This window comes from Lepisosteus platostomus, chromosome 7, assembly GCF_059453375.1.
Source record: "Lepisosteus platostomus isolate fLepPlt1 chromosome 7, fLepPlt1.hap1, whole genome shotgun sequence".
In the NCBI taxonomy this organism is placed as follows: domain Eukaryota; kingdom Metazoa; phylum Chordata; class Actinopteri; order Semionotiformes; family Lepisosteidae; genus Lepisosteus; species Lepisosteus platostomus.
Genome location: NC_142617.1, coordinates 31,050,697 through 31,290,603, shown reverse-complemented (window position 1 = coordinate 31,290,603; position 239,907 = coordinate 31,050,697). Strand labels below are relative to the sequence as shown.

General features: G+C 37.2%; 1 protein-coding gene and 1 long non-coding RNA gene across 9 annotated transcripts; both read right to left on the bottom strand.

Annotated features, from left to right (window-relative positions):
• Positions 1-6,899: 6,899 nt before the first annotated feature.
• Positions 6,900-186,024, bottom strand: syt2b (synaptotagmin IIb). 8 transcript variants are annotated; one of them, XM_088639846.1, is made up of 12 exons: positions 185,925-186,024; positions 185,698-185,761; positions 103,416-103,439; positions 86,447-86,531; positions 31,871-32,096; positions 29,897-30,063; positions 25,529-25,660; positions 19,854-20,021; positions 17,881-18,048; positions 17,497-17,614; positions 15,684-15,817; positions 6,900-11,854 (listed from the first exon to the last, which is right to left on the bottom strand). In XM_088639846.1, the coding sequence occupies exons 5-12, from the start codon at positions 32,067-32,069 to the stop codon at positions 11,639-11,641; spliced, it is 1,302 nt and encodes a 433-aa protein (XP_088495972.1). In that variant the 5' UTR covers positions 32,070-32,096; positions 86,447-86,531; positions 103,416-103,439; positions 185,698-185,761; positions 185,925-186,024; the 3' UTR covers positions 6,900-11,638. The 8 variants fall into 8 exon arrangements, with proteins under 8 accessions (XP_088495972.1, XP_088495971.1, XP_088495978.1 ...); XM_088639845.1 differs by lacking the exon at positions 86,447-86,531; XM_088639852.1 differs by lacking the exon at positions 86,447-86,531 and having other exon boundaries at positions 25,529-25,651.
• A 36,092-nt stretch (positions 186,025-222,116) lies between these two features.
• Positions 222,117-232,208, bottom strand: LOC148658530 (uncharacterized). Its single transcript, XR_015940562.1, has 4 exons — positions 232,102-232,208; positions 230,450-230,499; positions 230,117-230,182; positions 222,117-224,034 (listed from the first exon to the last, which is right to left on the bottom strand). It is a non-coding gene; the product is annotated as an uncharacterized LOC148658530 (long non-coding RNA).
• Positions 232,209-239,907: the final 7,699 nt, after the last annotated feature.

The window sequence follows — 239,907 nt, the reverse complement described above, 5'->3', positions numbered from 1 at the left end:
ACCTGAATTCAGAGTACCTTCTACAAAATATTCCTTTTTTCCTTTTCCTGAAAACTGTCCATTTGAAGTGATTCATGTCTTTTTGATGTTAGTGGATGCAATATAAACTGATGGAATAAAGAAACACAACATTTTCTGGAATGAGAATACTATAGTTATAATTTATGTACATTCACAAAACGTTGTCCATTTGTTTTAAGTCCTCTGACCAGCAACACAGCTTGTGCAGTGAGGCATTGCAACTTGCCAATCACATGAAAGCTCGTTAGGTGCACTTTTACGCAATGAGGCTCCATGCTGCTGGCCTTAGAGCAAGGCGACCTGTCAGAGGCCATCTGCTCACACCTCCTAGACGTCACACCCAACTGGCTTGGTCCAGACAGAGGCTACGATGGACTCGCCAGCAGTGGCATCAGGTCCTCTTCATGGATGAGTCACTCTTCAGCCTGTTCTACGCAGACAGGAGAGCCAGAGTGTGGAGGAGGTGTTGCGTTTCTTTTTTCCATCTGTATATAAAGTATGTTCCTCAGTTTGTATAGTGAAACATAAAAGGATTGGGGTGTAGCAACATGCACATCTTAAAGGCAGCTGTTTAAGAGTATTAATACTATAAGCTATAAGGGTACAGACCCAATGGCCTTTACTTACAGTGTAAAAGAAAACCAAAAACCAAAAACCAATTGATATATTTTATTTTTTATGGAGCAAGTTAAGGTTTATTCCATGCTGAAAAGAGAAGAAAAGAAACACAACGTTTTGGCTGTGGAGCCTTCTCCGGGTATGAGAAAGAGTCGAAAGTCTCTAAAACTTTTATTTGTTCCTTTGCAGTCTACGCACGCTGACACAGCTACCTACTTTAACTATTTTTTATATTTTATAGTTTATCTGTCTTAACTACAGTAGATTCAGTGCAGGTACCTAGACCATTTATGGATGAAGTTTGTAATGTTCCAGAACATTGAAAGCTTTGCAACTAGCCTACCACTTTTGTGAAAAAAAACTGTACTGTATAAGCTGGTTATATTTTCTCTACTGTTACACTTATTCTTCCCCACTTCTTATCATTGCACTTACAATAAGATCAAAGTTTTTTTTCATTGGGCTCACATGTTTTCTCAATACAGCACATACAGACAAACAGCACTGTGAGGATGTACGGTATGAAGTCACCAATTTCACTCTTTGTTCATTTACTGTAGGACCATATAGTATTTTTAGGTACACAGATGGATGTCTTCAGCCATTTAAGATCCCATGGCACTGTTCTTATGGATACTAGTCTCAGCCACAGTGTCCTGGATAAATTCCACACTGGGCTTGTACAACTTTAGCTTGTGGGTGTCACGCCCTCTGTAGCCAGAGGGCGCTCCTTCTCTGTCCTGTCCCTAGTTTCCGGTCTGCTGTCCTTCCGGTTCCTCTCTTTCCCTTGGGCTATTAATTTCCGGGTCTTGCACTCTGTCCGGGCTCAGCATTGACGTTCGGATGTCCTGAGACCCGCCTAGCACCAGGGCACCCCACGTCCGCTCCCTGAGGGCATAGGTTTCTATACGGCATTCCTGAACTCTTTGCATTAATGAGCCCGGGTCTTTTTCCCGTCTCGCCGCTACGCATATGGGTCTTTTTTCCGTTCTCCTGCTCCCAATGGTTAGTCCCTTTGGACGTCCGTGACAGTGGATTTAATCCTTATTTCAAATTAATTTACTGAGTAGTATAGTACTGTGTAGTGGGGTTTCTGGAGCATAACTATACTGTAGCAGAGGAAGGGGCTCCCCTCCAATGTGTAAAACACTTTGGTATTCCTTTGCAATAAAAAAACATATTAATGCAAAGAACTATTATGATTACTGTTTAAAACCAGTGTTGAAAGTTTAAGAAATTGTTATTTTTGCTTTACTGTCTCGCAATTTGTACTTTTGTCATGAGAGTAGTATGAATAACATAATGTCATTTCTTTCTGAGTAATTCAGTGGATAAATTTGATCACATTAGAACAAAATCTTTTCAATCAAAAAATCAATCTGGTGATTTCAAATGATCATAAGTATAGGGACACATTCACATTGCTGATTTCTGAGTGCAAAAGATAGGGTTTTACTTGGTTGCATATCACTTTTAGACAATAACGGCACATAGACTGAGAATGTCAAGCCTGGTGCTCACCAAACTCATACTCTGTGTAATCATTTGAGATGCTTTGCCAAACCAGGTTCTGCCTATTTTTAGGGCCTTCAGACTTTCTTTCATCAGGACTTAAAATTAAATTCTCAGTTGTATTTGGATATTGACTTGGCCAGTCTTAAGATTTTTCATTTTTGTTTCTCCTGATGAGCTCTTTGGTTACATTGGCCTTTTATTGTAGGTGATTGAGATGCTGCATGTAAACGTGCTACCCAATATGCATGAAAGCCTTCTACATAAGTATCTACATAAGAATTAATTTGCCGATGCCATTATTACTTGCACTATCAATAAAGACAGCTGAGTCAGTTACAGTGATGGTTGTGCATGCCCTGGCCATAACTTTATGCTTTGCTTCCTAGAAGAGGTGGAGGTCTTTGGAGCAACTGCAGTTTTTCTTTCTTCAAATTTTACATTTTCAATCAGTATGATTAAGGTTTATTTTCTTCCCTTCTGCCCATAAAAGTTTGTTCCCAAACTATTCTGGCGTAACTTTGTACTTCTAAACAAATCCTGAATCATGACCAACACGTTACAAAGTAAAATTGTTTAATAGCTTTTATCACACCTTTACTGCACTTTGTTATGGTTTCTCCTTTAGTGTCATAGTATGTACTGCATCAACTTTTTATATAGGAAAGACTCAAAGTTATAAAAAGCAAATCTTATGTTTTTTCTTTAGTTCTTAAATACTAACCACTTTACAGTTCACAGGGAATGACGACATCCAAGGAGGACAAGAAGGTTTGAGGGACATTCAGACAGAGCAGATAACCAAGGGGCAGCTGTAAAAGTGAAGATGGGGTTGAAACAAGATGAAGTTAAAAAAATGTTACACAAAAAAATGTGAGAATGGGTGTGTGAAAAAGTTATATACTGTATACTGTATATAGCAAAAGTCAGTAGCGATTTAAAACAGATGGGTGAAATTGGCTTGTCTGTCATTATCCCTCCCAGATTTCAGTTAAAAACTTCCATACAATCAAGACAAACATAATTATATTTGATACTTGAAATATTTGAACGAGAAAACATTCCAACAAGAAAGCAGAACAGATCCATTAAAACAAAACAAAAAACAATGAATCAAAGACAAAGATAGTTAAAAGGCCTTTATTTCTTATTTGTTCAGTACAGAGTTGGTAACATATACGATAAATCTGTATTGAGTTATTTCATTGTATTTGGTGTTCCCTTGAAGTCTTTACAAGGATTGCTGATGCATTGATGTTAATTAATACCATGGTGGCGAGAGTTGCTGGAACAACGTTTGCAAAGTGTCCCCCACAAGGGATAAAGCATGCGATCCATAGAAGGTACAACACTGACATGAACACACACCACACTACTAAGACAGGAAAATCAAGTACAAGGAAGAACTTTGTTCTTGCCATTGAAAAGAAACAAAAAAGAAGGAGCAGTTCTTTGGAATATTATTTTACAGTTGTTAAAAGGATATGATAACCACTTAGTGGATGAAATGGAAGACAGTTGCACTTTTGATACTGGATATTAGCAGCAGTCATATTGCAATGGGAGAGCAGTAGTTCCTACTACATTTCCACCAACAGGTGGAAACCAAGAAGCACTTCAATGCCGATCCCACAATCAGCCAAAAATCATTGTATGGACATTGCAATTACAAGATGCAAATTACGGCAGTCTTTAATGTGCATGATTTAAGTTTAAAGTCTGTCCTGTTGGTCCTAATGCATTTTGTATTCTTCGTAGTGGTTGTTAATGCTAACAAGGTTATTCAAATAGATGCAGTTCAAAGCCGAAAAATAGATTTCAGAATAAATAATGTAAACAGGTACTAAAATCACACCAATCATACCTTTAAAAAACGAAATAAAAGAACCAAGTAAAAATAATATTTTGCATCTGTACGTACATTAAAATCTACATAACATTAATATTGTCAGAACTGAGGTCTTTTCTCTTAGACACCTGTCAAATCCTGGAAAAGCCTGGTTGGAACTAAACAGCATAATTGTTATTGAAACATTATTTTCTCATATAAAGATTGCAGAATCCTATTTTTACTCATTCAACACATTTTAACCATACATTCTTTCACATTTCTTTGTTGAGTTTTCTAGGTCCATACAAAGATCTTTTTCATGTTTCATATAAAATAAACATAAATAAACTCCCACTTGATTACACCATATTACAATTATTAACATTTCTTGTCAAGTTGGAAGTAGCATCTCTCTCCTGACTTACAATCACTAACAATAGCATAAAAGCATTAATATAATCATATTATTTTACTACATATGGGTAACCGTAATAGCAGGTATGTTTTATTTTTCAAGCTAGGACTGCCTCTTAACTGCTTGACTGCAGTGCCCTGGCTGTATTTTCCCCCAAAGCATTTACAGCAAACCCCTCAGATAATAGATAACATGATCTTCTGTCACAGAATGTGCTCAATATAATGATGAATCCACGCTTTGTTTTTGTAATGGCTTCAATCTATTTATCTATGGAAAGTTGAGTGTTCTGTTTATTGTTCTCTTTACACATCTGTGATTATTTAATCTGTGCTATTCTTCTGGCATTCATTAATGATTCTCATGAAAAACAATCAATATAATCCGAAGTTTTGCTGGTTTACACTGTTTTATAAAGCACCCTGAGCTTTGTGGTGTAAATCCTAATTTAGATTAAGATGCAGAATAGAAGGGGAGAAAATCTAAGATTAAATAGATGACACACACAAAACATGTAACTACTTTTCAATGGGCCTCGGTACCTACTTCAAAGACCTACAAAAGATATACAACAATAAATTTGTTGAAGGGGGTAAACTATGGCTTTCATAGAAGTGGAGAACTGGATTTTATGTATCATATCAAAATATATAAAAAAAGTGACATTCTTTCTAATACACCACCTCACATCAGCATCAACTATTTTTCCTATAGTGTAACGTTTATGGATATACAGTGTTTCATCAAAAGCCTCTTTGTCTTCACTCCTGCTTCTGATAGGCTGTTTTTAGTGGATTCATGATTACAATGAAACAAAAAGTCAAAGCGCTGTTTAGAAAAAAAATACAGACAAATACGAAGTCATTTGGATTTCATGCTTTAGAAATTGCACCCAGCCCAACAATTATACATACATTGAGTGTATTACAATCAAACTTGGTTTATCAGCAATATATTGGATTACCATCATAATCACTCTACAGAAGCAATTAACAAACATACTCTCTCAAGGAAGATGTTTGGTGAATTCCATTACATTTTTACTATATTTCTTTGTATACAATATAAACATCAAATTAAAGCCTTAAAGTGATTGGCAAGAATAAAGTATTTTGCTTAAAAAAATAAAAAAACAACAGGTTGCCCTTTTACATCCAACAGTTACTCTACACAAAACCAAAGACATTTACTTCTCCTGGAACAGCATTAGTTTTAGAACGTTCACAAAAAGAAAGAAAAAAAATGACTGTTAAAGCTATTCGAAAGGACAAGCAAAAAGAGTTATGGTTTTTTAGTAGGTTTGTCTCTACACAGCTGAGCTCTAAGGTGTTAGTGCTCAAGTCATATGGCTTTTTAAAATTTTTTATTGAATAATCTCTATACACACACGCACAAAGAGCTTTTAGTCAAAAGCTGGAAAACGTGGCTTATAGCTTAGGAAATAGAATATTTTAGCCTACACAAAGCACAGCTTCTTAAGAAAAGGATATACAGGGGGGCTCCAAGCTTTGGAGAAGGTACAGTAGGGCACTTCTGTCTTGACTGGTCCTCTCTATGGCATTTTAGCAGCACTTGGTTGTGAAAGCTGAAATCTTGGCTTAAACCAAGGCTAAAACACACATAATAAGAGATAATCTTCAAGCCATCTGGATTGCTCCCCATGTACAGTAGGTGTCATACAGTATATACAGAAGACCTGAGTAAGATTATTTTTGTCATTCATAAAAGGATGTAACACAGCAAACAATGCTCCAAACTAGTAGGCCCCTTCAATCATATACCAAGCTCAAAACTCTTTGATACAGCTTTGGGATCATAAAGCAGCCATTCTTGAGACTATATGGTTGACATTTTTGTGTTGCCACCAGGCAATAATTTCATTGCTTGTGCTTTATTTAAATCAGATATTTCTGTTTTATTTTTATTAAGGTGATTTTCTTTCACTGAAAGTGTTGGCCAGATATACTTACAGTACACACACATATACAGTATATATTTCAAGGTAAATCTTTGTGTATATTATTATTTTATATGGCATTTTAATTCATGTGTATAGTTATTGAAGGGCTAAATCATGTTAATAAATTAAGACTACTTTGTTAACAACTAACAGATAAAGCAATGTTCCTGTTGCAGTAATAGGCATTTACAGTATGTTTAACCAGTTTAAATTGGCATTCTTTGTCTTTTGTTACTACTTTACATCTATATTTCCTAAATGCTGTATAATATATAATATATAATATATAATATATAATATATAATATATAATATATAATATATAATATATAATATATAATATATAATATATAATATTGGAAAAGCCTAGCCATTAGAATTAAATTTTATTATCTCTAAAATACGAGATCACATAACAAATCTTATGATTCAGATGTATGTACTGTAAAATGTATATTTTCTCTAAGAAAGTGGTTTCTTTCAATGATTGAATTTTCATATTGAAGATTTCATATATACTGTACAGTACCTACTGGTATAATATTATTTATTTTTTTTACTTTTCAGGATGTCCAGTTGCTAGATGCCCTGAGACAAAATGTATGAGCGAACTGAAAATTTCTTGTGTAAAATTCCAAATTATGAAGCAGACAAAACAACTTGCATCGCTCACCTGAAGGATTATCACAGGTGCACTATAAAATGATAATCTCATAAAACCAAGTTTTTCTGTTTTTAAACTCTTACTATGCATACACACAAAGTAGATATGTGTGTTTTCCATCAGGGCAAACAATAAAATGAACGCAAAGATTATAATTTTGAAGGTACTCTTCAAAAAGGAAATCTAAGGTCAACTTTATTTTTTTTCAGTGTAAAACACAAAAATGATACTAAAAGTTACATATATTACATAAACTCAAAAAACAAATTGATCTTCAAAGAGTTTTGCTTGCACCCACTATTATGAACCTAAAATGAAAAAAACAAACATCTGCTTTCATGTAATCAGAAATTAATTAAATTACAACAAAGCCTGCATTTTTTTAACTTGGAGCCCCCAGTATATATATATCTATATTTGTATATTTACAAACATTAAAAAACAACAAACATCAACAAAAGAAAAAAGGACAAACATTTCTCTCACAAAAATGAGCAAGCATGCGGCTACATTTTGTCAACCTAAATGAATTGAAATTGCACTAAACAACACCCTTTTCACATGTAGATCAGGCAGAATAGCAGTTTGGATATTAATAATACTCATCTCTAATTTCTATTCTTTCCCCTACCCGTTCATGGAAAATACAGATTTTTGTCTTTTAGAAAATATACAGTCAGTGCATCCTTTTTTATTATTAAAATGACAAATGACACACACTTACACAATAGATTTTTGCTTCTTTAAAACATGCTGCTATTTACAGTATTGTATAGAAACATGCAATATTAACAAAGTTAGTCTATATATATAGGCAAAACTACACACCGGTGGATTGGTATATTTGTTTGTTCCTTGTCCCTCAATTTTCCAGATTTTTGGATTTTGGAACAAAAACAAGGCTCTGGTGGCTAAAAACAACGTATTTCAGAACTCTTAATCAGTACAAAATCTCACCCCCTCACAGAATGTCCATTTAGTTGTGATCTATTGCATATTATTAATACATTGTTATAGGCAAGTCATTTGACAGTTAGAGAGCCCTCTGTTGGAGGTGAAACAACTTGTTATTGGACATCTAATATTATAATATTTGTTGGTGGCAATGGAACATTTACAAGTAAAATGATATGTCTATTGATCTTTTACAATGGCTTGTATCCTACTGCAGCACCAGACCAAGTCTGTTTGCTGCCCATCAGGTAAGCTTGAATTCTGTAGACATGTAGAATTCTTGCATGAATCTTGAAGACATCTAGGGGGTATTAACAGAACTGAAACTTTTGATCTCTGACTGATGAAATCCATCTGTTTGTATTTCAAAGCCCAGTTTTGTAGCAATATCCAGAAAAAAAGAGAATTTCATTTAGTCTCAGGAGCTAAATTTCTACTGGCAGTTGTTTTTCCCATAAATAGCCAATGTGCAAAATAATTTCTTAAAAATCGAAATTCAGCCTTTCTGCGCATACTCTGCATGTCTTTATATGTGGGGAATTTATTGCATCAGTGGAAAAAAAAAGTTAAAATGGCTTGTGTATATGGATTCATCATAGTGTTAACTGATATACTGTGCTGTGATACTTGATGGAGGTGATAATGCTAAAGGCCAGTGAAAATTATCACTGGAGGATCTGTCTATTCAGCATTTGCACATAATGAATTCTGGATATGCTGATCAAAGCTTGATCAGCGCAATTACTGTTTATTTCTGAGTGTCTTGCCCAGTCTTTTTCTTTATGAGCTTATTAATTTAGTTTCAGGGAAAGTTTTTATTTAAGTGAAAAGGGCACTCATCTTGTCTACCAAAACAATTTATTTGATTTATCTAAAGTTCTCTGCTCTGCAAAATCACCTTTAACAAACTAATGATCTAAAACAACCCTCTTAGTCATACCATAACTTTTATTAACAAGTCGATTACAATCTTATTGCTGCACTCAAGATACAGTATCTGTATAACATGTTACTACAGTATATAAATCTAACTGGGGCTTTTTGTTTGCACTACACTACTGCCAATATCCCAAACTGATTTTTTAATACAACAAATAAACATAAACATAGTCTTGAAATAAACTGATTCAGAATTCAAATTTTAGAACAAACAGCAGGTACAACAGCTTATTGTCAGTCCCATAAAATAAATATTACTTGTCTTGTATGCAAAAAGTTTTAATAATTGTCCATTTTACACATATTGTGAACATACTCTTCAAAAGGAGCCAGCAAAAATTGTTTGCAAAAATTATTTTTGTTGTTCCTCATTAGCATGTACTGTATATAGACCCATTATGAAAAGAAAATCCATCCATACATTGTCTAGCAGCTTCTTCCAGTTCAGGGTCTCTGAATTTTATAGATAGTTTATATCTATCCTGGCAAACAACAGGCTCAAGACAGGGTAATTCCTGGACAGGATGCCAGACCATTGCAGTGAAAATTAAATCACACATTAAAAACAATTTTCATAATAGTGCAATTCAGCCTTTCTGTGTTCCATTTTTTAAAACACATATAAAGTTGTATCTTTCCATAACCTTCAAAGTAATGCTTCTTTAAATACATATCTAAATTAAATACTTTTTGTGTCTAAATTCATGTACACTAAGGAGGATTGCCAACCTTGCTGAATAGAAAAAGAAAAAAAAAGGAACAAATCAATTACTTTAACACTCATATTTTAAATTTTTTTTAGGAAAAAAAACTTTCCTTAGAATTCTACTGAAGACTTAGGCTTTGAAGATAACGAGCTGAGCTTCTTAACTCTAAGGGCAGAATTCACAGAACATTCACTTTAAAATTCCCATCTTAGGAAAAAACTGTGAAGTAGAAGACTTATAACAGGTTTCAAATTCTGAAAGAATGGGATTTTTCTTTTCCTTGACTAGGTGCAACAAATTGAACTTACATTCTGAAGACCTCAGTTATCCCACCATCTATGTTCTAACAGCTCATTCCTGGTGAGGGTTGCAATGATACCAGGCTGAGCAGGGCTGACCAGACTTCCCTTTTAACCAGGAACAGTCTCCAGCTTCTCCTGGGGAGGATTTCCAGGAGCTCACGGGCCAACTGAGAGACACATATTCCCTTTGGGATCTTGCCATGGTGGTAGAGGCCTGATTGCCTCAGGAAGCCTGAGAGCTCCATTAAGAACTAAGAGAACCCCGTCCAGATCAGGGACACTGGGGCCCAACCCTGAAGCCAGGCCTGGGGGAGGCGTCCATCGGCAAGCGGCTGGTGGCCTGGCCACTCTTGCAACCCGGCTGGGCTCACCCAGAAATGGCAATGTGGAGACCAATAAGGAAATGGGCTGGATGAGAAGGTAGCTGGTGGATGGGCATGAGTGGAACGGATCTGGATGGACAAGACCTCAATAGTATGAACATTAAAACATGTGGACTTAAAAGGATGATGTTGAAAAGGTAGGTGATAAATTGATGGCTGTAAAATATAAAACTACATTAAAAACGTAAGTTCTAAAGTCCTATAAAACGTATTTCATCTATTGTTCTTCGAATACTTTAATAATAATAATACTTTTCCTTACGAAAAATGTATACATGACTGGGAACCTTAGCAGTGTTACAAAAGGATTGATTTTCGGATCAGTTACAATACAGAAAAGAAAGCCCAACTCAGGGTTGTTTCAGCTTTGTGCAATGTTCCCGCCTAGTGTCCAGAGAACAAAACTGACCTTACAAAGGAAAATATTATAATCCCTTTTATCTCTGAAATAGTGGTCAAATACAATTTAAAAAAAGATCGTTATTTTTTTTAAATCATCACCTTAATGACAAATCAATCTAACAGGTATATGAAAACTAGATTTTTAAACATTTGAGAAACATTTTGTTTTGTGAGGGCTCTGTTTTGTAACTACAGTACATACAGTTAGTACATTATGCTGCCAATAAACTTTCACAATTACCAGACAGTTAATTTGGCATCAGATTGTTAAAGGGTTTGTCTGTCCTAAGAGTTGTCTTTTTTTCTCAATTGATTTAATTTTATCACATCCTGAACACCCATCCATGCCCATTGATGGAGAGTACCAATACCCACCACTGGTTCTGCATGAAACGCAAGCTGATCAGCAGAAAAATGAACTTGGCAAGACACGTTTTTAGTGAACATGCCCATATGGCTTACCTAAACATCATAAAGCATTGAGAACATTTGGCATAATGACTCCTAAGAGACGCAAGAAGATAAAGATGCCATATATACTGCTATACCTATAAAATGCATGTTTTCCACATCATTTGCAAATGAGTCTTCCCTTTTTTATCATTTTTACATGAAATCTGTGTACCTCAACAACAAATGAAAGACTAAAATGCAACTCATTAATGTTCAAAATTGAAATGCATTTTAAATGTATTCCAGAGTACCCATGTAGAATACCCATCCATCTTACTCACTGTACACTAATGTTGTGAAAGAAAAATTGCACAAGGTTGTTGAATATTAGAAACGGTGTTGTTCTCATCTTTTGTTACTTTGTTGGTTTTTTTTTTCAACATTTCTGCTGCCACGTCTGTAGAATCGGTAATCCCTTGATTTGATTTCATGCAGTATTGGAGAGTTAGTTACAGTAGCTAGTGAATAACTTCAGCATTTACTTCTTTCCTGCCAGTGCTGCCAGAATGGCGTCCACCTCCTCCTCAGGCTTCAGCGGGTGCCACTGTGCAATGGGCCGGCGAGGGTTGGCCAGCATGTCGGACCAGTGCCTGAGCTCTGTGCCTGTGGCACTACAGCCCACGAAGATCTTACCAATTGCATCATTCTTGCCGATCTTGTCATAATCCAGGACTGTGATGACTGCTTGGATTTTCTACAGGAAGGAAGAAGGAAGATATTTAACTCCATGATGTGTGTTTTGGGGACGGCATGGTTGGTTGGTGGTGAGCATTGCTGGCTTGCAGTGCTAGGGTCCTGGGTTCACTTCTGGATCTGGGGTTTTATCTGTCTAGGGTCTATAGCTCTGTGGTTAAGGATCTGGGCCTGTGGCTAGAAGGTTGTCGGTTTAAATCCTGTGGCTGGCAGAGGAATCATACTCCGTTGGGCTCCTGAGCAAGGCCCTTAACCCCAACTACTCCAGGGGTGCCATACAATGACAGACCCTTAACTCTGACCCAGGCTCTCTCCCTGTCTGTGTGTCTGTGTGTCTCATGGAGAGCAAGCTGGTGTATGCAAAAAGATAATTCCTAATGCAAGAAATTGTAAAGGGTTAATAAAGCGATGTTATATATTGTATGTTCTCCCTGTATTTGTGTGGATTTCCTCTAAATGCTCTGGTTTTCTCCCCCAATCCAAAGACATACAGTACTAGTACTTTAATTGTCTTCTGGAAAAACTGTCCCTGGTGTGAGGTGTTTGTGTTTGTCTGTCCTATGATCGACTGCATCCCACCCAGCGTGTATCTTGCCTTGCTCCTGTTGCTTGCCAGGATAGGCCCCGGCATCACTGCAACCCTGAATTTGACCCTGTAGCTGATAGGAAATGTAGATGATAGAAGAAGGATGGATGTGGGTTGCCTTAAGAGCATCAGACATACTGTGGAGCCGTCCTTAAAATAATTTAAACACATCAAAAGATTTTCCTTCCCTTGTGCTCTATGTACCTGTATACAGAGTATTAGTACATAATAATCATACAGTAATGCCTATTTTAAACAAGGGAGGAATAGATGTGTATCAATGTGTACTTGGACAAGTAAAATAGATACAGTATACGAGTAGATAGAATATTAGAAGCTATTAGAATATTAGATTTTAGTCTGATATAAACTTGTTTCTTCAGAAGACTAGCCCGCAAATTATTTATATCAGCTGGGATTCCTGAATGAGTAGTGAAGGATGCTGCTCCAATCTAAGGGAATGGCTGCTGATTTTGTAGTGGGTCAGATGGGAATCTGAGATGAGTGCAATCTGCAGCAGGAATAGAAGGGCTCCAAAGGACTGTTTGTGGAGACTGATTAGAAGTAATGAATAACAGGAAAGTTTAGGGCTCAGAACTCTGGAGAATAAAGATCAGAGAAGGTGATACAGCATACAGAGGAAGAGACACTGCAATATGACTCCTGAAAAGGGGTAGAATAGGCATCAGATGTCTTAAGTTCTTAAAGGATGAGTCTGCAAATTGTGTCAAGAATTGGTTACAGACAGAAAAAGGTTCATGATATGCAGTGATTTAAAACATCTTTATTTAAAATGTGTTCCACAGATATACGAATAAATACAATTTTTGGCTTTGAGTCCATCTCCAAAGAAAAGTGGCAATGACCTACAGTTTTCAGTGTACTGTAGTTTGCATAATGCCACGAAAGAATCGGGGCCAGTGGATGACAAATTATTTTCCTCTGTAAAGACACTAATCCTATGGATGTTACGGTGACAGTGAAATGTTGGACATGATGGTGTTCCATTTCCGGCACACAGTTGGTGTCCGGGTTAACACAGCAGGGCAGACATATTTTGGAGGAAGTGAGGTTAATGAGATAAGAAGTGGCAGTGCACCGTGAGCAACAATGCACACAGAAGAGTTGAAATGATCAAGAAGGGATAAGAGCTTAAGATAAATAAGAGCAAAGGGGAGTGATGAGAATGGTTTTAATCCCACCAAATTTGGCTTATGGCAAGGAAGACTGAAAAGGTTAGAAATACGGATTATTCCTGGAGAGAGACTCAAAAGAGGAGGAAATGCCATCCTGTGAGGAACTCAGACATCTGAAAACCCAAACTGAGTGAATGTTGAAATCAAAGTTCATGGGTAGTTTGCAAAGATGAAGGGAGATTCTGCATAAGGTATCACAAATTGTGTAGAAAACAGCTGAAAACAAAATGGACTGCAAAATAATACTGTATCTCACAGCACCCCCAACAATGTTAAGGGTTGACAGGCATGAATTTAAAGGTATCAGGTATGCCACAACAATGGTTGTTGATTAAGTATTTAATGCCAGAAGCAGAGAAATTATGGGGCAGAGAGTTCAACTGCGAGGTTCTGGAACTAGAATCCGTCTGAGTAGTTACACCAAAAAGGGTGAGTTCTAAAGAGAGCAGAGGATGGAGTGGAAAGGGGGAAATACAGTAGGTAAAACAGGAATCAAGATCAGAGGACTAAAGCATAACAATGTAAGGAGATGATGATTCCACAGATGCAGGTGGGGGTGACCCAAGCCTAAAGAAGGGGTTGAACAGTAGTGGAGAATAAGGTTTGAGCTGAAAACAGCAGGAGTGCAGTGTTTGCTTTTTTTGTTTGTTTTAACATCATTGATGAATTTGACTGATCTACAAACTACAACAAAATGTCAAACAATATAGCAGTAGTTCTAATGCAGGGCTCTGCGGCACTCCATTAACAATTACAGGTATTTTGCTTTTTGTCTTGAATGTTGTGTAAATCTTTGTGACCATTCTTTTACACTGATATGTTGTTAGATAATAATCCTGTATTTTGTATCTCGGGAAGTAGATACAGCTCCCCTCTCAAATATTTTAGTGTATGCCAAAAGTAATCATGCTGCATTAAATATTTTCTAATTAAATGTTCACATTTTATTCAGACATTGTTCAAAGTTTAAGGAATTTTTTCTTCACTGAATGTTTTGCACATCTATGAACATTAAATGGCTGAGTATGCCAGTGCAAGTTCTCAGATAAAATATCATTATTGATATTCTACAGCACTGGTTCCCAATACTGGTCCTTGTTAGCCACACAACTGTTGGCTTTCACTCCAGCCGAGTCCTCAGCTACACAATCAGACCCTTCATTGACTAAATAATATGAATTTGAACTGTATTTTCTGAAATCTTAAATATGTAGGAGCTCTAACTGTTTTATTGATGGAGTTAACTTAAATTTGGTTAAAGTTAATTCAATGGAGTAATAATAATACTTATAAACTTTATTTTATATAGAGCCTTTAAAGGTGGCTTCTCAAAGTGCTTTACACAATGACAACAACAATAAATAAAAAGTACACAAATTAAGGCTTCAATTATCTAATTAGGGTGGAATTGAATTAAAACCAGCAGGTGTGTGGGCATCTAAGACAAGGATTGAGATCCTCTATTTAGAGAGCACATAGGTATTCTACAATGATCTATTGCAATCTGAAATGAAGCTTCTCATGCAGTTTATAGATTCTTTTCTATTGTTATTAGAAAATGTGTATGAAAAAGACGAAGCTGAAAACTTCTGAATACATGTGTGTATTGGCCACTGGAAGCTGACCATTGAATGATGTTCTATGTACTGGAATATCCAAATATCTTATTGAACTGTTCAAATCATTAATTCACGCTCTATTTAAAGTATTTCAATATCACCAACCACAAAAATAAACAGCCATCACTGTTTCCTGATAAATCTTTGCATGGATACAGTGGTGAAGATAAGTTTTGACTTTGATCGGGTCATTCTTCCACTAAAACAGTAGCCTTTCTTTATGTTGAACTTCACTGATTGTTTTAGAATTTCTAGCCTTGTAAGAAACATTCGGCTAATACCTACGTTTTAAAACAGGATGTGTTTTCTAGGGAATTGGGATGTTTATGTGCTCTATTATCCAGTTGGGATTATTGACACACCCACTATGTTATCTTATTGTGCCCTTTTCAATACAGTATGTCTCATTATGTTATGGTTAGGGTTTACCTGGATCTGCTCAAATGGGATTTCAAAACTGAAGGACTCATTGTAGTAAGGGTTCAATGTGTTCTTCTTCACTGTTGTTTTCTTCTTCTTCAGCCTCTTACCATTCTGCAGCAGATGGATTTTCACATAGGGATCTAATGAGTAAAGAGAGATAAATGTCATGCTTGCTTATGAAAAGTTCACTACAGGATTTTGAAGTTTAATGCACAGTTCATTACAGTACTGCATCTACAGTATATCATATTTCAAAAGTGGATTCTTCACTGTTTGCCGTAGCTTCCCAATTACTATCTTAACAGTATACTAAGTAGCAAGAGGAACATCTGCTAGATTTTCTTTTTAAAAATCAGAAACCTTCCAAAGTCAATAATACTTTTAAAGGTATAGAACTCCGTATATGGATTATAGAAACTATTTTGTTTATGCTCATGTTGAAGTTAAATTATTGGCGTTAAAACATAGAGAACAAATTGTGCTCAGATCACTCAGATTACTCTGGACTATAGACATTTAAAAGAGATTTTGTTTTTACCTTGAACCACCAGCAGATGGAGTAATGCAATAACTGTATCTTATAACAATGTTTCAGCAAATAGGATATTCTTCCTTTTCTGCCTTTCCAAAAAAATTATTTGTTTCTGCTCAATAAAGTAATAGTTTATTTTGAATTAGGTTAAATTCTTCACTTTGACAAGGCTATTTCACAATACTGTGATACTGCCTGAGGCGGGCTACAACAATCAGATCATTTGTTGGGATCCCTGGGCAACAGACACACTCCAAAACAAACCGTAAGGTTCAGTTGTGCAATTTATTTACAATGTGGAGTCACAGCATCACCATGAAAAGAAAAAGAAAATTAAAAGAAAACATAAACCTTCATTGGGCTCCTGTCTGAACTCCTGGTCCCTGTTTTATAAATATAGTGTGACAGCTACAGTGTATAGCTACTTACTGGCTTAACACAGATAACTTGAAGTCAAGGGATTTTTATCACACCATAGTTTTCTTGCAGTGTAGCAGCTAGAATAGAATATTTTAGCCAGACTCCTTTTCTATATGGATTGATCTCAGATAGAACTGTCTAGCCAGTTGGCCTCTCGCTCAATACAAACAGCCACTGATGCCTCAGTCCCACATCACCAGGCTGTATCAGCTAGCAGATGCCAACACACTTCCCTTGCACTCTCTTGCATGTTTGTGCAAGTGAGTGGCCACTCTGCAGTTGGCAACCTCAGTCAGCCTTCCTAGTAAGGACTGAGGGGTATCTAAGGCACAGCACTTCAGGTGAAGACACCATTTTCCAGGGACCCTGCCCCTGTTGGCATCACAATACATATCCTCTATATGGTCTTCATATTTATTTTGTATATGTTATTTGAATGTATAAAATATGCTGAAATGTGTACCATAGCTCCAAATTAATTTATAAGCCAAGATTGGGCATTAATTTGCAAGGCCAGCAAGAGATGTGACATATTACCATTTGATCCAAATATATGTTATTTGACAGCATGCTGCATGGATGTATCATGTTAGACAAGTAGGAATACAATATTATATGTAAGTGAAGATTTTAATGTGTGGTTACTTCCAGTGGAGGACAGAGGAACCGAATGTTTCTATGGGTGACTTGACGCACAACACATGATGGTAATGATTCGTTTTCAAACGAACCCAACACATATAAACAATGTTCTTAGATTCATTGTAGAACCTGTTCAGTACATGTTTAGTTATGCACCCACATCTCTGGGAATAGACATGCATTTACATTCCATTCCATTGAGGACCCATTTCCAATGACATTTACCTGACAGCCCACCCACATCCATCTTTTTGAGGTTCTTGGCCTCCAGAATGCAGATGGTGAGTTTGCCTGCTGTTGGGACATAGCGCAGGGAGATGCAGATATCACCTAGCTTCTCAGGCTGCACAAACAAGCAGAGGGACAAGTGAGGAAATGGTCAGTGTCAACTATTCATACAGTATGTTTAAAGGCAGATATTCCATACTTTTTACTGACTGAGCTGTTAACAAAATAATTGAGGACCTTCACTTCAAGAATAGCTGCTTTATTTTTAATTAAAAATGCATTTAAAAACAATAATACATTCATGTGTACTTCTTTAACAGAACATACCATTAAAGTATTGTTATTTCACATTTTAAAATGGAATATATATTTTTTTAATACCTCTTCTTTCTCCGCGCTCTCCAAATCTCTCCACTCCTCAATGGGCTGGCCCAAATCAACAGTGTTCATAGGTACTTTCACTTCCCCAATGATGTCATGTTTTGAAAAGCGGTCAAAGTCATATATTGCCATCACCAAGGTCTTCCCTCCAAGTTCCTGGTAGGGAACCTGAAACAGAGGTGCGTTGGAAACACTTGCATTATTACAGTGAAGGGTGAAATCAATACAGAGATTGGATCCAAAAATAATGTATAAAGTCCCTTCAATTATAAACAGTTTGAAAAGAAAATTGCAAAACACTTCAGTGATATGGTGAAATTAAACAGCACAGTATGTTCACTGTTTACATATTTCAGATATTAAGCTAACAGTACGGCTTTGATTTACAGGAAGCTGTGAAAGCAATGGGGCTCTCTGAGAGACAATAAAAACTTGAGTTGAAGAGTTCCCCCAGGTGAATATCATTGATGATCGTTGCAGATGTTTTTTATTTTTAAGTTTAAGTTAATTGAAGTTAACTCAAGTAGTTATATATAAGTTATACTGTATATAAGTTAACTTATATATCTTGATGCAATGACCTGATACGGTAATACGTTTGTAATACAAAATATTTGTATCCTTTTATCCTTTTAAAGGATATTAAAAAAATATTTAAAGTGATTGTTTTGATCCTGAAATTTAGACTTGCTATTTTCAATATCATAACTAATTGCTACAAAAAGTACATTTCTATGAAAAGAGTATTGGATGTCAATGTAGCATTGCTATGAATATTGTAGTCTGGTCTAATCTAATTAATCTTGCTTTATTTGATTTTCTGGAATCTACACCCCATGAAATGCCATGGTATATTATTAATGATGACACTTGAAGATCATTAGGTCTGAACCCTAAAAAGTTGATGTTGATTAAATCATTAAGCTCCTAAGTACAGTACCATTTGGCATCATTAACAGTTTTTTCAAGATTGCATATCCTCTTGTTTCTAACTACCCCATCAGTCATCTTACAGAAGATAACTTATCGTATTCCTGAATCTAGTGCTACTATGAAGCAAAAGTTTACAACACTACAATAAAAGATAACAACACCTATTAACACCATAGAACTAAATGAGTCACTGACTTTCACAGTTTTCCTCCATAAAGGACATATTAACAGCACCGCAATCCCTTATGGCTATATGCAAATTAATTTCTGACCAAATTTCAGTCATTAAAAGATTCTGATCACAGTGCACAGGCTATACGTGGATAGGAAAAAACCTTACTGCTTAATGTTACAGCAACTGGGTGAGGTTGTTGCTCTGCAATCAGTTAAAAACGGTTGATAAAATGTTAAAACATCTTTAGCCTGAAGCGCAATTTCATAAATTAATACAGTTAATAAAACACCAGTTACATCCCTAACAAAAGTACTTTTACTTATTCTTGTATTTGAGAAAAAGATGTTAACTAATATAATTGAATTACTACATAGACCATATTGTATAAATCCTGTAGAAAATAGTTTGTATGCCTAGACTATAACTTAAGGCCTCTTAGAATTCAAGAGATGGTCACACAATAGACATGTGTTCTCCTGGTCCTTAAAGACTTGATGTGAGATAATGGAACAATTTTCCTGGATCTATAAGAGCACTTTGTTCTATATTGCAGTTATACAGCACATTAGAAAGACAACAAATATTGCACAATTTAATGGAGCATTTTCCTATGTATAGCAAGAAGCTTTCAAGGTCTTCAATTATTACACACTAAGTCTGCTACAGTGTTTGTATCACGAAAAAGCCACCACTAGAAAACATGTTAAAGATTTTAACCTAACATTTTTAAACTGCTTGGAAATCTAGCCACAGTTGCCTTTAACTGTTTCAAATTGCTTCAGTGTTGTTTGTTTTATACTGTTTTCCAAAACAGAATGAGAATCATTTACACAGGAGAGGAGAGATTGAAATTAGCAAAGGTTACCTTGAAAACAAATGATTCGTTGAAGACAGGATTCAGTGTCTTTTTGTGCACCTTGGTGTCATACTTCTTCTTTTTGTCTGGTAGAAGAAAGACTTTTACGTAGGGGTCAGAGGTGCCTCCCATGTCCATGGAGATCAGGTCAGCAGCCTGAATGATGCCCACTGTCAGCTGAACACAAAGAATGAACAGGTCAGTCTCTGCAGGAGGACATGAACACATGGGACACCTTCAAACACCAACCTCTCACACAGCAAACATCATCTCTTAACAGGATCTTCTGACAATGGTGCATACAAATGGTGCATAAATGGTACAGTACTGTACGTACATTGAAAGAGAATTATAATGGTGTATACAGTACTTTTCAATAAATTATACAGTATAAGAATACGGTAAGTGCCAGTAAATAATTATTGTTCCTGCTTATAGTTTTGAGTCTGGAGCCCAGTTTAAATCTTTGTTCCTTTCTTCAAAAAATTCACATCTCAGGACAAGAACATTAGAGAAGATTCCAAGAGGGTAGAAAAAATAACCATCTGCAATTAAATGCTGGGCTTGAAATCTGAAGGTCTAGGCTTCATTTTAACTTTAGCCTAGGTTGAACTGTGGTAGTTGTATTTCTCAAATGTGGTGGACCCTAAATCAGGATGTTTATGATGGTTGTTTCTAGCATTTTACATTTACACACTTACAGTATAAGTAGAGGGAAAAATTGATGTTGGTGGTTTAAATACCATGTGAAGCCTCTCTCATGCTTTCTATATTTAGAAAATGGCACAAAAAACACTCACCTCCTAAATCATTGAAACCTTTAATTGAGCTACAAATGGATCCCAAAGAGGAATCCAGCTGTTTCTTAAAGTTCTTTCAATTCCAGTTTGTTCCAGACACCATTATGTTTGTGTAAAGAAATTATTTTGGTCATAGAAAACACGTATACTGTATATCAATATGATACTGCTGATCTATGAGTAGTTTCCTAAAGAAGGTCCATTTACTGTAGGTGCACCTTTTTTCTTCATATGGTCACTAATGTACTGTATTTGTATCTGATATAATCTCATTTGGCTATGTGAGTTGCCTGGCATTGGCTTTGCTGGTCTTACTCAATTACTGTATTATTTATCGGTCAGTTTTCCAAATGAATATTTTCGAATACTGTCACAAATATAGCACTATCCATATTCCAGACAAACACAGAAAAAAAGGAAACATTGCTACTTTGTCCAGCTGTGTGCTAATTACAAAATATGCTCTAAAGCCCAATGACTCAATGTATCGATGAGGACTCACAGAAACAGAATGGGGGAGAGCATAAGACTGAAAAGGATACCTACTGTACTGTAAATGGTGTTGCAGGACTTTTTGTTCCTCTTTCGGGAACATTGGTTGTGGGTTGCTAGGGACAGTAATGTTCATGTGATTCTGTAAGTGTGGGTTTCGCCTGTAGATACTCTGTGCCAAGTGTTCTCTGCGTCATGCAGACGGTGATGAATGTCATAATTGCTAACGAATAAAAAGGGCAATTATGTAGGGTAACTATGTTGTCTGGTTTGTAGGTGCACTGGTGGTTCTGAAAGATATAGTGAACTTCTTACAGGGGAAAAGGGCCGTAGCACCCTTAAAATAGTCATCTACTATAAGTTAAAATTCCTACATTTTGGGGTCATTACCCATGATTCATCTCATTCTATGGTTGTTGAAAATAAATGAACAACTAATATAAATCCATTACTTAGTATACAAATGGTGCTTGCCTTTTGTTGTGCTGTAATAGCTTATTTGGGATTTTTATCATTAAACTCCTTATTTTCATGTCATCAAAATGTGTTGACAGTGCCTCAACTGTCGAAAAACATAAAAAGGTAAACATTAACCTGACAAAAAAAAATGGTAGAAGGATCGAAAAAGAGGAACTGTCATTTCTTTAGCAGTGAGTTCATTGCTCATATTTTTTCATATTTTGTTTTATTGAATATTGTACTAAGGAAACTGGGTTTTAGTGTTTGAGTTGTTAACTTGAGAAGGAGAATCAACAAAAGGACAAAAGGTTAAAAGGACAAAGAAACAGACACCAAAAAATGCAGAACACTATTTGCAAGTATCAGTGATATAAAGCAGCAAATTCTATTTCTATTTGGCAAAAACTACCTGCTAAAAAAAGTATTTTGGCTTTCTATTCACTTTTGCAATGAAATATAAAATATCTCTTCTTACAGTATCTTAAACCAAACATGTTTATTTTACTTAAAATAATTACAAGGTCCCTACTATTGTGTTAAAAAAGTTCCTTATGAGAGCATAAAAATAAAACGTACTATAAAGTGAGTCCAGTCATGGATTTGACGCTGAGGTTAATCCAGAGTATAATGGAGGAAGTGTGTATGCAGTCTTAGAGTGTTATTTTTTAACTGTTTTTCATTTGTACGCAAATGTTACGCAAATCCATGCCCCTGTCATTCTAGATCTGTGACATCAAGTAGTATCACAGAGGTACATACTGTAGGTAGAGAACCACAGGAAACATGCATTTCAGAGAGTGATATAGTAACACAGCTGAGTACTCCTACACCTTTGTGGTCTATTCACGATCATACAAGTAGTGAAATGAATCCTTCCCAATAGCTCTGACCACAACAGTCTTGTGGCCAGATCTGGCCCTTGGACTCTTTAGGCCTGTATATTTCACAACCCTGATTTAGAGTCTGTTATCCCGCTTATTATCTTTATTGTTCATATTAAAACACTCTTAATTTAGGCTCCTGAAGGCCCAGTGCCTCAGTCTATTTCTGTCTGGGCCGTTAGTGAAGTCATGAGTATAAATGAGTGTGCATGGTTATAGTTCTAAAGGATATATAGTGCATATTCTTTTTTATCTTTATGCCATTAGTGTGCATAACAGCTGCAACATGTCTGGGATCTATATTAGTGCAGCTGCTCTTCATAATTTATATTATTAATTTATAATTTCCTCATCGTTTATATTAAATTAACTAGTGAAATTTGCTAACACTTCATAAGAACATAGTTGTGGAAAATTAAATACAAAAAGATTCAGATATTATTCAAGACTAGGCAGAGAACTTGCAAGTTGTTTAAATTAGTTAAATTATGACAAGAAACAAGTAGACAATAGACAAGTACATAGACAAGTACAAAGTAATATACTGTATGCTGGCAGTAATCATGTACTCACTGAACTGAACTAGAAAATTGATGTATTAAAGTGACTTAAGAGTTTATGTTGACTCAATTGAAAATCTACATAATGAGAAAATGCTCATAATGAGTTTTCCTCATTGAATTTCTTGACAGAGAATCAGCTAATTTGTTACTCATATGCTACAGTATTTCCTTAGCACATTTATCTTATTTTTGCATTAATGGTACTCCAGTAATATAAGAACATAAGGACGGTTATAATTGTAAGGAAGTCATTAGTCAATTTTTCCCATTTGGTAGGTAGTGGTTAAGTGATATCCAGCTATTTCTTGAAAGAAACCAGGGTATCTTCTTCAACAACATGGCTAAGTAGCTTGTTCCATATTCCAACAACATGTTGCATAAAGTGTTTCCAGTAATATTACCATATTAATTTTAAAAAGAAAAAATGCATTAAAATATTTAAAAATAGTCATGCTAACATACTGTATAGTATACGGTGATGTGAAAAATAATTTACACCCTCCTATATTATTATACAGTGCATATTAAGACTGATCCCGACCCTCACCTTGTCCCACCAAGTCCTTACAGATAAATCTAATCTCATGTGACATACTGTATAACACACATTTGTTTTCTAACTTGTTTTGCGTTTTTAAAACAAATTTTTGAAGTAAGTGCGCCCTTACTGCTCCTATAACAATTCAGAAGGTGATTAGAATCAGGTGCTGCTAAACAAGTGCACCTGATTAGTTGATCATCTGGATGTGCTTTAAATCTGTACAGTATATGTTGTAAGTTCAAAAACTTTGTCATTTTGGTCTGGAGCATTAAGAATTGTGTAGCCATGGCTACAGTACATCATGCTAGGTAAAAAGATATCTGGGATGGTCTCAAGGAAAGAATCATCAGTCTGGGAAGGGCTATAAAGCCATTTTCAAACAATATGACGTCCATCATTCCACAGTGAGAAAGACAATTTACAAATGGAGAACATTCAAGACAGTTGCCAACCTACCCAGGAGTGGGCGTCCCGGCAAATTCACCCCAAGATCAGACTGCATGATGCTCCTAGAGATCTCAAAGAACCCCAAAGCTACATCCATGGATCTACAGGCCTCTGTCAATACGGTAAACATTAGAGTTCATGATTCTACCATTAGGAAAAAAACTTAACAAGAATGGCTTTTGTTGAAGGGTAGCCAGGGAAAACCCCTTCTCTCCAAAAATAATATTGTTGCAAGCCTTAGGTTTTGCAAAACAGCACCTGAATTAAACACAGCACTTAGGGAGCAATGTTCTCTGGACAGATGAGAACAAAGTAATGTAAAATGATTTGGTGAAAACCAACCACTGCATCACCTCAAAAACCTCATACCAACTGCCAGGCAAGTGTGAAACCATCTATCCAACAGCTAAAGTTTAGCTAAAAGTAGATCATGCAATAGGGCAATGATCCAAAACACACCAGTTAGTCCATGACTGAATGGTTGAAAAAGAAAAGAATCAGGTTTATGGAGTAGCCCATTCAAAGTCCAGACCTCAACCCTGTGATACTTTAGTGGAACCTACAGATAGCATAAATGAATGCATAAATGAATACCCTTAAAGATCACTAATCTGAAACAGTTTTGTAAGGAGGACTGGGTCAGATTTCCTCCCAAACTCTTACAAGAAATGTTTATTTCAAATAATTGCTGCTAAAGGGGTTCCCCATGTTACTGAATCATGGGGTGCACTTACTTTTTCACAGAAGGCTGCTGAATGTTGGCTATTTTTTTGGTTTAGTAAATAATAACAGCATTTATTGTGGTATATAGGTTAAGGCTAGGTTTATCTACTGGACTTGTGAGATCTAGGTGAAGGTTAATATGTAAACGATAGAATTATAAGGGAGTGTACTTTCTTCTTCACATCACTGCAATTACACATAGTAATGGTAATGTTATAGGACTCCTAGGTATGTATTTGAAGCACAGACTGCACCCTATATCCCATAAAATGCAATCTCAATAGAAACAATGACCAGGTGCTCCTACAGGTAAATGCAAGTGGCTAGGTTGTGTGGATTTAAGGTTGGCCACTGTTTCATCAGGGACTCCTATGGCTTGTTGGTCACTGTCGAGCTTGTACTGTTATCTGTAAAAATTACTTCAGTATTCTACTCAATGAATTAGTTTGCACAATATATGCCATATATGCATAAGGAAGAGAAACTAATGGTATCTGTTTAATCCCTTCCAAATATATTCTTGGATATTTTTGCACACCTGTAAATGAATTGCCATAGTGGTGTCTAAGATGAATAACACTTGGTAATTCCAATTTGGTGTGTATGTACAGTATGTGTGTGGGGAAAAATCAGATGATACTTATTTACTGTATGCCTTTTTACAACATCCTGTGGGCATTCTATCACAAATAACAATATGTAATAATATGACACTAGAGTCCTTATTTTGAATGAGGAGTGACCAAGCCCCGCGTTACCAACTTATCACTGTACATACCTTGTTGTCCTGGAAATCATAATCAAGTGAGTACTGCAGCTTGCCAAGTTTCTCCTGCTCCTTTTCTTCTTCTTCTTTCTCCTCTTCAGTCAGGCCTGTCTCTGCATCATCATCATCGTCATCCTGTTTATTCTGCAGCAGCAAATCAGAAAGAGGGAGGGTGGTCATTGCACACCTGCATCACAACCAGCTCTGCAAACCAAATCGTGGCACAATTTACACAGCAGCATGCACATGGAAATTGCTCTTTGACCTCTGATCAATTGCATCACCTACCTGTATTGTGCATCACCCTGATTACCCATCTCATAATAAAGCAGCTGTACTTACTGCATTCGTTTGGAAACTGTTGTTTGCAACATGACTTGATTCAGCTCTTTCCTTATTGACACATTTTATGCAACTTTCAGGTACAAATCTTAAAAATAAAGTTTGCCATCCAATTTAGAAAACTGAGAAATATTACTTCATGTGTGGGTTGTAGAAAATACTGTTTCCCGTCTCTAAACTGCCTTTTGTACTGTATGTGTTGCAATGAAAGACAGACTGAGAGAAATGGAAATACCAGTTATAATTTAATTGAATAATTCTAAGGTGGACATTCAAACAAACAATACCAGCCTTTTGATAAATGCCATGCAGTATATCACTAATGCCAGCATAACAATTTGCATAATATTTGTAATGATTATCAGCTAGATCCTTTTTGAGAAACAGAAAAAAAGAAGCAAAATGAATGACTCGAAAGACTAAACTTGACTAAAGCAGAAAGCTGTTTCAAAGATTCTATAATATCCCTAACCTTTATTTGCATAAACCTGTTTGAGACATTATACAATATAATAAAGAAAGGGAGTGTGGCAAAAAGTCACATATTTCACAGCCTTTCATGATTCTTATCCTTGGTCTAAGGCATAGTGCACACCATCACTGAGGCTGCCTCATAGAATAGACATAAAGTCAATGTCAATTTGCACATATTCCATGTAACCTTTCTAAGTTCAGAAAAGAGAAAACACATGATGAAAATCAGCTTAGCTCTTTTGAGCTGTCATTTGTTTCAAGCACTACAGCTTTGAGACATCAAGTGTTGATCATGGAAATACTTATGGATTTCAAAGCCAGGAATATCTTTAGTTCTACAGACAGCCTATCCACAATTTATCTCATTTAACTTCCCCAGCAATATACAGATCAGATCCACTACAGAAAACTTGTTTCCAAATGACATTCCTAAACCTGAGAGAAACACCATATTCTGTCCCATCATTACTTTTATATTATTAAACAACTATTTTTTTAAAAAATATATATTTTTTAATTAATTATTTCATCAGATGGGCTGCTGAGAACAAATTCTCATTTACAAGACCAACCTGGTGAACAGGCTTACACAATTGAAATTGAAAACAAATGAAAGATGTACTGTAAACAACATAATCAGAGGGGGCATAACAGGATGTGGTAATATTAAGAAGTGCAAGTCAGACAGAAATTATTTAACCAATCAACCAACAGATTGATACCAACCAATACCAACAGATCCAAAGGTGATAGTTTCTATATATGTGATTTCTTAAATTATGATAGTCATTTACACCGGTACATTGATGTGATTTGGATCTAAAATGATAGGGGGTCTTGGAAGATTCAATTTGCTAAGAGTAAATTCAATTTAAAATTAAAGGTGGAAAAATACACTGTGCATTTAGGAAGAAGTTGTTATCACTATGATCTGTAACTTAAAAAAAAAGTGAAGTATTCCCCTAGTGTAGAGGGGCAATCAACCAAAGAGTAAAGATCACAAAGAAGAGTGACAAGGGCCACCAGTAAAAAATCGTCATACAGAATGATATTAGGATTCTCATCAATTCATGAAAAACTTTGTGCTGCAGAAAGAGGCTATTCAGTAACAACATCACCATAACCTTAGATGGGGGTGTAGATATTTGAGTTACTGTACGCCTAAAGCAACATATAAAACAACATTTGTTTCATCTGGGCTTGTTGTGTATGGTGAAGCTTGTGATTATTAAAGAAACCAAGTCTAGCCTTGATATTAAATTCCAAACTATTAATATGAGTTTTGAATGTTAAAGCATTATACAAACAAATGCTTGTGTACAGTATATAAACTGTGACTTGCTCAATCTTTATTTGAAATGAAAAAAAAAAATGTTTGTTACTATGGAACACTTCAAGCTGTTTTGATTAAAGGGATTTAGAGTGGGATTTAAGGTGTAAGGTGTTGAGATCCAAAGTTCTCTCCAAATATAAATTGTTTGTAAATATTACTTTTGTCTCAAGTTAGTTTTTTGTAAGTAATACTTCTTATAAGTTATTACCTGGTTTTTTCTCCACTACAAAACAGCATATGGATAATTGTTGGAGCCACCTGCACTTGCTTGGTACACCAACCATTTTTCAACAAACACTATTTAGAAACACAACACAACAATAGTTCGTACATCATGTTTGCTTCTTTTTGCTGATGATGCATGGAAATATTGCGAAAGCATGCATACAATTTAGATTGGAGTTTGTGGCTCTTTAAAGTGCATATCATTCAGTAATAAAAAAGGTTCCATCGCATGTTATTCAAAACAAAAGCCACAGGGAAGCTTCTTTTCCCACACAATATGTCAGTAAGGAAAGTTACTGTCAAGTCAAGTTGTAATCAGAACATGCATATGTTCAAGTGCTTTCTGGTGTGGTGCTGTGTGCACTATCATCCAATTTTTCAACTTTAGGATGAGCTGGAACTTTTAAGCTGAATTCTTGTCTTAAAAAAAAGGAAAAAATGCTTATGCATTTTTTTCAAAACCCCTATATTTTAAGCCAAAACTGCGGCCTCTACCCTAATTTCCGAGACTCCGCAATTTGCGTAGTAAGTGCAATGAGAAGTGACTTAAACTCCTCTTTGCTTTTAAGGATTCTCAGCAACTGAATTTGCAAAGAAAGAAAGTGATTGAAAATTCACATCCACCCCCTGCTTCGCCTAAGCAGGCCTGTTTGAGAGGCGCCTCGAGCCGCACACCTACCGTGAAGCAGGGATCCGGGACAGTCAAGATACACAGCAGACAGATAAGACACAAAGCAGGAGAGGAGAGCAAAGAGAGAGGGAGAGATTGAACTCACAGACACACAAAAAAGAAACACAACAGGCAGATTGAGAAATGACAGACTTCTACCCGTCATTTTTTTTTGCTTTTAATTTTGGGATTTTTATTTTTAAATGGTTGCTGATGTAAAGATATTTTTTTACAGTTTAATTCCCAATGATACAGAATAAAAATAGACAATTAATAGAAATAGAAAATAATAATGGTGCTTAATAGTATAATAGGTGCTTTTATACGGTTACTGTGTGGATTTAAATATTAAATGTTTTATCGTTATTTGTATTATTACTATTTTATTGTATTTCTGAAACCCTTTTTGCTCTTTAACATACTGTGATGACTTTCAGAAACACTATACCCGGTTCAATAAACCAGTCTACTTTTTTGTTGAAGGAAAAAAAAAACTCAGCGAAAGTACTTTATCACCCCCAGCCCATTATTTCCTGATCCAGCAAGTATGTCATTTCTCACAAAAGTCCCAGAGCACAAGAAAATACAGCACTCACATTTTTCACAAATACAGAATATAATAACAGAGAAAATTAAAGAGCGAGCAGAGCATTTCTAAACTTCCTACTCTACTGCTTGAGATTTAGCTATTAAATTTTTCATACTCCATGAATTTTAAAACATACTAAATTACTTCTATTTATAAAAGCCACATGCCCTATTATCTGAATTAGATTCCTGTTTGCAGCTATTCTCTCTAATGAGCTGTGGTGTGAAAAAGTGCAAATCATGACCACGGTCAGGGCTATACTGTTGCTTGAACAGAAATGTGTCAATATAAGAGGCAGAAATTATGTTTAATATAGAGGCTCAAATGCAGTACTTTGCAGTTCTTGAGACAAAACATACCTATGATTATAAAGCATGTCAAATTTCAAAATGCCGGGATTTGATTTGGGAAGAAATCCTGGAAGATATGGCTGGTGATAATGCAGGGAAAATAATTTAAGAATGTTCTTCAACATGTTGGAGTCTAGACTATGTATAAAATGATAACAAAAAGAAAAGAAAGGTCATTCTTGAAGTGGATTGGCTTTTTGTTTATCAGATGTGTTCTTTTTTCTGGTGTGGTCTTATTTAATTTGAGAGGTGTTTAAACCATAAGAAAACTGTCCTGGATGACACTCTTAAAGAGGCATCACTAGAAAAAAAACTGCTTCACGAGCTGGGGTTGGAGACACTAGTTCTGACTCCTGCACTTCATTCTTAGAAAGCCAGTCTGTGCCGTGTGTCATACCTCGCCACCTTTCATGTTCTTCATATTGAGCGCTCCCTTCATGCCCTTCCCCTTCTCTTTCTTGTTCTTCTTCTTCTTACAACAGCACTTCTTGCAGATGCAGAAACAGCAGGTGAGGATGAGAAGGCCAGCCACCACTGCAATGGCGATGAGAGCCCAGGGTGGCACTGCCAGTCCAGTGGACAGGGGAAAGAGTTACAAAGGAGATGTCAGGAGGAACATGGACTCAACTATGTCCTGAATCACAGTGAAAGAAATCAGTTTGGGAAACATATCTCAAGAAATACGTGTACATCTCCAACTTTGGGAACATTTGTCACTCTTCCTTTATTTGCTTTTTGCGTAGTTACCAAAACCTTAGCTTTTAGCATGTCTTCATTTTTTATTTGGTCTATCAAGAGTAAATTATTTATGGAAAGGTTTGCATACAACCATCTTTCCAATATGAAGTCCCTCAACATAGACTGTATGACAAAGAAATTGAAGCTAGTGTATATGAGCAGTTTTATTTTCTCTTCAACAGTTTGCAAATAAAAATAAAAGGAGATATACAGTAGGTGCTTGGCGTACTTAAAAAAGTGGCAGAGTGAAATTGTTTTGGCATAAATAAGATGTGTGCCATATCCAGTAGTATTAATACATAATATTTATGTTGTAAATGGTCAGCTACAAGCTATTTTTAGAGGATTTCTGTTTATTTAGACACATTGTGGCCTGTCATATATCACAAAATGGCAAGGAACTTCAGAAAACTAAATAAAACAAATAAGGGCTAAATAGACTTTTCTTATCATAGTAATCCAAAAATCTCATGCAACATTTTCTTCAAAGTTGAAAAACATGGGTTGGCAGCTTGTTCCAGACACCCACCACCACCAAAAACTTTATTTTAACAGCAGGTGGTGTAACAGGGTGAGAAAAATGGGTGGAGGGTTATGTTGACTGTCTATGATGGCCAATGTTTATTTTTTCTCCTCTTCAATTGAGGTGTCCAAGCGTCTTGAATCACACGGTGGGGCAGGTGCAAATCAAAAAAGCCTGAATGACTTTGATTGCCCAGATGATTATTAATTACTATACAGTTCAGCGGTGACATGTGGGATTACAGAACAGGCTACATCAGCCCTACATCAGCCCTGGAACAAGGAGTCAGAGAGGAAATACAGGGAACAAAGCACCATTAAATACAGGTCAAAGGCATACAGTAAGATCATTAAATAGCCCTGACTCATTGGGTCTGCCCAGCCCCTGTGGTCACCAGGAGTTCTGGCCAGGAATCGGAGATATAAGCCACGGTCAGCACAGGCTCAATGAGAAAGATTTGGGATAGACAATTTGCACCACTGGGCACAGGAGAGGACTTAGGGGCAGGAGAGGATTCAACAAAGATCAGCAGAGAAACACTCAGACACTGTCTTCTTCCCCCCTCCCCTGGATTTGTTTTAAAGAGACAGGTTAGGTGGGGCACCATATTCAAGCATTGAGTACACAGTAGATGAACTTCCAGTTATAAATCATTGGTGATGAAAAGAATGTGCAAACAAAAAATACAGTACAATGTCATCTTGCTCAGCTAACAGTTTCTCCATTCTTTAAGGCATCTTACAGGCTAAACTGTGTTTAAAATGTAAAATATCCCTTCAAAATAGTAAATAATATCATACCATTTATGATTTTCCACTGAGTGAATTTTACTTATTACTTATTGTCTAATTTACAAACAAATGGCAAGAACATTATGAAACCATCTAAGATCAAATGAACATAAATCTTGAAATTAATGATATGTGTACACATAGACCCCAAAAGAATAACTCAAACCAGAAAAGCTAATATAGAGAAAATATAATATCCTATTCTACATTTTTAAATTTTGATTTCGTATATCATTTGTCAATTGTGCTCCTTCTCTAATTAATATAACAGGGAACTGCACTTTTCCTCCTTGCCTTGTGCCAGCTCTCAGTGACTTACAAGGGATTTTGACTATCTGATTGTAGAATTTGTTCATGAGCTCCTTATAGTCTTCTTTCTTATTGCCCATGGGCCCTTCAGCCTCGGTGGAGTTGTCTGCCACAGTGGACATGGCTGGTGCTGGAGCCATTGTCATGGTACTGGTGGGCTCAGCGCCCACAATGGGCTCTGGTTTTTTCTTGAATAAGTTCCAAGTCATCCTGAAAGGCTAGGCAATGAACACTCCCTGAAAAGCAAAAAAAGAAGTAAGAGTCAGTACTAAGGGTGCAATCTGATATGTGGGACTGTAGCCAATGAAACAGCTAACCATTAACTCATAAGAAAACAATTAAAATGATTTGACTTGTAAATAACCACAATTGTAAATAACAGTGATTTTTCACCAGCAATTCAAGCATATAAAATATCACAATCTGTCTTTTGGACTTGAGAAACCTTATTTGCAATTTTTTTCTAAACAGAGAAAACAAAGCATCAGTTGGCACTGTTTTTTAAGTGACCACACAGACTTTTCCTGATTACTTGTGATTACTGCTTACTTCAATACAGTGTTCTAAGTGATTATACTTCAGTCTAATCCACATAACTCAAGAGATAATGGGAAAGCTAACGTTCAGATAATATGTAATTAAATGATAATAATATAGCTTAGCCACAGGATTTCTCATTGCTTTACACTATAATCCATCTCTTGTTTCAGACATTTTACTTCGTTCTGTCAGGGGCTGTTAATAATGAATGGCACAGCATTATACAAGAATAAGACTCTTTTATAATTCAAAAGATGAAACTGGTTATAAATGTACCATCTTAGAAAAACTTTCACACATTATTTCAAGGAGATTTTGCAGAGGAATAATGGCTCAGATGAAAAATATTTAAATTAAAATGCGATTTATTTTATTTTGCCATTGACAATGTAACACATACTGTACCGGTACAGTACTTTTTATCATGAATATTATTATGATTATTATCTATTAATAATCATGCAAGATGATTCAAGATTAATGTAACATTTTTGAAGGTTTACGGGTAATGCATAGATTCTGTTTAAAAACTTGTCTGAAAATGATTTATGAAAATAGAATTGCGTGTTTAAAATATATTCATTCATTCTTTGATCTACAGTAATATATGTCAGCAAAGCAATTAACAATTAGTTTCCCATACTGTTTGTATACAAATTATGTTTATGTATTATGTTTAAACAATTTTCTGTGGAATTGTATTTTCACATGAAATAATGTATAAAAATATGAATAATAAAGATTAATTGCATTTATATAGTGCTTTTAATCCCAGAGGACACCAATGCACTTTACACATGGGAGGTGTGAGGAATGGATAGTTATTATGCACGTGCAGTGGCACTACACAGCAAATTAGGTAGAGAAATAAGAAATGGCTTAACCACTTGATTTAATTAATTTTAATAGCAGATATGATTAATATATGTCTCTATATTTATATGACGATCTCACATTGTAAAACCATCCAACAGCATTTTTTTTGCATTTTCACTTTGTTTTTTACATTTCAATATGAAAGGCAAAAACACCATACAGTACTTACAGAGAGACTTAATTATTTAATTAAATGTTCCCTTCAGGAGGTTTAGCTGAATAGCTTGTAATACTGCAGTAATTGCAACCTTGATTTATAACTTGTTCAACCTTTATGGCTCCACTGGCTGGACATTTATTTTGACTTGATTTTCATCATAATGCATTTGTTTGTTTGAATAGGTGATCTGACGTGATAAATACAACATGTGCCTATTGTAATTCTGTAGAATAGCTGTGCACAAGACACTGGGGGTGCAAGAACAAAAAAGCTGGCTACATTTATAAATCATTGGTGTACTTATTAGCATTAAAGCCTTGAGGATATGCACAATGAAAATACACAATGAGAGGAGACATATGGGGGTACTGAATACAGTAGGAGCAGAGGGGTAAATAACAGAGCCAGTTAAGTAAAGGCCCTTCTAAAGAAGAAGGTTTTGAGTCTAGATTTGAAGGAGTTCAGGGAAGGTGACTCTCTGAAGTCCTTAGGGATAGAATTACAGAGCTTTGGGGCATAACAGGAGAAGGCCCAGTCACCCACAGAGTGTAGATGGGCTTGGGGGACAGATAGGAGACCAGACTTTGAAGAGCGAAGGTTGCAACGTGAGGAGTAGGACAACAGTAGCTCAGACAGGTACTGAGGTGTCAAGCCATGCAGATCCTTATACAGTAGGTGAGCACGAGGGTTTTGAAGTCAACACGAAACCTGACAGGAAGCCAGTGCAAAGACTCCAGGATAGGAGTAATGTGATCACTTGCACAAGACCTGGTCAGGATTCTTGCTGCCTAATTTTGGACATGCTTCAGTTTGTTCAATGTGGAATTAGAAATGCCAGTGAGTAGAGTATTACAGTTGTCAATTCAGGAGAAGACAGATCAGCTTTTCAGCAACAGTAAGTGGTAAAACAGGATATATTCTGGCAGTATTTCTGAGGTGAAAGAATAATGTTTTGACAATATGTTGCACGTGTGGGTCGAATCAAATGAATTGAATCAAATATCACCCCCCAGTTTTTCAATTAAGACTGAAATTCAAGTACAGTACCATCCACGGATAGGGTTAAAGCATTGGCTTTACAAAGTTGATGAGGGTGCCAATAAACATGACTTTAGTCTTGTCATAGTTTAGATGAAGGAAATTTTGAGTCATCCATGTTTTTATGTCGGAGATGCAATTAGAGAGAATAGAGACAGCATCGTCAGTGTCAGGTTTGGTATAGATGTAGATTTGATTATTGTTAGCATAAAAGAGATAGTTGAGGCCATGTGATCTTAAAAGCTGACCAAGTGGAAACATGTAATTTCTGAAACGTAGGGAGCCCAGTATTGAGACCCGAAGAACACCAGACTTAAAGAATTCAATTTCAGACCTAAATCCGCCAAGAGAGTCAAAGTGACAGCGATCAGTGAGGTAAGACCATTTAAGAGCAGTGTCAGAAATTCCAAACACAGTCTCAAGACGAGAAGATATTGTGGTTAGCAGTGTCGAAAGCAGCACTGAGATCAAGAGGAATGAGGATAGAAAGAGAACCGGAATCAGAAGATATTAGAAGATTGTTAGTGACTTTATAGGACAGCTTCTGTGATGTGAAGTTGTTGGGAACCCAATTCGAGGGATTCAAAAAGGTTGTTTGCAATGAGGTGGTTATTTAACTAAATTGTAACAGCACGTTCCAGAATTTTTACAAGAAAGGGTAAGTTGGAGATAGGGTATAAATTGTTTAGATTGTCTTTTTGGCATGGGGGTAATGGCAGCACTTTTGAGAACCATTAGTACAGCACTGGTGCTCAATGCAGAGAAAAGTGAAACAGGATTGAAATAGAGTGGTGGAATGGGATCTAATAGCTGATAAAAAAATACATGTATAAGTAAGTAAATTTAGAATTCCCAAATATTTTTTGTTAGTTAGTTAAGTACAGATTAGTCAGTAATACATTTTGTCTCAACAAACAGCACACACGAGAAATCACACAAGGAGAATGAGGAAGTGTGGGATGACATTTTCTATAGCTGGTTGTATCCAGGATTTAAAAAGACCTTGCAACTGGCTGAGTTACATTAGCAGAGGTGGGCTTTCTTGCATTCAATGCAAAGGGAAACTAGTAATTTGTTTGGTGCCAAGCCATTTATGAAAGGCCCTTTCTGATGTGCTAATTGCACTATTTAATTTTCTTAAAAAATATAATTTGTATATTAAAGTGAAAATGTTTTCAGATATATTTTTAAAAATCATCCACTACTGGTGAAACGTGCCAAGATAGCTGCACAAGCTCCAGCTCATCAGTTGTTGCTTCTGGATACAAAGAAAAGCACACAGTGTATTTGTCACGATCGTAATCCCTCCTCTTACGGGCGTTCCAGCTCTTTCACATTTTAGTTGATTATGTGCACCTGCCTCCAATCCTACCCCCCCTTATTTAAGGCAGGCGCTCTCGCTTCTCTGGGCCGGCCTACCACCAAGTTGCCCTACGTCTGCGGCTTGAGGGCATAGCAGCGTCCTGACCCAGTTGAGTCCGGGGCTCAGAGTGCCTGGCCCTATCATCCCATTTTTATTCCTTCTCCCAGCACTTGATCCCATTCCAGTTTTTATCCTTGTCTAGTTTTTGTTTCGAATGGATCTCCTGGCTATGGACTATTGGACTGCTTCCTGGTTTCCCCTTCTGGATAGTTTTGGATTTGTTCGCCTGTGCCACACCCCCCGAGCACCAGTGCACCATTGTCAACCCCCCCTGTTTGCCAACCTGCCCAGTTCCTCGTCGTCTCCTCCCTGTGTCCGCTAACACTTACTCCCGGATAATACCATCTGCATAGGGTCCTGACCTACGCTTTGTGACAGTATTGGCTTTATTTGCTTACTGTGGACTAGCACCAAGCAATATGTCTTTTGGGAGGAGCAAAGTGCCAAAAAAATTAAGACTACTATACAATGCTCATTGAGAATTCTTCATTATCAAAAAGGCTTTATCTAATCTGTGACAGTCTAATCATTAAGTTACAATGAAGTCAATGAAGAATTGGAATATAAAATCAGTTTCATACACAATGGAATTGTATGAATACAGTATTTGCATGTTTTGGGTATCAAAAAATGCTTTGTATATTTAAAAAAGCGCTTTTATGTTCTGAAATACAGACACATAAGCTATAGCCATGTAAAAGCACTTCATGTAAAAGAGGAACTTACCCTGAATATACACAAAATGTCTACAGTACATGTATCAATCTCTAGCTGTTTCTGCATTTTTCTGTGCTGAAAAGTGACACATTTACTGTTGATCCACAACAAAGAAAGCAAAACTAAATACACCTTGGATAGATCCTTGGTTGTAATTACGTATGTACAGAATTGACCAGGAGAAAGTAATGAATGAGTAATGTTCTAAAATTGAGTGCTTATAACATTTCATAGCCAACTGTTTATTACTGTATACAATGTTACTACTACTACTACTAATAATAATAATAATTGCTTATACTTATATAGCACTTTTTCAGGACACTCCACTCAAAGCGCTTTACAGGTAATGGGGACTCCCCTCCACCACCACCAATGTGCAGCATCCACCTGGATGATGCGACGGCAGCCATAGTGAGCCAGAATGCTCACCACAACACCGGCTATCAGTGGGGAGGAGAGAAGAGTAATGAAGCCAATTCATAGATTGGGATTATTAGGAGGCCATGATTGGTAAGGGCCAATAGGAAATTTGGCCAGGACGCCGGGGTTACACCCCTACTCTTTTCAAGAAACACCCTGGGATTTTTAATGACCACAGAGAGTCAGGACCTGTTTTACGTCTCATCTGAAGGACAGCGCCTGTTTACGGTATAGTGTCCCCGTCACTACACTGGGGCCAGCAGGGTGAGCGCCCCCTGCTGGCCCCACTAACACCTCTTCCACCTCTTCTAATGTTACTCTACACATTTGGTTAAATGCTGATTGACTATTGAAGATGTTGTTGTAGGAAAACCGGCTCAGGGACGCCAAATATGTAATCATAGTGGCTCTCTGAAGGCACCAGTTCTGTAGGGTTTGGGCATTTACTGAGACAATTATTAATTATAGCAGTAAATCACAAAGTTGATTCTTTTGATGGCTTTAGAATCCAACCATGCGACATAACTCAAACAACGCACACACACAGGTACTAATACACGAGGATACATTTATTAATACATAGAATATGCATATAAACCTAACAGATCTTATCGAGAGGGTTATCAGAATACAAAAGGTATATATTCAATCAGTTACAAAGTGTTACACATATCAAGAGGACATACGTTCAGTATATCATTCATTTAGACCGTTTCATAAATGAACTTGGTTATAACTTCTACATTAGATACTCAAAACAAGTACATAACTCTTAGGAATTAAATTGATATCAACTGGTTGGGATAACAATTGAATTCTCGAGCTGTAATGCAGTGAAGTTGAATACTCATCCAATTTCTGGGGATTCAGATCTCCTGCGGGCACAAAGAAACAGTTGCAGGCTGTTGCTGTCCAATCCGCGCTCTCTGGCTCCGTGCCAGGCTGTGCTGTGCGGCTTGCGACGGTGCGCTGGTGATGCTCACTGTTGGCTTTAACTAGCACAGTTTGTGCACAGGAGAAAAGATGACTGTGGGTCCCAGCAAGTCAGGAAGAGGACCAGTTCATTCCTGATGAAGAGCTAGTTCTGAATAGTGATTCAGCTGTCCACAGTTCCGACCTGTTCACGAGGCCTGCTGCTGGTTACTCTCTGGCAACCTCCACTCTAGACTCTTAGAACAAAGGAAAGTTCTGGCACTCGGACACACTGGCCGTTCCGTGGTTGTCCGGGCTGAGTCTCAGGATGGTCAGGAGGCGCGCTGCGAGAATGTCCTGCCCTTGGGAGCCTTCTGCTCCTGGGCCGTCCTGCCCTGGAATTCTCCTTTGAATTCCCTTTAGAACAGTCCACAGAATCCTCTCCAGAATATTACTGAATCTTACTGAATCTCTCAGGCCCTCTGTGTTGCCTGTTTTTACCTGGAGGAACTTCAGCTCGTTGATTGGCTGAGAGTTCCATGGGCATCAGAGTCCCACGTGGGTTACTCGGCCCTACCAGTCCCTGATTGGTTGATCAAGGTGAGATATGAGTCTCTTACTCCTGACACTTAGGAATGCAGTCCAGATGTCCAACTGGCACTCCCTAGACAGATAGGCGCCAATGGATGACCATTGATCATGATAGCCAGGTTTAGCTAAGTGCATCCCCCTTTGGGAGCTGTCCTTATCAGGAGAAAACATCTTAAATCACCCTGCATGAATAGTCTCTCTGTGGCTGCACCACAGAGATGAACAGAGAAATGGGACCTCATTTGGGAAGGCTCAGAACACTTAATTCTTTCTTATTAATAAGCCTCGCCGCTACATTGTTATAAAATGATACTGCCACATTAATATTCCAGGTTTAATAAATTAATATTGTGGGTGTTAAGACATGTATTTTAATTTTTTTTTATTTTTTATATTGTCAATAAAAGTCAAGAAACTTTTCTACTCAATGCTACCTCTGTTATAATGCCATTATCAGACTTACACCCTGACTCTGAACATAGTTGCCCCCCAGGACTGCGTACTCAGCCGTCTCCTCTACTCCCTACCAACCGGAACTGCGTCACCAGGAACAAACAAACTCGATTGTTAAATCTGCGGTTGATACAACGATCATCGGCTTGATCACAAATGATGATGAGTCCGCATACAGGGAAGAGGTAAAAATGCTGACAGCATGGTGTCAGGACAACTACGTCTTTCTGAACACCAGCAAAACTAAGGAATTGATCGGGGACTTCAGGAAGCACCAAGGAACAGACCATGCACCCATTCACATCAGCGGGTCCGCAGTGGAGAGAGTCAACAGTTTCAAATTCCTAGGTGTCAACATCACAGACGATCTAACCTGTACACTGGCATGCCATAGCACATCCTGACCAATTTCTACAGGTGCACCACTGAAAGCATCCTAACCAGCTGTGTCACTTCCTGGTATGGTAACTGCTCCACCTGAGAGCGCAAGGTACTCCAGAGGTTGGTGATATTGGAACAAAACACTACTGGCCTCGCGCCATTAAATATACATATACATATACATATTGTATACAGTACAGTTTGCATACGGTAATATGTTTATGTTACGTGATTAAAAAATAAATAAATAAAAATGAAAAGTCCAGCACCAGCTGGATTCAAACACACAACCTGCCAGTTGGTAGTCACACACCTAGACCAGTAGGCTACAAGACAGCTCGCATGATCAGGTAGGCGAAACAGCCCTACACAGCCCTGCCGCAGTACACGGATATAATCATACCGTTATTAATTTCTTGAGATACGCGATTCCATATTATATTCCCTTTTAATCAAATTCTAAAAGTATGCTTGTTGACTCCGGTATCACGTTAGTTAAAGACTTCGAAGCTTACAATGTTTAGGGAGAAATGGAATACGGGTGTGTATTTTTTTCTCTAAAGTACCAAGACCAGCTATATACTGTATGTTTACGTTCCAAAATTAATATCGTTTATGGCCTTCACACGCGTTACAGTATGCTCCTATTCTTTTTATGCTCAGCTACTAAGATTTCCCTTCAGTGGTAAAATTAAATATCTACAACAGGCACAGTAAAGACGTTTACAATAAGTCTTTCTACGACAGACCAACGGACCACGAGTGCCCCTGTCGGTCAACCAATCACGCACCGCGGTATCCTGTGTCATCATACCTGCGGTATCCGTACCGCGGTGTCTGTACCGCTCACTTTGAATGGCTGCATCTGTATGGCCGACATTAGAAGTTGTGCGAGCCGGTTTACCAGCGCGGTTACGTAACTGCCCTTCCCTCTGAATTGCAAGGACCTCAGCTGCCGGGCTGAAGGGAGATCTCCCTTTAGCTCAACTGGCTGGGTCCCTGTTGAGTGATGCCAGAGGCCTGGGTTTGAGTCCCCAGTGGTGGGGGGCCGACCTGAGGCAGCAGCGGTGAGGGCACATACCCACGTGAACCCGAGAGTGCTCTGATATTATCTTTTATGCTTCCTCATTTGGGATTGCCGATTTTAATTAATTAAACACTTACCTGTTGGCCCCTTCCAAAATGGAATTATTTGTGCTTTCTTATCTGCCTGTCATTTTACATTTGTTATCAATCAATCAAGGTTTATTTATCAATGCACGAGCAGTACAGCATTCAGCGGTGTTGTCGGCAATGAAATGCTTTTATCCTTGGGCTCGGAAAGAGGGATGGAAGAGTAGGACAGAAATTTTTAGGAATTAAATTAAGATTAGGATGCAATAAATTACACAATTACAATTTACAATACAATTTACAGATTGTGCGAAAGTAAAAGAAGGTGATATGGTATGACAGAAGGTATTTAGTGCTGTTCGTACAATATGTGTCCTGTGAGTGCAAGTGACAGGAGGGCGCGTGTGCACCCTATCAGTTTAACAAGTTCGCCTATTCGCCAGCGGCCGTTGGGGTAATTGCAGGCATCTGCTGTGGTTGGCTGTTTAGCAGTCTTACTTCCTGGGGGAAGAAGCTGTTTCGAAACCTGTTGGTCTTGGTCTGTATACTTTGGTATCGTTTTCTGGTTGGTAGTAGAGAGTACAAGTTGTGGTTAGGAAAGCAAACATATGAATTACACTACGTGAGGCAGATGAAGACTGGCTGATAGACAAACTCTAAACAAAAGAACTGTATTCTCTTTTTCATTTTCAACTTTACCTTTTCTTTATATAACAGGCTTAAAAACATCTAAACTGTTCTACACTTCTCTTGTCTTCAGTCAACTCTTTAGAAATAAGTAAAATTGAATAAAATAATCTCTAACAACATTGTGATCTGATTTCACAACTTCTTCCTGTTATTTTATGTACTTGATTAAGGATTATGTGGTGTGTGGAGCAGCAGAGTGCTGATTTTAATCAATGGTGTTGTTTCACTAAAGCAATGCGACACCACTTCACAGATCATTGATCCTGTAATGTCCAGGGGTATAAGTGCATTTCACAAATACAAATGGTTACATCTTCCAGTTGTCCTTACTTGCTGATAAAGGTCACAGAAGTTTAGTCTCTAGACACAATAGGACAGTTTATTGATATACAGAGACTAAATTCGTTGTTGAAACTGATTTCTCAGTCATTATGAATTATATTTATTAACAAAGGCTAATCACTTTAACAAATAAGCATGTGCAAGAAAACAAACTAAATAATACATTTTTTAACAATAAAACTATGCTTTTTGATTTTTTACACACAATAATCAAAAGCAGAACTCAATTTAAGAACTTCATTTAAAATTTAATACAATTTCACATTAGTTTGAATATGGATTCACATGGTCCCTAATGTATATGCTTGGGATATAGAAAAGTCCTGTTCCGTTCTTTAACAACATTTTATATTTCATATTTTTTCAAAGTACATCTCTTGTTCTTAAAAAAATGGGAAAAAATTAAAATCAGATTTTCTGAAATAACTGGCAATTGAATTTGGAGGGTTTGACATATGTACTGTACTACAATGTGAAATAGTAATCTCAAATGGCAAGATAATTATATGAATGTTCAGCAAAACAGAGGATTTATTTCTTGGCATAACCCCCTAAGTGAACTAGAGGCCTAAATTGAATTAAAGTTTACAGGGCTGTTGTAGCAGTATTTGTGATTTAATCTACACCTGAGGCATCTTATGTGGCTTCTAGACAAGACACATTTTATGATCTAGCTTTTTACTTTATGTCAGCTATTATATTGGTTTATGATCTGGTCTTTAAATTACTCCTTGTAAATTTTGAAGGATAAAAACATATTTAAGGATTTCAATAAGAATGTGTGGATTTGAGGTTGTGATTTTTTGGAGACTATTAATACTTAAAATTAGCTGTTATTTATTGTGATTTTTATTAGATTTCAATACTCAAAACTAATTCACTCTACCTCTGAAATGTTGTTTTTCCACAGAATACACTAAAGTTTTCTTTATTGACTTTTTGGGGTTTAAGGTTTTATAAATGACATTGTGGATTAAGTTACATCCTTTGGGATTGTATTCTGAGAACTAATACTAAGGCAGGAAATATAAATTGTGTGTTTGAATCTTAAACCCAGTGATCATTTGTCAGTATTAATGAACACACTTCAATACAGTTTCAGTCTTGACATGAAAAGTTATTAGATCTTATACAGAAAACTGCAATAGCTAAAAAGAAAATCTTCACCTCACCTTTTAGTAGAATTACATCCATGAGAAGAAATTCTATTACCTCAGAACACAGACTATGCAGACAATTATTTGGTACCATTTTTTGTACCAAATAAACCAAAGGTTAACTAAGGTAAACTAGTAAAGTAAACTGGTTTATTAAAGTAAACCAAAGGTCAACTTTATGATTGCTTTGATCACTAAATCTGGACCCCCTACATTTCAGCAAACATCCCGTTTGCTTTGAAGCTGGAGATGTTGACACTAGCTAGGCATTAGCTTTCTAGATTCTTTGAAACACCTACATCTATAACAATATTACATTAGATACTTTGGGGAAATTACATCCTTAAGAGGTCAGTGACTCACAAATCATAAAAAAACACTTCCCATCAAGGTGTTGAAAAGTATACTTTTTTGATTAAACATTTGGACACAGTATACATGTTTATACAGTATGTTAACTCTTTGCAGTTTAGAACTGTCTTCCTTCAAGAAAATATAACCTCTTTGATGTTTCCACTGGTGTGGACCAGAGGAATCCGACTTTTTAATTAAAACAAAGCATCGCGACGGGTGTTGACGCGATGTGATTTCTGCCCAGTGCTCTGAATGTCAAAGTGAAGAGACTCAATGAAGAGCAGGTAAATGGCGGAAGTAACTATGACTCTCTTAAGTCCCTTGGGTAAGGATTGGAGACTTAGTGACCTCTACCTCCACATGGTCCCGCTGGTAACTCCACTGCTCTGTCTAGGCAGTAGGCAGTACCAATGGCAAAACCTTAAAATTAAAAATAATGTTCATGTTGAACCATACCGGCTGGCATGTCGCCCGGGTCAACAAGGTGCCCTGGAAGGACCTGGGGCTGGGTCCTGCTCCAGTAGTGTAAAGATCGAAGACAAGATCCAAAGAAGGAGAATTAAGACTCATCTCTGTGAGTACACAGACGACACATGAAGACTTGGCCCAGATCAGGGCTGATGAGAGTTTATTCTTCTGCTCGACTGGAGCATCCTCGATCATGATAAGTCACGCGTTTGTGATCTAAGGATCCCAATAAAAAGACATAAAGAGGCTAAACGATACCATTGACCTCGAAAGCCTAATATTAGAATGTGATTCCTCCATGATGAACATTCTGGAGGAGGTGGCTGAAAACGAAACATCTGAATACAGCAATGAGAACCCATCACCACCTCTGCAAGTGGAAGATGACTAACCCAGAAGCAAATGAGTCACTTGTTGAACCAGCTTTCCTAAGTGGACTTAATGGCAAGAACACCATAACCATGCATCTACCAGACGACAACCAAACATGCCTGGTCTGCAATGAAAAGATCAGAAGACCGAGATTGTCACTACAACACTATGTACTCAAACAAATGTAACAAAACTTGCAATAGCCTTCACTCTATCCAGTGCCACCTTCCCAAGTGCAAAAGCAAAAGAAAAACATGAATGATGAGAAAGGCAAATGGAAGTGTAATGATTGCAACATGAACTTCCAAACAAAATCACAACACAAAAGACATTCCCATCCTGACATCAGGAATAAGGAAAGAATCGATGATCTAAATAAAAACAAAAGCAAAGAATCCAGTAAGACATGGATGGAAGAAGAACTTACTGAAAACTGAAAACATTGGAAATTAAGTATAAAGGGGCTACAAACATTAACCAACTAATTGCCCAAGAACTCGGCTCAAAAAATAACAAACAAGTTGGTGAAAAAAGAAGACCAACAAGAAATAGAAAACTACAAGAAAACTCACTAACTAACACTGAACAAAACCCATAAGTAACAAAAAAGAGGACACCCAACTTTTCAACCTACAAAAAAATCGCTGGAATCAACTTCAGAATCAAAAGACTATCTCAAGACATCGCTAACAGAGATGAAACTGAAACAGCCTGGAAAGAAGCTGTTCTCAATGATTCAGAGGACCCTGAAACAATCAAGCAATTAACTGAAATTGCAACAGAAAAGCTATTACAAACTCCTAAATCTGAAACTCTAAAAGGGAACAATAAAGAGCGAAGACACAACAAACGCCAAAATGGAAAAGAATGGTCATGGATAAAAAGAAGAGCAAACAAAAAAAGGATCTATAAATATCACCAATCTCTGTACAACAAGAACAGATCAAAACGGACTTTTCTCATCCTTGATGGAGCATAAAGTACAGTATATCTTGTAGATTTCACTTCTGCCAATTTTACAACTCCTACAAAAAGAAATGGGAGGATCCCACTACGTTTCAAATCAAGGGGGAGTTCTGACAATGAAATATTCGAAACTCTCATCAGGGAAGTGGAAATCCAAGAAAACATCAAAGCAATGAAGAAAACATCTGTGCCTGGACCAGACAATGTTGACTGACATGCCATCAATAATCTGGAGGGTGACAGCGAGACACTACTCCAATTGTTCCACCTCTGGCTAATCACCGGCCATATACCCAAACAATTAAAGCAATGCTGAACAATATTGATACCAAAGACAACAGATGAAAAGAGCCTGGATAACATCAGCGATTGGATACCCATTACCATCGGGTCAATGCTCCTCAAACTCTTCTCAAGAATAATAACCAAACGACTAGAGAAAGCCTGTCCAATCAATCAAAGACAGCGTGGTTTCATCGCAGCCTCTGGCTGCTCAGAGAATCTGACAGCACTACAACACATCCTGAATAACACCATAAAGAATCACAAGCAAATTGCTGTGGCATTCATTGATATTGCCAAGGCTTTTGACTCAGTGGCCCACGAACACATACAGTATTCCAAGTACTAGAACAAAAAGAGTTAGATAACCACATAATTGAGCTGATCAAGAACTCCTACCATGAATGCACAACCACGATTAAAGCAGACAAACAATCCTCACATGAAATCTCCATCAATGTTGGAGTCAAACAGGGTGATCCTATGTCACCTCTACTGTTTAACCTAGCCCTGGACCCCCTGATAAACGCCTTGGAAGAACTCAGTTGCGACATTGGCTTTTGCAGATGACTTGGTTCTGCTGAGCGACAGCTGAGAAGGGATGAAAAAGAACATTTGCACCCTTGAAGTATTCTGCGCTCAAACAGGACTGATGGTCTTAGCCAAGAAGTGCCACGGGTTCCTGATTTCACCGACCAGGGACTCATATGTCATCAATAACTGCGAACTATGGAACTGCGATCCATAAACAATCAATTACATATGATTACACACTGTGAATCAGAGAAATACCTCGGTCTCAAAATAAACCCATGGACAACGCAGTAAATCTGCTACAAGATTGTATCCACAAAATTGACAAAGCCCCACTAAAACCTTCTCAAAAGTCAACAATACTGAATGTACTGTATACACAATCCCAAGACTGATATAGCAGATGGACCATGCCTATACCACTCAAATATCACTAAAGAATCTGGACGGACTCATAAGGAAAGCAATAAAAAGGTGGCTACATCTCCCTGAATCCACATGTAATGGACTACTTTACTCCAGTAATAGAAATGGAGGATTGGGCATAATCAACCTCTCCAACCTGATAACATCAATACAAATCAGAAGGCTACAGCACTCTGATGCGATCGGAAGAAGCACAGGAAAAACTTCAGAAACTCTGGCTCCAGGCTGGAGGCAATGTAAGCAAAATCCCGCAGCTAAATGACCCAACAACCTTAACAGTGCAATCAGAGGATATACTGCTTCCAGAGGGATGGGAACCCAGTCCCAACCAAAAACCAAAATTCATGACTCCCCGCAACTGGCGTAATGACGAATTCGAGAACTTGACAAAATTACCCATTCAAGGAACTGGAATTAAAAATGTCATGACCCTGACAGTAACTCCTGGCTAGCGCATCACAAAGATTTCAAAGAAAGACACTATATTGCAGCACTACAGCTTTGGGCTAATGTATACTCCACCAGGGAAAGCCTGAAACAGGGGTCAAAGGGGATACCCAACACTCTGCCGCAAGTGCCAAGAGAAAACAAAATTGGGAAATCGGAAAAGAGCCGGCACTTCAGGCTCAAAGAATCAAATGAACTGAGAAAACCTGACCTAATTTTCACGAAAAACAAAGAATCAATAGTAATCGATGTAACAATACAATATGAGCAGAACCTGCACACACTAAAGGAGGCAGCAAGAGAGAAAGTAGTTTACTATGAGCCTCTGAGAGACCAGATAAAAGAAACAACAGGAGCCGAAAAATTCACCTTCTACGGCTTCTACGAGTCTGGAGAGTCTTCATAGATTGGAGAAAGTAGACAGAAACAGCTGGCAAAACTCAGCCGAAGAGCCCTACTTTGGGGACCTTGTAATGATTACAATCGGCATGGGAGCACCCAAAGCCATTGGTGGGTGTGTCATCCCAGATGCTGTCATGCAAGTGTCATTTTGGAAGATTAAGTGGACGGGCCACTGAACCCGGAAAAGAAACCAGTTAATCTGGTGATTATAATAGCCAAATGCCTTGTCATCTAATTAGTGACACGCATGAATGGATGAACGAGATTCCCACTGTCCCTACCTACTATCTAGCGAAACCACAGCCAAGGGAACGGGGTTGGCGGAATCAGCGGGGAAAGGAGACCCTGTTGAGACATGAGAGGTGTAGAATAAGTGGGAGGCCCCTGGGTGCGCTGCCAGTGAAATACCACTACTCTTATAGTTTCCTCACTTACCCGACCGCGACCCGCTCCGGGGACAGTGGCAGGTGGGGAGTTTGACTGGGACGGTACACCTGTCAAACGGTAACGCAGGTGCCTTAAGGTGGGCTCAGGGAGGACAGAAACCTCCTGTGGAGCAGAAGGCCAAAAGCTCACTTGATCTTGATTTTCAGTATGAATACAGACCGTGAAAGCGGGGCCTCAGAATCCTTCTGGCTTTTGGGGTTTTAAGCAGGAGATGTCAGAAAAGTTACCACAGGGATAACTGGCTTGTGGCGGCCAAGCATTCATAGTTACGTTGCTTTTTGATCTTTCGATGTCGGCTCTTCCTATCATTGTGAAGCAGAATTCACCAAGCGTTGGATTGTTCACCCACTAATTTGGGGCCGAAACGATCTCAACCTATTCTCAAACTTTAAATGGGTAAGAGGCCTGGCTCGCTGGCCTGGAGCCGGGCTTGGAATGCCAGCCGCCTAGTGGGCCACTTTTGGCAAGCAGAACTGGCGCTGCGGGATTAACCAAACGTCATGTTAAGGCGCCTGATGCTGACGCTCATCAGACCCCAGAAAAGGTGTTGGTTGATATAGACAGCAGGACGGTGGCCATGGAAGTCGGAATCCGTTAAGGAGTGTGTGACAACTCACCTGCCGAATCAACTAGCCCTGAAAATGGATGGACGCTGGAGCGTCGGGCCCATACCCAGCCGTCGCTTGCACCGGGAGCCGGCGGGGGCTAGGCCGCGATGAGTAGGAGGACTGAACTAACATATACAGTGACCTGAAGGAGGCGCTACTTACTAAAGTTGACATATCCCCAGAAACATACAGACAACGCTTCAGGATGACCACAGTTTCTCCAGAAGATACACCTACAGAAACCTACTACCGCCTGAGGGCTCTGTACAGAAGATGGAGTCGCCCAGAACAGTGTTCCAAAGAGGAGATTGGCAAGGCCATTATTTTGGAGCAGCTGCCATGTGTCCTCCCCTATGACACCAGGACTTGGGTGAAAGAGCATGAGCCAGCCGATGGGTTGGCAGCAGCCAAGCTGGCTCTGCAATATATCAATGTGAGACAAGTGGGGTCCTCCACGACATCCATCTTCTGTGTCAATAAGGACCACAGATAATCAAGAGCCCAGAGGTAACTCTGTTGAGGCAAGGAGGACACAGGGGGAGGTCAAGGACCCTAGTTTGCATGGTACTAGTAAGGGCCTGGTCTGTTTTTATTGCCAGCAGATCATCTAGGACAGCAGAAGACACACATGCGCATCAGTTCATGTTTTTATTGGCCCACCATGTACACTGATGTCCAAAAATACTGTACTACTTGTGCAGTTTGTCAAAAAACAAGTGCTGTCCGGAGATCTGATAGAGCTCCACTGTATCCGTTGCCGGTGATCTCTTCTCCTTTTCAGCGCATTGCAATGGATATAGTGGGACCATTACAGAAGAGCCATACAGGATATCGATATATACTGGTTGTATGTGATTATGCCACCCGGTTCCCAGAAGCTTTTCCACTTCGCTCCATCACAACACCGAAGATCTTAAGCGCTCTGGTACAGTTATTTTCCAGGATGGGCATTCCAGATGACATAATCACAGACCAAGGAACTAATTCACATCCCACCTGATGGGTCAACTCCACAAACAGCTTGGCATCACTTTAACCAAACCCTCTAAAATACGGGTAAGGACTGGGACAAGTGGTTGCCATTCCTTCTCTTTTCATACAGAGAAGTGGCACAGTCCTGTACTGGGTTCTCCCCCTTTGAGTTACTGTATGGGTGGACTGTCCAAGAACCTCTGGATCTTCTGTGGAAGACCTGGGAAGCCACTCCCCTTATAACTTCAGAGAAAGGTATTGTGCAGTATGTGTTGCAGATGAGAGACCGCCTTGAAAAGTATTGGGAAGAAGCTCAAGAGAACCTAAAAGAAGCCCAACAGGCCCGGAAGCATTGGTATGACCAGAATGCACTCCACCGGGAGTACCAGCCAGGACAGAAGGGCTTGCTCCTGCTTCCCTCTGCAAACAGTAAGCTGCTGGCCAAGTGGCAAGGGCCTTACACCATCCTCCGTAAGGTAGGGGCGATTACATATGAAGTGCACCACCCAGACAAGGGGAAGGAAAAGCAGACATACCAAGTTAATCTCATTAAGGAGTGGAAAGAACGGGAGTCTGCAACCTTGCTTACAGTGTGTAAGGTGGAGGAGGAAAAGGATGACTTTGCTGGCTTAGAGGCATGGAAGCAGCAGACAGAAATGAACCTAAAACACCTGACTGGGGGTCAGGTAGCAGAGTTGCAGCAACTGTTTACAGAGTTTCCTGTCCTGTTTGCTCAGAAACCTGAGAAAACCAATGTCCTCACCATGCCATTCACCCCTGCACCATCGAGAGCGTCCTCACCAACGGGATCACCGTGTGGTATGGCAACACCTCTTCGCGAGAAAGAAAGGCACTGCAGAGAATGGTCAATATGGCCCAGAAGATCATCGGCTGCGGTCTCACCGAGATTAAACAGCTCTATGAGGACCGCTGCCGTGGTAGAATTCTGGCCATCACAGAGGACAGTCACCACCCCGGGTATGAGCTCTTCACCCCACTGCCCTCAGGCAAGAGATATAAAAGCGTACGGACACTTACCACTAGATTCTTCAATAGCTTCTATCCACAAGCAGTGAGACTGGCGAACACATTTAGCCATCCCCCTCAGACCACACCTACACCATCACCATCTACCTCTTTATGATTTCTTATCTATTGCACATCTCCAGTCATTGTTTACACGTCTGTATTGTTTACATTCAAACTGTCTACATGTTTACTTGCACATTGTCTATTGTTTGTTTGTACATTGTCTTGATGCACTGTTTGCACTTTGTTTTGTTTTTTACACTTGTTTTACAATCAAGAGACTTTCTGTAAGTAAGAATTCCATTGTACCAGTACCGGTTACATATGGCAATAAAGTTCAAGTTCAAGTTCAGTTCTCAAGAATCCTATACCAATTCGCCAGAGACCACATCGCATGCCTGAGGTTAGCTGGAGCACTGAAAGAAGAAATCCAAACCATGAGAGACATGGAAGTTATTGAGCCATCGACTGGTGAATGGAGTACCCCCGTAGTCATTGTGCCCAAGAAGGATGAGTCACTAAGAGTTTGCTTGGATTTCCGTAAGCTCAATGCTGCCTCCCAGTTTGATGCTTACCCAATGCACGTATTGATGACCTCCTTGAGAAGATAAGGGCCGCCAGTTTCATTACCACCTTGGTGCCCAAGGGTTTGGGCACAATCATTAAAGCATTTGATGATTCAAAGGATCAGTTGGCAGACAAAAGGACATTGTTTTAAAAAAACAATGCATTTTTTGATGAAAAAAAACATTTAACCTACCAGAGCACACATTTTTCTTACGTAAATCTAACACTGTATAATATCTGTAGTAGAAGCAAGGTTTATTTATTGAGAAATATTGGTGTCAGAAGCGGGGTGGGATAGCCCTTTGCCGAGGACAGCGAATTAAGCGGGGGAGAGTGTAACGCATATGGCCGCCATTGCAGGTTGTTTGAGCCGGCTTACCAGCGGGGTGACGTCACCGCCCTTTCCTGTGGATAGCAGGGACCGCAGCCGACGTGCTGAAGGGAGATTTCCCTTTAGCTCAACTGGCTGGGTCCCTGTTGAGTGAAGCCGGAGGCCTGGGTTTGATTCCCCATCGGTGGGGGGGCCGACCTGAGGCGGAAGAGGCGAAGGCGCATACCCACGTGAACCTGAGAGTTACACCAGAGGCCCGGGTTCGAAAAAACAACAACAAAATGGAACTAGCACACACACGCATAAACCCGTTCTCTAAGAAATAGAGGCCAGGAGTCCTACCATGCTTAGGTCCTATCAGCTCCCCACTGCAGCTGTTAGGTCTCTCCCCCCCTTCTAAATAGGTACCGTATAGTCCTGCCCCCTCAGTCTGTACCACTGTTACATAATTATGGAGCTGCATTTCCCCCAAGATAAACTAATTTCCAAACATGGTAATTCCTTCATTCTTTTAAACAATAGTGTATACAGAATGTACAAAAAAAATACCAACCCTGAATACAACATTTTACTTATTTTTAACCACCTGTAAAAATGGTATTTCTTTTACCAGAAGATGTGTGCATGCACCAATCAGCGTTGACACTACAAAGTCAAGCTGAAAACGGGTATCGGGTTTGGACCAAGGAGGCTACCATACCCGGAAGTCAGACAGCAACAGGGAAGAGACAGACAGAGCGCTCTCTCACACAGCTAAGTACAAATAAACAGAAACATAATGATAGACCTACAGAGTTTGTGTTTGTGTCTCTAAAGGTAACAGGAACTGATTTTGAAATAAGATGTGGTAATGTTTTTCATGTATGAAATAGGAAGCTCCTAGCCAAGCCCCGAGTGTGCACCCTCATGAGCTAGCTAGCCAACAGGAAAGTGTATACATGAACGTGTGTAACTTAAGTTGGATAATGGGTGTCGTGTACTGTACTGTCTGCGGACGGTGACAGAAATGCCTCTGTCACATTACCTCCCTCCTCTTCAGGATTGACGAAGGTCGCCAATCGAGATAAGTAGTCCGCAGTGATGTTCATCTTGCCAGGTTTCCCCTGGTCCTCACATGTTTTAGACCCTTAATGTCAAGCTAGTTATTTATTATTTTTTCATTTATCTGTTTATTGCCAAGTCACCATTTATTGATTCATTACTAGTGAGTATTTAAAGAAAATAGTATATACTGTATGTGGGGCCAACAGCCATATCACCCTGCAACTAAAACTGGCATCCCACTGAAGCTAAGCAGGTGTGAGCCTGGGCAGTACCTGGATAAGAGACCTCCTGGGAAAAAAGGTTGCTGCTGGAAGAGGTGTTAGTGGGGCCAGGGGGGGGGGGTGATCACCCTGCGGTCCATGTGGGTCCTAATGCCCCAGTATAGTGATGGGGACACTATACTGTAAATAAGTGCCGTCCTTCGGATGAGATGTAAAACCGAGGTCCTGACTCTCTGTGGTCATTAAAAATCCCAGGGTGTTTCTCGAAAAGAGTAGAGGTGTAACCCCGGTGTGCTGGCCAAATTTCCCATGCCTCCTAATAATCCCCCTCTATGAATTGGCTACATTACGTTGTTCTCCTCCCCCCCCCACTCCAACGGCAGGCAGAGCAACGCGCCGGTTGGAGTATTCTCGGTCGCATTTAATGGCAACGTCAGCTCAAAGATTTGGTTCAAACCACCAAATGGAGACAGGCGCACCGACAAGCAGACCCTGCTGAAGCGGGATTAACGCTACGAAAGAGAGTATATACTGTATGTATCTTTCTTTGTAAAGATAGGCATGCATATTTGTACTACAGTATATATATAAACTGAAACAAAGATATTTAACTAATCTTTTATATATTATTCTTGCAAATGTCTTCACTTGTGTTGCTTCAAAACCTGCTGTAATGATACTTAATAACAACTAATATTTGTTATATACAAACTATGATAGAAATATAGAAAATACATGATTGTGTAAGTATTCAAACCCTTTGGCATGACAAAGCTAATTTAATTTAGCTGCAACTTCATTAGGTTAGCTGTGCAACACTTGGGTATAGTTTAGAAGTACTTAAACAATACAAATAAAAAACACAAAGCAACAGCAGAGCTGCTAAAGAACATAAATGTCCTGAGCTGGCCCAGTCAGAGCCCTGACCTCAATCCATTTGAAAATCTGTAGAATGGCTTGAGGTTTGCAGTTCATCAACAGTTTATGATGTGGCGAGCAGATGAGTTAAGATGTTGACAGGCTGAAGAATCCAGGAACTTGAGCCCAGTGAAGGCTCTGGGAGAGACGAGAGCAGACGGAGATTGCAGAAGCAGGTTAGTGAGAGCAGCTGTCGGGGCAGATCTATGCAGGGTGGCTGTGCCACCACAGAGGGTTATCGACAGGGAATTTAGGATTCCCTGTCCTGGCTGAGCAGACAGGGTACTGACAGGAAGAGCAGAGGCATATGAAGATATTTTCTGGCAGGATTTAGGCTGAGTGTTCTTCTGTGAAGCAGGCTAGTTATGCTGAGGGCACTACATTGGTCAGAAGTACCTCAATAACAGAGAACCATATCAGTGGCAGATTAGGGTTTGAATATCCTGCATGGATGGAAAAGGGGCCTGTTAATTAGTGGTTGGAACAAATGGCCAAAGAAAGTCCTCACAGCCCTGGGAGGTGATCTTCTCCTTGTACTAATGTGCTTGAGGGCTTAGGAGACCGAGGGCTACCAAGCTTTAGTAGAGAGATTAGTTAAAGATAAACTTTGAAAATGCTCCCTGATATCCTAGATTGATTAATATGCCACTTTGTGATGCCACTTTCAAAAGAGATTTCTCTTGAAGAATACCTGACAGATCGAGAATGCCAAGGTAACTCAAAAACCAAGGTTTTAAAGTCAGCAATTGAATAATTGGTTCAATTAGAATGTATTTCAGAGTTTGTCTGAACAGGAACCTGTGATTATACATGAAAGAAGAAATTATTTTATTTTTAAGAAGTTATTTTAAATCGATGTGAATTTTCAAGTTCAAGTATATTTGGAATTACTTATTTAGTGTTTCTTACTTTAATTGATTATTATATACAGTATTTTGTTTAATTATTATAAAACCAGGTGCCATAATCAGATTAATAAAAGGATCATCCTTATTTGCAGATCTGTATTTACAATTTAAATACATATAATTTTAGGAAGAAAAAATTAATTAAGAAAATAAATAGAAATATTGCAAATTTATTTTTTATTAAAAAATAGTGTTGCAAAACTACAAATTGTAGTGTATATGATCACACTGTGTTCAGTCTGTGAAACAACAGCGTTATTAGCTTAAAAAGGCTGCAGCTACACTGAATATTGATTAGAGCTCAATCACAACTTCCATATATCTGAAGGCTTCTCTGATTTGATTTCTGGGACATGAATATCCCAGACTACTATACATTAAAGTTGCATGTATTCACAATGACAGCTTCTCTTTTATTGTTGTGGGGAATGGGTGATAATTTGGCTATTCTTTAAAGCATGGTGAATTGTTAATAGGCTCTTTTGTTAAAAGTTTAGAAAGGTTTGGGTGTAACCAATATTATTTTCTTTAATTCATAGTCACAAAAATTGAATATGGGGTTTTTCTGGGTGGTTTAGACATAGGTCTCTGAAATGCCTTGTCTGTAATCTTGTAGAGAAACTTGTGTATTGTATGTTTATATTGTGTGTCACCTTCCTTGTTAATAAATATTTGTTTAACCAAGTGTGCCTTCATTATTACTCTTTATCTAAACTGTTCCAAAGAACAAATAATTAATGTACCTCTAACTATACCAACCACTCGAGTATATTCTTGACATTAACCTTTACAAGTTGAAGGTTCTGATTATTCAATTTACCTATTAATGTATGTGCTCAGTGATTTTTTTATTTTCATACCCTCCCCATTTGCAACAATATTATGCTTAAAAAGCCCGAACAAAGTTTCCCAAGGTTAGCTGTTTTTAAATGTGTATGCGGCAAACTTGTGAGATAGAAACTATGATAGTTTGTGAGTTGGGGCACTGTAACTTCTTTATTTAGTTTGTGATTTGCTTGCTGCTCCAAATAGAAAAAAATAGCAGAAAAGAAAGGATGAATTAATTATTCCATAGGACAGGTAGAATTCGCCATTTATGCTGAATCATTGATGTTGGTTATTCTAAGTAAGACTCAGTTGTGGAGTAGAACTATTGAAATGCCTCTGAGCAATGGGATTGTTAGTTGTATTGAGTTAGTTGATTTTCTTTGAGTGAGCTGCATTTACAAAATGAATATTGAAAACCTGACTGCTTTATTTAAGTTATTGACATTCTCAACATTTCATAATGATGTGTATAAATACGTATATTTAAATGGTAGCCTAATCAGCTGATGTTGCTGGGAACAGATTCCAAGTGAATTGGAAATACTGGGTACTCAGAAATTGAGGCTTTTCAAACCTGCACATAGTCTGTTTGCTCTACTATTTTGTGTCCTGTGAAACAGGATGGATCCATGTGTTTTGCTCTGACTTTAACTCTACCTGCGTTTAGCTCAATATGTTCATACCCACACTTGTCAGACCACGAAAAATCACACCAGAGTAACTGCTAACAACCCTAATCCTGTTGTTCAATCACAAGATAGCTGCACCAGATGACTATAATTACTTCCCATATGTAAGACCTACCTTCTCATTCTCATGTGCTTAATCTTAGTTTTCATACTAGACTTAGCATTCTTAAGTCAATTACATTCTCGTATTCTCCCCATGATTGACTACTCATTGTCTGATATCAGTGTATGTGTGCTCATTTCTTGCTAGCCTGCATGCATCCCTTACTTGAAACTGTCCTTAATAATGAGGGATTCGTTATTCCTTGTGGCTCCAAAAAGGTCAGAAGATCCGTGAACCTCTCTCAAGCAGAGATAAGAGCTACACAGATATGTCCATAAAACCATTTGGCCATGAACAAAGTAGGCCTCATAATAATCATGTCAAAAGAAAAGACCAATCTGCTTCAGAGACAGGATCATAAATGTGGAGTCATTACTTGGCAAGGAATGCAAGATAAGACCTTTGTTAAGCTATAGTTTTAAAAGGGAACTGCAGTCCCAATTTCTCAGACCAGTTATTAAATCTCAGTAACAGTATAAATTCACAGTTTAGAAAAAATGTAATGACTTTTGAATTAAGCACAAAATTGGGAACTTTGTGAAAGTACTGTAAGTTGCCATGTTGTCGCAAATCCCTGGTCTCGCCGTGCGTTACAGCAAGAGTTCCCACCAACTGTGACGTGAAGTGGCCCTTCCTGATCACTAGTCACTGATGTAATATGATGAACTGGCAAATTGAGTTCAGATTGTGCTGCAGATATTTTACCGAGAAAGGTTCCAATGTGATTTGCCAAGTTAACAAGTTCCACTTACAGTATCTCCAAAACCGTCTTGAAGTCGAGCGCAACATTTCTATTGGATTAAAAGCCTGCTTGTTAACAATATAATAGGGCTACTTCATGTCACCGGAAGTTTTGTTGCAGAATATGGTGCTGTGCGCTCTTGGAAATGTAATCTTTTTTGTGATGTAAAAGTTATTACAAAGTAAAAGTTTTACAAGTTATTGTGTACATTTTACTTTTTTTGTGGTTTGAAATGCAACCATTAATGCTGATTCTTTCTAACCTTGAAATATTCAAATAGTGTTTTAGTTCCCACTTACAGTGCCTTGCGAAACTATTCGGCCCCCTTGAACTTTTCAACCTTTTGCCACATTTCAGGCTTCAAACATAAAGATATAATTTTTTTTATTTTATGTGAAGAATCACCAACAAGTGGGACACAATTGTGAAGTGGAACGAAATCTATTGGATTTTTGAAACTTTTTTAACTAATAAAAAAATGAAAAGTGGGGCGTGCAAAATTATTCGGCCCCCTTGCGTTAATACTTTGTAGAGCCACCTTTTGCTGCGATTACAGCTGCAAGTCGCTTGGGGTATGTCTCTATCAGTTTTGCACATCGAGAGACTGAAATTCTTGCCCATTCTTCCTTGCAAAACAGCTCGAGCTCAGTGAGGTTGGATGGAGAGCGTTTGTGAACAGCAGTTTTCAGCTCTTTCCACAGATTCTCGATTGGATTCAGGTCTGGACTTTGACTTGGCCATTCAAACACCTGGATACGTTTATTTGTGAACCATTCCTTTGTAGATTTTGCTGTATGTTTGGGATCATTGTCTTGTTGGAAGATAAATCTCCGTCCCAGTTTCAGGTCTTTTGCAGACTCCAACAGGTTTTCATCCAGAATGGTCCTGTATTTGGCTGCATCCATCTTCCCCTCAATTTTAACCATCTTCCCTGTCCCTGCTGAAGAAAAGCAGGCCCAAACCATGATGCTGCCACCACCATGTTTGACAGTGGGGATGGTGTGTTGAGGGTGATGAGCTGTGTTGCTTTTACCCCAAACATATCGTTTTGCATTGTGGCCAAAAAGTTCGATTTTGGTTTCATCTGACCAGAGCACCTTCTTCCACATGTTTGGGGTGTCTCCCAGGTGGCTTGTGGCAAACTTTAGACGAGACTTTTTATGGATATCTTTGAGAAATGGCTTTCTTCTTGCCACTCTTCCATAAAGGCCAGATTTGTGCAGTGTAAGACTGATTGTTGTCCTATGGACAGACTCTCCCACCTCAGCTGTAGTTCTCTGCAGTTCATCCAGAGTGATCATGGGCCTCTTGGCTGCATCTCTGATCAGTCTTCTCCTTGTCTGAGCTGAAAGTTTAGAGGGACGGCCAGGTCTTGGTAGATTTGCAGTGGTCTGATACTCCTTCCATTTCAAGATGATCGCTTGCACAGTGCTCCTTGGGATGTTTGAAGCTTGGGAAATCTTTTTGTATCCAAATCCGGCTTTAAACTTCTCCACAACAGTATTACAGACCTGCCTGGTGTGTTCCTTGGTCTTCATGATGCTCTCTGCGCTTTCAACAGAACCTTGAGACTATCACAGAGCAGGTGCATTTATACAGAGACTTGATTACACACAGGTGGATTCTATTTATCACCATCAGTCATTTAGGACAACATTGGATCATTCAGAGATCCTCGCTGAACTTCTGGAGTGAGTTTGCTGCACTGAAAGTAAAGGGGCCGAATAATTTTGCACGCCCCACTTTTCACAGACAATGATCCCAAACATACAGCAAAATCTACAAAGGAATGGTTCACAAATAAACGTATCCAGGTGTTTGAATGGCCAAGTCAAAGTCCAGACCTGAATCCAATCGAGAATCTGTGGAAAGAGCTGAAAACTGCTGTTCACAAACGCTCTCCATCCAACCTCACTGAGCTCGAGCTGTTTTGCAAGGAAGAATGGGCAAGAATTTCAGTCTCTCGATGTGCAAAACTGATAGAGACATACCCCAAGCGACTTGCAGCTGTAATCGCAGCAAAAGGTGGCTCTACAAAGTATTAACGCAAGGGGGCCGAATAATTTTGCACGCCCCACTTTTCATTTTTTTATTAGTTAAAAAAGTTTCAAAAATCCAATAGATTTCGTTCCACTTCACAATTGTGTCCCACTTGTTGGTGATTCTTCACATAAAATAAAAAATTTATATCTTTATGTTTGAAGCCTGAAATGTGGCAAAAGGTTGAAAAGTTCAAGGGGGCCGAATACTTTCGCAAGGCACTGTAAGTTCCCCTTAAAGAAACTGCAAAAATAACTTAAAATCATCCATATATATACCCTATAAATCTCAAACACCATGTTTTACCATTCTGTTATTAAATGAAGAAATGTTAGGGTTATACTCAAAAGAAACATAACCAACTATATTAAACCTCAAGAAACAAGGGATAGCTGAGCAAATGCCCATAGATATCACTTGTTTGGAATAAAATTGAAGAGCAATTCAAAATAAAACAGAAAAAAACTTAATAAAACAAAGGGTTTGACTGCAACATGCATTATTAAATAATTTTGATAATTATTATCCATCAACACCAATTGAGGGTTCAAATTTGGAAAACTGAGTCAAACCTCTAGTGGCAGAATGAGGCACAAATCTCTCCTATTTCTTGTAAAGCAAGTCAGAATTTTGACCCAATAAAACGGCATCCTTCAATCCTTATTGGTAAAAGAGTACATGAAGTACTGGATATGATGCCACAACACATTCTTCATTCCCTTACAAAAGGGTAAAATCAAAATATTCAAATAGAATATAACATACAATACACAATATGTTATTCATAATCACAATCACTTCAGGAAGAAGTGGGCGATGTTTGGTTTCAAAATAATGGGCAAAAAAATGCAAAAACCTACATATAAAATCTGTGTGTATTACTCAGAAGAAGTTACAAGTTTATACAAATACTGGATATTTTATCCTGCCTCTCCTGATAGAAGCAATATAATTTTCTGAAGGAGAGATACGCAGAACTCAGATTTGAACTGGCCAACCAGAACCCTGGCAGACAAGACTTTGGAATGTCCTTGTCTAAGTCTAATAAATATGTCAAGCTAAGGACAACTGGAAAAAAAGCTGAGAACAACTGGAAGTAAGCTTCAGAAGTTAGGTCCGCAAGAATTGGAAGTTAGGTCCAGGGAAACTCGACATTAGGCCCGAGAGGACTAACTTCTATCCTTGCAAGGGAGATGAAGCAGCAGAGAGCTCAACTGGACCAGGGAAGCAAAGTCTGATACACTGCTCCACCATCTCTAACCAGCAGCCCATCTACTTGCACTCCACAGCAATACCGGAGTCACAGTGTTCCTTGCATTGAGAAATCCTCACAGATCAGGTGAAGCCTACTTTCCCGCTGTCTAGAATATAAGCAATAGGAATACACCAAGCATTCCTAGTTTGTGCACTTCCTAAAGAAATAGTTTGCTTTGCATTGTTCTTGGGTTCAATGCTTGATAGGGATAGAGTAAGACATTTTTCTTGAAAAGAATTTGATGGAATACCTTTTGCCTCGAATTAGCATTTGAACTAACAGTTGTTCTATATCTTTGCAATTTGCACTTTTCTAATTCTATTTTTTCCAATCATTTCTTCATCTCTTTTCATAAGCCTTTTGTTTGTATTATTTTTATTCCTAATAATCTGGTCTATTTTAATAAAACAAAGCAGTCCTGAATTTAATTCACTCAGATCAGCCTTACTGATATCTTGAATTTAGGTTGTTAAGCATTGTGCTGATTATCACTTGATTGTATTTTCAGAGGACACAGTCACTTAACTGTTGGTGTGGTGATTACATTTAGATCACTAGGCCTGTTATACCTTATCTTGGTGTGTCAGTAACATCTAGGACATGTGGTGTACAGTAGGTCTGTCATTTGAAAATGCTTACAATATGGTGTAAGGTTTGGTCACATGCACTATTTCCCTCATACATGATTGACTGGAAGTACAGCCAACCCACTAAAACCATGTGATTTACATTGTCATGCTTCTGGATAGCCCAGTACTGCAATTTACTTCTCTGGTTTGACCCTTGACTAATCTGCTAATTTCCCTGGTACTGCATTCCAAGCCTCCACGTACTTTTGACTTAACACCTGTCCTAGATATGATTTACATTGCATTTTGGCTTGGTCCCTGAACCAGTACCTGAATCCTGTCCCCTACCTCTGACCACTTCAAGATCCCTATGAGTATAGCGGTATTACAAATAAAAGCTGAACTCATTGCAAGACCATTTAAACTTTTTTTTCATTTCTATTTCACTGAGCACCATTTTATATACAGTGTGCATTTAAAATATATATTCTACATACAATACCATAAATAATTAGAAGGCAATTGTTATAGTGAATAAATAGTTATGTAAATTGATATTGTTAATTGAAAACCAGATGTCCTAAGAAATGACTCAAAGTGGACCTGAGCACTTATGAGAGATGAAATGGGTTTCTGCAAACAAGCTACATTTGTGCCTCAAAAGAAAGTGACCATCCTACCATAGGGATGTGAAATGTGGAACCTGGAAATATAATGATGTAATATAATGATGTTGACTGAAAATATATATGAGACAGGAGTCTGTGACTCAAACAAAAAGACAAATCTTTTGACACAAAAAGGCTAGACCTCAAGAAACAAAAGTGTATCATAGAGACAGGCCTTTTTTGCTGTAAACCTTGAAAAATTCTTCAATAAAGCGTCCTGTACTCCTGGACTTCAATGAAATTGTGATTTTGTCAATGAAATGACAGATTTTTGGGATCATCCCTGATAAAGGAAAGGTCAAAAGGGCTTGAGGCAGCCAGGCTTTCTTTGTCTTGTCGTGTATCAGTGACTCCTGGCACCCTCTGATCTTACAGTGATTCTAGAAAAATGTGCTTGCTGTAGATTAGTACCAGCTCTATTCATATCTGTATTATACAGTATATTAGTTGGCACAGGGCACTGCCAGGTACTGTAGGTGACAAGCTAAGTTCAATAACAGATGGTGGCTTCAAAATGGCAGAATGTAAATAGAAAACAGCTGCTAATTCATTGTAATAAATTAAAATGCTCCTAACAATAATGAAAATAATATATTTAAAGTATATAGCACATTTCATATAGTGAATCTCAATGTGCTTCACATAAACGAAAAAGCTAAAAAAAAAGCCAAGGAACGTAACAGTAACTATGAAGGAAAAGGACAGGAAATCAGTTTAAAATACCGGAAGTAGATAGGCGTGTTGGTAGAGAAGGGTTTTAAGATCTCTTTTATATTTTTCAGTTGAAACTGCTTATTATCTACGGTCACCCATAGGACATAGTTTGGTTCTGGGGACCTGCAGCAAATTCAATTGACCTGATCAGACCTGGGTGAATTTTGAAAAAGAAGGTCAGAGTGGACCTCTACCTTTTTAGAGCCTTAAAGACCACGAACAGTGTGCATTACAATGCTATCCTTTGTGAGACCTTAGCTGGGAGATAATTTTCAAATGGAAATATGAGGACTTAGGTGTTCTTATCAACGTGGTCTCAGTTTTGGTACTATTAAGCATGAGACAATCGTGGCTCATTCATATCTTGATCTCCCCAGACAGCTGTTTAAATTTTCCAAGGCGGTGAATACGTTAAGTTTGATGCAAATCATCATATCTGCATAACTCATATCTGTGAATATACAGTACAGTACATACTGTATCTGCATAACTGTGAACGTTAATGCCTCAATGTTGCATGATCAGACCCAGAAGGACCATATACAGATGCAGCCATTCAAAGTGTCCGGTACAGACACGTACCGGAGGTAATTGGCTACGGCGTCGCGCATCGTGACGCAAGATGACGCAGGGTACCGCGGTACGTGATTGGTTGACCGACAGGGGCACTCGTGGTCCGTTGGTCTGTCATAGAAAGATTTTCAGTAAACGTCTTTACTGTGTCCATTGTAGCATTTAATATTTATATGGAATTTTACCTCTGAAGGGAAATCTTAGTGCCTGAGCATAAAAAGAATAGGAGCATACTGCAACGCGTGTGAAGTCCATAAACGATATTAATTTTGGAACTTAAACATACAGTATATGGCTGGTCTCGGTACTTTAAAGAAAACATACACACCAGTATTCCATTTCTCCCTAAACATTTTAAGCATCGAAGTCTTTAACTAACGTGATACCGGAGTCAACAAGCATACTTTTAGAATTTGATTAAAAGGGAATATAATATGGAATCGCGTATCTCAAGAAATTAATAATGATATAATTATATTCATGTTGCAAAAGAACTGCAACGGACATAAAAACTCCCTTGCTTTTAACAGAGCGTTCCATAATTTCTAACTACGAAAATGATTTAAACTGCGACACTTATCATTCACCAAGAGCTCGAAATATCACAAGGATCCTCTAGAGCACAGCAAAGACTGTATTAAAAGAATCGCGTATCTCAAGAAATTAATAAGATATAATTATATTCGTGTAATTCGTATAATTATATAATGCCAGCGAACTCTTGTTTTTATGTCCACTATAACTACGCTGGGCAAACGCCCAGTTCATCTGGCATTTTCTTTTACGCTGCGGGCATTCTCCTGGTCTGTGTCTTCTAGGATATAATGCCAGTGAACTCTTGTTTTTATGTCCACTATAACAGACAATCTCCTTTGCTTTTAACTGAGCGTTTAATAATTTCCTAAAATGAAAATGATTTACTTTATTTCCCTCACGGGATCAATAAAAGTATCTATCATCTGTCTAAACTATGGGACAGAATTCTGGGGTCTCCCCATACCAGAGATTATGGTAGGGCTTCAGAATGGTGATTGGCTGACACCATCTGACACCCCTCTGATTGGAGAAAAAAGACGTGCTGGTTTGCTATACATACAGTACTGTACCAGGAAGAGGATTTCTTTCTGTTCGAAACGTGTATTTTAAAAGTTTAAGAAGTAAAAACCTTACAGCGTACACAGATTTCGTTATCTTTGTCTTATGCATAATAATGTTCACCGCTCTGTCCAGCAAATTAATAATAAACTTTATTTTATATAGCGTTTTAAACGGATAAGTAATTAGATTGCTCATAAACCTAATCACTTGCTTTTTCTTTTTATTTAGGCTCAGATTTCAACTATAGATCGTATTATTAATAACCATAATAACAACCAACCAACAAAAACAACCATATAAACATAATACCAACCAAAAACATAGATAACGACCACAATACAAAATCAAATATATCAAACCATTATACTCTCGCAAATTCCTCCAATTATCATAATCCCACCCCTTATGCAAAACCAAACCCTCCTCCCATCCCAGTTTAACCTCTTTATCATCCTCAAAATCCACCTCGATTTTCAACTTAAAGCATTACTGCTTACTGGGTTTTTGAGGGGGGGGGAGGTGTCTTTCGCTGGAAATCTCACCTGCTTCTACCCCCTCTCTGCCGGAGTGCTGGCTGTGACGAATTAAACCGGTTTCACAGGTATTTTCAAAGTAGGAAGTACAGTGTTAAGTGGTAGCTGGGCTCCTCAATAGAATCGCTTTAACATGCTAATGCATTGGTTTAACAGTCCGGGAGTGGCAAGCTTCCAATGTCAACTCGACTCGATTGGAAGACAATGAACGTATTTTAGCCCTAAATGAATTAATAGCAAACATGGTTTACATAAAATACATTTTTCCAAGAAAGTTTATAATAATACGATCTATAGTTGAAATCTGAGCCTAAATATAAAGGAAAAGCATTTTCAGAGAGCAATCACGCTGTGTTTATGTAGAAAAAGCGATTAGGTTTATGAGCAATCTAATTACCTATTCGCTTAAAACGCTATATAAAATAAAGTTTATTTAGAGATGAATGATCAGTGTCGCAGTTTAAATAATTTTCGTAGGAGGGCTTGGACAGATTCCAAGTGCATTTTTGCAATTTACGTTGCAATTTAGAGCTTTCTGGCAAGAGGAGACACCCAAATTATAATGTAACATGCCACTGTTTGTGCATGAACAAAGTTATACTGCAATTTTCCTTAGATACGCGATTAAAAAAGAAAATTTTTTGAATCCCCGGCGGAACACACTCCATAAGAATCAGCGCTTTTATACAGTATATCGCTTTTAAACACATATATTTAAACACGCGTTTATGATTTAAATCAAAACGCGATTCAAATCAATATAAATGTTTATTTTGTAACGCATAGGTGACTATTCATTGTTATTAAAAAGACTTAAATTCGATCATGTTGTGATATTTAGAAATATAAATTTGTTTGGTGCGAGTGAGGTTTTATTTAATCTCTGACCAAGGGAAACGTTTCATTTTTTCAAAGAAATGTTTGTTAAAAAATAAAGTCATAGTTCCATGGGATTCAATCACAGACCATGTGACATGGGAGTCAGGAAACTAACACACAGCGCCACCAGATTTGATAACGCAATAAAAACGCTATAAAATAATGTGACTAGGCACAGAACAAGTTTACAGCACAGTACAATAATAAATGCTGACCATGACTTTAGAAGCATAAATTACCTTACACTCAATTTAAACACAAGCTGTCTTTAGCCCTTTAAGCTGGTTCATACAGAAATGTAGAGATCCAGGCTCAGAACACACAGCTTCATTAGCGAATACATATGCAGGACAACTAGAGAAGACGTTTTACAGAGGATGGATTTTTAGAAACATCCCATCAGTGACATCACTGAAGTCAACTCCTAGGTACTGTAACTGTCGTGTGGATAGTTTCACAAGAATCAGACAAAGGTTTAAGCATCGCTTGTTCTAGATAAAACTGCAAAAAAAAAAAAACAACAACCCATAATGTACTTCTTTGCGGCTCTGTTTGCCCAAATCATATAATCACAACGTGAAATCTAGAAAATAATATTATGTAACCAAAATCCACAATATGGAAACAGAACCTGTGTAATTGTTGATAGATGATTTACTCGTAACATTTTTACAAGACGAACTACAACATTTAAAAAATGACTTGTATGTACTTGATATCTCTAATCAATCCACGGCGACATTGTTAAAAGCAGAGTCCCAGCACAAAACGAAACTAAAACGCCCTGGGCATACCGTTTCGCGCTTCTTATTAGTTGCTCAAAAGTAATTTGACCGTATGAAATGCATAATATAAACCTAGAAACATATACGTGAGCGGTATTTACGCACTGTAGTATCGGTGTTAAGACATACCTCTCAAATACTGTAAATCAAGTTAAAAATATCTCAAGACCGATTCTGGTCATAATGAAACCATGTTTCGTGTGTGTTTTCTTTAAAGTACCGAGACCAGCCATATACTGTATGTTTATTTCCAAAATTAATATCGTTTATGGCCTTCACACGCGTTGCAGTATGCTCCTATTCTTTTTATGCTCAGCTACTAAGATTTCCCTTCAGTGGTAAAATTAGATATGAATATTCAATACCTAAACGGGCACAGTTAAGACATTAAGACATACTGTATACAGTACAGTTTTCATACGGTAATATGTTTATGTTCCTAAATCAATCTCTTTTATGAGCATGTGACAGGCATGGTGAATCGATTCTCAAAAATTACTGTACTTTGCAGGATTGGAAACAAATGCGTGATTGCGAAATGCTGTGGTGTTACTTTTACAAAGACGGTCAATGAAAAAAAGAATGTTGACCAGGGCAATACTTTGAGTTTACACTTACAGCTTGTCCAAGGTCATTCATTATTAATACTATTAGTAATATCTTCGTTAAAGACTTTGATGGCCACAGCTCAAACATGAGAGGTTGAGCGTTATTAGCTCCACCTTGCGGAAATTCCGGATACTATTATTTTGCTTGTTGTATTATAGGAGAATTTACGGTAACTCGCGGTATTTACCGGTAGCTTGCGGTAGACTGCGTACAGCGTACCACAAAATAATGCGGTATCGCCCGCGCATTTTGAATGGCTGCATCTGTACTGTAAATGAGGAACAAGTTGGGCCCCAATACCGACCCGTGGCGACAGGTTTGAAAGATCGGAGAAAAAACATTTCAGATCTTTGCCTTGAAGTTTAAAATAGTCCTATAGTTTCTACACAAGAATATTGTGGACCACAGTGTCAAAGGATACTAGGAGATCAAGTGGGACAAGAATGGAAAGAGAGCCAGAGTCAGCACCGAGTCTTAGATCGTTGGAAACTTCCACAAGGGTAAACTCTGTGCTGTGTAAGTGCGGGAAACCTGACTGGAATTTGTTGTGGGAACTCGTGTGAAACTGTAGCTGAAAAGCTATCTCCTTCTTGAGAACCTTTGAGATGAAAGGGTGTTTGGAGATACTGTACTGTAGGCCTGTAACTAGAGAGAAGGTTGGGGTCAAGGTTAGATTTCTTCAAGAGGGGAGTAACAGTAGGTGTTATGAGCAGAAATGGCTTGAAGAATGTATTAATCAAGTCTGTGATAAACCGAATCAGAAGAAAACTTTGAAAAGAGGCATACTGAGGAATAGGATCCAAGAGAGCATGTACAGTAGATGTTTTCATTTTAGAAATAATGGACAACAGTGTAGCAGAAGAGCCTGCAATGGGCAGAGTAGCTGAAGGGGCTGGAATAGAAGCTGTGCAGATTACATTAGTTCATGTAATTTTTTTGCTAGATAGTGGAAATCAAGTCAAGTGATTCAAGGAAACTCTTGTATTTTTCAGTGTTTGCTGTAGAGATCACTGTGGGGAAAGGATTGAGAAACTCTGAGATAATACTGAGAAACTCTCAGTATTACAGACAGAGTGCAGACTTATTTTATTATAAAAACTGACATATTGGTTTTATCTGAAGTTCTTTTTCAATGTCTGTCTACTGTTTTACCCATTTATACTGTACAACCATCAGAGTAGTCACAGGAGATGCTGCATGTAATAATAATAATTGCTTACACTTATATAGCGCCATGATTAGTAAGGGCCAATTGGAAATTTGGCCAGGACACCGGGGTACACCCCTACTCTTTTCAAGAAGAGCCCTGGGATTTTTAATGACCACAGAGAGTCAGGACCTCGGTTTTACGTCTCATCCGAAGGACGGCGCCTGTTTACAGTATAGTGTCCCCATCACTATACTTGGGCATTAGGACCCACATGGACCACAGGGTGAGCGCCCCCTGCTGGCCCCACTAACACCTCTTCCAGCAGCAACCTTAGTTTTTCCCAGGAGGTCTCCCATCCAGGTACTGACCAGGCTCACACCTGCTTAGCTTCAGTGGGTTGCCAGTTGTGAGTTGCAGGGTGATATGGCTGCTGGCTAATACTGTCGCAGGCACAAACTTCACAAAGAGTTTACATTAATTTCTAAGTCCAATATTACATGAGACCAAGCAGAAGAATGAAAATTCTTTAAGTCACAAATCAGTCAAGAGAGTTTAATTGTCTACTGCCATATATTCTTATTTATTGTGTGCAAGTTTGGAAAATACGTCAATGTGCTGGGCCCAACTAAATAACATGTTGCCCACCTCAAAAGGTTGTTTCTTCACTGCCGACCAGACAATATATCTCAATGCTAACATTAACAAATTTTAAACTATATGTATGTTTTCCTTTAAAATTAGATATTTTTCCTGCACAATCTAGGGACATCAAAACTTTCATTTCATTTCCTTGTTGTGCAGTGCAGAGGATTTGTTCCCCACTTACTAGTCACAAATAACTCTAGACTGTATTAACTCAAAAATGTAATTAAATATTTTATGGAATACACTTGCATTAAATGGCTATTTAAATTAAGTATGTTAAAACCCATGTAGTCTTTGGATAATCAAATACAATTATGTTCTTCAACAGTGTGAATATTTTTACAATAGCTGGGAGGCGCTGCGGTGGCTCTGAGGCTAAGGATCTGCGCCTGTGGCTGGAAAATGCCAGTTTGTATCCTGCAGCCAGCAGAGGAATCCAACACCATTGGCCCTTGTGCAAGGCCCTGAAACCCAAGAGCTCCAGGGGTGCTGTATAAATGGCTGACCCTGGGCTCTGACCCCAAGCTTCTCTCTCTGTCTGTATGTCTCATGGAGAGCAAGTTTGGGTATGTGAAAAGACAAATTCCTCATACAAGAAATTGTATACATACAATAAAGTGATCTTAATTTTCATTTGGAATGAACAGCTATGAGGATTTTCTTACATTTCATAATTTGATACAAGACATCACTGCTTCCTAGTCTTTATAGGAATGCTTTTTGCAAAGTTATATTATATTAACTTTTGTGTCACATTATTCTATAGCTGAAACTTATGTTCATTCCAATGGAATGCTTGTCATCTTGCTGTATAATAATGTATTTAATTACATAAAAGTACAGGATAGGCCAAGATCTTAGGCTTTCCATGTATTGGTAAACAGAAAATGTACACAAAGTATTCTCAAACAATTATGAATTTTATATAATTGTAATAATATAATATATATATATAATATAATAAGTTCTTTCTAGCACCATCATATCATAACTACAGTATCGTTCTTGAATAAAATATCATGTCCAAATATTGTGGTTTTTACAATTACACAAAATCTTAATTTTAAATTAGACCTCCCTAACAAATGCATTCCAATCTGCTAAATAAAAGTATACCAGTTCAACTGGCATGTTGATAGTTAAGCTGATACTGCTAATTATCATTTTAAATGAATATAAGAACATAAGAAAGATGAACAACAGATTAAAGATTAAAAATTAGATGAAAGATAAATACAAAAGACAGTAGAAGGTGACAGCTTAAAATGATATAAAGTGATGAATTGGAACAACTGCAGGTTAAGGGGACCTACTGTATATTAAATGTTACAAATAATGTACAGAAAATACAGTCTCATAAAGTCCTTTAAAACCCATTTCAGTCACTCTGGGATTGACATTGAAGAGTGCTGCTTTAAGAGATAGACAATGAAAAGTCTTTTACCTTAGTAAATGTTTTGCCATGGTTGAAAAAAATAATACAGCAGAAATCTAATAGAAAAATACTTCTGCTTATAAGAACATCAACACTGAATTTAACCAAATTATTTTTTGTATGCTGCCAACAAATGGCTGTTTTTGAAAAAATAGAATTCTCTGAGCACTATAAAAGGAAAAAGGGAATTATATTGTGTCTAAACTCATTAGAATTTACTGAAGAATTTTGTAAAGCAATCTACATTTGAATTCAAGCCTCTGAAATACATCATTTTTAAATGAGAATCTTAACACTAGTAACCCAAATCAAAAGACAAAATACATCACATAATTTGAAGAGAAGGACATTGCTTTATATGCCTTTTCACTTCATATTGACTAATAATACTAATAAGAACATTCTGGGTGGTAAAGAGATTGATAAAATCAGAAAACCTCTCCTTTAATTGGACATCAACCTTACCATAGATCATGGAAAGCAAACCTCCCTCAATCCCATTTGTACCCCAGTCAGAGGGTTCCATTAATAATCTCTGGAGAATGATCAATCGTAGTGCAGCTGTTCTATTTTACAACAAGTATCCGGACAGATAATAATTAACCCTATACAGTAAAATGGCCAAGTTATCTGTTTTTCTTCAGCCTGACTACATGCATGCATCCTGCCTCACACAGCTGCTTGCCAGCATTCTGAGAGCTGAATCTGTCATTTTTTTATATGCCACAGTTCATGTGTATTACATAGTCTACTGTTTACTGCCAAGGGGTACAGAATGTTCTTGCTTCATTGTTGGAAAACAAATGTTTACAAAGTTTCACTCTAAGATGAAGATACATCATGTGTTTATTTTGATGTGAAAATGTGAAAATTAGTCATACTGTATACAGTACCATTTGGTCAGTTTTTCAGACTTTGGAAGGAGTTAAAATTCGGTATACTGCATATTGATCACCAAGTACAGAATTAGAAAATGAAGCAATACATGCTCAAATTTGTTTCAAAAATAGATTATTTGTTAAATATTTGTAAAACATTTGCAATCCCCAGATGTGTCTGATAGTCAGTATTCAAGCTGTGTTACTCACTTTTGTGGCCAGGACTTATCAATTACAATAGGCCACCAAATGTTGGTAGGGTACTGTGAAGAGAGTTTCACTGTACATACACCTCTATGGCCACAAAGTTGTTTGGCCTTTGGTACAATCTAATGTTTGAGGATTTGCATGAACAATTATAAACGCTTGTGTAGCGGCAATGCTTGTTAATAAGACAGAATTAAGCGTTGGTATGCTCCTAAAAGAGGCCCCATCTCACCCTCCATCTCTGTGGTGCAGCCACAGAGAAAGAATTCATGCAAGCTGATTTAAGATGTTTTCTTGTGATAAGAAACAAACTCCCAGACGGGGATGCAATAAGCTAAGCCTGGCTATCATGATCAATGGTCATCCATTGGCGCCTATCAGTCTAGGGAGTGCCGAATGGACATCTGGACTGCATTCCTAAGTGTCAAGAGTAAGTGACTTATATCTCACCTTGACCAACCAATCAGGGACTGGCAGGGCGTGGTAATACCACGTGGGTCTCCAATGCCCGCCAAACTCTCAACCAATCAGCACACATCTGGGTCTTGATCAAAAAGGGAGCGCAAGCTCAGTTCTGGGCTCTCCTTGGCCATTTTCGCGCATCCTTAGAGACAATCACGTGACAACTGCTGTTGTCTGCAAAAGAACTTGGACTTTGTTCTAAGCGCGAGGCCGAGGATCCCGTACGTACTCAGAATTCTACCAATGTGAATGCTCCGCTTGATCAACGGCAGCCTACAGTTGGACCCTCGTCGACAACCTGAATAGCTTATTCAGAAGCAGCGCTGGACCGGGAACGAACCAGTTTCTTCCCAGGCAAAAGAGTGACTTGTGAGGACTCGCGGTCACACTCTGTGCATAGAGACTTTCTACTAGCCAGCCGGACTGCTGGTAGATCCCCTCGGAGCAACGACTGCCCTGCGCGCCGCAGTTAGATTCCTCCGCCCGTCCTACTCCGAGCTGCACCTCGACTGGTTGGCCGGTAGCCAGAGGACGCCGACACAACGCCCATTGGACAACCGCTGGAACAGAGGCTGCAACAGAGCCTGTCAGCTGGTTTGGTGTTCGTGCCGGGAAATTCCAAATCCAAACACAGTGGATAAGTAAACCCCATGTTCTACATTGCATCTCGAGAATTCAATTGTACCTCAACACAAGTTGTTATCAATTTAATTCATGAGTAATGTATTTACTTCCGAGTTTAGAGTAACAGTGGGTAATAACACTGATTAGCGATTTGGTAACCGAACGATATATATTGACATATATTCTCTGTTGTGTATCTCTTTGTGTTTGCATCTCTTCGAGATTATATACCTTGTATATTGATAACCCTCACCGTAAGGTCTGCCGCTCGTATCCAGGCAGACTAGTATATGTTTGGTGCACAGTTATATTAATAAATGTATCCCGTGTATTGAACCCGTGTGTGTGCGTTGTTAGTTGTTCTGACGATTGATTTTCTAAAAGCCCCAACGAACAACCTCGTGATTACTGCTACAATTAATAATTGTCTCAGTAAACCCATCAAACCACTACACTTGCATGCATGTGAGTACATATACTATATATATATATTAGTATATACAGTATATGAGTGATTAGGATTGATGAACAACTGGCAAATCTACTTTTGGTTATAAAATAAAATTAAATAGCTATACCTAAGGTACTTACTCTGTCTATCATCTGTACATCCTTCCTCCAATGCTTCATTTAAAAACTGCTGATTCTGATATTCTTCTTGTGTCTACCACCTGGCTTCACACAATGGGCAGTAGAGCATTTTGTTTTGCAGCTTCATGACTATGGAATTCATTTCTCAAATCAATTAATAACTCTGCAAGTGCAGACATTTGTAAAAGTTACTTAAAGACCTCTTCACCCAAGCTAATAGTACCTGTACAAAATTTGTTTTGTTCTTATATTGTTTGACCATTTACTGTAGGTGTTTAATTAACTTCGCTTGTTTTGGTACATCACTTTGAGTCTTTTACAAAAGGTGATCTTACAATGTACTGTATAATTGGATTATTAAAAATGTGTTTTTAAAAACTTGTTTTGCCCCCCAAAACTTCAATTTCATGGAAAACACCCAAACAGTTTAAGGACAATTGCATGCAAGTAAAAATATTTATAAGATACACTTCTGACTACAAGCACATTAATTATTCTAAAGTTACTTGGCATGGTAACTGACCTTTCACTAAGTAATAAAATACATTTTATTTAACCGTGAAGTTTATCTAAATAAATCCAAACAAAAGTATTACAAAGACAGAATTTTTAATCGATTTTTTAATTTGCTCTTCTGTGGTTCTAAATTTAATGTGAAGGTCAGGCCTGTGACAAGAGATACATTGTGCTATTTTTATTCTTCTATCATCTTTGTAGCTTCATAAACCTTACACAGAAGAACCAGTAAAAAAAAAACACCAGTAGATTTACTGTATGTGTTTTTACTAAAGATAAAGTAACTTTACATGAAACTGCTTGGGTCTCAAACTTTTGAGTATCCAGTTTGTATACAGTATATACTATCCCAATACACGCTTAAAAAAAACAAACCATATAGATGGCATGATTAAAATTTGAGAGCAAGAACCGAAGTCTAAATACTGTACAGCTTTACACCTTTTCCCAGCATTCATTGCTTCATCCATCACTCCTATCCAGAATTGAACCATTAACAGATTCTTAACTTGTCACTGACTAAAGGGATTCTGACCGATAGCCTGGGTGTTGTTCGTTCAGTTTAATGCAAATCTGTATTTCTGTTTTCTCACTCAGTAAACTCACTGTACTATAGGGTTGATGCAAAAGTTAGATTATTTTCTTTAGAAAAATAAAAAACGATACACATTTTTTCTTTCTAACCATGCAATATCTTACACAATTTCTAATAGAGTAATGCTGATAGTTAACTGATTTAGAAAATATCATCTGAAGTAATGAAATTACATCAAATAAAATGTTAGTATTAAAAAGTACATATTTGCTTTAGACTGCCATGATCTCACCTAATGTTTTAGAATTCCAGCTCCCTGTTCTAGTTTCTTATTGGGCTTACCTCTTCTCAGGTGGATCATGAGGCCTGACCACACAGCCAGACCACAATTAAAAGAAAAATGCTGTATGAGTAATGCCATATCTCACACTAAGCCCTAAGCCCTTCTTCCAGGACTGCACTTCTGTAACGTAGTGCAGGTGTCACATGACATCACTTGTTTTGTTATGGCTCACAGTCAAAAGGTTTCCTGCTTTCACGCTCCTTCTTTTCCAGTGACTTTTCCAGTGTCTATGTGCACACTGGCAGAGAATTATTTTAGAATTTTCCATCCTCTTTTTGTAGTTTGACGGTAATACTTGAAGATTTTATGTTTCATGGCTACTTGGCTTTGCTCTGATAGGTTAGAACTTGAAATGTCACAATTCTGCAAGGAATTTGGGTTATATCCCCTCAACAAAGTCTGGTCTGATACAGACTTACGAGAAGCGTACATAAATGGTTCTATGGGGGTGCTAAACCTTTGCAGACTCTTGTGAGGTCATGAATATGAAGCCCGCGAGACCACAAATTACAGCCTAAATAAGGATTTATTGCTTGCACAAATGCAAAATACAGTTTGTACTCTAGTAAATCAACACCAACAGCTTTAAAGCCCTTTATACAGTACAACACTATTAGGCTCAATGACACCCAAGTGAGAATGTGACTTTGACCCCTAACCAATTAGCTAATTAATTCATTCACCCCATGGAATCTATATATAGGATACCTAACTGAGGTCCAAATGACTTATACCAGGTCAGCTGATACTAATATATCTATTCTGCTGGGTATATTTATCGTTTGAAATTTTATATAAAATTTATTTTTTAATTTAAATAATCTAAACTGAAATTGGTTTCCTTTGACTGATCCAGTAAACTGATCGTCTAATGGCTTTTGGAAAAATAATGTCATATAATAGGAACTAATACAAATCGATTGCACAAAGAAATTATATAAATACAGTTTATTCCCTTAACTAATATGGAATAAAACTTAGTGATATTTGTGTCATTTTATTCTAAACAGGACAGACTGAACATGGAACTTTCATATGGTTTTGTAGTTTCAAATGTTCTGGTTGAATAAAAAATCCTCTAGTGCTTTTAACTGCATAAAACTAGCAGCTCTCTGTGGGAGAGATGTCTGCACCAGTAAAACAGTAATCTATTTAATGATGTTTGGTTTAAGACTTGAGAAAAGGGACAAAAGATTGTAAGTTTTACAGTTTACATTTTGTAATGCAGAAAACATACAACAGATCTGACATACTGTAAGAATCATAAGTATAAAATTATACTGTATATGTGAGTTTCAAAATAAAATGAGAAAATCTTGATAAAATAATTTGCAGAATTTCATTTTTGAAATAATTACTAAGGTTTAATGTGTTGGGCTTTCAATTAAAAGAAATACATGTTTTTCCTATTAACACAGTATAGAATAGAAAGTAAATGTCTTAGAATGTGAATTATTTTCTGCAAGGATCTATTAATAAAATTATAGTAGATAATGTATCAGTACTCTGATTCAATAAGAGTAGGAAAATGTGATATACAATATACTTGGCAACTTTATGCATGCTACCATTTAAATACAATGGTTTTGATTACTGTTTTAATTGAGCTATTTTTAAATTAATGCTACTTTTACTGTAGTAAAAATGCTCCTTACAGTCAAAGAACTGATGTTCACTAGTGAATGGTATTGTGGCTATATGTGATATCCATCACCTGTGTAAAAGGAAGCATACACTTACAGTAAATGAATACAAAATTGTTTACTGAGATTTTCAACAGAACAGTAATATTTGTTTGTTTGTCATTTCCATTACCTTGGCTTGAGAAACCTTAATTTAAAATAATAAAGGGATTGTTAATAAGGGCAATACAATGCCCTTTATATATATTTTTTCACTTGGGAAAAACCAACCTCTCACACAAATAATCTGAAGTACTGAAAGGTCTGAAGTGCCTGGTAGACTGCTGCCCTTTTTGTGATTGAGGAAAGCCACATTTTCCAAAAAATACCCATTGCAGGAGGGCTAAATGAAAACACACACCACATTATATTTGGCCATACTCTAATGCAAAACTAGGAGAAAGGTGGACAAAAGACTTACTGTAGCTATCACTCAGACACAGGTTATATTCTTTTTGGCTTGATACAAAAGCAGAGTCCCTTCCCTTTCCTTTCCAACATTTTCTTAAAGTAGCAAATAGCAGCCTTGTATAATCTCAAATTATGAGTTTTGGGTAATGAATGTGAGAAGGAAATAGAGATGACGTTGCTTGTACACACTTCAGATTACAAATGAGTGGGGAATATACAGTAAAATGGTCTCAGTGTTTGATGTTTAATACCATGAGAAAAGTTGCAAATAAGAGGGTGTTGGCTAGCTGAGGTTCTCCTCCAGCTCTTTCTTGAAGGTTGATACCAATACCCGAGGGTATCAACTTCAAAAACACATGGCAAAAACATATCCCAGACTCCCAAAGCCCTTTGTTCAAAGAAGTACTTTCTGCTTTCGGTCCTAAATACTGTACTTTCCCCTTAGTTTGTAGTTTTGTCTTCTGGTTCATGTTTCACTGTTGATCCATTACATCAATACAAGTAAATCCAAGTCCATTGAATTGACTTCATTTAAAAAAGCTAAATTTAGGGACAACGTTGTATAATTCAAATTTACAATAAATGACCTGTATTGTTTTATTAAATAAGCAAGCATGGTGCATACAAACCTGCAATAAATTAAATATAGTTTAAGGGGATTTAATAAAAGTACTGCTTGCTAATACAGTAATTTTCTTTTACTTTCATATAAATGTTCTCCAGCCATTAAATAAGCACATGTGCTCCAATCAAATACTGTAAGTTACAACAATGCTAAGAAACTGGCCTTTTTGAATATTTTCCTGAGAACCCCCTGAAATTGACTTGCTCCTCTGAGAAATGTGAGTCAACTATGAAACAACTGTTATGGAAAAAAATATTTAGAATGTTTTAAATGTTATGAAAAACATGTTATACAGTATAATTTTGTAGTGTTATACATGCAAGGAAATTCATTTCTGTGAGATGTCTGAATTCGGAATGATTTTGATAGATCTCCACATGGGGCTGTAATAAAAAGAATGTCATAGTTCTGTACTTTGTAATTTAAAGGTTGTAATAATTGTAAGTGATCTCCCTATTGATGTGGCCAAGCCTAAGGTAATACTATCATATGCAAATGTTGATTTTCAGTGAAATCCAAGGTCTTGCCTGATTAATAATATTTAAGGTACATCTCTGTGCTGCATAGCCTGTAATAATGGGGGCAGTAAATTTAATTATCTGCTATTTTAATTAGATTATAAGGCTTTGTGTCAGCCTTCTGCTGAGATACGCCATTGCCAATCTAAAAATATTTTCTTACTTTTTCTATTGCTTTTACTGCACAGTTAGTAACGATACAGCTACATCAGATCAATTAGTGATAGTTCACTGATCATACAAGACCCCCATTTGCAATGCTTTGCAAAACATTTCTAAAAAAACAAAGTAAAAGTATTGAAAGTATTCAGGTCTCTTATCTGAACATACTGTAAAAACACAAAAAGGTTACAAAAACAAGAAGTCAAACAGGCCATCTAACCCATTTTTTTTTTTAGAGAAGCCAAGGTATCAGCTTCAATAACATGGTTGGGCAGCTTGTTCCAATGTCAAACAACCCTTTGGGTAAGAAAGTGCCTCCAGTTCTCAGTTTAAATGGGCTTTCATGCTGTTTCTACTAGTCTTCAGGGTTAATATGCTGGTGCCTTTGAGAACTTTGAATATCTGTATCAAGTCCCTTCATAATGTTTGTTCAAGACAAAATATGTTCAGTTCCTTCAGCTTATCAGTGCAAGACATTTCCATGAATCCAAAGCAGCAACAGCATTTTAATAACATGGTGTCCACAGTTGTACACAATATTCTAAATGAGGCCTTACAAGTGCATTACAGAACTCTAACTTAACATCACTTGATTCAAATTCTACATTTTTAATCATATACAACTGGTCCCGAACAGAAAAAAAAACAAAGAAAATTAGAAAATACGAAGAAGAGTACTTAAAGTACTGATTTACACAGACAAGTGATGGAGAAGATGCACGACCGCTATGTGTGGTTTGTGGCGAAGTGTTGGCTAAGGTAGGCCTCATGCCCTACAAACTTCTATGCCACTTGCAGACCAGACACTTGACCTTGCAGTCTAAACCTGTTGAGTTTTTTTAACGGAAGCTAAGAGGCCAACAGGAGCTTTTAACAGGAGCTAAGAGGCCAACAATCTACCCTCCAAAAGCCACCACTGAGAACCCAAATGGCTAACTGGATTGCCAAAACTGGGAAGCCACACATGTTAGGTGAGACTTTTTTCTTACTGTGCACTAAGGAAAAGGTTTCAATCATGTGTGGGAAGAGTGGTGCAGAGCGACTAGCATTGATACCAATGTCAAATGAAACCGTGTCTAGCCGCACTGGGCGTATGGCAAGAGACATGGAAGAGCAGATGATCTAGTGTGTATTTTTCTTTACAACTTGACAAGACCATTGATGTCTTTGGAGATGCTTGTTTATGCCAGATTTGTTGAAGAGGGAAATTAATGAGGATTTTTTGTTCTGTCATCCTCTTCCTGAGCGTGCCACTGGAGATAAACTTTTCTTTTGCTGGAAACATATGTATGTGAGCATGAAATTGACTGGAACAAGTGTGTGCATCTCAGATAGTGCACAAGTTATGACTGGCGGATACAATGGGCTAGTCACGTAAGTACAGGCCGTTGCTCCGCTCGCTTTCTGGACGCATTGTAGAATTCATAGACAAGCACACGCCGCTAAAAAATGCCACCCCAACTCAAACAAGTAATGGATGAAGGTGTTTATACTGTAAGTTCCATCAAGGCCAGTACAACAAGCGCACAACTTTTAAAGATTATTCCAAAAATTAAGCATAGGAGGACTGCAGAGGCGGCCTTTTGCTACTACTCACCCAAACTGTGGTATAGTATGCCTAAAAATATTAGAGACCTGCTCTGTGGATATTTTTAAATGGCAGCTCAAAACCTATTTTTTTTTACTTTTGCTTTTACTTGATTTTTCTTATATAATTTCAGTGCTATTTGTATTGTTTGTGGTTAGTTCTTTTAATTGGTTATTGTTGCTTATTTTAAGTTGCTTAAAGTTTTTTTAAATTAATGTTTTTTAACAAGCACTTTGAGTTGCAAAACATTACATGAAAGGTGCTATATAAATAAAAAAACTATAATTATTATTAAGTGAGTAGGCTTATAATTTATACAACGTGACGATTTTTAAATCTGTGTGTGTGGAGGGAGGCAGGAGGGGTTACAAAATATTTTTAACATCAAAAGAGGGTCGCACTCTAAAAAAGGTTAAGAAAACCCTGATATACTGTACAGTCTAGTCATACCTGCTGCTTAAGGTGGAATAAAGCAGAGGCTGTGAATCGTAAAGCAAAACTCAAGTGTAGGATGAGAGAGCCAAAACAGAAAAGCTAGAGGCAGCAGGATTTGATAGTAGCAGGCAAGAGAAACAGGCAGAGTGGTGATGAGCATACTGTATACTGTAGGCAACTGTGGTGCAGGCAAAAACAGCCCAGAGTCATGGTCAGAAGTTAAACTTGATGAACTTGACATGTTTAACTTTGTTAAACAAAGAACCAAACCAAGACAGAACAAAGCAAATACATAGTTGAGACAAGCAAGTAAGGTTCGTAACATGAGAACATAAAACCACCCCGGGCAAATCCTGGAGACATGGTCAGAACGAAGTGAGTGTTAAACATCAAAGGCACAGCATGATTCAAGAAACTCAACCAAGTAACCAAAGAACTTGAAAACTAGGAATACAGTAGGCTCTGAGTAGACTCAAAGATCACAACACTATGCCAGAGCCCAGAGCATTCTCAGTGCAAACTTAAAGTATCCTGAACGACCTAGGACAGGCATGGTCATATATTGCCCACTGATGTTACAGTACATGTCTCCTATTGTGTATTTGTAGCAACTGGCACTCATTTATGGGTAAGCAGAAGTATAGCCAGGTGGCATGCCAATATTACAGTAGCTCAATCTACAGCTCTCCATGGGCATGACATACATCATGTATAATGTATACATTGTTCTTCTGTTGTTTTGACATTCTTTACATTTGTAAATAATAAAGAGTATTTCCCTCATCCACCATGGATTTTGTGTTATTTTCCAAAAGAGGCCTCTTAATCAAAGAATTTTGCTATGGAAGCCTTGCAGAAAGTCCAGAAACACAACAACTAGATATTATAAGGAGAGATCAAAAGAACTTAATATTTTCTATTTCAATAAAATATGTGCTAGTGGTGAATTGAATATGTTCTTCAAAGTTTTAGGGCAATGACACAACACATAGAAGGAAACTTCTCAGAAGCAAGTTTTTCACGAATATTAAAACTTTTATGGAATGGATTGCCAGGATATGCAGAGGCAGGGAATATTAAAAATTAGGCTTGGTGTTCTTATAAAATCACTTAATGATCAGAAAAATTGATAAGCACTGATGAACATGGAGGCCTGTACTTACAGTATCATCAAAAGTTTATCTAAATCACCATAGATGATATCTGTCCATCATATATCACTTGATGATATGTTTTAAGATGGGCATGAAACAAACGGAATTCAGAAGTTTTGCAGTGAAAAGTGTGGAAGAGTGCTCACATCCATTGAATGATATCTTAAAGAATAGAGATTTGAAACTGAGCTCCTAAAGGACTACTCTGCAAGGTTACACCCCCTAGTCTATGCCTCCCCCATCATTATAGACAACAGCTGGTTATTACCAGGAGGAGAAGGAAGGTGACATTTGCTAACTCAATATGCCATTGATTGCTTGTGTTCTGTGATCAGTAAGGGTTGAGTGGTCTCAGAGGAGGGGACATTTGCAGTAGAATCGTGACACCACACCCCTTTCTCTATTCATACAAAACACACACAGACAGAGAGTATAAAATCAATATCGATGCTGTTGGGACACCATCTCAGAGGTGACATTTGACTCACAAATGCCTACATCTGTCTTCCATACTGAGAATTAATGTTTTGGTACAGGACGTAAGACGCTTTTGACAGAGGTTAGGAGAGCCAACAACACTTAATTAATAATTACTTGCATTTCTATAGTGTTTTTCATTCCATAGGATCCTAAAGCACTTCATCTACACTGAAATGCAGCATCCACCAAGGTGACATTTGACAGCAATAATGCATCAGCAGTCTCACTACACAACAGATGAAGTGGAGAGTTAGAAAGTGCTTCACCAGTTGAATAAAATGGGAACTTTAGATCTAACATACAGCACATAGTATGAAAATGTCTACAGTGAATGGAGAGGAAAACTGACAACTGTGTTTAAATAGTTAAAATGCTGCAATTTAAGTAGAATTATGCTGAGAGTGGTGAGATCATGGCTTGGTGAGATGGAATTTTGTGATATCATCACACTGAAAAATTAAGTATCATCAATCATCACTCTGACAATGTTATGACTGATTGTTAGACTTAGAAAATCATAACCTGTTTAAGTAAAGCGTGACTGGGAGCCACTGTGTACACTTGCCCGACACCATTAAAACTGGGTGGTTAGAGGTGGCTAGCCATGTAACAGCAACACCTCTCTATAACTGTAAGCTGCAGTGTCATCAAGGAGAGTTGTATCTGTTTTCCCACTGATGTCCCTGCACTCTCATTGCAATGAGCTTGCATTGTGAATAACAAACAGATAGCCTGACAACTGCACTACTTTGCTTCTTTACAAAATAATATATAGAGGTTAGAAACCAAAGAGCATTTCGCACATCTAGTTGTTTTAGTTTCTGGACATTGATTTTGACAGCCCTTTGTATAAAGACTTGCCTCCAGTTTGTAGTCTTAGATGATGTTTGCTGCTTAAGTGACATTAATACCTCAGAGGTAAGTTTGAATACTCAAGTCTAGTCACATTGCCACCACATTAAAGATCAAGCTGTGAGTCAAGTTGATTAAAATCTGTTAATTGTTGCAGAAAAAAAAGCAACAGTAATTTGTAATTGTATTCTAGTGTTAATGAAAAAAACTGCATTGGGAAGAGCAGTAAGAAAACTTAAAATAAGAATACATTTAATGTAGGAGATGCAGAATTTGCAGGAAAGGAAATCCTATGCAAACGTCTTAGAGTCTAAAATATATTTTCTACTGAAAGGTAGATTCAGCTAATCTCTTAAACAATGGCTCTGCATGTGAGGCTTTAACAAAAAAAAAAAACATTCCAACTGTTCTCTGTGCTTCAAACGCATCTGAATTTGTTTTTGAAGAGAATATTGCAGTGATTTACAATAGTCTCTGTGTTGCACTTAAATCTGCCATCCCTTCCACAGAAAGGCAAATAAATCTCACTGCCAGAAGGGACTGACACAAGCTACAGCTACAGTATGTCTAAACTATAGTACCTGCATTATGGGACAACCAATATGGCTACCAACCTGGGTCAAAGATGTACAGTATCAGCTAAGTAAAAACAGGAGCAAAAAATGTAACCTTAAATTTTATTAATTAAATTTTAAATATATCATCCCAGGAAAATGGTGATTGACAATCATGAAACTCTTTAAGTAGGAAACACAAATCAAAACTATATGATGCATAAATCAGTGAATGTTTGATTTCTATTGCACAGTTTTTGAAAACATTGCTAAATAATCTGCATAGAGATATTTTATCTGTGGATTTAGTATGGCAACCTTGTAGTCTTTTTGGATGTTCTCATTACTTTTGCAACATGTGCAACATGCAAACAAACTCTGATTTTAAATTAAAAAATATATATTTTTAAGCAAAAAGAACATCTATTCTCTAATTTCAATTGATTAAACCTTATGTTTATGTAACAAAACCTTTTTTATATTGAGATATTTGACAATATCTGTTAATCTATGCAATATTTAAATCTATATCACTCAAAACAGTTATGGTGGCCAGTTGCTAGTTTTGGCTCATACTCAGTATGCCACTAATTACTTATCATAACAAATGATAACCAGTTTCTGACATTGTTTGTAGTGCTGACTTTGTTCATCATTATTTGGCACAGTTTAATTTAATACTGATGTTGTTTATGTGGTTATACTTGTTTTTTTTTACAAAATAGGAGTCAGCAAACTACGGCCCACTGAACTTTTCTGAGTGGCCCGCAGCTCACTACTGTTTGAATCTTGAGGGTTACTTTTTGCATCAGATATTAACAATCTTCCACCAGTGGCCTCTACTTGTTAGCTTTGCTGCTCTCTCTCAGCAGTAACGGTCAATTGAAGAACAACACCCATTGCACGATGCATTTTACTTTTAGCCTATCAGACATTACAACTTGTCTACAACTTTTCTTATCATAAATACATTTGGATTTTTGTTGCCTACTTTGATTGCCTCAGTCATGCAAATGCCATTTGGTGTATGCTCTAGTGTATCTTGTTTGAAAGCAGTTAATGATTTCAAGCGGTTTTAAAAGTTATAACTGACAAGAGGCTAACTGTAAGTTATTCCTGCCATGTCAGAAGAGTACTTTTGTGTCCCTTGCAAAGAAAAGGTAATGTGTCTGATCTTCCAGGATCTCTTGTGATTAAATACAACATAAAAAGGCATTACGAGACAAAACATCGGGCTACGTTTTCAGAATACACAGGAGATGGAGAGAGGGAAAAATTAGAACAGTCGAAAAAGTTGCTTCAGGGGCAGCAAAAACTGTTCAAGAGAAAATTTGAAGAAAATGTTGTGGCTATCCGAGCTAGTTATCAAGTATCACAGCTTCTAGCAGCAGAAGGCAAACCCTTCACGGACAGTGAGTTTATTCAGCAGTGTATGCAAGAGGTCGCAGAGGAGACACGCGACCTATTCCAGTTGGTGAGTTTATCGGCTAGATAGAGGATTTCACTCAGATGGCCCAGCAAGGCTAGTAAAACATTTTAGTGGCCCTTGCTCTAAAAAGTTTGCTGACTCTTGTTATAAAGTACTGTATGAAAGTGGACAACTCATTGATAGTTTCTTCATAACCTTCGGGAACAATGGAGGCTTTAAGCATCTCTAACTGAAGCTCTTTCCCAGGTCACAGTCTTAAATTTGTGGAATATCAGGAATAAGAATTTGATCTGGTTTGTAAGTGCTGGAGGACTTTTTAATATCTGCATTGCAACTGTTAAAAAGCTCGTCCTACAGATTATTAACCCCACGATAACTGTAAGTCTGTAGTGAACTGTATAAAGAATATTGCCTCTGTTAATCTTAGTCAAAAACGCTCTTTTTAATTGATACAACTGCAACAATTTCAATGTCAGGATTTTGTTTGCTGTTTCTGGAACTACAGTTCAAATATGAAATAAATCTTAGCATAAATCAATAATATTGTAATAGCTGAAAATAACTGAATTCACTTAGAATGCACCAACCACAAAAGCACAGTTGTGAAATTTCAGGAAATTCAGAGCTGGTTGCTAGTAGATTATTATTCAGAGGGATCAGTTATCAGTTGAATATACAGTAATGGCGTTGCAGGCATGACAAATATTTTATTTTTTGTAATTTTTTTCATTTTACTATTTCCGAATTTGTAGTCACCTACATTATATCTTTTCTTAACCATCTTACAATGTGAAATCTGCAGTGAATTCCCTGACTTTAAACCATGCAGAAAATGCTTATTAAAATGAATCTGAAATGATGGCTTGAGCATTGCTTTCAGCAGACAACAGTAAGACAACATTTAATGAACCAGAACACAATCTGACAGAACTGGCAGTCTTGTCCTGACAAAAAAAAATAACTGAAAAGGGACTCAATTGAATTAAACAGAGATGCACCATACCTACAGTATAATAACTATTGCATTTCAGCATGCAGATTAAATAAAACCACTATATTTAAGGAGCACAAAATTATTCATCTACAGTATATGACTGTATCATCTTTTCCATTTTAGTCTCCATCTATCCATGCGTCCATTTGCTAACCACAGGGGACACCGGAGCCTGTCCTGGCAAGCAAAGGGGCACAAGACAGGATCCAGCCTGGATGGGATGCCAGTCCATCACAGGGCACATACTGTACAGTACATAAATACTCACACTCACACCAGGGCCAATTTTCCATGAAGCCAATTAACCTACCAGTATGGTCCACACTGATAGTACCTTAAGTTTAGAATTTAACCCATGGTTTCAGTGCTGTAAAGCTCTCTTTTTCTGTCTCCATTTTGAAAAAAATGTTTTTTAAAAAAAGTTTGGGATGTTCTCTTATGAAGGCCCTTTCATTTCTTTTCCTTCACCCTACTCATCTTCAACTTTTTAGCATCTCCCTGGCTCATTCCACACAAGGGCAGATGGGATCCTGTCAGCCTTGTGGATAGGCAGCTTTTTCCTCAGCCAGAAAAGTTACAGGTGTGTCAAATTAAGTTTAATATGTTTCCAGCTTTCAATATGTTTCACATCTGTATTACATCAGTTAGATTTGGTTGAACGACTGAAGAAAGGATATTCTTACAAAAACCCAAATCTTAATAAAAAAGAATATACAATTGTACTGGTACAGCAATATCACAGAGAAAATCATCCACCAATATATCTAATGGAAATGCTTCTATCAATAAAAAAAAAACTCTTTTCAGGTATAAGCAGTTAGGTGTTTGTTATAGCAAGAAAAACATTCTAGAACTCTGATGACAAAAGTGGTTGTAGGGCAACAGGTTTTGGGGGACATATATTAAGTATACATATACAGCAATGCTCAGAGGTTTTCTTGCATTTTTTTATTTTTCTAGTAGAGTTGTCTTGGTTGTACAGTATGTGACTATAAATATTACTTGTTTCGAGTATGTGTATGCATCTCTAGTATGACACTTCCATATCTGTGATACTTATTTCTGCCATTTCTTCATAGTGTGTGTGTAATAGATATTGTATGTGCAAAAACGTAACCAGAATATTTCACATACAGTACCATCGAGGCTCTGAAAACAAAACATTGGAACACTTGTGTTCAGCATATGATGTTGCATGGAAAGTTAGTATATTATACTGTACATCAGACGCATCCACAATTGTTGATCAAATTTATTGTGCAAATCTTACAGAAGTGTTCCTGCAATTAATAAGAAGATATATGAGGAGGGTTGCATGGCGGTGCAGTGACTAGCATCACTGCCTTGCAGTGCTGGAAACTGGCTTTAATTCTAAACCCGGGGTGCTACAGTATCTGCATGGAGTTTGTATGCTCTCCCTTGGTTTCTGGGTGCTCTGATTTACTTCCACAGTCCAAAGACAATATTTTTTTGATAATTGCTTCTGATTGCTTCAAATATTTCTGGACACTCCACTCAAAGCACTTTACAGGTAATGGGGACTCCCTTCCACCACCAATGTGCAGCCCCACCTGGATGATGCGACGGCAGCCATAGTGCGCCAGAACACTCATCACACATCAGCTATTAGTGGGGAGGAAAACAGTGAAAAAGCCAATTTATAGATGGAGGCCATGATTGGTAAGGGCCAATGGGAAATTTTGCCAGGACACTGGGATTACACCCCTAATCTTTTCAAGGAACACACTGGGATTTTTAATGACCACAAAGGGTCAGGATCCTGGTTTTATGTTTCAATAGAAGGTCGGTGCCTTTTTACAGTATACTGTAGTGTCCCTGTCACTATCCTGGGACATTAGGACCCACATAGACCACAGAGTGAACACCCCCTGCTGGCCCCACTAACACCTCTTCCAGCAGCAAGCTTAGTTTTTCCCAGGAGGTCTCCCATCAAGGTACTGACCAGGCTCAGACCTCCTTAGCTTCAGTGGGTTACCAGTTGTGAGCTGCAGGATGATATGCTGGCTTTTTAATTAACTGTTAGAGGTAATTGAGCTTCAGGGCAAATTTGGCCCTGGTGTGAGTGTGTTTGTGTGTCTGTGTTTGTGTCTGTGTGTACCTTGCTATGGACTGGCGTCCTTGTGCAGGGTGGGATCCACCTTATACTTCTTCCTTGCTTGAAAAGTCCCCAGCTCCCTCGTGACCTTGAGTTAGATAAAATGGTTAGAAAATGGATGGATGAATATCTGGAGATCCAAAGCACTGCAAGGAAAAAAAAACACCTTAATAAAAGTTACATTGCCAGGCATTATTATTTACAAAGAGTTATCCTTAGAGCAAGGGCAGTTATTTTGTTCAGACACAGATTTTTAGGATACTTTGCAACAGAAAAGTTCTGATCAAATATGCCAAATGTACAAGACCTAGCTTTTTAAAGCATTACACAATACATGTATTGAGCTTTAACATAATCTTTTATCTCTCTTTTGAGAGCCTACGAGAGAAACAATCTGTCTCAGTTTAGAAGACAGGCTATTTCAAAGCAGCATCTGAATAAGAAAAAAGACAATTGGACAGAATAGGGTTACATGCCTGATGAAGAACAAGTTTAACCTTGGTAACATGCTCATTGATCCGAGACAACGGCCAAGAAATACTTTTAGTTGGTCAGACATCAGAAAATGTTTTTCAAGTTTGTGCTTAAGTGCAAAGGAGTTAAACTGCCAAACTGAAAAATACAATTCCACAAACGTTTAAGAGAATTTCTTGTACAGGATGATAAGGAAAAGAACAATATGAAAATTTATTTTTGAAATATACTGTATACAGTGAGTTAACTTAATTTAACAACTCCAGTCTAATTCAATATATGCCATCAGCAGATTATTTTTAACATTCACCCATGAAATCAATTATTTATTATGCAACAATGACTGCTTCACATTATTGTGTAAAGATGATCCAAATCAAAGCTTTAACACTGTTTTACAGGGATATTATGAACTATTAGTAGAGTTTCTTAATCAATCACTTCATAGTACAAATTAATAATTAATAACAATTCCTTACACTTATATAGTGTTTTTCTGGACACTCCACTCAAAGCGCTTTACAGGTAATGGGGACTCCCCTCCACCACCACCAATTTGCAGCCCCACCTGGATGATGCGATGGCAGCCAGAGCATGCCAGTATGCTCACCACACACCAGCTATCAGTGGGGAGGTGAACAGAGTGATGAAGTCAGTTCATAAAAGGGGATTATTAGGAGGCCTTAATTGTTAAGGGCCCCTTGGAAATTTGGCCAGGATGCCGGGGTAGCCCTTCTAACTCTTTTTTAATGACCACAGAGAGTCAGCACCTCAGTTTTACATCAACTCAAAGGACAGAGCCTTTTAACAGTATAATGTCCCAATCACTGTATTGGGGCATTAGGACCCACACACACTGTAGGACCCATACTGGCTTCACCAACACCTCTTCCAGCACAAATCTTAGTTCTTCCCAGGAGATCTCCCATCCAGGTATTGACCAGGCTCACACCTACTTTGCTTCAGTTCGTTGCAGGGTGATATGGATGCTTTATAGAATTATCTATGATGCTAAAGACAGGAGCAATAACTGTAGCCCCACCATTACAATGTTATATCATCATAAAAACATAGAAAAGTGGAGTAAAACACCCATACAATGTCACAGTAAAGCATAGACAGACAATGGAAACCATGTATCAAAATCGAAAAACCATGGAAAAGCAAAGAAAATCTATAATACATACTGTGAAAAGAACCTGGGAAAAACGTATAACCAATGGCTATACTTCATAGTGAAGAGTACTGACAGAGATGACTGGCACATTAACTAGAACTTACTTTAGGCTTATGGAACGTTACCATTTGTACTATAAGTTTTCGTGTACAGTAGGTTAAGCAACTCCTGGACTTCTCTCTGTGTAGGTACTGATATCACTGTGGACATGCTGGTCAACTCAGGAACATCAATTATCTGAAAGAAGTAAAACACTGTTCTGGCATTTAAGCCTTAGAGCTTTAGATATTATTTTCACCCTTTTCCAACTCTGTATTGTTTTTCTGCATTACAACTGCTTAAAAAGGGATATAGCCTTAATTGATAATCAAAAAGGAAACTGCTGCTAAATTAGTACTTGACACAGTATCTAAAAACTGCAGTACTGTACTTTTTCTGAGCACTACGAACAGCAGAATGAGCTAAAGTATCCAGCGGATGGATAAATGTAGATGTTCCAAGCATTTATTAGAACATATGGTCTAAACAAAATGCAACTCCTATTGGATTTTATCATTTTATAAGTGTTATAAGTATTGCCCCCTTTCCTGATGTTTAGATTTTTTCCTGCTCTTAGGAGATCGAAAATTTCCATATTCTCGCTTATTATATAGTGTGTTTGGCATATGATGCATTAGTACTAGTATAACTACAGACAAAAAATCCTGAAGAACGGTTATTTAATTAAAATTCTGTTATTAAAATGTGAGTCTCTACCAATTGTGACCAAGGGTTGCGAACCAATTAACAATGTCTATTAAAATAATTACCATTGATGCCCTTTGCAAATGTGACTTGATGCTAAGTACAGGGTACACAAATGTTTTTGTTAAAAAGTGGCAGCAGCATCAAATAGATTTGTCCTTGGATATGTCCTCTTGTTCATGTGGTGCTCCACTCTCCATAGATTTCTAAAGGAAACCACAATGAATCTTACTTTCAGCTGTGACACAACTGATTCTCTTCCTTTTCATTAGGGTTAATTCACTGTTTTTGAAACAAGTTCCTCTTGTAGCTGTAGCTTTTACCAGCATATCAAAGAAAAGAAAATCTGTTTTTCTTCTAAATAGAAAACTAGATGTTTTCTTAAAACCAGCTATAATACATGGGTTTATCTACAGTTTCATGTCCTGTGTTTGCGTCTAAGAACCAAATTGTTGTCACTGAACTTTTTTTTCCAGGAAAGATTCTTGAGTTAAAAAGAGGATTCATGAAAATATTTGTAATTTCAAAGATTGGTTGATAGCTTGGTTACTAGGTATATAATGCATCTGCAAATACTTGCAAGATAAGCAAACATTATTGAACTTTCAAAATCAAAATCAAAATCCATTAAATGTTATCAAGAATGACATCTTGGAAATCATGGCGCTCATATGTCCTGAAAATCACTTTGTCTTCATTATTCTAACTTCTGTTGCAAACCAGTATATTCCAGTGAAACATACAAAGTGCATTCAATTCAGTTCCGTTTGACCAAACCACTTTAGTCATATTCTTTCAAGCATATCAACCTTTTTGACATACTCTGGAGTCCTGTGTAGTAATTTTATGTTTCTTCTACCATAACAAATCATATGTTTTAAAAGAAAAAGTAGACATAATCACACATGGCTATGATAGTACAGTAAGCATAAACATGCACATACAGTATATGGAAAAATATAGCTCACTCCAGTCACGTTTTGTACTTAGCAGTCAAATGGTTAAACAAAAAGGAAACCAGCAAATCTGTTCATATGAAAATTATGGAGTAAGAAAATAATTGTTGACTTTTACCATAAAGTACCTTTAAAAAAAACTGCCTCTCATGTTCTTTGTACTGTATATTGTTATGTTTGTAAGCTTATACTACTGTACATACAATTACAGCTTAATGCATATCTACAGTATAGACAGACTACAGAATTATCCCAACATTTGCATATAAAGGCAAAACATACAGTAGTTTACAAACCTGTGATGTAACAAAATCACACAAAATTTAATTTCCTCCAAATAAAGTTTCCTTTCTCAGTAAAAATGATTTTCAACCAACTAAACTTGGAATCCGGATAAATAAAAATTGGCTCAACATTTCATAGCTCATAACTTTCAACAAACAGGCAGCAGGCGGCAGTCCCCTTTCCCTGAAAGAGTTAAAACAGAAAGGAGTGTGGGGTCCCCCTTACCAGTGATATCTCAGTCCAGTTCCCTCTAACAGGCCGACCCATCCAACAGTGAGGCACTTAGGGTTAATATTTTAGCGTGTAGTAATGTCCCCTGCTCTCTCCCATCAGCATCAGAAACTGCAGTCTCCCTCACTCTTTGCCACTGCAGCAGAACAAGCTCTCCTTCTCTCTCTCTCCCTCAACACCCCCCTCCTCTCAGTCCCCTCCTCTCTTTACTTGCCTCCCCTCTCTCTTGATACACATCCCCCCTCCTCCTGTTTCTCCTCCCTTCTTTCTCTGCCCCCCCGTACCTCCCTCTCTTGCTCTGCCTCCTGATTTGTGATGCTGCTCACACAGTGCTGCATGCAGTACTCTACGCCCTGGTCCAACATTCAAGGGCAATCCTAAAGAATCAATATGCAAAACTATCCCCCGAGGACTTGATGCTGGTACACTCCAACCTGCGTTAGTCGAGGGGAAAAGAAAGAAAAAAACACACAGGCTGTTACTCAACTCCAAGGCATACGCTGCAGCAAGCCAGCTACTGTACTGTATGTGCCATTGAGAAAGTAACAACACTTATTTCTGAAGCACTGCTAATGGTTATATAGCCAGGCACTGGGTGCACACACTGGTCATCCTCAACCAGTTCACTACACATTTATAATGTTCTTTTCAGTTATTTAATGTAGTGATGTGATCATTTCACTCTCATCACTCCACTTTAACTATTACAATGAACATTAAATTTGTCCCTGTCATTGGTTATTGTGGTTTTTGTTCTTGCAGCATTTGAGGTTTTTTTATCCCCTTAACCCACAGGATAAAATACAATTTGTTTTCACTTACACTGAAAGAACAATCCAATGTCTAGACATACAGAATAAAATTGGCCTACATAGAAGAAAATTGGAGAGGTTGCAGAAGAGAATAAAGGTCATCCATGTCTCTATGTGTCTGCTCTTTACTAATAATGCTCTAAACCCTAAAAACAGCATCAACAGCTTTTACATGTATCAGTCTTAACAGCCAGCATTACAGATCAATTACAAAGGGACATGATGGGTCAAGGATGGTTCAATGATAGACAAAAGTCAGGCTTCTTTCTGGTTAGTTGTGTTTTGTATAAATCTAGTTGAGAATCTCTATAGTCATTATTTCATAAAGTACTGTATTACAAATGGTTTATGTGCCAAATTTTAACTTTTTTGTATTTTTCATATTATATCTGCCCAATGTGAAATCGCCAGTTGTTTATTGTCTTACAGCAATAATTCCTGTACTTCAAGAGAAAAATGAGAAAGTAAAGAGGTGCTCGTCCAAACTATCGATTATTGATCGATTCATCTATTGACATACTGCAAGTTCCATATACTGTAAGCCTACAGGTGCTTCCACAGGGACATCACCGAAGTTTGTGTTTGGTCAAAATCTGTGAAATCTTAGTCCAAATTTACCCAATTTTGTCCGACTTTACCCAAGCTTGAAATTGTGAAATCTAGGGTGTAGACTTTCATTTAACTGTTTACCACAGGATTTATAGGTCATAGTGTCTGACTGAGTAAGATGAAGCAGTGACCTTGCTCATGTTCTTTAAACCCTTCCTTGCACAGCCCTTAGAGAAGAGTTTTTGTGAAGGATTCATTAAAAAAAAACTGAACCCATATTTTCATGAGAGATTTGTGGTAGGTCATGCTGAGAAAGGGATCTCAATTTTCAACTTGCCTAATCATGCCAAAGCTTTTATTCCAAGTGCACTATTAACATCTGTCAACTATTGTAGATTTTAGGTTGTGTCAGCATTGCACAACAGATTAAGCAGATAGTGTTTTGCAATGTACAAAAATCCTCTACTTCCAAAACAGAATGTTGTGTATGTATGATTCCATAATGCCTTGCAAAGTATTATGATGCCCCATGTTGTTGAATTACAAATTCTCTATACACATTTTTTTTAAAGTTAACATTTTCACTTATTAAAAAAACATGATGATTAGCCAACCCTGCAAACCAGAAAATGTTGCTTGCATTATAAGTATTTACCACATTGAGTCAATACTTGGTAGAAGCACCTTTGGCAGCAATTACAGCTACTGTACATCTGTTTGGATGAGCACCAACTTTTCTCAGAGAGATTGTGCAAATTTCCTACAATTCTTATTTTCCAATTTGTGCAACATCTGTAAAGATAATCAGGGATAGTTGATGAACAGCAATTTTAAAGTCTTGCCTGTTTTTCTAATGGATTCAAATCAGAGCTTTAACTTGTCCACTGGGGTGAAAGCTTTTCTGTCTTCTGACTACAAATCTTCTGCTGCATCTTTGTAGTATCACCTACAGTATATGCTTTCTTGCCAACATCTGTCAGGATAACTTCTTTAACCCCAAAAAAGAATCAATTTGAAAAATAAAGGTTTGGTTAATAATATTGATTTGGAAAAATATGTAAATGTTATTTGAATTGCAACAAAATAGGATATCATTGAAAGGGGGCAAATATTTTTACAAAGGCACTTGCAGTGTACTTGTGTTCTTACAGTATGTACTGTATACATATAATGCTCTCCTCAGTTCCTTTATTGTTTGCAAACATCTCATAAAGGGGCTCTGGTGTTATACTGATGCTTCTATTTCTGTAACTAAATATAGTAATAACAGTTCTTGCATTTTATGGAAGAATCAATGATTTACAGTATTACAGATTATTTTCTCATAGTGACATTTACAGTAGTACACCTGTGTTGATTCCTTTACAACACACTGTTGTCACCACATCACCTTGGTTTCATATTGCTCTCTCATATTAGACGTTCTATATTCAGTGAAAAGCATAAGTACCGGGACAGTGAAGTGAAATGTGTCATTTATGTGTGTACTAATGAAATATGTATTCATACATTTTCTAACTGCTTTATCCAAGCAGCAGCAGAAGCAACGTAAGATATACCCTAGACAGTACACCAGGGTATGCACAGACACAGATACACAAACACTCACACCAGGGCCGGTTTTACCAGAAGCCAATCAACCTAGCAGTATGTCTTTGTACTGTTGGCGGAGACCTACACAAAGAAGGAGACAACATACAAACTCCACACAGGTAGTCCCCTAGGTTAAGAATTTTCACTCAGGACCCCAGTGCTGCAAGGCAGCAATGCTAGCCACTGAGCCACCACACCACCCTGAAATATATATTTAATGAATGTAGAATTTCAGCTGTTGGTTCTGGATATTACAGTATTTTGCATATATTTATATGTTTAGCCACTTAAGAACAATAAATGTTTTTTATCCAATCCCCCTGTTGAAACACAAGGCTGACAGTTGTTTCATAATGATCACATGTTTTCATATTGCTTTAATTGTGAAAAATTAAAGAGCTATGAATGTATAAGCGCGGTTTCAGCCTTGGGATTTTACTTTTTGGTCTGCCTCTAGACAGAGATAGAAGGCTTAAATCAAGATGAAGGCTAGAGAGTTGTCTATGACAGAAAAGCAAGCAAGTGTGAAGATGAGAGCAAGGAAACTTCCAATTAGAACCACTGCAGAGAGATTGGACATCGCAAAATCAACAATATGGAATGACTTGAAAAAAAAGAAACTACTAGAGAAGTAAGCAATTATCAAAGCACAGGCCATCCAAAGAACACAGCAGCAGTTGATGACAGAAAAAAAAATCATTACAGCTCTGAAGAAAAACCCCCAAAATAACAGCCAAAGAGATTGCAGAGAATCTCCAGAGTGCATCGGTAAAAGCATCTCAATTCACTGTGTGCAGAATACTTTGACAGGAGAATTATAAGGGTTACACTACAAGACGCAATGTGCAAATTTGCAAAAAACAGAAAGATGACTCCCAATAGTTCTGGAACGTAGTTTTTAAGACAGACAAAAAGCAGAAAAACCTTTATCAAAGTTACAGGAAAAAGTGTTAAGAAGGAGGAGAGCTGCAAACGATCCTAAGCACACCCACCATCTCATTTATGAAACATGATGGATGTGCCATGGATTGGGCATGCTTGGTTGCCTTTGGAACTGACTGATTTTTAGTGAAGATGTAACTAATGATGGCAGCAGCACAATGAATTCTGAATTATAAAGAACCATAGTCCAACAAACACAAAGTTCATTCTGCAGCAAGACAATGACCCACAACACACTCCACTTCTAGCTAGCACTGAATTAGTAGATATACTAGTAACATACAGTAGGTTTTTGTTGTTTACAGTACATGAGGAAAAACGCATGTACAGTACATTTGTATTTACTAGACTTTGTAGATTTTTACAATAGTACTATACACATTTGACCCTGCCTTCTAACATACCCTTGCCCTCTAAGCTAGGTTTAGCTTGCCTTAATAGCAGCAACCCCCCTTGGCAAGAACGCAATGAGCTTTCAGCCCCCTCCCCACACCTCACTCAATGGTGGAGCCTGGGGGAAGGGAGGAGAGTTCCAGTGCAAAGAAATATTGATTCATATTAAACTATAAACAATCCCTGCCTTACCATTCATGGTATATCTGCATTACTTTTCGAATGAGTGCTAGCTACAGTGCTCTTAGATAGCAAACACTATACACAATATACTGTACCAATAACTAGGAGGGAAGAAATGCACCTTCTGTGTTATAATAACTGGTCTGCAGTGGCATGTTTCTTTTCTTTGCATTTCCAAAATTATCCTTGTATCATACCTTTTACTAAAATACCCCTTTCAACAACACATGAAATAATTAGGAGCTTAATTCATTTGTAAGGATTCAAGAAGAACATACTCTATGTTTGTTATTCTTTGAAGTCAAGTTACAGGTGTTTAGATTAAAGCTTTTTAACCTTTTTGAAATGATACAGTATATGTGTTTGAGTGCTCTGTGTTATACTGTATACTGTAGTATGTCACAGATACAAAAGAACCAGCCTGCCTGCTTGGACCACTGTGTTACTTGATTTCCTTGATTCAGTGACCTACAGTACATGGACCCTGGCACATTTCCACTGATGTTTTTATCTAACTGCACAGTAAAGTCCTGCAGTCAAAATCTGTGTATCTTAAAATACACCCTGATACAGCAGAATAGAAATAATGTTAAAACCATAGTACTATCTGGAAATTACCTGTAATTCATGAAAGATTGCAGGGTTGAAGTCATACTAAAGGCATGATATATGATGGTTTAGTGAATTCAATTTCAGGGAAATATGGAAAGTCTAAAGCATGGCTTATTATTATTTTGAAGCCAAGAGAAATAGTTGACTTTATTGCTGTTCTTCCCCAGTATTACTCTAATTCCTCTGTTTTGGGGACGTCTGTGCTTACTTGCTATACAGCTGTTCCTTTGGCTGAGCAAGACAATTGCTGTTGCTGGAGTTTTTTTTTGTCTGTCATCAATAATTATCATCTGCCTTTAAGTGAAGTTGCCTCATCAGCGCCCAGGCAATGAGCACTTGAAGCTGAAATCAATAAGGTCTCAGTCACAGACTGTGAGAAGGGATGGCATTTTTAGTTTAAGCATCAGGTCATCCTTTAGAAAAACATCCAAATGTCATGCCTTATACTCCTTTAAAATCTTTGTTTAGCAACAATGTAACTAAAAAATGCTGTTTTTTTAATTTAGAATGGAATTCACAGAAAATAACTTACATGCAATGAAGGTCTCTTAAACAAATTGGAGACCTTTGTTTTCAAGTTTTCTTTCTTTAGATTAGCTTTTTAACATTTACATTAAATTATTTAGCAGGTGCTTTCATCCAAAGTGACTTACAATCATACCTGAACAAAAAGCAAAGGGCGCAAATAACATCATAAAACAACAAAAGAACCACAGCAACCAGTAAGTGCAGCATTAAATAATTGCTATGATGTTTTGGTTCTGTGCAAGCAATAAGATGTACTCATACAAGAACAAAGTAAGTGAGGGTCAGTCACAGGTCTCTGGGATTACAGGTATCCAGAAGAGTTTAGTTTTCAATGTCTTCTGGAAGATGGTAAGTTCGTGGTTCTGACACTGACTGGTACAGTAGGTCATTTTACCATCGGAGAGCCAGTGCAGATGACAATTGGCCCAGGGATCCCATATCATTGACATTGCCAGTTAATCTCAGGAACTGGATCTCAGTGCCCTAGCAGGGACTAACAGTGGTCTGGAAGTATGCTGGTGCAGTCCTCTTGAGGCCTTAAGGCTTAATGCTAGGCTAGCATTAAGATTTTGAATACGAAGCAGTTTGCAATTGGAAGAGAATGTATACAGATGAGGAAGGGGAAACACTTTTTAGGCAATAACATAACAAAAGTATTATGAATGAAAATGTAGAGGGCATTTTTTTTCTCCATTTTTGGACATATACATTTTTGGATGTATCATTCATCATTATTAATCAATAGTGTTTGTATACTCCTTTGCTCTTCTTTTCAGTCCCAGTGCTATGCATAATCTATTGTTTGCCATGTTTACCCACTGTCTGGGTCATGTTTACTTTTTTCTAAAGCAGGTGAAACAGGTGTGATACTGACGTGCTTGTGTTTGGTATGAACGGATGTGACAATTCAGCCTACATTATCCATCCTCCATCTGCATGAATATGGAAAACTGAAATTCTAAATCCTAAAACTGCAACATTTTTATAAAAATAGCAGCAACATATAGTAATTCTGAAAACATAATTTTACTTTAAACTTAATTTCTACAGTGGAAATTATATGAAACATCTGGGAATAAGAAATAAAAAAGTAACTGTCAATGAGCAATGTGTATTTTCAGTAAATGTACAGAAATGTCAAACCTACGATCTCAAAGTGCATTTTTGGGGACCCCAGTGACTTCTGTTTTTTTGTTCCAGCCATATTCACAGTTGCAAAACAGGCCTGAATAATTGTAATACTTCATATTTACTGTATATGCAATTCTACCTTTGATTAAATTAAAGTCTTGTGTAACCAGCTATAAAAGACCTTAAAAACCCTAACTATGTCTAATTTAGAAAATAACTAGTTTTTTTTCTTTAATTGACTACACTCGCTACTATTTGTTTTCTGTCAGTATTTGCTATTCTATATACATTGCAAGACAACGTTTTCAGGGATAAAATAACTTTTCATTATAAAAAGGGCTTATGATCTCTTGACCTGAAACATGAAAATGATTCTGCATCTTTTCCCCATAATCCCCCAAGGTTATTGATCATTGGTATATTTATAGCACTTGTGTGACCTCTCCTGAGAGTCACAATGTAATTTTGCAAATTCCTTTTGTGTCATGACCTGTGCCATTTGCTGAAATAGAGAAAGCTGTGTGCCATTTTCTCTGGCTAATCTTTCCCTTGCCATGAACATTGCATTTCCATATTGTCACAGGCATGCCTGAAATACCATAATATACTGTTCAATTGGTTTTGAAAATTAGAATCTCTCCTATTGCCTCCTGACACAAATTTTAATAAAGCCAATTTATTAAATTCATTGCCTTGAAATAGTTTATGGATTGCAACAGACATGCAGAGGGTAGCAAAAATTGATCTGATTTCCAAATTTTGCTTTACAAAAGGTCAATACCATTCTTATTGAGATAAACTGAAAGCAGATGCCTGCTACAATGAAACCAACCCAGAAAGATATTTGTCTCTTATCCCATTTTCCTCCTCACTTCCACAATATCAGCTGTATGTTAATTAGATAACATCCTACACAGCAAAGTTGCAAGCACCATCGTGAAAATGTGTAAAAAAAAGGTTAAAAAGCTTTAATCTAAACACCTGTAACTTGACTTCAAAGAATAACAAACATAGAGTATGTTCTTCTTGAATCCTTACAAATGAATTAAGCTCCTAATTATTTCATGTGTTGTTGAAAGGGGTATTTTAGTAAAAGTTATGATACAAGGATAATTTTGGAAATGCAAAGAAAAGAAACATGCCACTGCAGACCAGTTATTATAACACAGAAGGTGCATTTCTTCCCTCCTAGTTATTGGTACAGTATATTGTGTATAGTGTTTGCTATTCCGTAGAAAGTAATACATTTTAAACCATTCCCATTCCTAATGATGAAGAGTACATAACACACTGTAAACGCAGCATGAAGCTATCTAGACGAATGGTGTGATTGCTTCTATGCTGAAATATGATTTCTGAAATGTACAAAAAACAAACACTAAGCTTTCTGAATGTATAGATCTTTCAGCAGCTTTCTCTTAGCTGTCTGCATACAAGCGCACAAGTTGTCATTTAAAAGGGTAATTCTACACTGAGCACAAGTGCATATTAAGTATCACCTTTATCATCTGAACAAAGCAAACCTAACTGCACATTTATGAATCTAAAGATTAAAGCACCCTTCCCTGGTACCACACAGACACCTCACACATGCGTCTCCTCAGCTCGAGCGAATTTTTCCATTAGCATTCTGATGTTGGCCTCCTGTATGTCTGCAGAGCAGTGTTTCAATTCTACAGCCCAGTAATCTCTCTTCAATCTGTTTGGGGAATACCTCCTGAAAGCCTATCCAGTAAACAGCTTGTGAGAGGGGATGGGTGGAGGTGTCATTCTGTTCTGAGTGCAGTATTGTTGCCCGTACCTCTTCTGTCTCACTGCTGTCATTGCAAGTATTAGTTTTATTTAAGTGGGATATTATTAATCTATTCATGCTGCATAAAATGTGAATTTTATCCATGAAAATAATATATTGGACAATCATTAAAAATCATTAAAAGAACTCTATGTTTCTATCTGTATGTTTATATAGATTTATACATCTCCCATGGGACACTTTGCATAGAAGTTCCTTTAAATAGTTTAAATAGTTCCACTTTATTTCACTGTGAATCTGACAAAATCAATTAAGATTCACATTCTCATAATGAATATAATGTACATGTACAGACATAGGGAGAGTGCAGCGAGAGTACTTGGTTTACATGGTCATTTCCCAGTTTCCCATTCCTAATTACTGTATCCCATATGTGTTATTAGAAATTGAGGTCATGACTCAGAGCAATGAAGTGTTGCAGCAACTACTTTCTTGACATGATCGTAGATCTGTTGGTCCTCAATGTAAAATCACATGACCTTAAAAATATTTGGAGACAAACAAGGTACCAGAAGATGTTCTCCTGCTAAAAGGCAATGGGTTTGGATTGCCACAGACAGATGATTTGCTGAAGCATCTTGAGGAGAATACTAGCCAGCAGTGGATTGTGTACTATTATATACACAAAGATCTGTCAAATTCTCGATAGTGGTGGCAACAATTCAGCAAAAAATAAAAATGAGGTTTCCAAAACAATCAATATGCAACTAATTAAACTGGTGCCACGATTGTATTTCTAAACTTTCTTCCCAAAGACAGGTAAATACATCCCAACTCGGGTTCTATAAAGACAACAGCTACTGTAAATGATTAGCTGACAATAAAAAAGTTATGCTTAATTTATCTCAATGATCCCAAGCTAGTAAACTATTCAAGTTTGCAGACTACACCGGAATAGGGGGATTATAAGAGGAAGTGCTTCTTTACACAGCTGTGAGCAGGAGCTTAGAACAAGCTACTGTACATTCCCATGTTGTTGAAGTCGATACCCTAACTTCATTCATGATGAAAAGGCTGGATGAGTTCCTCGGATCAACTAGTTACTAATTAACAAATGTGTTTGATTGGCTGAATGGCCTCACCTCTTTTGTAGCTGTTCCTTACGTATGTTACTAATAGCAATAGCAGTTACAGTGCATTTTCTTTGGTAACAGAAGTCACAGCCATGAGACAAATCAGTTCTTGGCAGTGATTGGAAAAGCTAACCAGGGAAATGCACACAAATTGGAGGACTCAGGTCATTCCAGGAAGTCCATTGAGATCCGTACAAAATGAAACCCAAAGAGAAGGCATTACTTTTTCAGTTTTATTGGGTTTTGCCCAAGTTGCCACAGTGTAATCAATCTGGGAAATTACTTAAATGAATCAGACAAACACTATCAAGCCAGGGTTGTGCTTTTGTAGAGCCCAGCTCATAAAAAGCTCTTTATAAATCATGTTTTAGGACTCTGCTCTGCGTCATTCCTTCCATTTCTACTGCCCAGATGCCCTCTTGTCTGACTCAAGAGACCACATATCCACCAACCATTTTCACCACCTCTCTACCATGTTACCGAACAGTGATTTATTTGTCATACCCCAGACATCCTCCCTTTTGTCCCTGCATCCTACTGTATGTACAGATAATGCAATTTGTTTTTAAAAACAGAAAACTGCTATAGTGTATAAAAACTCCAGTCCTCTGGGGTTGAAATTCTGCTGATTTTACAGATAACTTTAAATTCCAAACTGAAGGAGAAGATTTTATTTCTTAATCAAGTGCCCACTTCAATTAAATAATTAAACACAGAAGAAATTAAAACAAAAGGATCGAAGACTGCAGCTTCCCATTCCCAATTGTATCCATCTCAGACGGTCTCTGAATTCTTGAACCTTGTGTTGCTATGATGATAAACACAGAATGTGAGTTTCCAGTGAAAAATATTCTTTATTCATGAACCAAATGCAATCATGAATTTTCACTAGTGAATAAGAAAAACCTGGTACTTTAAAAATAACTCTTTGCTCACTTTCTTATAAAGGTCTCATTGATTAATATTTTGTAGAGGATGCAAAACATATGATTATGTGTGAATAATTCACATAACTAATTAATTGCACTCATACAGTGTTTTTCATGCTAAAGGATCCCAAAGTACTTTGCATACAGGAGGGAATCTACTTGATTTACTGTTGAACTACAGCACCCAACTGGGAGAAGGTTCATAGCTAGCTCCTCTCCAGCATCAGGCATCAGGTAGATTGGTCTTCACTAATTGTATTAAATTCCATAATTAAGCCAGTGCACTGGGGCTATCACCTCTTCGTTTCTATTCTGTGCCATACAATCTTTAATAAGTAAGCAGACAAGAACTCAGATTAAAGCCCCATCATCTAAATGATAACACCTACTACAGCACAGTATCCCTCATCACCACACTCAAGAATTGGTTAGGACATTTTTGTCTAGAGAGACAAATTCCACCAGCACCATGTGTAGCAACTTGGTTTTCGTCAAAGATCTCACATCCCAATATTAATCCGAGTTGACTCACTTTTTAGACCTAATGAGACTGGGCCAAAAGGTGATAATGCTGCTGTTGCCAAGTTTACCTGTACAGAATTAGAAATCAGTTTGGAGTAACAGCATCCTGCAATAAAAACACATGTACTGACATAGCTTACTTAAGACATCTTAGAGCAAATGGAGATGCAGTAGTGTAGACACATACTGTACTGTATGAATAACTAGCATGTTAAAAAGAGGTAATACTGCTTAGCTGCACAGAATATAAAGAGCTATATAAAGTGTAAATATCATAGCTGTGACTCTGGACCCAATTTAGAAATTAAAGATTCTCAAAAATGAATCCAAGAGCTATCATGACTAGGTTTCACAACAGAAGACAAACTGAAGGAAAAAATTCTGGACATGGAGATCATTAATGTTTTTACTAATCCACGTTCCTGCAGTAAAATCAACGTGGATATTTTAAAATTTTTAATCAACTGTAAAATTAATTTCTCCAATCAAGGCCACTAAGGGAAATGGCAAGAAGTGTCCATTCTGTATCATAGATATCCGATTTGTCTCTGTCACTTTTAAATGATCCACAGTTTGAGCATGCTTGAAGCATAATTACATATTAAATATAAAGCTAGTCAATTAGAAAAGACTAATTTCATTAAATTTTGTCTTCTGGACAAATTTAATGACGCATGCTTGTACTTCATAGTTAGAAACAGGAACACAAGCTGAAAATTCCACACGAGGTCTCATGCTACAGTAAATTCAACTGCTATCACAAATCACAAACTTAGTGGCATTCACAAAATTGCAGCACTGCATGATGTACTACATCTCCCAGAACAGGGCAGATCCCAGTCAAAACATAATTCAGAACTTTCTTGTTTGTCGATTTGAAATATACTCAATGGCAGGCAAGTCCTATGGCTCAGGGAGTGTAACCTGTTTCAGCTATGTTGTCAGTATGTCTGCCATGGATACCTCAAAATCTTTAGCATAAACCTTTCTTTAAGATTAAGATTACAGATATCTTTTCTTTTAATAATGTTTTAAGATATCTTCAATTTTAATTTAAAAAAAGTACAAAATAGAATGTTGATGCAAAAAAGCTCCTTTAGGCATCACATGTTTTTTTTTCCAGTTTCTTTAGAATTATTTCCCTCTATAATGAGTTCACAGGAAATAGGGAAAAAAATGTTGTTGTTTTTTTATGAAAGTCAACAAAGGTTGTGGATATAGTGCTCCTAGACAACATGTGGGGGAAATGAAAAATAGTTTTGGTGAATGCAGTTAAAGAAATACTCCATAGGATATACTATGGATGAGTGTCCCTATTGTGTTCTGACTTTCAGTACATGTACTGTACCAATACTGAACAAATTCCAAACGTTTTTTTTAAACCACACCTAATGACTATGAACTCCATGAAGTTTAAATAAAAAATATAAAAGTATTTTTATGTAGTCTAGAAGACTGTGATCCAAATGTAACATATTTCTTATAATAAAATATGTATTTGTCATAGTGTGACAATGAAACTGTTGGTTAAACTGTCCATAGATCTAGACCTTCAAGTTCCAACAGTTACTTTCTCATTTGTCAAATATGTTAAGCTTGGGGACATTGCCAGAACATCAGCAAGAAGAAAAACAAGTGAAAAAGGGCATTACGTATGGTATTTATTCTCTGCCCACTCTTCAAAATGGTCCTTGCTGTTAACCTGATTAAATATTTAAACATAGAAATAATTTGGTTGACTGGTCTAACAGTTACAAAATGTTGGAGCTATGATGGCAGCTTCTGTATTCCTTCCCCTGGCATTGTTTGAATATTACCCTGTCTTGCTATAATTTATATTGTATGGAACTCTCGATCACTTGGGTCCATGTGCCTATGCTTGGACTGCATCTGCTGATTATTACAACCTATTGTGGCTGCTGTTTCTGTATATTTTTAACCAAAAATAGTTCACAGAAAAAAATTACAGATGGAACATAGTTACCTAAGGGAAAGCTGCAAAGAGACACAAAGGGAAGTACTCACCACTCAGGAAGGTAGCCACAGTAGCTGTCAAAGATATAAAAAAAGTTCAATATTAACCTTAATGAGAAAATATGAAAAGAATAAAAAATTACTGCATAAAATAATGAAAAACTATATCTGTGAGTTGCAGTTTTATTTGCATTGGTCTTTATGATGCTTTCGACCCAGAGCTACTTTTCAAACATTGTACAGTATATTGCAAAAATTGTGGATTTCAGTAGATGCGTGCATACAGTATTGTGCAATTGAAAGTTAATATTACTTAAGAAATCAATCAAAAGTGGGCTTAATCTGAACAGATTGGAATTAATCAGTTTCTTATTAAAAAAACCTAGTATTCCTCCATTTACCAAAGCCTAGGTATCAATGACAGCCAATATAGTTGTGTGCCAGCAGTGCTCAGGGTGAAAATGTACAGAAACCAATAAAGATAAAAACAATCATAATAAACCTGTTTGTGTTTTAATTTTAATGCAACATACAGCATACTGTAGTGAATACTGTGTGTTGATACTGGGAATATCAGAAAATGTACATTTCAAAATGTAACATTCAAACTTGAAGTAGTTAAAATGTAAGGGGACAATTTTAAAAGCTTACACATTAAATCAAGTTAATAACATTGTTACATGGTGCTCTTTATGCTGCTCCATTTATAATAGTATCTCACTAATGCCATTTTCAAAACTTGTCCATAACTTCTTGGTATATATTGTAGTTAAGGAACTTAGTAAACATAAACACTGTCTGCAAAGCAGATCTGCCATTTCTCTGTGTAATTACTTTTCAAACTACCAAATAAATAAATCAAATAATAAAAAATGTGATTCTCTTAAACCTCAGTTAATTCTTAATTTAGAACATTGTCCAGCCCTATTCTTACCTGAAATGCCTACCCTTTATGCTGACATATCCTTAAGTGACTTAGCAATTATTATCCCCCAGAAGGGTTTTTATTTAAACTCTACTCTTTTTACAGTATTTTGAAACTGTAATAATGAGTATATGTAATAAAGAAAAAGAAAATGGCGGATATTGAGAAGTTCACAGTGGACAGGTAAAGCTACTGTAAGTAGTCAGGCAAACAAGTTAATTTAAATACTGTAGCGAATACTGTAGCAGTTATTGACTCAGCTCTTTGACTGGCAACACTTCATAAGCCTTCATTGCTTCACTGCACAGAGCTTAAGGAAGCTTTAAGAGTCAGCAGTTTCAGCATTCCTGTGTTATTATACTCTTAAACGTCTTATTTTCTAATCAGTAGGTTGCCCTCCACACATTGTGCCCTCTAAAAAGATGCCAGCTTATAAGAGCCTTGGGTAATAATCTGAGGAACTGTAATTATCTAAATGTGCAGGTGCTTACAATAGGAAATTATGATTTGGGGTTCTTTCTCTTTTCCTTTTGACCTTCAACTTTAATTTGAATTAAAAACTTTTTCAATTAAAACAGATTTTCTTCAGGAAATTTGTTGGAAGATGTCACTCGACAGTCTCACAATCCAGCAAATCTGGACTCTAAAGACAGAGTAGGGAGAGAGTTATTTTATTAGCCCTGTGCTTCCTGTAAATGTCTCTGCCTTTCCAGTCCATTACTTGTACCAGTTTCCAATATTGTTCAAGCACAACATGAGAAACAAGAACTATATGATTTCTCCCAAAACATGCACTGCTAAAACAAACATCTTTCATCTCACAATATGATCCCCACACCTATTGCACAATTCGCACTGGACAGATCAGTGTTGTGGCCTTTATTGGTAACACTTCGAACACAGGGGACTCTGTTACTGGTATTTAATAAGAATTAAATGCATTAAAATTTGTCATAAATATTTAAGTGAATTTCAGTTTCCATTTAAAAAGTAATAAGGTGACTGGTGTAGGAATAGGACACAAGAGTATTTTGCTACCAAAGCTTATCACACAAATGAGGGAGGCAACTGTTAACCCAAAGACAACAGCTAGAGATCTCCTATACATACATTTTCAGGATATAGAATTGAGAAAATTACCATTAGATGTCACTTACATATCAACTGTATATCAGCTGTGTGGGAAAGAAGAAACCCTTATCTGAGGGAGATGACAAAAATACCAAAAATCAGAGAAAATACAAAATGAAGGTACATACTGTAGGAAATGATGGAAGATGGAACACTTTTTTAAGTACTTACAGTATATCGAAATAATAATATTAGAAATAAAACTGAAGAAAAATTTCTTTTCTCAGCCCTGTTTCTCCCAAACAACCAGTGCTTTGTAATAGGAGCCCCATCAACAATTTGGGCAATATTAATGAATATGCATTAAATACCCATTGACATAATTCTTGTTATACCAAAAAGAATCCTAAATGAGCTGCTTGGACCTCAAGCTGTATCTGAAAATATCCCTCTTTGGCCTTCTGACCCCAGCGAGTAACCATAATGATATACTGAAGTCTTCGATTGATTGCACCGGAGTGGATCAACTAAAACCAAGGCTTTTCAAATGTACAGTAATTTAAAATCAAACCACCTGCTTCTGCAACTAGCCTTATTAATGCTAATACTGTATATGAAAACAAATGACACACAGTATGCAGTATTTTCACTACTCTAACATTGCTCATTCACTGGATTGGGTCACACACAATTAGGAATTAAGAAAGAACCTTCTTTGGCATTTAATTTAACAGCCTTTCCACCTCTCTTGTTAACATCAGTTAACAGACTTTATGTTTACATAGATACTGAAATGAGGATTGTATTTTAGATTTTGTGTAGTTGCTAGCGTTGAACTGTGTGTTGGATGCACATGAATTGAAGGAATGGGCAAACATAGCTGATGCGGATCCACAGAGCCAGCATATTAAGATGTTTATAATTAAAGGCAATTTGTTTAAATAACTAGGTATGGATAGTGATGTGCAAGAGAGGTGGAAAGGCTGTTTCCTTAAGCCAGCACTATAAAATATTTTATTCTCAGTGAGATGCTGCCATTTCATAGTGGGTTTCTAACACTGTGTATAGTTCCATCCACACAGTGCCTTTACTTCCATCCATTTCTAATCTCTTTATCCAGTACAGAGGATTTGGAGCCTATCCCAGTAAGCGACGGACACAAGGCAGAATACACCCTGGACATAGCGCCAGTCCATCACAGGACAGACAGACACAAACACACACACACCAGGGCCAATTTAAATCTAACCTCAGAACCTTTCTTTTCAGAAGACTTAGTGTCTGTATCTGCTTCATTTTCTAATTTTGGTAGCACCTCTAACTGCTTGTCTTTCTTATATGCATTTACTTTGTAATCTGTGGTCCTTTTATCTGTTTCTACATCTACTGTATTGCTTTGAGATGCCACCTTTAATGGTGATATGTCAACTAAAGTTTTTTATTATTGTTATAGGGAAACATGATCAGATTTTCCCTGGTTCAGAAAAAAAGATCTAAAGTATACTAGTTTGTCACTCTTCTCATTCCCTTTGCTAAATGACTTTTCATACTAATCTGATCAATCTAACTGCCAGTTTTCTGTGCTTTCTCTATCCTGCTAGATTTGCAATTATTCTGAAAATTTTCATCTTGAAATAACTCATTTCTAAATACCTTTTTCACTCTTAACATCTTGCAGCAACTCTGCAACAAAATATACACTTAGCTCAACCTGACAGTTCATCCTGCTACCAACATTAAATAAAACAAATCTTAAGATTTCTATATTTATGTCTTTATTTAGTGGTTTCATTAGTGACAAAGGCTAAACTTTCTTGGAAAAATGTATTTTATGTGTTGCGGAAAAAACTGACTTGCTTTAACAAAATATGTTTACAAATCCTTTCACCTGGCATTTTTGTAGTTAGAAATTATGGAACGCTCTGTTAAAAGCAAGGGAGTTTTTATGTCCGTTGCAGTTCTTTTGCAACATGAATATAATTATATCGTTATTAATTTCTTGAGATACGCGATTCCATATTATATTCCCTTTTAATCAAATTCTAAAAGTATGCTTGTTGACCCCGGTATCGCGTTAGTTAAATACTTCGATGCTTAAAATGTTTAGGGAGAAATGGAATACTGGTGTGTATGTTTTCTTTAAAGTACCGAGACCAGCCATATACAGTATGTTTAAGTTCCAAAATTAATATCGTTTATGGCCTTCACACGCGTTGCAGTATGCTCCTATTCTTTTTATGCTCAGCTGCTAAGATTTCCCTTCAGTGGTAAAATTAGATATGAATATTCAATACTTAAACGGGCACAGTTAAGACATTAAATATACATATACATACTGTATACAGTACAGTTTGCATACGGTAATATGTTTATGTTCCTAAATCAATCTCTTTTATAAGCATGTGAAAGGCATGGTGAATCACTGTACTTTGCATGATTGGAAACAAATGCGTGATTGCGAAATGCTGTGGTGTTACTTTTACAAAGACGGTCAATGAAAAAAAGAATGTTGACCAGGGCAATACTTTGAGTTTACACTTACAGCTTGTCCAAGGTCATTCATTATTAATACTATTAGTAATATCTTCGTTAAAGACTGATGGCCACAGCTCAAACATGAGAGGTTGAGCTTTATTAGCTCCACCTTGTGGAAATTCCGGATACTATTATTTTGCTTGTCGTATTATAGGAGAATTTACGGTAACTAGCGGTATTTACCGGTAACTCGCGGTATTTACCGGTAGCTTGCGGTAGACTGCGTACAGCGTACCGGAAAATAATACGGTATCGCCCGCGCATTTTGAATGGCTGCATCTGTAATAATGCCTTACACTAGTTAAAAAGGTTATGCTAATAAAATAATACAGTATAATTAAATAATTAGGATACAAAAGCCATGAGAAGACTTATAGCCACCTATAACTTGTTCTCCATCTAAATGCAATGTTAATAAAACTGTTGAGTATTTCCTTATTAAAGAGTTAATATTTCCTAAACAAAATCATATTAATTTATGAATATGCTTTAAGTACTATTTAATACTAATATAGCTTACACATGAGAATCTCTAATGTATGCAAATTAGAACAAAACTCAATATATTCATAATATGCTCATAATATTATGAGCATATTATGTATTGTATTCTCCATTATTACAATGTGCAGTGTTGTACTATAGTAAAAAGAATAAAAGCTGATCAATTGTGGCCAAAGAGAATCTCCATCCATTCATTTTCTAACCTCTTTATCCGATATAGAGTCACAGTGGAGGAAGAGCCTATCTACTGTAAGTAAGCAATGAGTGCGAGACAGAAAATACCTTGGATGGGATGCCAAAGAACAATTCAACTAAAATGCTCCATTCCTCCAAACATACATCCGATGCTTACAGTATGTTTGGAGAGTTTGTCTTATTTATATACTGTACTGTTTATTCAACTGATCCCAACACTGAATAGAGCTAATGTTATTATCAATAGCCTGGATTGACTGATGGGTATTGATGTATGGATCATTACTTCCAAAAAAGAACAAAGCCACCTTTGACCCTGATACAGCTAGGCCCTGCAAATGTTCACTGTCACTCCTTTCCAATTACACTTTTCGATAAAAATCATTATAATGAAGTATAGAAACTATCAAGAAAAAATGCCTTTCCAGGGTGTACTATTAAAATCTATAACAGCTACTGTATATGTGAGGATTTTCCCAAAATTACGTTTACAGTCTAGTCACAGTTACGCAAATATTTCACACTGATAATACATGATCATATAAACTAACGAGTCAATTAACTGATTTTGCAGTATTATGGGGTGTGAGCTACAGTATGTATCTACAACCACTGAAAAGTCTCTTAGATCAGAGCCCCAGTTTTGTATCCCAGACAAAGAATAGAAAATATAAGTGTATAAAAACAAATAAAAAAATATGAAAATATTTAAGTAGTCAGTGGCACAGTCAGAGCTTTAGTTGTGGATTTTGATTACAATAATATTTTTACTGGAGTGAAAATGTTGATACTGTATGTTACGACCCCAAGTGTCTAGGGGAAAAGGGGTGTAACAGTTAGGATAATTCTGATATATTTATTTGCTTCCTGTGATGTGAAGGTATGGAAAATTACTCTACTTTACTTTCATTAAAAATGTACATACTGTACGCTGGGATATAAAATCTGACATAAAATGCAATATAAATTAATAAGAAATGCATGTCATCCATCATAAAATCATATTGATCATATAAATAAGGTTAAATAAACATTTGTAAGTGGAAAATATTATTTTAGAGCATTTAAGAACATTTAACAGAGCACTTTATTGTATAGAAATAACAATAGAAATATTGTATAGAAATAGAGATCTTCAAGAGGTAAAATGTTTTTTGTTCAGGTTACCTACAATGTATAAGCAATAAAATTAAAGGATCTGAAAAAAAAAAATTCAGGCATGGAAAACTATCTATTAAAAATATCAAGATTAAATATAGATAACAAGTAGATTCAGAAAAAAGGAAGAAGGAACAATTATTTCTTTAGAATCAAATATGGACATATCTAGCCCATGAGGTACTGTACAAGTAGTAAGTAGTAAATTGATCCAACAATTTCATCCAGTTGTTTCTCAAAACAAAAGTACTGACTTCAATAATATGTCTGGGTAACTTACATCTTGCTCCCACAGTTCCACACTCCAACAAATGTCTGTAAAACCTCAGATATTTTTTACGGATGTGCATTAAGCAGACCCTTATTCAGCACTAGATGATAAATGTTTGGAGGCCATTTTGTAATGGGAAGTGAATAATGGAATTGTGCTGCAAGCTTTTAATTCCTCTGATCAGAATGAGTCTTCTGCACTTAATTAAATTAACTTTAAATTATTTTCACAAAGCCTCCCCAGGGTGCTTCCATTCTGCTGATTCCAGGCAGGTGTGGTGGAAGTCTTTCCTAGCACACACACAGTCTTTTTGCTGAATCAATTGGTACTTAAAGATGCAGGAAAAACCATTGCAGAGTTGTCACCTATTCCAAACCTGCAGCCAGGGTTTCTTTCAAAACAGAATCAGAATCAATTTCAGACTGTTATATTAAACTGTCTAGATTTATTTTATATTTCTGTATTAGTATGACCTAAAATCATTTTGTAACCTGCAAATGGCAAAAAAGGTAAAAAAGTTGAGTGGCCTTATTGCTTATAAGGAATATTACTCATTCTGCCGTATATTTGACATCATGTGTCCTTCACACTGTGGCAGATTTTTTTTTACCAGTGTGATATCTCTACTGTACACATAATCCTCACTGTGGAATTTCTGTGAGAAAAAAAGTAATTTAGAGCATCATCAGAAAATCAAAATACTTCACAAAACTGTGATAATGCTTTGAGGTTTGTAGGCAGAATCAAATACAAGTTATGCTGAGATTAAGAAAGTTGTTTCAAACATGTAAGAGGAGGCACTTCCACACAGAAATGTAACCCATGTTGGTTTTCAGCCCAAGTTTGTAAAACTAGTGAATACGCTTCTTCAATATCCTTGATAGTAACAGATACACAGTATAAGGGAAAAGGGTCAAACCTTCATTTTTTTTCTCAGAAATTCCTCCAACATGTAAAATATTACAAAATCAAAGAGAAGGAATATTAAATTGGATGCCTTAACTAAAGACACAGAAAGACATACAGTACTGTATGTTCGCAGCCTGTAAGAAGAAATGTATACTGTAGATTGACTGAAACAAGCAAAATTATACTGCACATGGTGTACGCAAATTCAGGCCAACATATGACCTAGCAATCATATTTAACATCAATAAATATTACTCACAATACTCAGTGGCAGCTGTGCTTTATGGGTATTTGATCACAACAGAACAACTTCTCCATCTTCTTCAACAAGACAAGTAAAATTAAAAGCCTCATAATTATTCTCTTTTTATCATGTTGGTATATTTTCTGAAATATAAATGATGACCGCTTGTGTTAAAATGTAGAAAACATACTACAAAATGATTGGTCCTATTTAGTGTATTTTTCTGCAATCGATCATTGAATTAGATCAATTTTCTTTTTTATGAAGATAGGGCATGTACAGTAGTTCATACTGATTAATCACCATATGTTCAAAATGATCAAATAAGCAATGCTTTCCAGGAGAGCACTGAAACTGCATTAAAAGACCACACTTTCAGGATTAAAAATAAAGATAAAATGCAAATATAAGTTCAATTATATATTCTGGTTACATTATTTCTTATTCACCTTACATTACTTCTTAGTCACCAATGGCATGATAATAGTATTTGCTTAGTGTCACGATTATAATCCCTCCCCTTACGGGCGCTCCTTTCGTATTTTAGTTGATTACATGCACCTGGCCCCTGTTTTGTCTTATTATTTAAGCCTGGCGCTCTTGCTGTTCCTGTTCTGGATCCCATTCTAGATTTTAACTGGATGGGAGACCTCCTGGGAAAAACTAAGGTTGCTGCTGGAAGAGGTGTTAGTGGGGCCAGCGGGGGGCGCTCACCCTGCGGTCCATGTGGGTCCTAATGCCCCAGTATAGTGACGGGGACACTATACTGTAAACAGGCGCCGTCCTTCGGATGAGACGTAAAACCGAGGTCCTGACTCTCTGTGGTCATTAAAAATCCCAGGGCGCTTCTCGAAAAGAGTAGGGGTGTAACCCCGGTGTCCTGGCCAAATTTCCAATTGGCCCTTACTAATCATGGCCTCCTAATAATCCCCCTCTATGAATTGGCTACATTACTCTGCTCTCCTCCCCACTGATAGCTGATGTGTGGTGAGCGTTCTGGCGCACTATGGCTGCCGTCGCATCATCCAGGTGGATGCTGCACATTGGTGGTGGTGGAGGGGAGTCCCCATTACCTGTAAAGCGCTTTGAGTGGAGTGTCCAGAAAAGCGCTATATAAGTGTAAGCAATTATTATTATTATTATTATTATTAACTGTGTTTTTCTCGCTTTGGATGGATACCCCGGTTTTGGACTTTGGACTGTGCCCCGGATTGCCCCTTTTGGACTGTCTGGATCTGTTTGCCTTTACCACGCCCCCCGAGCACCGGATCACCATTGTCATGCCCCCCTGTCTGTCTACCCGTCCAATCCTGCTGTACCTTCCCCTGATGTCCTTCTCCACTTACCTCTGGATTATACCATCTGCATAGGGTCCTGAACTACGTTTCGCAGGAGCCTGGACCGGCTCCCATTACAGAATGCTGAGCCACAGCAAGGACCCCACAGGCGGTAGCCCGGAAGTCTGGGATTCCATTTGTTTTCTTTATTATTTCCCCCTTGGACCTTTTTTGTTTAGGGCTTCAGAGCCGCCCTGGAAAGGAGGTGGATACTGTCATGATCGTAATCTCTCTTAGTTGATTACATGCACCTGCCCCCTGTTTTGTCTCCTTATTTAAGCCTGGCGCTCTCGCTATTCCTGGCTCAGCATTGGGAGATGGACACCTGGAAGCCCACCTACCAGCGGGTCCAGAAGAGACCCAACAGCATAGGCTTCATCACGGCCTTGTTACCTTGGTTTTATTAACTGTCCCTGTTCCGGATTCCGTTCCCGATTTTAACTGTGTTTGTCTCGTCTTGGATGGATCCCCCGGCTTTGAACTTTGGACTGCGCCCCAGATTCCCCCTTTTGGATTGTCTGGATCTGTTTGCCCTTACCCTTGCCCTTGCCCTTGCATCACCGTCGTCACACCCCTCTGTCTGTCTATCTGTCCAACCCTGCTGTACCTTCCCCTGATGTCCTTCTCCACTTACAGATGCAGCCATTCAAAATGCGCGGTAAAAACCCGCGGTACGGTAACCTACCCACAAGCCACCGCGGGGCACCGGAGCATACCGCAGGGCAAGTGATTGGCTGGCCAAAATGACCGACAGGGGCACTCGTGGTGCATTGGTTGGTAGTGCAAAGATTGAATCATTTAATGTCTTTACTGTGCACATTTTAATCCGCTTAGTTTTGAATATTTATATGGATTTTACCACTAAAGGGAAATTTTAGTAGCTGAGCATAAAAAGAAGAGGAGCATAACGCATCTGAAGGTCATAAACGATATTAATTTAAAACATTACTGTATGTATGTAAACTGTACTGTGTATGGCTGGTCTTGGTAGTTTAAAGAAAAAATACACACCAGTCTTCCATTTCTCCCTAAACATTTTAAGCATGAAAGTTTTATGAAACGGTACCCAAATATGCGATTGCTGTATAGAATGAATTTTAATTAAAAAAAAAATATTTAACACGAACATTAAGCTGTTTACATCTTCCGCCTGAGAACAGTCACCCGTTGCTACCCAACGCAGAATGGTGATTGGCTGACACCATCTGACACCCCTCTGATTGGAGAAAAAAGACGTGCTGGTTTGCTATACCAGGAAGAGAATTTCTTTCAATTCTAAACGTGTATTTTAAAAGTTTAAGAAGTAAAAACCTTACAGCGTACACAGATTTCTAAACTGATCAGGATCGTTATCTTTGTCTTATGCATAATAATGTTCACCGCTCTGTCCAGCAAATTAATAATAAACTTTATTTTATATAGCGTTTTAAACGAATAAGTAATTAGATTGCTCATAAACCTAATCACTTGCTTTTTCTTTTTATTTAGGCTCAGATTACAACTATAGATCGAATTATTAATAACCATAATAACAACCAACCAACAAAAACAACCATATAAACATAATGGTGGTGCTGGACCTTCCAGTTTTATTTATTTATTTTTTAATCGCGTAACATAAACATATTACCGTATGCAAACTGTACTGTATACAATATGTACATGTATATTTAATGTCTTAACTGTGCCCGTTTAAGTATTGAATATTCATATCTAATTTTACCACTGAAGGGAAATCTTAACATAAACATACAGTATATGGCTGGTCTCGGTACTTTAAAGAAAAAAATACACACCGGTATTCCATTTCTCCCTAAACATTGTAAGCTTCGAAGTCTTTAACTAACGTGATACCGGAGTCAACAAGCATACTTTTAGAATTTGATTAAAAGGGAATATAATATGGAATCGCGTATCTCAAGAAATTAATAACGATATAATTATATTCATGTTGCAAAAGAACTGCAACGGACAAAAAACTCCCTTGCATGGTTTCATTACGACCAGAATCGGTCTTGAGATATTTTTAACTTGATTTACAGTATTTGAGAGGTATGTCTTAACACCGATACTACAGTGCTTAAGTACTGCTCACGTATATGTTTCTAGGTTTATATTATGCATTTCATACGGTCAAATTACTTTTGAGCAATAAGAAGCGAGAAACGGTATGCGTTTTACTTTCGTTTTGTGCTGGGACCCGTGGATTGATTAGAGATATCAAGTACATACAAGTCATTTTTTAAATGTTGTAGTTCGTCTTGAAAAAATGTTACGAGTACATCATCTATCAACAATTACACAGGTTCTGTTTCCATATTGCGGATTTTGGTTACGTAATATTATTTTCTAGATTTCACGTTGTGAATATGATGGGATGTCTGATGGGATGTTTCTAAAAATCCACCCTCTGTAAAACGTCTTCTCTAGTTGTCCTGCATATGTATTCGCTAATGAAGCTGTGTGTTCTGAGCCTAGATCTCTACATTTCTGTATGAACCAGCTTAGAGGGCTAAAGACAGCTTGTGTTTAAATTGAGTGTAAGGCAATTTATGCTTCTAAAGTCATGGTCAGCATTTATCTTTGTACTGTGTTGTAAACTTGTTCTGTGCCAAGTCACATTATTTTATAGCGTTTTTAAAGCGTTATCAAATACGGTGTTACTGTAGTTTACTGAGTCCCATGTCACATGGTCTGTGATTGAAACCTGTAAAACCGGTTTAATTCGTCACAGCCAGCACTCTTCAGGTGTGAGGGTCTTCTGCTCAGAATGAAACGCTAAAATGTTTGTGTATATTCTAATGGTAGTGGGGGCGGGGTGTGTGGGAATAAGTTTGGTTGAAACATTTTCTCTGAAAGCATTTTCTTCTTGTAACCGATCTTGTTACAGCATGTTACAGTTTACTATTATTAACCATATAAATTTTAAGTGCTTAATGTAAAATCTTGTAAAAATATATTTTCATTGTTCAAATATACATTAAGTCTGACTATCATATAATAAGTTAAATACAAAACTAAAGAAAAAATAGGGTTAAATATAATTCAAAATATTTTGCTAACAATGTTAACTGTTTATGAATAATAAAATGTATTAACTAAGGAGTAGGATGGCACAGTTGTTAGTATGTTTTTTGTTTTTTTTTAACCCAATCTCCGGGAAACCATTAGTACGATGGTGAATCGGAGATTCTCAACCCTTGCTGCGTACGACTGGAAAAGAATTCGTGATCGGATCAACGAAATGCTTCGTAGGAGGAGGCAGTCTTTTCCTCTTGTCTAACAGTCTGTCCACAAACAAAACATTCCTGTTAGACAAGAGGAATTGAAAAAAAAACAATGTTGTCAATGAAAACCGGTGTGTGTGTCTCTCCCTGCTGGATGTCCCTCTCACAAACTGCTGAATGAATAAAATAATTTTATTGAAAACGAGTTTGCGATTGTCTGGTCTTTAAATTCTGTAGATACGCGATTCCATATTATATTCCCTTTTAATCAAATTCTAAAAGTATGCTTGTTGACTCCGGTATCGCGTTAGTTAAAGACTTCGATGCTTAAAATGTTTAGGGAGAAATGGAATACTGGTGTGTATGTTTTCTTTAAAGTACCGAGACCAGCCATATACTGTATGTTTAAGTTCCAAAATTAATATCGTTTATGGGCTTCACACGCGTTGCAGTATGCTCAGGCACTAAGTAAAAGGAGATGCTTCGTATTGCTTGACTAATTTTAAAAACTAAGTTATAAATATAAAAATTGCAGGCGCTGCTCTGGTGCGTCGGCTCCTACACAGTGCCTGTCTGCCGTAAGCGTTACAATATACATACAGTACCCAACACTGCTTGTACCCATCTGTCATGTAAATAAAACACCTTGAATTGAATTGAATTGAGGGGAGAAGGGGGGGATACTAAAGCCAATACTGGCTCAATGGGCTTTGACGTGCTAATGCGTTAACGGTCCGGGTGTGGCAGGCTTCCAATGTCAACTCGACTCGATTAGAAGACAATGAACGTATTTTAGCCCTAAATGAATTAATAGCAAACATGGTTTACATAAAATACATTTTTCCAAGAAAGTTTATAATAATACGATCTATAGTTGAAATCTGAGCCTACTTTAAAAATAAAGGAAAAGCATTTTCAGAGAGCAATCACGCTGTGTTTATGAAGAAAAAGTGATTAGGTTTATGAGCAATCTAATTACCTATTCGCTTAAAATGCTATATAAAATAAAGTTTATTTAGAGATGAATGATCAGTGTCGCAGTTTAAATAATGTGAGTCAGGAAACTAACACAGCGCCACCGGATTTAATAACGCAATAAAAACGCTATAAAATAATGTGACACAGTACAGCACAGTACAACAATACTGACCATGACTTTAGAAGCATAAATTACCTTACACTCAATTTAAACACAAGCTGTCTTTCTGTATGAACCTCTAAGCTGGTTCATACAGAAAATGTAGAAATGCATTAGCCTGATCATGATTAAAAAACACATAATTAAACACGCGTTTGCGATTTAAATCAGAACACGATTTAAATCAATATAAATGTTTATATTGTAACGCATACTGTCCCGCCTCCATTTCTCTATAAAAATTTACTGTTGCACACACACACACAATAGAAGCAGGAACCACTGTCAGAAGGGAAGATATATTCAAAATATCGCAAATATCGATCATGTTGCGATATTTTGAAATATAAAAGTCAATTGATTGTCCATAATATCGCTTACCTATTTTTTCGAAGAAATGTTTGTTAAAATAAAAGTCCAGCACCAGCTGGATTCGAACACACAACCTACCAGTTGGAAGTCACGCACCTAGACCAGTAGGCTACAAGACAGCTCGCATGTTCAGGTAGGCGAAACAGCCTTACACAGTCCTGCCGCAGTACACGGATATAATCATACCGTTATTAAATTCTTTAGATACGCGATTCCATATTATATTCCCTTTTAATCAAATTCTAAAAGTATGCTTGTTGACTCCGGTATCACGTTAGTTAAAGACTTCGAAGCTTACAATGTTTAGGGAGAAATGGAATACCGGTGTGTATTTTTCCTTGTGATATTTTAAGCTCTAGTTGAATGATAGGTGTCGCATTTTAAATCATTTTCGTAGCTAGAAATTATGAAACGCCCTGTTAAAAGCAAGGAAGTTTTTATGCCCCGTTGAAGTAAAACAAAATGCCTGACAAAGTATGGCTTGGACAGATTCCAAGTGCTTGTACAAATGTGCTAAAGAAATTATACTTTGAGTATACAGCTTGTCCAAAGTCATCCATTATTAATACTATTAGTAATATCTTCAGTAAAGGCTTTGATGCATAAATATTTCTGATAAAGGTAGGTTGTGTACTTCTGTCCAACTGAGCAATCTTGCTTTCATAATATATACCAACATTTTAATGACTGATGATTAACATGCTGTAATACACAGTTCAAAATTAAAGGCTCAAATGCTGTACATGAGAGGTTAAGCTCCCCCTGGCGGTTTTACAAGGCGACGCCGGATAGTTAGTCACGTGACACACGTGAAATGCGTGATACCGCGTGATACTGTGACACGCCCACCGGGGTATGCCGCGAAATACCTCACCCATTTTGAATGGCTGCATCTGTACTTATACTGTATTATAAGATTATACCGTCTGCACAGGGTCCTGAACTACACTTCGCGGGACCCTGGACCGGCTTCTGTTACACTTAGTCATGCACACCACAGCACTTTATAGCAGCAATTTAAGTTTGTGCAAGAAATAATTTTAAGCAAAGTGGGAAAAAAGGTTCAAGAACCATTGGCTCCAGACAGAAGATACCTGAGTTTGTACAACTGGGTTTAAATTAACTGTCAGTAACATGTACTGAATGTAGAAACCATCACTGTGCCAAATTGAACTTTACCTAACCCAAAAAACACACATTATCATGCATCCTGTTACCTCTTATCTTCCTGCTATTAGCTCCACTAAACTTGTTTTCTATTTTACAGAATATAATTGCTGTTTGTTTCTCACAGAAAGGTCCATAGGGAGAGTTTTCAGGTTCATTCTTTGAGCCTTACAAGAAAAACTAAAAATAATCTATAGCCGATTTCTTATCTATCATTCCAGTACCAAAAACTCACAATACAGGTCTTCTTCAGGGTGTTGCGTCACCCCCAGTGTTTATGGACCTTACAGCCTTGAAAGTTACAGAGAAGTTAAGTGAATTACAAGGTGCTGAACCTGCTACTTGTTTCTCAGACAGACATTGAAGATATAACCTTTTAAAACTCTGAAGTCATTTCAGATTGCCCTTGGCAATGAGTGAAGGCTTATAATAATGTCAACCATTAGGATACTGACAGGACTCCTTAGGCACATACAATTTATTACTTCAGTTTTAAAAAAATGTTTGGGGTATGAACAGCTTGATGAATTTCTGGTAGAAACTCACAGAGATTTGAATCAAAAACACATTACCTTTGATCAGTGGATTTGTATTAATGTCTTACTGTTTAAAATGAGCAACTGAAATAGTGCTAGTTTCTTTGTGACTACATTGCCTTTTAGAACATAGCTTTTTATGGTGGATCTACAAGAAGACAGCTTTCTTACTCTAAGCTGTTAAAAATAATTGGATGCTTTCTCTGTTTAGGGCCTGACAGGGACACAAAGCCAATCGCGTTAGTCTGAAATCTTTTTTTTTAATTGGTTTATTGTATCCAATGTATTATTTTCCAACAATTGTCCCTTTTTAGCGGAAAGCTTGTGCAGACGTGATTTACAAACCAATTAAGGAAGTGGTATCCAATTGGATACAAAATTTACAATTTTCTTAGCAAAACGTGAGTTGGCAGCTAGTAGCAGCCCATTTATTTTATATTAATGACCAAAATTGGTGACACAATTTCCTGCAGTCAAATCAAAAGATTATAATTGTTTCAGTTAATTGGCACAAATCTTGCCCCATCATGATATCATGTAATCGTTTAATCAGTGCCCAGAATAGTCCAGTATGATGGCACAATCCACTGAAGAGCAAATTGTTGTATTAATCTATAACAAAAGAAAGCATCATATCCCCATTAACGTTTAGCATTCTCATTGCAATCAAAGACAGATATTGGGAATTTTGTAAATGCACTGGCTGGTTCTGTTTTACATGATTAGAAAATGTCAAAGTATGTCATTGGTGTGACATCTGCTTCATCAAACTACAGGTCCAGGATTGATGCCCATGGGGCTCTGTGGTAAATGAGATGTCTAAACCCATTTTCAATAATGTCTTTGGAGATGAATGGGTTAGATCCATGCCTTGCTTGCTCTTCTTTATGTGCTAGAGTGCTCCTTGGAACCATTGGAGCTAGAAAGCCAGATGAGACAATACTTATCTTGACTGGGCTATCAGTGTTTTTTATGTCCATCCAGAGCTACCCCGTACTAATGAAGTTTTGTAACCCAGACAAACTTGATTATTTATTTTAAAATTTAAAGACATAAGAGTGATTTATGACACTTACTAAAAAAAATGTGTTATATGTCAGTGTATTATACACAATGGGAATCAATGTATAAATTAAACACAATCACATGCCGGCTCAGATTGTCTTTTTGTTTCATGTGTGTGCATCATAATACTAGTTTAGTGGATTCTGTAGGGTTATACTGAAGTAGCATTTATCAAAGAAAAAGAAAACATTATTAATATGAAAATAGAGTTACTTACTATACAGATTAATACTATCAAACAGACTTCTTAAAAAACATGCAGCCCAGAAGTCTAACCTCATTAACTCAATAACTACCAAACTCTCAGCAGCATAACACTCAATACTCTGTAGAGAAAAATAAGCGTTGTTAGTCTGAGACCAGAAGATTTGAACATTTCATTTCCCTGTCACTACTTGCACTTCAAAGTTCAGTGCAAAGATCTTGAAATGCTTACAAATTATTTAACAGGAGACACTTTCTTATGTTCAGAATATGCAGAAAAAAACCGTTTTATGTTAATTTGGTTGTATAATCAGTCTCATGTTCCATAGAGAAAGAAACAAAAAAGAACTGCACCCTATCAGATCCTGCAGGCAGTGCTGCAATGCAGGGGTTTAGCATTGAGATATGAAGTGAGCAGTCATTCAGCTTGCTACAGCAAGCAGAAAAAACAGTCTGCTGCTCACAGACAAGCCAAGCACTGAACCTTAAAAATTCCATTGTCCTAGACCCTGTCAAAGCTACATTTAGTATTTTAAATGTTACTGAAATGAAGAAATCTGTTTCTATCACTACAATAGGTGGTCATTTGCAATAAGTAAAAAGTGAGCTTTCCCACAATAACATATACTGTAGATGTGTATCATGCATTTCTAGTAATGGTGAAATAGTCTTAATTCACAGATTCCAAAGCTTGCAGTGAAAATAATACTTTATTAACAAAATCCAGTCAAAGGTTTGACTGGAATCATATACTGAATAAATAGATGTGTGTCACTTATTTTTGAATACAATGAAATCAAAACGTTGGTCCTTCTGCATACGGGATAAAACTATGGAAATGTCTTGTGTTGGGATACTCATAACATACTTATTCTAGCCACCAGCAAGTATTATACACAGTGAAATCTGTAACATGTGACTAGGTGTGCATTAGAAATCACAAATTACATACTGTACATTCTTACTACTCTGAATATTGCATTGTAAAGAATACCAATTTAACATTACAGACTAGAAACTGTTCAATAGCTTCAGAAGCTGTAATCTGAGTGCTTGTGACCAGAAAGAAAGGACATCATGCAAACATACCAGAAAAACAAAGAACATGAACAAGACACAATGAAATCTTTGGATTTCAGTGTGGCTGATCGCTGACAGTAGGGTGGAGGTCAGCAAAAAGGAACCTCCATAGTGCTAGGAGTGTCCCCTCTAAGGCACTGATCTTGTTTTCTGCTAGTAATTTGCAAAAGAAAGAAGGAAGACAGGCATCAAGCTGGTACACCAGACCTTGTAAATCAATCCTGGGAGGCTAAATGTCACTGCAGGTTAATTCACTATTCAAATTCAAATTATTTATTTTACAATTTTTGGTCCAGATCCATCTCAGGACAAAACTGAAGTAAGTTAACTGATGTGAAATCAGCCCCAGTGGAATAAGTGGAATAGTAAAACACAATTCTTTGAGGCAGCCTTTGTAGGTTGTGATATATAGGAGAATATACAGTGACAAACTTGGGAACACTTTTCTCCCTTGCCTCCACATACTGTATTTGGTTCCTTAACTCCAAGGAAATGGGTAAGTTATGGACAGCAGGTAAAGACACCTGTCAGGACGTTCACTTTCACAAAACAGATGCACAGAATTCCAATTAGAAATTGGTGGTTTAGAAGCTGACACTTTTTCCACAGTGCATACACATTGTTATACATACTGTAGCATTGCTTATTTTCAATATCTATAACTCAAGCGTACTTACAGTGTGACCTTTTAATACATGATGTGAAACCTAGTTCCTGAACATACAGTACTGTAAGCTGCACTTCATCAGCTGTGTCACAGATGTGTCAGAGCATAGAAAAATGTGTGACAAAAATAACTACAAGATATTCTGAAGATACACACAAATATCACTATAAGGCAAAGTAATATAAAATGTGGCAAACCAGCAAGAAGTGTGTGTTACTGCCAGACCAAGTAAAACAATAGAATAAACAAAAGATAAACTATATCTAAAGAAATTAAAAGAGATAAGATCACTTTATTAGCCATATACAATTTCTTGCATTAGGAATTATCTTTTTGCATACCCCAACTTGCTCTCCATGAGACACAGAGACACACAGACTGGGAAAGAGAAGCTTGGGGTCAGAGCTCAGGGCCAGCCATTCAACCGGTGCCCCTGGGGCAGTTGGGGTTAAGGGCCTTGCTCAGGGGCCCAATGAAGTAGGATTGGTGGTGGTGGAGGGGATCCCCATTACCTGTAAAGCGCTTTGAGTGGAGAGTTCAGAAAAGCCCTATATAAGTGTAAGCAATTATTATTATTATTATTATTATTTGCTGAAATATAGTTCATAGCCTACAGCTGAATTCAGACTCCTTTCTTCAATAGCTGATTGCTTGGGAATGCAGTTGAGAGGAACCATTCTCTGTTGGTAGATAATGTTTCATTAAAATAAAACTTCTGAACTCATAAAGCCTGTAGCTCCTAAGAGCTTTAAAAAAGGAAAGAACCACATGATTAACAAGAGCTTTATTGTAACTGTGCAGAAAGAAAAAAGAAGTGGGAGACAACATAAACAGGGTTTCTACAAACAAAGCAGCAGTTTATTAGCCATATACAAGGTGTTGCATGGGCTTTTTTGGTAGTAGTCTTTCCCTTTTGCCCTCAATGTTTGTCCTTTTAGCAAAGGCTTGGAGAATTAAATAAATTAAAATATTTAATCTTTTTAGCGCTTGTGAATTGCCTTTATAATAATTTATGCTGAATCCTAAACAGAGGCAATTAAACACACTTTCAACCTCCCCATTAGCAAAAGAACTAATTACCGACAACTGCTGCACATAACAATAAAGCAAAAGGGTCCCAGTTGCACAAACATTTATTATAACAATTGTGAGGTTATAGGGGTCTGGAACAAAACTACCCAGCTATACTGTTGAAGCTAATACCCTGGCTTCCTTCAAGAAATGGCTGGATGTGATCTTTGAATCAAATAGCTACTAAATATCAAATATCTACCCAGAAACCTATCCAGAGATACAGGGAGCAAGGACGAACATCACACTGAACAGGACACCGCTGTATTCCAGAATGCACTTCAGCAATATCAATCAAACCACTCAGCATGTGTTTGGAAGGTACAAGGAAAATTGAGCGCCTGGAGAATATTTTCAAAACACAGAGAGCAAATGCAAACTCTATGCAGTAAAAGACACCCCAGTCAAAACGATAATCCTGCCCTTTGTGCTGCATAAAGTATCCTTTGTGCTCAAAAGTATTAAACATAAACATTGTTTATTGGCTCAAATAAATATTTGTATACCTGGCAATATAGGAAAAGGCAGATACTGCATAGGTCACACAAGCTTAGCTTGGTATAATCATTTTCACAATTCATAATTACCATGAAATAGCATTTGTCATTTTAGAAAAATCTTTTTTTTTTTCACAAAACTGCAATTTTTAATTTGTACCTTTTGCATTGTTTCCAGGAAGATAGATACATTACATGCTTTATGAGCAGCTCAGTGTATATGGTCTTTTGGTATTTGGATAATTATGATATTAAACAAATTATTTCCATCAGTGCCTTGTGTATTTTTTGGCCACTGTACAATTCATTTCAAATTGCTGTTCACCTTCTGAATGTTCAAACAGATCAATCAAAATGACCTTTGGAAAATGTACATGGGTCCATGAATCAATCTTTAATAAATAAACAAAGCTTGATAGTAGAGTGGCTCTTAGCCATTGGCAGACATTTTTTAAACAGCAACGTCCAATGGCCACATTATTTCTTCTCCATGTGGGGACTCCTTTCAGCCTTTCACTGGTGTTTCCAACACATCATTTGCATTATATTTTTGGTTCCTTTCAGGCCAAAATTGAAATAATGTACATGAGAAATACTCTTCTTTCAGTATCTCCAAAAAACAGTAATTCCACTTATTTCTGCCTACTGTACTTCCACCATGACCACTGATAACTGTTACCATGGGTAAGTTGTGCACCCCTGATTATGGTTCAGTGAGAACTTCTAGTTGCAATTGTCAGACAAATGGCCAAATACAAAAATTCTTCTTTGCTTTTTTTAGCTATGGATAAATAACACAAAACACAGGGAAGTTTGATAAAAGTAGGAAATGAAGTGTCTGCATCCTCGTCTATCATGTTTGACTCAGTATAGTACAGTATAAAGCATACAGTATCTTAACTATGAGGAGATCCTTCAACAGATGCTATTGCCTTGAGGTTATGCAATAAAATGAGAGTTAATCGGGTTTATCAAAATCTACATTTCTGACACTTTCTTCTTAATTCCAGGCTCTAATAACACAGACTTTAATTCTTTTCCCTACCATTATTAGTGTTATTATTCATCTGAGGACTTTCTTTGAAATATTGCCTGACAGTAAAAATGAAACACTAGAGCTCCAGTATAGTTACCATATATAAGTAGAGTAGAGCTCTATATAACCCTGTTTAAAAACAACTTTCTGCTACAAATATACAAAGATATAAGAATTATTTGGTATTTTGGGATTAGAAATCAAGATGTGCACCTGCATGATTGAAAATGTCTGAAGCAACATCATGTTCTGCTTGTGTCTCTGTCATTAAATCATAGCATTAATACTGATACTGATACGGATCTGGAAATGGATACAAATACTATGTGACAAACTTCATTTTAAAACTTACCACCTCTCCTAATTGGTGTCTGCATCCTAAGAGAATGGGCCTTTTGTGCTATTTAAAAAAAAAACATTTGGATTGTGAATTATAGATCAATTGTCCGAAGAAGAATACAAACAGTAATAGAGTGATTTTTTCAATCTATACTGCTTAATTTACAAAAAGTTTTATTACTCATAGAATGTACCAAATTAGTTCTGGATCAATGAATAACTAGGTAGAGGTGATTTTTCCCATATCTTTTAAGCACTATAAAGCATATTTAAACTATGAGGAGTTTCATTTCTGACATCATTGAATAGATTAGAATTAATTTTGGACTCATAAGCTTCACAATGGTGTATCCCAAAAGAGTAAATTAGGTTTCTATATTTTTTTCATTCAGGAGAAATCCCTTTATCCCACCCCCTATTATAATAATAATTCCCACACCCTAATGTTCTATTTCTGCTTTTTATAGTTATTTGCAAGGTTAGGGACTAAAATCTATGTAGCTGTCTTGATGAACTTTTGCAGTACCTGGCAGATGACATTTAATCTAGACAAGTGCAGAGTGGTATGTGAAGGCAGCAGAAATGTAAGCTTCATACTATATTTATATACTGTATATGAGAAACACTAAGCTTGAACACCTTCTTTAAAACATGGGAGAACAATAAAGACACAGAAATGTTAGGATACAGAAAGCAAAGGACATATTTGATCAAAAGCTGTACTATTTAAAGGTGCTCAATGTATTTGTAATAACTGATTGTAAATTTTGGTCTGGAGGCGATTTTGGTCTCCACAAAATAAAAAAGAAAATACGGTGTGGCATTACGTGGCGGCGTGCTCAGCGCAGAGGCAGAGCCCTGACGTCACAGCTGTCCCGGCTCCTAGAAGATTAGACACAGCTGTGCAGGTCCTATAAAGGCAAACTGAACACTCCCCGAAGGGACAAGCAGGGCCACCCCTGAAGGGGAGTAGCTTTTCACCAGAAGACACGGAGGAGATCGTATGTCCGTAAGGCCTTTTTCTTTCCTTTCTGCCTGTCCCGTCACTTACTGTATCTTTACCGGGCACATCCTTCTCACACACTACGTTTTTGTTTGTCCCGGCCTTATGTGCCCTGCTCTACCAGACTGAACCCCGCTGTGCCAGCAGTTCTTCTTTTTCCCAGGCCAGACCCTATTAAATTTGATAAGCTCAGCCTGAAGGTCATGATTTTTCACCCCTTTTTGTGTTATTTTTGGTCCCTGCTAACCTCACGCCAGTGCTTCCGTCCCTGCACTGTTGAACTGCTATAGAAACAGTAAAGTAAAAGAATGCATTCCTGGGATAGAAGAAATGACCCACACTGCCTGGCTAAAATAACTGATTAATTTTAATTTCAAAACAGAAACTTTGAGAGAATCTGATCCAGGTATTCAAAATTCAAAGGCAATGGAATAAGAATCACAGGTAAAACTTAATCCAGAGGACACAAAGGATTATCTTAGCTCTCTGTGGTGTGGGAATCGAACTCAATAGAGAGCGGAGAACACGGAGAGGGGCCTACATGAGATGAGTACAGCAGCTGTGTTATGTCATCACTGGCACTGGTGCCTCAATCCATTGGACATTGGCACGCATGCCTTCCTGCTCAAGGATGTATCTCTGGCAGGACCAAAATGGCTCTTTTTAGGAGTGGTAGAGGTGGTAACAAAATTCTTCAGATTGAAGAAGAATTCCAAGTCCAGCTATCAGTTGACAACCAAGAAGTGCAGGAGGAGCACAACCGCATCAAAGTGTGCTCCAAATTTAGGTGATATGAGCTAAACATAATGAGCCACTAAGGGGGGGAGAGAGAAGAATGGAAAAGTACCAGAATCAAAATCTATCTCAGAACCTCAGCCAAAAGCAGTAGCAGAGCTTACTTTACCAGGGAGTCACCAGCTCCACAAGCATACACGTGTTCCTTCTGCCAGGACCAAATAATTGAAGTCCAGCAGATGTTTTCCAGGGACTGACATTTGCAGAAGCATCTAGAAAACTAGCATGTTACTCTGGGGAGCTAACTGCAGCCAAAATGAACCTGTGAAAGGAGAGAGAAGAGTTAGAACAGGGTAAAAAAACTACAGAAGAAGAGAGGAGAGTTCAAGATGGCCACCCATGAGACACATCAGCCAGGTACAGTTCAGCCAGGCTACGTAAATGCTCATAAAAGCAACTGAAATTTGAGCAATAGGCTGGAAACTTCTCAGAGCAGTGGCCATGGCCTCCAAGCAGAACTTTAAAAGGATAAAACAAGAAATGTCCCTCCTTGAGCTCCAGTCCAGGATTGGTAGCACAGAGGCAGAACTGAAGGATCGAGCCATCCAAGTGAAGATTCTGTAATACCAGATCAGCAAGGCACTTGAACAGAGAGATGGAAAAGATTCTCTCTACAAAAGCCCTGTTGGAAGCTAGTCAGAGTGAGGGAAAGGAAAAATGGGAAAAATCTCGAACTGAAAGAAGAAATTGAGCAACAAAAGATCCAAAGTGATCTTTTGCAGGGACGTTCAGAAGCCATTGGACCCTGGCTCCTGCTAAAAAGTAGTATTATGAGAAATTAAGTTCTGCTTGGACTATGAATAGTGGAAGAGCAGCTGGGAGAAAGAGAGACATAGAGCAGAATAAATGGATTTGGAAATGTGGAAATTCAAGCAGAAAGCACAGTATGTTCTCAGCCACTCAACTAAATACTTCTCTTGTTGGTCCTGCTCAAGAAGACAGAGAAGTCTCGAAACAGAAGTAGAGCATGAGCAGTACAGAAGTGTACTTGCTAAGACTGAAAGTGTGTTGGAAGACCTTCAGAGACAAGGGGAAAAGGAGACGCTGTTTAGAAGAACAAAGATGGGCAAGTTATAGAAGGAGTTTAAAACGGCTAAGATAGAAAGAGATGTTTAACAAGGTTGCTGGAAATGTACAGGGAAAGAGCAGTGGTTGGCTGTCTATGCCAATGCCCCCTGGAGTAAAGGGAAAGGCCATTGAGTCCATGACCTTCTCCACCACTCCAGTGAAAGGGAAAAATACATTGTCTGGACACTGACCACAACTGTTCTAGACACTTCAGCTACAGTGGAGGATGTCAATGGTGCCATTCTCTCTGCAGCCTCTGTCCCAGGGAGAGCATGTCACCTGCATGCCAGTGCCTTTGTCTATGCAACTTCTAAAACAAAACCTTGATTGGGGCTGGTCTGTGGGAAATAGAGTGGGTTACTGTCAACCCTAAGACCCACATGAGAAGAGCTTCATAGAGGAGAGCCTTTGATATGAGAGAACCGGTGGTTGAACTGTCTCCCTTAACCCCTAAATGAAATGATGCAAGCTGAAGCTCTCTCCCTTGGGTTGAACTAAGGGACAGAAAATGTAACAGGCTTGGTGATGATTTAAACATGCATAGTCTCATCTGGGTTTGATTAGTGTGTTTGGTATATAAAGTGCTTTCACAGTGTTGGTGGTTGGGTTTTGGCAGCAGTCTGGGGAGGCTGCTTTAAAGATCTGTGTATTGGTTGTAAAAGCTACAGAATATCTTAAATAAAGCCTCCTGCACTCCTGTAAAGTCATTGTGAGTTTTCATGTGCACAGATCCCAGGAGGCACCCTGTTCAAAGTTTGGGTGTGTCACAATGACATTGAAACTAGACTGCATATTATATTTTTTAGCTGCCAAAACAGCATTACAGTTATAATAATGATATTCTTTTCCTAGGTTGTTGAATATAGGGGTAGGATTTTTTGTTCTGCTAACATCTATTTGTAATTAAAATCTATACCATTGATTTCTATAAACCATACATTTTGTATTGCAATTTATCACTTGAAGAATCAAATGATCAATCGTTCCCACTAGATAACTGTTTTCTGGCACCTGTTTCAGGGAAAACATTCAAGCTTGTTTATTTCAGGAAAAAAAAATTGCATCAATCAGCTTCACGAAAGAAACAAATGACTATCGGTTGGAACTAATGAACGAGAAATTCTAATTAATTACTATGCTCTATAATTGCTTTCTAATGTACCATAAAACGTGAACATTGGAACACTGAGAGGAAAAAAATTGGACCAAAGAATTCAATCAAAATTTAGTAAATCATTTAGGAGTGACAAGTTCCTAAATACTGATGCAATGAATTTGCTCTGCAGCACATACACAGTATAAACAGTTCCTAGATAAGACTGAAAGCCAAAATAAGCACTAATATTCAAGATTTCATCTTTTTTTTTCAGTTGGCTGTATTTAAAAGAAATAAAGGCACTATTAATCTAAGCTGACCTGAAGTTCTAGCAAGTTACTTGAGAAGTTTGCCTATGAGCCCCCTGCCATTGATTAGATATACTGTATGAAACATTTTCCTACCATCAAGCTTGGACAAAGCAGTGCAAGACCAATTAGGGACAACTAGACTGAATAACATCGCTTTCTATTGCAGTACCACGTACAGTCTGAACTCCAGTTTAAGCTCTGAGTCATTATAGGCAGCCTTACAGCGCCCTGGTGATCATTTGTTCTTAAACAGAGATTGTTTTTAAAGCCCAGCATCTTTATTTTTTATCCCCTGAACAGTGATATAGAATTATATTTCAGCAAAGGTAATGCCTCTACTTTCTCTAAATACAAAAGGCAGAGCCTTATACAAAATTTGACATTTCCAAGTTAGAGACAGACGTCAAACTCCATACTCAATAGGAAATATTAATAGCAATAACAATAGTTGTGACGTTAAACCCAGTCACAGCTGGTGCCAGTGTATATACTGTAGAATGCCCTGTTGCCCTCCTTAAATTATGGCTAATGTTAATGTGACTGATTTAAAGCAAGTTAATAGTATCAAACTCAAACAGTTGTGAATATCATAAAAATGGACCCTATACACCATGCTGATATCCACTCGGTAGGTTGTACAGAAAGGAAGTAGACTTGCTTTTTAACTCTTGGGTCCCGGTCTGATTGTGGATTATGGAGCTTACTGCTTCATGCATTTCCTGCCTAAAATGGACTAAGAAATACTCACTTTACATTTTATGAGCCATTTTCAACTTCTCTCAGAAATGTATTTGCATGCCTGCAACTCCTCAACAGTGTTGGGGCATGCAAATTTTTACAAAATAAAAAAAATAAATTATTACAATTACACATTACTGTACATGTGTAAGTGATTTCTCTTTCAGTTAATACGAAGTTGGGGAAATTGCTTTTAAGCCATAATGTATTACTTCTCAAAGCCATTAGGTGAATTGGTCATTGTCATGATTTTTTAAAATTATTTTCCTACCTTGTTGATAAACACTTTTTGTTGACAATATGACCTATTGAATCATATCTTTCAGTTTTTAACAGTTCTGTACTCAAGCAACATGAAAATGAGTATCAATAATTCCCTTCCTCACTACTGTGCTAGCATAGTCCATCTGATGATAGTACTGTACGTCTTAATGATGAGAATGTTGTCCTTCCTGTTGGTCTTGGTGGCCATCATGCCATAGTCTGAGAAAGAGAGCCTGTAGAGCATCCTCCTTGGGTTGAAGAACATACTTTAGGGGAGCTCATGTCTTTGTTTACAACATGTCCTGAGATAATTGTAATTTTTACTTCTTAACAGTAAGAGTATTCAGTTGCTCATATGATGTTATGAAACTTACAATAATGTCAGGACCCTTTAACACATCATCCATATTATAAACTGGCCAGAAACCGCCATGTGCCCTTTTAAAGATTAAGGGCCATGGTCAAGCTTTGTTCTGTAGTTGTGCCCTTAGGCCTCCTTTGTGTATCACCTTGTATTTTTCATTCCTCGGGCCTTTGAGAAAACAATCACTTCAAATTGAGTTGAATTTATTTCTACTTCTAGGTAGGCCAAGGTGATTAGACAGCAGACCTCCTCAGCAGACGTCTTCTTGTTTTTCTAGAGATATCAATGTCTTCTCCAGACAATGTTGAAGGGATCCTTTTGACCAAAACACACTGTGAACAACCAAAAGAAAGCAGTCCTCTATGATGTTCTTTGGAAGCAAGTACACATGCTGTACAGTACCTTGCAACTATGTGACTCACTTAGTCTGTCCAATGTTTCCATTGATATCTTTGCATCAGTAGAATCCTTTCTACTGAAAAGTTATTCTTTAACATTCAAGCACCAGATTAATGTGGAGCAAAGGACTGGTAGTTTTATCCAATATGATGCTATATGGCCCACAATGCTTTTAAAATCACAAGTACAGTGTAGCACCATGTTCTCTAATCTGTGCTACTGTACAAGCTGTCAGGTAGAAGGAAGATTGTTTATCAGACCTCCTGTCTAGATCATAGTGGCAAGTTACAGGATCATACACCTGAGCTCCAGGATCTCTGGCATGTTGCTTAGTATTTGGAAGCAAACTACAGCTCTGCAGTAATGTTGTTGCTGATGTGGGTATAAACCATACATGGGAAATGGTTTTGAATTTACAGAAGTAGTCACATTGCTTGTCTAAAATGTGTTCTCTGTGATCATATGGAATACCAGATGCTGCAAGTACATAGTAAGACACCCTCTATAAATACTTTCACCATAAGTTTCACTTCAACTCTCCAAAGAGCTGGGGTCAATTCTTGTGGGAGATTCTCAGATTAGTGGTTAAACAAAATTAAAGCTAAAATAGATGTTTCGGGGGATTATGTGTTTGTTCATTTGCATCAGTTTTAATTATTCAAAGTGGCTAGTTATGCATAAGATAGAACCAACATTTTGTACCATGAGACAGGCAGCAGAGAACACCAGTTCCACTTTAGTGTTCTGCCTTTCTTATTGCAAGACAAATTTGTCAATATCGTTTGTTTTATACAACAAAATAAGGGCTTAGACATTGTGATATCTGAATTAACTATGACAAGTGTTTTAAAACTAAGCATTAACTAGGTACTTTCAGTTCTAGCTAGGCTCCTTGGAGACTGCAGGCACTACAGATAGTCTATTTAAATTTGCCGGTCTGTCAGTGGAAGGAGTCTTGGACACTGGCATGACACAGCTGAAAACTGCATGTTCCTGGTGGTTTTATTGTCAAGACAAATACACAATGCTATAATATACTTGATTATTTACAGTAAATAGAAAAACAAATTAAATTACTATTACTTTGATTCTTAAATTAGTTCTTTTCTTTCAAAAATTCACATTTTTTGTAAACTAAAATTCTCAATGAAGAGGTTAATCCCATGGTTTTCCACAGAACACATATTTCTCAAGCAATTTTTTGTATACATTTGTCACTTAGAACTGAAATTCACATACTGTAGAGCAACAAATTTGAACCGTTATACCTAGTCACAGTGGTTTTACAGCTGGCTAAAACTGTACATTTTATAAATGTGATTAAAAATAAAATATTTTTTTAACAAAACTACTGACTGTAAAGTTTATTTGGATTTCAATGTTTTTAGGAGCCAACTTGTAAACACCAGAACTCACTCATTAACACATTTAGACACAGTCACAAAATGTTTAGACTGCATAGATTATTGGGTTTGGGCTCTGTAATGGTTATTCTGTTGGAAATACTGTACCATCCAGCTTGGAGAGTTATCTGCTACAATGTTTGGACCTAGAAATGTACAAATTATATTTATATAAACTCCTTGTTGGCAACTATGACAAACGTTGGTTATTATTATTATATAATATATAATATATATTATATAATATTTTATTATTTTTGACATAGAATTCTTAAGAAATTACATTTGCAACAGTTCCCAACATCATGCTCTGGAGCTATTAGTCCAGCTTTGTGACATTTTGTGACTGTAGGTTTTGTGGCACACTTGACTAGTAATTACTAATTACTAGTAAGTAAGTCCAAATACATTCATTGTGTTCCAGTACAACTAAACATCCCTTATTCAAGTTTCCCATTTTACTTTACCCTGCTGCAGAACACACTGTCCTGTTGGCTAGTTGGAGGATTTACAATGATTTAACATGATTTTCACTTTAACATAGCAGGGGATTCATAGCATGCATAGCAATATTTTGCATTGTATTCCATGGAAATATTCCCGCCATTTTTTCAGGCTTCATTCCAATGTTATTAAAAAATGTTATTTTTGTTGGTGATTAGGTATCACGCTTAATGATGTACTGTAGGCTACAGAACAGGAAGTCTCTGAGGTAGACACCATAACAATTTAAAGTCATTTTTAGCACATATTGTACCATATTCTATTTACTAATCCAGCTAAACATCTTTAAGAAAAAAGCAGGAATATCTATACAGGCTCAGAAAAAATATCTTAAATACTATTTAAATGAAAATGTTTTCATTAACTTTGAAACATCGAGTGACTTGAAACCAAATTTACAGCATACAACTTATAGTTCTGTTTTCCTATTTAGAGAGTGTAGCAGTGAGGCTTATTAATAAGCAGAATTAAGTGTTTCTGAGCTTTCCCAAATTAGGCCTCATTTCTCTGTTCATCTCTGTGGTGCAGCCACAGAGAAACCATGCAGGCTGATTTAGGGTTCCTTTGATAAGGACAGCTCCCAAAGGGGGATGCACTTAGCTAAGCCTGGCTATCATGATCAATGGTCATCCATTGGCGCCTATTTGTCTAGGGAGTGCCAGTTGGACATCTGGACTGCATTCCTAAGTGTCAGGAGTAAGTGACTCATATCTCACCTTGATCAACCAATCAGGGACTGGTAGGGCCGAGTAACCCACGTGGGACTCTGATGCCCATGGAACTTTCAGCCAATCAATGAGCTGAAGTTCCTCCAGGTAAAAACAGGCAACACAGAGAGCCTGAGAGATTCAGACAAGAAAGGGAGATTCAACAAGATTCAGATTCGGGAAGATTCAGTAAGATTCTGGAGGGGATACTGTGGACTGTTCTAAAGGGAATTCAAAGGAGAATTCCAGGGCAGGACGGCCCAGGAGCAGAAGGCTCCCAAGGGCAGGACATTCTCGCAGCGCGCCTCCTGACCATCCTGAGACTCAGCCCGGACAACCACGGAACGGCCAGTGTGTCCGAGTGCCAGAACTTTCCTTTGTTCTAAGAGTCTAGAGTGGAGGTTGCCAGAGAGTAACCAGCAGCAGGCCTCGTGAACAGGTCGGAACTGTGGACAGCTGAATCGCTATTCAGAACTAGCTCTTCATCAGGAACGAACCGGTCCTCTTCCTGACTTGCTGGGACCCACAGTCATCTTCTCTCCTGTGCACAAACTTAACTAGCAGGCCAGTGAGCATCAGCAGCACACCGTCGCAAGCCGCACAGCACAGCCTGGCACCGAGCCAGAGAGCGCGGATTGGACAGCAACAGCCTGCAACTGTTTCTTTGTGCCCGCAGGAGATCTGAATCCCCAGAGATTGGATGAGTATTTAACTTCAATGCATTACAGCTTGAGAATTCAATTGTTATCCCAACCAGTTGATATCAATTTAATTCCTAAGAGTTATGTACTTGTTTGAGTATCTAATGTAGAAGTTATAACCAAGTTCATTTACGAAACGGTCTTAATGAATGATATACTGAACGTATGTCCTCTTGATATGTGTAACACTTTGTAACTGACTGAATATATACCTTTTGTATTCTGATAACCCTCTCGATAAGATCTGTTAGGTTTAAGGCATATTTTATGTATTAATAAATGTATCCTCGTGTATTAGTACCTGTGTGTGTGCGTTGTTTGAGTTATGTCGCATGGTTGGACTCTAAAGCCATGAAAAGAATCAACTTTGTGATTTACTGCTACAATTAATAATTGTCTCAGTAAATGCCCAAACCCTACAGAACTGGTGCCTTCAGAGAGCCACTATGATTACATATTTGGCGTCCCTGAACGGCTATGAATCACTACATATTTGGCGTCCCTGAGACGGTTTTTCTTACAACAGTAACTGATAGAGCAAGGGATAAAGGCTGTTTTATCAGTCTGCTGTCGATATTGAAGCTTATTTGAAATTGAATCCCCTATCTTTGGATTGATCTTTACTCTTGACAATACTTCCATTTTTAAACAAAGTTCAAAAGCTGTCCATGGTGATCCATAATCCATTACTGCAAGCTGGATAAAAGGGACTTCATATTACTCCCATGTGCCACTAAACACTACTCATATAATCTGTTCATTCTGTTGCCTTTTTGTTTAAGAAAGCAGCAAAAAAACAGATGTAAGTGAAACAAGGAGAATGAGCTGTCTGCAATCCATCTTCTACTTAGACCATGAGCTGCTGTCCTGCATAGCTCATCAAAAACCACAGAGTGCTACTCTGCCGTGAAAACTTCCATTAGAGTCAGGAAGCAAAAATTGCTGAAGGTAGAGCTTTGTTAAGAGGAGAAAGCCAGCACACACCATTCATTTATTAAATATAAACAAAATGTGATGCTGCTAAGAATAAAAAAAATGAGGATTTGAGTTGCACACAGATTCCCAAGGAATTTGAGTTCCCCAAAAGAACTGGATTATGGATTCCCTCAGACTAATCACATTTTGAAAATGCATAAGTATAAAAAAACCCAAAGCCGTTCTGAATAATTGCAGTCATTCCTAAACTCTATTTTGATTATAGAATATATCAAATGTCTGGCAAATAGATTTAGGTGACACCCCGCTTTTTAATTATGTTTTGTTGAAATGTGCACAATTCAAAAAGATTTATACAAACTTTTATCAGGCAGCTGTGGAGTGTCAGAAAAAATATAATATAGAGGGCCAATATTTGTTAAAAGTAAACACGGTGTGAATTATTTACCTTTAAATTATTGTTACTAACCTTTTAGTACAAAAATAGAGGTTTAAACAACTACATGTATCTTTTAGCACCTCAAAAACACTATAATTTTAATCCAAAATATCCTTTCATATATGGTCTTTGAACTGGAAAAAGCAAATTAACAAATTCAGACTGTGAAAGCACTATTTCTATTCTTTAAATTAATTTGTATATAGAATTGGACTTTTTTTAATGGATCTTGCCTTATTTGTAATCAAGATCATTAAGGGTGAATATGAATGTGCTTATTTACTCACACAGGGACACCATTATTGAAGTTCCCAAGATAAAGAATGGCTTTCCTGGACATTAGATCACACTAAAGACATGTCTCTGCAGAGACCACAACACAGATACAACCTTGTGAAAAGCAAGTGCCTGTCACACCCTCTGCAGCCAGAGGGCGCTCCCTACTCTGTTTCCTGTGCTTTGCTGTCCTTCCGGTGTCTCTCTCTCTGGGGCTATATATTTCCAGGTCACTGATTCACCTTTGCTCAGCATTGACGTTCGGATGTCCTGAGACCCGCCTAGCTTCCAGGTCGCCCCATGTCCGCTGCCTGAGGGCATTGGTTTCTACAGTATATGACTCCTGAACTGCTGAGCCTGGGCTAACCCCCTGCTATACATATGGGTCTTTTCCCGCTCTCCTGCCTCTCCACGGTTCATCCCTTCTGACATCCGTGAGAGTGCCTACGTTAATGGAGCATGAAGAGTGTGCACCAAACACAAGATATGTTTAACCTTACGCAGAACAATTCAGCTTGCTCCACATGTCAGGAATGTATTATGTTTGCTGATATTTTGACTTATCTTGTAAATATGTTACTTACATGTACCAAGACACACATTTGTTGTGAGCAAGGTCCAGCAATACAGTAAGTATAAGATCCTGTCTGGTATCAAGCACAAAATCAAATCCAATTAAACAGAAGAGCTAAGTGAACTTTTAAAGACCACTGACATTAGACATAATACTGGGAAAATATTGTGAGATTATTGATGTTTTGGCTATTTCTTGAACACAATATAAGGCTAGAGATTTGTTTTCTTTGTAAAAAATGCAATGCAACATAATTTTTGCCATTTGGATTTCAAAGTTTCAGATACTGTTTTAACAAGGATAGGTGTCTCCTCCATCTCATTAGCTGTCGTTTTTCCAGCTGTGATTAAATTTATTGACCTAAGAGCTTTGTGATAATTAACTGAGAGATCAATTGTGAAATAAAGGGAGTCGTTTCCAATTACTCTTTCATTAAAACCTAAATAACAAACTGACCTCAGAAACATCTGAGCATGGGGAAAACTAGAGGAAGTTAAGAACATCTGATTTTACATACTTGATGATAATTAGAATGAAAATTACCGTCATTATTAATGTGATTAGTATACATCGTTCATAAAAATGGTTTTCTGAACAGCAGGTTCTTTTAACACCATGGAGGAACGTTTGTCCTTTTCTTCTGCAAATAAACAGTTATGTTTGTCACATTTGTTCATAAATTATAAGCTAAGGAAATCTGAGATAAAGAATGTGAAGTCATCATGCTCAAATAAGTTTTGTTGTTTGTTTTCTGGAAGCCAGATTTCACCATGTAGAGTAACTATGGCGGTTTCTTAAAGCACGTATTTGGCTTCTAGAGGTTTTGATTATAAATGAGTTACCGAAAATGTCGCTTTCTGTTGGTTAAAAAATACATAAATCGTTCAGCCTCATTGGGCAATCAAGACAAGGAATAACGTGGTCAAATCCAGGATGTTAAAATATTTTTTTACAGTTACAATTCTGATACGGATACAGGGTAGGTATAAAAAACACCCAAGAGAAAGTGTGACGAGTGCTGACAGGAAATAACATGAACTTCACCAGCTGATAAATAATGACATAGATGGCAAGTCCAGTTCGGATCCATCACGCAACGTATTCGACAATGAGCCACACGTACAGTAAAGCACTTGCTACATTTTAGACATAAGACTGAAAACTATACGGACGTATGAATGTCTATGAGCGGTCTTAACACTGCGCATTTGTTGACGAAATGACTATTTAATGCGGAATGTGAGACGAAGCCAAACCGGCAAACGACACGTGCTTATTCTGAAAAGAGTTTGAGCTATGAATAAGACAATGAGTGTTCCCTTTATTCTAATTATAATACATCACTTCATCAGTCGTTATTAGTCTTGTGAACTGATTAAAGCCTTACAAAAATATTGTACAACCATACATTAAGAGGGATATTATTTCTCTTAGAACAGTGCGCTGAGCTTTCTATTTCGATAAGCTTTTCAATGCGGCACCTCTGCAATTTCAGCACAACGCAACAGGGACAGCTCCACTTACAACTGCAGCGCCTCATTGTGAAGGAGCATTACTTCACTGCCGTTTGCTGAAGTTGTTAGAAAGTGATAATGGCTTAATGAAATGATTTATGTAATATTACCAATTTTCATAACTCAGAGAAAGCGGTTATGGATTAGTCCAAGTAGTCGTGTCTTCCTGGAAGCTGTCCAGGGTGGAGCTATTTCAGTGGAGCAATTTTTTTTTCTCTATGCGGACTACCGCTAGAAATACAATTCCGGCCTGCTACAAACGCACATGACTGCTATTTTCCAGTTTGGATTATTGTTACTTGTCTCTTGAGCACCCTAAGGACGCTCACACCCCCACATCTCTAGATATTTGGATACCAGTCCCAGCCCCGCACCACTGCGAGCGAAGTCCTGCTGTCTCCACACACTGCGACAAACGCCTTCGAATCTGCAGCGGCTTCTGTACTGACAGCTATGATAAACGACGCTAAAAAATCTGCATTACATGCTGCAGTGCCTCGCTTCAATCGGAATTCCTCGGGATGACTGGGGATTTGCATACCCAATCAATGTCTGCACTGTCTCTAACCCCGTATAAGTGATGCATTTTTATTGAGAGTATTTATGTTTAGAACATTGAATATTAAAATATATCTGCGATGATAAAATAGCATATAACTTATTTAAATATCAAAATATTGCATTCTTTCATTATTGTTCATTATGTTTATAGTCTTGCAGACACAGTACCACCTATTTCTCCTTTTTTTTCAACTAAAATAACGAACATCCTTCAATTTTGAATAAATGCTTAATATTTCTTAAAATGTAAAATGACAATGGAAGTTTCTTTTGTCGTACTCATTATATCTAAATTGTAAATTCCTTCACCATTTCTTATTCAGCCTTTAAAATAGCCCTAAGTCTTCAAAGTTGCAATAAAAGTTTGCAAAATACTTTGTGTTGACTTTGTTGGAAGACTTCAGCATTCCAAATCACTGTCTTCTAGCAGTGTACAGTATAAAACATTCCTACACCTAATAACATAACTAACATAACATTTTGCAGAAGTACTGAACACAGATGTGGTTATTGCTAGATAAATGTATGGAAAACTACGTTGACTAAGCATATACATATTCTTAGAAATGAATTAAGAAAATTATGTCTTCACAAGACTTTGAGCTTGTTTGTGAAGGAAACCTTAACATGGTAAAGCTGAGCTTTACAATGCCTTGCTCAAAAGAATTGTCAGATAATCACAGAAACAAAATCTGTAATTTGTGTAGGATTATAACACTAAGGATCAGTGTCCCAGTTTTTTTCTATACTTGGCATCATTCATATTTTTTTATAATTACAAAGGGTGTGTGGTAGAAAAATTTAACTTTTGCAGAAAACAGCTAGAAAAATAAAACCATGAGGTCTGTAAGGACCCATGGGTGACAATAAAGGAATTTCAATTAATCCTAGCCCATATTACATGAAAAATCTGTAACGAGACAACATTTGTGCAAATTAGGCTATGTGCTAGGATTGCAAGAAAGACATGATTATTAAAGACTAGAAACTGTGAAATTTGTTAGAATTTTACTACAGGGAATTTAGACAAACCTAAAGCTTTCAGAGAGATGAACATTTAGACTGAGAAAGAACAGTTAAACTTTTGGCACAAAACAAATGCAACATTCCAAGAAAAGACCATTGGGCTTACTATGAGCAGACAATCCTTCTCCTGCAGTGCCCCAGTCCAGCAGTTTTATAGGTCACTATGCAAGCACCAATTTCTAAAGCCTTGGAAAATTGTATTTCTGATCATTTGCTGATGGTTTGTTAATTGAAGTCATTTGCAGATCATTTGCAACAAAAATCGTCAATGATAAAGGATAAGAGTTCCCTTAAATGGGCAAAATGCTTTATTGATCAAAATGAGTTTCCAGTCTATAAAAATGAGTTACTGTATATACAGTAGTAGACTGTTACAATAGACTTTACCCGACTGAGGCTCAACAAAACTAGAGCTGGACACCCCTGCTATTACAGATGGCAGTGCGGTTAGGTTTATCCATTTGAAACTTGATAATTATTGTAAGGAGTATAAAGATATTTGAATTTAGGCACACAGCAGTGTATCCATGAAGCTAAAATTGCACATTCCATTTATCAACTTGACTGGAGATGGTTCCAGCAAAGTAATGACAATTAACATGGCCAATATGTAAAGTAAAGGGAGAGAATACTAATCAAAGTAAGACATTTAAGCATGTTACTTTTGAATTTATGTAACAACTATATCTTCTGTTCCAATTTGACATTATGATCTTATTGGGATCATAGAAATATTGCTAACCATACATGATGGAAATGAATGTACGGTACCTTTTGTGGGCATACACTGTTCTGGTTAGATTCATTAAAAAAAAATACTGTTATACTAATTATTTTAAAAATCACCAAACACAGATGTTTAGAATTTGATTCTGTATAGTGAAATGAGGAATTTATGTGCAAAAGAAAAAACAGTAATAATGGGCAACTTCAACTCTCCCTGCTATAGGAAGGTCGGGTTTAGACACTGAAGGTAGACACAGTTAATGACTGCTTTCTCATTCAATTTTATAGCGCACCAACAAAAAAAAAGTTATATAAAAGTCAAAAAGCAAGAACCTATGCTGAGACAGTCTTCAGAATTGTAAAAGTTTTTCTTATACTGTATCTCATGTTATCTGAGTCCCAGTACAGTAAAAGCTACAGTATCACCATCAATGTGTCATGTGTCATCCCCAGTCTTGCTATAGACTGGCATGATCCCCCTGTTCCATTTCCATTGTATTTTGGTTAGAATGCAATTTTGATTGAATAATAATAAATATAATTTAATAAGTAATAAAATAATACATTTCCATGCAATGAAAACTTCCTATTGTTACAATTATTTTATAATTAGCTACCACATCGGGAACTGTATTAATTGCTTCGTCTATAGCAAGAGTTGGGCTAACTTACATACTTCAGTATCCTCTAGAGTCAGCAGTTGTTAGTTTGGGTTTGTTGCAATTGAGAACATTTTTAGTGCATATTAATCTCAGCAGCTACAGTAAGTTCATTGCTGTTGGTATTAACCTGGCATCCTAGCTTAGTATTGAACTGCATACCAGCTAGGATCATCCTCAGTTAGTACACTACTTTCAGTCTGATGCACTTGACCCAATATGGTCAAAACAAATGTTTGGGTTTTAATCTTTTAATGTTACACCAGGGCAGGCGTAGGCTCACAGTCCTTGGTTGCACAAGGAAACTGTACATTTACATAAGTGATCATGAATCTTGCAGAAGCTGAGGACTTTGATGTATGGTGAGCGTTATGGCGCACTATGGCTGCCGTCGCATCATCCAGGTGGATGCTGCACATTGGTGGTGCAGGGGAGTCCCCATTACCTGTAAAGCGGAGTGTCCAGAAAAGCGCTATATAAGTGTAAGCAATTATTATTATTATTATTATTATTATTATTATTATTATTATTATTATTAGGCCACACATCTCTTGGTTCAGCCCTCCCCACTCATGGAACTGGCTGGCTTCCTATTTAGCCCCAAAATGCTACTCTGGAAGCACTCTGACATTGAGCCCTGAAAGAAGAACAGCTTGCTGTACATCCACCTGACCACTGACAGTGATCCTGATATTTCACCTACAAGCTTACATTTACTCCAGGTTCTGACAAAAACTTCTGTTCCTGCACCTCAGAGGGCCTCCAGACACGCAATGACTTTTTCACTGCCAGCTTTAGAAGCTGGCTTAGCCTTTTTTTTAGGTCTCTGGTGAGCTCCAGCTGAGCCTCCACTCAGATTCCTGAAAGTCACGCTCATGCACTTGGGTTCCAGATACTAACCCTCCGCAGCCACCAGCAGCACACAGCCACATTGCAGCTCCTGAACTTTGTGTTCAGCCTGTCTGCAGCACCTTGCTGCATCATATCAGTAAAAAATTAAGTAGAGTTCAATGGTTCAGTGTCTCCTGTTAAAATGACGAGTGAGAATGATGTAAAGATTGAAGACTGGGCATCAAGGGCTTAGCTGAATCTCTTAGCTGAGGTATAGTGACACATTTAGTGAATATCACAAATGAATGAATATGAATATGAATATGGATGCTCTAGTGTCCGGTGGCTAATGAAGACAAAGTGGAGAGCTGATGAGAAGATATGGAGACCTGTATAAATAGAACAAACAGAAGAGCAACTGAAAAGGAAGAGCACCATGCAGTCTTTTCCGAGATGGGGAAAATGTGTAGATCTAGATTTCACAGGAGGTCCAGGTCATGAGGACTGTTTAGAAAAAACATGAAGAACTAAAGTGACATTCTACTGTCACAATATCAGCTTCCACATCATGAATATTTTGCTTTTCCATACGTCCTCTGTTTTAAATGCACTCAGTTTTAAATGTACTTTCACATAGTTTGCACTTGAGGAGTTCTTCTTTTACTGTTCATTCTTAAGAAACACACTGTGTTGACTTTGTCATTGTCTTTGAGGTTTTTGGAATATGCAACAATATATGCAATATGCAACAATCCTACATTGTTCTGAAGATTAGCGGCTACACCAAACAAGTTGTAAAGCATCAAACAGACATACTGTAAGTTAGTAGTTCAGGTGGGTAGCTGCGTCAGCATGCGTAGGCTGCAAAGGAACAAGTAATAGGTTTATTCCATGCTGAAAAAAAGAAGAAAGAGAACACAACATTTCGGCCGTGGAGCCTTCTTCAGGTGCTTCTTCACACCTGAAGAAGGCTCCATGGCCGAAACGTTGTGTTCTCTTTCTTCTTTTTTTCAGCATGGAATAAACCTATTACTCGTTCCTTTGCATACTGTAAGTAATCTCAATTATGCCTTTTAAACCAACTGACAGCAAGCATCAGTCAACCATGCATCTCATAAAAGATTAAACCTATAAAGGTAAACAATGACCTTGTATTAAATTTTAATTACCGGAAAATTCATAGCATAAAATAAATGTATCTATATCAATAATGTGTTAATAATGATATATTTTATAATACAAAAGACATCACAGCAGTGAGAAAGTGAATGCAAGTGTGACTGACTGTGTTTTGTGAAATAATCCACTGAAAACAAGATAAGACTTCCTAATCCGGACTCTCTTATGTTAGTTATTATCATAGTAAAGAAGGACATCCACAAAATTAATTAGATATGCAAAATGCTGTATCTGACATTCAATGCACATGCAATAATTTTAGGCATTAAATAATGGAGTCTGGTTTTCACTGCATTAATAAGTGAAGCTGCTTTCATACACTAAGCATTTTATTTACTTGTTTGTTTCAGAAGCATTCTTGTTAAAACGTGTGTATGCTGCACATGAAAGAAACAAAGCAGAAAGAGTGACTGTCTTAAAAGGTGTAAAAAGGGATTGTGCAAAGCTACTTTTACTACAGTAGATTATGCAGTGTTTAATCTTTAAGAACCTCAGGTACAAGCTTTGCATTTTAATAAATATACTCTCATATGGATTTATATTTCTTCTGCTAAATTCCTCTGCTCATGGATTTTTTAAAATCATTTCACTGATCCTGAATACTCTATGGTTTGTTTGAGATACAGAAATGTTACAGCTTTAATTTTAAATAACAAAAAAGAGGGAATGTGTAAATCACAAATAGGAGACTTGAACATGCTGATTTTTCTGAATACTATTAAAAATATATGACCTCAAACATATGGAAATTTTGAATACTGTTATAGTGATCATCTACTGGTAATGTCTCAGCCTAATTTTATAATTGTCTCTTCATGTACAAAATAAAAAATGGATCTTGGAACTCTCTGGAATTATTATAAAGTGTTAGGGTTTTTTCTTATAAAACTTTGAGTGATTTAGTAACTCCCTACAATTATCCTTATTACTCATAATGTAAATAAATTATTGCTATGTTTTCAAAAAAGAATTTAAGTTGAGGTTCAGTCAATCTCTATCTGTACAATTTCAATATTACAGAACATAGATACTGTGAAGTTAACAGATAGAAAATGACTTTTTTCTTGTAACATAGATGGTTTTAATGCTGAAAGGTTACAAGTGCAGCCAGTCCAGAGTTGTCACAGTTTCATTAATCTGAACATTTTCTCATTACAGCCAAGAACAGTGATGTGGGAAAATGAGGTACAAACCCAACACACAAGCTAAGGGTTACATAAGCAGTCAATAAGAGAAGGAACAGAGATAAGAGAGGGAAAAATGATGACCAGTTAAACACCTACTGTATCAGTAATTATAGAGTTTCCAACAATCAACAGCTTCCACAGGGGAGCGGCATAGAACATTTAATGTGTGCAAATTGGATAATCTTAGCATTGGCTTTATTGATGCAGTTGAAATCTTTAGATTTTCAGATAAAGTGTTATTAATACTTTGCCATTTGTCAATCTGGAAAACAAATACACTAACTAGCAATTGAGTAGCTCCATTCAGCTCCCATAGGAGTTGAGTGTTCATAGTACAGTCACCAGACTTGGCTTGTACACCAACCAAAGATAAGCAGTGAAAAACATCTTCAACAGCATTGTGCTGCTGGAGAAGACAGTTACTCTGAAAAGGAAAACCTGTATTGATGACAACATTTCAGTTATGTTGCATTTCTTCATTCGCTTACTTAAAAAATGTCCAGCAGCCACATCACCCTGCAACTCACAACTGGCAACCCACTGAAGCTAAGCAGGTGTGAGCCTGGTCAGTACCTGGATGAGAGACCTCCTGGGAAAAACTAAGGTTGCTGCTGGAAGAGGTGCCGTCCTTCAGATGAGACATGGTCCTGAGGTCCTGACTCTCTGTGGTCATTAAAAATCCCAGTGTGTTTCTCGAAAAGAGTAGGGGTGTAACCCTGACTTCCTGGCCAAATTTCCCATTGGACCTTACCAATCATGGCCTCCTAATAATCCCCCTCTATGAATGGGCTACATTACTCTGCTCTCCTCCCCACTAATAGCTGATGTGTGGTGAGTGTTCTGGCGCACTATGGTTGCTGTCACATCATCCAGGTGGATGCTGCACATTGGTAGTGGTGGAGGGGAGTCCCCATTACCTGTAAAGCGCTTTGAGTGGAGTGTCCAGAAAAGCGCTATATAAGTGTAAGCAATTATTATTATTATTATTATTAAAAATGTGTTTGTGTGTAACGTACTGTATGAGTTTTTTCCCCAAAAAATATCACAATTGGCTGTGTCTTTATGTAAGAAATAAATGGTTCTTCAAGTAATTGCCTTGGAGTTCATTGCCTTGTTGTTTATTTGCTGTAGATGTACTGTAGCCAACATTCACAGAACACAGCTGACACATCTCAAATCTTGGCTCCTGACAGAACTTGGTTAGCACTCCAAGCTTTCTGAATCAGCATATGTGTCAAGCAAATGTTTAGAGATTTATTGACATGAAATATCAAGAATGTCTTTGAAAGCAAGAACAAACAAATAATAAGAAAGGGACAAAAGTGCTGACCAGAAACTTAAAAGTCTGTCAATCAGTAAGATAACTCTATAGTTTTGAAAAAGATACTCAGTTGGTATTACTGGAATAGAGGAATGTCTGCCACCCATCTCCACATTAATTACAGGCTTCTACAGGAGATGTAGAAAAAACATCGATCAGATTGCAGATCACAGTTTTCAAGTCAGTAATGAGCCATTGCACCAACAGCAGCTTAGGACCAAAAAGTACCAAACTGTTTTAAGATTGGATGGAGTGTAGTCAATCCAGGGATTCCTGTCTGCTGCAGATCAGTGACTCATTTCATTGCATTTGCATTGATGGATTGGAACAGCATTAGTGTGAAATTTGCCTGGTTTTTCATCTTAGCTTTCACTCAAAGTTGGAAAGCAGTGATAAGTCAAGCATTTATAAATATCTTTAATCATATACAGTACCTGTACATTTGGGTAAATAAGAGAACAGCCCTGATATTTTCTAATGTTCAATAAGATTAAATATTTTTAAAAATATATAACAGATGGGTTATCCTTTTAATGGGTAGCGTGGCTACCATTACTAGCATTGCTGGAAAACTTTATTAAACCATCAGTCCCTAAAACATCCCTGGTGTTACATTTGCTTCCATCCCTCTACTTATCTGAATAACAACTCATACCTCTTTCTTCACCCAAGCACGTACAGTAGCAGTGGAAATCCCAACCCAGTTGATCCCATTTAGGCCAGTCTGCTCAATACCAGTCTTCTAGTATTGGCAGCAATCAAGTCTGATACTCACCCTGAATGTAAATATAAAACCAAGATGTTGTTTTCCCTTCACACACTTACTACAAATCTCTTCCCAAGATTTAAGGACACATCATCCCAGAGACTAGTATGGGTCGGAACAGACAACTCATGGGTACTCTGAGTGACTATTTATATGGAACTGTGTCCAAAGATGCAGCTCATTCCCTTCCTTCCCTGATTTCCTTGTGAGAATGTTAGCATTTCTTGTTGACTGTCAGCCCCATTATTACACTCCCCATTTGGTTCCCTGTTACATCACACACCACCACCACAACCTCAATCCTCAGGACAGAGCATCTACTGCCATGAGGCAATGTTCCACGGACAATACATCTGCATAGGTACTGTATGTTGTGTCCCCACACAGTGTTGAATTGTAAACTGAAACGTTTGAGTAGCAGAAACCAGTAAGTAACCTAAGTATTTTTCTCTTTTTTTAATCACATCCAGGTCAGATGGGCATAATCAGTAACCGGTTTAAACAGATGACTAGATGGTAGTATTTCAAAACCTCCACTGCCCTTTTGACCGCTAAAAAATCCCTCTCAACAGCCACATAGTTGCTCTCTCCCAGGACAAGCTTGCAGCTAAGGAACGATTCATTGAAGACCTGAGATAATTCAGCTCTAAGACCCGTCTTGGACACATCTGTGTACAATATAAACCATTTAGAGAACTCTGGTACTTTAATTACGGAATCCTGACACAGCGCCTGGGTTAAATTCTGCAAAATCTTTCTCAGAATCAGGGTCCATCGTACTGTGTGAGGGGCATTGGACTTTGTAAGATCTGTGAGCGGAACTGTCCCCTCTGTAAACCTGGTAATGACATACTGGTAGTAACCCACCAACCCCAATAAGTGCTCACAACTATTTTTATGTTCATGGCTAAGGACAGTTTTTTTATGTCCATCACACAAACTTGACCCCCTCCAAACAAATACTTGCGAAAACCATGTGGCTTTTATTCCGACTTATAATGTAATGATAAAGTCCTGTGGGGGTAATGAAAGCTTTTTTCCCTTTTGACATTTCTATCAATGGTATTGGCCAGTGTCCCTTGGTTAAATCTAATGTGGAGAGGCGTTCGTTTTCCCCAGCTCCTCAATAAGCTCATTCATGCAAGGCATCGTGTAAGAGTCAAATTCAGACCAACGGCTGCAGCTTTCCTCAATCTCCTACAAATTTCATTTTTGGACTTCTTTGATTTCTCGTTTCTTGGCCTCAGAGAATCTATATGGTATCTCTTGAGCCACAATGACAGAGGGGTGTGATAATCTCATGCTGTCAGTGTCAGTGTCAGTGTCAGTGATTTGGGAGCAATTTTAATTTACTGTTTGTTCCTACTCTCAGAATCACATTTCTTCCACAATTTTTGTACATTTTCTGTATATAGTATGTCTGGTTTTTCTTTTGCTTTTCTGGTTGAGTATTTATAATTAATTTATAATTTCCTTCTCCACTTACCTTTCACTAATTATACTGTCTGCACAGGGTCCTGAACTACACTTCGTGGGAGCCTGGACCGGCAATGCATGTGAAGGTACAAGATGTCAAGCCATGGAAGCAATTTTAGAAAGTAGCATACAAACGCCAATGTCCTACATCTGTTTTTAAAGTGTGATGATGCTCAAACCTAAAACAAGAACTCCAGCACAGCAACCCCAAGCATAGGTGTATAAATATCGGACCATATTGGGACATTGAGTTGGGTGGTATATATTTTAATGGAATCCTCCCAAACATTTTAATTTTCTCTCAATTTTGAGCTAGCACAATTAGGCTGAATGACAAAAAGTTAAAAATGGTGCAAATGGAATACATTCATACTTGAGTGCCAAGGAAGTGCGTCATAGTTACAATATTTACATGGAAGCTGCGTACTTATGTGTTAAGTATATTTCTCTGAATAAAAAAGAATACAGTAAGTGCAAGCATACTAGGGGGGTATATAATCACCATACACAGTATTCATATGGTACATACAGTATACTGTATAGGAGCTGTGAACTTAAATTCACATTTAACGCTTTGCCACTCCTCCAGTAAGTTAAGAAGTTATTAAAATTCATTATAGAAAAATACAATAAATGCATAAAGTGGCAATCATTTTCTTACAATGAAAACAATCAGATATTCAAGTTAATTTCCAAGATAAGAATCCTAAATATTTAATAAGTAAAAATGACATACTGTAACACACCCTCACAAAAAAACTGTTCATTTGAGTCTGAAGATTGACAGGACAGTTTTTTAATTGCAATAAAAACTTTACCACTTTCTGCCTGCCTACGTATGTACTGTAGCATATATATGATACATGCATGCATGTTACTTTTTGATATGGTGTACCTATAAAAAAATTAGGTTTACAATTTGATGATGAATATAGTATATATAAAAAGTTTTAGCCCTTATGGGTATTTTAAACTGTTAGTGAGAGATAAATCATGTACGGTACGCCAGGAATCTCCGATCATTAAACATCTAAATATATATCTAAATAACTATTTCTATCAACCAAGCAAGTGTACTGCTCCATTAACAGAACTCTGGTATATACTGTGTAGTCAGATTTCAGTTCCACATTGTTTTTACATTACTTATACCCAAAATTCACTGCTTAATAGGTAACAGTGAAATTGTTTCAATCCTTTAGAAACAATTTCAGGTTAGTAAAAAACTAAAAGTTTTTACTTTTAGTCATTTTTTTACAATTCTGCATGCGTAAGTGAAGCAGTTTTATTTTTTTCATCATACCCCAATACCAAATATTTCCCCCAATGGCCCATACTAACTAAAAAAATATAAGATGCTTGCAGGGTGCTGGTGAGCTATATTGCCACTGGTTTAATGTACAGAGCAGAATTCTACTGAGAAACCTTTCATTTATAGTTGAGTTTCACAATGGAGTGTCCATTAGATGCATAGATTGTCCCTTAGCTTGGGGGTGGAAGAAAATTATTTGATGAAATATTAATTAGCTAACAGTCTTTTAAGATTAGAGACAATTGGATTTCTACTTGTCCAAATCATGATTTGTTAAATGCACACAGGTAGTGAGTCCAGGGAGTTCCGCAACAACTCCGTAACTTTTACAGTGGCACTTGGGTAGTAGTTCCAGACTAAGTACATCTGGTGAAGTAAAACCCTGTCCGGTCAGTCTGATCTTGTCAGTAAAATGACCAGAAATATAGTATGTGCCTGTGGGATGATAGCTGAAGCAAAGGGAGAAATGCCAAAAAAAAGTCTGTCTTCACTCTTCATAGTCAGATGCAATGCCGAAATAAATGTGTGTTTGGATAATTATTTAGACTTGAAAAATATAACAATGAGTTGAATTTCTTCCAGGTTTTGCAGTCTATACAATTCAGCTTCACCTCACACTTTTAATGAATAGAACTTTGATCTAGGCTTGAAGAAGTGTGGTATTACCTAGGGATCACTCCACATTTTAGCTTGCATACATTGCAATTGTCCTAGATATTGTACTATGAATTCTTTGATATTTCAGCAAGACCTCTTGAATTTCAGCACAATTTAGACTTTTGTTCAATCTAATTTTATTTACTGTAGCCTTAAAGAATCACCCCATCATTTTATTACCAGAATATGCAGCTGGCCTACTTGTATCTTGCAGGAAAAAGGAACAGTATAACACTTTACATTTCAATGAGCTCTCTTGGTATGTTCTCAAAGTTGTGACAATGTGTTCTAGTTTTAATGGCCAACTACCTTTGTTGAAGTATTCATACAGTATGTGTGCCCTACACAGTAGCTGAAGTACTTGTGTCTACCTCTATCTGCATCTCTTTGCCTTTCACATACATTCAGAAATGATAGCATTCACTTGATATAGAAAATATGCACCTGCTACATTGTCTAATGGAATCTATGCCACCCATCCATCTCTTTTTAAACCACTTTATCCAGTACAGGCTCATGGGGGAGACTGAAATTAACCCGGCAAGCTATGGGTCAAGGTGGGATACTCCCTGGATAGAATCCCAGTCCATTACAATGCACCCACAGACAAACACACTGCACACACTCACTCCACTTCCAATTTTACAAAAGCCAATTAACCTACTAGCATTTATTTCGACTGTAGGTAGAAACCTGAGTACCAGTAGGAAATCCATGCAAACACAGGAAGACCATACAAAGTCAATGCAGATAGAACCCCAGGAACTTTACCCTACAGTAAAGCTGTGAAGCAGCAATAGTAATGTCACGATCGCTACTCCTCCTCTTAAGGGCGCTCCAGCCCTTCCTTGTTCTACCTCATTCCCCACACCTGTTCCTTATTCCAGACCCTCTTTAGTTCCACCTTAAAAGCCAGACGTAGTCGTTACTTGAGGTTCCTCATTGAATCCCGTTTCGTGAGAGCCCGGGTCCTGCAGCATCTGGCTCCGTTATGATTTTAACTTTCTGTTCCTGATTCCCCCCACCGGTTCCGACCCGGTTTCTGTTCCTTATTCCCCCCGGATGGATCGCCTGGCCATGGACTTTTGCCTCTGCTTTTTGATTACCCGTTTGGATTTGCTATATGGATTGTTTGCCCCGGACTCACTTCCCCTGGACACCTGCACCCCTTGGACACTCTGTCTCCATACCCTCTACTGCATGACTTCCCCAGTGTTTCCTCACAATTCTGGATCGTGACAGGTAACCACTGTATCACTATGAAGCCTAGAATCTATGTCTCATAATAGGTACCTATCTGTTGGTGTCTAGTAACAAGGTTCTGTGCTTTTGTGCTTTACATCTACTAAAGTAGTGGTAAAAGCTGGTGAATTTTTTTGTTCTGCATGTGGCTGGTTTTTGTCTGACCTTGGGCACTGCACCATTGGTTATCCGCTGCTGAAGTCTTCATAGCAAAAGAAAGTTTTGACCTTCTTTAAGGTTAAGATTGTTTCCTGTATGCTGGTGGCACTGTGCATTAAAGCTGTTCATTCCACACAAAGACCATACAAATTTATTTTGACTCATTTTCAGGTTCACCTGGAGTTGGGACACGCATGATACTTTAGCATTGCTGCAGGTTTACACTACACCAGTTCCACTGAAGATATGTTGCTCTTCTAAATTAGAGCTGTCTGATTTCTGGTGAGGCTGTACATCTAACTCCCACACACTAAACATAATTCACACAATCCCCAGCCTGTTATACTGTAACTACATAGGAAGCAGCAAGGGTCCAATTACTCACGAGGCATCCACTAGTAAAGGCTCACATTTATTCCATGTAATTTAGGATGAGAAATCCTTTTCAAATGTGGGAAAACAGAGTTAAAGGGCCTGTGTATTGTTATAATGCATATAAGAATATCTTATAATAAGATCACAACAGGCTGTTAAGATTCAAAAACATGTGGTGCAATGAACACACTTATTGCTCAGACTGTTTTAAAAAGGTACAATCAATGAGAGGGTGGACACCCTTCAGAATTCTCTCTGCTTACTCAAAGTCCTATGAAGTTGTAATGCCTTGGCTGGATACAGCCACACACATGGTGATTTGGCAGAACCCAAGTGCAAGAGACTGGAGAGTGAAAAGTGAAAGGTGATTATGAGAATGAATTACTGACCAGTGGGGTTTATCAGCCCAGGCCTGTCTGTAATGTGGGAGAAATGTCAATCCCAGGAGAAGCCGGGCTATCTGAAAAGAAAGGCTGCTAAATACAGCCTGGGAGAAAGGGAGTCTCAGGTATGGAAGAGACCTGAATATTGAGACCCCTGAAAAAGAAACCAAACAAGTTTAGAAAAGCAGCCCTCAAAAAAAAAAAAAAACAGGTGCAGACTGGCAAACACGAGGGTCAAGGCGATGAACAGTGAAAAGAGAAGTGAAGATTAAAGGTGCTGGCTAGAATAGAAACTGCTACTGTACCTCAGGTGATTTGGGGTGCAGGCTAGGAGCTGGAGCCGATGCACCAGCTGATGCCCAGAGCTACTGTAGTTAAGGGCTTCCTGGCGATGCTGGAGCAGAGGTTGGAGCACAGAGCGAAGATTGGAAACTGGGATGCTGCCATACAGAATCCAATGGTTAGAAAACAGGGAAAGGAGCTGAACGGCTAGGACAGACTCAAGGCTTCTGAGACAGCTCCGCTGAGGGAAGGCTGGCTGTGTGCGCTGGGTGATGGCGGAGCAGAGGCTGGTATACCACACAATGCTGGAGCTGAAAACTACAGTACTGTGCAGAGCAAGGGCAGAAAAATAAAAGAACACCCGACTAATGAGTGTCCAGAAAAAATACAGGGAGACTCGGGTATTGAGAACCCAAATAATGAGTGCCCTTGAATAAAAAAGAGAAAAATAAAAAGACAGGCTTAAGTATGGAGAAACTGAACAATGAGCCTTATATAAAATGGAGAAACTGGATGCAGGACAGTTATGGGGCTGCAACAAACAGTAAGTGAAGACAAGATGGTCTAGCTTAACAAACAAAAATGTTTCGTGAGACAGAATGGCAAGTAAAAAGGTGCTTGTGGGGAAAAAATGCTGAAGTGCCATCAAAGTGGTGCCTCAACAATATATAGAAAAGTGGGAATTGAATAATGAGCTTATTAACATGGATCACAAAAACACGATCTGGTCAGAGCAGCAAAACCCTGGAAAACCATGAGCCCTCCTGAGAATGTGCAAGTTTCCCATGGTAGCCACTAGCCAAAGGATGCTATCATGACCATTATTACTTTGGAAAAATGCAACACATTATAAAAGCTTCATATAGGACATAAAAACTAACTTAAAATCTAACAAATGTAACATTTTATAAAGATGCTCGTGGTCAGCCCTGTGTTCAACTTTTTCCTCATAAAGACAGAAAAGATCAATATTGATATTCATACTTTTTTCATCACTTAAAACTACTGTATATATATTCACTGATATGGCAAGAATGTTAAAAAATATACATAACAAATTCATCAGTGGGAATGGGAGATGCTATATGTATGATATGTTTTGAAGGTTGTTGTTATATTCAGCATATAGTAAAGCCACAGGTTACCAGTTTTGTAACTGACCGAGGTCTTCTTTCTGAGGAGAGCTCTGCAATAGCACAAAGTTGGCTCCTTCTCTTGCATGTTTTACTTCAAGATTAAAACAAATCATCTTTCAAGTTCGGGACCAAAAACACCTATCAAAATCTATCAAAACTAGGATTTCCATTTTTCTTCCCATTCGTCCAAACTACTGTATGCTACCTATCATCAGACAAGCTGACCATGATCGGGGACCTTGACCACCTTGCAAAGACTGCAGTTCTGTAGAGCACCTTCTGGTCAGTGACTTCCCTTCTTTGCCATTTTAAATACAGTGAACAATCCTGCAGCCAGCAGTTTCAAAACAAGAGTTCAGCTACAATCACCCAGATCAATGCTCCCTGAACATGCTTCTTCAGCAAGATGCCTACTGTAGGTGCTCCTTTTTTGACCCAGTCTAACAACGTACACTCTGTGCCCTGACATGACACTATTTGACTTTTAGAGTTGGCAAAATAACTTGTTATGGATTTTTCCAGCACCTCACCATTGTCTCAAAGAATCAAATTAGGGCTTCTCTAATCTCCAGTTCTCCCATAAAGAATGAAACAAGCATTTACAATGATTGTCTTGCAGAAATTTACAGATAATGTACCTTTGATCTGCAGATGGGGAAAAAAAAGGAAATAGTGACAGAAACATAATGCTACTAGAAATAATGTTTAACAAAGCTGTGAATTGTTGTGCTGTAACGTTGTGCAATCCACCCTAGTTCCTGACACGTAATTTGTGTTAATCCTCAACCAAAGGTACTGTTTCTTTCTGTGGGGTTAAAAACGTTTTACACAATTAAATTAAAAAACACTCAGAACAGAATTTAATTATTTCCCTGATTGAGGATGATGCTCTTCGTGCCACCTGTCTGCCACATGATAAAAAGTGCAATTAAAATCCTCAACTTCACTTTAAAGGTTGAATTTAGATAATTGATTGAGGTAATGTTTTGAAAGTACAGTACATATTTTCTCTGCATTAGGTACAGAGAGATAGTTATATATAGACATAAACTAATTGAAAACATTTTCTATTTTGGCATTTGTTTTCAAAAGGCATCCTGGAACAATTTCATGAATAGGCTTAACTGAGCTGCACACCCTAAGGGAAAAACAGCAACTGCAGTATTCATATTATGACATCTCCCTTGCAGTCCCTAAGCCTGTAAAAGCTACCTTCTGTTCAATAAATTAAAGGAACAGATCTCTCTTCATCTGTAAATCTTAACAGACCCTACCTGAAAAATACAATGTGGAAGTTTGAGACAAACTGGGGTACAAATGGTGTAAGTAAAGACCTGAGAAAATTTTAGCCATGTTAAAAATATATGTATTTTATTTGCTCTCTATTGTAATGAGCATCCAGCACTGATGACAAACTCTTGACATATAAACATTTTTTTTCTGATATAAATGATCTAGTGTGGATTATCTGAAAGTAGCATTACTGGATCACAGGAAGAATTTTAGGTTTAGAAAAGTCTGTTTTCCTACTGTTAACCTTGGTTTTGATTAACAAAATCACCAATTCCTCAGCTCCAGCTGAAAGGGCAGTATTACTGCTGAATATTATTCTTTCCCAACTCTGGCTGGAGGGCCACACTGTTGCTACATATTTTCCTGTGACTGAAGGGCAATATTGGGGGGAAAAAAACTCCTTCCTCAATGTGACTGCAATACTGCAGGCACCAAAGAAGCTTCAGGAGTCAATGCAGTAAAAGGAATAAATATTTATGCAATCAACATATTTTAGTTCTTTGCAGTTTATCTGACATATAGCCTTTCACCCTTAAAATTATTCAATTTGAGCATTCAAGTTTTAATTAAAAATATTCACTTTTTACCATTTGCATGCATTTCAAAATTCATTCAACAAAATGGAACATCATTGGAAAAGCATGAATATTTTTTGCAAGGCACTAAATACAACAGATGAAATTGAAACTGTTCAAAAAGAGGTTATTCAACATTAGAAAACCGGTACTGCTTAAAGCATCAGCATTAGTTGAAACTTAAGGTAATGCTGTCAGAAAATTTTATAACTTACTTTTATAACTCTGTTTTGTTACACAGGCTTGAATTTGAGGTTGGCTTATGTGGAACCCTCCTTAAGTGGTTTACTTCATATTTAACTAATCATTTTCATTATGTTCAAATATCAAATAATTGTACTGCTTCGTCAAAGTCACCATTTCAATTTGGGGTACCACAGGGATCAGTGCTGGGACCAATACTTCTCTCTCTGCACATGCAGCCGCTAGGTAGGTATAATATGAAAACATAATATTAACTTTCATTCATATGCTGATGACATTCAAATATACATTTCGTTTTACACCTAACGGCAACTCGTCTATTATCACTTTAGTTAATTGCATTAATAAAGTAAAGACTTGGATGTGTGAAAACTTTTTATTACTCAAGGTTCTGTTGGTTGGATGCAACAATACTGATAGGACTACTGTAACTTCAGCACATAACTCAGAGGATTTAAAATTTTGCCTCAAAAACTCAGCATGTAACCTAGGTGTCATATTAGACACAAGGCTCTCGTTTAACTCTCATGTTAAAACAGTATCGAAAACATGGTTCCTACAGTTAAGAAATATTGCAAAACAAAGGTAGTTTCTCTCCACTCAAGACACAGAGAAACTAATACATGCTCTTGTATTCAGCAGGTTTGACTACTGCAATGCCCTACTATCAGGGAGCACCCATCACTCTTTCAACATCTTACAGCGAATTCAGAATGCAGCAGCTAGAATTGTTACTAGGAGCAGAAAGTATGACTATATAACCCCTATACTAAGCTCTCTTCATTGGCTTCCTGTCGGGTACAGGGCGGACTTCAAAATCCTTCTACTTATTTATAAGGCTCTCAGAGGTTAGGCACCTGTCTATCTAATGGAACATTAATGTATACAATCCAAGTTGCCCGCCTAGATCACAGAATAAGGTCTTCTTATTCCATGCATTAATAAAAAACAGTTTAGTAAAGCTTTTAGTTACAGGGCTCCTAGTTTATGGACAGTCTCCTGCCCCATGTTCGGGATACCGAGTCAATCTCAGCATTCAAATCCAGACTGAAAACCTTTTACTTCAGCCTAGCCTACTCACACCTTACATCATAGCCTGCTGCAACCATTGCTGCTGGGCATGCTGGGCACCATCTGAGTTGGACGCTGCATCACTGCCATGGATCCAAGTACTGACATACAGAAAACATGATGGATGGATTAGAAGCCTTATTCATTTATTCCTTTTTTTAGTTGTATAATGTTAGCATTCCCAAAGGGGTTGGGCAGCCAGTTGACCTTGGACCCCTAGAGGTTTTTTTTTCTCCTTTCAAAGGAGGTTTTGGTTCCACTCCTTCGTTGTCTTTTGGTCTTTTCTGTTCTGTATTCACAACATGTATGGTCACTTGCTTTGTCAAGCGCCTTGGGGCAACCCTGTTGTGAAAGGTGTTATATAAAAATAAATTGAATTAAGTTGAATTGAACTTACTTGTTCGATCACTTTTCATCTACAGTACACCTACTGTATCTTTGTTCAGTAGTACTGTTTAATAGCACACACAAGGCAGCTATCAATGTTATTCTAGAGCACATGTTACAGAGCGGGTTTTGCTTGTTAGCTTTCAGGTTCTTACATAAATTCTTGGCTGTCCTGGCTCTGCACTGTGAAATGCATTATAAATGTAGATTAATGGTACCTCCTCAATTTATTTTTCCTGTGTACGTAAGTGGGTTTTTGTCATGACATATAATAGAGTGTGTTCTAAGCCATATGCAAACTTAGTATTTATACAAGTATTTATGCACACCTTCAGAATAGCTACTCACACTGCTGAATTATGAATGAGATGAGACCATTAATGTTATACCTGCAATTAGGGCTGGGCGATAATTCGATAAGATAATTATCGCAATTTAATTTTCCGCAATATAATTTTAACAAAAGTTCGATAAATGTTCGATATATATGTTTATGCTTTGCTCATGACATACGCATGCGCACAAAATACTGCGGGAAAGCGCGTGCGTGTTGTAGACCGGGCAGCTAACGTGGTGGTGTTCACCCACACGGTGGTGGCTGACAGGATTGTAGTTACAGTGGAGAAATGAGCGACACTGAAGCAAATGTAGTGCTGCAAACTCTACATACGAGTGACCAGCTCGAAGGACGATGACATCATCGACAGAAAAGGTCATTCAACTTCGGTAATTTGGAGATATTTTGGCTTTTTACGATCAGACATAAAACAGAGCACTTCAAACTTTGCAGTCTGTCTTAGCCATCTTCTATGTGTGTTTTATCACACTTCAGTATATCATTTTTCTATTTAGATATTTATTTTGTAAATTTTACTCATGCATATTTTGACATAAAAAAGACCTAAATACTCTCTACCTCAGATTTGTTGAATGTTTCTGCTGTTTGGCAAGTGTTTGTTGTGTTCTTAAAATAAAGAGTTGTTTAATTTACCAATTAACTGTCTGGTTTCTTCAACTTTCACTCAGGAGAAAAAATCTGCCTTTAAACTTGAAAGAAATAATGATTTGACATTTATCGTGATAAATATCGACTGATATGAAATTTTTTATCGTGATCATGTTTTTGGCCATATCGCCCAGCCCTACCTGCAATATCCAATATCTTATGCTACAATACATGTCAATAAAGTGTAACAGACAGACATTATTTATTTTATTATTATTCATTTATTTTGGGGGAAAAAAACATTTTAATGAGAACAAAACATTGTTCAAGCTTTAAAAAATGGTATAAACTGTTGCAAATGTTAATATTGTAATCATAGAACAAAATCAAGAGAACATGATGGAAAAATAAGACTTTGAATTCACACATTCATAGCTTTGGAACAAGCAATCACTGTGTGGTAGTGCAGAGAGACTCAATCCTCTCCCCAAGGCTATTTCAGTCCTCATCCTGCACTACACTTCTGGACCACCAGCCTGGACTTTCCCTGTTTCCTGCCCATATCCTGGCCCAGCTGGACTCTGAGTGGGCAACCCATCCTATGCTGTGTTGTCCCCCAGTGCTCAAGCCTGCATTCTGCCGCTGGTGGCTGACTCTTTGGCTGTTAGCAGCGCTGAGTAGAGGTATGGGTGTGGTGCAGCAGCAGTGCAGTGGTGCAGTTTCTGGAGCACCAGGTTTAAATAATAACCAGGAAACAATGAACAGGTCTACGTAATAAACTAGAAACAATACGAAAAGGGTAGGAGCGCCCTCTAGAGGAGGCAGACGACCATGACACTCCCATCCAGTAGGCAATGTTGGTCATGCCATTTGTTATTTTTGGTCTTATAAGTGACTCATTCAGTCATTAATTTTAAATAGAAATTTCAATCTGGGATCCTTTCAGAAAAGACTGAGTGTACCTTTTCTTCTTGTAGGTCTTCCCTAGTCTATTCTCATATACACTCTAGCACTTCTATCTAAACTTCAGATTATGGAGTACTCCCCACAACACACATCTCGCATTGTAACTGAGATACTAAAACAGCTTAGAGTATAAACTTCCTTTTCTTGTCACACACTAGACACCAGAGTGTCTGAGACAATGGACTATTCAACGCTGACACACTCTTCTCATCTCACACTTGACTATGGAGTATTTATTTTAACATATCCCTTCTCTTTTCTTCTCTGTCTCTCTTTTCTCCTGGCAGATCCTGTGCAGAGACACTTATTTATGATCAACCTTTGGAGCAATGACACAGCACTGGGTGATTTTGTCATTTATTTCCATTTTTTTACTTTTTACATTTCTCTCAGTTCACCAGTTTGTCTACAGTGTTCACATTAGATGAAGGGCTGCTGCAATGGCAGATAATGCACCACTGCTGTGGGTGCCATTGCCTCCCACCAATCCCTCCGGGAGTCATTCCTGTTCCTCAGCAGCACATCTCAACACCACTGGGCATGGTAAATTTGATGATAGAACAACCTAACTGTTCAGGACCCACGGCAGACCTCAGTATAGCTTTAATATATCTTTCTCAACTTACAGTAAATGCTACAGATAATGACTCCTAAATCCAGGAACTGCTTTTGCTTTCTAGGCACTAACATTACTAGCATTTTTAATGTGGTATTACCCTTTTTGCCCCTACAACATGATCTTTTCATCTCCCAGAACCACCTGTGCACAGACCTGAGAAGACATTCAACCTACATGATATCCCATTTTATTTTAGCCTACCCATTACAAAGGACCCAAGATACAAGCTATACACAAGTAAATCTTACTCATAGAATACTACACAAATCTCAAGGACCCCAGTTACCAAAACAACATTTTCAAGAAAAGCAGTCCAGCAACAGGTCTGGTTGGTGACCTGGTGTGTCTCTTTTTACCACAATAAAGAAACTGTGTGGTTTTAGGCCTACTCCTCTTCAGGCTCATCCTGAGCCATGTTGTTCTTCAAGCTTTCAAACTACTTTGATTTCTCTGAGTCGAACATCAGGTAGAGTGGGGAGGAAGTGTAATGGAACCCGGGGGCTATCCATGGAGAGAGACCGGCGAGATGGGAGGACCCTAAGCATAGCGGAAGAAATCGAGCAAACACGGGGGTTCGGTCTGGGCTCAAGGTGTCGGGCGGAGTCGGAACGAGACATAAGCCCACAGGTAGCAGATGTGGGGCGACCTGGTGGGGCGAGCCTCTCTACAACCAATGCCAAGCGAGGAAGATAGGGAGACCCGGAAATATAAAACCCCAGACAACAAGACACACTGGAAAAACAAGTAAAGCACAGGAAAACTAGGAAAACGACAGAGCTGGAGCGCCCTCTAGATAGATAGATAAGATAGATAATACTTTATTAATCCCGTAGGGAAATTGATGAAGGGCGTGGAGGGCGTGACAGGAAGATGATGCTGGAGCCTTCATCCTTTGTCCTCCGTAGAGTCCCTATCGCCCGAGTCCTCGCCTGTGTTCAATGGAGCAATCTCTTTGTTCTGTCAGTAGGGTTTTTGCAGCCCCCCTTCCCATGGCTTATGACTCATTCTTGGGGAAGGTGCTGGAATAGTCTCTTTGATTCCTGGGTGTGAGCAGAGCTAACTGCTCAGGGCTCATTGATCTGTAGGGCTATAGACAGAAGGCCTAATGATGCATTGTGCATTAGCACCCAGTTCCATAGCTCCCCTCATCCAAGGCCAGCTAGACCTGTTTTGTAATCCCACATGTCCGCTCTGAAATATATCAAAGGTCCTCAAAAGAGTGCCCAAATGCACCAGGTTGTTTAGCGATACTTCCCATAATTGTCTACTCGATATTAAAATCCTTTCAAGACTAAATCAAAACAAAAAATGAAAAAAAATTAAAGACTTCGGCATTACATGACTTTCCTAAGAAATGTACTGTATTTACTATAAATCAGTAAGAAATAATTTAATGGAAAGACTACTTACAGTTACTGTAGTATCCTTACAATAGTTAACTCTATGTTTTCCTTTATAATAATATAATAATAATAATAATAATAATAATAATAATTGCTTACACTTATATAGCGCTTTTCTGGACACTCCACTCAAAGCGCTTTACAGGTAATGGGGTCTCCCCTCCACCACCAATGTGCAGCATCCACCTGGATGATGCGATGGCAGCCATAGTGCGCCAGAACGCTCACCCCACATCAGCTATTAGTATGGAGGAGAGCAGAGAGTAATTAAGCCAATTCATAGAGGGGGATTATTAGGAAGCCATGATTGGTAAGGGCCAATGGGAAATTTGGCCAGAACACCGGGGTTACACCCCTACTCTTTTCGAGAAACGCCCTGGGATTTTTAATGACCACAGAGAGTCAGGACCTTGGTTTTACGTCTCATCCGAAGGACGGCGTCTGTTTACAGTATAGTGTCCCTGTCACTATACTGGGGCATTAGGACCCACATGGACCACAGGGTGAGCACCCCCTGCTGGCCCCACTAACACCTCTTCCAGCAGCAACCTTAGTTTTTCCCAGGAGGTCTCCCATCCATTTCCCATCCCATCATGTCAACAGTTTTCAGTTTTACCTGTGTCCATGTTTTTGATTGAAATACATAAATAAAAATACATTAAAAATCCTGCCAGAAAAAACTGAAGACATGAAGTACATAGGAAAAATAGGATTAAATATTATCTCAATCCTGTTCAATCTTAATATTTTTTGTTCATTTGCTAAATCAAATCATTGTTTGATCTTCAACATTTTGCTTTATGTTAGCAGACTACATTGTGAGACCAATACAACACAAAAATGTGGATCTTTGTAAGAGAAACTGTCAATATAGAATAAAACTCTATCTTAACATTTGACCCACATGTGCAGCATATGGTCAAAACATATTTTTTCACCTCAGAAATATCGCTAGACTACTCCCTATGTTATTACTAACTGTGGCTGAAAAGATGATCAGTATATTTGTGTTCTCCCGAATTGACTACTGTAATGCTCTACGTGCTGGGGTATCTAAATCTACATTGAACAAACTGCAGTACTGTATGTCCTACATTCGGCAGCCAGAATCCTGACCAGGTCCAATGCAAGTGATCACATTCCTATCCTATCCTATCCTATCACTCCAATCCTGGAGTCCTTGCACTTGCTTCCTGTCAAGTTTCGTGTCGACTTCAAAATCCTCATGCTCACCTATAAGGCTCTTCATGGCTTGGGACCTCAGTACCTGTCTGAGCTATTATCGCCCTACTCCCCGTCTCGCAACCTTTGCTCCTCTGATTCTGGTCTCCTAGCTGTCCCCCAAGCCTGTCTACATTTTATGGGTGACAGGGCCTTCTCTTGTTATGCCCCAAGCTCTGGAACTCTCTCCACAAGGATATGAGAGAGTCACCTTCTCTAAACTCCTTCATATCCAGACTCAAAACCTTCTTTAGAAGAGCCTTTGCTTAACTGGTTCCATTCTTTATCCCTCTGCTCCTACTATACTTAGTTCCACCATCCCCGGTCTCCTCTGTGCATTGTGATTGTGTTTTATCTTGTGTATTCTTTTTATTTATTGTTGTTGCCATTCTGTTACTGTATGTCCTTGTATTTCCTAAATATGATCAATTAAATATTTGACCTAAGGGTAGCACACCGATGATAAAAAGAGAGGGTCCAGTATTGACCACTGAAGCACAGTAAAAATAAATAACAGTTATGGCACAATTACACAGTGGTGTAGACTGTGTCGTATATGAGTAATAAAAAAGAGCTAGAAACAATATCAGGAATGCCAATTAAGTCACTAAGGAATTCTAAGAGTGAGGTTTTCATCAACTTAACTCAGTGTTTGAGTTAGCTCTCAGATTGAGCAATGCAATATTGGGAAAATATGAGAATCAACATATACTGTACAGTTCTAAATTAAAAAATAAACATTTCTGTGTCTTGTTCTGGATGAAATACAAATAGTAATATTTCTTGACAACGTGTTTTCTAACTGAATGAATGCAAGCAACGTGTTCTAGACGTTTTGGTACAAAAATAAATTAGTATATAATTGCTCCGTACAGTGTTATAAAAAGAGGGATTTTAGTAATATTCTTAAACTAGCATGTTTAAAGGTGAAGAGTGCTTTATCATAGTACAAAGAAACATTCAGCAACTTGGACAAAAAGGAGGCATACAACTACAGTACACAATACATTTTCATGGAAGCAATTACATGATTTGGGATGAAGGTAAAATGATCGAAAAATAAAAAAACAAAAAGATGCCCGCATGAAGAAAAATGATGCCCTAATGTAAACAAATGGTAAATGGTAAAGGTATCTCAAAACAGACACCCTCCTTCTAGTCTCCTGCTGTGCAGCATTCCACTGCAGTGTCTTTACCACCCCAGCCGAAGGTCATAGAAAGTAGGCCAGACAGACATTATGCCCCAGATGCTCAGATACACAGATCTCTCTCCCCCTCATTCGCACCTAAAATAGCTCAATGGTCCCGAGCACGCCAAGGCCCCCCTGTCAAGGTGTCAGAAAATCGTTACTCGGGTTCATTTTGTTTAAATTGCACAAACCAAACACAGTTAAAGTGATGATAAAAAAATTAGATCCTGTTCAACAGATCTGGGTTACTTTGACTGAATACAGTACCACTGAACAGACCAGAGAGGAAAAATGATTCATTAACTCATTAAATTAGTCTGTCTTGCTCCTGTTCCACCTATGTTATCCTCCACCTTTTAAATTAGTGTTTATTTCTACCTTTTTAGTTTTTTTTTTAAGGAAGAACCTGTTCCTGGTGTAGCTTTGTTTCTGAACAGAGCTATAGGCTTATTTTCTGGAAAAAAGATCAAGAGGGAAAAATCACATAAAAGAACTTTATTTGCCTTACTCTTGTGGTAGGATGCTCCTCAAATGCAGCCTAACCTACTTTAAGAATAATACAAGCATAAAAAGGACTTTGTTTTTCAAAATATACATCCACTCTCTCACAACAACAAGTATCTGTCTGACCATAAAAATTGTTACACATGGAAAACTCTTTGTTGCTGACAATGCATTTTGACATTTAAGTCCATATATTTCTAACATATGAGACAAGCAAAACTCTGAATGCACAACCTTCTTAATCTAAAAGAGCAGTATAGAGTATCTTTTCTATCCAAACTATCCTTGTGCAGTGGATGCTCATAAGAGCGAATAGTTCAACAGCACTGCAGTAGGCTCATTTTACAGTGATAAACACTGATTGGTAAAAACAAAGGTTTATCTGCCACATTGTCTTCTTTTTAGCTTCTTACTCTTGTTTTTACAGTTTTTATTTGCCATGTTTTCTGTACCAGCCCAAACAGCTTTTTGTTTAGTAATAATTATAGCACTTAAATCAGGTGTGCAGTCATTCAAATAAAATAAATGAGAAAGCATGTTGTAATTCATCATGCTATGAATCCACATAACTTTTCATCTTATTTTGTTGTTACCCATTGAACAGTCACAGAAACACTCACTAACATACAGTACAACAGAATATTTAGAAAAGTAGGAAATTCACTACAGGAACGTGTACTGAGATCAACCGCTTCTTCTGTGTGTGCAAGAAGGTATTATTTCTGTTTTGAATATGTTTTAACCAGATGTGGAGCATGGTAAATTCATATGGAATTAAAAATGATATTCTGAACAGGCTAAAGCTGGTTGGATTAAGGCTAATTCATTTTCAGGCACATGTTCTGTGCATTCTCTCTTATTGAATAAGCCTAAATAAATTTGTTTAAAAAATGCAAATACTGTTTTCACATAAAGAAATTATGTTCAGTTTGTCAAAGAGAGGAAAATCAGCAATCCAAATTGTCACACAGCTCATCTTTAGCATGCAGTATATTCTGCACTGTCACTGACACATCAATATTTGTTGTAGGTTTTTTAAAAGTTTAATGCTGTAATGTATAGTCTCATCGAAAGTAGGTGAGTACAGCAAACAGTTTGGTCAGCCAGCATATAGGTCTTCTTTTCCAGTTAATGACATGAAAAAGCAAAGCTTTCCCTTTATAGCAACCTTACCCAACTTAATCACCAGCAAACATGCAGAACTGCCATGCTGGGCTGTATGGAAGCCATTATCTGTACATTCAATGGGATGCCTACTTGAACACAGTGGGATTCAGTATCTACTTTAACAGTTTATCTGATGTGTAAGTGACCTTGCAAATATCTGTTTTTTAGGTAGTACTACAGCAAATCCTTAAATGGGAGGAAAAAATAATAATTGACAAAGCAATTGATATTATGTTTAGTAAAACTGACTTATGTTTGATTTTAATAAGATTTTTCTCTGTATTGGGATTCTTTAATGCATTGAAACATGAGAAAGAAAATAAACCAGTAACATATTAGAACAGAATAAGCCTGTAAGGAACATTTTACCAAATTCTTACTGAAATACAGCTTACCAAGTGTTAGTAAATATTCAATATACTGTATGCCTTGTGAGAATTTCTGAGTATTATTAGCTGTTTGGAAGCCTATCCAGCCTTTATACAGGGGTTGTCCATCACAAGTTAATTAAGTACTTACAGTAGTAAGTAATAAGACATTATGAATATGTTTACAACATCTTTTGTAACAGTTATGAAAAGATTAAGAAGCTATTAAGCAGCAACATTCAAATTAAGTGCTATATAATTAATAAATAGCCAAAGTATGCCTTCCAGGGTTCTTTTGTTTTAAAATATTACAAACACACTTATTCTTCCCTTACCTGTGATGGGGGTGATATGACTCTTACATTCATGCTCCATAAATAAAGTGCTGATTCATGGTTTACAGATCACCACCATTGTGTAATTTAGTTAAGGTATCACAATTTATTAATGTAAGATGTGCATTTATTCATTAATGACAGCAGGCAAAAAGTACCTAGAGTAGCTTGTTATTATTTTGCAAGGGCTAAATGTTACACAGAGAACTAACACTTTGATTAGAGATTCATGTGAAATATCTTAATTTTATTTAAAAAAGAATAGTTTTCATGTGGTAAGTGTATCCAGCTAGTCTTCAGGATGTGATTTTTCTGAACTTTGCTATGTAGATAAGGTCCTACGCATCAGAAGGGATTTGATACAAAATGTATGAAGCTACAGTATGTAGTCTATGAATGATACCACATAATGAAATCACATGGAACCTCAAAAAAATTGATGATAGTAATCAGCATATAAATACAATGAAACCAGTTTCTGAAACCTGTTTATCTTTCAAGAGCCCTGAGCACAGATCAAGTCTGGTTATGGTGCATACTGAATATTAAAATGAATATCAGAATGACGATATTACTGGCTGACTGACTGGCTAGATTTCTTCAGATTACCACTGTACACTTTGGCATTTCAGAAACAGTTGTGTACAGTTGCATCTTAATTAGGTTAAGAATAATAATTAATTTAGTGCACTTGATCTCTGCACTACTAAAGCCAATAATTTATCATCCCTGGCAATCAGGTTATTATGACAGACATTACAAGAGAAATGGTCAAGCTGTAATTTCTTAGTACTAGGGACATTAAAAGCCCGCTAACGTAATGCATATACAGTATATTGATGTAATCATCTATAATCTGAGACTAAAATGTTATCACAACAAAATTCCTAAGCATGAGTCACAGAGAAGGGTGCCCTATTTAAGCTATTTATTATGCTTTTCTTCATTTTGTCTTGATTTACATTAAATTGCAATTGTCATGAATGGACAGTTTTTCACTGTTCTGTAAGACAGGATAAAAAGACTGGATAAAAATAAACATTTCCTCAGGAAAGCATGTATTAAAATCCACTGAGGTTGCTGAACAGATGAAAATCCATTTGGTATCTTGGATCACCTATTTCCTGGCAAACGGACAATAAGAGCTTGAAAGCACATCCTACTGTTCTACGACCAAAAGTAGTGATTTGCTCGTGCAATAGTTAGTATTCTGGTACAGTATATTCACTAATGCAGATCTTGAATGTATATTCAAATGGATACTTAAAAAAGTAAGACATAAAAAAGTCTTACTTATATTGCTATAATCATAAGCACCTTAGTGTGATTTTTTTATTTTAATTTCAGTCATGTACCCACCCGAAATAGAATTTATGTAAAATAGTGATAAAACTCCATTCTACTGTAAAGCCATTTGCAGTTTGAGATTTTTACCCATTAAAAACTGTAATTGTATCTCAGATTTAAATATTTCAGATTAAACCTATTCTCTTATTTAAATCCTTTTTTGAGCGAATTATCAAATTTATAATGTTTTTTGTTTAGATTTGTTTATTTTGGATTTTGATTTTGAAAACTGATGTAATTATTTAACATTTGAAAGGCATAGTTTTTAAAAGATGTATGCAGTATGTACTGTCTATGACAATACAGCACATGAATATGTCCACTCCCAAATGATTTCCAGCACAATGATGTCCACATACTGTAGGACAAAAAGCAAAATTTTAACAAAGCACAATTTTACTGAAAGTGCCCAAGATAGAAAACCAGGCATTTTAATATTTCAGGAGAAAAAAGAGCCAGTGTCACTTCACCTTTATGATTGCAATTTACACCAAGACCAGTCAAAACATCCTAACAGATAGTGACAGGAAAATAAAACGGAGAACTGCAGCAATTTCAGAAATTGGTTGAATTATAAAAGGTACTGCAAAATGTTTTCACATTTTTATTTAGGGTAAAGTAGAAATAAAATGCCATAATGACATATACTGTACTGTATTTCATGCAGGGGGCTCTAATGGCACCCAGGTTCTTGACAACAGATGATAGCTGGATTCTGTTAGAATTTTAATGTTCTCAAAAAAGTTCCCTGTTGTCTTCTCACTATCATGTAGAACACTTTTTCAGATATTCAAATGGAGGCAAGAAGTGATAGGGAACTATCCCCAGTACAGAAGAGGTGAAGGTTTGTAACTCCTAGCAAAGCTTTCCTTATATCTATTGGCTTCAGGCTACTTGTTAGTGCACTGTGAGAGACTCTCACTAGAATTAGTCTTAATTAAAGTTATCAACATGCATTTTTTTGGTTCTTTCTAATTAAACTCATCACTATACTGTAGGGCAAAGTGCAGGACGAAGGAAAATAAATAGAACACTTTGGATCTTTGGAATTACAGAGGAAACTGAGATAGAAATTTAAGAAATGGGTTCATGCTTTTATAGATTAGTTTATATAGAACCAACCAAATCTTTGGTGTGAAAAGGTAAGGTACAGTTTTTGAAATTAGGCAGAATAAATTAAACAGCGACACAGGAAAGCCTGTGAAAACAAATTGCAGTGTATATACTGTACTGTACTAAACACCTTTTCCATCCCAAATCCCTCCATTTCACAGATGCTGTATACTTTTCATCATCTCTCTTCTTTTGGTTGTGGATTGAACTGCATTTCAGTCTGCTTTCTAAAATATCTCTAGACTACATTATAAAAGGAATGGAAAAGAGAAAAAGTACACTATTTATTCTGACTTACATCAACCTTTAATCTGCAGTATTTTTTCAACAGAAAGATTCAAATCTGATTTTAATCGAAGGGGCTCAGAGCGGTTAGGTGGTGAGTTATACAGTACAGCAATGACTGCTGCCACCGAATTACAGACAGATATTTGTTTTACAGTAGGTCTCAATCAAAGTATGAAACACAAGGAGATTTAGTAACTTGTTCATGGTGACACAAGGAGTCAGAGCATGAAGTAAGAGTCTTTGGATAAAAAGGCACTTCTCCTTAACCAGGAGACAGTTATATGAAGCATCTTTGAAATCTTTTCAACTTTTCCTGTTCTCTGTTCAGTCAAGCTTTTTTCAACCTTAACTTGAAATCATATGAAAATAACAAAGTTGAATTAAAAGCTTAATCTACTGTAAAGAGAGTAGATGAAGTTGTAGCAGGGCAATAGTGTTGCTTCCAATTGAAAAAACATGTTTTTGCCTTTAGAATGTTACATATAATTGGTGGCACAGGGGTACAGCGGTAGCATTTTTGCTTCACAGTGCTGGGGTCCTAAATTTAATTCCTCGGGTGCTACTGTACCTGAGTGAGTTTGTATATTCTCTCCATGTTCATGTGGTTTCCTACATTCTGGTAGGTTGTGGCCTCTTGGAAAACTCTGGTATGAGTGTGTGCATGTTTGATTCTGTGTGTGCCCTGTGATGGATTGGCATCCCATTCAGTCTGTATCCCGGCTTGTGGTTGGTGTTTGCTGGGACTAGCTCTGGCTTTCCCACAACCCTGAATTGGATAAAGTGGTTAGAAAATGTCCTTTATGGAATGTTTTTTTTTGTGTGTGTAACATTAAATCAGTATGGAAAATTGCCTATGAATGAACCCCCAAGACACAAAACTCCAGTGTACAACTTCCCTGAACACTAAGGAATTAATTAACAAGAACATGTAGCTAATCTACTCCTCTACATGAGTTGTGAATACAGTAATTTGGTTATATTTTATGCTTCTCTATTTTCAGGAAATGCAATCCAGGACAAAAAGCAAATGGCAGCAGTGCAGAGAGCACAGAAGGCAACAACAGTGAACAATGCCAGCGTTGTACTGTATGTCAGCCAGATTTTATTTACTTGATCTATAGGTTAATCTTCAGCCTTTCCTTCGATTGAGCAAATAGTCGCCTACTGTATAATGAATTATTTGAGGAGCTAGAAATGGTGAGATTTTTTTAAATATTTTTTTTTTGTCTGAGGAGTACTGCAGTATCTCTGTAGGCTTTCAGACCTAATCTGGGAATCTCAGAACTAAACTGAATTGCTTTTTGTGTAAAACGCATGGATGGGTTTGAAGGACAATTACTACTGGACAGCCAGGCCCACTGCTAGCCCTCAAGAGAGTGGAAAGGATATAATATTAGAAACAGGTAGGCTTTTTTTCTTACCTGACTCAGAAACTCTACTTTGAACAAGGCTATTAAATCATATATACTTCAAGATTATAAATATATTATCTTTTCTGTTGACTTTTGTTCCAATCATTTTAATGTTTAGGCATACTGTAGGATCATACAAGAATTACACAGAGATCCCTCATTGTAATGTGTGCAGTCTTCCCATCAGTACTGCCTTTATTCATAACCATTTAAAAATAAATCTGGTTTTCTGCCACAAAAGACATCAGTGCTTAGTTAAATACCCATCTTAAAAGTCTCATGGCATAGTCCTTGTTAAGGATTTCAGTTGTTAGGACTGTCTTATTGGAAGCTACAAGGAGTAAATTAAATGGATGCGAGGTGCTGCACTGTATGAGCAACGTGAAAACTTAAACAATTAACTACTACTTTATTTACAATGGGTACATAAAGGACTATTTATATCAGAAGGGTGACCTAGTGGCTACTCTGCAGACCCATAGACCATACCCCGGCTACAGTACCCACCCTGCCATGCATACATTATCCGGGTGCATCTCCTCTTTTCCTCTTTGTTACCCGGCGGGGGCTACATTTTTATTATTATGTGTTATTGTGCTTTTACTAATGTGTGAAGTGTCTTGGTTGCTCTAATGAGAATTTCTTTGTTATAGGCAGGCAGCAAGCACCAGTCCAAATATATTGTATGATTTGGATATACTGTATGATAATAATACCCTATACAATCATGCAATAATGCTATTTTGCCATGGGCTCATATACAGTAAGTCACCTGATCCTACTCTGAATTAACACTGGGAATCTAGCTGATGAATACATTTACTGCTAATTTGAAGAATGGGTAAACTGGAGGCAAACTGCACATTTAACATATGTGTCACATCAGTCATGTTTTGCAAACAGACTTTACTATTTACCACAACTCACTTAGCCAAAGCCCAACCACTGATTTCATTTACATTTTCTCCATTTAGTAGCTAAAGCGTAAGCTGCTTACATTCCAGTCTATTAAGAAATTATCACCAGCCATTCATTCTCAGATATGAATTGTTTTCTCAACAAAAGCTGCTTGACTGGCACATGTTTCATGCATAAAGATATGTCTGTTCAACTGGAAAATGAAAGTTAAATTTGCACCATTTTCCAGTAACCCAGAAAAGTATTCCTGAACCTTGCAGGAGCTTTCAGTGTTTTGACAGTGCACCTCTGTAAAATGAAAAGGTAGGGCATATAAAGGACATTAAACCTACCTAACTGCTTCCCCCTGGAGTGTGTTCCAATGATAGGTATAGGTTTCATACACACTAAAGAAGCAATTCCACACTAATTCAAAGATCACATTGTAATTCAGTGCCTTTGTGCATATACTATAGTTTAATAAGTTAACAATGTGAGAAAACATCTTGCAGTGCAGGAATGAAAACAGCCTTGCAGATTTCTAATTGAATATTGCCAATATTTAATTGAAAACAATGATAACAGTGATTTGATTATGTCAAACAGTCCACCTCTATCAACAATTAACACAGTACTTAGTGCAAACCCCTGCCTACACACACAAAACAAAATAGCTTATTTCCTTAAAACCACTGCCAAGAGTGAAGATCACATAATTACTTTAGCTCCCTTTTTTACCAGTAGTGAAAAGAAAATGATTTAAAACATTGCAGGATACCCATCTGTGATCACAGTTACTGGCTACAGAACATGCGCAATCATGACAAACAGCTCTGAGGGCTGCCCGATTTATCTGATCTCCGCCTGCCGAAGCACATAGTTCTGCAATATCTGAAATGTGGTTTCTGTATACATCATTAATTCCTTCACTACCATGAATATCAATACTCTATTATGATTGCAATCGCCATAGACTGGCTTTGATTTCTTTAGTTTTCAAAGTTTTGGTGGGAAGGTTCAAAAGTATTTTATGCAGTAATTACTTTTTTCTGCCTTAACATCTCTTGTTGTTGGATTTTTTTGTTTATGTTAGCATTGGTGAGCTGCTAATGGTTTAAAACTCTGTGATACAGAGTCTTACAGTTATTCAACTTCTGTGATGTCTCTAACATGTTCTCCATTATTTTAATAGACAATTAAAGAAGAAGACTTTTCAAAAAGCATAAGTATAGAAATACAAATGGTAGAAAAAAAATGCATTATAAAACAGAAAATGAAATCTTTAAAACCTTGTTAAGATCACGGCTGTGTAATGTGACATCACAGATCTTAACATTGCAGAGCTGCTTGAGTGTGAATACAGGTCATCTCTGTCAGAGCAGCATGTTGGACAGAACTGGCAAGCACAGTGACAGACCCAACACACAGAGCCTGATGCCTTAAAGTCTAAAGTCTCACGTCATACTGTCCTACGTTCTCTGTGCTGCGCTGAAAAAAACTGACATCTCTAGGCTGCAGTATAAAAACACACTGTGCTTCACTGATAGAGAATACTAATAAAAAAATATTAAATCCCTCAGAAGTGTCCATAGACTAATTTAAAATGTATTTTCCCATCAACCTTTACAAAGAATTTCCACTCTTACAGTATCTTCATATGTCTAATTACATAATAGCTGTTACGATCGTCATCCCTCCTCTAGAGGGCACTCCGACCCTTTTGTATTTTAGTTTCTTTATGACGTTCACCTGTCCCTTGTTTCCCTTTTATTATTTAAACCCCATGTCCATGGCTTGAGGGCATAGGCTTCCGAACGGCATCCTGACCAGCTGAGCCTGGGGCTCGGAGTACCTGACCTCGCCACTCTATTTTTAACTTCCTTGTTCCTGGTTCCATGTCCCCATTCCCTGTTTTTATTTGTGACTTGTCTAGGATGGATCTCCTGGTTTTGGATATTGGACTGTGCCCTGGTTTCCCTATTTGGATTGTTTAAGACTCATTTGCCTGTACCACGCCCCCTGAGCACCAGATCACAGCCAACACGCCCCCCTGTCTGTCATCCCATCCTGATCCTGCCATCTTTCCCCCGGTGTCCTACTCCGGTCACTTCCAGATTATACCATCTGCACGGTGTCCTAAACTATGCACTTCATGGGCGTTAGGACCGGCTCCCGTTACAATAGCATTGAAGTTGTGCTTTCCTGCCTTAGAACATTAAAGATTCAGTGCTGATGCTGCAATGAGTAAGAACACAAGCATGTTCTGTATCCTACACAAAACTTAAGAGAGTCCCGCAGCACTATAGATAAAGTAGGTTTTAAAGAGGTCTACTTATTAAATAAAAACTGCTTATTATGCACATCTCAGTGTTGGTTCTTAAAAATGGCTTAAGGCAAGTAGAACAATGAATTGGCAGTCTTTACACAACAAGACCTTTAAAGCAGTTATAGTATATAAGATGTTCTGAGTTATAGAAACTGAAATGAGTTCCTGAGAAGTGAGAAAAACATCCCCAAAGAAATCAATGGTGGTGTTTAAGGTTTAACCTCAATTTTTAGCTACTTCCGTATCACCCATAAGCATACAGTATTGTAGTGTGGGATTGTTTGTAGAAACTGGAGCACACCAACTTTAATGGCCTTAACCATTTACAAGGTGTCTGAGGACAAACAAACTGATAACGAAAGTGGAGATTGAACATTCTAGAGTCTAGAGGAATTCTGGCATGATTGTTTCTGTTTTCTTAATACCTGCCAGTCTCCCTCCCAAGTGTCCAGAGGGGTAACAGCAACCATTCTAAATGTGTAAAACTGATTTTAAATGTTCAGTAGATCTATCACACATGTGCAATGCATTTTCAATATATGTTTGCTCTATTAGAATAGTTGCATAGAGTTTAGTTTATGGATCGAACCATCATGATGTTTATTCTTCCTCCATAGCCCAGGACCTTACTGTGTAATTTCTTATTTAACTCTAAAACTGTAAAACTATTAAGCACTCTATCACCATAAACATTCAAACAGACACAATGGAAATAATTATTTTACCTCCAACATTATTTACAAATGTATACCTACTTGAGATGAACTAAATACATGTACTGTATGAAGTAAAAAGGATCAGGTGAAGGACACATTTTAAACAAACTGCAGGTGGAATCAAAATGTTTAAGTGCCTGAGAAATCCTGTCTCCGTTTTATCCCCCCTCTTTTGTATTAATTATGCAGCTCAATGCAGCACTCTGAAGCCCAGCTGCAGTCAGATCTTTGCTCTTCTGCATCGTGACTGAGATTAACCACTGCCAGCCAAGCCATACCATGTATCCAGCGTACTGCTCCAAACATAGGGTAGACTAAACAAGTCAACAGAACTGCTGAAAAGCTAAACATATTCTAATCAGCTTTACACATGGAATTTACTCTAAATATTGAATTCAGTTTTGTCTTCATGCTTTTAGTAATATGCACAGATTAAAGAATATTATCCTTAAGCACAGACAAAGGTGTGACATTTAGGTATAGTACATTACATGTCCTCAATAAAGAGAATATATTTACAGTATGCTTCACCTTTTGGAAGATTAATCTTTTTTGTTATAGCCCCAGTTCCTGATGTGATTCAAGTACACTAACTTTTTTAAACCAGGTCTTAGATCCTTATTCAATTCATGGTTATTCCTGGGCATGGAGCGTCCTCGTGAACTCAGATTTTGAATTTTTGTAATGCAGTTTCAATTTTCTATGATACCATTGCAATACATAAAAGATGGCTGTTAACAGAAAAAAAAACAGTATGGAGAAGCTTCAGATAATATTCTCTACAATCCATCTTTAATCTGTCCATAATTTTTGTGACATCTTGAACTGTGAACCAGTATTAGTATTACTAATAATAATAAACTTTATTTTATATAGCACCTTTAAAGGTGGCTTCTCAAAGCGCTTTACAGAATGGCAACAACAATAAATAAAAATAATACACAAGATAAAACACAATCACAATGCACAGAGGAGACCGGGGATGGTGGAACTAAGTATACTAGGAGCAGAGGGATAAAGAATGGAACCAGTTAAGCAAAGAGAAGGCCCTGTCACCCATAAAATGTAGACAGGCTTGGGGGACAGTTAGGAGACCAGAATCAGAGGAGCAAAGGTTGCGAGACGGGGAGTAGGGCGATAATAGCTCAGACAGGTACTGAGGTCCCAAGCCATGAAGAGCCTTATAGGTGAGCATGAGGATTTTGAAGTCGACATGAAACTTGACAGGAAGCAAGTGCAAGGACTCCAGGATTGGAGTGATAGGATAGGATAGGATAGGAATGTGATCACTTGCATTGGACCTGGTCAGGATTCTGGCTGCCGAATGTAGGACATACAGTACTGCAGTTTGTTCAATGTAGATTTAGATACCCCAGCACGTAGAGCATTACAGTAGTCAATTCGGGAGAACACAAATATACTGATCATCTTTTCAGCCACAGTTAGTAATAACATAGGGAGTAGTCTAGTGATATTTCTGAGGTGAAAAAAGATGTTTTGACCATATGCTGCACATGTGGGTCAAATGTTAAGATAGAGTTTTATTCTATATTGACAGTTTCTCTTACAAAGATCCACATTTTTGTGTTGTATTGGTCTCACAATGTAGTCTGCTAACTTAAAGCAAAATGTTGAAGATCAAACAATGATTTGATTTAGCAAATGAACAAAAAATATTAAGATTGAACAGGATTGAGCTAATATTTAATCCTATTTTTCCTATGTACTTCATGTCTTCAGTTTTTTCTGGCAGGATTTTTAATGTATTTTTATTTATGTATTTCAATCAAAAACATGGACACAGGTAAAACTGAAAACTGTTGACATGATGGGATGGGAGATGGATGGGAGACCTCCTGGGAAAAACTAAGGCTGCTGCTGGAAGAGGTGTTAGTGGGGCCAGCAGGGGGTGCTCACCCTGTGGTCCATGTGGGTCCTAATGCCCCAGTATAGTGACAGGGACACTATACTGTAAACAGACGCCGTCCTTCGGATGAGACGTAAAACCAAGGTCCTGACTCTCTGTGGTCATTAAAAATCCCAGGGCGTTTCTCGAAAAGAGTAGGGGTGTAACCCCTGTGTCCTGGCTAAACTTTCCATTGGCCCTTACCAATCACGGCCTCCTAATAATCCCCATCTATGAATTGGCTTCATTACTCTGCTCTCCTCCCCACTAATAGCTGGTGTGTGGTGAGCGTTCTGGCGTACTATGGCTGCTGTCGCATCATCCAGGTGGATGCTGCACATTGGTAGTGGTGGAGGGGAGTCCCCTGTAAAGCGCTTTGAGTGGAGTGTCCAGAAAAGTGCTATATTAGTGTAAGCAATTATTATTATTATTATTATTATTATTATTATTATTATTATTATTATTATTATTATTATTATTATTATTATTATTCCTTGACATTTTTAAGAAACTTTGAATAAATGGGAACTTAACATTGCTGTAAACCCAAGTATAGGTTATCATAGGTTATATAACACAAAACAGATGACACCTTTCATCAAAAAGCCAGAAAACAATTCTCATTTTTTCTGTATGCACAACATATTGCTCTAATTGTTTGGTGTCATTTTATATACTGTACATGATTAACAGGTCAATTAGACCTAATTTTAGTATAATGATATTTGAAGTAGATGCTTATCAGTGTTATGATTTTTTACATTCTGTTTCAAAGTTTGTCTTGAAAAAGTAAAATGTATCAGAAGTATAAACTAATGAGCTAAGAAAAGCCAATAAAACAGTAACAATAATTCTTGCAAAAGAAAAAGTAGTAGTGAAAGAAAAAATAATAAGTAGTTTCACTGTCAAAAAGGACATTATTTAGACAGTACAGTAGCTTTTACAGTACACACAGAAACCTCTATGTGACCAGTCTCTAATGAAGATTGCAATAAAGTACACAGGTTTCATCTGCTTGCACTGCACAGCTGTGTACAGAACCGTAGAATTATAGTGTCTGTTACACTGATGAGACTCTATCACAAATACTTTTTCCCCAGCCTTTTCACTACTGTGCTATTCAGTATATACTGTGCAAACACAATCCAATTCTACCGCTACTTACTCTATGCAGTGCTCATAGAAATTCACTGCACTTTCTAGCATTGCAAATCCCTGGAGATATTTGAAAAGAAATATCCACTGTGCAAATAGCACTAATCCAGTTTTTAATTTGTTTTAATTCAAGTTTTGCAATACCAATATATTACAATTCATGGATTCTGACTTTAAAAAGGTCAAATTATCCACTTTTTTATCAAATATGGACAAAATAGAAATGTAGTAGCAAAAGGGGAAATCCTAACCAAGGGGGCAAATTATTTTGGTAGAATGTTAGATTTTATTGTATGCCACCCACAAAAAGAATTATGTACACTACATACAGAAAAAACATCTGCAATTTCTGTGACGACTTTAAATATGTACCAGTTTTAGTTTACTGTATAGTATGCTGACAACGCCTCTAATAAAAACCTTGTTGTGTAATGTTTTACTCACAATTTAGTAGGCCAACCTATTGCAGAAATCTAAACATCAGACATGCTGATCACATCTGGTTGAGATCAGTAGTCCAGAGAAAATTTAAGAGTAGTGTATAAAAGTGAGTGCTTTAAAGAGAAGATGCATGCATTGGGCTTGAAGCGGGATGTGAGACTACTGTACTTCATGTAGAAGATATAAATTCATGTATCTTTTACATTTAAAAAGACATTTTATTTTTTAGGTTTATATGGGATATTTATATATCTGTTTATATTGGATGTATAGAAAAATAAATACATTAATAATTGAAGAAATGTGAAATAAAATTATTTTAACGGATTAATATCTGTTCTCAAGCATATAAAATACAAAATGAAAAATAATAGGACTTTTTTACAGACATATATACAGTATTTTGCTTTAACAATTATTAGTAGTTGTATTAAATGGCCTGATTATTAATATTTCTCATTTAAAGTTCTGCTGGTATCCTGGAAAACAACAGTATAGGCCTGGTCACATAATTTATGATGTGTACACAGCATTTCATGTGTGTTCTATGTTCCAGTAATGGCAAATATTGGTCATTGTAATATTATAGCTAGTTTAATGGTCTTCAGAGAAGAAAGTATTATTGCAAAGTACATAACACCTCTAAAGTCTGATTTTATATAGAATGCTTACCTCTTGGAACACAAAGTATTCCACATGCCTGTAACTCATCGAGGATACACAGACTCTCAATTCAGTATTTTAGTTGCCTTATCTGCTTTATTTTCTCATTTTTGCACTGTTCTTTTAATGAATTAGATTGTGTAATATTCTGCTTATGTACTTTAAGACAATTGCTTTGTAGGGGACACCCTAAGAAATATCCATTATTGCTCACTTTTGACCACACAAACTATCATAGTCTGACCAACTAAACACCATCATCATCACCAAAACTGTTTACACCTATCTAACAACATACTTCTTTCTTATTATATTCTACATGTACACACAATCTATGCTCCCCCCACCAAATCGCCACCAACACAACCACAATCAGGCCAGAAGAATACTGTACATAGTGCTCAGTCATCCTGATAAAGGTTCTCCCATTGACTGCACTTTTCTCCTCAAATCTCACATTGATACTTATTACAAGCACCTTAATCTTCCTGGATTTGGTCTCTATCGAACTTCTCATACAGTGTTAGAGAAGCCTTATAGTACATCTCTTACATGACCAGTATCCCCAGACTTCAGTAAGGCACATTTAATTGTGCCCTATTCAACCAGTATTTTTCCCTCATGGCACCACTTTCAATTTCCAAACCTTTTAACAAAGATCCATGACAAATACTGTACTTCTAAGAGGCACTTGGACACTATTTATCTCTTATTAGTGTTGAGTATCTGAACACCACAGTTTTGATCAAGTGATGAGCTTAATCAGCACCTTTGCTTGGGTTTTCCACAGTTGTAAAACTCAACCATCCCTCATACTGTATATATTACAATTGGCTTTCTGAGTACATTCAGTGGTTTACCGATTGGCTTCTGGTTACGGACGCCATTCACAAGACTGCATCACATGGTCATATCATGTAGAGTGAGTTTTCTTTCTTATCCTCCTTTCAACCTCCAGTGTCCCCACCATCAGCTCTCGATTGTCACAGTTGGTGCCATGAAGTCCTCTCCATTGCAGCCTTAATCAAAACTCATATGTCTATAAAGCATTATGAAAAGCAAAACTCTGTCGAATGAAATATTCTGTTAGGTCAAATGCGCTGACCAACCCCTTCCATCCAGCACTCCAGCACAACCAGTTGCAAAACCCCATACTATAGTCCTGATTATTAACTACTATGTGGTACAACTTGGACAGTATGTTTCTGGCATCATTCAGTGTCTCCAGCCCCACTTTCACTAACTGCAAAGCCTGGCTGGGCATCTAATAAACTTCCAGACTTGCACCACACCTATGCCCAACTTCTTCAAGGCATCCACACTTCAGCAATGTTATGTCAACATTGCCACAAATTGCCAAAAATGTATCTCCTGATTGTATTCCAGAATGATCTATTTACTCCTACCTGTGACTATAGTGCCTCACCAAATCCTAAACGGCTTTTGGATCACCCTAACCCAATTCCAAATTCTTATTTCTTATTAGTAACAGCATAAGTAGTTTATTCACCTTTATTTCTATACCCTGGACTTTAGGACTGGACAATTTTTTTTTCCAGATTTCCTCTGGTTGTTACACATACATGTTACATCATAGTTGCCCAATTCACGGGTGACCCTCCAGAGAAGATGAGTGTGCTCTTATACAGTAGCATGAGACATGGGGGAACATGATACTCTTTTAATTTCTTAGTGTATAGTTCCTTTTCCTGCTTCTTTTGAGTTATTCTCAGTTTGTGAGAAGAATTAACTTGTTCTCATTTCACAATTTTTACTCAAATTCTACTTTTTTCCTATAATATGTTTTCTCAAGTGAGATACAGTACAATATACATGAGATCGCAGGTTATGCCAGTAAGTTTCTGTAATATGGCCTTATTACAAAAAGTAATTCACTATGTATGCTTTTCCTGATATACAGGTTAATTATATAGATGGGGAGGCTGTTGTGGAATAAATTGGACAGCCTTTGTATAATTTGAAACATGCAAGCATCTGTGTATTTTTACAGCTGTTTTTGTAAATATTTATTTAGAAAATATAACTTTTATTATTCCAAATTTGCAGAAATGTGATCATATCTCTATACAGATTACTAAATGTAAATGTGAACTGTACTTCATGTGAACAATTCGGTATTTGCACAGAAACATAAATTAAGTATTTTCTTAGATTTTATGTGTGTTACACACATTTGGTCAAATACTCTGACTTTAACAAATTGCTCAAAAACACTTACACAGTACACCTGCACCCAAAGTAACAGCACTCAGAAGAGCTCGTGAAAACTGTGTCTGTCATTTGCATGTAGCTCAGTATTTACTCTCTTTTCATTGCTCCTTTGCTCTACGCATGAGCACATGCAGTATTTACAAAGTGAATCATAAGTGTACTATAATGTTATAATTTTATTGAGCACATTAATAGTAAGCAATGGAAGGATAAAACAGAGTTTAGATTTAAATTATATTAGCTTTAGATTTCAGGGACTTAATGCTTCCTTGCATTTGACATTTTAAATTATTCATACTGCTAATGTTAGCTTTACGGAGACTGTAGTTGTCACTCGAAAATGTTTCCTGGCATATGAATAACGATAACATAAAAACATCTTATGCTGACATAACAATATTGATACGAGAAGTACGTACTATACAAAGCACTTCCATGACAAAATGAACACACACAAGGTTCTTTTTCAAACAGTTCTTTTTCTTGATGACAGGCAAATGGGATTTTACTATGAACAAAGAAAAAAATGGTGGTGTTTATATTGATTTATTCTAATTCTTCCAGCTGTCGCCCAAAACTTTAAAGACTTTCATGACACACCATGCTATTGGATATGTGAAAAAAATCTGTAGTTAAAACATTTGTCACTTACTCTTACTACAACCATATCCATTAGGCACAGAGCCATAAATTAAGTTAGGGGTTACTCAATATGAATCAGATTTTTTATTAGCATAATCCTTCACTGGTAGGCATTGGTAGGTAACTTGTGCTTTGGGCACATTAATGTTATGGATTTTGTCCTAATGCGTCTGGTCTACCACAGTGGTGAGCTAAACAGCTCAACAACACAAGAACAACACAAAAAGAGCATTCTCCTTTTTTAATATTTGGTGTTATGATGGCAAAGATAGTTCTATATAACTCCTTATAGAGAAATGAAAATATTCTTTATGTGTCCCTGGAAAGCAGCAATATAAATGCAGATCTTACTAATGCTACTGTACTAACTTAGAAAAACAAAACAAATGAACAGAAAAAGAATTAACTTGAAAATGAATTTAGTTTAAAGACCCTGATTTTAAAGAGGAATACAGTGTGTGGCTTATATTATTTTACAAATCATAGAGCTTCACATATCACTTCTGCAGTGACAGAAATGTAATGGAAAACTATGCAGATGGGTGGGCCCAATAACATCATGACAGAGAAGCTGTGTTCAATGGCCCAAGTGTTTCTATCAAATTTATTAGGTATTTAATACAGTTAGGCAGGCATACACAAGCTTATCACCACCTCAATTCTTCAGTGCTCTTTGGATATCTTTGTTTTCGTTGAACTTTCTCAAGTTTTACCATTTTTCTTAGGAACTCATGAAACCAGCATGTAAACAAGACTGCAGCAAGAAATAAAAATTGAGCCTTTTCTGGGTTATCGAGCAATGAGTTAAGATTCTGAGCTCTGTACTAGTTATGCTTATTGAGCTGTTATTCAGTGACACATCAGCTAGATATATTCTGCAGAATGAAACAGTGTGGTTATTTTTCTCTCACTGCGATTTCTTCCTAAATATCCTAGTTTCTGAGCTTAAGGCAGAGTCCCCAGAGCCGTTCAGAATATAATGAGTAATGAGGTTGGGTGTTCAGTTGAAATTTTTAGGTAACCAATCAAACCTGTCCTGCATGTTTGTGGGAAGTGGGAAGAAAACAAAGCATCTGAAGAAAACCAACACAAACATGGAGGGGAATACGCAAACCCCAGACAAACTGGTGGCCAAAGTTGAATTCAAACCCAGAGTCCTAGAGCTTTGAGAAACCATATGTTACAATGCTACGGTAGATCTCCGAAAAGATAATGCCCTCCGGTTTACAATTGACATACTAAATATCGTAAATAAATAAAAAAAAATATATATAATTTTCAGTCGTTATTTCTGACCAATCAGCCAACTGTTTCATCAAAGACAATAAACAGAAATGTGTTCTTGGAAATATTCTCTTTATCTTCAGACATAAAAGAAAAACATATGAGTGTGCTGGGGTGGGAGGCTAAAATATCAGTTTATTTGACTCACCCAGATAAAAAAACATACATATCACAAGTGTATTCCAAAATTGTCTTGTGTTTAGTCTAATAAAGGTGTAACTCAAGTGGCATTTAAATAAATTGAATGTTAAAAGTATTAAAATACTTTTGTACTAGCTTGGGTAGTGGAAGGACACTACCTCTCACTTTGACTGAATTCAGTACTTTGGTCAAATTCTAGTAACGATGAAAAGAGCAAACAATAAGGGAAATGAACAAACATTAAGGGATAGCATACTTTGGTGTCACTGTAACATGCCTGGATGATGAAATAACTGTGTTGGCTGAAGATCGGTGCTATCACAGCCCCACTCACTAACGAGGACTGAAAGAAGAAGGAGCTGTATTTGTTGTGGTGTGAGGGGTTCTAGTATTTATTGTATGTGTAGGAGAGTGAGAGAGCAAGATGAGAACTAAACCTTTTCCTGAACATGTTAAATAACACCGTATCAAGAACAAAAAATGATTTAGGTTCTAATTGCTAATGCTTATCTCATGATGTATTATAGATTTGGATTTTTGAAGAGTATATAAGAGAAGGAGTCATTACAAGCAAACCAAAAGACAGTACAGACTTACTTCCTCCTAAGAATAACCATGCTCTAAAAGTGCAGTATGTGAATCATGGATTGTGGCTTTCCCAATGCTTTCTAAAACTGCTGGAAGACTCCAGGAAATGAAAGTGCTTTGTAAAATATTTAGATTCTGAAAAGAACTTGTTTTTAGTCTTCTTACTCTTCTAGTATAGTTCTTATTTAGGTTCTGAGAGATGCAACTTAAGGGAGGAGTTATGCATGATCTATCTTTTACAATGCTTCATCTTCGATACTGTACCAGTGCTTATACATCTTAACATAAACAAATAAAAACAGATCAAAACATTTGGGCAGCTTTAGGAGAATTTCTTCCTCAATCCACCCATTTACAGAACTTTCTGAGATCATTGAGGACATAACTGACCTTACTTTGGACTCCACTTTTAAAATACCAACAAGCAGTTGTGAATTACCAAAGAAATAATGGAATAAATATGGGGTATGAGTAATCATGATCCTGTGGGTTACCAATACAATATACAGTACATTACTCTTCCTGTGAAGTGGCAACAGAAGACTTCAGTTTAATGTCAAGGCTCTGAGTTGAAATACCATAACTTTCCCTGTCTTGAGTGGGGCACTCCAGATAAAAAGGAGATTGTAAAGGAAACATTGAACTTGCTTAAGAAATAATTGATTTTTTTACTTCACTGACAAAAACAATAGATTGAGATATATCAGAAAACAAATAACGGGCTATCAAATTTTTAAACTGATTTATTTCCTGGTACCTAACGAATTACAACTGAGGCACTCCAAAATTAACAAAACAGTAGTTCCACTTAATAAGAAAATCAAGTTTGACTTAACTGCGTCTTACTTTAGCTCTCAGACAATTGCATGAAAGTCTCCTGACTTTTATAAGTCAATATCATTTTCAGCACTATGATGTGCTAGGGCTTCTTGGAAGTCCTTTCTGTGAAATTCCCAAATTTCACTTATAACCCCGTTCTATGACCTGAGTACATGGGATTTTGTATTTTCAATCACACTCCCCTACAACAATCCAAAAGGCTAAATTCTGTTATTTTAAAGATGCTTTCTTTGTGTGCAGAAGCAATATAACACCTCTTCTAATCCTACTGAGCTGTCTGATAATGACTGTTAGTCCTTTCCTCACTTCTAATTGTGCATGGAGACAGTATACACACACCAGCTTAATGTGTTCCTTTCTGTATTGAAACAAAATTACTCATTACATTTTCTTTCAGATGATTGTGCGTTAGATTATGCAATAGATGAGCACAGAGCCCAGTTCACTAAAATACCACGTTCACACATTTCAGTGTCACAATGTAATTTTGTGTACTCAAATTTTTCTGTCTTATTTCTGGATAAGAAATGCAATTATTATGCATTTGAGAAAATAAAATAAAAATGTTTAGATATAATTTATATATTGTTTAAAAATGGCACAGTCTAATAGCCTTGTATACTCTGCCTTGTTTAAAAGTCATTAATTGTAATGGTCTGTAAAATATAATATTATAGGTGGGTGAAGAGAGGGGTACACTAACAAAAATGTATTTGTTCCTTTTAAAACTATATGTGCATATGAAATGTTCTAATTCTGGTATAAACCTAAATAACTCAACTGTAACTATGGTAATTACTTTTGACCATCAATTTAGGGTACCTGGAAAGTAAACGAAAAGGGTATACTCTAAACATGCTGCAGGAATATGACAAACTGCTGAAGTCAATAACAAAAAGCATTTCAAGTGTATTGTTTTAGGAATGATTGCCTGTTTACATTAAGCTACTGGTCCTGTGAAATTAGCTACATTAGTTACGTTATTTGCATTGTCGTCGTTTTTGCTCAGAAATTGGAAAAAACTCATAAATGCAGTCCCTGTTTCTAATTTCACTGCAGATGCATGTCTGCATACCCCTTATACAGTATCTCGTGAAAACTGCTCCAGCACTGCAGCCCGATTGATGCAGAATCACAAGCAGTCTTGTCTCACATTTTGAGGTCACAGTTAAGGTTACCAGGACAGCTGCAAATAACTTAAAAAAACATTGCAAAAATATATTTTTTTAAAAGTTAAAGAATAGACTTGGTTTTATTTATTTTAGCTGATTCGATTTAACATACTCTATATAATGAACTCTGGTTTAAAATCACATTAGGAGTAGAAACGAGGCAAGTGAGTGTATGCATTATGCACTATATACTCTATCTCAAAAATATGTATTTTATCCTGTACTAAACCTCTACTGTCCTCTAGTTCAATCAATATAATTACCAGTTTATATTCCACAAAATAAGATTATGACCATATTTTTAATACTATGTACAGCTATTTTAAATGAAACCATGTTCAAGCTTCAAAAAAAGTTTTTATATTTCTGTAAGAATTATATTGGCATTTAATATTTTTTTTTCTCAAAGCTTAACTGGTACTTCACCTGATGTAGATTTCTAGCAGGTTTATTAGTACATGTATTATTTAGTGTTGTTTTATTGCAGTGTCACTGAAAGTTTTAAACCCTTTCATATTACCTTCTTCTTATCGTGATTGCTTTCCTCCTCAACATATCACCAGATTCACATTTCAATCCACTTACTGTATTATTGTACAGGTAAATTATGTAAATTTGCTCACTTTACATTCACTCAACATACTGTAGAGCTAAACCTGACTTAGCAGCAGACCTCATGCTTGTAAAGTCCTGGATCAAGATACCTTGATACTGCAGTACACACTTTTCAAAGGCAACATTAACACTAAAACAAACTACGCTGACAGATGCTGGAAGTCTCATTGTAACAATTTATTGTTCTAAACTGTTCTCATCTTTGAAAAAAGCACAGGGAAGATTATTAATTCTAAAACTATCCCTTTTTTATACATAAGTTTTCAAGATAGGGAAACCTTATTCAAAGAAATATGTGAAGAAGACAAGCAAAGAAAGGAGAATACTCATGGAGTGTATAATTAACAGTACAAACCAGCTCAGCTTTAAATGTTTAATGTTATCTTACCGTGTACAGAACCGTCTTCCCAAGGAGAAACTTCTGCAGTTCCTTCAGGACACTTTGAATGACTCTTAAAGAAAAAGAGACAACCTGCACTTCAGGATTCTTCAATATACAGTACTTTTTCTCTATGTAGTCAAGAAAAAGAGAATCATGTCCTATTAAACAGTCCTTGTACCAGCTTTTCTTTGCCCTCAATACATTTTCACATGCACATACACAAAAGCACAAACCTTGGGATGGAAGTGTTAAATTGATTAGCTCAGTAAAAATATATATATACACACACTGCAGTTTTTCTTTCCCACTAGCCCCTCTGGTGTTTTCCTGCTGTATTTCCTGGCTCTGCAATCTAATTGGCTGAGCTGCCGTTCAATAATAAAAGTCCTCATCTTTAATTGGGAGGGGGCTTTTTTATGGTGCATCCCGGATTCTACACCAGTCCTGCCCTGCCCCCCACTCTACCTCTCTTTTTTTTTGCTTTTCCTCTATGTGCCTGTAGAGAGAAATGCTGAGCTGTGCAATTTCATGCGCAGAGAGAAAGAGAGCAAGAGAGGGAGGGGGAGCAAGAAAGGGAACAGAGGAAGCACATCAACGGATGGATAAGAAGAGCAGAGATGCAGAGCAGTATACTGCAGAGAATGGAGTACCCAGACTTCTAAAGGACTCTAGTGAAAAGAGGTGTGAGAATGGGTATAACACAGTATATATATATATCGAAGCATAATAAAGGAACTATAGTTTCTGGGCAGTATTTTTTAATATAATAAAGGCTTGGTGTGTAAAGTTCAATCATTCTGCAGTAGTACAGTACTGTACATGTATATACAGTAAGAGTTTAACATTTACCATTTTACATTGTGGGTGCAGTGATGCTGGAGCACTCTTCTGACCAGGGCTTTAGAGCAAGCTGCATTTTTGTACAGCTAATGTGCCTGTCTTATGAATTATTAAAATCTGCCTGGAGGTAGCTCAGTGGGTAAAGCACAAGACTATACAATGCTTTATTTGAGATGCTCTGTGAGTAGCCATGTAGTACCATGCCAACTCAAGTTACATTTTCTTTTATTTCTGAATGGGAAGTAAAACATCTTATCTGCAGGGATGGGCTGTCTCAATCTTACACAACTTGAGAGACCAAATCACTTTTAAGTGGTATTTATTGTGGATCAGACCTTTCCACTCAGAAATGCATTCGTAATACACATGCTGAAAAATGGGTTCCAAAATATCAGTGTTTTTAAGATGCAACTAAACAGGTTTCACATTAGACTCAAAGGGTGCAGGGACAGTCATGGATGCAAATTGCTTCCTCCTTCATTTAAACATTTGACAAAAGTTTGACTTACAGTAAATTATAGCTGATGTCATGTGTTTTTAGCTCTATACGCACTGGAAATAAAATCTGAATGTATTTTTGATCATATATTGCATAAATTTTAAGTAATCAGTTAAGACTTGTTAAAACTTGAAACAAAAGACTTTCAACAAATTATGTCCTTAGAAAAAACACAGCGGAGAAAATGGCAGAGACATGGGCTTTGATGAAGCTATCAAGTTTACAAACCTCAGCCTCACAAAGGGTATTCTAAAGCCATGTTAGACCTTCCTGGGAGGAACTATTTGTGTTCTTGAGTCCTGAAGTGAAATGGAAATGTCTACTGACTCATTAGACAGATCCCTCTCCAATTACACAGCAACCCTGAAATCTGCAAAATAGAAGTATGATTAAATCATAGCTGAGGGTGTCTCTCCTTATTTATTCCTAAAGTGTTTTTTTCTAAGCAACAGAAACTTTGCAGTAGATGTATTGACCTTTCTCTTATTCTGTTAGTATTAGGATAATTCAATTGCACATCAATCAACCTGGTAAGAGCTTTGTGTTAGAATGCACTACGATAATTGAATGAATACCAAATGAGATTTAGTGACATGTGCTCTGGAACAAGAAATAATGCATATGATACAATACAATGTTTAGCTCTGTGACTCAGCTTTACTGAATCTGACATCCTCTGCTGTATTCTCTATAAAACAGCAACAAAAATCGTGTTATGTAAAGGCACATAAAGACTAAAAAAAGGATTTGTATAGAAAAAGGAGAAAAACAAGGATTACTCTGTGAACTACCATCACAAATATGACACATATAATCTGGAACACAGCATTAAGGTGTAGCAACACAGTAAAGCCCTCACCAGGCAAACATAGAATAGCACCCTGCACTTAAAGGGCATGGAGGGCACTAATATATCAGGTGTGGAAGCAAAATACAACAATACAACAGTAGACAGTAAGAAAAGATCTTTCAACTAAAGAGGTTCACACAGAGCTCGAGAAGGTGTTGAACACGTTGGTCTAGTGTGTATCTCTAGCCACACACTAGGGATAGGCAGGACAGATGTACTGTATCTTGTACTCCTAAGAAAAAGGGTAGGCAGTAAATGGTCTCCAGGGGCTTCCCTATCAATTTTGATGTAGTGCACAGAAATGTCAGTCAAATACACTTTTAAAATTGGTTTAGAGCATATCTGCAGATTGAGATTGTGAAACCCAGGCATGATAAATCACAGACAGCTATACTATCATGGTTGTATGCTTTGTTACTCCAGTTGCTCTGGTTTTGTTAGAAACAGTCTGAATATAAGGAAATATCAGCCTATTTGTGAACTGGCGTTATAGAATTGCTCACTTAACACCACGGTGAGGGATTTACTGTGTTGCTACACTTAACACCATGAACATGGGAAGCGGTGCATGGACGACAGGTTGTGCCCAGGGAACATATAGTAGTTGCACTAATTTCACGGTGAACAAAGAGGAAGCATGGATTGGAAGGAGGCACCAATGATTATTTAGCTGCAAAACAGGTGACGGGCAAAACAGTGGTGTAGAATTATTCCCCCCTTTTCTGTCTCAAGTGCCATAAATATGTCAGGATAACAATCAGAAAGAAAAAAATGGCAGATCAAGCATCTAGAGACCAGGCAGTCAACTCCAAAAAGAGAGGAGTCATTCCAAAAAAAGAAAGCCATTGTAAAAAAGAATTAATGGAAGGAAACAGAGTGGACAACTAGAGACCATGCAATAACAATAAAACAATAGTAATAGACAGTATAAAATAAGATTTGCTCATTTAAATACCAAAACTGAAGTGGGCAAAGAGGCCACTTCCAAATCTCCTAAATAACAGTAATACAAGACACAGGTCCAAGGTCTCAGGCAACACTGAAAATAGTTGTTTGGTTTTCTGAATTCGTTCTTAGAAAGAGAAAAAGTGGTGTGTTGATCAAGCTAGGTATGGTTTAGAAACCAGCTTCCAGGGGAACACATGCACACTTAGTGTGAGAAAATGAAAAAAAGGAATAAAGGAGCTAAGTGGGCACTATACTGTATATCCAAAGAGTGGGGAAGTGATTACTTAGTGGCCTATCAGTGGAGTTGGTAAGAAACCTTAGTCTTCTCCTCCGTCTAGACAGGCATATCCAGTTTTCTGGTAGCTTTTCTTCAAATGTTAAAGGTAACAAATATAATATTTTTCTTCTGAGTAAGGCACATAAGTACAGTATATACATAATTGTATTATTGCTGTATTGTTCTGGACAGACAACTAAGTCTGCTCTGAGAACAAAAATCTTAAACTTACTGTACATACCCCATTGGTGAAATAGCACACAATCGTTTTGCTATAGCATTGCTATTATGAAATAAATTCCAATCAATCCCCAAGCTCTCCATGTTCAGCATAAAGGAGAAGATAATTATACTTGAATTACTGGGGTACAGTATGTTATTTGAACAGACAAGTACAAGATTGTCTGCTATCCAATAAACAGCCATATTGTTCTCTAGCTACTACAGATTAACAGACTTACAAGTAACGGCATTCATTTGATGTCCTGGATGTATTATAGAAAAAATATTATTTTTTTTAAAACAAAAGGTGTAAAGTTATGCATAAAATAAATTCAGAACAGCCTGCAAACTGGAGCCCATGATAGAACATAAAGCACTTTAAGCATTTATTGTTTGCTATTCATTTTAAGTCAGTGATTAATTATATGTCACTGCTTTGCAGCTTGTGATTTATGTGCAAGTGCTGTAGTAAAAAACATTGTTTAAAACAGATCTAAAATGTAAAGAGTCTAAAATTACAAGTCTGTATAGGACTTATGTTTCTTTGGAAACTCCTGTTACTATTGATAATTATTCCTTAATGTTTATCCTTTATGAGCCACTGTAGGACTTTGTTGGCTGCGGCTTTGCTACGGTCTTTGTCCATATCAGTCAGAACACAGGACTAACTCAGAATGATAAAGCATCTTCTACATTTAACATTTAATTTTAGTTTAGTACTAGGCATTTGTTTGCATAAGCTAAGCACAGGAAGCAAAAAACACAGGACCACCACTTGCTTGGCTACTCTGTGGCTTTGGAGGGGAGTTGTTAATTTATTTAGAGCAGCTGAGGAAATGATGTCACTGAACAGGCTGGGGCAATGATAAAGGCTAAGAAATTATGAGAAGGGATTTCAATTAGTGTATGAATCAATACTTGAATGACGAAATTCAATAATGCATTAAGAGGTGACAGTAAGTGTGGCCTTTGACCAGCTGGGACTTCACGGCCATGGTAATAAGCCAAGGACAGCTGTAAGAGCTAGAAAAGGAGAGGCAGCAATATGCTGTTAATGCTTATTTAGACAGTTCACTTTCACTGGTGCAAAAGATGAAATTTCAGCAGCAACATAGTGTCTGACTGCTTCTCCTCTTTACACACAGGGCAATATTTCTGAGTCTACTCCAGAAATAGCCAATGCATCCTAATCAACACACACTACAGTGATTTTCTGAAGATTCATTTAAAATTAAAATGGTAAAAAAGACATTTCTTTAGTCGTTTCAGAGGGTAAATGTTTCAAATTGGTGTTTATTACAGTATTTAGCTAAAGCAGAGAAACCAACCAGAGAAATAAAATAAGTAGGACTTGACAGTTAACCTGAGAAAAGAAGAATTAAGATTATTGATTAACACTTAATACACTTAATCTTTTATAAAATCTGTTGAAAGATTACTTAAAAAAGGTAAGAGAGAAGAATAAACTCAATTTTTTTTTAAATTTAGAATGATTTTATAACTCCTGATTTGAAATATCGAGTTGTACAGGTATGTTTATTCACAGTTTGGCTTATATGCACCTACAAACTCTGTGATTGTGAAGAGGTGTAAGAAGATTCCTCCAAACGATCTTTTACTATTCATCTTTTACTATGTCAGAGGTGAGGCAGTCCTGTAGCAAGAGAGAAGAATAAACTCAATTTTTTTTTTAAATTTAGAATGATTTTATAACTCCTGATTTGAAATATCGAGTTGTACAGGTATGTTTATTCACAGTTTGGCTTATATGCACCTACAAACTCTGTGATTGTGAAGAGGTGTAAGAAGATTCCTCAAAACGATCTTTTACTATTCATCTTTTACTATGTCAGAGGTGAGGCAGTCCTGTAGCAAATGTTTAGTGCCCCTCCTCCAATCAGACATCAAGGAGGGATGTCTGCAGGCACCCAGTGGCTGAAGGGGTTGTTTTGTCAGCAATTCCACTATATTGCCCTAGGCGGCGCTCGGGCAATTGTGTGCTGCTGCATGGGGAATCCCAGTGACAGCTGGCTAGTTACTACAGTAATCCAGGTTTGAATGTGTGATCATAGAGCTCTGCCTGCATTCAAGTGAGCGCCCTTACTGGTTGAGCCACTCAAGGAGCCCCCTGTCAACATGAAAAGGCACAATAGGATCTGTTTCAGGTTTTACCCTCAGTGAAATTCTAAAAGAAGTCTTACTTAGTAAACATTTTAAAATACATACAGACGCAGCCATTCGAAATGCATGTCAAAATTAATTGCTGATTTAAGCAATACTCCAGTATGATTTAGCCTAACCATCCTGCCCAGAGAATCTTCCCTGGCCTAGGAAGACTGATACAGTAGGTACTGTAGCACATGTGGGACATTAGAAATGATAGCTTCATTTAATCTGTTGTACTACTACTTTAAATTTGCTTAATATGGAATCACCTTATACCAAATCACCTAAAGGGAAGTTTAGGTATCTGAAAATAAAAACAGGTTTCTGAACATCATTAACCCTATTCATTCATGAATTTAAATATATTAATATAGCTACTAATGTTACAAAATGAGGTACACAACATCATTCCATCTTCTTCAAAAGTATATTCTTCATTAAATTCTTTAACTTTGTTTTTTGCTTTGGTTATTTAATTACTTGAACAAATACAAGTTATAGTACCTATGATACTGTATAGTTTTGGTTTATAAAAGGTGCCATTTTTGCCTCAGAATGTGACCAATAAATAATCAAAAATGAATATGTGAAAAAAACATTGCATTGAGATCATTATTTTAATTGTACTGTATTAATTCTGCACTAAATATTTTTTTGTTTTCCCCATGAATCATTACGAGCATTAGCAACATTGTCAAGATCAGGGTGTTCACACTTTCATTGATAAGAGGTCTCAATGTAAGACTTCCCTCTCAATAAGATGCCCCATCAAATCAAACTAATGTCCATTAAAATATAAATTATAATATACATTTATCATGTATAAACTATAGTATTAAATAAATAAAATATATTGTAAATTATAATATTGTATTTCTTAAATATTAATAGCAAAACTGGGGGTCAATAGAACTTTTAAGTATATTCACTTTGTGAGATTATCAATTTTACCTATGCAAAACTGGAGGTGAAAAAAATCCCTTGTTTCAGGGAACCTCTTGAGAATCTCTGAAGGTTTCCTGGGCTTCTCATTCCTCCTGTCGAAAACACCTGTGTAACGAAACAGTTCTTTCCAGACCCTATGCGGACGACACAATCCGGGGTGGAGTGAGGAATCGGGAATGAATACGGGGCGGCACGTCCAAAGTGCGCAGGTGTCCAGGGCAAACAATCCAGAGGTAATCCAAATGGGGAATCCAAAAATGGGCAAAGTCCAAGGCCAGGCGGTCCATCCGAGAACAGACAGGTTAAAACCAGGAACCATGTCAGAACCGGCAGGGGGAACAGGAACAGGAACAGAAACAGAAACTTAAAAACATAACAGAGCCAGGCGATTACAAGTCCCGGGCTCGCATGATATGGGAATCAATGCAGAGCCCCGAAATGAGTGGGTGTCTGGATTTTAAGGGGGACAGGAAGGAGGCTGGAACAAGGGGCAGGTGCACAAAATCAGGTCCGAAGTAAAAGAGCCAGAGCGTCCTTAAGGAGGAGGGACTACAATCTTGACAACCTGGTTTACATGATTGATGAGGACTATGCTTTGTTACATGCTTAATGGTAAAAATTGGATCTGTGAAGAATATTATAAACAGAACACTATTTTTTCTTCTTTTAAATGCTTTTGAAATGATTTACCTGATGTTTCAAACTAACTATCAGAGGTTAGAATATTACACAGATCAGCTTGAGTATATTATGATTCAGAGAAGAGACAAAATAATGACGATACAAACATGAAAATTACATATGTTACAATTATTTTTTTCTGATATGTTGAATTTTCTTTAAAATAAACAAGACATTATTTCGACATTTTTCTGTACATGGCTATTTTGAATCACAATAGACATACACATTAAAACAAAACAAATCTGTCACGGATGTTGGAAGGGCATGCTGTGGAATAATAAGGAGAGAAGTAGAGACCCTAGGCATAGTGGCAAAAGGGGCAACACAGAGGTTAGCCCAGGCTCAGGGGGTCGGACTATTCGGTATAGAAACCTATGCCTTCAGGCTACGGACATGGGGCGACCTGGTAATACAGTAGGTGGGTCTCATGACATCCATACCCTCAGTGCTGAGCAAGGAGCAGAGCAGACACAGGAAGTAAATAGGCTACACAACAAGATACACCGGAAAGACATGAATAATCACAGGGAACTAGGAACAGGACAGAAGTAGAGCACCCTCTAGGTGTACAGGTAGGGCTGGGCGATATGGCCAAAAACATTATCACGATAAAAATTTTCATATCAGTCGATATCGATACGATAAATGTCAAATCATTATTTCTTTCAAGTTTAAAGGCAGTTTTTGTTTTCCTGAGTGAAAGTTAAAGAAACCAGACAGTTAATTGGTAAATTAAACAACTCTTTATTTGAAGAACACAAGAAACACTTGCCAAACAGCAGAAACATTAAACAAATCTGAGGTAGAGAGTATTCAAGTCTTTTTTATGTCAAAATATGCATGAGTAAAATTTACAAAATAAATATCTTCATAGAAAAATTAAATACTACAGTGTGATAAAACACACATAGAAGATAGTAGTTCAGGTGGGTAGCTGCGTCAGCATGCAAAGGCTGCAAAGGAACAAGTAATAGGTTTATTCCATGCTGAAAAAAAGAAGAAAGAGAACACAACGTTTCGGCCGTGGAGCCTTCTTCAGGTGTCAACCTGAAGAAGGCTCCACGGCCGAAACGTTGTGTTCTCTTTCTTCTTTTTTTTCAGCATGGAATAAACCTATTACTTGTTCCTTTGCACACATAGAAGATGGCTCAGACAGACTGCAAAGTTTAAAGTGCTCCGTTTTATGTCTGATCGTAAAAAGCCAAAATATCTCCAAATTACCAAAGTTGAATTACCTTTTCTGTCGACTATGTCATTGTCCTTCGAGCTTGTCGTTGGCAGCACTACACTTGCTTCAGTGTCGCTCATTTCTCCACTCTAACTACAATCCTGTCAGCCACCACCGTGTGGGTAAACAACACCACATTAGCTGCCCGGTCTGCAACACTCACGCACACTCGCGCAGTATTTTGTGCGCATGCGTATATCAGGCACAAAGCAAAAATATATATATCGAACATTTATCAAACTTTTGTTAAAATTATATCGGGGAAAATTATATCGCGATAAATATCATTATCGAACATCGTGACAAAATCTATATTATAGTTGTTTGAGAGGATGTATAAAAATATTTTGATACTGGCATGCTAGTGATAAAGGACTTTAGTATTTTAGTATTAAACATTGTATTATTATACATTATTTCCAATCCAATAATTAATCACGATATTCTTAAACATGTTGCAAAATATATTCTTCATATGTACTTTTCTCTCTCTTTTTTCAAATGGGACCAAAAATATAACAGAATTTTTATGATTATTTGGAAAGATTTTTGATCGACTGCACAAGCACAGATGGACAAATTGTCAAATGCTTCTGTCACAGAAAGAAGTTTATTTGAATTATTCTGCCAAAGAAGTCTCTTGTTGGTCATTCTCTGTCTGCTCAGATGTCTCATGGATAAACTAGTAGTACTTTTTATCCTGCTGTAATTTATTACACCTCCCTGGGCCACTCTTGTGACATCCATCAATCCCTCTTACTCAGTTTTTGAATTTGCTCTATATCCAGAAAAAAATCTTGTTTGCCCCCTGACAGCGATCAAAGATAAGTCCCTAAAATCAATCCTGCAGAACAGATCTGTTTTGGAAGTAGTATAAAAGCAACAAGATGTGATATTAAGGATGAAGCCAGGGAATAGCCAGAACACTCAGATATTTAATTTTAAGTTTAAATAGCTTGCAAGCTTTAAATAGTTTGATTTTGAAATCAAGTGTTCAATATTTTTTGTGCTGAACTAATTGAATTGTTGAGGTCATGCAGATACTCAATCAGATCTCAAAAAGTAATTCCGGATGATAAACAAAGATGAATGCATTCATTAATACCTAGGAAAGGTGATATATTTTTTCAAGTTTATAGCAGGTACAATTATACTGTATGTCTGAAGTTATTCTCCAACACACGTACAATAATCATGTAGACTCAAAAAGACAATGATTTTTTCTGCTAAAATATTTGCTTCATAATGATCTTATTTTAGAGTCAATGAACAAAAAAAACCTTCTAGATATTTTGAAACCCAGCTAATATACTAATATTAGATAATGAATTAATATATTAGGCATGAAAATAAATAGATCACCTGATATATACTGTATATATATATATTTTGTGTTTTAGAGAAAGTCTCAAGATTATAAAAAAATCTTATTATGTTCAATGTTATTGATATTTTTAATTTATTATTCATGACTGACACTCTTGAGTGACTGTTGCATAAGCAATATATCACATTATTGAGATAGCTGATTGGGCACAAATGATTAGATGTTTTATTTTTGTTATTTCTCAAATCAGTTGAAAATGTGGGAGATATTGGTGAAAGAAACTACAATTGTTTTTGTTCCTTTCTCTTTTGTAAATACTTTTTTTTATTGCACCACATTAGGAAACAAAATGTTTTTGAAATTTATTTTTGCTTCTGTCTTATTTTCCTTAACTTCTATGACCACCCCTGGATTTACTGCTAGGCATTTAATCACGCAGGCCAAGATTTTGGAGCACACAATTCAAGACATCTTGCTAAGATTGACACGTCATCATACTCAATCTTCATTATAGATTTCACACTGCCTGTTTCACTGCGTCAGAAACATCAGGTCGCAACAAGAGATTAATGACAACCTGACTGTATGGCACTACACTGATCAAGTCCTAGGATCTCACTTACTATATCTGTACCTCCTATGGGTTAACCTTAAGACAACATTCCAGAAAGACAATGTATGTCCTCATGCTGCCTCTGTAACTGCAGTTTTCTTGCACCACCTCAGCAAATAGACACTGCAAGATAAGAAGTGACACTTATGCTGTGGATGTCCGTCCACACAACACTTCAGTCCCACTGAACATTTGTGAAATTAGCAGCAATGATGTGTGACATCTAGGGCTCAGAAAAACTTTTAATTTATTGGTATTTTGTTTGCCCTTTGCATCTTCTTCTGCATTCTAAAGCCTTGTTTTTAATTGTGCTAATTTTGTTACTTTGTGGTAACTTTTTTTTCTTACTAAATAAATTTATATGTTACTATATAAAGTAAATATATTATTATAATAATGAACATGCATAATACCTGACTATAAAAAAGTCTCTTTAAACTTGCTTCACAGAATTTCAAAGATTTTTCTGATAGCTTTATGAATTCATTGTCATTCTGTTATATGTCAAACAGATGTTTGTAAAACATTTGTCCAGCTTCACAGCTGTTCACTCTCAAATCTATATGGTCAATGTTATGAACAGCAAACTGGATAACTACAGAATCACTTAATTACATATACCTGTACACCTACTTAGTATATAGTGCATCCTGAAGAAAAAGGTAAAATCAACATTTTCATTTTTAAGTTTGCTAAAGAATTTATTTGTGCTCTAGCTAATAAGCTCTTACGATTTAACCCATTAGTTCTATGAACTGTATACATATAACTAAATCATTATAAATGTAAAGATTCTGCATATGGAATGAAAAAATACAGTATTTGAGATGTGAATAATATACTGTAAATCTTAATCAGGGTTAAAGAGACTGAAAGGATATTGAAAGGATAAGGACGTCAAATGAAAAAACACTGCAATAATGATGTTGCAAACTGCTCTTCATTTCTAGTTAAGGCTGTGAGCTTCAAAATGCTGAGGCCAGAAATAATAAATTAATTGATTCCAATGCCTATAATAATAATAATAAACTTTATTTTATATAGCGCCTTTAAAATGGCTTCACAAAGCGCTTTACAGGATGACAATAACAATAAATAAGAAGAATACAACAATAAATAAGAAGAATACACAAGAAAAGACACAATTACAATAACAACAATACAACAATAACAATAGAGGAGACCGTGGAAGGTGGTACTAAGAAGAGCAGAGGGGTGAAGAATGGAACCAGTTAAGTAAAGGCCTTTCTGAAGAAGAAGGTTTTGAGTCTGGATTTGAAGGAGTTTAGAGAAGGTGACTCTCTGATATCCTTGGGCAAAGTTCCAGAGCTTGGGGGCATAACAGGAGAAGGCCCTGTCACCCATACAATGTAGAGGGGCTTGGGGGACAGTAAGTAGGGCAGAATTTGAAGAGCAGAGGTTGCGCAGGTGGGGAGTAGGTCGATAATAGTTCAGACAGTTATTGAGGTGCCAAGCCATGTAGAGCCTTATAGGTGAGCATGAGGATTTTAAAGTCTAAGCGGAATTTGACCGGAAGCCAGTGCAAAGACTCCAGGATAGGAGTAATGTGAACACTTGCACTAGACCTGGTCAGGATTCTGGCTGCTGAATTTTGGACATACTGGAGTTTGTTCAGAGTAGATTTAGATACCCCAGCGAGTAGAGCATTGCAGTAGTCAATTCGAGAGAATACAAATGTGTTGATCAGCTTTTCAGCCACAGTTAATGATAGCATAGGGCGTAGTCTTGCTATATTTCTAAGGTGAAAAAAAGATGTTTTGACAGTATGCTGCACATGTCGGTCGAATGTTAAGCCAGAATTGAATATAACCCCAAGGTTTTTCAATTTTGATTGAAGCTCAAGTACAGAGCCATCTACAGACAGGGTTACAGGACTGGCTTTACGAAGTTGATGGGGGGTACCAATAAGCATGACTTCAGTCTTGTCGCAGTTAAGATAAAGGAAGTTTTTGAGTCATCCAAATTTTTATGTCAGAGATGCAATTAGATAGAATAGAGACAGCCACATCAGTGTCAGGTTTGGTATGGATGTATATTTGAGTATCGTCAGCGTAAAAATGAAAGCTGAGGCCATGTGATCTTAAAAGCTGACCAAGTGGGAACATGTAAATGCTGAAGAGCAAGGGGCCCAGTAATGAGCCCTGGGGGACACCAGACTTGACAAGACCACTTTCAGGCCTGTACCCATTGAGAGAGACAAAGTGACAGCGATCAGTGAGGTAAGATTTAAACCATTTGAGGGCAGTGTCAGAAACTCCAAAACTCAGTAAGTTTCTGTGTTCTACATAAAAACTATCTATTGTACATCTCTCCAAAAAAGGTTTACAAACTGAAAACTTAGATTTTTTAATTATATCAAGTTCCAACTAGGTAGAACAGAACTTAACTGGAATTCCTAAAACCATGCTTCCATTGCTATTTAAAGTACTGTACACTACAAATTGTAAGCGAAAGATATCTTCTGTCGCATCATGTGTCCTTTAACTGGTCTACTAAAAGAAATTAATTTACAAGACACATAAGCATTTAGTCTAGGTTCATAAACTATAAAACAAAAATGTCTAGATTTAAAAACTAATTTCCCGAATGAGCAGGGAGTGAGTTCCAGAATTGTGAAGCGAGGCAACTGAAAGCACACATCCCAAGATGCTTGTACCTATAAGAAGGTACTATTAAAAAGTGTGCCTATTTTAAAGACTTAAATTTTGAACTGAGTGCGACAGATGAAGGGAAGCCAGTGAAGACATGTGAGAATTGAAATGAGTGGTCACAAGGCCTTGAACACATTAGAAGAAGAGGAGCTTGTTTAGGAAGTGGATTGGGAGAGCACTGTAAAGGCTATTGCAGTACTCCTGCCAAGACTTAATGAAAGCATGAATCAGGGTTTGTGCAGCAGTGTAATCAAGAAAAGACCATTACAGGGAATGTTTCTGAGATGAAAGTAACATAATTTACTGTTGTGAATTAATAATTACATGATTTTTTCCCCTTTATCCAGTATTTTAAAAAATATTTAAACCACCATGCGTTAGGTATGACTTACCTGTATGACTCTTATTAAATCAATGATGATAGATGTATCATGTTAATTAGGCTTTGTACATTAGGCTTTGTACATTTGGAAATTTTAAAGACCAAAGAAATCCATTATTTCTAAGCTGAAACCAAAATCTGTATTCTTATAAAAATGAGAAAAGAACCATTTTAAGCTGACAGCCATCGCAATATTTGGGGTTAGTGTTGTGAGATGCAATAAAGTGTTATCTGCTGTACCTGACTTTTAGGGTTAATGCATTTCAGGTCTGGCTTCATACCAAACAAGTGGATAAGCTAGACAATTATTATGTACGCTATTCTTACTACAGATTATCTAAATGCATAGTATGAATTAAATGTGTACTGTTGTGTTCCTGACAGGTGACTTTATGCAATATCCTCTCTGACTGGATCTTGAATGAACAGTTTTTAGGAAACGAAAATTGTCCTTTATTAGAAATATAAAGCTCTGAGTTAAGTATTTTAATTAGATGAATGTCCCTCCCCCCTCCACTACAATTTTATAATAGCAACAGTCTACAGAACCTTACATGTGTTTAGAAATGTTTCCACAGGTAAAAACACAAAACATTTTGCCAGAAAATCAGTATGAATTAATGCACCAGGTGGAACGTATTCACAGTACAGTATCTTGCTTCTTCCTGCTAAAGGGTTAGCTGTTCTAGTGCAGATCTTTACTTGTGATATATTTAATTGGTCTTCCTGATCGAATCACTGACATCTTAGGCCATCCCAGTGATAGTGTCATATACAGTACATACAGGGGAAAAAAAAAACCCTGACTTGATACGGTCTTTGCAAACTACAAAACTCTTCAGACTAAAGTTTTTAACTAGAAGGCCTTAATGATCTATCTTTGTACCCCCTTTGAATTCTGGTCTTTATTAACTTAAGAGGGGCCAGCATAGATATTATATTCTGTGGTACTGAATTAAATGTTGTTCTGATCATGCTAGATGACAAAATTAATGTTGTATTGTTCCTTAATATCATTGTTGACTAGGTGCACTCAACATGGTAGTGGCAACTGTAGAATAAAAAAGTCACTGTGCAAAGAACCAGTGTTTATGAAGAGATAGTTCTGAGGACATAACCCACTTTCGATATTTTAATTCCAATGGTCATGTTTGTAGTGGTTTAAAATGTTGAACTGCTAATAGCTTATACATTTAAAAAATATCAAACACTGTTCAAAATAAAAAATGACATGGCATACTGTGATATCCAACCTGCCACTATCATATCTATTGATGTGTCACTTAAATTCCTTAAGCACAATTATGAAGAAATCAAGTGAACTCCACAAATGTCTTACTGTGAGTGGATCTTATATACTGTTGAATGAATAGTTTCATTCGAAGTTCTGTTCAAAATTAAACCAAATTTAAATTTGATGTGTCTATTGGATCACGAAAAGGTTGCACAGAGACAAATCTCTTATTCTCTGCTATAAGACAGAAATAATATCTCAAGTGCCAATTATATTTCCTGAGAAAGTCCAATCTCCATTACTTATCAATCTTACAAGACAAAATGCATAGACAAACTTTTTAAAATAATATAATATATTGCCTCTCAATTATATATTATGCTCCTTCTTAAAATAAAATAAGTTTAAAATGCTGTGATGTTTCAGTAATGCATTATGTTCGATTATACTACAAATATGTTCAATATTCCATTTACACGTTTCATCTCTTTTATTTTACTGACACCATATTTATGAACAACTGTACAGCCAGTTAAAACCTTCTATAATAACACAACTTTAGCGTAACTGACATAGGAAACTGAACATTTAAGAATGGATAATAATTACTCGTTTTTACTGGTGAAAAAACAAAAACCTATACACAGTACACCAGTTTTTGATACATGCTTTGCACAAGTATATTGTGAATGGAATTTTTATTATATCTGACAGTGCAGCCCGACTTGAGCTACAACTGTTTTAAATATAGCAGTGTGGCTCCATCTGTGCCCACATGAAAACATTGCTGCCTAGACTTCCTTAATCAGAGTTGACTGTCTGAGGCATGGAAAGGTGAGTAGCACTTGAGAAATTATTCCTGGTGAGTCACTGAGCCAATGATCCATGGCGTCAGAAACTAGAGTCAATAGTGTCTCTAGCAGCAAACCCTTAGGTTCGCATTTACTCTATCAGTCCTATGCCTAGTGATAAGATTGATGTTCAAAGAAAGATGTCAGAGGTCATTCATTTATTTTCCTCCAACCCATTCTTTTCTTTGGCAATTTTATTTTCTCAGAATAAGCCAGTCTGAAATATGATGTTTTAATGGACCTACAGTCATATTATAAACAATTCTAAGATTCTGGATTATGCTTTACACTTTCCTAAGCAGTATGGGCTGTAAATTGCTCTGCACTTGTTTTGTTTTTTTAGTTTTCAGCACTGCAGATGCTCAGTGATAGGCAACAGAAATGATACATCTACATGTTTCTGTTATCAGGATTGCAACCTCTTAGCCCGGATCGTGGTCGCCGACGACCACCCTTGTCGTTTCTTTTTTTTAAGATAAACACAAGATAAACAACGTTTTTTCAAACCGCTCTACAAATTTTCTCACATGCACGTATTCTCCAATATCATCACAACAAAACCTTAAAGTTTGTTTCCACAGATGTGACACTATTGTGCAATAAATCAATAAAGTAATGAACTAGTAATCAATAAAGTAATGAATAAAAACAACCGGCCACCCGGCCAATATCATACATGACATGTATGTCAATATCATACATTTTTACCAACAAAACCGCAAAAGCAAAAACCAGCAAAATATATATATATACAGTATCCCATGTTTTTACCTTATTCTGAAGCATGATATATATCCAAAATAACCCAGACTAGCTTATCTCCAGACCTGGAGGCTATTGAACATTATTGACTTCGTAATAAATGTTTGAAGCAGGACTGCAAGAAATAAGGCGATCTGATTGGTAAAAAGCACCGTCATTCATTGTATTTTCAGCCATTCAGAGGCCTTAGGGGGAAAGACTTTCTCTAGAAGCCTCAGGCTATATTCTGTCTGCCTTTTAGCTGTCAATCATTGACTCAGAAGGGGTAATCAATCAATTTTTTATCAGTTTCTTATCAGTGCTCATTTTTTTCACACCAGAAGGCAACTCTGAGTTTTTTTTTTCATTGCATAACAGCAGATAAAGTCTCTCTAGCAAGGTTTTTATAGCAATTGCAATGGTTTTTATTCTTATTATTTTCAATATTTATATGATTTTTTATTATAAGTGCAGTGTGCTCTCTGAAGGCACCAGTTCTGTAGGGTTTGGACATTTATTGGGACAATTATTAATTGTAGCAGTAAATCACAAAATTGATTCTTTTGATGGCTTTCGAATCCAACCATGCGATATAACTCAAACAACACACACACACAGGTAGTAATACACGAGGATACATTTATTTATACATAGAATATGCATATAAACCTAACAGATCTTATCGAGAGGGTTATCAGAATACAAAAGGTATATATTCAGTCAGTTATGAAGAGTTACATATATCAAGAGGACATACGTTCAGTATATCATTCATTTAGACCGTTTCGTAAATGAACTTGGTTATAACTTCTACATAGATACTCAAAACAAGTACATAACTCTTAGGAATTAAATTGATATCAACTGGTTGGGATAACAATTGAATTCTCGAGCAGTAATGCAGTGAAGTTGAATACTCATCCAATCTCTGGGGATTCAGATCTCCTGCGGGCACAAAGAAACAGTTTCAGGCTGTTGCTGTCCAATCCGCGCTCTCTGGCTCGGTGCCAGGCTGTGCTGTGCTGCTTGCGACGGTGAGCTGCTGATGCTCACTGACCGGCTAGTTAGTGTTGGCTTTAACTACAGTAGCAAAGTTTGCGCACAAGAGAAAAGATGACTGGGGGTCCCAGCAAGTCATGAAGAGGACCGGTTCATTCCTGATGAAGAGCTTGTTCTGAATAGTGATTCAGCTGTCCACAGTTCTGACCTGTTCACGAGGCCTGCTGCTGGTGCTAACCTCGGGTGGTCCTCTGGTTACTCTCTGGCAACCTCCGCTCTAGACTCTTAGAACAAAGGACAGTTCTGGCACTCGGACACACTGGCCGTTCCGTGGTTGTCCGGGCTGAGTCTCAGGATGGTCAGGAGGCGCGCTGCGAGAATGTCCTGCCCTTGGGAGCCTTCTGCTCCTGGGCCGTCCTGACCTGGAATTCTCCTTTGAATTCCCTTTAGGAAAAGTCCACAGAATTCCCTCTGAATCTTACTGAATCTCTCAGGCTCTTTGTGTTGCCTGTTTTTACCTGGAGGAACTTCAGCTCGTTGATTGGCTGAAAGTTCCATGGGCATCAGAGTCCCACGTGGGTTACTCGGCCCTACCAGTCCCTGATTGGTTGATCAAGGTGAGATATGAGTCACTTACTCCTGACACTTAGGAATGCAGTCCAGATGTCCATCTGGCACTCCCTAGACAGATAGGCGCCAATGGATGACCATTGATCATGATAGCCAGGCTTAGCTAAGTGCATCCCCCTTTGGGAGCTGTCCCTTATCAAAAGAAAACATCTTTAAATCAGCCTGCATGAAAAGCTTCTCTGTGGCTGCACCACAGAGATGAAGAGAGAGATGGGGCCTCATTTGGGAAAGCACCGCAACACTTAATTCTGTCTTATTAACAAGCATTGCCTCTACATAAGCGTGAAATTTCATTCCAGGTCCAGTCTTCACAAAACATGATGTAGAATTTTTTCTAATTGATCAAATTGTCCCAGATTTTTATCCAAGCTAGTAGTCACCTAGAACAAAGTTTTCAAATCATTCCCAGGCCTTTTTACATGCATATAGTTGAAAATTCTGACCTCTGAAGACCAAAAAAACAATTTCGCCTGCTTTATGGTTTTTTTTTTCATATGTTTGTCTGCTGAGTAGACACATTAAGAAATATAAGACATTCACACTCAAAGCCAAGGGGGTAAGCTTCAATTTAAGACCTGGACCAGGCTCCTGCAATGTTCTGCTGCAGAGATATAACAATTGTTAAAGGGAGAGGAAATTCCAGGCGGAAATTGGCTAAATGTGTCCATGGTTAGAAGTGGTTTTAACATGTCTTACCATCAGTCTACTTTGTATTAGTGGGGATAAATCAAACTACTGTTATTAGATATTGTGAAGAGCACAATCCAGGTAGGAATCACATTCCACAGATTACACTGGGGAAAGAGCTGCAGGAAGCCAATTGGTCAGGTGACTCTTTATAAAACCAGGTAGCAGAAGTTTCTGGGGTCAGTGGGGTCTGCTGTTAGAGGGGAACAGAAGGCAGAACCCCCCGAGTGTCCCACTCACCAGAGGAGAAAGACTGACCAAGGGACTTGTGAATTTTAAAAGTTGCGTCTTGGAGCGAGAGACTCAGTGTTGAAAGTAGAGAAGAATCTGAGAGACTATTTTTTAAACATCTTTGTGGGTTTTTTTGATGGCCTGTAAGCAGTGTAGCTACCCAGTCATGATGGTAAGGATCTGCAAGAAGTTTAGGCAGGAGCTCAAGGAGGATCTTAGGTTTTTGTTTTATGATTATTGGTTTAGGTGGGGTTTTTTGTCATTGTTTTCCCTGCACTCCAAATAAACTGCACTTGGGTTGTTTAAAATCTTACAGCTGTGTTTTGGTGTATTTGTTGATCCTTATTTTCTAAGATCCTGGTATGACTTAAAACTACATATGTATATCACGTTTAGTAAAATACACCTCATATTTATATTTGTATAGAATGCAAAACTTAATTTGCACATTAGAAATACAGTTTTGTAAAAGTCTAAGACATCATAGACAAGTTAGAAAATGCTACAATTCAGCATTTTACTCAAAGCCTCAACTCATGCTTTTTAATATTATAACAAAAAGGTAAAGTCCCTACCAGAACCACAGTAGCTCATCAGGTCAGAGCTTTCTGTAGTGTTAAGTGGACTAGAGAGTACAAGATTTTCTCCATGGAAGAAACAGCAGTGTGTTGTAGGGAATACCCCCTAGGCAATATTGGTCCTCACTTATACAAGTGGGTGGATGCTAACAACATGTGTAAAGTACTTGGCTCAAGAGTACAGCAGCAGGGTCTGCAGCAGGATTAATCGGAATCTTCAACCATATGATCACAATACTATAAACTAACCTATACATGAGCAGCTAATACGAAGCATTGCAGCTAATCCATTATATTTATCATTGCAATCCACATCAGTCACATTATTTGTGCCTCACAGCACAGCTAAAGAAGAACACATACAGTATAAGGCTAAAAGACATCTTTTTAGTCCTATAAAATAACATCTTTCAGGACTAAATGGAGTTTACAATGAATGTTTGGAAGGCATGACAATAGCCAAGTTTAATTAGTCTCAGCTGTCCTAAATAATAATCATTCTTCATGTTAACTCCTCACCATAGAAATTACAAACACTATTTAGAAGCCTATTCTCTCCCTTGCATTTGTTTTTTGCATCACTCCTCCAACCTACCTTTACATTTGTAGCGACCCCTTGGTTACTCCTCACTCTGCATAGGGGTCCTAGATTCCTTGTCCTATGACCAGGTGATTGGCCCTTAGCAAAGTGGGTTAAGCCAAATTTTTTATGATTAAAACATTCATCACAACAATACATTTTCAAAACACTTAATTCCTGGGTGGTGTTACTCCTATTGAACTGTTACATTAAAACAAAATGGCGAAACTTTTAGCAGGAAATCTCAGTCTCTGCATACAGGCAGAAAAAAATCAGCAAAAAGAGTAGAACAATGCAACATGTCTAAGATATTGCATTGTATAGACATTTTACCATATTCCCCCTTACTTTACTGTATAAATAGTGATCCTCCAAATGCAACAATTATTTATTATTCAAACATTATTATTGCTTGAAAAGATAATTTTGTAGTGTGAGGTTGTAAGCCAGAGATCGTGTCCATTTATTCTAAAATACTCTTACAGTCTGGTGTACTCCTTGGTACAGTTGAGAAAAGAGTTCTGTCCAAGTATTGCTCCCAAATGCATTAATTACAATAATGCTTTGATTACAAATACTAATTCGTAAGACTAATTTCCCTTATTGATTACTCTGTACCTGTGAAATGTTTCCTTTGCCGAATGGAGAAAGGGACACTGGGAATGGTTTGTCAGCTTTAATATCAGCATTATTACATAGTGGAGCAGGGGCCCAAGGATGCCCGCTACATGGCAGGGTCCAAGAACTGGTCATTCAGCCCATGCAGAGATATCCTTCATGCAGCAAAAAGCAGCTGCAATATAAGGAACAACCTTCCTTAAATCACATCTGATCTTCCCTTTGATTTACTACCACACCGAAATGCACATCAAACTGCAGGATTCTCGTCATGCTGCTCTCATCTGGGGGGTGGTCTTCCATTAAGAGTATTTTTCAGCAGGTGTGATGCTGGCTTAAAGCTCAGCAAAGACAATTGCATTACACTATTCACAATTTAAACAGTCACAATATTTCAATATCTCTGCAGTAAAAATTGTATTTATGCAACTTAAAATGATCTTTTTCTTGAAAGAGAAAGTTGACTTTCAAATGCATATGGGTCATTGGTCACCGTTTGCTGCACAACGCTATTGAACTTTAATTATGTTGAATATCATGTCTATGAATATCACAGCTATCATGTCTGCTAACTTTTATACAATAAGTGCACTGGGGCAGAATGACAAATCATAAAACAGGTCTGTCTGTGTTGTGATTGACAAAGCACAAACTATTATGCCTACCTATAACTCACTGTGTGGAACATCGCCTCTATCCATGCTTAGAGGATGTTCATTCTAAAAATTTTAAATTTTTGAGAGTAGGTTGCCTTAAAAATGACATTTTTCTTATTCAAAATTTGAGACATTTAAATTATACATAGCGGGGAAAAATGGCTTCTAACAAACACAATTGTATTGTAGTTTGCAAATATTGAAATTCCAGATTAAAACTGCACCCAGCAGTTCTGGAACTGGCACCATACCGGCAGGGGTCAACAGCTTAATTTGAAAGGTTTAAGACAGCAGAAGCACATCTCACTGTGCAGTGATTAGACAGCACATATCTGTTGCCAGAGAAGCACAGTTTTACTAATTAAGGCAGTGATGCACTGAATTTAAATAAACTAATATAGCACTTTTACAGTGCTAACCAAGGATCATATCCAGCCATAATTACTGGAGGGTTTGGTATATACTGTACCTGTGCCCTGTGCTCTTGCCAAAAAAGCATTTACAAATTGCATAACCTATTTCTGCTATTAATTCACTTTGTGTGTCTGTACAACTCAGATAAGAAAAGGAGCAGTTTATCAAGTGATAATCAACAATCAGTTTTCAACAACAGCTTACCTTGTGAGAATCTCTCCTCCAAAATGAAACTTTACAACCAGTCATGTTTAATTAAGGGCAAGTGATAGAACACCACTTAACAAGACTGATATCATCTGCTAAAAGGATATTGGCTTCTAGTACAGTACCTACCTAGGAAATATATTCATTGCCAATCCATTGGGTGTAAGTGGTCAACATTGTTGTCTGGTCAAAGAACTCTTACAAGTTGTTTAAGCAAGATCTAACTTTTATAAATCCATTTTGACTAGGTCTTATTTTCATGTAGGTAGTTCTCTAGTTCTAATATTTTTCCATAACTTTACATGTAATGGAAGACATATTAATATTAAAAGCTGCTACTACCCCACACAAGTCTTCTTCATCTAAGATTTTTGTACATTGGAACTTTCTTGTTTGTTCCCACATTCCTTTTCGTATTCTTATGGGGGTACATTTTTATATTATCTTTCATCTTGTATTAATCCCTGAGTTTCTGCACTGCTCTAATGTAATGAACAGTGTACAGTAAGTGGTTTTATATAATCATTCTCTCCTGTGTCTGTTGCAAGAAACTGACCACCAATTAATAGCTGTTAAGGCAGAAATAAGGGTTAATACATTGTGGACAGATTTCTTAAAGTTTTAAATGACGAAGTGGCACCCTTGAAATTGAGTATTTTTGAAAGTCGAGACTGAATACAGAAAAGTCTAAGAATCCAAGTGGGATTAGAACTCAATTCTCCCCAGATTAGATTACAGACCCACCACTATGTGCTATTTTAAGGATGAATTATTATACCGAAGTCCATACTTATTGTTCATTAAAGATCCCATGTACTGTTCTGAAGCCATGGTGTACTGGCTAGACAAAACATTCTTTGGAACTCTTTAGAGTGAAAAGCTGTATTAAAATCAGTAAATTATAATAATTATCATTTATTATGAGAACGTTGTATATTTCTGGAAAGGCCAGCAGCCATATAACCCTGCAACTCACAAATGGTAACCCACTGAAGCTAAACAGGTGAACCTGGTCAGTACCTGGATGGGAGACCTCCTGGGAAAAACCAAGGTTGCTTCTGGAAGATGTGTTAGTGGGGCCAGCAGGGGGCGCTCACCCTGTGGTCCAGGTGGGTCCTAATGCTCCAGTATAGTGATGGGGACACTACTGTAAACAGCCGCCGTCCTTCTGATGAGACGTAAAACCGAGGTCCTGACTCTCTGTGGTCATTAACAATCCTAGGGTGTTCCTCGAAAAGAGTAGGGGTGTAACCCCTGTGTCCTCCCCCCCTCCGATGGCAGGCGGAGCGACACGCCGGTTGGAGTATTCTCGGTCGCAGCTTATGGTAACGTCAGCTCAAAGATTTGGTTCAAACCACCAAATGGAGACGGGCGTGCCGACAAGCGGACCCTGCTGATGCGGGATTAACGCTAGGAAAAGAGAGAGTATATTTCTGGAAAGGGTTGCAGAATCCTGGGACCAATCCAGGAAAAGGGTGGACTACAACTTGGAGGGGTGTTGAATTGGTCATATGGCACACAAACACGTCTTATTCCTCCTCTTGAAAGCAATAATAAACTTGTAAAATTAGTCAATTTAAAAAGCCTCAATACTTTATAGGATTGCTTGGTTAATAAAAGAAACCTCCATTATTAGGTATAGTTCAAGTTGTAGTAAACTAATGATGGACAGGCAGCAGATACCATGTTTTCTGAATACCACTGAGCAATCCTATACCTTAATATTGTAGATATCACTAACCATTTAGTTCATCATGCTACTGTATATGTCCAAGCTGTGCATCACTGGAAGTGAGTTGATTTAATATCAGGGATAATCTTTAATAGTTTTAGCAGGGCAATATAAATACAAGTATTTCATTATTGTCTGGTTGTGTGTCACAGTCTGTAGTGTTTACAGAGAAAATGGGTCAGATTAGAGAAGAGGAATGGGAAGAGAGGAAGAGATTCAATTTCATAATGCATAAGAAATACGATTACTGAAGAGGGTGTGAAGGTTTAAAAGTAAAGAGCTAAAGAAAAGTAGAGGATACCTCTATACTGTACATTTATGGCAAATTTGGCTTAAGTCAGAAGAACTGTACATTCAATTTTTGTTTTAGGTCACAGCCACTCATCTCACCATTACAATAACATGTACTATAAGAGTATAAAGCCCCAAGAATATCTAATATGTCCAACCTAAACACTTTGGTTATAATACTAAAAATTCCAAATTTAAGTGTTTCTTGGCATTTTTCGATTCGAAATAAACACTTGTATTCACATTGTCCTGTATGCATTGCATCTTGTCTCAGATACACCTTTAAAGGAGAGTTGTAGCTTTCTATAGGAGCTAGAACAGCTTACTTTTCACATTCTAGTTAAAATTCTCACTGAGCATCTGAAAGTAAGGTCCACTATTAAGCGTTATTGCTACATCAAGGTAGGCAATGGGATGTAAACCAATTTAGCGAAAGTGCAGCTTGTTCCGTTCTGTCAAAGTAAATCATGCAGGAGTCACCTTCTCTCTTTTCTTGCCTCTGTGCCTTGCTTTCCTATCCAGAGGAGCAGTGAGTGAATGGTTTGGATTAGCATTGCTAACAGTTTGGTATTGTTTAACCCAGCTCAATGAAAATGCACTCTCTCTAATCATTTTGTCTTACACTGCCTTAGAGAACTACATTTCTCTCTGTACGTGAACAGGGGCACAAAATTAAGCATTCCAGTTAAATAAATGCAGATGGAATAAAACATTAAAATGTAAAATTCATACCCTAGCTTTTATTAAACATTCAATATAGTGTTCATTGACAGAATGAATTAACCATGAATTTACAAAGTAAAATTTTGATAAAATAAATTAATATGGTTTCTAAAGAGTATTGAACTATTTTAATCAGAACATTGCAGTGTAATGAGTAGAATTGTGTAATACAGTATATGCACAAGTGTAAGGCACATTGGAGTGGCAGTTAGCTCTGATATCTCACAGTTCTTGGGCCCTGAGACATAGTGCAAAACGGGTCGGCGTTTGAATGGAATTTGCATGTTCTCTCAATGTTTACTTGGTTTTTCTCTGGGTGCTCTTGTTTCATCCCACCATCCAACAACAGAATAGCTCGATTACTTGATGCTTCTAAACTGTTCTCTTGTGTTTGTGTACATTGTAAAAGACTAGTGTCCTGTCCAGGGTATAATTAAATAATACAAATAATTATTAAAAATATTGAAAATAATACAAATAAAAGATTTGTTTGCAAATTGCAGGTGGTAGGCCTTCAAGGAAATGTACAGTATGTATTTGGATGAAACCTGGCTAACTCTGCAAAAGAAAATCAGCCAACCTTGTAGAACCTGCAATGGGAATAAAAACAGAACGTTGTTCCAATAGAAGTTTGGGCCAACATAAGTCAGGTGACATTAGTGGTCAAGTGCAGAAAAAAAAACTAACTAGTGTATTAAAGTAAAATGGGAAACACTGAGCTTGAACAAGCTGTTTACAATATCAACAATGGTGAGGAGCAAGAATATCCTGTTATTGTTTGTCTATGCTGCAGTTAAATGCCCAGACTTTTATGGGGAGTGAGTGTCATGTTAAAATTGTAGAATGTGCTAGTGAGACCATATTTAATATATTATATCCTATTATGGTCATCATGACAGAGAAAAACATTGCCCTGGTTTCATTCCAGAGAACACCGCCAGACACATCGATGCTCAAATGTATGTTCTGTTCTGACACAGCTAAAATGATATATTTTCATTTTTGAACACAAAGACTGTGAGTGAACGTCATGCACGTACTCACAATTCTCAAAGGCATTTATGAATTCAACCCTGTGGACTTCTTCATAATTAAGAGTAAAATACAAATCAGAGAACAGATGAAAATTGAGGGGAAGTGCATTTAAAACTGGAGGCATTTTTTTACTTAAAGGCCAGTAGGACTCTGGAGCAGGCTATGCAGCCATTTTGTTGAAGCCAATACATGGCTTCTTTCCAGAAATGGCAGGATAAGATCCTTGCATCAATTAGCTACTAAAAATCAAACAGGCCAAATGACCTTCTCTCAGATTGCATTTTTGTATTTTTAAGGTAGGAGTTGACAAGACTTACACTGCCACCTTCTGTTATATATGTGTAATTGTGAAATTTAGTGTAAGATTTTCATTTATGGAGATTCCAAATCCCAATTAAAATGATGTAATTTCAAAAGAAATTTGATACAATATTATTTGGAAAGACTATACCCGTATCATTTTTAAATTAAAAATTAAAATGGATGGGAATATAGGTTAGACACCTTTTTCATACATTAAACACACAGTACAATAAAATATTTTCAATTAATCCTTTTCAGTTACTAAAGATAAGTTCCCACCAAGTAGACATTCTTCCTTTCCACTTGTGGCATCTGGTAAATTTTTCATTCTTGAATCTAAAGAAATCCACATTGTTGAATGTGACAGTGCCTTTGAGGATTTTGAAAATCCTTCATTATCTTTTCTGTTTCTAACACAAAATCATACCTGCCTGACCTCACAGGTGTTTGTACTCCATTTTCTTAAAAAATGGCACCCTGTTTTCTTTAAAATGAAAGACTTCCACTAGATTTTTAAGATGTAGATGGGAAGCTGTAGTACAGTTTGTGTGACCGTCGCAGTTCCGCATGGGCTCGTCCCCTCCGTCGCTCCACCCCGTAACACCTGGGTCACAACAGGGAACCAGCTGCATTAGCTAAAGGAGACCTCCCTCAGCCAAGGCGGCTGAGGTCCCTGCTACGCGCAGGGAGGGCAATGACGTCACTGTATCCAAACTACAGTAGCTCTTCTACATGTGGATGTAGTGGAGCAGTAATAACTGGTTGTTAAAATTGATATTTTGTGATCTGGCAATCATTTTGTGTTATGCAAAATACCCAGGGTTAAAATTACAACTGAAAACTTTAACTTTTCTTGTATTCTTTCAGCAGAATAAAGACAGGAATATATTTCATGAATATTATTGTAGTAAAAAGGCCTTAACACTCACTTAGAATTAAGATTTCTAATAATCTTTCTGTGCCTTGAGGGAGCAGCCTGGTGCCTCTCTCAAATGCATGGGAATGTAGCTGAAGAGGCCCCATCTTTGTGATCTCTGCCACAGAATGACTTAGTGGTTTTGGTATTAAGGAAGGTAAGGGAGGTGAGTTTGTTTTCTGGATAAAGGTCTTCTCCAGACAGTGACAACCTAAACTGAGTTCCTCTCTTGTCAAGCTTGCTGGACCTCAAGAAGACTAACTGTGCACAGACTGTTTTAAAGTCCAAAGTGAGCAAGTCACTACTTTGGCAGAGCTGCCTGAGGCCAACGCAAGCTACTAAACAAAACAAGGCTAAGGCTCTTTCTCTCTCTCGTACATCAAGACCCTCCCAGCACCGAGAAGTTGCTATGGAAAACCGTGCCAAACTATTTTTTACCTGCACAAAGTCTGGTAAAGTCTAAACTCTTCAAGGTCATTTGGACAATGGATTTTTGAGTATTAATTTTAATTCTTCACATTATAATTCTCAAGAACTATTATTGCAAAAACACATTTGTTGTTACGTTCACAATTGTAAATGTATATTTACTTGTATCTGAGAAAATAGCATGATTTAGCTATATGAGACTGATAGAGCCTACAAGCTAGACTGTCAATGCATATAGTCAATGCACATTTTAACTGTAAATTTATTAATTCTGATCTGTGTAATCAGCATTACAGATCAGCATTCCATGTTCAGAGCAAATAGTTTCACAAATATATGTTGCATTAGTTTGTTGTTTGTTATGCATGTTTTGGTTATATCAATAAATTGCATATTGTATATTTAAAATCTGTGTGTGAGACTATAAAGTATTATATTAGGTTCCTACAACTCTCAAGTACACTAGCAATTAATTGCTACAATTTCTGATTGTCACAGCAAAATGAAAACCTCCAATCTCCTACATTATTGAGCTTTCTTTATCATAATGTGCATTTCAGCCGCAGACAGCAGCCACATCACTCTGCAGTTCTGCCGCACTATGGCTGCCGTCGCATCATCCAGGTGGATGCTGCACATTGGTGGTGGTGGAGAGGAGTCCCCATTACCTGTAAAGCACTTTAATTGGAGTGTCCAGAAAAGTGCTATATAAGTGTAATCAATTATTATTATTATTATTATTATTATTATTATTATTATTATTATTATTATTATTATTATTATTATTATTATTATTATCATAAGACTAAAATACATCTTTTTAGTCCTATAAAATAATATATATCAGGACTAAATGGAGTTTACAATGAATGTTTGGAAGGCATGACAATAGCCAAGTTTAATTAGTCTCAGCTGTCCTAAATAATAATCATTCTTCATGTAAACTCCTCACCATAGAAATTATGAACACCATTTAGAAACCTATTCTCTCCCTTGCATTTGCATTTGCAACTATTATTATTATTTCAAATACTGAATACAAAATAACTTGCACTGGCTACTGTTTTCATTGAACAGCTGTAAATTAAACAAAATGATTGTCTTATAATAGTTTAAAAAATTCCACTTTGAATGTAACATACTTTTTGGTTTCAGAGTAAATTACATGTCTTTTCATTTTCACTTATGGGAATTCCAGTTTTTATTTTATTGTCGTCTGGCCCAGGGCCTTCCTATCCTCAGTTCCCCAAGGAACTGTCTGCTACTGGGGATAGCATTATCACTCTTGTCTTAAGATGCTATAGAGCAAGTAGCCCAACTACTCAGTTTACTCCCTTCACTGTGATTAGACAGTTAACTAAGACAGGCCAATTCATTCTCCCAGGGCCTACTTAATAGCATTTTTCCAAAACTTTAAATTGAGTGAGTTCGTAAAAGGTCACTATAACCTTTCTTCACTGTTTCTGGCTGCTGCCTTTTCACTATTCCAACAAGGCTTTAAAGCACTAACCATTATGTATACTGTATCATGAAGCCACTTCCTATCAAACATACAAGGATGTCCACCATTTTGTGCAAGACATTTAAATCTGTTTAAAGTGTAAAAGATGTACTATTTCAATATGTGCATTTCTGTCACACAGCTGAGCCACATATGTTACCTGCGACATGTTTATTAAGCTCTCAGTGACTAATTCACTCATTTCTATGCAATAATTTAAATAGGTCTGGCAAGTTACCAAAAACATTCCTTAGACAGAAATTTAAAAAAACATATATGTTGTCTCTGGTTGCCTAAAAGACACTTCCTTGTTACTACTCCCCACCTCATCACCCAATGATCACATATATATTGCCCAAGTACAACCACTCAGGGGAGTCTGCAAGGTGCAGCAAGGCAGTGCACCCTGGTCAGGGCATCTGCATTGTCAAGTGGCCCATTAGTCCTGGGTGCCACAGTGAAGCAATAGGTGTGCAGAGAAAGGAACTAGCTGGGGAGATCTTCTTGTTCAGACGGATCTACAGTATATTAAGGGAGCATAAGCAGTCACCAAGATGAATCCCCACCAAAGATGTATCAATGTAGTCCACTGAACTTCAGGATACTTTTTTTCACCATTGCATAATTGCATTACGCTGGCAACAGATTCTTACTGAGGAAAATCAATAGATGGTCTACCCTGTGCACTGTCAGAGAATGGTCTTATGTACAAATACTGTAAAACAATTATTTAAAATGTGATATTTTCATACAGATGTGGACCTGTTTTCTCACCAGTTCATTAAATGATAATACCTTTTAATGAACTGAGTAATAAACTGTTGCAGTGTCCTACCATGTCTATTTTTCATTACTGGTACTGGTCAACTTATTGATAGTGGCTACCGTACCCATTTGGAGACACACCCGTCCAACTCCAACTACAGTATGTACTTAAGGTAGGTGTCACAAAGCATTGTTTCAGGGCCCTATGCAGACAACACGATCCGGGGGGAAGTGAAGAAAACATGGGGAAAGAGGCATGTGTAGGGGTTTTGTGATTACTGAGACAATTATTAATAGTAGCAGCAATCACGAGGTGGTTCGTTATGGCTTTTAGACAATCAATCATCAAAACAACTAACAACGCACACACACGGGTTCAATACACGAGATACATTTATTAAACATAAATTGTGCACCAAACATATATCAGTCTGCCTGGATACAGGTAGCAGACCTTACTGTGAGGGTTATCAAAACACAAGGTATATAATCTCAAAGAGATGCAAGCACAAAGAGATACACAACAGAGAATATACTTCAATATACCGTTCAGCTATACCAAATTGCTAATCAGTGTTATTACTCACTGTTACACTAGACTCGGAAGTAAATACATTACTCATGAATTAAATTGATAACAACTTGTGTTGAGGTAACAATTACATTCTCGAGACACAATGTAGAACACGGGGTTTACTTATCCACTATGTATGGATTTGGATTTCCCAGCACGAACACCAAACCAGCTGACAGGCTCTGTTGCAAACTCTTTCCCAGCGGTCGTCCAATAGGCATTGTCCCGGCGTCCTTTGGCTACCGGCCAACCAGTCGAGGTGCAGCTCAGTGTAGGATGGGCAGAGGAATCTAACTGCGGCACGCAGTGCAGTCGTTGCTCCCAGGGGTCTACTAGAAGCCCGGCTGACTAGTAGAAAGTCTCTATGCAAAGAGTGTGACCGCTGGTTCTCACAAGTCACTCTTTTGCACGGGAAGAAAACTGGTTCGTTCCCGGTCCAGCACTGCTTCTGAATAAGCTATTCAGGTTGTCGACGAGGGTCCGACTGTAGGTTGCCGTTGATTAAGCGGAGCATTCACGTTGGTCGTTGCAGAATTCTGAGTACGCACAGGATCCACAACCTCACTCTTAGAACAAAGTTCAAGTCCCAGTGCAGTTGTCACATGGTTGTCTCTGAGGGTGCGCAAAAATGGCCAAGGAGAGCCCTGACCTGAGCTTGTGCTACCTTTTTGACCAAGACACAGATGTGTGCTGATTGGTTGAGAGTTTGGCGGGCATTGGAGACCCACGTGGTGTTGCCACGCCCTGCCAATCCCTGATTGGTTGATCAAGGAGAGAGATGAGTCACTTACTCCTGACACTTAGGAATGCAGTCCAGGTGTCCTTCTGGCACTCCCTAGACAGATAGGTGCCAGGGATGATCATTGATCATGATAGCCAGGCTTAGCTAAGTGCATCCCCATTTGGGAGTTGTTCCTTATCAAAAGATGTTTATATAACACGGAGGGCTGGAACCAGAGGCAGGTGCGGGAGATGAGTGTTAACAAGGTAGGTCTGGAGCGTCCTTAAGAGGAGGGGTTTACGATCGTGACAGTAGGATGTTTATACAAAACATTTAGTGTTAGAAGTGTTGACAGTGAGACTTCCAGGCGGCCTGAATGTAAAGGAGGTGTGATGCCCAGTCTTCACTTAAAATCACTATATCTTTCATGTGCCAACACAGAGGGGACATGGAGGAAAGCAGTTTGTTAAAATTCTGCTGAAAGGTAGAGAATGCAACATGGTGGCTGAAAAGAAGCACACTATAATAGTAAAGACCCATAAGGGTCACGATGTAACAAAGCCAGCTAAAACAATTAGCTATTTCTCAATTTCATCTAGAGTGGTGTGATGGGACACATGTATCTTTATGCAGGGAAAGAGTGGGCCCTGTGACAGGTGGATGTAAGCACTCAACTAATATGAGACATGTGATAGGCATCAAAATGTGTTACCTCATTGAGACAGTCTAAATAATTACAGAACCTTCATCTCTGTCATGTTTGTATATGAGAATGATTGTCACAATTGTCAAAGGGGAGCAACAATGTTATGTTCAGACTTCTGTGTTCTTCCAGATAGGACTTTAATCACATTGATGTTCTTAATATCAGATTGTGTCTTTCTTAATATCTGATTTTGTCTTCTGTGCTTTTATGAGATTTGGTCCCATCTGAATTGTTCATACTGAAACATCACTCATTGGGTCTCGCTAGTAGATCATAATCTACTCTGCCGTAAGCTGACTGTTGTGATATACTGTATCTGCTCAGGTTAGGTTTTCTGGGCTACAATATCCATTAATTTACCAGGTTAATGTGCTCTATTACATCACAGGGACCTAACCAGAGAGTGCAAAATTTACTCTGGGTTACAAATCTGTAACACCGCTTACTCAGTGGCACAGATAGTAAGAGCATTACACTGTCACCTTTGAAACTGTGTCACCTGAGCATGCAGTTTACAGTATATGAAAATGGAAAGAATATGGAGCAAACCCAGGAGTCACTGAGTATGCTTTCTATGTCTCCTAAGTTTGCTTTCATATTCCTCTTGATTACTGTATATGTCTGGATAATTTGGCACCTCGTCTGCATAACATACTGAAATAGATTTTTTCTCTTCATACTGTTTTCTTCCACAGATCCTTCCCATGCCAAGGATGCCTCTGGAGTTTCTCCTATATAGCAGCTCAAACAAACCTCATTTATTTTCAGTAGAAAGGGTTGTGTATCTGTCCCCATTGCTCCCACTAGAGTCAGCCATGTCAACAATTAGCTCCTATCCATCTCTGTACTATTTAAAGATCAATTGATCAGGGCACCACTGCAACTCACAGCTCACAATCATATTTTCTGTAGTTCAGCCAAAGTCTTGATTATCGGAGATCAGACTTCAGATGAATGTTTGCACAGAAACAATATTATTAATTTAGATGATGAATTGCTAAGGTACCTTTTGTGCACAATACATTTGGCTAAAAATGGAGTGTAGAATAAATTTTATTTCTGTCAAATGATTTACTTTAAAGCAAATTAAAAGTAATTAAATGTTCCAGATTCTCCCCAAGTAAAACAAAACTCCTGAGTTTTATAGAAACTATAAAGTTGTAAAATTAAATATTAATTGTATTAAAAAAACTAAATAATGTTTTGTGGTGTCTGTCTTAAAATTTAAGTGACTCCTGTTTTTATGTCGATTTTGTTTTTCATCTGCTCAATTTTTTATCAGTCCACAAGTAATTCTGGTTCACTGATGCAGGGCACGCACAGAGATGATCAGAGATCCTGTATATTTAATCATTTATGTGGGTATTCATATTCATAGACAACATTTTCAATACTTATTTACAGTACTTCCTGTTTCCTGACTGAACGTTTTACCTTGTGCCTTCTAGCCTGTAGCTTGTCATCTGAGAAATATTGTTATAAATGGGAGTTATGAAAATGCAAAATATCAGGAATAGACTAAACAGTTTAATGAATACTCAAATAAATGATCATAACCCCCAACTTGTAAAGATTTATGTTAAGAATAAACCTGAGCTGTTGGTATAATTAGAGGCACATGAATTCTTTGTTCTCCGGCCAGCTTTGGTGAAAAGAGTAATAATCCAGGCACACTTGGTTAAACAAACATTTATTAACAATGACAGTGAAACGCACTACACTACACACAACATACAACGCACAAGTTACTGTACAGATGCAGCCACTCAAAATGCGCCACTCAGAATGTTAGAGGTACTACAATGAGGTAGGGTGTGTGATTTACTACCCAAAAGATGATTGATAGGTGGCACTTTTGGTACATTAGATGTTAGTAAAAATATGGCTTCATTTAACATTTCTCTGCTGTGCATCTTTAAATCCATTTAATATATTATTAATATTAACATGGAATTATGTAAGTAAAGGGTATTTTTGGTAGCTTAACATAAAAACAACAGAAGTATAACGTATCTGAATGTCATTAACTATATTAATTTATTAATTTCAATATATTATACTTGATGTACATACACAACAGTATTCCACCTTTTTCATAAACATTTTCTGCATCAAAGTTTTTAACTTGGTCGCTTACTGTGGTTATATTGGAAAGGTGTTTGTTCCAACTACTGTATATGAAGTTTATATACAGTACATTATAAAATTCAATAGTGTTTCTATGAATTTGCTGTTGTTATTGTTGTAAAAAAAAAAGTTATAGTACTTTTTTAAATCCACTTAATAGGGAATATTCAGAATGGGATCATGAGACTAAAGGGACATTTTGGTAACTAATTATAAAAATAAGTATAATAATGTCTCTGAATGCCATTAATGATATTAATTTAAGACAAATAAAAAATGATATAAATGTAGAACAGGTAGCAGTAGATAAAAAATAAGGTTCAAAACAGTAATCCACCTTCTTCATAAACATTTTCTGCACCAACGTCTTTAATTTGGTCTCTTGTTGTGATTACTTTGGAAAGGAAAGTGTTCCTTTAAGTACATCTTTTGTAATGGAAAATCAAATACCAATTAGAGTGATGCATTGGTGACATAGACGTCTGTGCTATGAATCAATAGGGTCAGAGTTTGATTCCAGACAAAACCCAAGCTACCTTTTTAACACATTGTCTCTTGGGCATAATGAAGACTTTCTCTAACAATAAAATAATATGCAAACGATATTCATATTTCAGATAATCACAGAATGTCATATATTAAAATAGTATGAATAATAAAGTAAGAACAACAATCTTGTTCCAGCAGAACAACAATCTCCAGGATGCTCAGAAAGAGCAAGGGAATTTAAAGATGCCCTTAAACAGAAACCACAATTGAGTTTGTTTATGTGTTTTCGTTTTACTGTAAGTATTTTAACCTTGTTAGAGAGAGCGTGCTATTCTGTGTTTTGGGGGAACTTGGGTTTCCTGGGTAAAAGTTACCTCGGTTAGAAACGTCTTTCCTGCTTAGGGTGAATTTTTATGGATAGAGATATACAGTACAGTAGGCTCCCATTTATCCAAGGTGCAGAGAGAGAGATTTAACTGTAGGTTGCTTTGTATTTAGTTAGAAGGAAGCTCATCTCGTATGTGGCTTATCTGTAGGCATTAAGAGTTTTAAATTTCAAAAGCTAATTAAGCATGACACTTTGGGATTTTACACACCACATCCAAGCTCTCCCTGGCTTGTCTACTAGTATATCAACAAGAACTTTGGTGTCTCAAAAAATGTGAAGGCCCTCAAACATTTGTTTAAGTAGGAACTTACACCTTTTGTAGGCTTAACTTTAATTTTCTACAAACCCTATAACCTCTTAAAACCCTAAAACCTCTTATAAAGGTTTTCACAAAACAAAAAAATTCTTGCTATGAAACAGCTTCTTTTACATTGTCAAAAATATTCAGATTTCAGTATGTACACTTGGTCTCAAAGAAAAATACAATCTGCCACAACCTTATATGCCCTGAGACTGTTATTAAAACACTTGTGCTCAATTAATTTAGAACAATTACTTTAATTGATCTTTTTAAGACCATGTTTCTATAACATTAAACAGAGAAACAAACACTTGGGGTATTGACTACTGTATGTCAGACTCTAGACCCATAACAGACTCCACCTATAACTTTAAGCCATATTACCTTTATTGCTTATTCAGGCTGACTAAAGTTTGCTGCTAAACATGAAGTGTGTAGAGAGTACCGAGAGCAAAAAAGAATGGCTAAGATTTTTATTTAATTTTAACCTGTTACACTGGACACAAGAAAGAGCCTATTACACCAGATAGCATGATTTAGGGAGTTGGCTCTGAGCCATACTATATATTAAGATCACGGAACGATGACTGAATCTTAGTAATGGCAGAGCATTATTTATCACGCTGGAGTTTCCAGGAACTAGAAGCCATTTTACCTTGCTTGCCATTTCTGGCTAAAGTAGTAGGTGCTCTTATCAATTAAAATGTATTAACTTTTTAGGCAAGATGGTGTCAGTACTCACTTTCTCAGTGAACATTTCCTTATTTATTGAATGTACATACCCATAATACATTAGAACAACATAAATAAATTCTACTTTGGTTTATAACAAATGCCTGCATTTTGCAGGTTTTCTCTAAAGCTTTTACAAAAGCAGTGCATATACAGTATAGGAAGAGATTTACATCTTCCAAAGAAGTGCAGAACTCACCTGTTAAGGATGTTTAACCAAATCAAATTACTATTTAATCATGTAAAGCTTGTCTACACTACAATTTGGATTTTATGTGTGGAAACCTGCCAAATAATAAAACATAATTTCTCGAAAAGACAAATAAGAAATATAAATGTTCTTATGTTATTATGATACTAATTAAACATTATTACAGAATTTGGGTTCTTTAGCTTATCTATACTTCTGTATTGCAGCTACTACAGTATATTCAAAATAATATTTTCAATCATGTATTCTACACTTTAAATTCAAAAGTGATAATTAATGCAAATTTATGTTTTTCCATAGCATTCATGAGCATACTGTATCAATATGTACAGAATAACATAATCACAAAAGACATAAAACAAGAAATAATGTGCAGGAAATAAAAAAAATACATCTACTTGTAAATGTAAAAATATATGGATATTTTGGAGTTGACACTGGGTCAACTTCTGCAACAGGCATTTAATAGGGATGGTTAAGCACTTTATTGAACAATACAAAATCAAACATTTTTGGTATAGCACATTTTCATTTTTTTCACATGCAACATGGCTTTTGTAAAAAAAATTAAAATATTGTATATGAAGCTGGTAGGAAACAAAAATCTCAACAAAAAATACAATACAGTATATTGCTTAAATAGGAGTGACAGTTCTGTGTTGATTCTGTTTAGTGCGTGTAAGTAAGAATGTGCCAGTTAGTTTATTCAACAGTTAATTTCAATTCCTTGGTTGTTAAGTAATAATTACAATCATAATTGCTTACACTTATATAGCAATTTTCTGGACAGTCCACTCAAAGCACTTTATAGATAATGGGGACTCCTCTCCACCACCAAAAATGTGGAGGGGACCTGGATGATGCGATGACAGGCATAGTGCACACAATACGTTCACCACACATTAGCTATCAGGGGGGAGGAGATCAGAGTGATGAAGCCATTTCAGAGATTGGGTTTACTAGGAGGCCATGATTGGTAAGGGCCAATGGGAAATTTAGCCAGGACACCAGGGTTACACTTTTTGAAAAACGCCCTGGGATTTTTAATGACCAGAGAGTCAGGTCATTTCTCGGTTTTACGTCTCATCCAAAGGACGGCGCCTTTTTTACAGTATAGTGTCCCTGTCACTGTACTGGGGCATTAGGACCCACACAGACCACAGGATGAGCACCCCCTACTGGCCAAATTAACAACACTTCCAGCAGCAACTTAGTTTTTCCCAGGAGGTCTCACATCCAGGTATTGACCAGGCTTACACCTGTTTAGCCTCATGATGTGTAACTTTGACATTAACCAAATATACATATATATAGCAAAAGCGAGGTTAGATTCAGTGGATACAGTTTTTCCAAACTGAAATCCTATGATTGTTCCCTGCAGTAGGACATCTGAAAGTGTCAATTTTCCAAGCTAACCCATACACAATTCCAAGAGTTTAAGAATATAAAAAAGGTTGCAAATAAGAGGTGACCAATCAGTCCATCTTTCTCATTCTGTGATACCTCATTTATACAAATTTCTTGTCCATCTGTTTCTTGAAAGATACCCAGTAAAATACTTGAAATAATATTCAAACCTTGAACACATTTATTTTAAAACAAAAGACATTGGAATGTATTACATACTGTAATTGCAATTCAAACTAAATGAGCATGTAAAACACATTGTGAAACAATGTATGCTTCATTGTTTAACAATGATTCACATGTTCACTTAGCATATCTTATTTAAACTCTTAAAATCTTGTGGTAATGTCTGATAGAGGACTTCTGCTAGGCAAGCAGATGAGCTACTCTTTGATTTGCATTCCTCTCCTATCTCAACTGTTTGTCTGTTCCATTATTTTCCTGTGTATCCTGTACCATTGGGTGAGAATCAGTGGATTGTGCTCTTGGCCATTCTTGTTACAGTACTGAGAAGACAGCCTGTGGAAAAGAGTGCTGCTCCCAGCTAAAAGGAAAATGAGCCAGTTAAACTCCCCCAGACATTCTACTTAAAAAAACAGAATGGCAGAATGTCATAAAACATATTTGATAAGGGTGAAGGTAAGGACTGATCACTTTTTTGGCTCAACTTTGTTGAAGCTAAAGGATAGCCAACATGTTAGTAGAAATCAAATATCAAGAGGAAAATTGGATGAACCCCTGAATATACAGTACAAATGTATTATGTTACAGCATTTGCATTGCAACGGTGGTGGCTTAAAGAATTCAACATGATGTTGCTCACTCTCCGCATCTGTGCTTTAGGATGCCATTTAAGGTCAACAGGCAGACAGGTGAGAGAAAGAATTGCTGTCTTCTGTGGATCAGAGAACATCTAAGGAGAAAGCAGACAGACTGTTAAGCAAGCTTTATTCACTGATAAATGTTGTTTGCCTTTGACACAACTGACAAAGGACAATGTACAGTATGTGAAAATCAGGTGAGTTTGTTCAAGTCAACCGGTAAAGTAAAGTTGTGCTACCATGGTGATATAGGTTAGGCACCTTCTTTAAAACAAGAAAGCCTTAGGAGCAGACTGAGTGTAACTATTGTTTCCAATACATTGATGAAGACCTTGAACCAACAGTTTTCTATTCCTGCATGCAAATATGTAAATCTTAAATTTACAAATGGACAATATAAGACATCTAAAGCTAATGTTAACATAATGCCAGGATTCGTGGCACAACGTCAATTAAATAAGTTTAAGGACATGCCATTTGAAATTGTAAAAGTCCAACAAAACATCTCTGGAAACAGTCAGTGGCAGACAACTTCAAATACTGCAAAGCTACATGTACAGATGCAGCCATTCAAAATGGGTGAGGTATTTCGCGGCATACCCCGGTGGGCGTGTCACAGTATCACGCGGTTCACGTGTGTCACGTGACTAACTATCCGGCGTCGCCTTGTAAAACCGCCAGGGGGAGCTTAACCTCTCATGTACAGCATTTGAGCCTTTAATTTTGAACTGTGTATTACAGCATGTTTATCATCAGTCATTAAAATGTTGGTATATTTTATGAAAGCAAGATTGCTCAGTTGGACAAAAGTACACAACCTACCTTTATCAGAAATATTTATGCATCAAAGCCTTTACTGAAGATATTACTAATAGTATTAATAATGGATGACTTTGGACAAGCTGTATACTCAAAGTATAATTTCTTTAGCACATTTGTACAAGCACTTGGAATCTGTCCAAGCCATACTTTGTCAGGCATTTTGTTTTACTTCAACGGGGCATAAAAACTTCCTTGCTTTTAACAGGGCGTTTCATAATTTCTAGCTACGAGAATGATTTAAAATGCGACACCTATCATTCAACTAGAGCTTAAAATATCACAAGGAAAAATACACACCGGTATTCCATTTCTCCCTAAACATTGTAAGCTTCGAAGTCTTTAACTAACGTGATACCGGAGTCAACAAGCATACTTTTAGAATTTGATTAAAAGGGAATATAATATGGAATCGCGTATCTAAAGAATTTAATAACGGTATGATTATATCCGTGTACTGGCAGGACTGTGTAGGGCTGTTTCGCCTACCTGGTCATGCGAGCTGTCTTGTAGCCTACTGGTCTAGGTGCGTGATTACCAACTGGCAGGTTGTGTGTTTGAATCCAGCTGGTGCTGGACTTTTATTTTAACAAACATTTCTTCGAAAAAATAGGTAAGCGATATTATGGACAATCAATTGACTTTTATATTTCAAAATATCGCAACATGATCGATATTTGCGATATTTTGAACATATCTTCCCTTCTGACAGCGGTTCCTGCTTCTATTGTGTGTGTGTGTGCAACAGTAAATTTTTATAGAGAAATGGAGGCTGGACAGTATGCGTTACAATATAAACATTTATATTGATTTAAATCGTGTTCTGATTTAAATCGCAAACGCGTGTTTAATTATGTGTTTTTTAATCATGATCAGGCTAATGCATTTCTACATTTTCTGTATGAACCAGCTTAGAGGTTCATACAGAAAGACAGCTTGTGTTTAAATTGAGTGTAAGGTAATTTATGCTTCTAAAGTCATGGTCAGTATTGTTATACTGTGCTGTACTGTGTCACATTATTTTATAGCGTTTTTATTGCGTTATTAAATCCGGTGGCGCTGTGTTAGTTTCCTGACTCACATTATTTAAACTGCGACACTGATCATTCATCTCTAAATAAACTTTATTTTATATAGCGTTTTAAGCGAATAGGTAATTAGATTGCTCATAAACCTAATCACTTTTTCTACATAAACACAGCGTGATTGCTCTCTGAAAATGCTTTTCCTTTATTTTTAAAGTAGGCTCAGATTTCAAGTATAGATCGTATTATTATAAACTTTCTTGGAAAAATGTATTTTATGTAAACCATGTTTGCTATTAATTCATTTAGGGCTAAAATACATTCATTGTCTTCTAATCGAGTCGAGTTGACATTGGAAGCCTGCCACACCCGGACCGTTAAACCAAAGCATTAGCACGTCAAAGCCCATTGAGCCAGTATTGGCTTTAGTATTCCCCCCTTCTCCCCTCAATTCAATTCAATTCAAGGTGTTTTATTTGCATGACAGATGGGTACAAGCAGTGTTGGGTACTGTATGTATATTGTAACGCTTACGGCAGACAGGCACTGTGTAGGAGCCGACGCACCAGAGCAGCGCCTGCAATTTTTATATTTATAACTTAGTTTTTAAAATTAGTCAAGCAATACGAAGCATCTCCTTTTACTTAGTGCCTGAGCATACTGCAACGCGTGTGAAGCCCATAAACGATATTAATTTTGGAACTTAAACATACAGTATATGGCTGGTCTCGGTACTTTAAAGAAAACATACACACCAGTATTCCATTTCTCCCTAAACATTTTAAGCATCGAAGTCTTTAACTAACGCGATACCGGAGTCAACAAGCCTACTTTTAGAATTTGATTAAAAGGGAATATAATATGGAATCGCGTATCTCCAGAATTTAAAGACCAGACAATCGCAAACTCGTTTTCAATAAAATTATTTTATTCATTCAGCAGTTTGTGAGAGGGACATCCAGCAGGGAGAGACACACACACCGGTTTTCATTGGCAACATTGTTTTTTTTTCAATTCCTCTTGTCTAACAGGAATGTTTTGTTTGTGGACAGACTGTTAGACAAGAGGAAAAGACCGCCTCCTCCTACGAAGCATTTCGTTGATCCGATCACGAATTCTTTTCCAGTCGTACGCAGCAAGGGTTGAGAATCTGCGATTCACCATCGTACTAATGGTTTCCCGGAGATTGGGTTAAAAAAAATAAAAAACATACTAACAACTGTGCCAATGTACTCCTTAGTTAATACATTTTATTATTCATAAACAGTTAACATTGTTAGCAAAATATTTTGAATTATATTTAACCCTATTTTTTCTTTAGTTTTGTATTTAACTTATTATATGAAAGTCAGACTTAATGTATATTTGAACAATGAAAATATATTTTTACAAGATTTTACATTAAGCACTTAAAATTAATATGGTTAATAATAGTAAACTGTAACATGCTGTAACAAGATCGGTTAAACTGCGAAGAAAATGCTTTCAGAGAAAATGTTTCAACCAAACCTGTTCCCACACACCCCGCCCCCACTACCATTAGAATATACACAAACATTTTAGCGTTTCATTCTGAGCAGAAGACCCTCACACCTGAAGAGTGCTGGCTGTGACGAATTAAACCGGTTTTACAGGTTTCAATCACAGACCATGTGACATGGGACTCAGTAAACTACAGTAACACCGTATTTGATAACGCTTTAAAAACGCTATAAAATAATGTGACTTGGCACAGAACAAGTTTACAGCACAGTACAAAGATAAATGCTGACCATGACTTTAGAAGCATAAATTGCCTTACACTCAATTTAAACACAAGCTGTCTTTAGCCCTCTAAGCTGGTTCATACAGAAATGTAGAGATCTAGGCTCAGAACACACAGCTTCATTAGCGAATACATATGCAGGACAACTAGAGAAGACGTTTTACAGAGGATGGATTTTTAGAAACATCCCATCAGACATCCCATCATATTCACAACGTGAAATCTAGAAAATAATATTACGTAACCAAAATCCGCAATATGGAAACAGAACCTGTGTAATTGTTGATAGATGATGTACTCGTAACATTTTTTCAAGACGAACTACAACATTTAAAAAATGACTTGTATGTACTTGATATCTCTAATCAATCCACGGGTCCCAGCACAAAACGAAAGTAAAACGCATACCGTTTCGCGCTTCTTATTGCTCAAAAATAATTTGACCGTATAAATGCATAATATAAACCTAGAAACATATACAGATGCAGCCATTCAAAGTGCGCGGTACAGACACCGCAGTACAGATACCGCAGGTATGATGACACGCGATACCGCGGTACGTGATTGGTTGACCGACAGGGGCACTCGTGGTCTGTTGGTCTGTCGTAGAAAGACTTACTGTAAACGTCTTTACTGTGCCCGTTGTAGATATTGCATTTTACCACTGAAGGGAAATCTTAGTAGCTGAGCATAAAAAGAATAGGAGCATACTGTAACGCGTGTGAAGGCCATAAACGATATTAATTTTGGAACGTAAACATACAGTATATGGCTGGTCTTGGTACTTTAAAGAAAAAAATACACACCAGTATTCCATTTCTCCCTAAACATTGTAAGCTTCGAAGTCTTTAACTAACGTGATACCGGAGTCAACAAGCATACTTTTAGAATTTGATTAAAAGGGAATATAATATGGAATCTCGTATCTAAAGAATTTAATAACGGTATGATTATATCCGTGTACTGGGGCAGAGCTATGTAGGGCTGTTTCGCCTGCTTGATCATGCGAGCTCTCTTGTAGCCTACTGGTCTAGGTGCGTGACTACCAACTGGCAGGTTGTGTGTTCGAATCCAGCTGGTGCTAGACTTTTCATTTTTATTTATTTATTTTTTAATCGCGTAACATAAACATATTACCGTATGCAAACTGTACTGTATACAGTATGTATATGTATATTTAATGTCTTAACTGTGCCCGTTTAATTGAATTAAAAAAAAAAAATTTAACACGAACATTAAGCTGTTTACATCTTCCGCCTGAGAACAGTCACCCGTTGCTACCCAATGCAGAATGGTGATTGGCTGACACTATCTGACACCACTCTGATTGGAGAAAAAAGACGTGCTGGTCTGCTATACACACTACCAGGAAGAGGATTTCTTTCTATTCAAAACGTGTATTTTAAAAGTTTAAGAAGTAAAAACCTTACAGCGTACATAGATTTCTAAACTGATCAGGATCGTTATCTTTGTCTTATGCATAATAATGTTCACCGCTCTGTCCAGCAAATTAATAATAAACTTTATTTTATATAGCGTTTTAAACGAATAAGTAATTAGATTGCTCATAAACCTAATCACTTGCTTTTTCTTTTTATTTAGGCTCAGATTTCAACTATAGATCGTATTATTAATAACTATAATAACAACCAACCAACAAAAACAACCATATAAACATAATGGTGGTGCTGGACCTTCCAGTTTTATTTATTTATTTTTTAATCGCGTAACATAAACATATTACCGTATGCAAACTGTACTGTATACAATATGTATATGTATATTTAATGTCTTAACTGTGCCCGTTTAAGTATTGAATATTCATATCTAATTTTACCACTGAAGGGAAATCTTAACATAAACATACAGTATATGGCTGGTCTCGGTACTTTAAAGAAAAAAATACACACCGGTATTCCATTTCTCCCTAAACATTGTAAGCTTCGAAGTCTTTAACTAACGTGATACGGGAGTCAACAAACATACTTTACAATTTGATTAAAAGGGAATATAATATGGAATCGCGTATCTCAAGAAATTAATAACGATATAATTATATTCATGTTGCAAAAGAACTGCAACGGACATAAAAACTCCCTTGCATGGTTTCATTACGACCAGAATCGGTCTTGAGATATTTTTAACTTGATTTACAGTATTTATACAGTATGTCTTAACACCGATACTACAGTGCTTAAGTACTGCTTACGTACAGTATATGGAAAGAATGGTGGAAGATCCAACAGTAGTCTTTCCAGAGGTTGACTAGGTTTGTACATCAGCATTGCCAAGATTACATTAATGATCAAAGAGGTCATGCTGAACATTAGCTGTGTAATGCTTTCATTTTGGTTGTGTGTAATGTTATATACTGCAAACCTATGATTATTTGGTCTGTTTTTATGAAATTGTTACCTGTTTGATGCTCATTTTTAAAATATTTGATTGAATTTAGGAGACCTGAGTGTTGCATTTCTTATGTGCATTAATGATGCTTAGCTTATTCTTTTTGTTTCAAAAAAGAAAAGTTAATAAAGTTTTCAGTAGAAAAAAGAGCAGTAGTACCTTAGTTTTTTAGGTTAAGATTAATAACAGAATAAAAAGCTGCTAGGACTGGTTCTCATGGAATGCCTGTAAATAGAGAAATGGGAAATGAGTGTAATGGAAGACATACAGTATACTGTACATATACAGCATATCACAAAAACATAAAACTGAAAATCTCATAACTGTTAAAAGTTTTATATACTGTGGAAAAAAATATCTTAAAATTAACTTCATTATCCTTTTAAATTGCGAGGCCATGCTGTGACATGGAAAATAATTTAAAATGTGGGTGTAATGATGTAGTTTTACAAAGATGTGGCTAACAGCAAAAGTACTGAGCTTTAGACTTACTCTGATGTCTCTAAGAGAGTCATACAGCTCATCTGGTGAAATGGGATAGCCTGGAAAAGAGAACACTAGAAAATTCAGCAGCACTGAGAGAAACTCAGATACTGTATGGGAACATAATTCCAGCATTATTCTTCACCAGTCTTTGTCTTTTCATCTCACCAAGAAAGACAACATCTCAACCTTATTCCTATTATCTATAGAAAAAATATGCACTCAGAAGGAACAATTTTAATAATTTGTATGACTAATTATAAGTTATTTATATGTTTCTTATTGCAATGTGTTGTTCTTTTTTGGCTTGCCACCTGAGACATTGACACCACTGAAGTGCACTTGTGTTCATCACTCAAGAGAGTTTAAAGGGAATCCTTTGTTTCCTTTATTTTGCCAGGTAAATTGTGAAAAAAAAGCTCATTTGTAATGACAACCTGGAGGCACATTAACTGGGGCATTTTTTGATGAATCTCAAATGTACAACGGGCAAATCATTCACCTACTGTAGTATTTGAATCAACAAATTTGAGTCCAGAGCCCTGATCACTGCTCCATGAAAGCAGCCACATTGCGGTGAAACTCTTAGCACCAGGAGAGGTTATGGCAGAATTATTCAACCCTGTTCTAGGAGAGTACTTACCAGCGGGTTTCACAGGTAACCACTAAATCAACTGTTTCTCAAAGATTGACTCATTATGTTAAGTAGATGAATTGTTAAATTGAGTAATATATACATTTTGAACAGAAAATCTTAATATGCTTCAGGGGTCACTTCTTTGAACACAATACTTTTTCAGTTCCTTTAAAATGTTCCCGGTCTTTTGAAACAGATAGAGTTTCTTTTACAGTAAGTCTTAATATATCATAGATCTATCATCTCTAGGACAAAGAATGGAAGCCATTGCTGTTGACAATTGAATTTGTCATCAGATAAGAAAGGCATACATAAGGTTGCCATGTATGTCTGGGTTTTTCTCATTTGTACTAATCCCTGTACTTGTCTAACTGTCTTTATGTGCTAGTTTTGAAAAGCAGAATGCTAAAACATTATATGACTAAAATAGTTTAAATTGAGACATAATTGTTTTGAGGGGGCCAACTCTGGTCTTGGAGAGCAGAAGATCTGCAAGTTTTACAGGTTTTTCTTAAATAACCAAGGATATTAGCCCCTAGTTACTATGTCAATAATTGATATAGTTAAGTGATTCAGAGTTCAACTAGACTTAAAAACAGAAGGTACAGTGACTCTCCAAGACCATCAATATTTTTTTTTACACAGACCTGGTACCACAAGGGTGATACACTAGTTTACATTTTTTGGATAATTTGTAATATTATCATTCAGTTGTCTTTAGCAGTTGTGGCTTATATCTGGGAATCTGATTTTTAGCTTTAAAATCAAATTTTATTTTGCATTACATTAGCCTTGTCTAAAAATGAATCATTATACTCTACATACTGAAAATGCTAAGTGGATTGTAAAAAAATACTCCTTTTGAAAGCTCAAAAAATGTAAGACACAAGAGTAATAGTAATTAAGTGCCACAGTGAGTTAAAGGTCTAAATGCAAAAAGAAAGAATATGGAAAATAAGCTCACATCCACACTTATGACCTCACATATACTGTAGTTCTTGCAAGAGTTTTTTCTTTGTCTCACCAGATGTCCTGTTGATTCCTCGACAAACTAGGACCGAGAATATGGCAAATCCAATCAGAATGAGAGTGCTTGTAAATCCCACAATGATTTTCCACATAAGCACTGCAGGGACAGAACAGAAAGTAAAATATAGATCTTAAACAGTTTTTAATTTGTCTTCATAGTTCCAGAACAGGTTATGTTTATGGACAAGCTGTCTTCCCCACAAGACAAGATTTACAGCCAGCAGCTATGCAACTCACAATCCAAAATCCACTGGCAATCCGCTGAACCTAAACAGGTGTGAGCCTGGGAGACCTCCTTGGATAGCTAAAATTGCTTCTGGAAGAGGTGTTAGTGGGGCCAGTAGGGGGCGCTCATCTTACAGTATATACACTATATACACTTCTTTAAAAGGGCACCGTTCTTCAGATGAGATGTAAAACCAAGGTCCTGACTCTCTGTGGCCATAAAAAATTTCAGGCCATCTGTCGAAAAGAGTATTGGTGTTACCCCGATGTTCTGACCAAATTTCATCTTGGCCTTTACTAATCATGGCCTCCTAATAATCCCCATCTATGAACTAACTTCATTACTCTGGTCTCCTCCCCACTGATAGCTGATGTGCGGTGAGTGTATTGGCGCACTATGGCTGGCTTCGCATCATCCAGGTGGAGCTGCACATTGGTGGTGGTGGAGGGAAGTCCCCATTACCTGTAAAGCGCTTTGAGTGGAAGTCCAGAGTTATTATTATTATTATTATTATTATTATTATTATTATTATAAGCCTATTATAAACTATTATAAGGGTCATTAACTAGAGCACCGGACAAAAATCCCAGGAAAATGGGAAGAACATTCAAAGTTCACACAGACTGGTGCCAAAAGCAGGAATAGAATCATGGAACCATATGGCTCCATTATTTGGGAAGCTTTTTAATTTATTTTCAAACTGCACACATGATTCGCTTCACCATGGTGTATATCTTACTTTACCACACTTCTCCTTGGTTTAACTGTTTAGTACTAAACTGTGTTTTCAGCATAGAATACAGCAGCTAACATAGCTATCATTTATAAGTGAGTTTGAAGATGATGTTTGATGTATTTTATGACTCAACAGCTAAACACTCTTAAGGTCTCTTAAAATCTGAAATATATAATAGATTTTTAATAATGTGTAGCCCTCCAGATTATCCCATTCTTTCACACAGCAATAACATACAGTTGTTTTAATACTGTTCTCTTGTGGATATGGCTGTGCAAATGCCTCTGTGCAGTATTTATTCAGAAATGTATTAATTCTGCTTGTTAAAATACTGTATAAATAAGTAAATTATACACCACATCTATATTGTAGTTAGATATAATGGAATGTAATAAGAATGGTAAACACCTGATGACTTACCAATATTTTGTGGTACAAAGGCATCACTTTCCAATGAATAGCTGGGTTTTGGATTCCTTTTCCCTCTACAAGTAAATTGTGATCTCTGTGATTCATTTGCAAAGCTAAATCTGTATGTCTCTCCATGGCCACTGCTGCTGAAGTTATTCTCATCTGGTGGAAGTTCTAGTCCATCTCTATACCATGTATAGTTCCAGTGGACAAAGCTTCCCTAAATCATACACCTCAGTGTCAGAATATCAGCAGTGAAAATCTCTATCCATCTGGATTCCAGGGTCACTACTGCCTGAGGAAGAGCTACATGCGGTATAAGATAAAACAGGATGTAAGCATGACCATTGTATATCTACTGTATATGACTATGTGACACTTACATGAAATAATTTGTAATTTGTTACTAATTTTTATTATCCTCCTTTATGGGGACTAAAAAATGAAAGCTTAATTATAAAATATGTGATTCAATATATTACATAGAGATAATCACTGAATTGAGAATGAATCACCAGATTCCTTTATTTCTTGATGGCAGTACTATCCACAATGGGATTGAACAACAGCAGTGATGGCATAACTATCAGTCCTGCTGCTGTCAGTTTTGAACAGGGCTGTTTCCTGTGTTTTTGCTCCAGAAATATTCCAAGCCAGTAGAGTCTCCCTACTGTAAAACCCACATTTTAGGATGCCACGATCTACTGTATATTCAGTTTGTTCAGAAATTACTCGCCACCCCTTTCAAATTCTGCAAATGCATAATGCATTTAAATGATTTTTTTACTATGTTTACACAATATATCACACAAAACAATTACCTAACAGATGTATTAAAAAAGAAAATAGCACGTTTACTGAAGTATTTACTCCTTGTCAACACATTGTAGCAGAACTCTTTACAGAAAAGAAAATAGTAAAACACCAGCAAATTATCACTTAAACTCTTTTTGGGTATGTCTGTAGTAGGGGATTTTAGGGATTCTTTCTTGTAGAGCTCTGTCATATTGAATGGGCTGTGTTATTGAACTGAAAACTGCACGTCCTTCCACAGACTTTCAATGGCACTAACATCTGGGCTTTGGCTGGGCCATTAAGCAATATGCCCCTTCTTCTGAAGCCACTCCATGTTCAATTTAGCAATATGCGTGGGGCTCATTGTCTTATTGGAAAATAAATCCTTGCCCCAGTTTGAGGTCTTTTGCTGGATAAAGCAGGTTCACCTTAATGAATTGTCTTTATTTGGCTCCATTCTTTGCTTGGTTTGTGTTTCACCAGAGCTACAAATCTTTTGCCACATTGTCTGTGGGTCCGCCACATGTCTTCTTGAAAACTCATGCTATTAGCTTCCATCTAGCCACTCTTCAACTGTGTAGTGCTGAAGAGAATGTTGTCCTTAGGTTTTCAGATCTCAGCCATAGAACTCTTCAGTTCTATCAGGTGGTCATTGGGTTCTTGGTCACTTATCTGACCAAGGTCGTATTTGCCTGGTTGCTCAATCTGAGAGGATGTCCTGCCTCAGGAAGTGTGTAGGTGTGTCTGTATTCTTTCCATTTCCTAATGATGGTCCTGACTGTGCTCCTGGGCACTTTCAACACCTGAGATATTTTTATACCACTCCCAAGATGTGAGTGGTACAAACTATATAGCCCCTTTGGTCTTCATAGTAGAGGTTCTGCTCTGACATGTGCTGTCAACTAAAGGACCTTCTTAAATCACATCAACAAAGTTTAACTGACCACAAGTGAACTACATTCAAGTTTTAGAGTGATCTAATGAGCAACTTTGATGTACCTGTGCTCATTATGGAGTTTCATAGTAAAGGTCATGAATAGGTATTAAATCAAGACATTTCATTGTTTTCTCTAAAGTACCAAAAAATACAATTTCTGAACTTCTGTTCCACTTTTACATATAATTTGTATGGATCAGTTAGATCAGTGACAAAAACATTCCACTGAAATGTATCCATTTGAATTTGCAACAGAAATTGTAAAAAAACCCAAGGACCGGTACATTTCTGAAGGCACTGTACAGAATCTATCCATTGGGGGGCAACCAGGGTCAGAAAATGTTTTTATGTTTGCTGAAACATAAAAGACGAATATGTATACTGTAAAATACTGCAATCTAAAATTATTTTAACAGGAAAGATGCGCAATACAATATAAAACAAATGTGCTTATTGGAAATATTTTGTAAAGATTATAGAAAAAACACCAGCAAAACCAGTAAATCCATGACTTGAACACATATCTACAGTATGGCTAGAAAAGAGGGGTAGCCATTATTAAAATGTACATTCCAAATAAGATGTCAGCTAATACAATTGATAAATTTGATAAATTGGTAAGAAACTGGATGGATAAATGGAATTTCTAATAAAGTTAATGAATTTAAGTGATGGAACTGGATGTGGTTTTCTGGTTACCAAGAGAAGCACACTATTACTAATTGGTAATTAATATTAAAATATTCAAATTACAATATTTACATATTTACTTTATTTTGCTACAGATGCAGCCATTCAAAGTGCGCGGTACAGACACGTACCGCAGGTAATTGGCTGCGGTGTCGCGTATCATGACGCAAGATGACGCGGTACATGATTGGTTGACCGACAGGGGCACTCGTGGTCCGTTGGTCTGTCGTAGAAAGACTTACTGTAAACGTCTTTACTGTGCCCGTTGTAGATATTGAATTTTACCACTGAAGGGAAATCTTAGTAGCTGAGCATAAAAAGAATAGGAGCATACTGTAACGCGTGTGAAGGCCATAAACGATATTAATTTTGGAACATAAACATACAGTATATAGCTGGTCTTGGTACTTTAAAGAAAAAAATACATACCAGTATTCCATTTCTCCCTAAACATTTTAAGCTTCGAAGTCTTTAACTAACGTGATACCGGAGTCAACAAGCATACTTTTAGAATTTGATTAATAGGGAATATAATATGGAATCGCGTATCTAAAGAATTTAATAACGGTATGATTATATTAGTGTACTGCGACAGGGCTGTGTAGGGCTGTTTCGCCTCCCTGTTCATGCGAGTTGTCATGTAGCCTACTGGTCTACGTGTGTGACTAACAATGCACAGGTTGTGTGTTTGAATCCAGCTGGTGCTGGACTTTTCTTTTAACAAACATTTCTTCGAAAAAATAGAATAGCGATATTATGGACAATCAATTGACTTTTATATTTCAAAATATCGCAACATGATCGATTCTAAGTCATTTTTGATAACAATGAATAGTCACCTTCTTCCCTTCTGACAGCGGTTCCTGCTTCTATTGTGTGTGTGTGTGCAACAGAGTAAATTTTTATAGAGAAATGGAGGCTGGACAGTATGCGTTACAATATAAACATTTATATTGATTTAAATCGTGTTCTGATTTAAATCTCAAACGCGTGTTTAATTATGTGTTTTTTAATCATAATCAGGCTAATGCATTTCTACATTTTCTGTATGAACCAGCTTAGAGGTTCATACAGAAAGACAGCTTGTGTTTAAATTGAGTGTAAGGTAATTTATGCTTCTAAAGTCATGGTCAGCATTTATTATTGTACTGTGCTGTAAACTTTTTCTGTGCCTAGTCACATTATTTTATAGCGCTTTTATTGCGTTATTAAATCCGGTGGCGCTCTGTGTTAGTTTCCTGACTCCCATGTCACATGGTCTGTGATTGAATCCCATGGAACTATGACTTTATTTTTTAACAAACATTTCTTTGAAAAAATGAAACGTTTCCCTTGGTCAGAGATTAAATAAAACCTCACTCGCACCAAACAAATTTATATTTCTAAATATCACAACATGATCGAATTTAAGTCTTTTTAATAACAATGAATAGTCACCTATGCGTTACAAAATAAACATTTAGATTGATTTGAATCGCGTTTTGATTTAAATCGTAAATGCGTGTTTAAATATATGTGTTTAAAGGCGATATACTGTATAAAAGCGCTGATTCTTATGGAATGTGTTCCGCCGGGGATTCAAAAAAATTATTTTAAATAGGCTGATAAAGCTTAGACTACTGTAACTGTATTCTAGCCTGTATTACAACAGAACATTGGACAATGTAACGTAAATTGCAAAAATGCACTTGGAATCTGTCCAAGCCCTCCTACAAAAATTATTTAAACTGCGACACTGATCATTCATCTCTAAATAAACTTTATTTTATATAGCGTTTTAAGCGAATAGGTAATTAGATTGCTCATAAACCTAATCGCTTTTTCTACATAAACACAGCGTGATTGCTCTCTGAAAATGCTTTTCCTTTATATTTAGGCTCAGATTTCAACTATAGATCGTATTATTATAAACTTTCTTGGAAAAATGTATTTTATGTAAACCATGTTTGCTATTAATTCATTTAGGGCTAAAATACATTCATTGTCTTCCAATCGAGTCGAGTTGACATTGGAAGCTTGCCACACCCGGACTGTTAAACCAACGCATTAGCACGTCAAAGCCCATTGAGGGTATTGAGCCAGTATTGGCTTTAGTATTCCCCCCCTCTCCCCTCAATTCAATTCAATTCAAGGTGTTTTATTTGCATGACAGATGGGTACAAGCAGTGTTGGGTATGTATATTGTAATGCTTACGGCCGACAGGCACTGTGTAAAAGCCAGCATACCAGAGCAGCGCACCGAGGGAGCGTCTGCATTTATAACTTAGTTTTTAAAATTAGTCAAGCAATATGAAGCATCTCCTTTTACTAAGTCCCTTAAATACATTGAGCACAGCTTTCTCACCACTTAAGATTGCTTTTGATACCATCCTTACACAAAGCAGAAGGGAAATCTTAGTGCCTGAGCATAAAAAGAATAGGAGCATACTGCAACGCGTGTGAAGTCCATAAACTATATTAATTTTGGAACTTAAACATACAGTATATGGCTGGTCTCGGTACTTTAAAGAAAACATACACACCAGTATTCCATTTCTCCCTAAACATTTTAAGCATCGAAGTCTTTAACTAACGTGATACCGGAGTCAACAAGCATACTTTTAGAATTTGATTAAAAGGGAATATAATATGGAATCACGTATCTCAAGAAATTAATAACGATATAATTATATTCATGTTGCAAAAGAACTGCAACGGACATAAAAACTCCCTTGTTTTTAACAGAGCGTTCCATAATTTCTAACTATGAAAATGATTTAAACTGCGACACTTATCATTCAACCAGAGCTCGAAATATCACAAGGATCCTCTAGAGCACAGCAAAGACTGTATTAAAAGAATCGCGTATCTCAAGAAATTAATAAGATATAATGATATTCGTGTAATTCGTATAATTATATAATGCCAGCGAACTCTTGTTTTTATGTCCACTATAACAGACAATCTCCTTTGCTTTTAACCGAGCGTTTAATAATTTCCTAAAATGAAAATGATTTACTTTATTTCCCTCACGGGATCAATAAAAGTATCTATCATCTGTCTAAACTATGGGACAGAATTCTGGGGTCTCCCCATACCAGAGATTATGGTAGGGCTTCAGAATGGTGATTGGCAAACCAAGAAAAACAACCATATAAACATAATACCAACCAAAAACATAGATAACGACCACAATACAAAATCAAATATATCAAACCATTATACTCTCGCAAATTCCTCCAATTATCATAATCCCGCCCCTTATGCAAAACCAAACCCTCCTCCCATCCCAGTTTATCCTCTTTATCATCCTCAAAATCTACCTCGATTTTCAACTTAAAGCATTACTGCTTACTGGGTTTTTGAGGGGGGGGGGGGGGGGGGGAGGTGTCTTTCGCTGGAAATCTCGCCTGCTTCCACTACTCAACCCCCTCTCTGCCGGAGTGCTGGCTGTGGCGAATTAAATCGGTTTCACAGGTATTCAAAGTAGGAAGTACAGTGTTAAGTGGTAGCTGGGCTACTCCCTCAATAGAATCGCTTTAACATTACGCTGGGCAAACGTTCCGAGGTCAAATTCTTCCAGCACGCTGTGTTTATGTAGAAAAAGCGATTAGGTTTATGAGCAATCTAATTACCTATTCGCTTAAAACGCTATATAAAATAAAGTTTATTTAGAGATGAATGATCAGTGTCGCAGTTTAAATAATTTTTGTAGGAGGGCTTGGACAGATTCCAAGTGCATTTTTGCAATTTACGTTGCATTGTCCAATGTTCTGTTGTAATACAGGCTAGAATACAGTTACGGTAGAGCTTTCTGGCAAGAGGAGACACCCAAATTATAATGTAACATGCCACTGTTTGTGCATGAACAAAGTTATACTGCAATTTTCCTTAGATACGCGATTAAAAAAAAATTTTTTTTGAATCCCCCGTGGAACACACTCCATAAGAATCAGCGCTTTTATACAGTATATCACTTTTAAACACATATATTTAAACATGCGTTTACGATTTAAATCAAAACGTG

Coding starts and splice junctions, on each gene's coding strand:
- syt2b (XM_088639846.1), bottom strand. CDS start 32,069: ATGACTTGGAACTTATTCAAGAAAAAACCAGAGCCCATTGTGGGCGCT. Junction 30,064..31,870: donor TCAGATAGTCAAAATCCCTT/GTAAGTCACTGA, acceptor CTGGACTGGCAG/TGCCACCCTGGGCTCTCATC. Junction 17,615..17,880: donor AGAGCGCGGAGAAAGAAGAG/GTATTAAAAAAA, acceptor TTGTTTGTGCAG/CCTGAGAAGCTAGGTGATAT.